The sequence below is a fragment of the Pempheris klunzingeri genome, chromosome 8 (genome assembly GCF_042242105.1).
Source record: "Pempheris klunzingeri isolate RE-2024b chromosome 8, fPemKlu1.hap1, whole genome shotgun sequence".
Lineage (NCBI taxonomy): Eukaryota > Metazoa > Chordata > Actinopteri > Acropomatiformes > Pempheridae > Pempheris > Pempheris klunzingeri.
The window spans coordinates 13,563,353-13,807,145 of NC_092019.1; the positions used below are offsets into that span (position 1 = coordinate 13,563,353).

General features: G+C 41.1%; 19 protein-coding genes and 1 long non-coding RNA gene across 31 annotated transcripts; 11 read left to right on the forward strand and 9 right to left on the reverse strand.

The window, feature by feature from the left end:
- The first annotated feature begins 13,067 nt into the window (after positions 1-13,067).
- nphs1 (NPHS1 adhesion molecule, nephrin) lies at positions 13,068-49,981 on the forward strand. The gene is made up of 29 exons (XM_070835858.1): positions 13,068-13,131; positions 20,980-21,174; positions 24,257-24,379; positions 29,767-29,889; positions 30,624-30,705; positions 31,863-31,966; positions 33,748-33,869; positions 34,050-34,221; positions 35,462-35,619; positions 36,594-36,735; positions 37,237-37,361; positions 37,459-37,627; positions 38,045-38,174; positions 38,385-38,557; positions 39,396-39,536; positions 40,136-40,276; positions 41,856-41,977; positions 42,578-42,737; positions 42,899-43,055; positions 43,430-43,581; positions 46,061-46,172; positions 46,247-46,428; positions 46,572-46,622; positions 46,932-47,054; positions 47,624-47,672; positions 47,992-48,124; positions 49,045-49,123; positions 49,372-49,538; positions 49,707-49,981. Exons 1-29 carry the CDS (start codon positions 13,068-13,070, stop codon positions 49,797-49,799), a joined length of 3,744 nt encoding a protein of 1,247 aa, XP_070691959.1. The 3' UTR covers positions 49,800-49,981.
- Positions 49,982-54,459: 4,478 nt separating this feature from the next.
- fxyd5 (FXYD domain containing ion transport regulator 5) lies at positions 54,460-60,572 on the forward strand. The gene is made up of 9 exons (XM_070835740.1): positions 54,460-54,627; positions 56,066-56,111; positions 57,572-57,670; positions 58,014-58,061; positions 58,681-58,737; positions 59,147-59,176; positions 59,263-59,337; positions 59,423-59,468; positions 59,960-60,572. Exons 1-9 carry the CDS (start codon positions 54,616-54,618, stop codon positions 59,982-59,984), a joined length of 438 nt encoding a protein of 145 aa, XP_070691841.1. The 5' UTR covers positions 54,460-54,615; the 3' UTR covers positions 59,985-60,572.
- Positions 60,573-62,245: 1,673 nt separating this feature from the next.
- On the reverse strand, positions 62,246-74,802 carry LOC139204991 (uncharacterized). 2 transcript variants are annotated; one of them, XM_070835046.1, is made up of 8 exons: positions 74,664-74,802; positions 69,364-69,421; positions 68,877-68,912; positions 68,062-68,094; positions 66,793-66,867; positions 66,570-66,638; positions 66,319-66,361; positions 62,246-65,112 (listed from the first exon to the last, which is right to left on the reverse strand). In XM_070835046.1, the coding sequence occupies exons 2-8, from the start codon at positions 69,410-69,412 to the stop codon at positions 65,067-65,069; spliced, it is 351 nt and encodes a 116-aa protein (XP_070691147.1). In that variant the 5' UTR covers positions 69,413-69,421; positions 74,664-74,802; the 3' UTR covers positions 62,246-65,066. The 2 variants fall into 2 exon arrangements, with proteins under 2 accessions (XP_070691147.1, XP_070691146.1); XM_070835045.1 differs by lacking the exon at positions 74,664-74,802 and adding an exon at positions 72,099-72,204.
- LOC139204830 (IgGFc-binding protein) lies at positions 74,743-107,083 on the forward strand. The gene is made up of 50 exons (XM_070834843.1): positions 74,743-74,755; positions 75,099-75,169; positions 75,275-75,490; positions 76,136-76,253; positions 76,344-76,672; positions 76,766-76,970; positions 77,091-77,354; positions 77,455-78,047; positions 78,128-78,398; positions 79,196-79,308; positions 80,713-80,851; positions 81,402-81,463; positions 81,930-82,149; positions 82,769-83,352; positions 83,552-84,119; positions 84,549-84,628; positions 84,836-85,069; positions 85,246-85,807; positions 85,894-86,093; positions 86,248-86,383; positions 86,482-86,813; positions 87,299-87,473; positions 87,578-88,170; positions 88,260-88,827; positions 89,286-89,836; positions 89,945-90,497; positions 90,573-90,772; positions 90,887-91,264; positions 91,357-91,628; positions 94,636-94,666; positions 94,725-95,825; positions 96,109-96,372; positions 96,601-97,180; positions 97,290-97,888; positions 97,997-98,564; positions 98,895-99,160; positions 99,294-99,635; positions 99,820-100,393; positions 100,523-100,722; positions 100,915-101,056; positions 101,173-101,501; positions 101,592-102,171; positions 102,273-102,871; positions 103,252-103,819; positions 103,918-104,513; positions 104,627-105,194; positions 105,302-105,501; positions 105,621-106,001; positions 106,129-106,415; positions 107,065-107,083. The coding sequence occupies exons 1-50, from the start codon at positions 74,743-74,745 to the stop codon at positions 107,081-107,083; spliced, it is 17,394 nt and encodes a 5,797-aa protein (XP_070690944.1).
- Positions 107,084-109,870: 2,787 nt separating this feature from the next.
- On the forward strand, positions 109,871-119,052 carry LOC139205286 (FXYD domain-containing ion transport regulator 6-like). 4 transcript variants are annotated; one of them, XM_070835452.1, is made up of 10 exons: positions 109,873-110,116; positions 112,430-112,489; positions 112,635-112,661; positions 115,548-115,571; positions 115,785-115,808; positions 116,697-116,771; positions 118,358-118,394; positions 118,583-118,620; positions 118,711-118,747; positions 118,837-119,052. In XM_070835452.1, exons 2-9 carry the CDS (start codon positions 112,438-112,440, stop codon positions 118,713-118,715), a joined length of 282 nt encoding a protein of 93 aa, XP_070691553.1. In that variant the 5' UTR covers positions 109,873-110,116; positions 112,430-112,437; the 3' UTR covers positions 118,716-118,747; positions 118,837-119,052. The 4 variants fall into 4 exon arrangements, with proteins under 4 accessions (XP_070691555.1, XP_070691553.1, XP_070691554.1 ...); XM_070835453.1 differs by having other exon boundaries at positions 112,433-112,489; XM_070835451.1 differs by lacking the exon at positions 109,873-110,116 and adding an exon at positions 112,292-112,320.
- Positions 119,053-122,981: 3,929 nt separating this feature from the next.
- LOC139205557 (NF-kappa-B inhibitor delta) lies at positions 122,982-130,531 on the reverse strand. The gene is made up of 12 exons (XM_070835813.1): positions 130,445-130,531; positions 127,639-127,772; positions 127,522-127,552; positions 126,668-126,858; positions 126,400-126,581; positions 125,794-125,899; positions 125,534-125,680; positions 125,389-125,440; positions 125,093-125,250; positions 124,641-124,757; positions 124,332-124,496; positions 122,982-124,219 (listed from the first exon to the last, which is right to left on the reverse strand). The coding sequence occupies exons 1-12, from the start codon at positions 130,458-130,460 to the stop codon at positions 124,148-124,150; spliced, it is 1,371 nt and encodes a 456-aa protein (XP_070691914.1). The 5' UTR covers positions 130,461-130,531; the 3' UTR covers positions 122,982-124,147.
- A 5,048-nt stretch (positions 130,532-135,579) lies between these two features.
- hcst (hematopoietic cell signal transducer) lies at positions 135,580-137,553 on the forward strand. The gene is made up of 5 exons (XM_070835931.1): positions 135,580-135,696; positions 136,109-136,185; positions 136,386-136,406; positions 136,609-136,743; positions 137,370-137,553. The coding sequence occupies exons 2-5, from the start codon at positions 136,137-136,139 to the stop codon at positions 137,411-137,413; spliced, it is 249 nt and encodes an 82-aa protein (XP_070692032.1). The 5' UTR covers positions 135,580-135,696; positions 136,109-136,136; the 3' UTR covers positions 137,414-137,553.
- A 2,919-nt stretch (positions 137,554-140,472) lies between these two features.
- On the forward strand, positions 140,473-141,487 carry tyrobp (transmembrane immune signaling adaptor TYROBP). Of its 2 annotated transcripts, none has more exons than XM_070835967.1 (5): positions 140,473-140,599; positions 140,695-140,715; positions 140,818-140,961; positions 141,059-141,129; positions 141,258-141,487. In XM_070835967.1, exons 1-5 carry the CDS (start codon positions 140,563-140,565, stop codon positions 141,312-141,314), a joined length of 330 nt encoding a protein of 109 aa, XP_070692068.1. In that variant the 5' UTR covers positions 140,473-140,562; the 3' UTR covers positions 141,315-141,487. The 2 variants fall into 2 exon arrangements, with proteins under 2 accessions (XP_070692068.1, XP_070692069.1); XM_070835968.1 differs by having other exon boundaries at positions 141,062-141,129.
- Positions 141,488-145,317: 3,830 nt separating this feature from the next.
- Positions 145,318-151,080, forward strand: LOC139205375 (casein kinase II subunit alpha-like). Its single transcript, XM_070835569.1, has 15 exons — positions 145,318-145,447; positions 146,185-146,276; positions 146,578-146,654; positions 146,822-146,950; positions 147,040-147,151; positions 147,265-147,366; positions 147,448-147,498; positions 147,618-147,677; positions 147,822-147,905; positions 148,004-148,114; positions 148,273-148,374; positions 149,387-149,487; positions 149,574-149,722; positions 149,876-149,965; positions 150,229-151,080. The coding sequence occupies exons 4-15, from the start codon at positions 146,850-146,852 to the stop codon at positions 150,342-150,344; spliced, it is 1,179 nt and encodes a 392-aa protein (XP_070691670.1). The 5' UTR covers positions 145,318-145,447; positions 146,185-146,276; positions 146,578-146,654; positions 146,822-146,849; the 3' UTR covers positions 150,345-151,080.
- A 1,188-nt stretch (positions 151,081-152,268) lies between these two features.
- On the forward strand, positions 152,269-157,540 carry LOC139205041 (serum paraoxonase/arylesterase 2-like). Its single transcript, XM_070835117.1, has 9 exons — positions 152,269-152,401; positions 152,528-152,598; positions 152,679-152,734; positions 153,505-153,667; positions 154,315-154,441; positions 154,618-154,821; positions 155,927-156,008; positions 156,700-156,828; positions 157,007-157,540. Exons 1-9 carry the CDS (start codon positions 152,325-152,327, stop codon positions 157,166-157,168), a joined length of 1,071 nt encoding a protein of 356 aa, XP_070691218.1. The 5' UTR covers positions 152,269-152,324; the 3' UTR covers positions 157,169-157,540.
- A 592-nt stretch (positions 157,541-158,132) lies between these two features.
- LOC139205321 (serum paraoxonase/arylesterase 2-like) lies at positions 158,133-161,615 on the forward strand. Its single transcript, XM_070835494.1, has 9 exons — positions 158,133-158,215; positions 158,453-158,520; positions 158,740-158,795; positions 159,002-159,167; positions 159,989-160,112; positions 160,205-160,405; positions 160,535-160,616; positions 161,222-161,350; positions 161,454-161,615. The coding sequence occupies exons 1-9, from the start codon at positions 158,133-158,135 to the stop codon at positions 161,613-161,615; spliced, it is 1,071 nt and encodes a 356-aa protein (XP_070691595.1).
- A 14-nt stretch (positions 161,616-161,629) lies between these two features.
- LOC139205320 (potassium channel subfamily K member 5-like) lies at positions 161,630-164,837 on the reverse strand. The gene is made up of 5 exons (XM_070835492.1): positions 164,612-164,837; positions 163,831-163,942; positions 163,034-163,200; positions 162,770-162,938; positions 161,630-162,668 (listed from the first exon to the last, which is right to left on the reverse strand). Exons 1-5 carry the CDS (start codon positions 164,795-164,797, stop codon positions 161,965-161,967), a joined length of 1,338 nt encoding a protein of 445 aa, XP_070691593.1. The 5' UTR covers positions 164,798-164,837; the 3' UTR covers positions 161,630-161,964.
- Positions 164,838-172,379: 7,542 nt separating this feature from the next.
- Positions 172,380-201,362, forward strand: LOC139204823 (uncharacterized). Of its 7 annotated transcripts, none has more exons than XM_070834832.1 (34): positions 172,380-172,492; positions 178,432-179,735; positions 180,615-180,899; positions 181,011-181,115; positions 181,234-181,352; positions 181,580-181,798; positions 181,989-182,076; positions 182,492-182,644; positions 183,109-183,206; positions 183,609-183,781; positions 183,891-184,007; positions 184,740-184,997; positions 185,278-185,409; positions 185,539-186,378; positions 187,063-187,293; positions 187,433-187,648; positions 187,779-187,997; positions 188,133-188,351; positions 188,445-188,666; positions 188,845-189,039; positions 189,162-189,389; positions 189,490-189,660; positions 189,836-190,024; positions 190,195-190,386; positions 191,013-191,218; positions 191,546-191,614; positions 191,745-191,789; positions 192,473-192,535; positions 193,988-194,167; positions 197,534-197,923; positions 198,482-198,604; positions 198,819-198,935; positions 199,022-199,102; positions 199,591-201,362. In XM_070834832.1, the coding sequence occupies exons 2-34, from the start codon at positions 178,440-178,442 to the stop codon at positions 199,618-199,620; spliced, it is 7,269 nt and encodes a 2,422-aa protein (XP_070690933.1). In that variant the 5' UTR covers positions 172,380-172,492; positions 178,432-178,439; the 3' UTR covers positions 199,621-201,362. The 7 variants fall into 7 exon arrangements, with proteins under 7 accessions (XP_070690933.1, XP_070690931.1, XP_070690932.1 ...); XM_070834830.1 differs by having other exon boundaries at positions 172,391-172,488; XM_070834831.1 differs by having other exon boundaries at positions 172,391-172,488; positions 191,016-191,218.
- Positions 201,363-201,419: 57 nt separating this feature from the next.
- LOC139204824 (casein kinase II subunit beta) lies at positions 201,420-204,614 on the reverse strand. The gene is made up of 7 exons (XM_070834837.1): positions 204,549-204,614; positions 204,074-204,149; positions 203,337-203,439; positions 203,131-203,246; positions 202,970-203,045; positions 202,647-202,836; positions 201,420-202,372 (listed from the first exon to the last, which is right to left on the reverse strand). Exons 2-7 carry the CDS (start codon positions 204,143-204,145, stop codon positions 202,282-202,284), a joined length of 648 nt encoding a protein of 215 aa, XP_070690938.1. The 5' UTR covers positions 204,146-204,149; positions 204,549-204,614; the 3' UTR covers positions 201,420-202,281.
- A 221-nt stretch (positions 204,615-204,835) lies between these two features.
- On the reverse strand, positions 204,836-206,497 carry LOC139205378 (allograft inflammatory factor 1-like). Its single transcript, XM_070835573.1, has 6 exons — positions 206,414-206,497; positions 206,184-206,245; positions 205,997-206,063; positions 205,863-205,904; positions 205,531-205,696; positions 204,836-205,165 (listed from the first exon to the last, which is right to left on the reverse strand). Exons 1-6 carry the CDS (start codon positions 206,430-206,432, stop codon positions 205,078-205,080), a joined length of 444 nt encoding a protein of 147 aa, XP_070691674.1. The 5' UTR covers positions 206,433-206,497; the 3' UTR covers positions 204,836-205,077.
- Positions 206,498-209,391: 2,894 nt separating this feature from the next.
- On the forward strand, positions 209,392-209,812 carry LOC139204675 (uncharacterized). The gene is made up of 3 exons (XR_011584441.1): positions 209,392-209,501; positions 209,594-209,638; positions 209,738-209,812. It is a non-coding gene; the product is annotated as an uncharacterized lncRNA (long non-coding RNA).
- A 525-nt stretch (positions 209,813-210,337) lies between these two features.
- LOC139205682 (uncharacterized) lies at positions 210,338-212,781 on the reverse strand. Its single transcript, XM_070835970.1, has 8 exons — positions 212,708-212,781; positions 212,059-212,331; positions 211,688-211,972; positions 211,323-211,601; positions 210,973-211,224; positions 210,768-210,872; positions 210,628-210,653; positions 210,338-210,503 (listed from the first exon to the last, which is right to left on the reverse strand). The coding sequence occupies exons 1-8, from the start codon at positions 212,778-212,780 to the stop codon at positions 210,381-210,383; spliced, it is 1,416 nt and encodes a 471-aa protein (XP_070692071.1). The 5' UTR covers position 212,781; the 3' UTR covers positions 210,338-210,380.
- Positions 212,782-213,695: 914 nt separating this feature from the next.
- cyp21a2 (cytochrome P450, family 21, subfamily A, polypeptide 2) lies at positions 213,696-217,290 on the reverse strand. The gene is made up of 12 exons (XM_070835901.1): positions 217,170-217,290; positions 216,755-216,946; positions 216,529-216,618; positions 216,291-216,445; positions 216,049-216,144; positions 215,715-215,825; positions 215,531-215,617; positions 215,299-215,382; positions 214,948-215,061; positions 214,692-214,858; positions 214,035-214,138; positions 213,696-213,949 (listed from the first exon to the last, which is right to left on the reverse strand). Exons 1-12 carry the CDS (start codon positions 217,288-217,290, stop codon positions 213,696-213,698), a joined length of 1,575 nt encoding a protein of 524 aa, XP_070692002.1.
- A 352-nt stretch (positions 217,291-217,642) lies between these two features.
- On the reverse strand, positions 217,643-222,333 carry LOC139205537 (tenascin-like). Its single transcript, XM_070835786.1, has 15 exons — positions 222,182-222,333; positions 221,898-222,087; positions 221,752-221,812; positions 220,557-220,593; positions 220,337-220,459; positions 220,080-220,223; positions 219,860-219,979; positions 219,619-219,774; positions 219,419-219,531; positions 219,200-219,332; positions 218,960-219,111; positions 218,769-218,865; positions 218,502-218,663; positions 218,229-218,392; positions 217,643-218,130 (listed from the first exon to the last, which is right to left on the reverse strand). The coding sequence occupies exons 1-15, from the start codon at positions 222,300-222,302 to the stop codon at positions 218,032-218,034; spliced, it is 1,872 nt and encodes a 623-aa protein (XP_070691887.1). The 5' UTR covers positions 222,303-222,333; the 3' UTR covers positions 217,643-218,031.
- A 6,468-nt stretch (positions 222,334-228,801) lies between these two features.
- c4b (complement C4B (Chido/Rodgers blood group)) lies at positions 228,802-243,358 on the reverse strand. The gene is made up of 41 exons (XM_070834996.1): positions 243,256-243,358; positions 242,789-242,978; positions 242,506-242,680; positions 242,316-242,386; positions 242,142-242,230; positions 241,967-242,052; positions 241,785-241,872; positions 241,084-241,207; positions 240,834-240,975; positions 240,273-240,385; positions 240,027-240,185; positions 239,766-239,933; positions 239,490-239,681; positions 238,938-239,081; positions 238,701-238,824; positions 238,020-238,091; positions 237,696-237,908; positions 237,474-237,588; positions 237,162-237,232; positions 236,932-237,071; positions 236,600-236,815; positions 235,720-235,775; positions 235,519-235,601; positions 235,228-235,434; positions 234,582-234,657; positions 234,250-234,442; positions 233,547-233,642; positions 232,645-232,807; positions 232,169-232,362; positions 231,859-232,017; positions 231,701-231,760; positions 231,537-231,627; positions 231,282-231,453; positions 231,106-231,196; positions 230,419-230,493; positions 230,243-230,345; positions 230,050-230,139; positions 229,819-229,923; positions 229,585-229,668; positions 229,328-229,460; positions 228,802-229,243 (listed from the first exon to the last, which is right to left on the reverse strand). Exons 1-41 carry the CDS (start codon positions 243,324-243,326, stop codon positions 229,102-229,104), a joined length of 5,136 nt encoding a protein of 1,711 aa, XP_070691097.1. The 5' UTR covers positions 243,327-243,358; the 3' UTR covers positions 228,802-229,101.
- Positions 243,359-243,793: the final 435 nt, after the last annotated feature.

The window sequence follows — 243,793 nt, forward strand, 5'->3', positions numbered from 1 at the left end:
AACTGTTTTGTCAGGTTGGTGGTCACGATACGCATTTACATTTGATAAGCATTTCAAGGAACTTTGACATTTTGGGAAATATGCTTATTTTTTGTCAGCGACACAGCTGTCACTGTGACAGCAAGACTTTCTTTTTTCTTTTTTTTACATTAAGCAACAGATAAATCAAACAAGGTGTATCATGTTAATTAGTGAGTTTTAGAGGCGCTGAACAGAGCCATGTCAGCTGTTTTGCCTTGCTTCCTCTCTTTATGCTAAGCTAAGATAACCATCTCCTGGCTATAGCTTCATATATGAACAACAGATATGAGATTGAGAGAGTCTTTTCATCAACTCTCAACATAAAAAAACTATGATCATATTTATAAAATGTCAATCTACCCTCTTTAGTATCTATCTGCATATCTACCTCTGATTAACAACATACCTATGCTGCTAATAAGAGAAAAGAGTAGTCTAAATGCCTGGCTTGCTCCATTTTACATTGTGAAATGTTTTTATATGTTTTATATAACATGGGACGCTACTATACTTTGTAGCGTTGTAGGATTACTACATTTGCTACATAAATACATCTCCGTTATTATGTATGTTGAAATGTTTGGCACGTCGGTTTGGGAGTCCACAACATCCGAAGCCTGACTGTGAAGATTTAAGCATATAGCATGTGAGCCAAAGAGGCAGCGCTGATCCAGAGCACACTTACCCTATTCACAGTAATTGAGGTGCAATCCCTCCTCCATGCGACATATACTGTGTTTACCATGCAGACATACACACTCAATACCATCTCCATACACACATGCTCAAACCCCTTTAATCAATTAGTGTTTGGATCACACGCGAATATCAGCTGGTAGCACTCAGGAACCCCTTCAGTCCCTCACACACAGGCAGATCACACTAAATCTCCAACCCTGCCCCCACCATCCCCCGTTTTCTGTTTTATGTCTGTGAGCAGTATTTGCATCGGCCCTAAATCTGGAGACAGAAAAACAGAAAGATACGGAGTAAGCCATATGCATGTAAGGCATGATGTCGATATTGTTTAGAACTCACATTGTACGTAGAAAGTGCAACATTTCTTGCCATTTGCCGTCTCTCAACATGCATAGACCTCCACTTGAGGTTAGAACGGTCTGTAAATGAGCCCTAACCACCCACCCAGCACATCCCTTCTCACCACCTTGTGAGATCAGGAATGCATAGCCTGTAATGTTCTTTACAGTTCGCACTGTTTATGCAGCCTGCACTCATTTAAATAACCTTGATTACTTTACTTCAATGTGTGTGTGCATGTGCGTGTGTGTGTGTGTATGCACGCATGTGTTTGTGTGTGGGAGAGAAGAGAGAGAAGGAGACAGGTTAGTGGTAATATAGTGTTCCTTGGCACTTTTAATTTCTGTCTATGACAACAGTATGTGCAGTCTGGCTTATTTGGTATTATATCATAAAATCTGTGTTTATTTTTATAAGGCTTATAATGAATGGCACTATTAGAGTAGTGGATTCAGGTATGTGCACAGGCGGAACAGCACTGATTGCCCATTCAGGGTTTCCACCCTGTTTTCTTAAAGGGGGTGTGTGCTGCGGAAGGGTGAAGGGGTCTCGGGACTGATTCACGTTATAATTAAAAATGTCCAACCATCCATGTGCAGTTTGTTTCTTTATCTGTTAGGCGCTGGAAGGGAACCATTGCTTGTCCGTGCTTGTTATTCTAACTTCATAGTGCTGTGCTTCAACAGTTCACAGCAGCAAAACCAAAAACAAAAACATTAATCAAAAGTTATTCAGTCTAGAAACTGTTTATCTTTGGTCCATTTTCAGCCTCGACAGACTTCACGCTCCCCATTTAGGACCTGTCAAGATGCAATCACAAATGTGAAATGAAGACGTTTAATCAAATTATATGATTTCTATCACGCTCACACGCTCGCCCTGAGGATATGCAACATACCTTTAAAATTCGATCAGATTTAAATGTTCTTCAGGGCTGCATGAACTGTTCGCTGCAACTTTAATCAGCTCATTCTCCTTTGTCTTTGCTAGTTTTCTCACACTTTTGCAATTAAGCAAGAATTTCTTTTGAAGTTGATTGCCCCCTTCTCTCTCATTGCTTTTGTCTGTAGTTATTCAAATGAGAGCATAGCGACCTGGCATACCACCCCGTATTGTGCCTGCTGAGTTTATACCACTGCTATAGAGCATAAACAAAGACTGTTTAATTAGGTGCCTTGCACTTTATTAGTCCTTAACTCATACTTAACACACATCCATACACACATACACGCACACCAGCATGTCTTTTGAATACACACAACACTGCTTGGGTTATAGTCTTAACTTATTGAATAATGAGGCGCTTGCTTGGCTTGAACAAAGAATAGTTAAACTCCAATGAGGGCCAGCTTGTGTGTGTGTATGCACTTGTGTTTATTTGTGTATCTTTTGGATGCTGACATGGGGGAAGAGCTTGTTAAGAAAAATGTTTTCTTGGCCAGAGAGCTGCAGCTTTTTGCTAACTGGCCTTTTTTTTGTCAGGATAACAAAGAGAAGCAGAAATATTGTATGCAACATTTAAAATCTTAAACTGGCAAAACTACCTCCATTTTTAAACATATGCAGGCACATGCGCTGGTGTTCTTTGTCTTAACTGCTTGTTTTTCTCTAACTTAGCTCCCTCCTTTGTCCCTTTGACAACTTTGGCCCGGTAGACGCCTTAGACCGGTCACCATGGAGACCCACCCTCAAGTGGCGTGGGAGTGGTGCGGGTCAGGGGAGGTCAAGCCGAGGGACTGTTTTGGCAAACGGAGCACGCTTCATTAGGCCTTTTGGCTTGTGGTTCATTAAAACTGCAGGAGAGGACATTCCAGGAGACTCTATTAACCAAGCAGTCTGGTGACACACTGTCAGGCCAACAGATTTCAAACATCTTGTGTTAAACCGCCATGCTCCCCCCACTCCTCCCCCGAGACCCTCCCCCAACACACACACACTAACACAAAGGGACAAAAGCACACATACACAAAACATACTTGCACACGTGCAAAAACAAGTGCAGACTTCATAAACACATGCACAATCACACTGAGATCCACACGCACACACACGCACACTCTCACGACTCCCTACTTTTTCTGCGGCACTCCTGCCACACTCTACCCCACACCCCCTCTCGCACAATACACTCCATCTGTTGGCCCGTTCAACTTTCCCTGGCGATCCTCTGGGGGTTGTGAGTCTGCAGGTGGAGGGAGCCACAGTCACCCTGCCATTGCTCCTGTGACACCTTCAGATCAAAATAGATACTCAAAAGGAGGGCAGAAGAGGGAGGAAGTGGTAGAATGTTTTGGGAGTAAGCTTGAAAGACAGAAAATAAATATATTTTATGAAGGATGAAGTGTTATAGAGAGGTGGTTAAGGGTAAGATGATTAGGACAGAGTGACACGGTGGGAGGAAGTTGTATGGGTGAGAAAAAAGCGATAGAGGACACAGGGGAAGACTAAAAGAAAGGCATATGCTTTGCAAACCACCAGCAGTCCATATACTTAATCTTATTGTTCAAGCGGAGCACATGCCACATAATGTGGCCAAAATGACTCAGAGACTCCTATCGGATTGAGTCACACGATAATCAAAACACTTTGGTCAGATAAAAATGCAAGCTACGGCACTTCAGAGAGAGCCTGTCAGATCAGTGCTTTTTGCTGTCTGCGGTATAAGCAGGTATAACTGGATTATCCTTGTGTTTCGGTTGGCAAGCCTTATCATGTAGGCTCTATGGTTGGTCAGTTCAAACTGGGCAGATTACAGTTTGCAGAGAAGAGGTTTAGCCTCGTTTGGAGCTCTGATATGTTAATTAAAGTGGATTTTCTGAAAATGGGACGGGCAGGATGGCAAACTCCACCTCAACAAAGCCATAAGCCCATCTGTTGGCAGAGGTGTATGTGGGCCTGATTGTGTGTGTTTTTAATGCCTGTGTGCTCTTGTACCTCTATCTCTGTGAGAACCAGTTAGACCCGTCAGAATGAGGACATATTTGTGAAGTGAGGTCATTTTGCCATGGGATCAGTTCTGCAAGGGACTAGTTCAAAAACGTAAAAGGATCCACAAATTTACTTGCTCTGTTCAAAATAGTATGAATGTGTCACGATTTAAAACATTTGCTGTACAACAAGAATAAGGACGGGACAAAATGTGTTTCAAAAAATGTTGGAGACTTTGGAGTGAATCAATGCAATTTAGACTGACATTAGCATATCATGTAACATAACATGAGCATAATTCCTTAATTGTTGACACACAACTGATTGTGTGCTCTGTATTGTGCTTTTGGTCATCTTACATTATGAAATGGCTTAGTCTGCAGCAGGTAATGTGTATAGGTCAATCTGCAGTGGCCTATTGACTTTTTTTTGCCTTGTAGCTTTAAGCCAGCACAGCTAAAAAAAAAGTTAGTCAGTTTTGTGTGACGGTCAAAGTCAATAAAGTCAATAAAATATGAGGCGCACTAGCAGGTGGCCAGCTGTTCCCTCTTGTAGCTACAGGAATATAGATGGACCATTTCATAACTATTTTGCAGTGCATGGTTCACTGAGTTTTTTAAAGGCTGTATTAAATCTTGTCTAAATCTAATGTGAATTTAAAGTAAAAATCCATGTAGGAGTTAGAGGCAGAACACCATGTACATGTAGGCTAACTGATGCTGGGGCTGACTAAAACACTGTCTGCCACTTATGCTGACTTATTAGTAAGTTAGTCAGTAAGTATAGTCAGTTGTTCTTCCTTTTCTTCTGCAGTCCACTCACCAAGCATCACATTGCACAAAGCGCAAGGATTACTTTACAATAACAGGCAAGGCCACACTTTGTGATAAAAACAGCAAATTTCATCTCACTTCAACAACCACAGCACTGCATTTTGAAGAAAAATGCTAGACTACAATGACTAACCCTTAGACAACAATGCTGAATTGTGGCTCTCATTTCAAGACATATTGCCTATTCAATACGTAATGCGTACTGAAGTGAGAACCCGTCTTAACAGCAGCTTTGCCTTGGGTGTCAGGTTGAGGTGACAAAACTCCTCCAGCAGGTATCCTCATTCTGTAATAGTCACAAATAATGCAAACTGAATTTGAACCATTGAATCACTCCTTTGAAAACCGCATTACCTGACCTCCTTCAGGAATAAAAAAAAAAGGCCTATTCTCTTGAGGGAAAAAACTGCAAAATCCTCACCTCTCTGGTAATACTAATACTGTGAGGTAGAGGTGAGGAGGAACATTACTGCTGACCCGTAGTTAAAGCTATAGTGGTGCTATGGTTAATGGCTGGTAGAAGAATGAATCCAAGGCAGTTCTTTCATAGAAGATATAGAAGTACAAAGATGTGTGTAGGGGGCATTCACGTGTGTGTGTGTGTGTGTGTGTGCGCGTGTGTGTGTGTGTGCGTGTGCAGTGTATTTGTGGACAGCAGAACATAAATAATAGAACACAAGGGTTTTGTTATTAAACTGGCCTTTTATTGCTTAATAGCTTTTGTTAAAGGCTTGCTTTGGATCCGTTCAATATTGTTTCGTTCCATGCCTTGTTTTTGCCCCCGTTTTTAGCTCACCCAGATTTAGCTCAGTTTCATCCTCTAATCCTTCTGTTTTGTTAGTGACACTGGGAGAACAGCCTGGGCTGTGTGGCTCAGCCCGCCTGTCAAAGCCTATAACATCTCTCACCAGGATCAGGTTATTGCCTGAGCTCTGTGTATCTTTATATTGAATTGCTTGTGATAGGAGGCTCTGGTGGTGTGTGTGTGTAAAGGGGGGGGGGGGTTGTGTGTGTATGTCTGCACACCTCCATGCACATATGTTTGTGTGTGTGTGTACATGAATGAGGTGGCTGTGAATAAGTGAATGGGACACACAAGAGTGGATACAACAATTGTCTTTTCTGACCTCGAATTTCAATATTGTCCCCACATGTCTCTTCCACCCTCTCATCGCACCCTCCCACCACCGTGTTCTCTGATGTGCTCTCCATTCGTCCATCACCACAGTGGGGTGATAGATGGGGCCGTGGAGACGGCGAACGTTAAAGTTTGTGGGCCGTGGACGGACAGCTCGGCATGAATATCAGTGGAACGGACTAAGCGCTGGGAATTGGATGAGCAAGAGCGAGGGAGGCGTCAGCACTTTCCCTCCCATGCATTTTCACTCAGCTGGATTGAGTCTTATTATATGACCCCGCTCCTCTTTCCCTTAGTGACCTAATAATATTGTTTGAGCGATTCTGTCCAGCCTCTGACCTCATGACTTCACGCAGGAATTTGTTAGATGAAGAGTTCCACTTTCCCAAAGAAGCCTTGTACTTCTTAGCTTTTGCCTCTTCCTTGGCCCTGGTGTGATCATGTGCACTAGAAACAACTTGATATCTATTTTTACTGTCTATCTAAATGCTACTGCAATTGAATTAGCATCATACAGTCATCAGTTAGATCCCTGTATCTAATGCTGTTTATTACTCTGATGAAGATTTTATCTAATATCTCTGGCACAAGCTCAGTAAGCCTCCACATGTTGTGCTTTACCTAGACAAAGATCTGTATAAAACCTCATCAACAAGATCTCATTTGATTGGTCTACAGTGTTTGTTTGTTATTAACAGCAGAATCAAAGTCGCAATATCAGTGAATTAACATGGTTATGTAGGAGCTTGTTAGGCAGCTGAGGTAAATGGGGGAGATTTGGGAAATAATCCTTCCCCAATCTGGACACCACAGCTGGTTGTCTCAAGCCTCTCCATCCTGACACACACACACACACACACACACACACACACACACACACACACAAACACACACATACACACATACACACACGGGAGACACTGGAATGGGGATTGAAGAGTATGTCGGTGTGTTTAATTGGGTTTTTCCAAATCCGCCTAAACCCCGATACATGTCCTTCCACATGCTCCAGCATCACTTGGTCTACAGGTCACCCACAGCATAGCAACTCGAGAGTTTCTTCTCGCAACTTGCCTGCATTGGGACAAGGTTCGTGTCCCTATTCAGACTTCAGCACTATGACAGACTTTTAAAGAAAGAGCTGCTGAGGGGGATTAAGTAACTATCTATGCTGTCAGACTTTTGAAAGTCCTCTTATCTCTGTTTGCTACTGTTATTTTAGTGATGCCTGTAATTGTCATTTCTGGATTCTGGTGATGCATGCTCCCGGTCTGCGGCTGCCTGTTAAATCTCCTTCTCCTGTGGATGACTGGGAGCCAGATTGGCCAGGGGAAAAAAAAAAAAAACATGTTGACCTTGTCCACAGATTTAGAACACAGAAGCATCACTGATATGGCAGCTGTACTGTGGCAGGCAACAGAAGCCGTGGCTCCAATCAGATCATCAGGTCAGATGGCTGTAGTTAATGCCGGAGCTCAGAGAGAGGATATAATACTCTGCAGCTCAATGCACAAAGACAATTTTGCAGGCCATTGTTGAAGCCTCCAGAAGTCTTGAAAGGTTACTAAGGCCTTTTTTCATTAAATTAACCACTTCCTAAGAACTTCGGGTGCTTAAACTGGTTAAGTTATCTTCTTGATGTGGATCTCATATTGGACATTGAATGCCTGTCTACAGTATTAGCTACTGACTCCAAGCTGAATTATTCATACTAAAATTAAGCATTTTTTCTTTACTTTGACACGTAACAGAATCTGAGCTGCCACGTTGCTAACTGCGATCCAAATGATTTAAGCATGCCTCCTACCCCATGTACCTTCCACACAAATACTGTACACACCCATAAGCATGAACTCAAACACACAAAAAATATTGCATGCAGTCTCACTCCTACTCCACTTTTCTGAATCAATCTCCTGGACATCTTTCCCTCTTCCACATATTGTGTTGCTTTCCTCCGTAGTGCTTATTGCTTTCTTTGATTAATCTTCCTCCCTGCTCTCTCTGCCGCACTGGTCTGAGCCAGTAGACTTCCTGTTGGTTTTCAAAACAACTCTTCATGTCAGCCTTCCTTCCTCCCATCTCCCCCCTTCCCCTGATCCTCCCTCGTCTTCTATTCATCACTCCACAGCCCATTTTACAGTATCTTTCTGTCTCCTTCCTCCATCCGTTTCTCTCGCTCCATTACCTTACTCGTTCGTGTCCCCTTCATCTCACCCTCTGCTTGTCCAACCTCCTGACGTGAATTCTTTTTACCCTCTCACTGTATTTCCCTTCTCTTCCCTGCATTTCTCCTCTCGCCATTCATCTTCAGGTCCTCTGTCCATCTCCCTCTCTCCCTCCCTCCCTCCCTCCCTCCCTCCCTCACCACCTCTCTGTCAAGCCCCAGCTCTCTCCCTCCTCTTCCTTCGTCTGGCGGTGGAGCGGCTCCACTCTTGCTGACAGTGCTGTTTGTGTGAACTGAGTGCTGAGCTTCACAGCCCCCTCGCCTCCCATTGCCCCCCCCCCCCAACCACACCCCCCACTGCCTCTCCTCCTCCTCCTCATCCTCCACTTCCCTCCCTCCTTTCCTCCTGCCTCCCACCTACATACCCCTCCAGGCAGGGGAATTAACCTTCCAGCCCTGGGCTGCTGAGCTTAATGACTGTCTGTGGGGCCAGCTCCAAATACACAACCCAGCTGCTAACATCTGGGCCACACACACCCACTCATGCCACCTATATACATGCACAAAGACATCCACACACTGCACAAAGAACTATAGTGGACACTAGCACTGTGCAGCATGCACAACATAAGGTTACACCTCTCTGAATGTGTGCCATAATAAGGGTTTGTGTCATTGTCATTCTTTCTGTGGGAGTTTCTTAGCGCAATTTTCAGAGACATTGGTTGGTCTATCATTGCTGCATGGCTGACCCATAGTGGAGCAAAAGATGCAGCAGTATAACAGCTTGTGTTTATACTGAGCAAATAGCTTGTACGTAGAGTCAATGCAGAGCCACAGCACAAGTGTGGACTATCAGCAGATCAAATGAAAAATACATGCACGTGGAAAATAAACATGACCTTTAAGATGTCTTGCTAGGGGAGCTTTCAGTATGTTCCACTGAGCAAATGGTGGTATTCTCCAGCCACCATTCAGTTGGAAGTATATAATTGACAAAAAGGGAGGGGGGTGAGATGGGCAATATTCAGAAAAAAAAATAAAAATCAAATATTCCACTGTTGAAAGTGAATTCTTTGGCCTGTCTCTGGCTCCATCCCTGCAATAGAGCAGATCAGCCCAGGAGAATTCAGTATAGGAAATACAGTTATGTGGATACTCTCTATTCCATTCATTATGTATGAGCGTAAATGTTACAAACTAGCAGCTGTGAAGACGTCCATGTTGCATCTGTATCTTTGAGGCTGCACTGCCAACCCAGCACAGTGAAATGCTAAATAATTGGATCCATGAATACTCCCCAGAAAGGCAGAGTAGAAAGAAACTACAGGCATGTTCCATCGCTGTTATTATTGGCTCACTGCAACTTTACTGGCTCACTGCAACTTTATTAAGCTTTTATAGTTAATTCATTCAATTCTACGGAAACAAGAGGTCCAGCAACTTTTTTTAATGGTCACTTTGTTACTGTGTGGTCTTAAAAGTACAAAAACATCTTTGAATCCTTGGAGCAGCCATGATATTGTTATTTATTTATTTATTTTTTTCACATTTATTTTCCTGTTCAGGTGACCCCCTCCCTTGTAACCACAGCCACCAACACATTTCACATACATGCCTTCCTTCATTCTTCAGTCTGCGCTACTGCTTCTCTCCCTCTCTTTATCTGTTTTCCTCTGTCTTAGACTAAGGAGTGAGAGAAGGGGGAGTCCCATTGGCATTCTTTAACATCTCCGTTCCTCACTTGTGTTCAGAGACCCATCTGTAGATCAGGAAGACAAAAAGACGCTCCTGAGCCTCAGCGTCACTCAACAGGTAAGCACAGCTCTCTTTCTCTCATGCAAATCCACACACCTATTCAAAGATTCTTGGCTTTTTTTCTTCTTCTTTCTTTTTTTAAAGAAGGAGGTACCCCCTCTCTGTGTTTCTGTCTGCCTCACTCACTCTTTCTCTCTGTGCACCCAAGGCAGGCAGATGTGCTTGAGTTGGTGGAGGTTGAAAGAAGGTTTTGCCTCTCTGTCTCTCAACTTTTTCCTGAGGAGAGCAGGTGTGAATGTGTGTGTAGCGAACTCAGAGTAATCCAGTAAACTTGAGCACTTTGAGCTGATGGGAGTGGAGACAAAGCACCCAAACACCTAACTTGAGTTTCTTTGCCTTGCTGAACTACCGGTCCAGGCTGATACTGTATGATTTAGCCTGTCTATCCTCGAAGCTCTGAGATCTGTTCTGTCAGTGTTTAGCACATCCAGCCCGGTCTTGCTTGAAGAGTGCCATGTTTTAATGCACAATCAATGATTTGGATATGATTAGATTCTGTTGATAATCTAATCTGCATCTTTTCGACACGCTCTTTGTCAGCAGTTCTGTGGTAAAGCAGTAATGGCTCACAATGTAGCTCCTATAAGCTACAGTAATTGGACCCACAGGCATCTTGTGAGATTGGTAAGAAGTTAGTTTGGTATTAAGATGTAGGACCACATCTGAATTGGATGGCTGCACGGAGGTTGAAACTTCATTTTCTGCACATTGACTGATTTCATGGGGTTTCACGTTAAATTGGTCTAGGATTGAGTGTATTGAGTCGTTTGATAATGTTATGAAAGACGCCATTAAAAATCTACCTGTCGGGGTCACGCTGAATGGTTCAGCTACCTCTAATGCCCTTGCAGGGAGAGTGGCAGCCTTGTCTATGAAAGCGAATCAAATTTCAAATCAAAATTTCTAATTTGCATTAGTAAGAGGCTGGGGAAGAACAAGGTCAAAAAAACCTGTGCTGCTATAGTAAAATATGGGTCTTTCTTATAGGCCTATTTGAAGACAAATTAAATTGCCATTCAGTCTGGTATTTATCTAATGTTACATTTTAAGCTTCTGATAAAAGACATAACAGTTGTTCCCCAAATGCTTCACCATTACAGATTTGTCATACACATAAAAATATCTATCAACAAATCAATATTCTTCTGACTGACTGTATTTCTAAAGTAATTATGCCTGTTGTTTGACTAGTGGGAATGTGGGGAGGTCAGACAGGCTGTGTCTGTTTTCAGTAAAGAGTCCCAATGAAAATGGTGACTCATGGGGCCAGCAGCAACCTTTTGGTGGTGGCCAAACACTTCTCTTCTTCATTTCTGATGCGTGTTTTTTTAGCTCTAAATTCCAAGGGCAGGGACCTAATTCCGCCCTTTCTTCATTGTACTGTGCAAATAAAAGAAATCGAGTACTTCTAATTAAAAGATGGGTAACTGTGCTCATGGTTATGAGACAAAGTGTCAAATTAGGCAGGATATAATGAGTTGTGTTTGTGTTTATCTACATGAGGCTTTAAGAGACAGAGATAGCAATGGGCACTTTTAACCTCAGAAAATAATTTCAATTCATTGAAGAGGGGAAATAATTGCCCTTGTGTGTTCAAAGAGTATACTGGGGGCTCTGAAATACACAAATGTTTTGAGAGCAAAAAAATAATTGAGTGTGAGTTAATTCTTATCAAAGCCTGTTGGAGTGCAACTAATCGACTGAGGGGAGATGCGTCAAAGAGCTGTTGCCTTCAATTCATTTTGTCTATTCAGATGAGAAAATATTTAGTTTTCAATTAAGTAAATCACTATTATTTGTTCCACTCTTGCAGCTGATAAATTGAAGTGATTACAAACTGACTTAAAATCCACAGAGGGCTTTTCCAGGTCAAATAAAGAAGAGTATTGGATGCCATGGGCACAGACCCACAGCGCGGCCTCGAGACTTCCTTCCAAATTAGTTCCAGGGATCCATTCACACCGAACACACATTTATAACTCGCATACATTTGGACATGACTTTCCTATGGGACCATGCCAATAATACCTCATGCTTGGACCTATTTACTGAACAAGTCAACATGCTTAAACAACAAAATATGAGCATTTTCTGATCAACAATCCACAAAGTTACAGTATGGTTTACATTAACCAACTAACATTATCATCACTGAAAATTAAAATATGCTATTGCTGTGGTATTTTAAGGTCAGGCAACTAAAACACCTGGCAACTGCTAGGGAAGTGATCATCAGACCCCAACATCCCAGTTAAAACTGTAACTGGGCTGGAGCCAATCTCAGCTGACACTGAATGACAGACGGGCCCTCCCTGGACTGGTCGACAGTCAATCACATTCATTACATACCGTTTAAAAATCAACTTACAGACTTTAAACTTTTTAGTTAAGGAAGGTGTTTATTTGTGCTTTATAGGATCTTACAAGAGATCATAATCTACTGCGTTGTTGATCCTGAAGTAATGTGATAAAAGAGGAAATGCAGAAAGAGGCCATAGAGATCTTCACAACACAAATTGGAATGTAAAGTTCAAAGGGAGTTGTGCATTTGCACTGACACGTAGGGAGACTAAAACCAGCTTAACTACTTAAACTACTCAGACACATAGAGCACCTCTGCATTTGCTGCCCATCTAAAACACAAATTACCAAACGTGCTTGTGAAACTGATTCTGTAAGTACCATTAAAATTGCGATTAAACTGTTATAAAGACCTTTTAACATGCTTTGTGGCTTTCTAAAGTTATGCTTTCATTTCATGCTAAAGGAGGATTTACGGACTGACTGGTTGATTAATTGATCTGAAGAGCCTGCTATGGCAGTGCTGTAGTCGGGTGCACGTCAGAAGCTTGTGAGATTTGGGAGTCGGATGATAAAGTAAATAGAAATTAGCATGACAAATGCAAGTTACGGTACGTTGTCAGAGAGTCCAACCTTAAAAACCCAGCTCACATGAATGGACTAATTCTAATCTAATAGCTTCCAATACAAATGCCTCTTAAAAGTATATGCCTACACTATATCCATCTTGTAGGCAGCCTGGAGTCAACAATTGTATATATTTCATGTTGGTTTTTTTTCATGGTCGTTCCAGGACTGTGGAAGGTCAGGTGTCAGTGGAGAAATGGACTTCTTGTCAGCATGGATTGTGTCTCCTTCAGCTCTACCCTTTCTGTGTCTCATCTGGGGTAAGAGAATCAAATGTCACCATGGACCTATCATTACAGTAACTATGGCCTTTTCAAGTCCCATCCGTGTTGAGGCCACCCAGCCAAGCAGTGGGAGCCTTTACTTAATTGAATTTTCTCTATAATATAATAGCTACTAAATCACTGTAACAAATTTCTCTGTTAAATTTACAGTCAACTACTGGCAGCTTTAGACACCAGCATCCTACCATTATTTCACGATGTCACTGCCGCAATTTACTTCAGCAGTATATGACGTCACAATTTTTACAGTGTTCTACAGCATAATGTGAGATTTACAGTGTAAATTTTACAGTGTAATCCTGCAGGTAGACCTGCATGTAATAATAAAGTATCTCTAATGTTGCTATAGTAATCTACATTATGGGTTTCTAACTACATGCATTACAGTGCACTACTTATTTTCTTTCGTATTAATATTTGTAAAAACTATTCTAAATTGCGGACACATGATGTAAATATCATATTTCTTAATATCTGTGGTCCACTACCAAGATCTAAACTAACTGCTTTATGTGAACATTTATTAAAAGTCATCATTGTATCACAAATTGTCACTTAACTTGTTAAAAGTATGTATCAAACAATGTGCATGTCAATGTAAACGTGTTAATGACAGCAGCTGGGTATAGGAAGTACATATAGTAAGAGCTTTGCAAGACTCTACTATTTTCTCATTTGACGAAAATAAAACACTATTAAACAGAGAGCTGAATAACATGGCTCATAAAGCCTTCACATTTCCTCTATTCTAATGGACAGAATTGGTATCCAGGTGTCCAGGCTCACAGCTCACTGAGAGAAAAAAGAGAAATGTGAAAGGAAGATAAAGAAATATCTGAAACAATAAGGGACGCCTAACTAACCTCAAGTTGTGCAAAACATTCTCTTCTTTAGGATCAGTTTGCCTGTCTTCTTAGACACTTCATTTCACTGGCTGACCTTCATTCTCCTCTCGACGATTTATCAAAATAAAACGCCTAAAAACAAGCCCAAGATCAAGAAAGGCGATGAGAAATACTTGGCATCTGAGTGATATGTAACATGACTTAACTAGTTGTGAGAGGAGTCGTATTTGCATGAAATTTCAGTTCTAAGCATACCTCCTTGGAATCCAAATTATATTTTAGTGCAATATACCTTTTTAAAGTGAAACATAACTGTCATTTGGAACGGCACATTTACTTGTCACAATGTGAATGGCTGCCAGTGAATTTAGAAAAAAGTAGAAGACAGTCCCCTATGGGTAGATTACAGAAAAACAGTGATAAGCAAAGCTGTATCGAGATAAACGTCCTTTAATCAACCATTGTTCGAAAGATCCCCCATTTTATCAGTTTAAATACAGTTCAGCATTGGCTCCCACTGTTGTTGCAGTTTAAGCTTACAGCAAATCACAGTGAAATGTGACTGACTACCTATGTTTTAGATACTAGTATCAAGTATTGTAAACTTTAGCTTTCAGTAGGTCCACAGTCACTGACTGAAAAGGCTCCTGCCGAGCAGTGGGAGCCTTTACTTAACTGAATTTTCTCTATAATATAATAGCTACTAAATCACTGTAACAAATTTCTCTGTTAAATTTACAGTCAACTACTGGCAGCTTTAGACACCAGCATCCTACCATTATTTCACGATGTCACTGCCGCAATTTACTTCAGCAGTATATGACGTCACAATTTTTACAGTGTTCTACAGCATAATGTGAGATTTACAGTGTAAATTTTACAGTGTAATCCTGCAGGTAGACCTGCATGTAATAATAAAGTATCTCTAATGTTGCTATAGTAATCTACATTATGGGTTTCTAACTACATGCATTACAGTGCACTACTTATTTTCTTTCGTATTAATATTTGTAAAAACTATTCTTAATTGCAGACACATGATGTAAATATCGTATTTCTTAATATCTGTGGTCCACTACCAAGATCTAAACTAACTGCTTTATGTGAACATTTATTAAAAGTCATCATTGTATCACAAATTGTCACTTAACTTGTTAAAAGTATGTGTAGAAGTACGTATCAAACAATGTGCATGTCAATGTAAACGTGTTAATGACAGCAGCTGGGTATAGGAAGTACATAAAGTAAGAGCTTTGCAAGACTCTATTATTTTTTCATTTGACGAAAATAAAACACTATTAAACAGAGAGCTGAATAACATGGCTCATAAAGCCTTCACATTTCCTCTATTCTAATGGACAGAATTGGTATCCAGGTGTCCAGGCTCACAGCTCACTGAGAGAAAAAAGAGAAATGTGAAAGGAAGATAAAGAAATATCTGAAACAATAAGGGACGCCTAACTAACCTCAAGTTGTGCAAAACATTCTCTTCTTTAGGATCAGTTTGCCTGTCTTCTTAGACACTTCATTTCACTGGCTGACCTTCGTTCTCCTCTCGACAATTTATCAAAATAAAGCACCTAAAAACAAGCCCAAGATCAAGAAAGGCGATGAGAAATACTTGGCATCTGAGTGATATGTAACATGACTTAACTAGTTGTGAGAGGAGTCGTATTTGCATGAAATTTCAGTTCTAAGCATACCTCCTTGGAATCCAAATTATATTTTAGTGCAATATACCTTTTTAAAGTGAAACATAACTGTCATTTGGAACGGCACATTTACTTGTCACAATGTGAATGGCTGCCAGTGAATTTAGAAAAAAGTAGAAGACAGTCCCCTATGGGTAGATTACAGAAAAACAGTGATAAGCAAAGCTGTATCTAGATAAACGTCCTTTAATCAACCATTGTTCGAAAGATCCCCCATTTTATCAGTTTAAATACAGTTCAGCATTGGCTCCCACTGTTGTTGCAGTTTAAGCTTACAGCGAATCACAGTGAAATGTGACTGACTACCTATGTTTTAGATACTAGTATCAAGTATTGTAAACTTTAGCTTTCAGTAGGTCCACAGTCACTGACTGAAAAGGCTCCTTACTCACATGCAAAGGTGAAAAAAGATACAACACAAGAGGTGACTTTAATTCTTCTAACAACTACCAAAGAAGAGAAAAAATGCCATCAACTAATGTAGCAAAACATTTAATGTTTACTATTAGTAGGCAGTTATAACATTAGCTTTAGCATACTAAATTTAAGCAACAGAAAGCAGACGTAGAAAAGGGTTTAAAATATTTCATCTTCTCAGGTCTTTTGTGTGTGCCAGATGCTTGAGGATTAAACCAATTTACTGTAAGCAAAATTCATTTTCTCACCATGATATTACTGACCTTTTTGTTTGCCTCCAGAGAGCATGAACAATGACAATATGATGGTTGAATGTGGCTTCTGTCCCTCCATTACTTCTTGGCAAATGAAAATACTGCATAATGCCATCAAATCTTAGCAATGTTGTTTTTCTGGTGCCAAAGAGCATAAAAATGTTTAGTATTTGACTGTAGTTTTGAAGAACAGTACATTACTGTTGAATTTGCCGTATTTCAATGTAAATCCGTTAAACTAACCTGGTAAATCACATTCTTTGCTCTAAATCCTATACTATGAACATCTTGTTTAAGATACCAGGTTTACTGCTCTATAACTTGGCTTATTGTGGCATTTATACTTTTCTTGTGTTACATTTGTTTTTTTCAGCATTTAGGTAAATCACACATCAGCTAGCAAGTCAAGGACTGAACAGGACGAACTATGCACATCATCATTGTTACTTTCCTTTATTGTTATTGCGTAGTCAAATAGGAAACCAGCAGCTGCATCTTTTTCTCTCTTTTTCCCCCTTTTTCTCTCCCAATGAACAGGACCGCAGGTAGAAAAGAACATTTTGTTAACCGATTTATTCATGGTAACAGGGAAACTCAGTCTTAGGGTATTAGTGCTTTATGCAAATAGCTTAATCCGAATACTGCCTAAACTGTATAGCCAATAGGGTTAGCCCAAAGTGACTTTTCAACCAGGGTTGTTGTTTGGCATGATTTACCCCAAGGTTAAATTGTCCAATGTGAGTGGTATGGTGTTGTGCATGTTATCCTTGGCAGTTTTTATACACTCCTGTTTTCACCTCTGGCACTGAGTAATTTATACAGAGTTTATACAGAGCGCCAACGTATTTTCACTTCTTATGTGCATAGTATATGTCTCATCGGTTTCCATGGTGATTACCACAATGACTTCCAGTTCATTGATCTCACTAAACCTAACCTTAAGTCCTGGCAGCATGATCTTAATCAAATATACTGCCACCCTTTGACAGGAGAGGAAGATTTAGCTATAAACAAACATTTGCATCAGCAGACACCTGTAGAAAATACTGGTATGTGACGTGCATGCTGTACCTAAAAAGTTAAAAATTGATAAAGAAGTAAGTTTTGAAAAGCAAATTGCATACATATATAATTGTAGACATCCAGTCTTGAACGAGGAATGGAAATCAATACCTCACAGCAAAGATTTTGACAGGTCATAGCAGGGAAGCACAGGTGTAATTAATAACATTAATTAATGATGGCTGTGTTCCTATTAGGCGTTGCTGTTCCAGCATCTTGGTGTTGTGCTTGTAGACAAATACTGTATACGCTGCCTCCAAATGGAGCTTGTGAGCTCGTGGTTAGGACATTAGGAAGCCACGTATATGATGTGCTTGCCGTTCAAGTGGTTACATCTTGAGAACACCGTTGCTAGGCAATGCTGATGTGGAAGATGAACCAAGGATGGCCAAGGATAAACCAATGGTTATATGTATAATTATAACAATATAAGTGTTGTAACGCACGGCTTTTCCAGTTTGCCGCCATTACTTATAGTTGAAAGCCTTTACTGTCGCTGTCTAGAGGACACAGAGGCTAACAAGCGCGTAACATAACGCTCATGCTGGAAATGTGAGGCCGTTGGTGATATCAATGTTCTCCTCAGACAAATAATTACTGAGAAAAACTACTATAACTAAAATTATAATATATAAACTAAGGCTGTAACGACATCAGATTTTCATCACATGATTATCATCGCCAAACAAATGTGATATTATTGCAATATCAATGCAAAATTTGAAATAATATCGCAGCTATAAGTCAAAATCAACTTAGCTTTCTTTAATGTGCAATTTGTCTGTTTTTTGGCAAATAAAATGCACTCAAAATACAAATGTAGGAAGGGAAAGAGAGTCTGTCATCATAACTGTACAAAAATGTAAAAAAAGAGCAGTGGATAGTGAAAAGGCAGCGAGATGAACTGATCCTCAAGGCCAAACATCTGCCATCAATACAATATCAACTGAAGCAAAATCAACTGTGGGGAGCAAAGGGACAGAGAGGTTGTGTGTGAGACCACGGGCTTGCAACTCACCACTCTGATACTCTGTGATTTATACCCTGGTCTGGGTGAATACTTGATTCTGATTGGCTGATGGGTGTCCATTACCATGTTTCCAACAGTGTGGGTGTCCACCTTCGGGTCATTATTCTCTGAACAACACAGGCTGGAGACTGTAGCACACAAGCTGCAGGAAACTCACTGAGACTTTGTACCACATCATCACTTACTGATTGCCAATAGTTCACACATTGTGACTGTGAGCTCCTAATGGCTGTCTTAAAAAACTGTCCAGTGGAAAATCAACTTGGCATTTAAGCATCATCCCACATTCAACTGGCTGTGTTCAGGAAAATCTTGATTTAATTTGGGGACAGGGGCATGGCTGGTTAGCTAGCTAGTTTTGTCGTAAACACTGTCAAATTATATTTACTATATTTACTAGTTATCATTCTTGAGCAGTGTTATTGGCTTTGACTCTTGCTAGCATAACATTAGCTCCCAGCAAAAGGGATGAGCTGAAGTATCTCCCGTTTCCAAGAACTAAGATTCCTCATATTTACTGTTAATAAATAACAACGTTTTCATTGACCATGATAAAACCTTACAGTCACGCACAACGCTATAAAAAGTTACCTGTATCAGCGCAATCTTCACGTAGCTTCACCGTGTTGAGGTCTTCAGGACGATGGAGGCGTCCACCGGTTGGTGATATCTGTCGGTGTTTCCAGCAAACTGGGGTGTCGACAAACGAACACGGTATTTTTACGGAGTCCAAAAACTTCCAAACTGGCATGCTAACTTTTTTTTTAGCTTAAGGTAGAGTGTCTCGCTGTCGTCCATCATTTCTTTTGCAGGGCAGTAAAGTTAATGGTCACACACAGGTGGTGGTAGCTAGCTAGCTAAGTAGCTTTTTAAGGCTAACTAGCTAGCTAACAATTTACTGTGTCACTATGTCAAGTGTGTGTGTGCGTGTGTGTGTGTGTGTGTGTGTGTGTGGCTTTAGGGGAGGGAGAAAAAACGAAATGAAATGATAAGGATTTGATATGCACTAGATTATTTGCACAAAATTATCACATATGTGTTGTTAACATGACATCAATATTTGTTTGTTTTTTCTTAAAATCATGGTTATCTTCAACACTGGCACTTCCTGACACCCCTAGGTGGTGACCACAGCAAGCATGACCCCATTTAAAGGCACCAAAAGAAGCTGCATTGGCCTCTGGATTGGAGCTTATGTAGCTCAATTCACTGCCATATTAAACTGGGCAAGACTGGTCTGTAAACACATACCAGTAGATAGGGGAGTTTTCTAGATAAGAGGCGCTATAATGGCAAAGCTTCTCTATTCTGTAGAGTAAAAAGGAGTTTATCATATCTAAAGCTTGCTAACATCATCATAAGTTGGCTAAAACTTGAGTGGCAAAACTCCTGAATGCATCATGCAATGAGAAGATTGTGTTATTTATACATTAAAAACTTACATACTTAGTGTTATCACTACATTTTGATGTGGTATTTAGTATTTCTATATCTTACAATAATACAGTTTAGACTAGTTATTTCAGCAGCCACTCAGTTGAGTATTCATTTATGTAAACTGTATGCAAATGTACTACTGTGTTTGGTTGTTTGTATGCATCCTCTGTAATGGCCAATCTTGCCCTTCATATTTGACGTGAGGTGACTGGTTCAGCCTTGATCTGAGAGCTCTGCCTCTCACTCATGTTGTCAGACGCAACAGAGCATGCACTTCACAAACAACTTGGTCATTGCTTCAATGAAGGTCAAGATTCAAACAGCCTAGCGGAATCAGGCTGGCTTCTCTGTGGGGCATTGTTTAAACAAGATTCACGCTTAGATATTAGGCATTAATTGGAGTATGCAGTTAGGCTTGGCTCCTTGAACTGAATTTATTCATAAACCCCTATGTATAATAATGATATAATCCTAGCCCCAGCGTTACTGGCTCACGGGTGGTCTGCTTTAAGGTTACCTTCCTGACTCAAGTGCACTGCACCACAGAATGTCACCTAAGAGCCTGGTTGAAGGATGGCCAACCCCACCTATGACAAACAAGGGGGATTAAAGTGATAATCATTACTCTTCCCAGGAGGAATTAGCTGGTGGGACATCGACATTGAAGAAAAACCGCAGGTGAACGAGGTCTCTGATACCCCGTGCTTTTTTTTCCTCCCAGTACCCTATCTGCATGGCCGAGGGGGATTTAATTCGCAGTAATTACTTTATTGACTCATTTTCAGGGCCGTACCACTGCAGTTTCCCATCAATAAAACATATGCTAGAATGAATAATGTGGCCAGACACAATGGGGTGCCTTCTCAGACAAAAGACCACAACACTGCATCCCTGCGGTGTATGTTTATGTCATGGTCCCTCTACTCCTTTTATTTCCTCCATAACACTCTTTGCACATGCTCACCCGTTGTTCTTCTTCACCTCTTTAGATTAAATCCCATCACATCCCTTTCCTGCTCTACCATTCCACCCCAACTTCTTTCCTCCCTCTCTTTTTATGTCTCCAGGCACGCAGGCGCAGCAGGCCTTCAGGTCTGAGCCCAGGAACCTCACTGTGCGGATGGGAGCCGCAGCTGTGCTGAGGTGTGAGGTGCTGCGGGCCTCAGGGACTGTGCAGTGGGTGAAAGATGGCCTCCTCCTGGGACCTCAGAGAAGCCTGCCAGGCTTTCCACGCTACAGCATGATTGGAAACCCCAAGAGAGGTAAACAGGGATACTCACAGAATAAGGTCTGTGGCCCATTGGGCTTTGATGGACCTATCCAACTTAAATGAATTAACTTGTTTGACAAAAGCATTACTAAAAAGACACCAGAATTTGTCAGCATACATTTCCTCGAATGACGCCTGCAGTTGTGTTGGTTTGGCAAAGAATGAAAAATCTCATAGAAATGATCAACTCATAACATGCACTTGAGCGGAATAAGATAAAATAATAATGGTCAAGGTAAAGATAAGCTACAGCGTGGGCTACAACATGATGTCAGGTGTGGAAAGGGTTAATGAAAGTATTATGTACCAGAGAAAGTAACACAAAAACATTCTATATGTGTTAGATTGATCCTTTCTATTTATTTATCGTCTTGTGACATATAGGTCACATGGTTTTAATTATGGAGTACTCCTGTCAGCTCAGGAGGCATCCAACAGTACAGCTTGATGTTGGCGATTCTAAAAGTAAATGAGATGATGTTGTTGCTATGGTTTCAAAGTGTTGTAATAAAGCAACACAGTCATTAGGAGAACCTTATGGCACACACGCTCTCTATACAGGGAGCATCTGGGACAGAGGAGGTGATGTGATTGTCAACAGCCTCTCACATATCCCACTCACTGTCATTCACATGTAAAGACAACAAAAAAAAATTACGCTAACAGAGTGTCAGCAAATCAGTGAAATGTGGCAGGGAATAAAGTGTGTTGCAGAATCTGCACCACAGTCTATAAAAAGTAATAGCCAATTAGAAGGCAATCCCTAGTAAGAGAAGAGCATCTGTTCCTGATCAGCCCGCAACCAGGCAAGCCGAACTTCACTGTTGTATGGTGTGGGAGACCGCCAGCGACACAAAACACAGAGAGATGCATAGATGTCTATACACACAGTGTCCTTGCTGCTAAATGCTTAGAGATTACATGGAAACAAATGTACAAAATATAAAATATTTTTTGTCAGCTGATTGGCCTATCACAGCAGGTACAGGGTCAGAAGAAGACTACAACAACAACAAAATATGAATACATACAAATGAACATAAGGAAAACAAACACACACAATTTGTCAAACATTCAAACGTACTCTTATGAATAAAAAACCCATCAGTGCAGGTACACTTTATCAGGAAAAGAAACTGCAGACCGATGTATGCAATCACTTTACACTGCACAGAGAGAGCAAAATCATTTATGATGACACTTGACTGCACTTGATACACCACCAGTTTTCACTGATTGACACCATCAGTGATGTTTATTGATGCTTAAAAAAGCCTGAAATCACACATTCGCACACACAGGAGAGGCCAGTGTTGATTTCAACATATACTTACAGTAAACATAGCAGCCTTAGTTTCCCTAAGCTGAAGCAATAATGTAAATGTGCATGGATGTGGGCCTACATTTAGGATTTCATGCATTTGTGCGCAACAATATGCATTGTAAAGACAAACACACAAAAGTACAGATGAAATAGCTTGTTCAAGGCACTAAAGAATGAGGTAAGTTTTTCTTAATTCATTTTCAATGAATGATGCAAAAGGTATAATTCAATTGTAGTACAGGGCATGCAGCCAATCAATCAGGAAAAATCTGATTATGAATGAACACTCATGTCCACATGCAAGTTCACAAGTGTTGCAAAAAGAGGTTGTTGTCGAGTTTAATGAATCTTGGAGGTCTGGACTATGTAACACTGAACAGAGCCAGAAAAGGATTTGATAAAGACCTGGTTCACACCTGTCACATTGTGTGAGTACTTTTACTCCTACTCCAGAAATAATTAGGTTTGTTTGTAGTCCATATTTTGCACTGGATTATTTAGCCTGATTTTCAAATTACAAAAAAGAAATGCAAACGTGAAGAACTATATTGCTTGTGCTCGGCTGACTGAATGATTCAAAAAGTTTGTCTGGACACCAACAACAGTTAGTTTTCTCCTTCCCTTTCCCTTTCTCTTGGGACTGACCCTTCCCAGTTATGTAACAATATGTGTTTCCAACTTTAGGACCAACACACAAATGCAGATTAGGAGAGGGGAAAACATACTCTGCTGCAGATACAATAGATATAGTGCATCCCAAACTTTTGACAGCTCATGCTGAAATAAATACAGAGTAATGGACAAATAAAAAAATCAGGTTGTAGCCATCTGCCATAAATACACTCTCTCTGCAACTTGATTGCACTATTTGTGAGTAACTTCAGGAAAGAGGAATATGATTAATAACTTCAATGTCTCTCTCTCTCTCTCTCTGCACTCAATGATAACTTAGATGTGAAAATTGCTTGTGGTTGGAGTTAATTATCTTGCCAGCTTACTTGACACATGCATTTTTAGGCCTCGGTGGTTGTCAGACCAAAATACTATTTTGCACATGTTAGTAGGCTGTGAGCCAGAGAATCAGGAGCTGGAAAACCAACACTGAACATCATCTAATCCCCACAGGTTATGGCAATGCATCAAACAAATCAAGCCCTGTTGGCATGCCAGACTATCAGAAGAGAGACGCAGAGAGAAGGACTCTGCCTGGCATCAATTAATAGACAGTTTATTCAGTCTGCGTTGTGAATCTGGGATTGGATTTCATTTACCATACTGAAAATTCATTCTGAAACAAAATGTCTCTGCTATGAGTATAGACAACTACTTGCATGTCAGCAGGAGGTTCTCAGCAAGTGAGATGTTTTCATTTTACAGAAATACAAAATAGTCTATTTATAATCTAATCAAACACCCAAATGTCAGCGGTAGAGTATATTACCGTATTATTGAAAATGCCAGACTGTCATTGTACAAATTGCTTTTATTGTTAATTTTCACTTTTCCCAAGTTGAAAATTGCATATAATTCAGAAACTCTGATATCAACACGGAACAAATAAGGCCTGCTGGAGGTACTTATTGATATACATGCAACAACTCTGAACAGAGAGTGTTATATTCAGTGGAATGGAATGGAAAACTAAATGAAACCTCCTCTCTTTGTAATTATTGACATGTTTTTACTGAACACATCCCTATCACAATGTAATGCGTCACAAATGTAATTAATCTCTCACTCTCAATTCCAGGACAGTATCATCTTCAGATTGAAAAGGCCCAACTGGAAGACGAAGCCTCCTATGAATGTCAAGTGGGCCGGTCTGAGAGCAGTCAAGCAATCATTTCCAGGATAGCCTGGGTCAACATGCTAAGTGAGTAAAACCACAGAGTGTGTGAGAGAGGTTGTAGGGGTCAGAGTAATAAAATGATGTATGTGATAAGGTGCCGTGCGCATCCTCAGTACAAAAACTCTTGATCAGTTTTCACCATGTAGAGAGATGTTAAATGTTAAGTTCTATTGATAAAAAGCTTCAATTTGTTTAAAATAAGGCAGTTGCATTTGAAGCATTGCACACTTGAATTTAGCAACTAAATTTAAAATGTCCTTGGTACAGTAGAACCCAGCGGTTTCCTTCAAGCCCAAATCATATTTGAAGCTTGTATGAACCATGAAGAAAGTCACAACTTTTCTAAAGCACTATGCCGTCCTTACATGTTCCAGTAGGTCTATGGCTTTAACCAGCAGCTGCACAATATAAAGTATTAGTAGAGCCTGGATTCCCTGGCAGCCTCAGGGAGATCTGTGTCTCTCCCTTGCACAGGAATAAATTATAACACAAGTGATTGAAAAGTTCCTTCTCAGACATGGGCTGGAATAGATGTAATTGTGCGACTACATTAGACCACCTGTTGTCAGTCTATAACAACCGGTATCTCTCTCTCCCTTTCCCTCTTGCTTGTGGGAGCAAGGCCATATGTGGCAAGGAAAGGACTCTAAAAGAACCTTTCTTCTCCAGGCACAGTTCATTTACTTACATCCCCCTCCCCATTCTCTCCGTTGCACAATTTCTCCCTCTCTCCCTCGCTTTCAGGCTTTCTCTTTGGTGACCATGGAGAGGGGGGTTGCTGTGGCGATTCTAGCAGCCTCACTCTCCTCTGGGAAGAAAGCAGGTTTTTCTGACATCAATGGGTTGGTGGGAGGGATGGCGGGTGGTGTGGGGTAGGAAGAGACATAGACCGCAGACGTCTCTCCTTTGAATGGCTATGTTCTCTTCTACACTGCAGCAGTCTCATGTCCCATAGCAAGCCTACACCTGCAGCCACAGCAGGCTTAACTCCCACATTTATTACCTCTGACATGCCTATTGCATGTGAGCCCACATTCACAAAGTCAACACAATTGCTTTCAGTTTTGTAGAAAAGGTCAAAATGTGTGGGAATTATGTCCATGTTGCATCAGGGATTGCTGGTAGTCGTATTTACCATGACTGAAACCTATTGCTGCCCTGTGTTGCTGACATTGCTCTGATCTGAGTCCTCTCCACAGATCTCAGCTGGTGTTTTTGTTCAGTGTCTCGGGAACACTTTCCAGCTGTTGACTGTTTAAGATGGACAGTTGCAGCTGTACTGTTGCAAAGAGTGAAGCGACACACACTTAAAAAGCACTCTGCAGCCTTGGTCCTAAAGGGTCATTTGTTCCACGCCACCAACTCAACTGATTCAAAATACGTGACTAATCTGGGGCTTTATAATGAGCTGATGAATTCAATCTCCTGTTAGTGCTGGACTGGGACTGGAAACTGTGCATCCTTTTGAAGAGCACTGTCTCTGATGAGTCCCCCACGGACTTCTCCATCACTGAACTACAGCTCCCAAGGCCCCACACCCCTGGCCAGTCAACCATGGCCATATCCCATCAAGCCCTGCATCAAATCAAAACACTATAAACTCTTTATGAGGAGATACAGTGGGGGAGATGGGAGGAATGTGAAAACAAAACAGAGATTGCTGGTCAAATAATTGGATTCTCTGGTCAACGAGAGTGCTATCATTACTGGCTAATTCAAGATGGATCACCAGAGGCAGTGAATGGCGTGGATGGAGGCAAAAATGTCAATAAATCCCATCCATGGGCTTACAAAGAGATGTTTTCAAGACATTTCCATTGGTGCAACATAACTCCTGTGTGTTTTTACCTTCCTGTGGAGCTTAGATAGGGGATTACTGCAATAGGCAGATCAAGTGGCAGTGAGTAATCCACGACAATAACAACCTCTACCCCCTCCGCTGAAACCCCCTCCTCTGCTAAAACTTACCCCGCACTGTGCCCGTCACATACCTGACACATCCTGTGTCTCGGTTTATACCATTAGCCTTAGCATTTAATCCTATTAATGAACAACTCTCTCCCTCACCGCATTGCATGCCTGTACAGATGCCTCCTGCAAATGTTCAAAACAGTTATTTGATGTGTTCTGGTTTTAGACTGTGTTACTCATTCAGTTGCCATAGTTGGGTCTTACAGAGATATATGTGTGTCTTTATGTGTGTATGAGTGTGCCCATGTGTGTAAGCTTATTATCAGTGTTGGTTGGAGGTTAGAGGACATTTTAGGAACCAAGGCTATGGTGAGGTTTTGCAGTAGCTAATGAGTTTAGCACTTGAAGAGTATATAATGAGCCTTCATTTTATGATTCCCTGTTATGAATAATGGAACAACTTATAAATGGGGGCACAAGCAACGTAGAGCATGGTGACTTTATTCATCTTCGTTCACGAAAAGTTCTGACAGTTGCCCAAGATATAACCCCATCAGAGGACGATGTGTTACACACTGGTGTGACGGTGTGCATATTACAGTGCCAGAATGATGTTACAGTGTCAGGATCTTTACAACTAGCAAAGGAGACTCTGCTAAATTGTAAAATGAGACATTATAGGGAAAACTGAAATATTCTGTGCTTTGTCTTTTCTTTGCTTAACCTTTTTATTCATCCTACCTATAAAGAAGATTTAGCACTGAGTTTGTTCAGGCCTTGCATAGTTGTGAAATATTTAGTGGTAATGGTCATGGATGCAGACAAATAGGAATTTCATTTTTATGTAATGGACAAAAACAAAACTGAGACAGACAGTAGCAGTGGGTCAGGAAGGACTGGAGCGGCGGTGGGTGGGGGGCGATGGGGGTGCTGCTCCATTTCCCCACTAGAACAGAGGAGACACAGACGTGAAGGGGGAGATGGAGAGGAAGGAAAAGCTGAAAAAAGAGTACTATTTCAGAGGCTTTTATTGCCAGAGATCACACACCTGAGACCAACAATGTGTGTGTGAATAAGTGAATGTGTGTGTTTTTATGCACATTTGAGTAAAAAAAAAAAATATCCTTGTGCATGTACACGTGCATAGGTGTGTGGTTTTAGCCAAGTTTTGTCTTCCACAGATAAAACCAATGAGTTGAGTCTGATCCTCTGCTCTCCATTATTTTCTTAATTTAGCATAATATACTTTTTAGAGACTGTTTTATCCTCTGGGCCCTCTCCAATATGTGCCGTAGAATCAGCCCGGTATCACATGTTAGACTGTGCACACACTGGCGCCTGTTTTTAGAGCAAAGGGAGATGAATGTAGCTTGTCTACACATTCACTCACACACTTAGTGTGTTTGCGCGTGCAAATCTGCATGCACCGTAGACTTGAGTTTATCTTTGGGTGTTTGTGTGCAAAGGAGAAAAGAGAGGGTGTGCGTCTGTATGTGAATGAGAGAGAAAGATAGGTGGAAAGAGCTGCTTATGCATATTGATGTGTGTCTGCTAATCTGCTTCTTATCTGCCTTATCCATCCATCCGTCTGTATTTGTCTAATGAATCGAATTTTGCGGCTCACTGTTTCTCGTCTGAACGGCAGGAGCAAGTCTTTGCATGTCTGTCTATATTTGTGTTCATATATGTACCTTAATAAGAGAGATAGGGATAGAAAGCAGAGAGAAACACAGAGAGATAGGGAGACAAAAAGGAAAAAGCCAACAGGCAAGTAGACAAAGAAGGGGCAGAAAGAGTTAATTAAGAGAACATCTTGTTTGCTGTCTGTTCTTTGCTCTGAGTGCATGTCTAGTAAATTGAATAGAATGTGTGTTTTGTTGTTGTCCACATGCGCTATCCCATTTGTACAAATGTGTGCGCGTCTAAGTTCATCCTGACTGGGCTGATTGTGTCACATGGTTTGCAGATGTGATGGATGGTGGGCTGTAATTCCTAGTCCAAGCTGGAACACACCTTCCCCCACACTTCTGCAGTTTAACTGCAGTGGTCAAGAGGATAGTGTGGGGAGAAGGGGGGTGGGCTCGTGCTGCTAGAGAGGGATGATGGAGTGAATGAGAGATAAGAGGAATGAGCCAGGATGAGCGAGCGAGGAAAAAATTAGATACCTGCCTGCCTCATTTTCGAACATATCATTATTCTTATTTTAAGATTTGTTAGGCTGCCAGGCGCTCCTTGAGCACAACAAGTGGTGCGCCTATGTGAATCATGCGGGCCTGAGTAGATTGAGAGTGCAGGAGCTGTCAATAGATGCATGGCCCAGTCATCTTCTCAGGGAAGAGGGGGGGAAAAACAAACAAATGCATCTCATTATTGCAGCACGCGCCTCTGCAGTGCTCTGGGTAACCCATCACAGTCCACACAGATTCAATTGCTTCTTTTAAATCAGTTTGAGGCTGCAGCCACATCTCATCTGTCTCAATAGCAGACTAGAGCCAATGGGTGACTCTGCACACAGCAACAGCTCCTCCTAGTGGCCAGGGATTGATTGTATGTGCCAAAAAGATGGAGAGGAGCTGAATGGCTGGCTGGTTTGGTTGCTTGTGGTCCAGCTGTTTACCCACACATTAGCAGCAGATTTATCTCAGAATTCAGCAGCAGCCATCTTCCTGCTCCTGCTCTCCACTGCAGCCAGACTTACTCTCACTTCTCATTCGTGCCATATCTTTTTTCTTCTCTGCCAGAGTCTTTCATGTCTCTCACACGCACATGTATCCACCCTGTATTTTCCAACTCCCCATTCTGTCTCTGAACTCAAGCAGCCTTTTGCACTTGATCTTTGATGAAAGAAAAACAACCTTAACAGTAGCCATAGTTTCTAATTTTACAGACTCACTAAAGCTGACACAATAAACTATCAGGTTTCTGCTGTGCGTGCATGATTGAGCCGATAGTCTTGGTAAAGAGTGGCTCATAGATCAGCAGAAATCTCTTTGATGATTAGTTGGTGACAGATTTCTCAATTTACTGCCAAACAATTTTCGGTCCCTTGTGTTAAAAGCTGTGTTTTTTTCAGGAATTCCTATTTATGGTCAGATAAAGGGATTGTAGAGTAGAACAGTGGAGAAAAGAAGACTGCTTTGATCAGCCCAGAAAGCACATATTTAGCTTGGGGGTGATCTGAGAAGAGAAGTGTTTGGTGTTTGCTATGATAGATTAGCAGTGGATCAGTTTCATCACTATTTCATCTCTATATTCTCTTCTTGTCCACAATTTGTATTCTAACTCAAGAGAGCATCAAATCTTGCTGTTGTAAATCACTCAAAAAGCTGACAGCATGACACTTCGGTCAGTCCCAAATGTAACAAGTACCTATTATCATATCATTTCATAAGCGAATATCCATCTGTGACGGCACCTGCTTCCACTAACCCAAAATTAGTGTGATAAATATTTACTGACGTGATGGGTATGACACTTGAGCTGTTGTTAATCTCATTCAGTTCCTCCTTCCAAGCCTTACTTTGAGATGGACATGGCAACACCTTGGGTGGCAGGGAAGAAGTACACCGTCACCTGTATTGCCCCTGACGCAAAGCCTGTGGCTGAAATCACACTTTATAAAGGTGAGTCACCCTTTCGGCAGCACTAAATGCGACAGGGATGGTCAGGCTGACAGGTTAGAACAAAGGGCAACACCCTTTCCCATATTGTACATTCTGGGATCTCCATAGGTCTTAACCCGAATATTCAAAAATAAAAACAAATTGAGAAAAAAGTTCTTATTTCAGACAGTCTTTGACAGAGATGAAAAGAACAAACTCTTTGTGTGAAAATAGCCTGAACATTAGAATTTCCATCACTAATTCCTGGTTGTTTACAAAAAGAACTGCAATTTTTTTTCATTGTTTGTTTTTTGCTTTTGCTCCCCCGTCACAGGTATTATAGTGTATATTGCAGAAATAGAGAGGAGAGAGTTGTGCTATTGTTTTCTCATGGTATGAATTTGTCTACAGGGTTGTGCTGTAGGCCAAAGATGCACTGTGTATTTTCTCCTTTTTTCTTGTCAAAATGTTCAAATGTTCTTCATCACCTTCAATAAAATGAAAATTTGTTTTGTTGATATTGTTATTTTTAACACTAAATTGATTTTATTTTAGGTTGACAGGTTGAGACAGTGGTATATAATGTGGCTATACCACACACAGACACAGTGCATACACAGAGATACACATATTTATTGTTTTCCAGTATTTACTGTTCCATACCAGAATAACACTGATGTTTCTTTTGCTCATGAACAAATTTACACAGAGTATTCTCCCTTTTTTGTGTGCCTTCCCCCCATTGTGTCTTTTAGATGGAGTCGAGCTGACAGGTGCAGAGTCTTTCACCATGTCTGGCTCAAAGGATAAGCTCCTGAACATGCATGCTGAAGTAACGTATGTGTTCGCCCGCCTGCCAGACTCATTTCCCTCACCAACCTGCTCAATCTCTCCAAGTCTGTCTTTGTTTCTTGTTTCCCTTGTTTTTACCCGGTTCTTATTTTCTCCTTCTGTCTTAGTGAGTACAATGAATTTCTGCACACAGCGAACTGTTACTTGGCACTGTGCGATTGAATTAGCCTCTGTCAAATGCACAAAATTACATTCCGGCAGCGAGACACATCCGATCCTCGCTGGTTCGCCAGGTGCCTATACATTAAACAGGGCCATAGATTACTTTAATCCTGCTTGTCTCCTCTGTGTCAAAGATAATAACCTCTTGTCATATCCTGAGATAACATTGGTGCTGAGGAGCTGCAACGTTGTTCAGCTCTATTGCAGAACAGCCAAGGTCTTAAGCAATATTGATGCTTCTTCCACATACTCACACTGAGCGTACGCAGCACTGGGCCATGTGCGATTGTTACGCTTGACATTGTACTGTAATTTGATATACAAGACATAAACTGAAAGAGTAAACTAGGATCACAATGAATCCACTGTATTGCAGAGACGAGCAGATCTTTCAATGTACATCACAAAGCGTATTTTTGAATGTATTGACACACGACTCTTACAAGTGGTGAGACACAGGTGGAAAGTAACCACTGTAAGTACATTTACTCAAGTACTGTGCTTAAGTACCAATTTGAGGCACTTGTACATCACATGAGAATTTCCTTTTTTTGCCAAACACTTATACTCCACTGTATTTCAGAGGCAAATATTGGACTTTTTACTTCACCAGATTTATCTGACAGCTATAGTTACTGAGTTTTAACAGTTCCACCAAAGAGACCTTTTCCGCCTAAACTCCCATGGTTTGATTTAAATAACTGTTCAAATTACAAAAAGCAGAAAAAGTGAGAAAAAAGTCAAGAAAATAATAATAATGACAACAGTGGACATTTTAAGTACATTTCACTGATAATACTTCTGGACTTTAATTTAAATACGATTTTGACTGTAGGACTTTTACCACTACTGATGTCCTAACATATTGGTACTTTTAGTCAAGTAAAGGATCTGACAACGATGTAATGTTTTGAGCTTTAGTACATTGTATGGCTCTTTCATTCTTCTCATTTCTTCTGTCTTTCTGTTCCCTCTCAAAGGGTCACTGCACTGAGCTCTGACAACGGGAGGCAGCTGACATGTCATGCCAAGAACCCCGCCCTTTTCCGGCCTGTGGAGACCACAATGACCATGAGCGTGTACTGTGAGTCTCTCAACTTGTCTATAAACTGACAGTCAACACCCCCTCTGTTTAAAAAAAAAAAAAAAAAGCACACTCACGTACAAACACACTCAACCACACAAGAACCCAACCTTGGAGAGGCCCAAGGGTATCCGGCCTTGTGCACTCAGTCTGTGTTAGTGGTCCAAGGAGAAACATTCAACCTGAAGGCAAACTCACACCTACTTCAAGACAACATGACTGTGACTGCCTCCAGGTCTGGAAGCCGACTGAGACTGATACGACCAAAGCAGGAGGTCTATGCTGTTTTCTTACTGTAAAACCATGTAATACTGTCCGCAGTGGCGACTAGCAGCGTTAAACCATACACCAACACTGCAATTAAACTCGAATTAGTTTAGTTTAGATTTACTGTTTTATTCATCGTTCTTAAAATGATGTGCACCCATAGTCTTATTTCCCCAATGTTAACCAAAACACACAAACCAATTATTAGACAAACCGAGATGGATTATATCAGCAAAGCTTCAAGTGCTGAATTTTTTAACAGTATTATAATAACTAATATGGGAGGCTAAGGCCACCATATTTAATAATGATGAATCCCAGAAAACTAACCCAACAACTTTTGTGCTCATCAGCTCAAATTAAATTTAGAATCCACTGAGGCAGGAAGGGAGGCATCTTCTGTTACTTTTTCTTTCATGTTATTATCACAAACCGCGTGACATTATATAATAAAATTGTTACTGCGGCACACAAAGGTGAGTTGACACACTTGCTGTCTTTGGTTGCATTGCATGTTTCTTTTTCCTCTTATGTGGCAAGGCAACAAAGAAAGCCATTGTTGTTTAATACACAAACAGTGTGACACCACAGCTACTGTTTACTACAGTAGGTTTAGTATTTTCTACTCTGTTGATCAGGTGAAGTAATTGATTGTTTAGGCCTGAGAGTCTACCCACCTGCTTCTCCCAGGCCTAAATCATGTTGTTGATTAAAGTGGAGCAGGGCTACTGACACCTTAAGCAGCAAGCTATCTACAGGCTGACTAGACACCTTAATGTTGTCTCTACCTATCCTCTTCCACATTAGAAGCCGCTGCTGTTGGTTTAACAATCACCAATAACTGTGAGCACTCCCCCCTTCCTCTCTATCCCTCTGCTCTGTATTAAACAACATGGGCTCTCTGCTAAGTGCTAATGTTGCAGAACTTGGGACCACCGCTGCAGTCTTACTCAGCACGCCAGCCCATCAAAGCCAGCACGGTGGCCATTTTCAGCCAGCCAGATTGTTAGCAAGGTGGCAATTTGTCACACTGGGTCCAGGGTCTGCAGCCTGCTCTCTGAAACTGATTGCAGCAATAACAAAGGCCCGTCCTCCTCTATTTACTGCATGTATTTTATTCAAGGAGGCTGTAATTTATTCATATTTCATGTTCCCTTATTACTGTTTGAACATCTGTTATTTTGCTTTATGGACTGGATCCAGCTCACTGCTCCCTTAATACTTAATGCTTTCATCAGATCTGGACCTCTTATCCCACAGTCATGTTGAATGTGTCCAATTTATTGTCCCTGTCTCAACAAATAGGAATGCTCCCTGCTCAATTGCAAAGAGTGTTCTCATCGCAGTGCAGTTTCTTTTTTATGTTATCCTCTTGATGGTCACTCCATCCCCGTTTCCCTGAGTTACTATATCCCATTTCTTTCTTCAGCTTTTTCTCTTCAGTTTTCTATCACCCTGTATGCCATTCCCCTTTATCAAGTCAATTTTTATTTTTGTCTTTCGATTCTGGGCAGTCCCACCTCAGCCTCCAGTTATTGTTGGTCTGGAGAGAGAGGAAGTGAAAGCAGGGACAATGCTCGTGTTGGAGTGTGTGTCTCGTGGTGGAAACCCCCTAGCCAATCTCCACTGGACAAAGGTAAATCTTCTGCACCATCTCTTAAGGAGGCTTTGTAACATACTGTCACAGAGGCAAAATTAGTTATTTTAGTTTAAGAGCTTGGAGGGTAAGTATCCCACTGTAAGTATCTTCAGTACTTAACTGACTGATATTTAAACATATTCTTGATTTAATTTCCCATGCTCATCTGTGAGTCAGAATGGAGAAGTTGTGTCCACGATTTGGGAAGATGACATTGTGGTGCAGAAGTCCAGCAGTATCCTCAACCTGAAGATCACCCCTGTGGACAACCAGGCAGTGCTGTGCTGTGAGAGCGTTAATCTGGTGTCACTATCACCTCTGTCTGTCTGCTGCAAAATCACTGTGCTCTGTGAGTGAAAATAATGCTTAATATAGTGCACAGCACTGGAACACACACACACACTTACCCACACAAAGCCCTGGCAGGAATCGTAGCAATGGATTATTAAGGATATGGACATGAGGCAGAGGAATATAATAAGAGTCTTACCTCCAAAACCAATTCTTTTGCTGTCCCAGCATAAATTCGAATGCTAATATCATTAATGAAACTAATGGTTATTATGGCTGGAGCCCATATTTCCAACTGCCTCCAGATTAGTATCACTGCATGCTCTTTCATAGCTGTTACACTAATTCAGCTGAATTGCTTCAATGCACAATCCTGAGGCAGTAAAGCCTACACTTTGTGCGGCAGTAACGCCCATGGTTAATAGATTATACTTTTCTCTCTGAATATAAAATGTTTGTTTCAGCAACAATAAAACAAATACAGAATTAATATTCAGCAGCCTTGGTGCATTGATTCTAACAATAGCCTGATTTCCACTACAGAGCCAGACAATGTAAGTCAGAGCTTTAAATGCCACGTGATTGATGCATCTATTTTATGTAAATATGCTTTAAATTAGAATCGGTCTTATGCTTGTGCTATGTAAAGGTGGCTGGCACCGTAGTGCCCCTCCTTTTCTCACCAAGCCCCCAACAGGCCCTGGTGTCATGCCTCCAGTCATCCATTTGGGGATGTTGAAAATGAGCTGCTGACTACCTGACTGCGCTCCAGGCACTGGCAGAAGCTGGAGGGCACAGAATATGTCTCACTGGTATAATATGAAAATGGCTCTTTTACCTTACGGCACCAGTGTAATTTCAACAGTCTTTTTATGTGGCATGCACAAATGCATTCCATCCTGTGTCTCATGTGGGACAGACACAAATACGTATAAGATTTACATACATGACCCCTCCTTTCTCATGTCTGCCAACTCAGTCCCCAGCCTTTGCATTCCCCCAAAGGCTTTATGCAGCAGCATCACTTAGCCTGCAGCTATTGTATCCTGTTTCCCCCTGTGGTTAAAACGAAGCAGACTTTAGAAACCACATTGAAAACCTCCTGAGAAAACAAGTTGCCACTCAAAGTGATTTTCCTTTTCGCCCTTGATACAGCTCTATGTTTCACATCCAAAAATAGTTGCGCTGCAACTGTGATCAGAATAGGGAGCTGTTGAATGTACTGTTCAGATGGTGATATTTTTACTGACTTGCCTTTGTGCTGTATGTCTGCCTATGTATGTGTGCATGTACATCAGTTGAGCCTTCAGAGGTGACCCTTTTGGGTTCTAACACGGTCATTGAGGGACAGGACTTGAATCTGATCTGCTCCACCACCTCCAGTAATCCCCCTGTCCAGATTCGCTGGTGGCTGGGCTACAAGGAGCTCAACGCCACCGCTGTCACTATGGAAGAGGTGAGACTGCACACCACATAATTAGCAGAAATCTGAAATCTATCTTTCTAAGCAGGTAGACAAGAACAGTGTTGGTAAGAGATAGTAAACACAATGAGTTACAACTGGTGATCATGCTGGTCAGTCAAGAGAATACTGAAAAAGGCTTCTTTTTTGTGAACACAAGGCAAAAGGCATTAAAGATAAAGTGCCTTGCCCTTCAGTCAAGCTTGCCTTTAGGGTACCAACAAAATACTTTTAAAATGCCTCTCATTGAATTAAAAGAATCCTCAAAATGAAATGTGACCTCATGTGAACCTTTATAGATAAAAGAAAATGGTGTGACCATGAGCAGCTTCTGAGTAGGTCTGCCGGGTCTGCTTTACAAATGAATCAGCAGCCGATTCCAAAAAGAGTATTCTGCTGCTCCTCTCCTCTTTTGTGTATGTTAATAAGATCAAAGTGAATAAAAGTTGACACAGAAGATGAGCATTATTAAACAAGCTCTTTATTCATCTGGCAGCAGCATTTTCATTTGATCTTACACAAGGCACTCAGTGTGCTGTGCGTGAGCTTTAATGCATCTGAAACAGTGTGAGGTTAATGACTGACGCTCTCGTCCAGTGTCTTTGTTAGTCTTTCTGACTGTGGCTTTTACAGTAATCACCACAATAATAGCTTTAATAGCCAAATGTACTGCATAGGCATGACCACTATCAGGCAGGTGCAGAATGACGCTCTGCTCAATTTATAACAGTGTGCAAAGCAGGAGACTCAGATGAATATGCTTATTTATCACAGACCATGCACAACATTAGTTATTACAGCAGCTAATTTGCCATCTGTATTCACCAAGACAACCCAGTGTGGGTTATTTTTCTCTGATTCTTTTCTCTCTCTCTCTCTCTCTCTCTCTCTCTCCTACGACTGAGAATGTCAGAGACCAGGGCTGTCTGTCCCCTGACTGAACTGTCATGTGTGCTTTCTGTCTATAGGGAGACAATGGTGGGATGACAACCATGTCCAACATGACCCACCGGGTCTCCCAAGAGGAGAATGGGCTGCAACTCACCTGTGAGGCTTTCAACAAGGGCACACGCTTCTCCAAGACCAAGATCACCAAACTCAGTGTCTATTGTGAGTCAAAGTCAGGTTTCTTGAAACTGTTGCATTTTCAGTAGATACGACATCTGCATTAAAAAATCACCAAGGAGAATGAAAATGGGATTTGGTACCATTTCTACATCTTATCAAAAACACATCCATCATGGTTTGTGTGTGTGTGTGTGTGTGTGTGTGTGTGTGTGTGTGTGTGTGGTAATTGTAATTTCTCTGAACGTCAAGAAACGCAAAAAGGCAAACATAGCTCTTAATAAATATAATTACTGACACAGAATGAGCAACTATTTTTAGGGCCTGCTTTGTCATATTTGTGACAGAAGAAATGTATATTCTGAAAATATTCTGAATCACTTGTATTGACTTGACTCTTATCAGAGGCAAGTGATGGTCTCTAAATGCAGCATTGACAACTGGTCTGCTAAACATTTATGGTTACCAAAATTATTTAAAACAATAACAACTAAATTTAAAATATTGTACAAATTTTCCAAACTCTTCTTTTTCCTTTTACAACAGACCCACCTCAAAAGGTTTGGCTCGATACTCCTCCTCAAGATGCCCCCCTTCATTCGGGGACTAAAGTCAGTCTCGTCTGCTTCTCCACTGGAGGGAATCCCACTGGGACTCTGACCTGGTTCAAGGTGAGTGTGTACTATATGTCTGTCTTTATTTGTGTGTCATACTGTATATCTAGAATACATTCACTTTTCTGTGTATTATCCTACCTTCCTGCTTTAGAATGGAAAGACTGTGACCAATGCACTGAAGCAGACGTCCTTTGATCAGGGTGTTGCTCGGGAACTGGTCCTGGTCCTGACAGCAAGTGACAACATGGCTACCTACAGCTGTGATGCCACAAATGAGGCAAAGAAGACAATCTCTGCGCACACAAAGCTCATGGTTCACTGTGAGTTAGCGTGGAGCTGTAACACATAAGCACCGCCTGAACTTCAGTCTGTCTCAGCTGACAGAAAAGCTCAACATCAGATTTGTAGTTTATAGTTTATAGTAAATATAATCAGAATCAGAATCAGCTTTATTTGCCAAGTATGTGAACACATACAAGGAATCTGACTATGTTTTTTCAGTTTCTCTTGTATACGTACACATACGTAGACAAAAAGTCTGATTATGATTATGACAATGTAAATTTGTGAGTATGAATATATATATGGGGGGAAATAGGTGGAAAAAACTATGACAAAGAGTGTGAAAAGACAATGAAACCCAATCACATGAATTTTCAGCTCCATCTTTTATACTATTCATCTTGATTTTGTTGGTAGGTTAAAATTGTGTTCTTGTTTATTCAATGGTCCTCCAGTTCCAGCAGTAAGTGTCAAGATCACAACTACACAGGAGGAATTACGTCGGGGCCAGATGCTGACTCTGGAGTGCCAGGCTGGAAGCAGTAACCCCAAGGCCAACATCTCCTGGAGCTTGGGCGCACTTAGGTTTGGCAAGGCAGTGGGTGGAAAGACCTATAGCAGATAGTAACACAAGTTGATAGGGGCATTTTCTTGCAAGATTATATTGCTAATTCAGTGTCAGAATGAGTCTGAATGACCGATGTTTATCCCGTTAAATGTGGCAATATGCATGATTGTTGTGTGAGGTTGAATTCTCCTGTTGATTGGATTTGCTGGATGGGATTTGTGTCCTAGGTTCCAGGGAGTGGAGCAGCCACCTAGGAAGGCTCAGTTTGGTGGTATGTCAGTGTGCAGTTTTCTGTCCCTGAATCTGAGTTCACAGCATCACAAGCAGAGGGTCATTTGCCAGGCCTACAGTCCTGAGCTCGCTGAGGGTGCCAACACATTCTTCAAACTCAATGTGCTTTGTAAGTAAATTGTAAATTGTAAATGTCTTTCTTCCTTGGTTTGTTGGTTTTTACCTTCTTTTGTCTTGGCCAGTGACCAAATTTTGGTTTGCATAAATTGTAAATGATGCATAATGATGATCTATGATGCGGATGTAAGCTTCTTTAGTGCTGTACTTTTGCACAGAGAATATCAGCATATAGTATGTGTGTGTTTGTGTGTGTTTATGTGTGTGCGTGCGGGTGAGTGTGTGTGTGTGTGTGTGTGTGTGTGTGTGCGCGCGCGTGCGTGCATGTGTTTGTGTGTGTGCGTACTTGCGTGTGTGTGCGTGTTTTTTTTGTTAACTGGAAACCTTTGTTGTGATTTGTGGGTCTGTTGAGCTCTGCGGCAGTGTGTCCTAATTGTGCATTTGCTTTGCAGCATGGCCATGTTTGTCTTTGATGCCATTTCACAGGCAGCAGCCAGCCACTGCTTCAAAGCTTGGTACTGTGTATGAGCATGAAGGAATGTCACTGTCTGTTTGTGCAGAGCTGCAGTTGGACAACAGTACTGTCACTCGTCGTTTTAATGCCTGTCCCTCTCCCTCCTCCTCCCGCTTTGCCTTTCTCCCCCATCGTCTAAGTATGTGAAGGTGGTTAGATCTGGAATTATTGGTGGGATGTTGACTTTTTACTGGTTTGACTCTCATTAGTGTCTCTTACAGCTTTCATGCACAACACGTTTTGTGTGTCTTTGTGTTCTCTCTCACTGGTTCTTGTCAGTTTTGTGGGCCTGAGTTTGTATTTGTGCCACTGCTCATGTATTTTTGGTTTAAATCCAACTTACTGTATCTGTATTTGAGTGCCGTTTCTCTGCTAGACCCACCAGAGTTCAGCTCAGAACAGCCAACGCACATCCAGGTGGTGGAAGATGACATGGCAACCATCCCACTGCTGGTCTCAGCTAACCCAGAGGAGGTCTCCTGCATTTGGCTGCACCGCAGGGAGAAGCTGGTCAAAGGTGATCCAGGGCTGTGTGATGGCTCTATAAACCAGGTCCTAGTTGAGCTGAGCCAGCAAGTAAGCACTCAGCTCTGCCATTCAGGGTCTGAATAAAACATGGCAGGTTAGCCAGCATGGGACACTGCCAAATGTGATTCTCATTATGGCTCTAATGTATGCAGTCTAAATGAGGATTGCTGTCTCCCTGAATACAACACAACGGTTCTAAACCTGGCTTCTCCTCCAGGCCGGTGTCATCAGGGCCCTGCTGCACCCACTCTCTTTCTCTGTTAACTCTGTTAGCTCTATCATACACAGCCCCCTCTCCATAAAACGACTGTATCCTGACTGTGGAAACCAAACTATTACATTTTGAGTGCTGTGGTACAGGTGGTGTCTCTCACGCAGCCCATTGTTGGCTTGATGTGGGAATCCAGCCAGGCCAATCAATAATGCAGGATTAGATGTCACTTAGAGACCGCTGGCCAGAGGACATGCGGTTGATGAGCGTGTAATGAATACTTAATTTACCATTGGTTTGCATGTGTATGTATGTGTGTGTGTGTGTGTGTATGTATGTGTGTGTGCGCATGTGCGTGTTTCCATGTTTTTGTAAAGAGGGGGATCTGCACTACCACTGGTCAGACGAGAATTCACTGGAGATCAAGAATGTGACGAGGAAAGATGCCGGAGTTTACATTGTCAAGTGTACAAATGAGGAGGGTGCCAACCAAATCTCCATCGTGCTAGACGTTCAGTGTAAGAACCTGCACACAGAGAGCGGATGAGAAGACACACACGCGTCCGTTCAGATTTTGTTGCCAGTGTTTTCAAGAGTACACTGGCAACCGTGCTAAAGAGTTTGTGTTTTATGCTGGAGGCAGTGTTGTATGTGATCATGAGAACAAAATAAATTTAAGGTAAAGTAAAAATTAGAAGACCCATACCTGTAGATTACTTTGCACACATTAAAGGTGACATAGGTGGCAGCCTTGTGTTTTGATGATGTGTTCAAGAGGTATGTTTCGAAGCAAATTTAATAGTCTCTAGGGATTAATTTAAGTACGCCAGAACACCCACCAGAGGAAAAATACAAAACTGAATAAAATGAAAATTATAGAAATATTTGGGAGGGAAAATATAGAGATGGTACTTTGTCATATTCATTATTTTTCAGCTTCCAATCCAAGCAGGCCATTTATAATTAATCACTAATGATTCATGAATCAATTAATCATTTTTTCAGGTTCTAACATGCCAGATTTGCAGGTATACCTGTGGGTCACAAGTCAACTACATCTTTTATCTCTGCTAAATAGCCTTCTTCTTTTAAATACAGAGAATGAGCAGAATTTTTTTCTTGCATATTGCCTATTTTGTACATTGGATTTGAATCTGTAGGCTGCTAACAGTATGTTTTTGAACTTGTCTAAACCATCAGTGAATCCACACACACTGACACACCCAAAAAAACAACATTGACTTTCAGCTCCCGCTCAGCAAACATGCCTCATTCATTAGTCCTCCATGCAAGGCCGTGCACCACCACTGCTGCCACAGGCCCAGCCTCGAGCACCAGCCCTCTGCCCCGATACTGATGATTTAGTAATGGAAGTGTTGAAAATGTAGGTCTGCCTGTTTCAACAAAAGCCCATGGTACATGCCTAATGGATTCTGTCGTCCTGATCTGACTGGGCTTGACAGTTGTAGATATTCATTATGTATGTAGGATTGTAGTAGCTTTTATGGGTGGCGGTGTAGCCCACTTAACAATGTCGGTCTTGGTTAGCAGGCCAACATGGGTGGATCCCACAAACCCAGAGGTCTGTGTCTCTCTTGTGTTTCCCACCAATGTTCTTCAAGTGTGAACATAGGTTTAGACAAGGAGGCACTAATGGCCTTATTGTTGCTAGAACATGGCACCCATGGGAACTATAAAAAGCTTGTGAGGTACAGGAGAGTAAAGACATGAAGAGGAGCGATGCAGCCAAGAAGGAGAGATAATTTGATGAAGAGAGGAATCAAGGGAGGGGGAATTGGTCAGTCTGTCATAGTCCATATTGCTGTCAGTGGAGGGCCTTGTGGATCACATGACCAAAACTCAGTTTGGTTGCAGAAGCATCTGTAGTCCTCCAATATATAGAACCGTTAAAAGCATTGTAGCTGAAACACAGAGGCCAATTAAGACACGGTTATGAACAAGTTCATAGGCAAACAAGTGTAAGAGTAATTAAAGCAATGCAGCATGCCTGTTTAATGGGTTGGCAAATGATTTGTCCCAGGTTGGCATGTTAACCTTTGGTCCTGCCCTAGCCCTGTCCCATTTTCTTACTCTCAGATGCTCCCGGTGTCAAGGCAGAGAAAGATCCTGTGTTTGTGAACCTGGGGGAAACAGCAGACCTGATATGTGTGGCAGATGCCAACCCCATTATATCTGACATGTTCTCTTGGAAATTGCTGGTGAGAGCTTGGATACACACACGCACACACGTACACAGAAACAGAGTCATCCCCTGAATTATGTTTCCTTTATCTGGCTTCCTTTGTATTATTTTATCCATCCTTACTGTTTATCACTGGCCTCTCTAAATGCACAGATGCACCATATTTCACTGGCTCTAACTATCCTTCCACCCCACCTCCTCATTCCTGCTCCACACTCAGCCCAAATCCAGAAAAATAGCTTTCATTACTGCTGCGTGACTAAAGGGCACATTCGTCAATGTGGCGTGGTCTCTGTATCTAGTGATGCTTTCTCCGGTCTAACCCACCCCCTGGCAGTACTGCGTGTCCCGCTTTCAACCTGCACGGCCCCTCCTTTTCTCTTTCCCTGTGGCTCTCCAACCCTCAGCATTATCTTTCTCTGTCTTTAGAGCTCTTTCCCCCAACACCCTTCACATCCCCACCTGAAGCCCTGATGGTTTCCTGCACAACTCTCCCTCACTGTCTACCTGCCTTGCACAGCCCCCCAGCTCCAGCCCTCAACCCAGGAGGAGGGGAGTGTGTATTGAGGGATAGCTGCTGTCTGCTGCTTACTCCTCCTCACTCTGTCTTCCGCAGGGAGAAAGGGAGGTGGAGATGGGAGAGGAGACCCAAGAAGAAGAATCTGGCCTTCTAACAATCCATGATGTGACTCGGGCTCATGCTGGTCTCTACCAGTGCACAGCCAATAATGGCATAGCACCCCCTGCCACTGCAGATGTCCAGCTGGTTGTGCATTGTGAGATTGTAGGATATATTCTCAGAGTCAGGAAACAAAACGCACAAGAATTATTTGCAGAAACATGCACGTGTACCCGTCAATGAATATACATGTGCATTTACTCCTGTATTGTGCCTGGTTTCTGCATAAACAACCTCTGTCCATCTTGTCTTGTGTAGTCAAACCAGAACTTCAAAAAGGAGCCCAATGGAAGAAGGTAGCAAGTCGAGGGGATGGCACCACTACAGCTGACGTAGTGTGTCAGGCAGAGGGTATTCCTCGTGTCGACTTCTCTTGGGAAAAAAATGGTGTACGCATGGACTTTGCAAATCCCAGGTCAGGGTGTAGGCATTATTCTGATTCTAATTCTTTTCTCGCCATTCTTTTCACTATTAACTTTGGTGCTACTGTCAGCATTTGGTTACATATTGATGAATCCTCACAATTAGATTATGTTTAACCCTAATATAATTTATTCTTTTGCTATTTCTTGCTATTTCACCACTAAATCCAGATTTAGTGCATTTTATACTTTGCTTTTCACTATGCAAATACCTGTTTAATGCTTCTTTGATGTGTGAAATTGGGTGACTTAGTGCAATCTGCAGGACATCACAATCCCCGCTGTCTGCCTGCTCAGGATTTATCTCTCCCTCTCTCTCTGTGTTTGTGTGCTGGTGTGTGTATGTGTGCGTACGTGCGTGCTGCAGGTATGAGGAGCAGACCGTGAGGGAGGGCTCCCTCCACACCAGCACAGTTCGAGTTGTAAATGTGAGCGCAGCTCTGGACTACGCTGTCTTCAGCTGCACTGCTCGCAATTCACTTGGGGAGGACAAACTAGACATCCAGCTTGTCAGCACAAGTACTATACCTATGTACATTTGTGTTTTCTTTGTATATTGGTATGTGTCTCTGGGTGACGGAGGACTATTCAATACCTAAGAAAAGCAAGCCTGTTTCAAATTTGCACTAAAGTGTTTTTCAGATAATTAATGGGGTCTTTCAGTAGTTCATTGGATGTAGGAGAATTTTTTTTTCATTTCATCATTTTATTTCATCCTTCAGTTTAGTTTCAAAATGCCAAATTCAGAGATATGTAGTTTCAAGCTTTTTTTTTTTTTTCAATTCAATCTGGCCTGCATATCTCTCCAATCTGAAAACTAATAGCAGCTGTTTCTACCAAACAAGCAAAGCGTATGCTACCTGCCCAGCATGAGATGGCAGAGAGCCTAATTAGAGGAGTATATTGTGAAGAAAGCTAAGCATCTAGTGATGAAAATGAAAATATTACACATACAGAAGTTACAAGACAAGTGTATATGGGATATTCACTCACCATGGTGTCTGTTTCTGCTTAATGTACAAGTAAATGTTTGCTAAAGCAACATGATAAATATATAGAAGGCCCATTGTACATCAGGCCTGTGTTGCTGTAAGTTTGTTTTCTGCCCCCTAGTGTTCAAAGATCACCTAATACAGCTTTAAATGGATGGCAAACGATCCAAGTCAGTGGTTAGGGCACACAACATGTAGGGATTATGCATATCACGTACTTGGCACTGGAGTGCACATTTTTCCTTTGGTTCTAATTTGGCAGCATCTCAAAATAATTGTGTCTGTGCTGCTTTGTCCAAGGTTTATCAGGCTTTTCCAGCAACATTACAATAGTGTGGGAGTGCCATTGAACATGCAGAATTCTGTAAACTGGAGAGAGTTGTTGCTCCTGAGTGTCAGCCCTTTAAGGAACTTATTCCATTGCTCTATCTCTACCTTATCATTTAGCCCATAGCACTACTTCACTTCTCCCTCAGATAATGCTCCAGTGATATGCCTTGCTCTCATGGCGTGCTTAGACTTTTCAGCCTTCGAGCTACCGGTGTATCTTTGCACCACCGCCATTATCAACACAGTCCTTCTCTCAGCAAAAGCCCACAGCCATCATTGGACACATTTAATGTTTACTATAAAAACCATAAAATACAATCCAATATTTGCCCTGTTTTTTGTCTATTTTTTTAAGTGCTGTGAATATTCATAATTAATCTGACGCAGTGATAATACATTTTATATGCTTCCTTATCATTTTAGAACCCGAGAGGGAGAGAGTTTTTTTTTTTTTTTCTTAGCATGGTGCTTTTTGGATTTGAAGGAGACGAGATCCAAATAAGGCTGACCTCTTTGCCCCGAAATCTTATGAGTGGAGCTGAGAGTGGGAATTATTTACCCTGCAAACTGGGCTGTAGCCTGGAGCTAGAGACGAGTAGAGCACCCCCTTCTTATGTTGCTGCTCAGCTATCTCTCCTCCTTTTCTCCTTGACTATCTCTCCCCCTGCCCCCAGAACTACCCTTCTTTTTTTTCCATGCTCCAAATGCAAAATAATCCACTTTCCCTTCACTACCCTGACTGAAGAAGTGCCTCATGTCAGACCGAAGGCCTAGTTAGCCTCCTTTGATCTTTGTCCACAATATTGATAATAATCAAGAGGCTTCATCCTTCATTGCATGACTTTGGTTGGATAAATTGGACAAATCAACCACTTTGTTCTGAAAGGGATCAGCCTTAGCTCTTCCCATATTTCCTGATCATTCATACAACAAAGCTCAACCTTAAGAAAAAGCAGATAAGGAGTGATGCACTGTTAAAAAATGCAAAGCTCTTGCTGTCAAAACGATGTTCCTTGGAAGCCTGTGGAATAAACTGCGATTAAGAGAGATCGCAGATATAAATTGTGAAAAAAACAGAGACTCACTGATAAGTTTTGACTATGGTGATCATTCCTCCTTCCTGATTTAATTTTATTCACTCTTTCATTATTCATCGTCAGCGGTTATCATGAATTTTCTTCATTAAATCTTCGAAATTTAAAATACCATAGTACGTAAATACATATGATTTAACAGCCTTAAACAGTATAACAGTTACTCAACGTCCGCCCACAAAGCGCTGAGATAAACAGTTATTACTGGTCCCTGTGATACACATATCTTGTGAGAATAATTTGTGTTTTGGGAAAAGTCAGAATATCTGAAATTACCTTCCTCTTTAATGTCTATCAAGAAGATTATCACCATCATTGTTTTTTCTATTTATAACCTCTCCAGCAGATAATAGGGAGCCACGGGGGAGGCACAGTCATATGAGGCCAGTAGGGCCTCATATGAGAAGAGCCTGCAGATATAATCACTCAACTATCTCATGGCATACATCTCCTTTTCTTAGCACCTAAATCCTTTTCAAATAGCCACCTGTCGAATGAAGGTGTTCTGCTCTCCGTCAATATTCTCACAAAATCAAGAGCATATTTACCTTTTCCACATGTCATCTTTTCTTTCGCCCTCAGGTCACCCAGATCCTCCTTTGTCGTTTCGCCAAGTCAGTGTAAGCCACGACTCAGTCACTCTGGAGTGGATCCCAGGCTTCAATGGTGGTTTGCGGCAAAGATTTCGTATTAGGTGAGATGTAAAGAATGGCACGCTTTCATAATCAAAGAATTGTAGGATACTTGACGGTGCCTTTTGGTTGACAGATACCGTGAGGATCGGTCAGCCAGTTTCCTGTACATAGATGTCTTTCCTCCCAGTGCAACAACCTTCACTGTCACTGGCCTGCAGCCTGTCACCGTATACAACTTCTCAGTCAATGCACTCAATGCAATGGGAGAGAGTGGCTATGCTGACAACAATGCAGTACTGACCATCACCACCAAGGGTCAGTTTGGAGTAACCCCAGCTTGACACTGAGGGGACTCTACTGTACAACCATTTTATAATCTGTAATATATTGAACATAAGACGATCATGTTTACAAGTGTGACATGTACGTTTTTTGGTATTCTCTTTCTTTATCTATAGAGAGGCTGGGACTAGAAGAAGTCCCAACAGATGATGACTCAGTCCCACCGAGTAAGTCTTTTATCACAACTTCCTGAAAAAGCTCTTAAGGGCAGTTGGAAATTGCTGTTTGCACAGCAGCTAGCTTCATTTGGCTAAATCATGTTAATGTATGCACCTCCAAGGCTGTTAATGTTTGCTCTACGAGAGTAGCGGTTGTCATGGCACCCACCCTCTGCTAGTCTTTAATCAATACAGACAATTGAGAGAGTGGTTTGGTCTGTCTCAGTCAGTTTTTATCTTTCAAAATTTCCATATTACTTCCTCTTTGAATTTCATTGGTATGCATGAAGCTAATGTTTTTAATGTTTTGTGAACTAGGTGCTCGTGGACTGCCAGCCTATTTGACAGTAGTGTTCACAGTGGTGTTTGGAGTCATGCTGGTATTAAATTCACTGGGCTGCTTCTTTGGACTGAAGTGGAAAAGGAGGCGAGGTCAGACAGGTAACCATAACGATCTTTTCATATACGGATGTGACAGTGCACCCTCCATCACTCCCTGTCACTATAATGGTCTGATTCCTCAACAAAACCCTGAAGAGATGACTCGGAACCATGATGCAATTGTCAGCTCAGCCTCTCGCTCTCTTTTCATCTCTCCATGTCCCTCTTTTTATTTGTCTATCCTGTCTCCTCTTCCTCTGCTCGTTCTTAAGCCTCGACCTCCTGCCACATTCCTCCTTCAAAGCTGCCACTTCTGTTTCATCCATATCTTTTATCTCATTTGCAAGCTTTATGTCCTTCTTCTATCTCTCCTCCTGTCTCTTTCTATTTGTTCTTCCGTCTAACTGTCAGGTTCTGTCCTCTCTGTCTTTTATTTTTCATTTCTCACCTTCCCCTGCCCTCTGGTTTTTACACAGTTTTTCACAGCTTACTTGTCTTTCATTCACTCTCACTCTCTCGCGCGTTTATTGCTCTGATCAGTTTCAGTGCTTATGAGATGATGCTTCTCTCTTCAAGTTCTAATTTCCTAACACTAAGCCTCTTTCCTGCTGTTTCTGTTGCCGCTGCAGGGGGTGGGGGAGGCAGTGTGTTGGGTGGAAAGAAGAATGAAGAAAAGGGGTAAGTTAAGGCCCTGCAGTAGAAGTAATAAAGAGACACACATCCAATCCACTCTGAGAAGTCTGAGACCTGATCCATTGGCTGACCCAGCTACTAAAACAGCCAAGCAGGCAAAAAAGCCTCTGTCACTATCCATTTATATTAGTGTCATCAACTCGCACCACAATCCTGCAATAAACGGTCACCTCAAGATACATTGTTATTAAGAATTTAATGTATGCTTCTCTATTAGTTCATACTAGTGATAAAGAGTTGTTCGGAAATGAATCACGAGAGTAAAAAGTAGATAACAGATGACAATCAGATTTTTTTCATTCAGGTCCAGCCAGTCAACTGCAAGCAACTCTAATAAGTATGAGAGCAGAGAAAAGATCAACGCCACAGCCCAGCGCACCCTACTCATCGAATCTGGATCCGAAACAGACAGCAATGTCTACGAGAGCTATGCAGCGGTAAGAACGGGGAAGAGGATGAAGAAAGGGAAGAGTGAGACAAGAGAAAAAGTAAAGAGCGCCTAAGAAAATATGCAGAAACAAAGAGATGGCTGAGTAAACAGATGAGGGGAGGAAAGAGTTTAGGCAGGGGGTGAAGGGATCTGGCAGAAGAGGAAGTAGAGAAATCAGCCATAACAAGGAAAATGGATAGATAAACTAATGAAACCTTTAGCTGTGCATAGAGATGGAACACAGATCAATACCCCACAATTAGCATTCAAAATACATATCGATCTCAAAGAAATTATCATTTTGTACTTTAAAAGGGCCAACAAGGAACCTTGAACCTTGAAAAAAGCGTTGAGTGAGGTATAAGAAAACAGATAGCACTCTGCTGTCAGGATGGGGTATAATGAAACCTCAAATCCCCACAGAGGCAGGCTTTAGCTCTCTCCTAATTTAAAACAGTACACATCTGTAAGGGTCGGTACAGCCAAATTACAAAGAGAATATATTTTCTCATTCACCTGTAGTGGTATCTAGCCTTGAGTGGAAATATTTTCAGTTTTGTTTTCCCAGATTTGAGATAGTTGTGCTTGAGTTTTATGCCTACACCCCATTACAATGAAAGTGATCCTCACAGCATTATTTTATTCTGTAATAAGATATTCTATATTATATAGAAGATATTCTATCTTTTCTGTCTTCTTTGGTTGTTCCAATTAAAACACAGCAAGGCTATTGACCTCCATTGTATTAGAGAGGAGGCACCGCAGAAGTCTTGCAGATGGATATAAAGCATGGTAAACACAACCCAATGTATCTGCGTGATCTGTATACCTGTAGAGGCTAGTGAGAAAATATTTTGCACATTGTCATTTACTATCTGATGTTATCTATCTGATCTGATGTTATCGCTTCTGTCCCATTAATTCCAGGAAAGCTCCCATTATTATTATCCCACTGGTGACTACATGCCGCCTCTCAGTCCACACCCTGAGGAAACACGTAGGTCTGGTGAGACACAAATATACCTCAGAGTAAACAAGGCAACAGTAAACACTTCCTATCCAAAGTATGATGCAGTCTGAGCCAAATCAGACCCGTGCTTATCCTTGTTTGAGTAGTTTGAGTCAACTGTAGTATTTCCTGATTTGTCTTAATGTTCACCAATAGCAATTATCTGAGTACATTCAGTCTGAAAGACTGTAAATGTATTTGTCCATATTCATGTTCTGTGTATGTATTTCCACGCACTCTTCAAGATGTCAACCACCTCCCTGTGGACTCTCACAGCCATTTGTATGAAGATGTAAGAGACTGGCGTCTGTATCAGGACATCCTGCCCTCCTCTCTTCCGTCCCCTCCATCCTCGTTTGACCACAGAGTGCTAAATCAAAGGAGGGAGTGGAGATCACCAGCCTACCCTCAGGTCTGTAAATGAATCAACAACCTATGATTAGAGCTCATATTTGATACATTTCTTACATTTTTCTGATATCACAATTGAGTAGAAAAATAAATTGTATATTAAGAATAGATGATATGCTGTTACTTTCTCTTGTATGTACTGTTAAATGAGATGCAATCTGTCTCTCAGCAGAGTGCCGACAAAGTGAGGGAGCTCGTGGATGTTCAACAACCGCAGAGAGATGCTGATCTTCCCTTTGAACTGCGAGGCGAATTAGTCTAGGATGAGAAGGTCAGAGTAAACAAATATGCTATGACAGGGGTTGTGACTCAACAGTAGTCATTGAGCGCAGCGTTGTATAGCATATATCGACGACAGTGCTTTTGTTTTTTTAAATTCTTTTTAAATTGTATCTCACAAGTGATATTGTTAACATGTATATTGTTAACATTGAACATTTTCATCAGAGGGCCGAGTTGCCCTACTGTCGAGTACTGTACGGCAAAATAAACATGCTGAAAAGAACTAAGGTAGGATGTCAGAATTATTTGAAAAAAATATTTGAAAGCCTCCATAACGTCATGCAATCAAGAATGTTCTTCATCTCACATTTTTACCACCATCAGCAACCAAGCTTATTTTCTTCTCTTTCTTCTATACCCCTCTTCCCTTGACCTGGCTCTAGCCTTTCACCTTTAACCTCTTTCTTGGAGCTAAGTCATGGTCACTACCCACAGCCCCTCCCCTCCCACTTTGGCCCGCAGGTAGATACATGAATCAGTCAGTTAGAGACAAAAATGGACTGACAACCCCGCGGTTGGCACTGAGGCAGAGGCAACACGGGCTCATGGTGCCATCCAAGCAGACATCATCCTTTTTGACCCATCCAACGTCAACATTTTCCAACATGTATCCAGATGAGAGCCTGACAACAGTGGCCTGTCCATCCCCTGCCTGAAAAAGAGATTCAGACCTCACAGTCAGTCCATGGGAACCCCTACAATGGGATAGTCTTGAGTGGTATTTAGCATGGTTATGTCTTCAGGAGGTAAAGCCGTATCGAGGGCCAAACTCTAATCCTGTTTTCTCTCGGATTGAAGTTCAGCTCACAGCATCAGTGAGAGAGAGAGAAACCATGCAGGGAATTTGTCTCACTGAGGGTGGACAGTCAGAGAGATTGAGACAGAAAGAGAGGGTTAAGCTAAGCCTCTAATGTGGCTACTGCTACAAAAAACTCTACTCTCCTCATCCTTCGGTTTCCTCTATTGTATAAATTGTAGTTCAAAGAAAAGCTGTTCACTGTATAGCTTTACCCCACAGCCAAAACAATGATTGCTAATACTTTATTTTTTCAGAGTGCTTCTCAAGACCAAAGTTGCTTCACACAAAACAGCAAATTAAAACGATACAAATAACAGCAGCTAACAGATACCAGATAACAACAGTACAGCAGTGCTTTGAGCTAAATGCTAACATGCTCACAATGACAATGTTACCATGCTGATGTTTAGCAGAATCTTTGTTTGGCCTGTTACAAAGTCAGTATTCAGGAATTGGCGCTAAACAAAAATCAATCAGTTTTGCATGTATTTTTTTACACCAATTTTAAGTATAGTATATATTAGGAAGAGATTTAAAAAAGTTGTCACTGATTCAGCCAGCATTATTTCTTCAGCATTATTCTATTGCCTCAACACCTTGACTCTGATTTATATAGCACATCTACCGACACATTTTAAGCTGCAGACTGATGCTGTCATTGACCCACCGGCCAGAGAATATACAGGACACACGCCAAAATAGATGATGTCCTTATTTCCTTCCTTCCTATTATAAGTACAGGGTTTGTGTACTGTGCGCATTTGTGTCTGGTAGCGTTTACTGTGCAGAGATCAGAAACTTCCTCAAAGTTTCCATGGTTCTCTCAGCTTCCTGCTGCCAAGTCGTTTACACAAACAGTGACTGAGCTCCTTGAGCTCCTTGAGATCCGTTACGCATGTACCCAGTTCTTGCCTCCAGCTTCTGCTTTTCCTTCAAGCACGATTCGTCACGTCAGTCTCATGCGTACTCACATGCACACTTAATACAGATAACCCAACACAGACAACACATATAGTCCAATGAGACTGATGTAAAGAAAAAAAAGGATGTAATCTTCATTCACTCTTGCTCAATATCAGTACTAACATCAACAAAATCACTCTTTGTTATGTTATTACTGTAAAATACTGCCAAATTGTACCTTTCAAAGTATTATTGCTGTGGAAATATTTACTTACAGTATGTGAGAGGTGATATTTAAATCAAGGCGAGGCTGTTATTGTTCACACATTTGTCCAACCTACAGTATTCTGTTTCCTCAATTGGGCCTGACTGCCTGAAGATAAATCTTAGTGTTTCACTGAGCTGCGTTCCCTCAATTAGGCTCGGTATTCTCCATCATGGGCTGTCAAGGTATGTTTGTCTCATTACTGAACAATTGTTTAAGTTCCTGTCAAGCTGACTGCTGTGTTCATACCAAAGCCTGTTCATGATGCATCACTTCGGCTCAGACAGGAACAGTAATCTGCTAAACTGAAGGTTTGACAGCTCAATACTGTATGTCAACCTCTATTTTTCCACACTTGCCTCATGAACATTTTGAGATGTTTTGTTCAGGGGGAATCTCATGGGAGCTCCAGCGTACAGGCTGCACGAGAGCACAATTAAGTCATAAGAGAAACAAATACGAGACATTAATTACCTCAGTTCCCTTTTACCCCTATCCTGTTTTGTTGTTGTTGTTGTTGTTGTTCTCAAAAACAAATATGAGATTGAATAATACTCCTTTATCACTTTAGCAGGTTGTGCTACCTGTGGGGTGTTAACTCAATTTTAACTCAAATTTCTGCCAACCCTGTCATTGCTCTCATTATTCAGATTTTTCAATTTGAACTAAAGAGAAATCAAATCAAAAGCAACTGCAGGTTTTACAAATTAGAGCATGATTTTAGTGGCACTTAATATGACTCACTTTGTGGCTGTGGTCTCCTGTTGTCACTAATGAGGATGTAATTTGCCCTCCAATGTGGATGAAAGAATTGAATAACTGAATAAATACAACAGCAGTCCATGAAAGATAACTAGGAAGTAGAAACACTATTAATTGATAATTCTGATGAACACATATTAAAACTAAAAGAGTCTGTGATCTTGTTTAATTGTAAATGATTTCATTCACTGGCCATAGTGAATGTACTGTACCAGACCACTTGGAAAAATCAAAGTCAAAGTCAAAATAAAATATAACTATACCACAGACAAGAAGAGGTGCTTAGGGAGCATGATGTCCCGCAGCAATTACAAGTAATACAACTATAAGTTGGGGTTTTGGATTTTTATCATTATTAAAACATTGTACACTTACAGTCCAAATTTGTCTTTATTTAGGCTTTAATAGGTGTAGGCTTTATTAAATACAATTCAAATCCAGACAACAATCACTCCCCTAATATTCTTTCCCTAAGGTATGCAGTATATTTCACAAAAGTAAAATATCTGTCTTTTTCAAATCTTATTCAAACATCATGTTTTTCATTTATAAGCACATTTAAATTGACACGTCCTTCTCTGCATCTCCCTCATTTTATCAACACACGCATACTCCCACTTGGACGCTTGGATAGAAAAGTGACCGTTGCGATAAGCTGCTATTATTAATGCAGACTCTGATATGACATTTTTTTCACTTTCATTCATCACCTCAAATACTGTGACTGCTACATACATATGCAGGTCACTGCTTTTCAGAAACCCCATTGTATGTACCTATGTCGAAGACATATTTTCAAATGTGTATCTATATATTTCTATAATATATATAAACCTACACCGACACACAAAATAAATGAAATAAAGTAAAAGGGCAAGGATGGAAACTACATTTAAAATACATTTACAAACCAACCTGTCACATTTGTGTACAAGCAGGATGTGATTGTTAACTTCTAACTTGTTAGGGTGCACCTCATAATAGCATTGCATAAGATGCTGGACAGAACTGTTTATATTCTGTGTCTGAAAACCTGAGAAAAACTGAACATTTCGCCGAGGAGAGTCACGATGCAAACTGCAATAAGGATCTTTACTATTAAGTGCGAACAATTTCTTCTGAGAAACCATAGACAGGACAAGCTGATGCAAAAGCATCCCCAGCACTCTGGACAAAGACTGTCCTCTGCTAGTGTGGATGAATTGCAGGCTTTGTCTGCTGTAACAGTCTAGGTTTGTGCTCCTCAGCTCAGAAATGCTGTTCGGTCACAATCACCCAAGGTCGTAACAGGCTGGCTATGTCAGTGTTTAACTGGAATTCAATGTGATAAACGTGGAAAGTATTATTGTCTGTGGTCATATGTGATAACGTACGCTATGTTTTCTTGGAAGAAAATGAAACAGAAAAGCCTCTCTAGCTTGCCGAAAATCCTGGTATTTATGAAGTAATGAAGCACATTTAGTACTTCACAACCACATATTTTGCAACTTCCTCGATGTCAGGCTGTTCAGCGGAGGGTATTTAATAGATTTCGTCAGCGATAAAAGGAAGTCGTGTAGTTGTAAGTTCCACCTACATAAATGGTATTTTTGAGTGACTGCAAATACATCAACATGTCATTACAACAGGGCCATTCATTTGTTGTTTGTGAGGCAGCAACATGGTCACAGATGGATGTGTGAACAGAAAATAATGTCTAAACATTTAGAAAGACAGTAAGATAGACAGGCTGACAGAAAGGCAAACGCACGATGAAGGTACAATATAGGTATATTAAAAAAAGGAAGACAGGCCACCGAGCTGAGAGACGGCTGATCTGCAGGCAGAGATCATGGCAGAGCGAGAGAGAGAGAGAGAAAACTGGAAGCCAAATAACGAGGAGGAGGCCATGTCATGAGGAAGAGTGGGTGAGCGAGAGACTGAAACAGAGTTCAGACAATTGGATAAGGAAGTAGTGATGGTGAGCACATGGGTGTGGTTGGTTAGCAGTTACCCCATCAGCCTTTCAGAAGTGACATACAGAGGAAAGCATCAAGAATTCATTTCTGGACTGGGGCACCTCACAGGATGGAAACTAAGGTAAGCATGATAGCCTGGATGCATGACTAAATATCATTGAGCTGGGGGGGTGTTTTGGTGAAGCGGACTGGAAGGAGATTGATGGAGGATGACAGACAAACGGATGAACAGACAGACGGAGAGTGAATGAGAGTGCTAGATGTGACAAACGGGCGGGCAGGTCAGGTTAGGGGAAGGGAAAGATGCCTGTACAGCCCAGGGGAAACAGGCCTCATCTTGACATATGCTCTGGAGTGAAATGAAGATTGGCACGACCTGCTAATCTGAGCTGTCACAGCTCATGATGGCCACGGAGGCTCACCTGTCACGCTGTTCCGAGCCTGGAGGACGAGCTGCCACCAGGATAGGTCAAAGATCGAGATTCATTTTCTGCTGTGGGTGGATTCAAACCAAGCCAATGTCCTAGACTTCCATCTGTCACTCTACCTTCCTCTGCTGTACCTGCACGGCAGTCGCTCGCTGTAGTGCCATAAAATCAGACAATACTGGACACTTTTTGCCTACTTTTTCTATAGTGTGCGTTTAAAGCTATATGTTGTGAGGGGGAGGCAAGAGGCATGTTTTTCCACTGATTCAGAGAATGCTGCTCACAAGTTCAGGATTTTCATTATGTTAAAAAGAGGTATTTTGACACATCCACCAATGCCATTTTTAATTGGTGACAGCAGCAAACTCAAAAACTATGATGAAGTTCTGATCAATCGTGCAACAAAGTTGAACACAGACATGTGTGGGAGGATTGCCTACACAATGTGTGGCCTCGATCACTCATTTTTGACGAATGGAAAAGAACTTGTGGTTATGATGTGTGTATCCTGTAAAGTTTGACATTCAAAGTAAGAATCTGTTTTCTGTCATGCTGCCGGAGAAGTGTGGGTGATGTTGACGGCGTGCTTTAGGAGGAAGGAGAAGTGGCCATGTGCTATTAAACCTCAATGAGTACAACTTCCTGGTACAACTGAACCGTACAAAATGTTCCAGAGTGAATCCTCTCACATTAACAATCCAAGCAGATCCTTTGATTTACCATTCAGTGTATGTTTGCCTCGTACTCATGCCCTGGTGAAATAACTGTAACATCATGATCGTGGATAAAGTGACATTGTATAAATGGATAGCGTCTGTCTGTGTGCTAATGAGCAGACATGTTGTCTAGAGGTTATGTTCTGCCCCAGTCCTCCGCAACTGATGCACCAGAGCATTTGCATCTGTCTTCATTTATGACACCCATAATATCACCCATAATATCTGAGAGGCTCTGGATTACTTTGCGGGGGTTGAGGTCATTCCAATCTTATAACCACAGGTTGTGTTAAAAATGAACAAACTGAATTACAGTTTATTAAGACACGAGTTAAGATACAACCTGATTTACATTTTCTGCACCGTCGTTTCACCCCCCGTCCTCATTATGTGTTTTGTTTTTTTTTTCTTTCAGATTAATTTGGTTTCCTTGACCTTTCTCCTGTTTGTCATATTAAAAGGTGAGTGCAAAAAAAAAAAAAATCCTGTTGGCACTGAATCAGCTCACTGAGAAATCGCATGTGAATTGAGTTTAAAGCAAGACCATGTAAATTTCGCAGCCATTTTGGTCACAAATCACATTAACGGGATAATGGTACGGCAAAATGTAAATACTAAGATGTATAGCAGTACAGCATTGTGTGCTTACAGTGGTTCAAGCAAGGTGACTCACTAATGTCAGTTACACAGCACTGTTTATCTAAAGTATGCTAACATTAGCCACCCTAAGCTATTGGTCATACCAGACCAAGTAAGATTGTTGCAGCAAAACCTGAGTGTCTTGAATTAAGCAAGGGGGTGTTTTCTTGAAGAATGTGTTATTTCTTCTTGCAACTTAAAGGGGCACACCAGTGATTTAGAGAGTCACCTCCATGAAACTCTGGCTTGTAAGAGACAGATTAGGATAAGAACAGTAAAAAATTAACTCAGCAGATATTTGACTTTCAGTCCCCAATAAAAGATGACCCTACCTGCCTGGTAAGCGCCTAAATGTACGAGATCAACAGGACAATCTTCTCAGAATTGACGAACCTCATCCAGAGCCACAGACGAATTTAGGAAGATATTACTGTACCACCAGTGTTTTCACAGGCTGTGTAGTATTATTTACTATAAGTGAACTGATCCTTATGTGTTGAATAGGTGGAGTTCCCCTTTAAATTTACATAAAGGCTTGTCATAAATATTTAAGAGTAAGATACTATAATATCCATCAGTACAATAACGTTATAGCTTCTAATAATACTGAGTATGCTTTATGATGTGGATCGCTTGGTCACCACACACAAAGGGAACGCTCCAACACATCCCACTTAGCAGTACTTTAATGAAGACTGCAGGTCCACTTTAGTCCAGATAAGTGATTACACTAAACAAAAAAAAAAAGTTTTTACTTTCACACAAATCTGACACATCAAAACGTTGTGTCACCTATACACCATTGCACTCTTACTAAAGTTCTCTCACATGGGTTCATTAAAGTAGTGGGAATCACCGCATTAGCTTGAGAAAGCAGAGGTTTTGTAGAGCTTCAGCACATATTGGAAGGTGCTGAGTGAGTAAACAGACAACGGCCTGACTGTCCTGCAGTCACACACAACAATCCAGCTCTGTTGTAGCCAGGGGTTTTATAAGAGCTGCTTCTTTGTAACTGTGCCGCACTGCCCCACTCACAGGACTATTACTGTGACAGTGTGACATACTCTCATTGCATCTGCAGGCCTCTCTCCCCTGCATGGCCAAACGCATTCTCATGTCTGGCCTCTGCCAGGAATACATCACAGCATTGTTTGAGAGAGGCACTGGGATAAACAGAACTGCTCCTTGTTCTTCCTGTAAAGTTTAATGTATCGAGGCTTCGCCGTGAGGCTTCATCTGACTTGTGGTTTTAGTGATTAAAATGTGCCTTTCTCCCACGCAGTGTCAAGGGCTCAGACACCCACAACTGCAAATCAAACGGTGTCTGTGAGCAGAACCATGGCAAACTCGACAACAATGCCCACTGCTCTGGCTCCCACTGGTACGCTACTCGTGGCTTTGCTGCCTTTTCAGTCTCCAGACTATTTCATTTTTTAGATTTATTAAATAAATGTTTGTTGATAATTCTCCTACCTACTCTATCTATCTATCTATCTATCTATCTATCTATCTATCTATCTATCTATCTATCTATCTATCTATCTATCTATCTATCTATCTATCTATCTATCTATCTATCTATCTATCTATCTATCTATCTATCTATCTATCTATCTATCTCACTCAGTTGCTTTCTTGGTGTAACAGGAAGAAGAGTCACCAGAGATGTTGACTCCTCCTTGGAAATTGAATTTAACCAGATTTTTATGTTTTTGTCCCCGTAGCTCCCGCAGAGGAAACAACAAAACTGCAAAAGTTCACATCCACTCCAGGTGACAGTCTTCACCCTCTGCCTCACATGTTTGATCACCCAGCTGGTGGTGCCATTGAGTTTGGCTGGTAGATAAACCATGACCACTCCACTAGGCTATAACACCCCCTTACACCAACAGCAAAGGCTTACATCAAACACTCTCATCAAGAATGAAGTAAGCTTTAAAACTAATTATGAGGTAATTAGAACATGTTCAGCTCACTGTCCTTCTTGAGATATACGGAGGAGTGCTGCATTTTTCAGCACTGTGGAAAGCGAGAAGACGAGTGAGAGCGACAGAGGGAGTGCTGATATGCTTTAAAAAGTGTCAGCCTAAATTTCCTCTGAGAGTCATTCCACTGAAATATTCAGAAATTCAATTAAAAATGGAGTTGAACATAGGAATGCACCTGGACTTTTTATGAGAAATTATTATGCATAGTGTGGCATGGTATGGTCTGTATTGCAAAGACAATGAGTCAGTGTATTCCAGAAAAATACACATTTATAAAATTATGCTTTTGCATTATAACACTGTGTGTCATATGTGCTATAAAATATTAAATACTGAAGAAGAAAGGATCCAGAGAATCAAAAAAAGTCGAGGAAACTAATGTTTTTACTGTCTATTTTTTCAGCATCCGCAGTGATATCCTCCCCATCCAAAAAAGGGACCTATCAAGCTGCTGCCTGGGGTAACTAAAAATTTTACTACTCCATAGTTACCTTAAATGCCACAGGCGTTGCGGTTTTATTGTTATCTCATGGCTGACTGACAGTATCACAATTCCCTGTCTTCCAAACAAAACCCATGGCGGAGTGGCAGAATAGAGCACCTCACTTCCTCTCTTGCCAACAGATTAATGGTCGATTGTACCTTATGCAAGAAGAGATAAGATATTTGTGTCCTCATGCTGTGCTGGCTTACCATAGATAGGGTTCTGATATACCATCAACAGCATGTCAGCAGGGCCAGTAGATCTGTCATACTATCTCTGACTGTTGTTCCCCAGTGATCTTCTCTCTTTTTTCCTCCTGTAGAGGCTTTGTGTTCAACAGTCATACTTAATTCAATACCTTTCTTTCTACTTCTGCTTCATATAGACGTAACGTGGGACGACAACTTCACGTACGGTAAGACGCTACATTTGGCTGTATCTTTTGTGTTATTACCTGTTGTGTTTACGCTTGAGTGGCTGATTTGTGTTTTGTACGTCCAGATTATCAGTCCCTACGCTATGTTGGACTATCCATTGCAGCGTTACTTTTCATCGTGGGCATCATGGTCATTGGATGTGAGTATGACTCTGAAATACACTTTTGTTTTGTGTAACTGTATTCAACTGCCCTTCTAACTCTTTTGCTTATCTCTAACTGTAGGTGGCAAGCTCTGTCGGCTGCCCAAGTGTCACAAGAGGTCAACTAAGTTAGTACATGCAGCTTTTTTTTTTCATTAATTCTATTAAATGTTCATTTGTATTTGTGCAGTGTTTGAAAGGTGCATGATTAGCACAACTTCTGAATAATTGAAGACAATGAAAGCTGAAAACAAAAGTGACTAAAGCGACTAAATTACAGTCCATGTGCATGAAGGACGGCCGTGCTTATATCATGCTGTTGGGACATTGCAGTTGAATGAGTTAAGTAATTCATATCACAAGCTACTGGATGATATATGGCAAACAATCAGTCATTTCAGACATGCAATAGCCCAACTGAATGCTGAATTAGTCATCTGTGATGACTAATAGATCAAAAAGATTATGATTAAGCTATTTGTTGGGCGAAACCATAACAGACCAACTGAAACAACTGCAAACCACATTATTTATTTTCCTTACTGCAATATATTTGTTTTTTGATAACTGCTTGAATAATGTTCAATTATTTTAAATGTTCTGTGTGTTTATTTTCCAGGTCGTATCACGTTGTCCACGGATAAGAGGAAAAAGCACGAAAGAAACCAGGAGTCCATCATGAGAAAAACACTTAACCAGCCCCTGGAAGCATGTGTGTGCTTGTGGATTGACCAAGTGCTGCTTAGTAACAGTATCAAAACATGAATGCTGCTGTGAAAAAAAAAAAGGGTAAAAACTGGAGCCATCACCTGTTTAATCTTTGTCAAATGTTATTTCTATACTTGGCAAAACCGCACTAAAAAAGTAAAGTGATTATTTATCCGAACAAATAATGAAGAGATGATTCATATTTTACTCACACCTTCAGCCTTGTTTCAAATGACCTTTGTATTTTATAACACAGCCAGTGTCTCAAAACCAGGATTATTATTAAAGGTTAGGAAAGATAACCCCATAACATCTCATATTTAATAATCTGGCACATTTACAGTGGGTACGGAAAGTATTCAGACCTCTTCACTTTTTCCACATTTTGTTATGTTACAGCCTTATTCCAAAATGGATTAAATTCTTTTTTTCCCCTCATCAATCTACACACAATACCCCATAATGACGAAGTGAAAAAAGTTTTGTAGAAATCTTTGCAAATGTATTAAAAATAAAACTGAAATATCACATGTACATAAGTATTCACACCCTTTGCTATGACACTCAATACTGAGCTCAGGTGCATCCTGTTTCCACTGATCGTCCTTGAGATTTTTCTACAACTTGACTGGAGTCCACCTGTGGTAAATTCAATTGATTGGACTTGATTTGGAAAGGCACACACCTGTCTATATAAGGTCCCACAGCTGACAGTGCAAAGTCAAAGTCAAAGGAATTGTCTGTAGACCTCTGAGACAGGATTGTATCGAGGCACAGATCTGGGGAAGGGTACAGAAACATTTCTGCAGCATTGAAGGTCCCGAAGAGCACAGTGGCCCCATCATTCGTAAATGGAAGAAGTTCCGAACCACCAGGACTCTTCCTAGAGCTGGCCGCCCGTCCAAACTGAGCAATCGGGGGAGAAGGGCCTTGGTCAGAGAGGTGACCAAGAACCCGATGGTCACTCTGACAGAGCTCCAGCGTTACTCTGAGGAAATGGGAGAACCTTCCAGAAGGACAACCATCTCTGCAGCACTCCACCAATCAGGCCTTTATGGTAGAGTGGCCAGACGGAAGCCTCTCCTCAGTAAAAGGCACATGACATCCCGCTTGGAGTTTGCCAAAAGGCACCTAAACGACTCTCAGACCATGAGAAACAAGATTCTCTGGTCTGATGAAACCAAGATAGAACTATTTGGCCTGAATGCCAAGCGTCACGTCTGGAGGAAACCAGGCACCGCTCATCACCTGGCAAATACCATCCCTACGGTGAAGCATGGTGGTGGCAGCGTCATGCTGTGGGGATGTTTTTCAGCAACAGGAACTGGGAGACTAGTCAGGATAGAGGGAAAGATGAATGCAGTAAAGTACAGAGACATCCTGGATGAAAACCTGCTCCAGAGCGCTCAGGATCTCAGACTGGGGCGACGGTTCACCTTCCAACAGGACAACGACCCGAAGCACACAGCCAAGATAACGAAGGAGTGGCTTCGGGACAAGTCTGTGAATGTCCTTGAGTGGCCCAGCCAGAGCCCAGACTTGAACCCCATTGAACATCTCTGGAAAGACCTGAAAATAGCTGTGCAGCGACGCTCCCCATCTAACCTGACAGAGCTTGAGAGGATCTGCAGAGAAGAATGGGAAAAACACCCCAAATGCAGGTGTGCCAAGCTTGTAGCATCATACCCAAGAAGACTTGAGGCTGTAATCGCTGCCAAAGGTGCCTCAACAAAGTACTGAATAAAGGGTGTGAATACTTATGTACATGTGATATTTCAGTTTTTTATTTTTAATACATTTGCAAAAATTTCTAAAAAACTTTTTTCACTTTGTCATTATGGGGTATTGTGTGTAGATTGATGAGGGAAAAAAAGAATTTAATCCATTTTGGAATAAGGCTGTAACATAACAAAATGTGGAAAAAGTGAAGGGCTCTGAATACTTTCTGTACCCACTGTATGTTCAGTCAGGATGTAAAAGTGGAGCTGGGTCAGTTCCTCTTCCTGACAGATACTGCATGCTTTTTACACTTTTCAATCTAAAAAAGCGTGCTGTTAAGAAAGGGGTGTCTAAGCCTCTTAGTGGCTCTATGCTTGTAAGTGAGTAAAGCCCTAGATTAAACAAGATCCACTGGCGCACTATCTTTGCATCCCTATGGCATCAAAATAATGCAGAGAACAAACTGAAAGAAACCAACCAAATTTTATAACAGATTTAATGTCAAATTCAACACGATCTGGAGTTCAGCATACCTATACAATAGTATTTACTGTTCTAATTGCTATCGGAACAAAAGCAAAGAGACAGCAGCTGTGAAGGCAGAATCATTTCATAATATACTTTCATATAATCCGAATGTTTGCTTGTAAGATACAAGGTCATGTATTATATTTTGAATATAGTAAATATGATCATGACCTCTGAGAATTTCCTTGGCACTGATAACACATACAGTATGGGTTAATCTTGATACACAAGTGTGTTTAAACGCAAGTATTCCAACATTAATCCGAATTTAAACACTTTTTATTGCAATATTACAGTAAAATACAAATATTTTATATAAAAAGAGTTTTTGGTAAATTACTGACTCCCACCTGCCGCAAATATTTTTTTTATAAACAATTCATAAATGAACAGCAGAGAGAAGATGTCATCCCTTAAACTCAACAAGTATATAAAAAGACCATTTAGCCAAATGGAATATTTTTACCATCAAGAGAAATCATGTAAATGCATAGCTCAGTAGATGTGTCAGTACATACAATATATTACATTAAAAGCAAGAATAATTGTGTAAGGTCAGACAATGCCTTTAGCATAGTGGCTCTGGAAGCTCAACACACTGTAACTTAAGAAAACATATGCAAATATACAAAAGAGAAGGAAATTAACTAAACATCCTTACCAATTTGACAGCAGCTATGTAATTTGGCTGCGATTTCTACATTGACAGTGCATTCCTGTGTTTGTTGTGAATTTCGTTGTGTTTTATATAAATGCAGCTCATTTTTGTATTTGGTGCCATTTTAGTATTTTTCAAGTATTTTTTCTCTAAATGCAACGTGTTTTGTCTTTTTGCATGTGTTATGTTGCGCTGCATAGAGCTCTCAGAGTCACATTACTGTAGCCTCGGCAGAAAAGCGATCAGCCAGTTAAAAAAAAAACAAAAAAACAAAACATAACGCTTAGAAAGACAACGCTCAACAGCTACATTCGTTACAATAGTGTCACGAAAGAAAAGCTTTACAGGGGGGAATAGTCGAGTGGAGTTTGGCCACAAGTGTGGTGCAGGCTGGACCAAATACTGCATTTCTCTTTGGATTTCCTATTCTTTGGAAGTCGGTTTTCTACATTTTGGAAAAAGCATTCAAAGAAAATACTCTGCTGCATTCATATGTTATCACATCATGGGTTGTTTGTCCAACAGAAATAGTGAATATGAGTAAATATGACAACAGAGACTACAAAGACAAAGAAAAACTGAAATGTTTTGCACTGCAATTTTTGTCAAATTGTCCTCCCTTTGAAATGCTGACACATATTGAAGGCTTATGGGCAATGCTATGCTTCTGGGAAATAACACATTCTGTACATGCAGTGCTCAAATACAAACAGTAAAACAAATGCACAATCACATCTGCCAGGTTGTTTGTGTTAAAGTAACGGGGTGCATTATTTTTAAGATGACACTTCAGCACAGACCTATAGCCACTGTAGTAGACCCTGACAAAGACGTGAATGCACAATTGTTTTTTGCTCTTAAATCTGGCTGGATTGGAGCCAAGTCTAGCCCCCAGTGGCAAGATTAGCTGCAAGATTTAGTGGACGAGCAAAGCGAGTGCCTGCTTTGATAAATCCAGCGTTTAACCCCATGTAGCCCTTTCCCAGTGTTTCCGACTCCATTAGAAGTGCTCCTCATGAAGCCACAAATGAAATACTGTCATGTCAAACAGGAACATGTTCCCCTTCCCCTTTAACCTTTGCTACATAAAGTTCCCTTTTCTGCATTGGAACAAATAAGGCAACCAGTGCCTTGCAGTTTTGGATAGTTTTCTTCCACAGGGTATGATTGATTTCCATTTAAATGAAAACAGAAAGCCATCATGCTCCGTATGAAAGAAATAAAGGCATTGTTGGTATTTTCCCCAATCATCCCAAACACTTTATTTGATTCGTGAGATTTTATCCCTCCCTCACAACCAGCTTCTCTCTACCACTGTGTGGGGCATTAATCTAACTCCCTACAGCATTCAGAGAGCTATTTACAATCTGCAAGACTAAAATGAAAGCCTTTCAAAGCGAAAAAGAGAGGGAAAAGAAAACATCATTCATGGCGGTCGATTAATTTGTTGCTGTTCACACTGGCTATTTCCACTTGTTTCTTTTTTTAGTGAGGTTGAGAAGGGGGGCAAGTTTTTATCTTCCTATTGCACTGTCTCCTGTCATTCCTAATGGGCCAGGAACAGAAGATGTCAGACAAGTGAATAGGAGAATGAAGTGAGCACTCGGCTGGCTTAGTGTGGATTAGCATGGTTTGTCTCACTCATCGACCATTTCACACAGACACGTCTGTTCCACATGCACCAAATCAAACGCAAAAACAGTTTCACTGCATAGCTGGTGGGAATAATTTCTTGTTTCAGGTAGTAAAAAAAAAAAAAAAGGGAGGGAGCTCTGGCTGTGCAAAATTATCCCTTTTAACAAAAGAAGCTTTAAGCCATATTCACTGGCTTTGATTTGGATTCCTCAAATAGAATCCAATTAGAAGGTTTGAATGTGTTCCAAATGTCCCAGGCTAAATTGCGTATATGTGGAGTAGAAACGGCTGGGACAAAGACAAAAGTATACAACAGTTAAAGAAGCGCATACTGCATATGTATTGATAGGAGTTTGAATGTTGAGAAGCCAGTTGTTGTGCAAAGAAGTCTGACTGTCCTGAGTAAAAGAGTAGGAGATGTAGCCCAGTGCATTGTCCCTCTCTCGTCTGTGTTGTAGGACGGCTACTCCACCACGAACTAGACGGCCATTTTCTGGTCCTGCTCTGTGGGCACTGAGTAGATCCTGAAGAGAGAGAGAGAGAGAGGCCAGACCACAGGAAGGGAACATAGGGAGGGGGAGGAGGGGGTGAGAGGGGGCAAAAGAAAAAGTATGTCATCTTTAAAGATATTTTTAGGCTCTTTCTCAGTTTGTTAGCAGAAAGACAGAAGAAACATCCCTGCGTGTCGGAATTCAGGAAACAGCACGTCTGCCTCATGCTGCAGGGCTCTGACAGGTGCACGGTGACTGCATCACCTCAAAACACAGCTCATCCCCAGGTGGGACTTATAAACCTGGCAAGGCACTGTTGATCCAACAAGCCAGAGGTTGCTGTGTGATTAAGCCTCTTTTCAGCAGAGCGATCAGTCAGCACCAAACACTGCCAGAGCTGACTGCAGCCCCAGGAGGCAGCCAGTAATCCTGCAGAGGAATTTAACCCTTACAGTTTGTCTTGGGTGTCTCCTCCATGATGGCAGTTCTCCTGCTGCTTGGAGGCCTAGAGATCAATTCTCTATAACCCCACTGACCCAACCTGCAGGTCAAGTATTACTGCACCCCAGAACATATAAATGATTACTCTGCAGAAAGTCCCAGAGCTAAATGCAGTTAAATAAGCAAAGTGTGGAGCGGAGGCTAAAAGCGAAGAGATTGTCTCTCTGCTTAACTGGTTTAGGCTGTTTTACTGTCTGATTGACTTTTGGCAGATTGTTGTCACGATGCCAGGGTCATGTTCGCAGAATTGTTTCATTTCTAAGCAAAGTTGTCTTCTGAGGCCTCAGTGCATGAGGTAAGCTTTGGAACAGGTTAGGTCCTGTCTCATTCGGTCATATGGACCCAATGGCATCGTCTTAAGGCTATTGTTTGATGGCTAAGATGGAAAGGGTTAGAGGTGGGGAGTGTTCAGTGGTGGTTGAAGGCCTCAGGCTGTGTTACTAATTGCTGTACAAGTCCAGACGGGCTCAGACGGGTGGATGCGGTTGCGTTTTGCCACCTGAGTGTTTTTCTCTGGTTTTGATGCTGACAAGTTGGATGAAGTAGGGCAAATTGGCAGAGCAGCAAAAAGGCTGTTACCCACCAGACTGGTTCTGTCACCTGCAGGCTGACTTAGCGTGAAGTGGAACATACATTTGTCAGTGAGACACTGATACAGTATGTACAGAGGTTGCAGGGAGAAAACAAATGTGTTTACAACCAAATATCAACTTTGAAAGTGGAGAAATTTGATCTTACCCTTGCTGCCGACTGTGCATGTGGCGTCTTACTAACATTATGGCTGCAAAGGAGAAAAAAAAAAAGGTCAAGACTGAGAAAAGTTCATATTTGCTTAGGTATTAACAGCTTTACAAGGCACACCAGGAGTACAATAATTTCGGTCAAGCACTGAAAGGCTTTATAGAAGTGTATTAGTCAACTGTGGGAATGAAACCAGCACCGTTTCACATTTCACTATACCATGTCGCAACAAAACACAGAGTACTTACTGATTACTGCTGCAACTGAAAGAGTCACCACTGTCGCAGCTACAATGATGACAACCAGGGTGAACTGATCTAAGAGAAAATATAAAAAGGTTGACTATAAGTGTATTAAACAAGCTGTGATAAGCTGATACCTGTATAAGATTATGAACCCTTCATACTTGGTGATATACATTTTGACATTTTAGTGTTTACTGTATATTGCCTATTAAAATACCTCTCTCACCTGACGATCCCTCTACACCTGTAGTTCTATCGACAGCTGAGCCAGAAGGAAGTTTGGCATTAACACCTGGATTCACTGTAAATGAGAACAAGAGAACAGTTTACATGAGGTTAGTTACAAGATATTTTCAGCTGTACCATGTATTTCAACACCCCAAATAACACTTCTTTAGGCAGTATGTCTACTGCATACAGAAGTTCTACATGGTTATTGATCTACATATATTCAGTAGAGGTCATAAAAGGAATAGTTTTACAAGTAGGAGATGTGATTATCGGTCGTCTGCTGGATTGATACCACTCACACATCTGTAGGCTTAGCTTGGTTCAACATAAAGGCTGGAAACAGAAGGTAACAGTTATCCTTGCTCTGTTAATACAAGCCACAAGCCAACACCTCAGTTAATTAATATGGTTGTTTGTTTAATGTCTACAAACTAAAACCAAAAGGTCGCCTGACCAAGGATAGTGAGCCACAAAACCACAACTCATGTTTTCTACACTGTTTTTTGTGCAGATTAAACAAACAAGATGCTAAACTAAGCACACCTGCTATTGGCAGACATATGAGTGGCATCAATCTTCTAACCAAAGTCTCTGCAAGAAAGTAAAGAAGCAGTACTGCAAGTCACACGGGTAATCGTTTTGACTTGCTTGTTGCTTGTTTGTTGAGTTATTTAAAATGCACTTAAAATGAACTCAGATTTAGGTATATGTGTGTAAGCTTGTCTCTACAGAGAGGGAGAGAGTTGAGGCTTCAGATGAATTAAAGCTCTTTGCAGAAAGGCTGCTGCTCAAACAGCCAACTGGCTGCTGCCCTGTTTTAAACAGATCTGTAATTCTATCAAATGTCCATCAAAGCAAAGATGAGGACTGACAGAGAGAGGCGTGGAGAGAGAATGAGAATGCCAATGTTGATTAGCTGACCGGCAGGCTGGTGGGGATGTCGACACGGTCATTGGCCTTTCGGCAGAATCCACAGGCCCACTCCAGGGAGCTAATTGATTCCATTCAGGACTTAATGGTTGGGAGGAGGAAAAGCCAACAGAGGCCACAGCCCTTCACACGTCTTACTGGACTAGAACATTCCATACACAATGCTGACTTACTGACAATAACAAGAGAGGCCATAATTTTCCACATAATCTGCTCTGGGTCGCTGCTATTACAGTGTTTGTGGGTGTGACGCAGAAAAAAACAAAAAAAAATAAAATTGAAAATCCTACTGCCCTCCAATCCACACCTGAGGGAGCTGAGGTAATAAACTCACCATCTTTAACAAATAAATCCTCATCATCCAGACCTGTGAAATAAGAAGAAATCAGATGCTTGTAACAGCAGTACAGAATTGCATGCTTCTCAGTGTGAGCACTTAGAAACAATAATAGTGCAACTTTCTGAGTTTTTCCACTGTACAACAGTCAGGCTATAGACAACACGTTTAATCTTTTAGCAAGACTATTGATTGGGAGTTTTATGAGGTCGGTTAAGGACCAAAAAGTCCAAGAGCAAAAAGATGAAAACTATAAACGCGAATCAATACAGTACAAAGAAAACAAAACCATCTTAATTGTAGGCAATAAAAGAACTGAAAAGAAGAAACCCCTGAACATGTGACCACAAATGTGAGTAAATAACAAAACTAAATAAGGAAGCAAAGCTATAAAGTAAGAAACATTTTAAGTGAGCCATCACACAAATGCAGCTCTGTTTTTTCTAGTCGAGTACACAACATTATGTATCCACATCATGTTTTTAACGTTATTCTATCTGACATGACGTTAAATTGTTTGTGTCAACAAACATGCTTGATGTGACCCTTGACATCTCTTAATTATGTCACACAGGGATAAAATATTGGAACTGAAAATAATACAAGAAACACAAAAAGGATCTGAGAATGAACCTAAATGTTCTTTGTTGTTGCATGTGGGTCTGTGTCTGTCCCTCTATTGACAAGCAAGAGTCAGTTACAATTCACTTGTTGATAACCTTGGCTAGCACCATGACAACTGTGCCCAGCTGACTGAGAGGTTTCATAAGTGCTCCTGTTTTTATTTTTACAGATAAAGATGTATTACGTACCTGCATCTGCTGATCCCTCTGTCTCTTCTGAAACAGCTGCAAAAGAAAGGAAGTGAGTTAGAAAGCATGCACTATACACAAAGGACAGTTTTTAAAAAGGTTAATCTTCTCCAGAGGACTGCCACATTCAGAGGATGCCTACATAGACTGTACAACACAAAAAGTATTTGGCATACTTGTATTACATATATTCAGAGGAGTCTATCTGCCGTTCATTTTAGGCACCTTCTATCCCAAGAAAGTGCAGCATTAGAAATACCGTTGCTAATTTCACTGTGCGTGTTTGCTCATAAGAATGACATCAAAGAAAACACTTTGTTTCACCTTCTTTTTTTAGGTGCCTGTATAATTCAAAGGTGAGTGCATACATTCATCTGCATAGACCGTGCACATACATAGGTAGGTGGGGAGAACATGTCGGCGCTGGGACGCATAGACCCTGATTAGATGTTTATCACCTGAAAGCGCCACAGAGATGAGAACGTACCAGTAGCAGCTGGAAGCAGCAACAGACACAGGAACAGCAATCGCATCATCTTCAAATGCTGCAGGGGGAAAAGAGAACCAAGTTAAAAATACCTTCTATTAATATTCAGCCACTGATGTGTGTGAAATCTTGGTGTTTTGGTTTAGAGATAGGGTGTGATGGAAAGCAGCACTGCTGTCTATTATTGGGGCTTGTTTAGCACTTTGAGTTTCAGGATCACATACTGCTAGTCAGTGGAAAACTACGAATTCCAAGCCAGCAAGTACTTGTACCGTTTTCACTGGTTTTAAAAGTATGCATAGATCGTAATCGGACGTGCGTGGTGCATAGGTCAGTGAAAGACTACCTTATTTCCCATAGTGGTCAGCAGAAAAACTGCTCTGAGAATTCTGTCAGTCAGCTAGTAACAAGTGTCTATTCAACATTTTCCTCTCCATAAGCCCAGGTGCTATGGCAGGTGTTAAACTACCTGCCATAGCACCATAAACTGTCCAATGGCTTTCAATGCTAAACAATATAAAAGGAATCAAATACATATATGCATTTTGTTTCTTGTATCATGCTAAGCATTATTCCATCTTGCTAATTCCATTTCATTTGAGCATATACTTAACTGTCAAATTAGTTATCACACAGGCCAAGTGATACACTTAGATCGGCTGTAATTTCTTTTGTGTATTGTCGTTCTTGAGGAGAAATCTCACGACTTCCTCATGGCACAAGGCCCAAAACGAGCTCTACCACCAAACAAAGCCCCAGCTGTATCCAACACAATATGAATGGTGGTATTTTTAAATGGGAAAACATGGGAATGACTTCTCCTTCACTCAAGGTCCCAGATGAAGCCTCATTGGTCAGATTTAGGCATTGAATTTGGCATGGGATCAGGAACCATTGGTCACTCATGCAGCATTTGATACTGTACACACACACTGACCTTTGTGCCACATGTATTACATCATTGTTTGCCTTGCCCATTGTGTCCTTGTTTCCTCCATGTTAATGACTATGTGGAAAGAACTGAGGTGACCCACATGGACATGATCATCAAATAGGGCTCTGAGGGACAGCAGCAAACCCCTGAACACCCTCACTACACCCCCGCACAGCAGTTACATACATCATTACCACAATATAAGGAAGTGGATTACGCTCACCATATGGAGAGTAGATTTCAATAAACATATTTGGTGAATTAAAATGAAATTTGACTCATGGGCATCAAGAATATAACGTGTATAAGATTTTTGACAATTTTATGAAAGACCTGGGCATCAGGAGTCACACCAAAAACTGTAATCTCATCTATAAATGCTAGAAACGTTTGTGTTGGACAAATGTCCGCCCTGTAGGGCCGCACAGGAGTATAGCCCAGCCCACAGCAAGATTAGCAAAACGCTAAATTAGCAGAACAGTATTAAGAACTATTTTGGTCGACTATATTGGAAAAAGATGTTAATCACACAACTGAGGCTAACTGGAGAGGGAGTGTAGTGTGGGCTGTTCTGGCCTCTTGAATAGCTGCAGTAAATCTCCAAATGCAAACAACCTAAGAAGCTGCAAATAAAATCCCCTTCTGTATCCAATTTGCTTTTCAGAGTCGCTTTGGGTGAAATAATAAGCTGATCCAATTTGGAAATATTTATCAACCCAGTCCGCTGCCTCTGTATCAAAACGGCTCCTGACGCCTGTATCATATTTCAAATTGGGTAATATATTCTTGTACATATGAATGCCGATTGAATTTGCTCTTTAACACCAGACCCAATTTGCAACATATAATAACCAGTGACTTGCTTATAAAGTAGATATGCCACAACCGCCTTCTGGCTAGAGATGCAATGATCATAGAAGGTAAAAGTAGACGTCTACAAATCATAAAATTGGAGTGCAGTGCTGATAGAAAGGAATACACTGTACTGTTGCTGGAGGCTGAATGTGTCTTGTTTTTGTTCCATTTTACCCCATGCACTTTCCAACTAATAGGATTAACCCTGAACCTCATACCTGTCTGGCCAGGCCAGCCCAGGGTACACCTAAATCTTGTTTGCCAGGTTTCATTTTGAATGAACACTTTCTGTACCCAGTACCACACACACACACACAGACAGACAGACACAATGTACATAAACAGGACTACATGCAGAGACACATACTATATCTCTTTCTTATCTGCTCGCACTGATAACAGCCCTCTGCTCAACCACTGTGCATCGCTTGCACAACTTTGACACCAGCGATAACAACAACTAACGTGCAAAGATATTAGAATTATTGTAGCCGAGAGAGTTCATAGGAAAACAAATACAAGAAGGAAAATGTGAGAGGAAGAAGAGAGGAGATGGCAAAGAAAAACTTTAGAATTATTGTGAAGCTGTGTCAAAGCAAAAACAGGTTCGCTCTAAAAAAGAATGAGGAACAATAAGGGACAACAACAACAAGGAAAAGGAGTGGGTGAGAAAAGGGGAAAAGCACCCTGATCATTTGTTATTCATTGCCAGTCAATTTTATAAAAGTGGTAGCTTGCTCTGGGAGATAAAATATTCGTATTGAAATGTTTACTCAACTAGGCCATCTGTACTGGAGCCGCTTATCAGAGTTTGATGCAAATTCTTTTTTCCCCCCTTTAACATAACATACAATACTATGCCACTGGACCACAAATAGTAACAAGGACACCAACGATGAAATAAAAAATAAATAAAATAAAATAAATAAAGCAAAACTCACAGTACCTCAGTTGATGCCATGCAAACCAGTGAGCTGTCTACTGAGCACTTTTTCCGCCCCAATACAAATGGTCTGTGGAAGACTTGTTTCGCATGCGGACAATAAGGCCAACAGTAACACAACAAAAAGGATATGAGAGTGTGTCTGAATACAACATCCGTCTTGCAGACACATATCCTGTATTTGCCTGCCCCCCTCTCTCTCTCTCTTTGCATGTGTCTGTGTAAAACTATAAAACCTGTGACCACACACACACACACACAGGAGTGACCAGATATGATTCCACGGTTGCACAAAAATGCTGGCCTTTTCAACCTCTGCCGTGTCCAAAACAGCAACAAACAGATTCAGGACGTACAGGACTGTGGGCACGTACACATCAGGTTTACCTTTTATCAGATGGAGACAAAGCTCTTGTCCTTTGTTTTGTTAACAGCACTATCACAAGACTCATCCCAGTCACACTGAGGGTTTGCACTGCCCAATCTATCTCAACTGCAGCCTCATCGCTCCAGGAAATAAAGAAGCAGAAAACATCTTTAGAAAAAAAAAAAACCCTGCAAAGACCAGATGTTAATTGTTCAACAAAGATTTGGTGCCACTGCTTCACCTCAGACACTCGTGTTATTTGTTCGTAGGCCAATATAAAAATATAAAACACTCATGGGCACGCTGTGAATGGCATGGCACAAAAAGGAAGTGAGATTTATATAACTATGCAACACCCTCACCTTCTGTCACCTGCTTTCCTAAGGAAGAAGTCTGCACTTTTGAATGGATGAAAATCAACTTATTGCCACACTGACTCACTGGATAACAAACAGAACCTGCCGTTGTTCAGAGCTCAAGTCTCTCTCCATCAGATACACCCTGAGAGAGAGATACAGTCACACAACTCACACCAGCTCGATGAGAAAAATCTAAGAATATAAAATGTGGAGGACAGAGCATGAGGAGGTTTGCTTTGCAAGGCTGCGTGCTGATGCTCATGAGCTGAGTGAGTGTGTTATTACATCAGCAGCCAAACACTGACAGCATTCAAAATGACCAGCAACCTACCAAACACAGGAGGACAGCTCTAGCGCAAAATGAGTACTCCGTTTGTGGAAATTAAGGTTTTAAAATCATATCCTTGTGGCTTTCTTCGTCTCTGCCTTGAAACTTCGATCAGATGAGCCTCGGAGCCGGTGTGTGAGGAGGAAAAGCTGTCTGCTGCTGCTGCTGCTGCTGCTGTTGTTGTATGGGCCAAGTTCGAGACAAGCTTATTCTCACCTATAAGGGGATTCACAGCCACCTCACTGTCATTCAGCTCTCGGTGAAGTTCTTGCTACTGCGGGAAATACCGTCGTGTGTGTGCGTTTATGTGAAACTGCTGTCAAGACAGTTTCCTGAAAACTGCCATGTTAAGACGCTGCTTAGGTAGTGTGCTCTTAGGTCATGGATGAAACTAAAGCACTTGCCACAGTTTCCGGTATCGCTGAGTAGTAACTGAACCAGAAGCTTGAGTAATAAAAAAAAAAAAAAAAGTGACTAGTAGTAGTAATACGTTTCAGAATCAGAGGGGATGCTGGGTATTTTGGAAGTTTAATGATAACACAGATCACCTGCCAGTTGCAGCCTAATTAGTCCACAGATGATGACGTCTACACGCACTGATTGACGTGTGTACGTCTTATCAAGCACAGGTGTGCTATCAGGCCATCTTCACCATCTTTGTTTGTGTCAGTGTGTTGCCAGCACTTCTATACGTTTAGATGTTTGGCGTTTTACAGGCATGCAAAGAGCCTGAGATCTATCAGCTGTAGGGAAAACCAGAATCAATACAATAGTTCCATCCATGTCAAGCCTTCTTGTTTCAGTCCAGTAATGTGGTTTGTTCTGCTGCTTCAGGCGTGCCTCCTGGGACTCGGTAAGTGGCATGGTTTACAGGTTATTGTTTATAGCTGTTGGGCTGAAGCTAAACTAGATCCAAAGGCCATGTGTGCAAACATCTCAGTATAACCCAACTAGTTTTCCAGCATTTCAGTCCCGGCTTCACTCAGCTGTGTCAATTCTAACTTCATCCCCACTCAGTGTTTGCAGCACACCTATGCAAGCATGAGGTTATTCCCCTTCACCTGCAACACTCAAGTCTCAACAGTTCTGCTGTGTACTTTAAGATCCATAGTATTTGTGTAGTTTTAAGTGGTGACTAGGGTGTGGCTATGTCTCAGCCCCTGGAATGACAGAAGATACTAATCTGTACTGCTAAAGGGAATTATGGTCAGAAATAGGTGTATTGAGAAATGTTTGCTTGTATTTTCTCTGCACTGGGATAATATTAGAAGCCGTAATTGTGTACAAAAAAATGATATAACAAAATCCTTTTTTGTTGCAATGCTTTTGCCATGAATTACAAATAGAAGCCCCCCTTCTTTTTTTGATTTCACATCAACTTTTGCAACTATTTGCAATGACAATCCATACGATATAAGCATGTGCTAAAAGACGATACATTTGTAGAAAATGGCAGTAATTTCATGCAAGAAACCTCCTTCATATTTAGAATATTGGCTGAAAGGTGAACTTACTTTTAAATGAGCTGCTGTTCAGAGTCGTCTCTAAACACTGCTGTTATGTTGTTGCTCCCACGCCAAGATCCTGGTTATCATGGAAACTGCTGGTGAGAGAGCACGTTAACACAGGTGTTCTCGGTCAGGAAATAGGACCTGTTCTTCATTGGCTGCTGTGTGTGTTGAAATCTGACACCATCTCTTATATCTGTTACACAAGAGGACTTGCTGTGCACACAGCGAAACTTGCTCAATGCTCACAGTGAATACATGTAATCACATTATTGCAAGCGCATTGTTTACTATCATAAATTAATCACCTGCTGTCAGTGCAGGCCATTGTATTTTCAATTATGTTATTGTCGACTCTATATATACATATTTTCTGATGTTGCAATGTGAGAGCATATGAAATAATGTGTGTAACTCAATTTTTTTTGTTCTCCTGTGCAGGCCTGACTGGAGGCATGCCTGTCAGGGAGTTCCTGATGATGTTTCCCCCTCATAATGACCCAACAGCAAATGTAAGCCATCAAGTAACTATCACAGCCACTGGTGTCTGGACCTCAGTCACTGTGAGGGTTCTGGAAAGCAATTTTGTGCAACGCATCTTCCTCTCTGCGAGCCAGTCGAAGACGATTCGCCTGCCATTGTCCGTGGGTATGACCAGTGACCGCTCCTCGTCCTCCCTCAGTGTGAAATCTGTTCGGCCTGTCACAGTTCTTGCCTCATTCTGCACCCTGACTGGTTGTGACCACAGCATCCTTCATGATGTGTCTGCCTGGGGAACACACTACTATCCCATTACTCCTCACTTCTCTAACCAGGTTGCTGTCAGCCAGATGGTAATCACAAGCTCATACCATGCGACATCTCTGGAAGTCTTCCTCTCAGGGGATGTGCTCTTTGAAGGCAATATGTACCCTAGGGGTAGTGTTCTTAAGTTGCACATCGGGGTGCTGCAGAATGTTTACCTCCAGAGCAACTCCAGCCTGTCTGGCTCAGAATTAAACTCCCAAGAAGCTGTAGGTGTTGTGGTTGGTTTTACCTGCTCCGAACGCACACCTGAAGATTGCCTGTATGGATTTGCTGAACTAAAACCAGTCTCTCAGTGGAGTTTTGATTATGTTATCCCTCCTTTGGCAAACACAGAAATGAGTCCCAGTTTCCTGTTGGCAATGGCTACTATCAATTCTGACATGGACATTACTACCAACACCAGCCGAGAGAATGTGTCTCTTGTTGCTGGTGTTATGAAGGTCATCCCCGTAATGACCTCAGACCAAATCCACATTTCTAGTGACAATCCTCTTCAGCTCATTTACTTCAGACATGACAGTGCACAGCATCCTTCAACTCTAACAGTGCTGCCATCTGTTTATGATATCTGCCACACTGTACCTGTGTTAAATTCTGGTGATATGACTGAGCAGCGAGAAAACAGCACTCACACAGGATATTTTAAGTCGGGTGTTAAATTCTCCCAGAAGCCCAACTTCACTCAGCTGCCCACCGATGCAGGGCCCAGTTCTCTTTACACAGACACAGATGTGGGACACTATCTGAGTACCATGAACAGACAACTACACCCAGCAGTGTGTGAGAAAAGTATGTATTCAGGCTTTTTGAATATTTTTGGTGTTAATCTGTGTACCAGTTGCATGTAGATGTGTACTTAACTTTTCTCTTTTGTTTCAGCTGCTACTTCTTGTGAAGAGTTGCGCTGTGGCCGCAAACAGAAGTGCTCTATCAAAGATGGAAAACCGCTCTGTTCTTTGAAAACTAAAATATGCTCTGCATGGGGTGACTCTTATTACCGTACCTTTGATGGAAGAGATTTTGTCCTACAGGGAAATTGTAACTACACTTTAGTTCAGACTACCTGTCCAGGCTCAAATGCTTCTGTTCCACTGCAGATTAATATAGCCAGAGCATATTTGAACAGTGTCTCCACCATCCACATGGTGCAGATAAACATCCAGGGCTTTAACATCTCCATAGTTAAAGAAGACAAAAATCATGTTAGGGTGAGTGAACTGAATTTATTCAAATTAAACATGTAATCTTTGTAGCTGTTAAGTGTTCAGCTACATTGTCTGTTCTCACATTTCATCTCTCAGATTAATGGACAGAAGAGGAACCTGCCCCTCACCCTGGGGAATGGCTCCCTGAACATTTATCCTAGTGGCACCAGTGTTGTCTTGGACACCGTTGTCGGCCTGGCTCTGCAGTACGACTGGAAGCACCATCTTCAGATTGAAGTAGGCCCAGAGCTGTATGGACTCTTGTGTGGTTTGTGTGGACATGCTAATTACAGCTCTCCAGGTAGCGCCATTGCCTCTAATCACACTGATGAAACTCAGGCTGTGGATTTGACCCTCCCATGGGTGGTAACTGACACAGCCTCCTGTATTGAGGATTGCGGCGTTGGTGTCTCATGTCCAGTGTGCAGTCAAAGCCAAACCAAATCTTTTCCTGACATTAATGGCAACTCTTTCACGATTGGGTGCACTCTACTGCGCAAGAGTGATGGACCTTTTGCCGCTTGTCACTCGTTAATTGATCCTGAGCCATTTGATCATAGTTGTGTGAACAACCTGTGTGTCAATGAAGCTGCCTCCTCTATGTGCAAGATCTTGTCAGCTTATGCCAACATCTGCCAGAGGGTCGGAGCCAGAGTTCAAAACTGGAGAACCATCGCCAACTGTCGTGAGTTTCAATTTACTTTTTTTTTTTTTTTTTTTTTTTTTTCTTCCAGGTGATGACATGTTTTGCTGAGAAAATGCTTATAAAAATGTTCCTTTTACAGCCATGGCATGTCCTTTGAATAGCCACTATGAGATCTGTGGTTCTGGCTGCCCTGCTACCTGCGGTAACCCAGAGGCCCATCGTAATTGCACCCTGCCTTGTGTGGAATCATGCCAATGCAACAGGGGGCATCTGCTGAGCGGTGGGCAATGTGTCCCACATAGCAAGTGTGGATGTCGTCACCAAAGTTCCTACTATCTCCCCAAGGAGAACTTTTGGATCAAACGGTGCCAGGAGAAATGTGTCTGCCAGCCTAACTCTAAGACTGTCATGTGTGCTCAGGCTCATTGCCAGAATGGGGAGGTGTGCAAAGTTCTGAATGGAGTCCTGGGCTGTCACATGGAAGGGCCTGGACTCTGCATAGCCAAAGGAGATCCTCATTATACCACTTTTGATGGGCGGAAGTTTGATGTCTATGGCAATTGTACTTACCTACTCACTTCTTACTGTCCTGCATGGGGAAACATCGAAGACTTTAGCGTGGAGGTCCAGAACCAGATACGGGATGCTACAAATGTTTCCTTTCGGCGAGTTAAAATGGTGGTCTCTGGTTATTCCATTGAGGTGTCGCCTGATTGGAGTAACAGGGTTAAGGTAGGTGCACTTATTTGCCGCAATACATCTAGACAGTGTTTTCTCCACTTGCAGTGTTGACATCACCCCACTTGTTTCAGGTAAACGGTCTGCTTCTGCGTCTTCCATCTGTGTTGAGTCGAGGCAAAGTGAAGCTCTACATGACTGGACCCTCAACGTGTATAGAGACTGACTTTGGCCTTGTGGTGACACACAGCTCTAATGTCCTGACTGTTCAAATGCCAAGGGTGTTCTCTGGTAATCTCTGTGGCCTCTGTGGGAATTTAAATGGTAATCCAGAAGATGACGTGATGCCCGACGACGAATCTGATATCTCCCGGGCTATTAGACACTGGCAAACTAGCAGTGACCGTGAATGTGTAGATGTGCCCATGGACACCTCACTTTGCAATTCACAAGATCTACTTCTTTATCAGGGAAAATATTTCTGTGGAAGGTTACTAGATACAGATGGAGCATTCCAGAGCTGCCACAAAACCATTGATCCACAAGATTTCTATGACAGCTGTGTTCATGACGTCTGTCATAGTGACCAGACTGCACTTTGTCAGATTCTGTCCAGCTATGTTACTGTATGTCAAGAAATGGGTGCTATAATGGATGAATGGAGAACCTCCAACTTTTGTAGTAAGTAATCATAGCATATTTTTGTTAAATGAGAACAAAAAAGGAAAATTTTGATTTTATTTGTTTTCTCTTTCTCTCAACAGATATCTCCTGCCCACCAAATAACGAATACCGCCTGTGCTCCAGTCAACAGTCTGACTGTGTAGAAAACCCAAGTTCTCTAGCAGTGAAATGCAAAGAGGGCTGTTTCTGCAAACCTGGCTTTTTCCACAGCAGTGGGCAGTGTGTACCAATCTCTGAGTGTGGCTGCATTTACAATGGTGTTTACCATGAAATTCATGAGAACTTCTACCCTGATGAGCACTGTCAGCTGCAGTGTGTCTGTGTGGGCCACAATAAAGTGCAGTGTACCAACCACACATGTCCAAATGGTACAAAATGTGTCATCCAAGATGGCCAGAGGGCATGCCATGCAGCACAACCTGTTAAATGCACAGTTATGGGTGGCAGACACCTCACGGCCTATGATGGACATAACTTTGACTTTAATATGGGCAGCTGCCGTTATGTTCTATCTCAAGCTTGTGACGAGGAGAAGTCTCAGCCCACTATTGTTATACAGCAAGGAGAGCTGCACCTCAGGGTCTATGGAGTGAACATTTTGTTGGAGGTGGCACATTTGGGAAAAGTGAAGGTAAGCAGCAGTACATTTACAAACGCACTTTAGTGTGCCTTGATTGTGACTTTAACTTTTTTTTTCCCCCCAGATTGATGGTGTTTTGTGGGGTCTTCCTGTCCAGCTGGATCACATAGCAATACTGCATTCTGGCTTGCTGACTCATGTGGTTGTAGACATGGCAGTTGTTGTCACTTACGGAGGGCCTGATCTGATACAAATAGTGATTCCTGCCTCCCAAAGAAAAATGTGTGGCTTGTGTGGAAACACCAGTGCTGTTGATACAGATGACGAACTGCACCCAAATGGCAGCCTGGCAAGTGACGTGTCCATCTTTGCAGCTTCCTGGTCCCTTTCACCACGTGAAGCGAACTGCTCTGAAAAATGTGATCTCTGTTCAGTGTGCAACTCTACTATAGCAGCTGAATTTGCATCTGATGGCTTGTGTGGCAGGCTGCTTGCTCCTGCAGGACCATTTAGTGCATGCCACTCTGCTGTGGACCCAGGGCCCTTTTTTCAGAACTGTGTGAATGACTTGTGTATGTCTAAAGGGAATGAAGAACTGCTTTGCAGTAGTTGGAGAGAATACACTTTTGCATGCCAAGAGGCAAGAGCTGTGGTTAAACCATGGAGGGGTGAGAAGTGCTGTGAGTATTATTAGTCTGGACCCTTATGTGTACATGTGACGTGGTGTTTCAGTAACCTGTTTTTTTGTAACCTTTTTTTTTTTTTTAGAACTTTGGCAAACTCTATACAGTAAAGTTGTCAGATTGTGGTAAAGACTTATATGAAACCTTTTTTTTCTTTTTCTCCTCCTCCTACAGCACTCTTGTGCCCCGAAAACTCTCACTACAGAATATGCGTCAGTGCATGCCCTCAGTCCTGTACAATCCTAACAGATACCCCCTGCCCGTGGGCCTGTCATGAGGGATGCCAATGTGATTCTGGGTTTGTGCAGAGTGGAAAAGGGTGTATCAAAGCTGAGAACTGTGGTTGCTTTTATCATGGGCACTACTATGAGGTGAATAGCTACACATTATTTCACATATAACAACTAGCATTGGCAATCTCTTTATCACAGCAGTTCATTTTTTTTTCTTAATTCGATGAAACAACATTTAGCATATACTCTGACCTTAAAATTGGAACTTCTGACAAACTTGTTGGTACACTGTGTGTTAATGTTATGTAATTTACATGTGACCAAAGGTTCTCCAGTTTCAGTTGTAAACATGTTGTCACAGTTATTCCATGCACTGTTAAGAACATGACTCAATATCTTGGCCAACATATGCCTCACCTGTACGTGTGGCATTACTAATCAGAAAATCCTAGGCCTTTTATTCCTGGGTTGTTTGTTTGCTTGGTATTTAGAGAACAGTTGGGCAATGCATACCAACAGTGATTCACTGTTCTCTGTAGATTGGGGAGATATCGTGGGCTGAGGGATGCTCTGAGCGGTGTAACTGCTCTGCCACTGCCACCATGTGCTGTGAGCCAGACTCATGCCCAGAGGGAGAGAGCTGCACCCTTAACAATACCTGGGGCTGTTCGCGAAAAGGTAGGCCCAGCTGGTTCTGCTGGATTGAGTGACATTTCCTCACAGGGTGACTGTTGTTGACTCAGCTGCACCATGCAACAGTCACGAGCCTTATCAAATTTTGTGTCACTGTCTGGTATGTACAAAACAACCCTTGCAGAAAAACAATCTTTTCCCCTTAGTGCTCTGTCATTTTACCTAAATTGAGGTTAAACCTTTGCCCTTTTGTATAGTCCATTATGTACTTAAATCTCCTGTCTGCCTGGGGCCTTGAGCATGATTGTGCTACTTGCCTATTAGAGGCAATAATGCACATATTATGTTGTCTGCCATAGGTGTATGACAAGTTTAAATGTTACGTGTAGTTACTAATTGAATGTGTATTTACATTTGATGCCAACCAAATCTTTTTTTTTTTTTTTGCGTCTGTGATTACACAATATTTGCACTTGGAACTCAACTCATCAGTTGTAGCAGTGTATTCATTAATTACATTTTTCTGTTTACAGCAGATGTGTTAGATCTTATCTAAACTGCCACTAATCTGATACTTTTCCCCTTATTTTGTCAGCTGATAATGAAAGCTGTGAGAATGGAGAGACTGAGATCCGACCTTTGCAAACTCAGTGTTGGGTACTAGGAGGCTCCCACTTCTACACTTTTGATGGAAAGGTGTTTGAATTCCAAGGAAACTGTACCTACACTCTAATCCATGTACGGGATGACACCAGTGAGAATAATACATGTTGGGTTGGGGTACAGAAAGACAGGACCCCCAACGAGGCTTCTTCTGTTAAGGCTATTCATGTCAAAGTGGCTAAAAACAATATTACCATCTACAGAGGGGAAAAGGGCTACACTTGGGTAAGTTTGAATTTGGAGATGTGAACAGTCATATCACCATCCAGGCCTTGATGTGAATTTGTGATTTAACTTTTCATTATGATGAGATGCCATAATCAACCATATTAGATTTCTTCAGTATGGCCTTTAAATATAGTTTATAATAATTATAGTTCTACATGTTGCAGTGTAGATGCACTGAAACTACAAGAGTTAAAATTTAAAATCTATCACTTTCTGTTTGTTCTGTCAACAGATAAGTGGTGAGAAAAGGCTATTGCCTGTGACTCTACAGTCTGGACTGGTGAAGATTTATCAGAGTGGGATGTTTGTTGTTGTGGATACTAGCCTGGGCATCCAAATTAAGTATGACTGCTCTCATATTGCCACTATCCTCCTCTCTAACACAACAGAGGTCAGTGGTATGTGTGGGAATAATAATGGCATTGAAGAAGATGACCTCAGGACCCCACAGGGTGAGGCTGTTGATGCAAACACCTGTGGGTGGAGCTGGCGAGTTATTGATCAGGAAACTCAGTGTACAGCAGATTGTGGAGACTCATGCCCACACTGCTCTGCCAAACAGCTACAAGAGAAAAATGTTGCCCATCGATGGATGGCTCTGCATGAATACATATGGTCGCCACAAAATCCATTCCACCAGTGCTGGGAAGTTGTGAACTACACTAAATTCTCCACAGCAGTGAGCATGTTTGACCTTTGTTTTAGTGATGACTATCAGAAGGCCCTTTGCCTGATCTTGGAGGCCTATACTGCCGCTTGCAACAATGCTCAGATCCTGATCAGAGAGTGGAGGAATAGCACCTTCTGCCGTAAGCACATTTGTCTTCCTATGAAGTGGTTTATTAACTCTTACAAATCCACACATAAGGAATTGGTTACAGGTGTCTTATTCCATTTGTATGTGCAATCCTTCATTGAAAAGTTCCTAAATGCAACTGATGAGCCAAAATCCAATTTACTTTCCAGTCCAATAGCTGATTCTATTGAAGCATAGACAGTCAGGAATGTGTGTGCTGTTTTGCCTCCATATTGGTGATCACTCATTCGCTTTTTTTTTTTTTTTTTTTTCAGCCATGTCCTGCCCACTGAATAGCCAATATAACTCCTGTGGCACCGCTTGTCCTGCCACGTGTGAGGAACCATTCAGTTCCAGACCCTGCACCCTGGCTTGCATGGAGAGCTGCCAGTGCGACACAGGGTTTGTCTTGGATGGGGACACCTGTGTGCCCTTGTCCCAGTGTGGCTGCACTCACAACGGCTACCATTACCACAGAAATCAGACCTTCTGGGCTGATGAGGGATGCACTGAAAAGTGTATTTGTGACCCCAAAACCCACAAGACGCAGTGCCAGAAGGATTCTTGTGGCCCTGATGAATACTGTGGTCTTCAAGATGGAGTCAGAAGCTGTGTGCCCCACGCTCAGCAGACATGCATGTACACTGTTTGTCACATAATCACCTTTGACCAGCATGACTATGATTTGCAGGGCACCTGTCAGTACCAGTTAGTGGGCATGTGTGGACAGAAGCAAGGCCTTGATGCCATTCAGGTTTACGTACAGACAGATGGACATCTGGAGTCAGCACTCCATGTCCTGGTCAATGTGAGTGGTGTGCTGGTGAGGCTCAACAGCAAAAACACTGAGAGCATAGAGGTGAGTGCTATTATCCTGTTGTTGCTGTGTATCTTTTAAATGTCATGTCACACTAAGCATAACTTTTTTTTTTTTTTTTTTGACACTAATGGGTGAATGAATAAATTATCTAAAAATTAAACCAGGCTTCACAAAGATGACCATTGAAAATGTGTTGCCCATTGCTGACTTTCAAATGCAATTTTGGCACCCCCTACAGGTTGCTGGTGCCAAGAGGAACATGCCCTATCGCATCAGCCCTACTGCACTGGCTTTTTCCTCGGGGTTGCACACATGGATCTACACAGACGTGGGCTTTGAATTCAGTCTCAGCATAGAGGGCATACTTAGCATTAGTCTCTCCAGTAAATATGCTAACGCTACCTGTGGCCTGTGTGGTAACTTCAACTCTGATCCCTCTGATGACCTCACAGCAAATGCCACACAGGAGCCTCTCAGTCCTGAACATTTTGGAAAAACCTGGAGAAGTGGGCAGACTCCTTGGTGTGTGGAGGGCTGTCTAGGAGGAAGTTGTCTGAAATGTTCATCTGAGCATCTCACCCGCTTCTCTGACCCGGAGGCTTGCGGGAAGATTCTGGAAGTTAATGGACCGTTCAGACACTGTCATGGCAAAGTGGACCCCTCCATCTTTTACAAGCGCTGCCTCAGTGACCTGTGTCTTCATGGAGGTCTCCAGTCTGCGCTGTGTCACTCCCTGGCAGAGTATACTGCTGTCTGCCTTTCCCACAAGGCTACAGTTTATGCCTGGAGGAGTCCTGGATTCTGCTGTGAGTGTTGATGTGCTCCCAGCTCTGTTGTGCAAGTGAATTAAATTAATATCCTCTACAATTGTAACTGTGCTGTTTGGCGTTCAGCATCATTGCACACCAAATGAAATATGGGGAGTTTGCAGATGCTGTTTCATCATGTTTAGACTGTTTATTGATCACATAACTTTAGACAAGAAGATTATTTGCATACAAATGTATGCCTATAGGTAATTGAAGAATGTAAAGTTTGTATATTTATTGCAAATTAAAACAATTTAGTATAAATTGTATACATTTGTGCTGGGACTCATTTGTATTGAGGCCACAACCTTTCAGGTGCTATTGGACCACTAGATGGTACTAATGCATCACTGGTCAACCCTAACCTTTACAACATTTTCCTGTCTTCCTGCCCTAAGTGACTGATGTCTCTCTGTATCTCTACAGACTCATCCTGTCCCCCCGGTACCAGTTACAACATGAGTTCTGGCTCTGTTCACCTCTGTCGCGGCTGGCAGAATAACACAGTAGAGATGCCTCCAAACACTGGGGAAAACTGCCTCTGTGAAGCGGGGTTAGTTCACAGTGGCAGCCTCTGTGTGTCTCCAGAAAACTGTGGCTGCTTTCACCATGGAGAATACCTCAGGGCAGGACAGGAGGCGTCTACATGCAAACAAAGCTGTTTATGCCACGCTGGGGGACACATGACGTGTCGTAATGTCTCCTGTGGAGAGGATGAGGAGTGCAAGCTTATTAAGGGTGTTCAAGGTTGCCACCCCAAGCCTAAAGTGGCACACTGCTCTGTTGATGGATCCCAATACACCACGTTTGATGGACAGGCATTTGAATTTCACGGTTCATGTAACTACACCCTGATGCAGACATGCTCTCTCAATAAGCTGTATGTGGAGCCTGTTTTGATAGCTGCACAGATCAACCACAGTTTGGGCAGGCAGATCGACCTGCAAGTCAATAAATTGTATCTTAAGACAACAGCTTTTCCTGGAAAAATTCAGGTAAATCATCTAACGATTTCACAACCTTCAACATGATTTACTGTCAATCTTAGTTTGTGTGTGTGCTGTGAAAAAATACTTTACAGTGTATGCTGTGTTATGTTTTAAAAGTGAATTATTTCACCCAGGTAAATGGAGTCTACGAAAGCCTGCCATTCTCTGGGAACAATGTCACTGCGTATCAGAAAAATGGATGGATAACCATCAGGACCAATTGGTCACTCGAACTTGTTTCAGACCTACAAAACCATATTCTGGTCAAGATCCCCAACATTTACCACCAGACAACTTGTGGCCTTTGTGGGAACTACAATGACAATCCCTCAGATGACCTGCAGCTGCCCAACGGCACCAGGACCTCTGATTCGAACATCTTTGGGGCATCATGGAAGTTGTTCGACAATGAATCATCATGCAGCGACACCTGTGACGGTACCTGTCAACTCTGCCAGGCCCCTATCCCCGAGTATACATCTGACCTGTACTGTGGCCTTCTCACCCATCCCAGGGGACCCTTCTCGTCTTGTCACCAGTTCATGTCCCCACAGAAATACTACTCACTCTGCATGAGAAGCCTCTGTGTAGCAAAGGGACAACACTGGGCTCTGTGTAAGGAGCTGTGGGCCTACGAGGCAGCATGTAAGGAGGCGGGAGGGATGGTTGACCCCTGGACAAACACCACAGGCTGTGGTAAGTCTAACTGCTCAATAAATTGTTTTCGATCATTCTATGCAGTGAAATATTATACTGATTGAGACTTTTGTTTCATTTTCCAGCCGATCACTGTCCTCAATTCAGTCACTACAGCCAGTGTGCTAATGTTTGCTCTTCACTATGTCCTGAGATTAGCCAGGCAGTTCAGTGCCCGAGAGACTGTGAGGAAGGTTGTCAGTGTAATACTGGACACCTTTACAATGGCCATGACTGTGTACCAGCAGAGCAGTGTGGCTGTGTACATGATAGGACGACATTTAAGGTCAGAATTAAATACAGTTTGGGGTCAAATCTAAGTGCTGATTATGCTAGTCTTACACATTTACTTGGATTAAGAATTTTATTAAAATATTTAACCTCTCCAGCACACGTATTTCAGTATTCATTGTTTTCTTTTATATTGTTCCTATTTTCAGGCACATGAGAGCAGACTGCTTCAAAACTGTACCGTTAACTGCACCTGTGGGCCTCCTCTTGTCTGTGAGCAACACTTGTGTCCTCCACAGCGCAGTTGTATAGTTTTAGATGGAATCATGGGTTGCCATAAGGATGGTAAGCATTTAAATTTAAGAAATGTATATTTGGATGCAGATTTAGTGCATTAATACTTTTTATGTCAAACCTAAAAATACTGTTTTGATTTTAAACAGAACAAAAACCAGATCCATGTGAGGGAAAATGCGATGAAACAGAGAAATGTTACCTGAGCAATGGCAGGCCTGTCTGCGAGAGTCATCAGGGTCTGTGCTGGGCCTGGGGTAGCCAGCACTACCACACCTTTGATGGGTTCAACTACAACTTTGAGGGTACCTGTACCTATCTGCTCGCAGCCAGCAAAGGGGCAGCATGGGGTCTGACACCCTTCAATGTGTCCAAGAAGAATGACTGCCATGGCAGTAGGGCTGCATCCTCTGCACAGGTGGTCACTGTACAAGCTTATGGGTTCATCATCAAGCTCAATAGTGAGAAGGGCAGCATACATGTAAGTAAATGTCAGCTTCCGAATGACAAAGCTGCTCAGGTTTTGCTTTCACTAATGAGTCTCTCCTTCATTTTCAGGTTAATGGTCAAGTGACTTATGTTCCTGTTAATCTGTTGCGGGGTAAGATCCAGGTCTTCTTCAAAGAGGGCAAAGCTCTATTGAAAACAGACTTTGGTATGCATGTAGTCACTGACAGGAACTCTACTGTTGTTGTTACACTGAGCCCACACTACAAGGGCCACGTCTATGGGCTGTGTGGCAATTTCAACGGTATTCCTTCAGATGAGTATCCTGTAAATACGCCTGGTTCCCTTCCCAATAAGACAAGTGTGGAGTTTGCTCAGACTTACAGGCTTTTTGATGGGGACCATAACTGTTGTACTGGCTGTGATGAGCAGGAAGTGGATGAAGAAACCTCGCCTGTAGATCACGTTTCTGAGGTGGTCTCTCATCATAGTAGACAGTGTGCTGTGCTCATGGATCAGAATAGTACCCTGGCTCATTGCCATAGTCGAGTTGATCCACATTCCTTCTATGAAAGTTGTGTAGTCGATCACAATCGGAATGGAGGGTCAAAAGCTGCTCTCGATGAGGCCATACGTTCATATTCCATGATTTGTGAAGAGTTCAGCGATGGCTACCACGATGATGTGATAGCTGGTAAGTAGGTGTGTTGAAGTGCAACATAATATAATGTAGTTAAGAATGCATGTGACTTTTTTTTTTTTTTTTTTTTTTTAAATGATGCCAATAAATCATTTCAGATGTGCACTGTCCACCAAACAGCCACTACAAGACCTGTGGTTCAGCCTGTCCTCCATCCTGTGAAGTTATTGCCCCAATCTGTCATAAGATCTGTGCTCAGGGATGCTTCTGTAACCCTGGATTCATTAAGAGTCCAACTGGCTGTGTGCGTCCACATCAGTGTGGTTGCACAGACGCCAGAGGAAAATACCACAGCCTCAACTCAACCTTCTGGACAGCGGACAACTGTGGGCAGCTCTGTAACTGCGGACCGGCTACTGGAGAGGTTCACTGTCGCCCAGACAGGTGCCCCAAAGGAATGGTCTGCATGCAGCTACATCACAAGAGAGCGTGTCAACCTGAAAAGCCCCTGAACTGTACCATTGCCACTGGCCTGCATTTTATGACCTTTGATGGACATCATTTTGACTTTAGAGACAATTGTGCATATTCATTTGTTAAAACGAAGTCGAACCTAAGTGCACTAATACCATTCAGTATCACTATATCTGATGCAAATTGCCAAAAAAGGCTTTTTCATAGCCTTAACTTAACACTCTCAATCTATGGTTTGGAGGTGGTGGTGGGAAAAGATGACCCAGGAAAAGTTTTGGTGAGTCCTCTACCAGGTCTCATTGATTACAATCTTTTTAAATGAGCTACTCTTTGCAATCCTAATGTGTCCTATTTTTTCATTCTCAGGTTGATGGACTGTTCAAGCCCTTACCATATTCTCACCAGACAGGCCATGTAAATGCCTACCGCACACCTTCATCCCTCGTCATTAACACTGATGTTGGGTTACAGCTGATTGTCTACAACACTGGCACTCTAATGGTTATCCTCCCCAACAGTTATGGCTCTGCTGTCTCTGGTCTTTGTGGGAATGCCAATGCTGACCCTAATGACGACCAAATGATGCCCAATGAAGAGCTTGCCCAGAATAGACTAGAGTTTGCCCACAGCTGGAGGACTTGGGGTGCAGAAGCCTGTAGGTTCAACTGCTCCCCCAGACTGAAGCATTGTCCTATTGAGGCCCAGAAGCTTTTTGAAGGCAGTGATTTTTGTGGGGTGTTGTTGAATGAGCTAGGGCCGTTTGCAGACTGTACTTCAGGGTTAAGTCCCAAGCGCTACTTCCACAATTGTGTAACAGATTCCTGCTCTTATGGTGGACACTACTCAGCACTTTGCAATTCCATTGCATCTTATGCAGCTGCCTGCCAAGCAGCTCAGCTGCCCATCAGGCAGTGGAGGAGTGACACTTTCTGTGGTGAGTCTGTTTTTCAGTCTGTTACTTCATAATCAGCTGTCAGGTGTTAAATGTAACTGATGGTGTCCAGTCTCACAGACTCAGACATTTAATTTGTGATACGGCTGTCCCACTGAAATAGGAAAGTGCTTGAGGGCTCACTTGTTGATTTTCAGGCTCTTATGAACATTTTATGCAAGACGGCATTCACACTTTGTGAGGAATGTACCATAAGTGTCCATATTCCATTAGACTAAAGAGTTTAAGAATCCAGGCTTCTGCCTGGAACTGCACCACACACCAAAAGTGAAATAAAGAACAAGGTTAAATGGGTATAGCTCATTTACAAGCATCATGTAGTTGTTTTACCAGAGTATTTCAATTGAAAGTTTGTATATTTATGAGCAGTAAATCATGTTACAAATGTCTTGTGGTCCAGTTAAGCTGAAGTAAGACTTATTTACCCTCTCTTCCTCTAGGTATGTCATGCCCTAAGAATAGCCACTATGAGCTCTGTGGACCTCGATGTCCTGTAGTGTGCCTTGGACTATCCTCTCCAGAAAAATGTAGTGGAGGGTGTGAGGAGGGCTGCCAGTGTGACCCTGGCTACGTCCTGAGTGATGGTCAGTGTGTACTGGTTTCTGACTGCGGCTGCATGCATGAGGGGCAGTATTACCCTACTGGCCACTTTTACACTGAGAAAAGCTGCCAAAAGTGTAACTGTGAAAGGGGAGAAGTGACCTGCACCCCCATGGAAAGCTGTTCAGTAAAGGATGGCCCTGCCTTGCAGTATGGAGTGTGCCAAGTGTTTGCTGGCTTTGGCTACATCACTTTTGATGGTGCTATTCAGCCTCACCATGGAGCTTGTACCTATTTAGTGTCAGCCCTCTCCTCTAAAGCCATTCATGGCTACACTCTGCTACTTAGTTTTAAAATGGACACTAATGGCATTTTCAAAATCGGCAGACTAGTTTTTAATTTGCTTTCAGTGAAAGTGTCAATTGACCCTGAAACTCTATGGAAAATACAAGTAAGTTTCACACACAATTTGTGTAATTTTAAGTTGTTTTTTTTTTTTATTATTTAAAGATTAGTTTCATAAGATCTTTGCAGCCTTAATTGATCTCTGTGCTTTCAGGTAAATGGAGAAGACCGCAGCGTGCCTTTTGCCAATGGAGAACTTGGGGCATACCAAGTTGGCAACAGACTGATTATCAACACACTATCCAGGGTGGAAATTGACTTGTCCTCTACCCAATATCTCCGGTTGACTGTACCACAGGTATATGACAGCACGGCCTCGGGCCTGTGTGGGAACTTCAATGGGGACAAGTATGATGACTCTGAACTGAGAAATGGTCACCTTGCCAAAAGCTTTGGAGAGCTCCTGCACAGCTGGGTAGTAGTAGCTCCTGGGCAGCACTGCACCGACACTTGTGGGAGAGAGTGTGACGAGTGCAGCCTCTCCCCACACGACCGCATGGTCTGCGATGTCCTGTTGATCGATAGTATTGAATTCAACCATTGCTGGAAAAGCGGCGTGGATCGTGATATTTACAAACGCATGTGCATCAGGGCAGCTTGTGCTGGGGCAGGACACATGGCCGTATGTCTAGCACTAGAAGCATATTCTGCAGCCTGCCAGGCTAAAGGAATAGCAGTAGGACCATGGAGAGAGAACACTCCTTGCGGTGGGTGAAAAATCTTGATCACATTCTAAACGTGTATATGTTCCTCTCTAAACAATGTGTATTTACTACCACCAGCTCTCCAGTGTCCAGACCGCAGCAGCCCAAGGGAGTGTGTCGACTCCAGCTCCAACTCATGTCCTGCTCTGCTCCAGTCTGGCTCTTCAGCCAAAAGCTGTTCAGAGGGCTGCCAGTGCCACTATGGAAATGTGTTTGATGGGAGTGAGTGTGTACCTTACAGTCAGTGTGGCTGTGTTCTTCATGGTGTATATATCAAGGTAAAAATCTCAATGCAGAAAGTTATATACAGTACATTCTCAAGGGAATATGTTATTTGTAATCAAAGATCTGAGTATTTCAAGACAATTGCATATGTTTTCTCTACTCCTTAGATGGATGAGCAACTGTACATTGAGGACTGCACCCAGAAATGCTGGTGCCACCCTTTGAGTGGGGCGATTTGTGAGGAAACAGGCTGTGGTCCGGAGCAGCAGTGTACCCTGAGGAATGGCTCCTGGGGCTGTCATGACAGCCCTGACGTTTGTGAGCTTAAGGGCAGCCTCCAAGTCTCCACACTCAGCAGGCAGCAGCTGACCTTGGAAGCTAAGTCATCTTATAATCTGATGTCCCTCTGTGACGAGGTGAGTGTGCAGTGGTTCAGCGTGATCTCCTACTATGGACCTTGTGATGGCAGCTCTTCCAGGCTTGTCACCGTGTTTCAAATCCTCCTGCATGGATCATCACTCACCATACAGGATGGCACAGTGAAGGTATAACTCCACTAAGGATTTTGATGGCCACAAACTGAAATGTAATCTGAATTTTTCCAATGTTAGTCCTAACTCACTGTTGCGCCCAACAGGTAAATGGACACTTTGTGTCCCTCCCTCACATTTTGCCATCAGGGGTGTCCCTGTCATCTGGTGTGAGCCCCGACAAGTCAGAAGTCCTAGTCATCCTGAGGAGAGACGTTGGGATGGAGTTGGAACTGGAGATGGCGATTGGTGTTACCATGGTGACAGTCAAGGTCCCACTCTGGTACTCGGGCAAATTGTGTGGTGTGTGTGGAAACCTTAATGACCTTTACACTCACAATTCAATCAGGCCGTGGGTTCTCCCCAACTTTCCTGGCTGGTGAGTGATGTTCTCCACAACAATAGTACTGTGAATATGTGTTAAAAATTAATTCAATAATGGATATTTTCTCTTTTCAGTGGCTTCACTGGATGATCACCAATTTAATGTCTTCAGTGATTTGTATTGTTAAATGTTAAAATACAAAGATATTTTAAACCACTTTTTGTATGGTCTCTTATTTAAAGCCTAGTGGATGACATGCCCTTCTCATAGATTTTACATAATACTGGTGGCGCTCTTATCAGTTATGCCTGTACACCTTTCTAAATAAGGTAGTCTCTGGTCAATGTTGATTAGATCCAACAGAAAGTAGTGGACACACCTTTTTCTAAATCCACAATGTGTACAGTAACTAAACCCAGCATACTATTGCCGTAAGGACTTCTGATCAAATGAACACCAATTAAATATTTGCTTTTTTTATCATTTAAAAAAACTCTAGTGCAAACTCTTGAAGGCCAAGTTGTATTTGCTTTCTGTCTCTCAGAAATTATTGTTGCGCTTTACACTACATGCTGTTATTCCTTGGTGACACCCAAAACCAACATAAATTGCCTGTTTACTTACTGCTGCTCTAAAAACTTTAGTTTTAAGGTTTGTCTGGCCAGTTCCATGGAATCATCCATTCATCTATCCATTGAGTAGGGCTTACATGCTAGCAATACACAATAGATGGTTTGATTACTGAGGTATTTCTCTGTGATAACACAAATTTTGTCATTTGTGTTGTTAGCAAAGTGGCAGAACATTTCTAAAGTAAACCAATATAATGTATACATTACCAAAAATGGTATGGTCATTCCTTCTCTCTAGTCTTCTATCAAATTTTTTCAAAACAGTAGTATGTACATTTAGCACTTGCCAAAATTTAATTGCATCACAGCTGATTTATTTCTACAATGGAAATCTCAGACAATGCACCTGTTCTTAGCAGGAAATGCATATATTTGGTACCTGCGATCCTTTGTGCATTCCTCTAAACCCAGCCCTATTATCAAACTCTGCTAAATGTCTGCTCAGACAGTCTTAAGTAACTTCTGATATAAATTTGTGATATGATTGTGGTCTAATCACATTCTTGCCTTGCCCAGTCTAATATAGATATTATTTGGTTACACCAGAATATACAATAAATACTGATGTGTGCACATAATCAAATTGACCTATATATAGACTTAAAAAATGAAAAATAGGTCGTGTTGAATAAACATACTATTGACAATTGCACTCAAACATTTCAACAATATATCATCCAATTGCCACTTTCAGTTTTGTACATTTTCTACTTAAGAGAAAAGGAGAAGAAAAAGTTTCTTAAGGTTGTCACAGTTGAGAATCATTTTCCCTTAAATACAGAAGTGAATATTACCGATACCTACCTACAAATGTTTATCTTCTAAACCAATACATGAGTTTCAGGTGTTCACACGGGGATTCCCATCAGACTCCTATAAATAAATGACAGGATGTGGATGTCACTGGGTGTGTTAATAAAGCAAAAGATGAATGATTGATCACAAACATGCAATGGTGCTGGACCTCACACCTATGTCAACATACAGCAGGATCTGTGAGCCATTGCCAAGTTCTGCCTTAATTTGCTTTAGAGGAAGGGTATTGTTATCAAAGTTATACCTGTTGAGCTTTAAGGTTTTTGATTGGCTGTGTTTTTGTTTGTCAGAATATATAAAAGATGAAACTGTAAAAAAAAAAATGAATACTTATGTCTCTTAGCAGGTAAGCGCTGTTCATTCTGAGATCATTTGTTGGCTTTTTGGTCATTAATGTATTTAACTTATCGAAATAACGTCAATTTCAAATACTTTTGTAACTAAAATACAGATGTCTGTTTTTCAGGCATGAGGACCCTGTTGCTGCTTTGTGCTTTGGGGGCTTTATTCAGCCGTAAGCATATTTTTTTTCTTATTCTAATTTCTCTTTTTTTTTTTTTTTTTTTTTTTTACTGGCAGAACCCACTCAAATGCTTCTCATTTTCATTTCAATGTGATAGATCTGTGCTAACCTTTTCAATTTTGAGTTGTGTTAGACTGAACACTGTAGTAGAGATGACAATTTTAAAATCTAGAGAAATCTTTCTTTTCTTTGATAGCCATTAAAAATCTTTTCCACAATTAACTATTATTACCACTATAAAATCTGACTAAACCTGGCTTAGCTCAATTAATCAATCACAGCAGCATTCCCCAAACGTTGGCTCAGAATTCCTCAGCAGGACATGCAGCCAAGTGATCGCTCAATTTGAAACAGTTTATCCAGGTTGTCAACCCCATCACTTGAGATCATTGTTGTGCGGCACATACCAGGCGCTTGTGTGAATGAAGCAGAATGTTAAACAGGTGAAGGATTTCAGAGTGCGGCACATAAAGGATAGCCATCTAAATTGAAATTTGCTTTTGTTGGGAATAGCATTTACCTTCAGCTGCTATTTAGTTGGAACTACTATACTGAATGGGTGAAACAGGAGAGTAATCTAAATCCCCCAGGCCCTGACTGAGCCCAGAAAATGTTCTTTTCACAGCAAAGGCACAGATATTGATAATATTTCCATTATGCAATTATATTGTCAGCGCAAGTGACTTATTGAGTGCTGCTGAGAAGCAGTGAAGTGACTATTCCTCAGTTTAAATCTCTCACAATGGTTATCAAGGAAAAAAGCAATCCATCCATTATAGACTAACAATCATTCCTGCTTTTTTAACTTTGAAATGAAGATATTTTTCAGTCACTTTCTCTTTGCTGTCATATTCTTCCTTTGTACTGTGCATGTGATCCGAGAAATCTCAAGCCAAGTTTTGTATTTCCTGTGAATCCTTTGATTGCCTTGACACAAATAGCCTCGTTCTTTTTTTGCCTCGTTTTCCTTATACATGAGATTTGTGAGTATCAATTTTGCACTTGATTGCTTCATTTCAGTTAACTTGAAAAGAAGCCCTCTTTTGACATGTTTTTTTGTCTGTTTTCTTACTCCTCTCTTGCCTGTCAGGTCCATCTTGCGCTGGATGGGCAGGGAGAGAGTTTGCCCTGTCATTCATGCAGAATTATGCTCCGCACTACGACACCCCTCGCTTTCAGCTATTCATCACCGCTGTTCAGCCCAATGCTAAAGTGACCGTGCAAGTGCCTCCCTTAAACTTCAAGCAAGAGAAAACTCTAAATGCAGGAGAAAGGGTCACTATCAGCCTCCCCACCAGTGTTGAGATGTATGACAGCAAGAAGTCTTCAAACACGGTGCGCATCGAAGCCTCAGCAGATGTCGTTGTAACCTCCTTCAACTCCAAGCTGTTCACGGCAGACACCTCTGTTGTGTATCCCATCACTGAATGGGGTACAGAATATTTCATCTTTACACCGTCTGGGTCCCCCTATGGCTCCTATAAAGAGTTCTCTGTGACGAATGGAAAAGAGAGCAACAAAGTGGAGATTTTCCCACGAGGGCCAATCAAGTTCCAGGATCGTGTCTATGGGAGCGGCAGCCGAATGGTAATAGATCTCCAACCACATGAGAGTGTCCAGTTCCAGAGCACGTATGAACTTTCTGGTACCAGAGTTGCCTCCCAGCACCCCGTTGCTGTTGTCACAGGTCACACTTGTACCTGGCGCTTCTCTAAATGTAACCATGTTTATGAACAGCTACTGCCAGTAAGCAGCTGGGGATCCAGCTTCATTGTGCCTCCCCTGAGCTTCCAGAAGAAATATGACAGTGTCTACCTCCAGGCCTCTCAGCCCACTCGAGTCACTGTCCAATATAGCAACCGTGAAGATGTTTTGAGTTTGACAAGGGGGCAGTTAATGGAGCTCCACTACCACAATCCTGAAACACTGTCCATTCATGCTGACCATGGCATCCAGGTCCTCATGCTCTTCAATGGTGTCACACGGAGTTGGCTCCAATTCTATGACCCTTTCTTGATGACCATCCTGCCAACAGACCGCTTCTGCTCCTCTTATTCACTAGAAGCTCTAGAGGGCTTTGACAATCAAGCCATGATTGTGGCACAGACCAGTGTGACGTCAGAGCTGCGTATTGATGGTACAAATCTGCCCCCTAATGTCCAGTGGAAAAAGGTCACAGGGACAGATTTTTCTTGGGCGCAGATGTCCTACAAACGAACCCCTGGAAATGGACACACTGTGTCTAGCTCTGGTTCCGGTTTTGCTCTCTACAGTGTAGGGGTAAGCCAGATGAATGGTTATGGTGCCCCAGCACAATGCTTACAGCCAGGTAAGGTAACCTACTCTTACTGTTTAAGAAATGCTGACTTCCAACTCCCCAGAAATCAGTTTTAAGCAGATATGATGATTTACTGTATCTTAAACATAATCTGTAATGATATGGGCAGTAATGAATATTCTTTATGGATTTCCAGGAAGTTGGTCTTTGTCCTGCAGCAGTATCACCTGCAGTGCCAATGAGGTGTGTGAGATAACGGGTGGGTACCCCTCCTGTGTCCCTAAGCCAAAAGAAAGCAAGCCTGGTACCTGCTGGGCCATGGGAGATCCCCACTACCGCACCTTTGACGGGCAATATTATAACTTCATGGGTACCTGCACATACGTCATTGCTAAAAACTGCGGAAAGGATAATAATCTCCCAGCCTTTGAGGTCCTCGCCCAAAATGAGAACAGAGGAAGCCTCAGGGTGTCGTACGTCGCCCTAGTCACAGTGAAGGTGTATGGCGTCACCATCACAGTAGTTCACTCTGAGACAGGTCATGTGAGGGTAAGGCCTCCTATTTCTGTTCGGTTGATATTCTTTCAAATTTTCATATTTCATATTATTAACCTGCCGTTAATTTCTTATGATTGTTGGTTTTAATTTTTTCTTGGTGTGAGTTAAAATGCATACATTCAAATCAATAAATGGTACAGTTATTAAATCAATAAGTTACATAGTTGTAACAAAATCTTATCTAGATTTTCTTATCATGTTTTATATTTTCTTTTGCAGATTGACAACAGTCTGTGGAGTTTGCCAGCAGCCTTGAACAATGACAAACTGGTTATGTTTCAGAGCGGCCGCTCTGTGGTCATTGAGACTGATTTTGGCCTGACTGTCAGTTACGATTGGGAACACTACCTTATTATCACTCTGTCTGGCAGTTACGCCGGTAAGACTTGTGGCCTCTGTGGCAACTTCAATGGCAACCCCAATGATGATTTCATCACACCCTCTGGCACCCAGGCAGGTGGGGCTGTGGCCTTTGGGAGCAGCTGGAAGGTGCCAGGGCTGGTGAAAGATGCTCTGTGCAGAGATGACTGTGTGGGTGGGTGCGAGCGCTGTGAAAACAGCCTGATGAAAATTTGGGAGGGTGACTTGTTTTGTGGGCTCATCACACGTGTGGTAAATGGGCCATTCGGCAAATGTCATGCTGTCATTGATCCACAAGCATACCTGGAAAACTGTAAATATGATGTATGTATGGGAGGCGGCCTTCGACATTTCCTCTGCAGGGCACTGGAGGCTTACACTGTAGCCTGCCAGACTGCTGGGATCCAGGTTCAAGATTGGAGAAAGATGGCACAGTGCCGTAAGTAAAGTTAATCAAACTAATAATCAAGTAAACATACTGTTTGTTTTTTTTTTGTTTGTTGTTCCTAGTATTTATAACGCTCATTTTTTCTGTCATCTCCCTAAAGCTGCTAAATGTCCAGTCAACAGCCACTATGAGTTCTGTGGTAATGCCTGTCCTGCCACTTGTTCTGACCCCAATGTCTCTTCCAAATGCAAACGCCCCTGTGTGCAGACCTGTACCTGTAATACAGGCTTTGTTTTGAGCGGAAGTCAGTGTGTGCCTGCCTCTCAGTGTGGTTGTACTCATGAGGGTCGATACATCCCTGCTGGGGAGTCATTCTGGGCTGACCAGGACTGTCAGCGAAGGTGTACATGCGTAGCTGGAAACAGACACGTGGAGTGCCAGGATAAAGGCTGTGGGGCAGGGCAGGAGTGCCAGGTGGTTGAGGGCATAAGAAAGTGCCAAGCAGTCTCCCACAGCACCTGCCAGGCCATAGGTGATCCCCATTATGTGACCTTTGACAACAGGAAGTTTAACTTCCAGGGCACGTGTGTGTACCAACTCGTTGCGCTCTGCTCCAAGGACCCAGAATTAGTGCCCTTTGAAGTGCTGGTGCAGAATGATCACCGGGGTAGCAAGGTGGTTTCCTACACCAAGTTAGTGGAGATCAAGGTTTACTCCGTCAGCATCGTCATTACAAAGACCCACAAGGGCCTGATTATGGTATGAACTACAAAATGTTATAAAAGTATATGAACAGTTTAATCTTTCCAGTGAGTCACTTCAATATTCAGTCTGTATATACAAATACAATTGTGTGCTCTTTTCCAGGTGAATAATGAATTGGTCAACCTGCCTGTCACCTTGGATGGAGGACAGATATCTGTGTTTAAGAGTGGCTGGTACGCTGTGGTCACTACAAACTTTGGCCTCAAAGTCTCCTTCAACTGGGACAGTGCTGTGTTTGTAACACTGCCAAGTAACTACATGAGAGCCGTTTGCGGCCTCTGTGGCAACTACGACGGCAACCCCCAGGACGACCTGATTCCAAAGAATGGTAGCAAACCTGTCTCAACAGCAGATTTTGGTGCCAGCTGGCGGGTGGCTGAGATCCCAGGCTGTATCGAAGGTTGTAAAGGGGCGTGTCCTGATTGTGACATTACCCAGAAGGTACAATATGAAAAAGGAGATTTCTGCAGTATGTTGACAGACCCTAAAGGGCCGTTCCATGACTGCCATGGCAAAGTGGACCCAGCTGGCTACCTTGAAGACTGTGTTTATGATGTATGCCTGTATAAGGGCAGAAAGGATGTGCTGTGTCAAGCCATCACAACATATACGTCTGCCTGTCAGGCTGTGGGGGCCAAGGTGTACAGCTGGAGGACCAGTCAGTTCTGCGGTGAGAAATGCATTCATTTTAATCAAATCATTTACACAAAGGGCAAAATGAGCATTAATTACTGTAGTAGTGTAGAAATTATAGCAATAATATTGGGAAGATGACAGGGCACAATCATCTTTAGTTAGCTTCTTTCTTTAGTTTCTTTACTGTTGTATGAGACTAGTCTGCACACTTAAATGTGCGTTTCTTCCCTTTATGGGATTTTATGTTGTGTTGTAAGCACTGGCTACATTTGCATTACATACTGAAACTCAAATTACTCACCATACTCAAATTAAAATGTCTTTTAAAAAAAAAAACATTCACATTTCTGTCCATTGTGTGCAGCGGTGAAATGTCCGGCCCACAGCCACTATGAAACCTGTGCGAATGCCTGTCCTGCCTCTTGCGAGAGTTTGGTCCCTCCTCGAGGTTGCCAAGCTCAGTGTGAGGAGGGCTGTGTCTGCGATGAGGGGTACATCATCAGTGGAGCTCTCTGTGTTCCCTTCTCACAGTGCGGCTGCGTTTACAACGAGCGCTACTACAGTATCGGCCAAGTGTTTTATCCTAATGGGCAGTGTAAGGAGCAATGCAAGTGCACACAAGATGGGGAGGTAAGGGATATTAAGTGGACAAATATATAATAATAAATAATTAGAATTATTTGATTTTTGATCAGTGTTGCAACATGGAATTATTTCTTGGATCTTTATAACATTTCTCTTGTTTCTCAACTGTTTTTGTCAGGTTGAGTGCAAGAAGTTCACATGTGGCCCAAATGAAAACTGTAAAATAGAGAATGGCATCCAAAAATGTCACCCTGTTGGTAAGGCAGTGTGCCATGCCTCTGGTGACCCCCATTATAGCTCTTTTGATGGGAGAACATTTGATTTCCAGGGTACCTGCACCTATACGCTCTCCAAGAGCTGTGGACTGGAAGGCACCCACCTGGTGGCCTTTTCTGTTCAGGTGGAGAATGTAAAGTGGAACATGGTAATGTACGACAAAATGGTGTCCGTCACCAAGCTGGTTGCTGTGGAGGTCTACGGTTTCACTCTCATAATGAGGAATGACATGTTTGGAGTCCTGGTAAGCAACAGCACTTGGTCTTCACTTGAACCAAACTTCATATATGGAATACAGTTAAATCTATTACTTGCATCATGTAGTGGTAGATGGTTGACATGTGATTTAAAACTAGCTTGACAAAATGTACTTTCAAAATTCTTATCACTAGTTTTCTTTAAAAAAAAGACCTCTGCCTATGTTTTAGGTAAATGGAGTCTTTAACTACCTTCCTCTGAATCTTAATGATGGAGCAGTGCTGGTCTATCAAGAAGGAATGCATTATGTCATTGCAACAAACTTTGGATTGCTTGTCACTTATGACCTTGTCTATCACGTGACAGTCACAGTGCCTGGTAATTACCGTGGTAAAGTCTGTGGCCTGTGTGGCAACTACAATGGCAGCCAAAAAGATGACTTCCAAATGCCCGACCGTCAGCTCACTAACAACGTGAATGTGTTTGGAAAGTCGTGGAAAGTCACCATCCCTAATGTAGTGTGTGAAAATGGCTGTGAAGGGGATTATTGCCCTAAATGTGACCCAGCTCGCAAGGCTGTATTCTCAAAGTCAACTTACTGTGGTATTGTTACATCAACCACTGGTCCTTTTGCAGTCTGCCATAGTAAACTGGATCCACAGCCATACTTTGATGACTGTGTTTTTGATGTGTGTGCTTCCAACGGCGATGGAAAGGTGCTGTGCAACAGCATAGCTGCCTATGGCTTCAACTGTCACATGGCAGGGGTGGACGTCATAAACTGGAGGACGGCTTCGTTCTGTCGTGAGTGAAGAGAAATTCACTTTTATTTTTCCTCCACATCAGCTGCATCTAAAATATTGTATTTATTAAATATAACAGCATGCTCTTTTCTGACACATGCATTCCCTCTCTTGTGGTAATGTCTTTCAGCCATGAAATGCCCAGCCAACAGCCATTATGAGGTGTGTGCAGACACCTGCTCTGCATCCTGCCCAGGTCTGACAGAGATTGTTCAGTGCTCCACTAACTGCACAGAAGGCTGTGAATGTGATGCTGGCTTCTTATTCAATGGACAGACGTGCACTAAAGAGACTGAGTGTGGCTGCTATGAGAACGGAAAAACATACAAGGTACATTTAAACACTTTTGTCTGTACAAAAAAGACATTCCAGACCAACATTCATGCTGACGTGGCAATAAAGTTGCCTTTGCTTTCTCCACAGTGGTGGACATGAGCCAGTCTGATCTTAGATATGTTTATTGAGGATTTCTCCTGAGACTTAATTAGCAAATTGATTTTTTTGTGTGTGTAATGTCCCTAGCCTGATGAGGTGGTGTATGAGGCAGACTGTAAAACAAAGTGCACCTGTAATCCAGCAACAGGCCTTGTCTGTGAAAAGCATTCCTGCCCTCAAAGCACTAAATGCACGGTGAAGAAGGGAATCATGGCATGCTACAACACAGGCAAGACAAAATACTGTATATTGGTATTGACCAATTTAAACTAATCCTACAATACATTTTAAATAGGTTTTTAGTTAAATTTCTATTAATATCCCTGCCGTGTTTATCTTGTGTAGATCCCTGCAAAGATGCTAAGTGTCGTGTCAAGGAGAAGTGCCGCATTGAGAAGGGTGAAGCTGTGTGCGTCCCAGAGTACACAGGCATCTGCTGGGCCTGGGGTGACCCACACTACCACACATTTGATGGGTACAACTATGAGTTCCAGGGTACGTGCAAGTATGTAATTTCCAAGACCTGTGGGAATCTGGATGGTCTCGTGCCGTTCTCAATCAGTGAGAAGAATGACAACCGCGGAAACACAGCAGTCTCATATGTCAGGGAGGTGGATGTGTCTGTATATGGGTACAATATCACCATCCGCAAGAACAAAGTTGGCCAAGTCGTGGTAAGATTCTTGTTTCTTGTCTGATGTGTCTGATGTGTAGTATTTCAGTCTGCACATTATACATGTTTTGGTCTGTTTCGTTCACTTCAGGTGGACGGGGAGGTGTTGAATCTTCCTGTGCGACTGGGAGACTATGAGGTTTCTGTTTTGCAGCGAGGTCACACTGCAGTGGTGGAGACAAACTTTGGCCTGGTTGTCTCCTACGACTGGAACTGGGAGCTGGTCATCACGCTGCCCAGCAGCTACTATGGCAGTGTCTGTGGCATGTGTGGCAATTTCAACAGTAACGACCGTGATGAGCTCATGAATCCAGCTGGAAAAGCTGTCCCCTCAGTAATAGAGTGGGGCAAGAACTGGCAAACGCCTGACCAGGACATGGACCATCCTTGCTGGGACACATGTGAAAAAAACTGTCCCACCTGTGATGATAACCAGCTTAAAATCTATAAGACTGAGGCTTTCTGTGGGGCCCTCACAGCCAAGACCAATAGTGTGTTCCAGAAATGTCATGGAAAATTGGCCCCCCAGGCCTTCATGAACAGCTGTGTGTATGATATGTGCTTGAATAAGGGAGACAAAAAGATGCTGTGCCAGGCGTTGGCCTTCTACAATAAGCAGTGTCGTGAGGAAGGAATTATAATCAAGGACTGGAGGAAAAAGTTTGGCTGCCGTGAGTATTTATAAGAAGCTCATTTTCTCATATTAACCAAAGATTTCAATTAAATATGAAGTAGCTATGGGTAAATGCCTTAAAATGTAATTTCTATCCAGCAATGAGCTGTCAGCGTCACAGCCACTATGAAGACTGTGCAAGCCCATGCCAGCCATCCTGCCCATTCCCTGAGCAAAAGCAGACCTGCAACGGTGCCTGTGTGGAGACCTGTGTGTGTGATAAGGGTTACGTCCTCAGTGCTGGTGCCTGTGTGCCTGCTAAAGCATGTGGATGCTCCTACCAGGGCCGCTACTACAAGCCAGGCCAGCACTTTTGGGCTGATGAGGCTTGCGGGCGCCTATGTAAGTGTGATACGACCCTGGGCATGGTGACGTGCCGCGAGGCCTCATGCTCTGCCAACGAGAGGTGCACCGTGGAGGATGGAGAGCATGCCTGCAGACCCATCAGTCACGCCACATGCACAGCCTCAGGTGACCCACACTACCGCACTTTTGATGGCCGCAGGTATGATTTCCAAGGCACGTGTGTATATCAGCTGGTGGGACTGTGTTCTAAGCAGCCTGAGCTTGTGCCTTTCAAGGTGACTGTGCAGAACGACCACCAGGGAAACAAGGCCGTATCCTACACAAGGACTGTCACGTTTTCCATATACGGCATCACCCTCACCATCAGCAGAGAATACCCCTACAAGGTCTTGGTAAGTGTGGACGGATAATGTGAAGCATATGGTTTATTTGATAAAAGATGAAATACGCAATCTGAGACTTGTTTTCATGAGGATTTTGGGAGATAAAAGAAATGGGACACAGTGTATACTTAAAGTAATTAAAATAAAAACAAGACAGATACTCTGAGCATGAGTGGATGATAATGCCTTCTGTCATTGCGCTAATTCTGACATCCCTCATGCTTTTCTGCATATATATTTAATTGTATATTAAAATTTTGATCCAAGCAGACTTAATTAAACTAAGATTTAACTGCACATTAGAATGGATTAGCAAGGATGGCAGAATTATTAAATCTATAATCTCCTAAAAATATTCCTCCCTCCCTCCCGTATTTTCTGCTCTTCAGCTCAATGGGCAGCTTGCTTCGTTACCACTGGATTACAATAATGAGCTGGTCGTGTTTCTCAGCGGCAGGGCAGCTGTTGTGGAGACAGTCGCTGGTATCACCGTGACCTTTGACTGGCGTAGCACAGTGAGCGTTACTCTGCCCAGCAACTACCAGTCTGCGGTCTGCGGCCTGTGCGGCAATTACAATGGAAAAGCTCAGGACGACCTTACCATGCCAAACGGCCAGACAGCCAATAATGGAGGCAAGCTGGGGGAGAGCTGGCAGGTGGCCCTTTTACCAGGCTGTTCATCAGTCTGCCAGGGGGCATGGTGCCAGGCCTGTTCAGAATCCCAGAGGAAGGAGTACCAAGCCCAGAAGTACTGTGGCATTATCGCTGACAAGGCAGGGGCTTTCAGAGATTGTCACAAGCATGTGGACCCTGCTCCTTACCTGGAGGACTGTGTGTATGATGCCTGTCATTATCGTGGTCACCATGGAACAGTCTGTGACGCTGTAGGAGTCTACGTCTCTACCTGTCAGAGCCTAGGAATCACCATCCACTCCTGGAGAACAGATACCTTCTGTCGTGAGTTTGAGATTCTCTTTAAGTTTTTGTTTTAATACTCACTTGTTTCAAAATATCTTTTCATCTTTTCTTGTTCCTCTTCTCATTCCATCCCACAGCAATGGTGTGTCCAGCTAACAGCCACTATACCCTGTGTGCCGGGGGTTGCACGGCCACCTGTGCCAACTTAACCCCCCTCACCTGCCGCAGGTCATGTGCAGAGGCCTGTGAGTGTGACGAAGGCTACTTGCTGAGTGGGGATACCTGTGTGCCTGTGAGAGACTGTGGCTGCTCTTATGATGGTCACTATTACAGGAAAGGAGATGTCTTCTACCCCGAAACTGAGTGTGTGGAGCAATGCATCTGTGGAGAGAATGGTGCGGTGTCTTGCCAAAAGGCCAAGTGCCGTCCAGGGGAGGCATGTAAGCTTGTAAACGGAGTGAAAGGCTGCTACCCTGAGGGACATGGCAAGTGCGTGGCTTCTGGTGACCCTCATTACATTTCCTTTGATGGGCGAAGGTTTGATTTCCAGGGAACCTGTGTCTATGTATTGGCCAAGGTTTGTGATGATGACAAAAGTCAGCTGACGCCATTCACCGTAACCCAGGGGAATGAGAAGTATGGAAATGGAAAAGTGGCTGTTACAAACTCTGTTGCAGTGAACGTCTATGGCTATGTCATTTACACCCAGCAGGGAATGCCATGGAAAGTCATTGTGAGTTCAACAACTGTCTACAGAGCACTTGTATGGTTACATTTGTGCATCTTTATTTATTTCTTCACGAAAAAATCTCACAATGATCCTGTTCTCCCTCCTCCTCTGTCCAGGTGGATAATGAACTTCTCAACCTCCCTCTCTCCTTGGACAATGGGCGTCTCAAAGTCACTCAGGAAGGTCGCAACGTAATTGTCCGGACAGACTTTGGACTGACAGTCCTGTATGACACTGTTTATTACGTTGAGGTGATCGTACCCTCTACATACCAAGGAAAGATGTGTGGTCTTTGTGGCAACTACAACAACAAGGGCGGTGATGATTTCAGACTTCCCGGTGGCAGACAAACGAACAACATCGATGACTTTGGGAAGGCATGGGTGGTTGACCTGCCTGGGCATGTGTGTGGGGGCTGTGGTGGGCAGTGTCCTGTATGTGAACAAGCCAAAGCCACCTTGTATAGAAAATCCAACTCCTGTGGCATCATAAGTGCACCCGATGGGCCTTTCAAAGCCTGCCACAGTAAAATTGACCCCGCAGCGTATGTGTCTGATTGCGTGTTTGATGTTTGTGCTGTGGGAGGCAACAACGATACGCTGTGTAACAGTGTACAGGCCTACGCTTTGGCCTGCCAGAGCGCAGGAGTGCAAATCCAGCCATGGAGGAGCAGCTCTTTCTGCCGTAAGTTACACACAACAGTATTTTAGCTGAAGAACTGCTCGTGTATTGTTATGTTTTATATTTGAAGTGCACATACGAAGTCTTACAAGTGTCTTCTTCTCTTGTAGCTGCTTCCTGCCCTCCACACAGCCACTATGAGATGTGTGCAGACACATGTGGCGGAACATGTGCCAGCTTTATTTACCCATTTACTTGTTCTGAAAGCTGTTTTGAAGGATGCCAATGTGATGGTGGCTTTGTTTTTGATGGCATCCAGTGTGTCTCCTTGGACAACTGTGGGTGTGTGCATGATGGCAGATATCTGACGGTAAACATGTCCTGAGATTTTGCTTTGTTGGCATAACAAAAAGGACTTTATTGTTGTCATAGTATTTCCACATGAGTGACCTGGAAGATTTTAATGTTTTACATAATGTATGTTTCCAGGTGGGCCAAGCAGTGGTTGACAAAGACTGTAAGTCCAAGTGCGTGTGCCAAGCCTCTGGGCTGGTGAAGTGTGAAAAGCTGTCCTGTGCCAGTGGGGAGGTTTGTGGTGTAAGAGACGGGGTCAGAGGCTGCCACGTCAAACAGGGCCACTGCAGCGTCAGCCAAGGTGGCCACCTCACCTCCTTTGATGGCATGACTGGAGCGATGGGAGCTCAAGGGGCATTTGAAGTGGCTTCTCTGTGTGACGAGACCGCTAAGCTGTGGTTCCGCGTGGTTGTGGACGTCAGGGTCTGCAGTAAAGGTGCATCTCCCGCTGTGGCCACTGTATATCTGTTCTTCAAGGAAACCACCATCGCAGTGAACAGCCAACAAGTGACCTGGGTGAGAAGAGCTGGGAAGGATAAAGAAGAGTTGAATTTTTAACTATGAAAGTAATTCTTTTTGATGCACATTTTTGTCTTAACTGATTTTGTTTTTCCACTTCTTTCTCCGTCTTCATGTCATCCAGGTAAATGGCATGAAAGTGTCTCTTCCCATCAATGCGACGAGCGATCTATCTGTCCAAATCTCAGATAGGACTGTGATCATCGAGAGGACGTCTGTTGTGCGGGTCACCTACTCGGTTTCACAGGAGGTCACTGTCATTATTAACAGTACCCTGTCCGGTAAAATGTGTGGTGCCTGTGGCAACTACAATAACAACTCCAAAGACGACATGAAGACAGCAGATGGGAAAATCGCCTCTGAAGTGACTGTGGTTGTTGGCTCCTGGAGCGCAGGGGACTTTTCTAGATGGTGAGGATTTGAAATGCATACGGTAACAACTACATTTGGTGTTGTGATAATGATGGTCCTCTTCTACCACAAGCACTCATCACATTGTTCCCCAACAAAGACGTTAACTTTAATTGTTTTAATAACATAACAACTTCGTCTACGCTTTTAACCTTCACTTCTATTTAGAGCGGAAGTTTTAATCGTGAACTCTATCTTAGCCTTTATTATGCAAACTGCAAAGTTAATTTGACCACTGAAATAATCAAGTACAGATCAGCAAGAGATGGGACGGTGCTATGACCATTCAACCGCTTATTCTCTTAACAGCAAGAACTAAACAAGGACTCCGCAGAGCCCTTTTAAAGGAATGAGAGTGTGGTTTTTAATTGCATTTGGTCCAATTTAATTAAGAAATGCCAGAGAATCCCCTATGGTAATTACTGATTAAAAAGCAGGTGAGGCTGACAGGCATGGCCATCAAAAGCTACCAAGCTTGCAATCCAATCACTGCTTGTCATCCAAGGACACTTAAGACTCATCTGGGTGCAATATTAATTTGAGACCTCATCTTTAGTTCTGTGTTCTTGCCTTAAGTCAACCCCTTAGAGAATTGAGTTTTGTGTATCCCCCTTCCTCTCTTCATTCAACGTGCTTGTCTTTTTTTCAGGCGTTTTCTACATCCCTAGACCCCGAACAGCACGTGAAAATACCCCCACGAAAAGTGTTTGCATATGGCTTTAAAAATACAATTTTCAGAGGTGTTGCTTGTAATCTCAGTTGTGCCCGAGTGAACATGACTTTACTTTGCTCCAGTGCCCTTTGACTGCAATTTTCCTTTCTCATTTCAGTGGCCTGTAGAGATGCTGCTTCTGCGGCGGATAGAAAGCATCTGGTACACAGGTAAAAAAAACTGAAGTCGTTTCCTCTCAAAGCTCCTCACTGATGTTTCCTCATGAATGAAACAGCTGTACAATATCATCTCTGCTTCTTACCCCCGTTAAACAGGATGAAGAAGACTGTGAAGTTGTTTGGCTAAAGTTTCTTGTTTACAGCCTTTCGTGCTCATCATACTACAACTCTTCCTCTTAATTCATGACGTGCTTTTGGTTGTGTGCAGGCGGTCTGGTCCTACTACTGTTTACCTTGAAAATTTTAGCCCATTCTTGACCAACATCTCCATCTAGTGGGGGAGATTATTACAGCATCTTTTCTCCACAAAATAACCACAACTTACCTGCCTTATTATTCTTGCCTAGTTTTAAAAATGTGTGTGTTCTATGTGCTCTGTTAAAACTGTGTTTTCCTCACTGTTCTGGACAATAAACACTTTTTCATTACACTTGGTGATGGTTATTTATTTTATTTTTTCTATAAAACTTGTAGAGCACCCTGTATATCAGTCTAAATCAAAAAATATACACTACTCACAAAAAGTTAGGGATATTCGGCTTTCGGGTGAAATTTCAGGATGAACCTAAAATGCATTCTAACCTTTCCAGGTGAACTTAATGTGACCTTCTCTAAACCTTTGAATGCACATGTCCAACTGTTCAGTGTTTCAGTGCTTTTTGCACAAGTTGCTGTTCTCTAACAAGGTGATTAACAGCAAAATTCACAACAGGTTTGATCCATGAATCAACCAATACATTTCCTGGTTCATTCTGACATCATGAGACCAAGACGACACCTGACAATTGATCAGCAGCACCTCAACACTGGAGGCTTCAAACAGGTAGTCCTCAGATGGAAGTTTTCACTGAGTTTAGAGGGTCACAGAGTGTCATCAGGAGGTTGTAACAGTGATACAGAGACTGGAAGAGTCACAGAAAGGAGAGGAGTGGACGTCCTTTGGCCACATCCCAATTTATTGAGACACTGAAATTTTTTTGTTGTGGTATACCTACCACTGTTGTTAGCTTTTCTTTCAATAAATTGTTTAAAATTAAGAAATTACCATTGCATGCTACTACTTAAATGCCCTACTCTCATGATATAATATCACTGTAGCATTAACTTTTTCCATTTTCCATAAATTTCACCTGAAAGTCGAATATCCCTAACTTTTTGTGAGTAGTGTATACAGTGCTGCTCAAAAGCTTGTGAACCCTACAGCGATGGTCAGATTTTTTGTAAAAAATACCAAAATAACCTCATTAAATGTTAAATTATACCCCAATCTACAATACTGACATTCCAAATCATGGACTCAAACAAAAGAAATGGTTACATTGTCCTTTATTTAACAAAAGTGGTTGATTTAAGAACAACTCAGATTTCATGGGTGCAAAAGTATCTGAACCCCTTCAGTTAATAGGATATTGCACCTCCTTTCACAGTAATAATCTCAACCAAACAGTTTCTGTAGTTACTTATCAGTCTATCACATCTACTTTGTCACTTCCTCTCTGCATGATTGACCTGTATGGGTTCACCTGGGTAAGACTGAAGTGACCTGGTTTTATCTCTGTTTCAATCAGTGACGCGCAATTTCTTCCCTAAACATCTCTCATTTCATTGGTCCATTTCAGTGGTTAATTTAGCACCAATTTGTGCCACCTGATTCTACTTAACTGCTTGTTTTAAGCAATGCAGCCCAGTGTTCACTAACTTTTGCACCTACATAAGTTGACCAAAAACTATTTTTAATTCAGTCTTGACTCTGCAATTGATTTTAAAAAAAGCATATTGAATTGATAAACCTACACTTGTTATTTCATAGAAAAAATAATGGTTCTGATTAAATAAGGAAATCAGGTTGAAACGATAGAAAACTCCAAAATGCTCAAGAGGTTCACAAACTTTTGAGCAGCACTGTATATATCTTAAGGGGGTAATGTGTGTGTATCTTCTGCATCTAGCACAGCTGGTGACAGAAGAAATCATGTGTAAACTTGATGCATTAATAAGAAAGCTGTCTGCCCTGAAGCTCCTCGGTGTAGGAGGGGCGAACGAAAGTAGTACAGTAACAAAATTCCACAAACATCTACAGCTGACATCAACACCCTAGATAGCACAGCTTTCTTGAGACAGGACCTGCTGCCATCACAGCTCAGTCCACCCAGCTCTGTGTTTGTCCCCAGTGGAGAGGGAAATCTGGCAGTTTGGTGTGGGAGAGACCTTGGGAAGAGTTCTCACTTTGCTGAGAGAAAACTACTGCACTGCTTCACTGCCATGAGCTGCTCTGAAGTCCCTAAATTACACCACAGCACAAGCAAAGCTCACTGTTTGCTGCTTGTGTCTCTCATATATTTTGGCTCTTATTGGGATGGGAAATGAGCATGATGTACAGTTAACACAGCTCATTATGAAACCATGTTTTGTAAGTGCTGGCACTAAACCACATGGGAATAACCTCCCAGCCCACTTGTCCCAGTGCTTGTGCTGTTTACCTCTGAGCAGGGCAGCAGGGTAATTTTTAGGACTAACATCAGAGGACTGATCGCTCTCACTACCACCCCGCCCACTCTCTCCCTCTCTCATTCCTGAGGAAAGGACCAAGGAAGAGCAGACCTCTCACTTGGTACACCCGAGAACTGAGAAACCTTCACAGATTAATCTTTTTTTTTTTAAATTTCTTTTTTGCTGGCTAAGAGCTTTTTGCATTTCACATGTTCTCCATTGGCCGCTGTAACAAGTAGAAAAGTTTTTTAAGCAAAGTTCGGCTCACTGGGCGGAGAGAATCTAGCTCATATTAGACTTTTGTAGCAGGCTGATACACGGTAAGTTCATTTAAATGTCCAGATGCATGCTCCTCTGAAGAAACGCGCTTCATCATATACATCTGCACCATCGCTTAGGCGACATGTTGAAGCTTAAACACCTAAAATCTGCAGGGTAAAATCTTCCAAAGCACATTTGTGTGTGCACACGTTTTTGTCCTGCAGAAGTTTTTCCTTTTCTTCTTGTTAGCCGGGTATCCTGAGCACGAGCCCCAACCCCCAGCTTCCAAATTAAAAGTATGAGCGGCCACGTGACCCATTTTATCATAATTAATTGCAGGAGGCTGCCGCTTATTTCGCTCTGGGAAATTTCAATTCACAAGCAACGTGTTATTTTACCCACTTTTGGACCCCGTGTTTTTCTTTCTCATGTCGGTGGTGTCCTGCCTGGGAATGCCGCGCCATCTGAGAAGTTTATTGGAGTCTAGAAACACTGACTGATGCAGAAGTTGCCAAAATCACTTCTACGATGTTCTCAGATCTTTATCGCGTTAATTGGCGAGAAAAATAACGGGAAGTCGAGCAGGAGCCACTATTTAAACAAAGTGGCCCTGTTGTCTGCTGCATTTATCCTTTATTTATTTAATCAACCTCATGTAATTAATTAACCCCATAATATGTGTTGGGAAAACAAAAAGTAAGATGTGAAGATGCTATTGGCAATATAGTGTGGATGCACTCCCATATGGGCTTCCCTATAAGGGGGGTTAATGTGAGCAGGCCATCTTGTTTTAATTACAAACTGTCCGTGCTAATCCCACTTTATTATAATCCATGGTAATTAATTGTTTCAAGTGTTGCTCTATGGGTGTCTTTCCTGTCTTCCTATTATATTCCTCTGCACCACTCAGAAGGCTAACAAACAAGATTATTGGATTGCTTCTTGTTAGAATAACTCACCCTGTATTTGTTTGATTAAACCTGATTGGCAGGTCTTTGTTGTTAATCCTGCTCCCAGGGTTGAAATGTTCATTTCTCTCCACTCCAGCTCCGTGCTCACACCCCCACTTAAGTCATGCATGAATCCCCAGCAGTGCTCTGGGCCAGGGAGGGGAGCCGAGCCTCCGCTAATGTCGGCTTTGATCTTTGCAATGCAAAACATTTTATTCCATGGCTTAGGTTTTCTGCAAGCATACAGCTAATGCTGTGTGTACCTGTGTTGCATTTTTGTCACCATGTCTTTGATTGGTTTAATGTGGCTGTGAAGCTAACAATGCAACCACCATGCACCCTGGCCATGCAGTGACCTCAATTTGTGGACATTCTGCAAACCTTAAGTCCACTCACGAGACGAGCGACCTGTATGTGAAACTTTAGCCTGTAAACGTATGGGTGTAACAGAATCTCAAAGAATGTTCTAGATAATATATAGACCAAAAGACAGCCCGAGAAGGCTCATGCTCCATGTGTAAAGTAGATGACCCAGCAAACCCACTGACCAAATATTACGTGCAACTCAACACCGGCCTTGCCTTGTACCCCTCCAGTGCCAAGCCCCAAATACTGGGGTACAGAGCCTGAAATAGACCCTCTTCTCTTTCTCAGAGTCAGGAGGCCATGTCAGTAAGACGCATATCCTTGTGATCCTGTTGTGTAGCGTCTAGCCAAGATGAAGGTTTGTGTGTCTGCCAGGCATAGTGTCCTTAAAGGGCCACTGCACAGATTTTTCACCCATGAAAATTAGTTTACTCGTCACGCGGCATACTACCAAGCCTGTGAAAACAGTATGTTGTCCTCTGAGGGGGCTTTATAAGGTTTAGAAAAGATAGCCCATGATATCAGGGTTTAATGACACACGTAATTCAGTTGCGTTATGGGAAATGTTGGATCCAGTGTTTTTGGAGCTTGACCTCTCCAAGGACCTGAAAGTCAGGATGTCTCAGACTCTGCTGCTTCGATTTTGACCAGTATTTTTGCTTGAATACTCTTTCAACAATGTTTTTAAAAATGCAGTTTAATTCATATAAATAGATAGACAAATGCAGCACATTCTCCCATTTATAATCCCTTACTTTTCTAAAAAAACTATCTTTAGCTAACCTTAACTGGCCATTTGGTAGTTACTGAAAAACAGGCGAGAGTTTCAGTTCCCAAGTTATTTTTCTCTGGAGGAAGTCAGACAAAGTTAATCTGTAAATCTCATTAAAAAGCGTCAACTTCCTGTCACCCTCAAACTTTTCAATGACTGCAAATGACTCCAAAATGTGAGCACAATGCCTCCGCATGATCAGATTAAAACTTTTTTTCTTTTTATGCCTCTCTTTACTGTTGTGTATTTTTCAACAAGGTTCATGACTGATTGTTTCTTATCAGCAGATATAATGGATCTTGTGGTGCTGGTGGCGTTCAGCTCCTGGCTGGCTCCTGCACTCGGTAAGAATCCTTTCAGCGACACTATCGTGTTCCCTCTTTGACCCGTGTGAGCGGGGTGTTCTTCAGTTGCTTTATTTTTCTGCAGCCTCTTTAGTTCTCTCTTAAGTCCCTCCATGCTAAAAACACTGATGTGTCTGTACAACAGGATCAGCGTTTGGCAGGGAAGTGTTTGGTAAGTTTCCTGCATTAGAGTGCTCACTGGCAATGCATGGCCATTTGAGTTCTTTATTTTTTTGGTTTCCGCTGCTCACTTATTTGGTACGGCTGCCTGCCATGCGCTCTTTTATGGTCAAATGTGTCTTGTATTGTTAACATTACAATGATTCTGCTTTAAGTATAATTTACAAGTAATATTTTCCGTTTTAAATCATTTTGTGTTTGTGTTCTGCTGTAAGAAAAGAGCATGTCAGAATAGTATAAATGTTTTCCAATTCCGCAGTTTGAATAATCATCTATTCAGACTGCTGCCAAGTTTTCTATTATTAATGCAGGTCCTGGGCTTTGGTTCGTTCCTCAGTGCACAGTTCCTCAGTTGATGTTAAGCAGATTTGCCTATACTGAGGATTTTTTCATCGTCTCTGACACTTGGGTCTGTTAGAGTCAGACCTTATTTTCAAAGGCTTGTCAGCACCAATATGGTAAAATGTGTTTTTGCTTCATAGGGGAAGAGACTAACATTAGTATTTACTGCCTGATAATGAGGTCAAAGTTAACTCCAGCACTCTGCTCGTACTCTGCAGTAAATGGAATGTGGAGTGATAAACTATTATTCAGTTCAGGGTTTCTACTGTGTGGTATGTCAGTCTTTACTGAATCACATCAAGGACTTTTACTGGGTGTCAGAAAAATCCATCAACTTTTAGCATTTAAACGTATGCTGATGAGCTGTTGGAATAAATTGGAATTGGCAAACTTACACTTTAGTTTTTACATGGTTGACAGATTATCATTTAAATGTATTCATCAGTTGTCAGAGTTTAAACATAAGTGCAGTCAGAACTGACATCTCTGACATCTAAAATACTGTTCACAATTTGTTGAATATTTCAATGAGAACGGTAAGAAGGTAACGCATTAATGATGTGAAATGCTGCCTAGCACAAGTACAAAGTATCTATTTAACCCCCAATGTGGCACTCCAAGGTTCCATTGATCTCCCTCCTAACATTTGTGCTCATAACAACAATGTCTGCGTTGTGTCTTTATTAATGCATTACACCAAGGGAAGTCGCCTCTGTAATTATTCTGCACATAGTGCTTTCTTGATGTCACTCAACATAAGGCAGACATTGTTATTTAGCTCATTGCCATGAACGGCATGCTTTCTAGCAAGATTTAAAAGACTGGAGTATAACATGAAGGCAGCCAACATGTTTTTCCACGTGAGGGAAGAGATGTGACAGAGCAGAGGGGACTGTACTTTCCCACGCCCCCGACAGACTGCACACAGATGCAGGCAATAAAATAAATGTACCGTTGGTAAACAAAGGTATAGAGAGTAGAATTATATAGGGGGTCATTTTGAGTTTGGTTGCACTTTTCTATATCAACATAGAGTATGTGACTCCTCAGCTCATCAATGGCAAATGGCATATTCAAGGTACTCTTTATCAGACACACTGAAAGAGATGTTTATTTCTGTGGAATATCAGTCATAAATGATTATTTCCTACACGATTAATGTAACACGGTTTTTAACACAAATTCCAGTTTTAATTTAAGGAGATTGACAGCAATATTGGATGAATCATGCAGGAATTACAACAATTTTTACACATAGACCGCACATTTCAGGGTATGAAGGTGTGAAGTAGTCATATTTGATACTTGTTTGCAAATCTTTTTCCAGTCAATGACTGTCTGAAGTCTTGAACACATAGACACAACCTGGGTTTCATTCCAGGTAATGGTCTGTGAGGCACCTACTGCAGCAGCCTTCAGTTCCTGCTTGTCTCTGGGACTTTTTGCCTCCAATTTAGCCTATAGAAGGTGAAATCTGTGCTCTATTGGATTCAGGTCAGGAGATTGACTTGGCCTTTCAAGAATATTCCACCTTTTTGGTCTTGGAAAAAGTCTTGGATATCTTATATATAGCAGTATGTTTTTGGTCATTGTCCTACTACAGCATGAAACGCCACCTTTGCACTCTTCAGAAATCGTCCTGCTGTCTCTGTCTTATGTCACATCATCAATGAACACAGGTGTTGTCCAAGTCTCTTTTTCTTCCCATCATTCTGCTACAGGTTTATCTAGTTTCGTTTGGCCAAAGATTGCTCTTCCAGCACTGGGCTTTTTTTAGATGTGTAGATGTTTTTTATTCTTGGGTTTTATTAATGGTTTGCACATGATGGTAAATCCTCTGTATTTGCTCTTGCGAAGTCTTCTCTATGTAGTGGATTTGAATAACAGCAATGCCTCTACACCTGCCTCCTGGAGAGTCTTCTTCACTTAGCTGGAGTGAGGGTGAAGGGTTTTTTCTTTAAATAGGAAAAAAGATCCTGCAATCATCCACCACTGTTGTCTTCCATGGATGCTCAAGCCTTTTCGTGTTGGCAAGCTCATTGGGACGCTCCTTTTCTCTCAGAATGTGTCAAACTGCTGATTCAGCCTCCCCTGATCTTCCCACTGTCTCTGCACTGAGAGCCCCTTTGACTGAGAGATGTGGGTTCATATCAACACCAGACCTCTTACCTGCTTAACTGATAAAGAAATAACAAAGGAACAGCCCGCAAAACAGCTTTGAGTCAATTGTCCAATTTCTTTAGGTCCAATTTGGATGTCAATACCCTTAAATGAATGGCAGGAGGCTATAGTCATAATCATTACATCACTGTAACTTCAATATGTTTTAGTAAACAGCTAAAATACCACAAATTGTGTGTCTGCCCCAGACATTATGGAGAGCACTATAAATACAAGTTGGAGTTTGATACTCACTTTTTGGCCTCTCTGGAGAGTGAATTTGCCACACTACAATCAATTTTACCATTTGCTGACATGCACTTACCACCATGTGAATGTCTTATGAAGACTAATGATTTTGCTTCTTTTTTCACAGCCTCAGCAGCAGACGAGGACAAAGGTGGGTATTATTTGAACAGAAGCTTAGAAAAGTCAAATTAAGATAAGCTGCATACTCATTTTAGCTGGCATATAAATTGGCACTGGCACCAAACTGGCTAATGAGTGGAGCCTTAAACTGCTGAATAGCTGTCATATCGTGAGTACTCTCTGAAGTGTGTCAGTGGGTAAATCTGCCTCTCATTTATTTCCTCTCTCTGCTCTCTCCTACCAGACTATGACAGTGCTTTTCACTATGGTGAGTGTCGATGAACGCAGTCTTTTAATGGCCGACCCGCTCCACAGGAAACATCTGGGAGGCTGAAGTCAGTTTGCATTTTCCACTTGTTTATCCAGAGGTGATGGGAAAAATTTCACCCCAAGGCCAAGCTTCTGGAGCAGTCCCACTGCAAATACTTCTAATCCTGTCCACTGTGTTGCAGGCCTGATTTTCAGTCCACCCAAGGCACTGAAGTGCACAAAATGACTCTAAAAACCCTTCGAATTAAACAACTTGAGGAGGAAAAATGTTTAAAATGCTCTTTAGCTGCAAAACCTTGAGACAACATGCAAGTTTAAGCACCTTGTTCATATTAAAATACATATTTAGTTTTTGTTATTGTCATGATTATGTGCTATAATCATACTAATGCCTGCAGTTAGCTGCTATCTTGCTAGTGAACTAACTAGACAGTTAATGCTTGATGCATGTGACCAAAGTCATTATCCGATTTACATTGGATGATGTTAGCATTACAATCGGAAGGCTGTAGGTTACAGGATATAGGTTAGATTTTGTTTTTTAAAACTGATGGAAGCGCAGACATTTTCTACCTCCTTTTTAAGTCCTATCTCTTCTGAACCATTTTATCCAGCCTTACTAGGATGGCCAAACAAGAGAGTTAAAAGTTCACCACAGTGTTTACAGTTTTGGTGACTGCAGCTCACAGGAATTTGTGGTATCCCAACATGGCCATTAGGGGGCTGCATAATATTTCTGCAATGCTGCTCTTGAATCAAAATGTGGTCAAAAGTCTCACAAAGCGCCTCAAAGGACTTGTGAATTCATGCTGTTTTGTATCTCAAAACGTTTGTGTTACCATTCACTTCGGCAAGCACTACAAAGCATTTCTCTTTTCCATTTCAGATTATGAATCTCTGAGAATCGGTGGCCTGGTTTTTGCGGTGGCGCTGTTCCTCATGGGTATTGCCCTCATCGTTAGTAAGTTTGACCGCCTTAAGTACACAGCAGATGTGTAATGCCGAGGCCCCTGTATGTGCGAGTTGACCCCCAATTCATACGGGGCTGCAAAACAAGCAGGCTTCTGTCTCTCTCAGGCGTCTGGGAGGGAGGCGCTCTAATGCTTCTTGCACAATCTCAGCACTCAACGCTCTCATGATCTATGTATCACAGCAATTTGCCCTTTATACCTTATCCATTTCCTCACTCACTGTGTCCTTCTAAGGTTCCTCCTCCTACCTGCCAGTACATGCTGCTACTGCCAGTGGTAGCCCTGGAACCAAAACCAACCAATAAATAATTCATTGGAACCCACACACTCTGTCACACTTTCTCTCTGCTCCTGTTGGTCATGATCACTGTGGGTTCCCAACTGCACGCAATGAAGCAATATGTGTACGACTTTCTTTTAGAAGAAAACAGATTACGTAAACCAGCAGACGAAAGTATATTTGACTCAATGAATTGGCTTTGAAAGGCACAATCTGTCAGTCAAATGTAAAAAGGCTGCCATCTCCACTGAAGTAATTGACAGGTCATGAAACACAGATTTACAGTAGACAGCAGTTTAGTTGAAATTATTCATGTGTTCATGCTGTTACATGTTTGCTTGAAACTTTAATGTTTTCAAGCAATGAACTAAATCTATTCTCTTTCAGCTGTCACTTGCTCAAGAAAAACATCATGCATATGTTCAGTTTTGCAAAGTTGCATTTGTGAACAAACCAGATGCTACACATTAAGAGACTGAAAGTGTTTTATTTGCCATTTAAAATATCGCATTTGGAATAAAAAAAAACAAAAAAACATCAATGGTGGCAACAGGCACTACTTAGCACCCCCCAGTGTCAAAGTGGGTGAACGAGGATGAGTGTTATCTTTCAAGATGCTCACAACTTTATTCTTAGTCCTGAGAGTATGTAGGTCACAAGCCTGGTCTGTGATGTCCCAACTCTTTTGCTGGCTGCACCAACAATTTCAGCCAGTGCACTTTTAACAACATTAACCTGTATTACACTGCTCTGGCTTCACATGTACAGATCCTGATAGGCTGCTTTAGAGGATGTTTTATGAGTGTTTTAAGCTGTGTAAACACTGCATCATCTGTGCCTCTACTGTAAGCAAACTAAAGTGGGTCTAAATGACACAATAAAAGAGGTTAAATGTCAGAACCTTGTCATAGACTTGCTCATAATGTTAATGGCACTAGTTGGAAGTTATTCAGACATAATGGCTCCTGTATTTTTGGCAAAGCTAAGCAACAGAACAGTGCTTTGTTTTAGGTACATGAATAAAGTCTCGAGCACGGAAAAATAAACCACAAGCTTAGAAGGTCTCCCAAGGCTTGCAGCCCAGATGGGCTTACTGGCACGAGCTCAAGACTCCATTCATGTATTGAAAGCTTGGAACAACCTCTTTCTCTTTTCGTAGTGTCGGAGGCAAGACCACTGCTGACTGTTATAATTCATTCAGTCCTTTTGACGATTTCACATGCCCCTTTTGTACAACAACAAAGATGCAGTTTTAAACACGTGTAATTATTTTCCTTGTGTTTTCCCCCAAAACAGGCCGAAAATGTACCTGTTCGAACAGTGATAAGTCGAGGTAAGTTCAGCGTGTATCAGATTAAACAAACCAGACCCTTGTCAAAAGTGTTTTAAGAATTTGTTTTCTGTAAGATAAATAAACTAACCCTCCAGCTTTACAAGCATGTGTTGCTCAGGCCCTTTTGAATTTATGTGCTATTGAAATTGCAGTGTTTCATTACTGTTGGAACTGTTCATTTTCCTCAGGTCCAGGGGTCCTGATGTTGAATCAGGTGTTCCAAGAGGTAAATGTTTTTCTGTCTTCAATGATAATAACTGTGAATGTAAAATGTTTTTTTTTTTTACAAAACAGTAATTTAAAACTCTTTCTACAGCTTAGTAGAGACACAGGCAAAGAGCAGTGGGGATCTGGTAAGTGTCACACGAACATCTGTGAATCTATTTTCTGCAAAAGGAAGCTGAAAGACAAATCAAATTTAGCTTCTTCCTCTTTTCCACAGTGTTGCTGCCTGCTGCCTTTAGGTGGCAGCAAATACCTTGATCACAGCCGAAGACAATCTTTCCATGAAGCTTCCTTCAATTTCATTGTGTTATCATGCCCCTTTTCTTTTTTTATGTTTTTATCTAACTGTTACTAGATAATGTGCCTACTGTATGCGGTAGCAATAGGATGGTTATCATTTGTATTTTTGTCATTTTAAGTGATGCAAACAATAAAACTGATGTTTGAAAATGTTTCTCTCTTGTCTGTGATGCATCATGATTTTATTTGCTCTGCCATTAGAAGCAGACCAGCGAACAGCCCTCAGTTATGCTGCACCCCTGCTTCTGCTGACGCTGCAGACAGTTCAGTTGCACATGCAGTAGTAACTACCAGCAGTGAGAGTGTGAATGATTTATGTGCTGCATTGTGCAGCTGTTGGAGAAGGCTGTCTTCAAAGAAATACACTAAATTTTACTTATCCTTGTGTTCACTGCCCGTTATTGGCAGATTTTCCACCGTAGTGAGTCCGGTGGCCTCTGCAAATGTAAAAGCTGCATATGTAGGCTATATTTTCTCCCTGGTGTAGCAGGGATGGGCTGACTGCACTGCACAAAAGGCAACACATGAGACAGAAACTGGTGCCTTTTGAGGACGCAAGCTCACGTTTCTATAGTAAAATAAGTAGTAAATGTTCAGCATGATGAGTAAAAATGGGGAATCTTGGAGCAAAGCTACAAAGCACTGACAGATGATACCAACAATCCATAAGTATCTATTATCTTCATTCATCCCCCTCAGTCACTCACTAAGGCTGTATGGCACTCAGTGGATTGTTGGATATAGCTGAAATGTCTTGTCCACTTTGCAGTATGATTACATGAGCTTAACTGCTAGTATTCATTGTAACCTCGGGCTACTGTGGCGACCCACTCCCCTCTTTAGCCCACATCCTGGCAGATTTGTCATCCTATTGGGAGTACCCCACCACTGTGAGTGCAATGCTTTGTTGTGGCCACCAGAGGGGCCCTGCTGAGTTTACAGTGAGGCTTCTGAAGCAGTTCTGCCTGCTCAACTGTCCAACTACATCCCACCTTAAACTGCCATTACCTGCTTACATCCCTGCAACACGGAGCTCTTCTACATCTCTGCAGTGCTGCCATGGCCACCACAGGTTTGACTGGTTCTTTCTTCTATTAAAGTTTTTCTAAGAGTGCAACATAGATTGAACAGTTGCTGCACAGATTGTCTGAGTTGAGAAAAAAAAATAGTGGACAAATAGTATGATTTTTTTCATGAAGTTATTCAGTCTGCTGCATTGTTGCTACAGTGCCGAGAGGCAATTTACTGCTGATGCATGGATCAATGTTACAACAAAGGGAGTTCTTTAGTGAGCTCACTCACTGAGATGAACAAATAAACAATGGTAAAGATGTTTAGCACTTGTTTCTCTCAAACTGAGCTATCTTCGTAGCAGAGAGGAAACAGTGGGAAGAAATGTGAACTGCCAGCTCAGCCACTTGGGAATGAGGGTTCAGCAACATGCAAGCCGCATTATTGGGTCTGGCAATCTGGCACAGGCTGCATGCTGAAACACACTTATGTTTGCAAAATAAATCACTGCACCAGTCAAGAGCAGATCTTCATTAACAGTGCTGCATTTAAAATGACTAACTCAACAATTACTAACACAGCTGTCTTTTCAAGTGGCCCCTTAAACCCCAAATCACCTTTTTACTACACAAGATCAGTTTTTGTCTTTGTTGCCGTGATGATACCCTTGTGCCCTGCTGCTGGCTTCTAACCCACTTTTTCATGCTGCATCTTTTTCTGCTGAGCAAAGATGCTGCATTGAGCTCCTCTTAGTAGAAAAAAAAAAAAATACTCCTGAGGAGTTGTGGAGCCAAGCCTGCAGATCTGGAGAGCTGCCTTGCTATACTGAGCACACACTGGTGTGTGCCAGACTGTCCTGCTGCACTCAGCTTAACACCTATATTTCTTTCTTTTACAGAAACTATGTTTCCAGACCGAAGTGACTTTGATTATGGTAAGATTTGCACTACTTTTTTTTTTTTTTTTAAATCAAAAGCATCATGTATAACATTCCACTACAGTGTATTTGAAGATCATCATAAACTCCAATGGGTTTGTTCTGTTAAGTTCCGAACGGTTTTCTCCTCCATAGATTATGAGACACTGCGGACCACAGGGGTTATCCTCGCTGTTATTATGTTTGTCTCTGGCATTTTAATAGCCCTGAGTAAGTTTAGACTTTCTCTTGCATATCACATAAGTACAGAGGCTATATCACATTTACATAAACATCTTTACCTTTGTAACTAATCTATCATTCCCCAAACAGGTAAAAAATTCACAAAATGTGTAAAATCCTCATCCAAGTAAGAGCTGTGCAAGGTTTAGTGGATGATGCGCCTGTGCATGTTGTATGACTTTGACTTGAAGGGGATACCCAACCAGTGTGGAGACATATCTTCTCTAATATTGTTCTTTGATTAAAACTGAGTTTCCCACAGCTCCTCCTATCCCTGCCCCGGATGCCTCTTCCCTAAACCCCCCTTCCCTGTTCTGAATACACAACCCAAAGCACACTCCCAACACAGAGTTTACACACAACCTTGTTTGACAAATCACATGTGGGTAGTGCTGTCATGTTCTCCTTGTGTCAATGCTTGCTCTTGAAAAGCATTTATGTGTGCATCACACTCCTCATGTGTTGGTAGTGAGTGGGCAGTGTTTATTCTCTGCTGATCGCATGTCGCTTGTATGGCAACACAAGAAGAAAGACGAGAGCTGCTGTTTGAACAGAACAAAAAGCTGCATTTTGGTCAACAGCTATACCTCAAGTACCCCAGAATCCTGTGGCTTCAACTGTTTTTGATCCTGTTACCCTGATAATGGATACACTTGATCAAATCCAACCCAAAGTTAAAGTTGGGGCCACAGTTTTCAAATCATATTTCGTAATCAGCAATTGTCATGAATAAAAAATATATATATATTTACTAATTTCTTCCCTTGTTTCTGTTTGCAGTTCCAACTCATCTGGTTCCCAAATTCCAAAGACAGAGGGTTAGTTCACCTTACTTAGGGGAATGTCACATTACATTACGTGCTTAAATCCATTAATGTTTATTATGTGTCTGCACTTCTTTCTGATTAGTTTCCTCTTCTTTTGCAGTACCTCCTCAAACTGTATAGAAAATATTGTATATACTTGAAAGAGAGGATGTTTTCGCAGGAGCCACGCCAGCGAATGTACACCATGGCCATTCCTATTATGGCTGATATACCTCTACCAGCTGGATGATCAAGAAACAGGGCTTTCCAACACATCCTAACCTGGTTTCATTTACTCTCCCACTGAAGTGTATAAAAAAAAATCTTAAGGGAGCAACATATCGATGTGTAGATTGTTCAGTTTTATGCGAGTGTTGGGACTTAAAGCTTGCCTAAGAGAGAAAAAAAAAAGAGAAAAAAGAAAAAATACTCCCAACCATGAGACTTGATATGGTAGTTTTAATCAATCAACTGTTACATTTCACTCCTGTGATACAATACAATCAAGAGCATGATTAAATATTTATACATTTCAAGGTTGAAACAAAGAACTGCATGCACTGATTGATTATGATAATTATATTATGTGTTTTCTTTAATTCTTTAATCTACTTTTTTGGGGCCTTTTAAAAAATGTTAAAGAAATACCATGACTAAAAAATAATAAAGAGACTAATAAATAGAATAAACCTCATGTAACTTGTTAAAAGGAAATAGTATAGTGCCGTATAGTATAAATAATATCTTGATGAATATGTAAAGACAAGTTCACTAATATTTAGTTGGGGTTTTTTTTTTGCAAATGCTTTGAAAATCTAATAATGAATGACATGTATTAAAGTGTTGATTTGGATTTTTATCATTCACTTCTTCTGTTGTAGGCTAAAGGCAAAGGTATTAAAAATGGAGTTATCATCTGTAAAAGCTAAACAATGAGGCCACCATTTCAAATAAAGGTGTTGTCTACTCAACATGATTTTATCAATGTCTTTAATAATCTGAAATAAGAATGATATTGTTTGAAATGATCCAAAGTGAAGTAAATGGAGTGTAGAAATTAGACCATTATGTTGTTTAGTCATGACATTGATCATTCTTTTGTGCTTTACAGGAACAATTTCTAATAACAGAGATGACACACAAGTGAGACAGCTCACATCTTATTTATCACTCAAATTATAGTCAGAAGCAAACCTCATTTCACCTGTGACTAAGGGTCATTGTTGTGGCACTAAATGTCAGTGGAAATTGGTGATTGAAAAATAAATACTCCTTAAGTGTGACTGTTGTAGACACAACTTTCTAGTGGGATGATGTATTTTCCATCCTGCTAATTTCTGTAGCCAAATGTGGGGACTGTTCAAAGGGTACCCTGAACATCAAAACAAGTAGATATAAATCCATTGTACTTTTATTCATGACTCATGACTAAAATGTACAGTTAGTCAGACAATTTGTCCCCACACTTACTCATGTAATGTCTCTGTGATAAGAACATTCTTTGTCGCAATCAGTTTCAAATACTTAATAGTTTTACACAGTAAAGTTTCTTTTTCCACAAAGAAAATTAACCTGATGTTACACACATGGATTATTCTCATTCGAACATTATTCTTCTTCATTCTGAACACACGCATTCTTAACATAAGCACACATGCTGACTGAAATCAAAACCATCACTCAGTGTATCAATATGATAACTTATCATGATGGGGGGTTTTGACAAGAGAGTCAGGGGGGTTTCAGGGACATTGTCCTGGAGGTCAGACAAATGATTTCATAGAAATCAACATTAAACTAGGAGTGTGGCCTATTAGGAAGATGATTAGCATTCCACCCTCCACAATCTCATATACCTTCTACTATATGAAGGTCATAGCAAATGTGGTTAATTTCTGTTAATTTAAAAGCTTTCATTCATTTTGACAAAAATAAATACATAAATTAAAATTCCTCTGATAGTCGGAATTTTAAAAAATGTTCACCCTGTGCGGAGAATGAATAAATAAAACACTACATTTTTACAGATACTAAACCACAGGTAATTCAAGCTTTATGCATTAAAGCATGACTTGTCTAATCCAGTGTGAATGTGAATTGTACCTAGAGATTAATATGCCAAACTGGTTTGCTAACATAAATAGGCTAGAGACTCCCGAAACTACACAACAATAAACTGTTATTCCCCTTCTCAACAGAGGCAACATCTTAAAGACTCATTCCCTCCAAATGGGGATTACGAGTGATTCAAATCATTCCTGGTCCTGCAAGGACACGTTACGTCGACGAGAGGAAGCACTTCGTTTCTTCAGCATGAGCTTCAGCTGGAAATTAAAAGAGAGACCGAGATGATATTGAGGAGCCCTTGTTAGAAGCTGAAAGCACAGGGTTAAACAGTGCAGATATGGCTGGCTGTTAAAGTGACGGGCAGCTCACCTGCTCTCCCTGGACTCCACTCTGCAGCAGGTGAGCCGGCTGGTCATTCTCGAGGTTGCGGATGCTGGGATCAGCTCCTCTCCTCAGCAGCAGCTGCAGGATCTCCTCCTGGTGGAGGTTACCATGGAGACCAGCTGCCATGTGTAAAGCTGTGTGACCATGGGCCTATGGCGAAAGGGAAAATGCAGCATGACTCAGACTGTTTACAGTCAGGTATGTATACAGTCTATATTTACATATTCGCATAAACACACATGCACATGCACATTTGAAATTGTGTTTTGAGTTTCATGTCAGTGTGGGACTCACTTTCAAGTTGACAAAGTCTTTCATGTTCGGCAGGGGAATCCTCAGCAGATATTGCACCAGATCAATGTTCCCCTCCTTTACAGCCAAGTGCAGCACAGTCTTGTTACTTTTGATTTCCTGGAATTGGACAATTGGAAGTGATGGGAAAAACACAATGAAACCACACGACAGATTGAGACGTTTAAGTGTCAAACAAGAAAAAGAAAAGGAAAAAGAGAGTACAGAGGGGGGAAATGACTCATACTATGACATCACCGTGGTTAGGTAAAACCTGGGCACTTCCCCAATGAACTGTATATTCTGATTGAAAGGTCAGAGAGGGTTTAGCATATTGGTCTTTGATGGCTCTTTACGTAACTATTGACCTGTCACTGTGATACATCTATAGATGTAGGCCTATGTCTAGGCAAAGCTCATGTGACATTCAGGGAGGGGAGAGAGCTGTGCTGTACCTGACTCAGCAGGGATGCCCCTGCATTCAGAAGCATCTGCACACAGGAGCGCTTCTCTGCAGCCTTCGTTTGAAGACTAACATCTGGCAGCACACTGCTTGACAACGCCTTCATGGTAGCACTGTGAGAAATGGCTGCACAGTGCAGAGGAGTCATACCTGAGGCAAAGAAAAGGACACATCTAACAGAATTAAGACTCTAATGATGTCAATTTTTTTGGAATTATAATGTATGGCTAGGTTCACATGATTTACCTGTTGGTTAGTCATTTGCACAGTAAAATGCTAATATATTACCTTCAAAATTGCGGGCCTCTAGGTTGACAGCTGGGCTGCTGGACAGAATTGCCTACAAAAAAAAAAAGAATCACTATTAAGGTTTGCTCTGTATAGCAAGATTTTCTGATCTGTTGTGATAGTCAACATAATTTTTTTACTTTACCTGCAGGACCCGAGGTAAGCCATAGTGGGCAGCCAGATGAAGGGCAGTTTGTCCATTGACATCACAGGCATTGATTTCCGATCCTAATGACAGCAGATCATGCACAATCTCTGGCTGGTTTGCCGTCACCGCCACAAGTAAAGCAGTCTGCACAAGCACATTTATTACATTACTTAATTTTGATATTCTAATCCTGTGCTAATGTTTTAAGAAGAGTAATTTTCACACTTAGGAAAATATGTAATTTTTTTTGTTCGTACCTTTCCCTTGTGCTCTCTGGCATCGAGCCTGCCTACCTCCCTCAGCCTCTCTGCAGCAGCATAGGCACACTCCCTGAGCCCCTTTGCAGTGTAGATGTGCAGGATGCTGACAGGACAAGAGCACATGATAAACCAGTTTTAAATGAGGCTGGAAAATCGTGGTAATCCCCACAACCAATTTCACACCGTTCCCTTTCACTGTTGAGTTTGTCTTTCCATTTTATCTGAGTTTCTAATCATTGAGCTTGTGACTCACTGACATCTTTTGGTTTTGTCAATTTTTCAAGGATTACCCAACAACATACGTGGATTTCACTTTAGCTTACAACTAAAAACGAAACTCGTACGAAAGTAAATAAATTGTGTATTCATATATGCACATACATACAACAATAATATCAGCACTTTAATTCAGAATGAAAATGTGTATTGTTTTGAATCTTTTTTTCACAAAATGTACTGAATAACTTACAGCTCAGAGTAGTTCGTGGTGTGTGTGTGTGTAAGCGTGTGTGCAGTCTCAGTGTAGCCTTGCAATGTATGAAGAAAAATTAAAGGTCCCCATAGTTTAAGTTTAGCTGTGCAAACCACACACCACATACTCACTTGTCTCCATCTTCATCCTGTCTGGTGGCCCTGCTGTAGTCCATCCCGCTGAGCAGCAACCTGGCCTCTTCCAGTTTGGTGGCATCCATCGACGAACCAAAACTTAGCTGTGGGCTCTGACTGGGACCTAGGAGGGACCATGACGTAGCCATACTGGGATCTGCGACTGTCATCGGGCACTCCTGCTCAAAAGATGCAAGATATGACTTCATCCAACAACATAAAGGTGTGATCGTGGACAACAAACACAACATTGGGTTTCTCTTACATATGTCTGGGACATTGTATCCACGAATCCCAGCCCCTGCTGCTGGGTGCCATATTCAGATGCCATTGGAAGGCTGTAGGCTGCACCATAGCTGGATCCTGGATGACTCAGGTAGTAACTCAGTGTAGACTCTGGCGCTGGAGTCCACTGCTCATAGCTTACTGCCATGTCTGAGTAGCTGCTTGATGCACCTAGAATGGAGAGGGCACACTGTTATTCATTGCTAATGAGTAATATGTATGCATGTGGCATTATGCTCAGGATAAAATAATCATAAGGACAAAGTTGGTGATATTCTACATTTTTGTTATCATGAACAAATTCCATGAAAAGACCGAAATCAACAATGTGTTGTCTGTCTCTCAGTACTCTCTGACTTCCCTACACGAACAGCTCCAAGCACAGTCAGTGTAAGTGAGGACATACATCTTAAAATTAAAAGTAACAAATACACACTTTCATTTTCTTCAAAAAGGCTAAACAATTTCTTAAATCACTTGCGCAATGCAGCTTTTAGCACACATTTCTCCAACAGAAATAGTAATGTACAGCGGCAGGACAGTGTATGTGGGACTGACTCAAAATAAAACACATAATGAAGGAACAGGTCACCCAGAGTAACAGTGGGGGTAATCAGTGCATTTTTTCAACAGTTTTTGAACAACAATGGAGCTCTGCAGCATAGAGGAATAAGCTATATCAGGCTTTAGATGCATACACAATACTCATTAGGATCAAGTCATTGTTAGTTTTGGTCTTTTCGTGGTATTTGTTTACAATAAGAAAAATACTGAATATTACCAGACTTATCGTCACTTAACTTAAGTGATGTGTAGAAGTTGTTCTACTCTTACCTGTACAAGTAAATGGTTCTGATGAAGACAACTGCGGGGCAAAAGAAAATGAGAGAAATGATTACTTTATGGCATAATACTAAGTGAGATGCTGACCCATTATGTGTGCTGCCTTACTGTAGCAGCAGCTGGAGGGACAGGACTTGTGTTGGCTGTAGAGGTAGTTGGTACAGAGGACGTCTCACGTCGTCTCTTCTGCTCCAAGAGTTTTTTCACTGTGGGCAGACTGCAGCACGGCTTCTCTTTAGTCGCTGAGAAAGGAAAGAATGCAAAAGGAATTACTATTAGGCTATATATATATAAATACACACATACATAATGGATAGTAGATCAATAAAGTTTGGAAATGAAGCAGTTTTTTTCATTATCCATTTTCAATTATTGGTTAAGTTTTTAGTGTATATAATGTCAAAATAAATGAGTGAGGTCCTCAGATTGTTTTGTATGACCAACAGTCATACAAACAAAACAGCATAAAGCTGCAAATCACAAATCTATTCTGCAAATAGTTGCAGAATATTTTTCTGTTGAAAAAGTAATCGGTGCATATATCATTTGTGTCTATATTCCTCATCAAAAACTAAACACTTTCGGGAAATGGATGATAATTTAATTACGAGACAAAAACATTTAATTATATTTAATTACAGACTATGAGTTTTTACCATTGAATGAGCTTTCTCTTTATGTAATTCTGAATCACAGACTCTGTTGAATGAGTACAGTTAGCCTCTCTGGTCTGCAAGTATTATTTACTCTCACTGGAGAATATCCACAGTTTTACTTTGCATCCCATTAATATGGACTTGGCTGTACTATGTACTATTACTGATATGAGTCATATTGCAATCTTAGATTAGCATAATTGAAGTAACACAGATCAGAACTGATTCATAGAGTGAGATAACAACATTAAAATGTTATCACTGGGATGATACTTCCCACTCAGTAACTCCATGGTGGCATTTTCTGCTCACCTTTAGATAAAGTACATGAATATCCATTATACTGTGAGTGTGTTTTCCCCCTACTGACACAAAATTGTAATTTCCATTAAACAGGTAAAGGCAATGAGAAAAATAGGAAAAACTATTACAAAACAGAATTTTGATGTTTCCAGCTGACATTATGTGACCACACAGGTTGTTTGCTCAAAAACTTCTCCCCACACTTGAAAGATAAAGTGATATTTCCATCAGGTCGGTGGAACCGGAGTACATAGATAAAGCTCTGAGAAACCTCCTCCATTAGGAACGCAGATTATGTGGCCATGCAAACCAGACAGATTCATCAGAAAATCTTCAGCATGGGATTGCCACTTCTTATTTTCTATGACATCTTCCTGTCTCGCTCCATTACGCTGAGTGCAAAACCACATCTTCCTGTCTTTGGTGTGTCACAGGCACGTCACCTCAACACGTGTTGCTGCCTTGTGCTCTCTATTGCACCACCACGTCTGGGAGGCAGAGCAGAAGCAAAGTGACATGTTCCTCTGTCATTTCTCTTTTTCATTTAAGCCTGTAAATGTTGACTGCTGCTGTAAACCACATGGCGACAAGACAGCTCGATTCACCAGAGCGAACACAAAGAGGCGGTACATCCAAAACAAAGATTTTTTGAGTTTATGGGTTTGCCTGTTTAGACTTCTGTCTGTCAATTCTCGCTCTCAACAACAACGATCTCACTTCCAGCTGAAAACCTGTCCTAAACAATAAGCCCTTGTGCTGCCGCTGTGCGTGACATGCCCTCACCACATCATAAAGGTCACTTTATAAGAATAAATGATATCAGACATCAAATTTCAGTGACACCAAGTTTCATTTTCAAGTTCAGAAGGTGTTACTATATGTTACTCAATCCTGACTCATTTGATCTTTGAACAGGTGATGTAATGTTGTATTTAACTACACAATCTATATCAAACAGTAGCAGAGTAAATCACCAGATGTTGGTAGTTTCTCAACAACCATCTGAGAGAAACTAGAATTGAGGCTTTAAATGGCTTATCATAGAGTGAGACATCTTGGCCAAGACATATAAATCTGGGGTTTACAGTGACTGCCCCCACACTGCTTTGAGCTACTCTGTTCTACATTCAAATAGGAGTTGTGGAAACCCCTGGACATTGAGTCATGTGCGTAGGAGGTTGGGGATTCCGACGACCTTTCTCTTTTGGCTCTCTTCGTAGAGAAAGAAAGAAGCAGTGCATAGCCAGTTTCCTCATTTTGTGGTCTAACAACAAGGCACGACAAAACATGTAATCATTCAGGCCTGTGTAAAAGCAAGCATGAACAAAGAGAGTTAAGTCGTCACGTCACACGGTTTGCTTGTCTGGCATTAATCAAAAGGGGAAATGAAAATAAGCAAGCAGGGGTGGAGATGTATCAGGGTTTCCCCAAATAATGTCCTTACTCTTGGATTCACTTCAAATGTATGCTTTCATTCAACAAAACTGAAAGAGAGGTTAGAACATAGAGGTCTCGCTCCACTGTACACATCAGTAGAGAGTTATTAAATATAAAAGAAAGAAAAGAAAAGAAAAAACTGTTTAATTCTACAGAGGTTTTGTCAGGCAGACTCAGCATTCAAAGTCCCAAATAAAGTGAAAACAAAATCCATCAGATAGGTTTAAGATAAAGAGATGGGTCTGTTATGTCGTAGGCCTATGAATAAAATCAAAAACTGAATGATGCTGCCACTACAACACAATTAACCATTAATGAAAGTTGTAAACAGCATTGTACAGTGTGTTTTCCAGAAATGCAGTAACTTTAAAAAAGAATAGTTCAAGTTATCATAGTTACTGCCAAAACATTCAGCGTTGAGCTATAGGGCCACTTTTAATGACGATATACAGTATGTCACCTGTAATAACACACATATTCCTCCACAAAATAGACAAACTAAAAGCACATATACTCACATGTATCAAAGTGCATGTCAGAAACGGTTTTGCTTTGAAACCTCCAACAGGTCGTCCTCTTGGTCAGTCAGCAGGAATAAAGTGGATTGGGATCTGTGATGTTCTAGTTGCCTCACGTCTTCACTGGCTTGTTGTCTTATCGCTGCTGCTTGTACACACAGAGCACGCTGTTCCCCATCACCGCCCCCAGCTGTGTCCACGCCCTCTGCAGAGGGGAAGCCACACGTTCACCGTTATGTCAAACCACGGGAGGTTACAAGGTTTATTAAAACTGAATAGTGTGAGGAAGGAGAGAAGAAGTGATAAACAGTTATTAGCTATGTGGGCAAAATCTGCATTCAATCCTGCATTCAAAATGTTATTTATGTGAAAGCACAAGTATTATCAGCAAAACATATTTAGATATTAAATGTAAAAGCACATATGCAAAATGGTTCCTATGTGAACATTATTCTATAATATTTGATATACTGGACGTAATATTGTATCATTATATATTTTAATTTCTGGTAGTATTTGTAACTACAATGGACTTAATCTAACATATAATTTAACATGTTTTATAAACTGATTTCATTCTTATGTGTTAAATATTAGTTTTTAATTAATCTCTTGGTTGAAATAAAAGGGGGAAAAAAGGAACTCTTAACCGTAGCTGTCAAGTAAATGTACTTACATCTAAAGAGACATAACAGAAGTGATTAAGCAGAGTACTTAATCCCTTTAATCAATAAATCAGTCAAATATGTGTATCTGTACTAAATCTTTATCTTGAATCTATAATTTCAATCTCAATAAAAGAGGCAGAGGCACACAATAAAACAACATAATACTAAACACAATACTAAGGTGAAGTAATATGGATAACTAGTCAGATTCTTTTTTCTTTTTTTGTTTTTTTAACGCAAAGGAATATTTACATAAATATATTGCACAAAAATATTTTCAGATTGTGAAAACATACTCTACTTGTTATGCCATGTAACATTCTGTAATAGAAATCAAGACCAAGTTCCACTCATGTGTTAGTTGGACCATTGTTTTGTTTATTTGGCTTGCAGATTGTGTGTTAAATGTATTTTAGTTCAGGCACCTGGTACAGACACAACTTCAGAGGAACCTCTGTGTCACACAAGACATCATCAAGTCATCATACTGGAACATGGTGATGAATCTATTTTTACCAAATTAGTGACAATTTGCTCCACAAACCAATTCCAAACAACATAAAAAATATAGAGTGGAGAAATGCATCACCATAAAACATAGTAGTAAAGGACTAAATCAATCAATCAATCAATCAATCTTTATATATGTAGCGCCAATTCATAACAGCGTTATCTCAAGACGCTTTACATAAAGAGCAGGTCTAGACCAAACTCTTTAATTAGAGAGAGACCCAACGATTCAGGATTTCAAAATTAAGGATTCAAGAATCCCCACACGAGCAGCATCAGATATTATATTGAGCAACAGTGGCAGGAAAAACTCCCCTTTAACGGGAAGAAACCTCAAACAGACCCAGGCTCAATGTGGGCGGCTTCTGTAGGGGTCCGTGTTGGGTGGAGGTTGGACAGAGAGAGAGAGAGAGGGAGAGAGACAACACAAACAGCATAATAATGGAGAGGAAGAGGAGGATAGAGAATAGAGGAGCTCAGTGCATCATAGGAGTCCCCCGGCAGTCTGAGCCTATAGCAGCATAACTACGGGCTGGTCTAAGGCCTGAGCCAGCCCTAAACTATATGCCTTGTCAAAAAGGAAGGTTTTTAGTCTACTCTTAAATGTAGAGAGGGTGTCTGCCCCCTGAACCCAAACTGGAAGGAGGTTCCACAGGAGAGGAGCCTGATAGCTGAAGGCTCTGCCTCCTGCACTACTTTTAGAGACTTTGGGAACCACCAGTAGACCTGCATTCTGGGAGCGCAGTGCTCTAGTGGGGTAGTACGGTACTATGAGCTCTTTAAGATATGATGGAGCCTGACCCTTAAGAGCCTTGTAGGTGAGGAGAAGGATTTTAAACTCTATTCTAGATTTTACTGGAAGCCAATGAAGAGAAGCCAGTACAGGAGAAATGTGGTCTCTTCTTTTAGTTCTCGTCAGAACACGAGCAGCAGCGTTCTGGACCAGCTGGAGAGTCTTTAACGACTTATTGGGGCAGCTTGATAATAATGAGTTACAATAGTCCAACCTAGAAGTGACAAATGCGTGTACTAATTTTTCTGCATCATCTATAGACAAGATGGGCCTGATTTTAGCAATATTACGTAGATGGATATATAGTTGGCTAATACACCTGAATCAAGAGTGGGCTTTTTCAGGAGAGGTTTAATTACTTTGAAGGACTGTGGTACGTAGCCTGTTATTAAAGACTGGTTGATCATATCCAGTAAGGACGTGCTGATTAGGGGCAGGACTTCCTCTAGGAGACATGTCTAGGAGACATGTTGACGGTTTGGATGAGGAGATTATTGAAGTCAATTCAGGAAGATCAAATGGAGAAAAACAGTCCAAATGCACATCAGGTCTAACAGCTGTTTCCATGATTCCTAAGTTTAAGTAAAGAGGCTCATGAAGTCGTTGCTACTGAGCTCTAAAGGAACACAAGGATCAACTGAGTTCTGGCTCTTTTTCAGCCTGGCTAACGTGCTGAACAGAAATCTAGGGTTGTTTTTATTTTCTCCTATCAGTGAGGAGTATCAGAATCAGAATCAGAATTACTTTAATAATCCCCAGGGGAAATTGCTTTTTGTTACACACAGCTCCAAAAGAATAAGAATAAGAATACACTTCAAACACAAAGTAAAATATAAATATATAAAAGTATGAATAAAAAAAAAAGATTAAAAATTATTATTACAAATTATTACACAGAGGTAAATTACTGCACCAGGTGAGTCCAGAGTCTTATAATAATAATATATAATAATATATAGTAATAGGCGGCTCTGGCATTACAGAGCGTCTTTCTATAGGTTTTAAGACTGTCTTGCCAGATTAAGCGGGAGTCTTCCAGTTTGGTCTTTCCAATATTGCTTAAGCTCACGAGTCTGGGAATTATACCAGGGAGCTTGTCTCTTTTCTTTAAACTAAAGTGGGATAACAAGCGAGTTACGGGTTAAATAAAAGTGAATTAAATGGATAAATGGAGGAAAGTTGGATAACCAAATAATAAATGAGATAAAGCACTGTGTGTATACCTAACTACAATTAAAGAATAGATGAATGAGAGGTCTTCTGATTTGCGATTCATATTCTCTTTTAATACAGAGAGGGAAAGAAATGAGGAGAAACAAAAAAAAAGAAGAAGTAACAAAGTAAAGCCACAGTATGGAGGTTAGTCTATGTCTATGCTATATTTAGGACAAAATTTTTGAACTGTAGGTTACTTCCTCAGAAGGGTATAGTTTAAGGCTAGTATGGCTGCTTTTTAAAAGATTGTTAAAGTTTTACCCCGACTTTCAGCACAATATCCCGCTGGATGAATGAACATGTTTATTAACTATATACGTACAGTGTGTACTGTGGATGTTTGTGTCCCTGTGTGGATGTGCTGTAGACATATTTTTGTCCCAAAGCCATGGGCAATGCATAAAGAATCTTTAATTATTACACTGAGAATTGTTGCCACAATTTAGTCTGTGTTATTGTAGATGAGAGTGGACCTCGATGCCTGTCAATAATGCCCCGTTGGAAGGCGCTTGCAATACAAAGAAAGAAGAAAAAAACAATTCCTTAGAAAAGTGCGTGAAATTTCTACTATGGCATGAGGTTTTCATTTTCTAAGTCTATAGCGACTCCTGCTGTCCACAGAGGACTCACAGCTCCATCTGCTGTTGCTGAGAGAAAGAATCAATCGAATTCGACTTGAGTTAAAATGAAACTGATGACTAATAACACAGATAAAGTCACTTGTAATGTCTCAAAGTTGAGGAGCTGGCAAGTTGGCAGGCTGACTGACAGACTGGCTGAGTGAGGGAAAGGAGCCAAAGTGGTTGTTTGAGTGTGAACGCATTGGTGGCATCTACCCACACACCTTTTTGTCAAGATGATGTCTCTCTGGATTGTTTGAGCACTTTTAGTAAAAAGGCCCGCAGGATGATCCAGGTCGTGTTCTCCACAGTGAGAACGACTAACTAGGCAACAATTTTTGTGCCCAGATTTGTTTGTAAAGTAAAGGGGGGGGCGGGGGGGGGAGGCCCGCTGATCTGGGGCCTGTGTAATAGTGTGGATGTGGGTAGTATCGAATGTACTTGACACGACTCGAACAGACACGACTAAGGAACCCACACGCTCGACTCAGTAAAGTAACAAAGAAACTTTATTCAAAGGCAGGAAAAAACAGGAACAAAGACAAAACCCTAAGGCTAAACTAACAAAAGGTGAAAAGAAAAAACAGGAGTGATCAAACAAAACAAAATCAAAATGTAACAACAGAAATACTCAGGCCAAAAAGGGCAATCAAAACTCAAAACAAGATACAAAGTAGCAACTAAAAGTAACTAGGCTGGACTAATAACAAAGTGAACAACAAAAGGAGCAAGACAGGGCTTGAAACAAAGTACACAACTGAAAAAACCAAACCTCCAGAACGTAACTCCAATGATCAAATACAAGAAGCAGATAGCACAGGAAGGCACGACAATGGACATGATGAACTGGCACAGGACAGAGGGAGACGCAGTCAATAAATACACAGGGTGATGGGCAACAGGTGGAAACAATCACAGGCGACAGGAAGTAAATTAACTGAAAGAGGGAAAACAAGGATACTACAAAATAAAACCGTAAATGACAAGACAACATGAGACAAGACAAAAACAGAACTTAACAAAATACAGGATCATGACAGTACTTGTGTAACAATTTCTTTAAATTGTCTATTGTCTTGTACTGTTTTTTGTCTGTGAATTCTGTTTTGATTTACTTATTTTAGAATTGGAGAGCAAAATCCAAGACAATCTTCTCAGGGACATTTAAGTGTATTCTACTCAGTTGTGTCATATGTTGTGTTGATCTCGTATGTTGTAGCTAGTCTGTCACAGTTTCAACCATCAATCATCTGGTAGATGATGGAATCTGCAGTTTCCAGTTTGCCATGTAGCACTAAGTTTACACAAAGACAAACAGGCAGTGTTTCGGCGCAGCAGAGGAAGGGAAAAAACTTGACGTCAGCCCTCAAAAGTGAAAACTAATGGGGAACCAGAGTCACATCCTCTTTTGGATTCCAGACAGCAGGTCAGCCACGGGGAGTTCAGGTATGAGGATCTTAACTTACACTGACTTTCTCCTCCTTTACTACTTTAATACTTAATAATTAATACGTTTAACCATTTAATGTCTGTCAAGTTGCTTTAAACTACCTTTAAATGTAGTGTAATACTGAAAGTATACAACCAGGATATCTGGTTTGCTTTATACAACTGTGAATGCATAATCTATCACATAAAACGCAGTTGACAGAGCCAAACCTCAAACTCGTTTTCTTTTTGTCCAATGCCTGTGCAGCCACCAGTGACTTTTTGTGATACAGGAATTGTTTATTTAGAAAAAAAAAATCTGAAATCAAATACTAAGGAATTTCTAGGTTATGAATGACGCATGAATGATGCACCTTCATATCTTTGAAGGCTATAACAGAATGGGATTTTGCCTCTTTTTGTCTTTCAGGAGGCAAATAACTGACCTGTCAAACTTGATGATGGTGTATGACAAATTTATTATTGTTGTCCTATTTTTTCTCACTGGTAAGTGAGTTTAAGTAGTGTTCTTCTTCTTCTTCTTCTTCTTCACACATGCACATAAAGGTGGTCTTAAACAGGAAAACCACAAACACTTTGCATGATGGAAACTTAACTGACAGAGGTGTTGCTGCACAACATTAACAGCAAAAGCAAAAGTTTTGAATCTGAATGTTTTTCTGTTTGTTTCTTTTTCTTTCTCTAAGATCTGGCTGCAGTGCTCTCAGGTATGTAGCCTACAACAAAAAGATGATACAAACAATTTCAAAATTCAGCTATTATGAATGTAAAAACAACGAGCAGCACAAATACAGAGGTGGGCAGCGACAGTTGATGAATCATCCTTTCTAGTCTGTCTTGGTTCACATCTTCCAGCCCACTCTTTTCATCTGTCTAGCTCTTCATTCGCCATCTGTCTGTGTTTCCCAGAGAGCACTGTGTCTTGCTACAGGATTGAGCCGGGGACAATAGCAGGCATCATCTGTGCAGATGTGTTGCTGACCCTTATCATTGTCATTGTCACCTACCGCTGTGCCAGCTTTCGGCGTCAGAAGATAAAAAATGGTGAGGCAACAGAGCTGAAATGAGAATGTTTTTGCAGTGTTGTGTGTTATAGTAAATGCTTTGTGGATGAGAGGGTTTATCAGGGCTCAGTAATTGTTCCAAAGGCCTTTCAGAGCGGCTCGTGCCTTTTCATAGTCCTGCTATATTATTATATTGAAAGGATTTTTTTCTTTTAGCCTTTTTGTTTATGTATACATGTAAATCCAAGATTTCTTTATTTGTCATCTTTATGCTCCAGCTAAAAATGAAATAGTGTGTCACACATGCCATCAGTCGATAAATATGTTTCAGTGCAATAAGTATAAGGTTATATAATGTATATTGAATTAGTCCTTTATCCCTGTCTGTGCTGTGATATCAACATATTCTCACTCCCTTATGATGCTTTTTTATGCAATTGATATCGTTTTATTTTCAAATAGCTATTGCTATTTTTTCTTCTACTATTGCTTCTGCTATTGCTATTTTTTCTTCTTCTATTGCTTCTTTTCACTCTCCCTGTTCAATTGTTGCTGCTGTAACATGAAAATTTTCCCCCTATGGGGGATCAAATAAAGAAAAGTCTAAAGTCTAAAGTCTAATAAATTCTCTCTCCTTTTCTGTCTCTGTTCTCTGTCTCTTCACAGCTAACGAAGTGTACATGAATGTGCGGGCCAACTGCAAAAGCTAATCTACAGATGCTGTGACACACTGAGAAATGATGTTACAAAGTTCTATATCCTTTGTGACAAAAAAAATACATTATATTATGGAATATCATTACAATTGTGTTAATGTGTAACTCTTTTGCAATAAAAAAAAAAAACACAAGTAGAGTGTCTTGTACATTGTATGTTAAATTCCTGCTCAATTCATTACACATACACATACAGTTATATCTCTTTATTCACACAAACTTTATGACATAAAACTCTATTAGACACAAACCATTGGATCTACCATTTTAGTGTCTTATACAAACACTTAAGAAACACTTTATAAAGAACTTTTTACATTTAGTCACAATGTGTGGCTTGTGCTCTTCAGCCACCTTCTTGATGCTATTTTGTGAAACCTAAAAAAATGAAAAGCGTGTTTCGAACATCTCTGAATGCAATCCAGTTTGTGTTGCCACTGTGATGACACCATACAGCACCCTCTGCAGGTGGCTTTTGGCAGCAAAATGTGCGACTTCAGGCAAGCAGTAATGATATGAGTGATTTCAATAAATAAATGATTGACACACCGAGTGACTTTACGTACATGTTTTACATGAGTATGTCTGACAAACCACTGAGCTGATCATGCGCAAAGATAAATGTTCATAAAATACAATTTCCATAAAATACAAATGGACTCACTGATGGAGGCAGAATTTTTTCAGTGTATGAAACATGCTATTTTCATGCATTTCTGTGTGGCTGGATTGTTCACATGCTCGTTTTTCACACGTTATTCAGCTTTGAAAGTTGTTCATGCAGTACTTCCTGTTATCTATTTTATCAAAATGACATTTGAGAAATGTGACTGACACCGGAGACCTGATTAGATTCAGGTGGATGATGTTAAGTCTTGTGTGTTATGATGGGGTTGAGGTTAAACTGCTGTCTAACATATCAGTCAAACACACAGAACATGATGACCAAGCTAATTCAGGATCTCTGTTATGTCTGTCTGATGTACCTCCTCTATACTGTGTATACACTGTGTTGTTTTATCACTAACTGGAGGTAGTCTGTGTCTGCAGTGGAAAAACTCCTCAGTTAAAAAAAAATGAACAGTTTCTTTTTTGTTGTTGTTGTTTTTGAGAGGCCGGCCATGTGGTTGGACTGGAAGGTTTATAACTGAACTGTGGCTTCTCATCTTCACAAATTTTGGGAAGTTGTTGCGGTGATGATGCACAAGAGGAGTTCCCCCTGAGCTTGTGACTGATCTATTCTTTACTATTAGTCTTAAAGCCACCATTTGACACACTTTACCAATGAATTGTGAGAAGATACCAACAGTTGTTTGATACAGTTTGATGTCCCATTTGAAAAAAACAAAATCCAAGCATATCTTGTCATCAGCCAGTATAATCTTTCAAGTGTCTCATGTTTCAACTCTGGGTTCAATCATGCGTTCATTGTTCAAAACTTAATTTGATGAAATCCAGCAATTTCACCTCTCCTTTTTGGTTGTCTCACTGGTACGTAAACAATTTCTTCAACTCTCCCCCAAGGGGCATCCAGGTAGTCTATGGCTTTCAGTTCCTGATTCAGGTCCAGCCAATTCTTTATAGATCATTAATAAGATATAAGAACAATGTTTGCAATGTCAGATTATGAGAAATCTGGGTGGTGAGTTGTTAATTGTCAAGGCATCAATAAAAAGGCCTTAAGTGTCTCCCTTGTCATTAATGAATCCATCATGTTTTTAACTATAAATGTTAATATGTTGTTGATAAGTGGATTTTTTTCCTGCAGTACAGCAGGGGTCAGAGGTCAAACGTCCTATCAGAGGAAAATTCTGGTGAACTAACAAGCTGAAAAGAAGCTGAAAAGTGTCCTGCTAGAGAAAGATAAATGGCAGCTAAAGGGATTTTTCACAGCCTGGCAAACCAAAAGTTGGTCTTATTCATGGTTTATTAATAATCTATAAAGTATTATCAGTCAGTTAGTCATTAATAAAGCCAAAAATCACAACGTTTTACTTCTATGAATTTTTATAAAAAATATAAATCTATTTTTAATGCATGACATTTATAACTTAAAAGATAAACCACAATAGTAGTCCTATTTTAACATTCATACAGTCATTCATTCTAAAAATCTAACAGATCATTTTCACGAGTCTTCTGGCTGTCCTCATGGAGTCTGATAACTAGAGGGGATGATGTTTTTATCCGTTGAGGCACCATTGCTGCTAGAGCAGCTTCTTTGAGAAATTCAGGCTTGCCACATAGCCGTCTTCCTTTAAATCATTTTAACCTTATCTTTATTAAAAGGCTTCTAATCCTGATTTTGTGTTCCTGAAGTGTTTCTGATTAAAACGTTTTACATATGGTTCTGTTTGATTATCATACTATTAATTTAGGCTATTTTGCATTTTATATTTTCTTAGTTTCATACTTCAATATGCTGCACTTTGGCATATTAATAAACATTTAACAATTGTTGCTGCAGTTTTGGGGTCTGTGTATGTGCGTGCTCAGTAGAGTTTTGGTTATTTTGAACATTGTGAAACTTAAAGGTGTCCTTGACAAAAACATTGAAGATGTGCTTTCATTTCGCTGACAGTACACCATCATTAAAGATAAACCTGTGGTCTAACAGAGGGTCACAGACTAGGTACCACTGACTGTGGCAGCCGCCTACACAAAACCACAGGTCATAAGGAAATGCTCTACTTAGAGAACTGATCGTACGTATTTCAGCAGAAACTGCTAGTGTAGTGAAACTGACCTTACACAGCTTCTTATCTTGGCATCACTTGGGCAAGTCAATTTGAATAATCAACATACTGTTAAAAAGTCAAAAATTAGGCCCAAATCCTGATGATCGAATGTGACAGAATCTCTGTTTATATGAAACCAGTGACCATCACATGTATGTGAATGTGTGAAGAAACAAAACCACCAGCTTCCTGTTCACTCAGTGGACTCGTGCCTCCTCCTAACACAGTCACACGCTGACAACCTGAATGCTGCTGCCTGTGGACATTTCTGTATCTGTAATACCTCCCACCTCTGGCATCCAGCGTCTCGTTCATGGGTGAGACAACACAGCCATTTGAAAGAGAACTGGACTAGTGGCCTTCAGCCTCACACTTCCTCCTTTACCAGAAACCAAAATCAAGAAGATGTCTGACACTCTTTGTATTGTGGGTTCGTTGTTCGGTGAGTGGTGTGCTATATGTGTTTTGATAGTGAACGATGATATTGCTGACGCTGTTGTTTTTTCTCTGAGGTTTTATAAACTCTTTGTCTTTCAGGATCTACAGAAGGACAGCAAGGTAAAGCTTTAGGTTCCTAAACCTTTTGCTCCTGCGGAATGCTGGAATATGTTGTTGTGTATTTTGTGTCACAACCCCATGTCTCGTCTGTCTCTTTCACAGAATGTGGTTCCTGTTATGTAATAGATATGGGGTCTGTAATGGGCATCATTGCCTCTGATATTATCTTGACCATCTTCATCACTATTTCTGTGTTCTGCATTGCAACTCAACACAAGAGGAGGAAGGAGTGGGACTCTCACGATAGTGAGTGCTAACTTTGTGTGTATCATCGCTAAGTTCTGAGTATGCTGGGTGGTAATATGGAAGCTGGGCAGTAACTTGACTCTTTTAAAACTTTAAGCAGGTAAAAGAAACCTACCGTCATCAATATCAAAGAAAATGGCAACAGAGGTCACAGAATCTCCCTACCAGGTAAAAAAAACTATGTAAAGAGCTATGTGGTTATTTACACCTCAAATACACTAAATATGAAAACTGTTTGAGGTCACATTCATATATTTTTCGTGTTTCCATGATGAATTGCTTTGACTTTTTTTTAGGAGTTACATGGAGTCCAAACAGACGTGTACAGTGAGCTTCAGCACTTTAGGAAATGAAATAACAGAACTATAAAATGCCAGCAATGTCTGTAATTATTTTCAAAAGCTATAACTGGATAGTAGCACACACTCGCACCTCTTGTTTTGCCACATATACTCCAGTAGTGTTATAGGTAATAACATAGTCAGTATATATATGTGTGTATGCATTTTGCATGTTATTGATACATTTTTTTCATTAAGTACGTTACTGTGTTGAATGTGATGTTTGCTGTGTCACATTCTTGTTTTTTGAAAATCTTAAATGTAAATTATGTATTTGTATTTAACTAATTATACATTAAATGACAACCAAGGAAATTAACAAAAGATGCATTCCTTACATTTTCTTTCTTTTTTTATTCATATTTCCAGAGATTACATTTTCACATTACAATGAACATACTGACGTACAGGACTATCTCTTGATATTGAGGTAAAAGCGACATACTTCAAACTCTGTTCTAAGTCATCAAAAATAGCTGTTACTGATATAATTTTCTGACATTTTGGACGCAATATTCTTCATGCTAAATATCGCACTGTAGCAGCTTACTGCGCAACCAGTTTGCATCACTAAGCCTTACACAAAATTGTCAAACCCTCTTTATTTCTTACATTTGTTCACATGATCACATGGCAAAAAAATACAACTAAATTTGGATGAAAAAGTCCCAACTGTAGCTGTATTTGGAAGCAGCCCGTCCGCATGCTATGATTCAACAGATGGCTGCCCCTGACTCACTGTGAGGAAGAAGTAGAATCTGGAAAAAGAGAGGAAAAAACAATTAAATTACATTCATACCAGACAAATTACAAAGCAAGATCTTGGAGACGGTCTCATCTTCTAATTAGATGATGATGAAATGTAACTAATTTAAATGTGCATTATGGTGTAAACATAACAACATGTCATGGAGTGGCTTCCTTAGCCAATCTGGGTGGATAGAGGCATAAGCAGAAAACATTTGTCTGATTCTAAAGTACATGAAACAGACCTCGGTATGATAATCAGGAAGTTTGGCTCTTGGCTGGAACAGACAACCTACTGGGCATGTGCTCCGGGCGTGCTAAAGCACATATGAGAAATAGGATTAGAAGAAATGAGAGATCTTTCACGGAATCAGGCACTGCATGCTCTGGCAACCAAACACTGTTGTTACGATATTCGCTGAAAAAAAAAAACAGTTCTTACCCACTGGATACGTTTCAGAGCTGATAAATTCTCTGGTTTCTGTGGGAATGTTAAAATCAACCGTTTGGCCTTTTATTGCTCAAAGCATAATTATTTTGTTTTATATAGTTGTTCAATGTAGAGACTCTAGTCTTACCATCATAGTCTGTATCCCCTCTGTTGCCTCCTGGAGCAGGTCTACCATTGTTTTCCTCCAGACTGTCCCAATCCAACGGTTCTCTTTGTCTGCCTGTGGCCAACATATCATTTAACCCTGTAACTCTTTCTAGAGTTGCCCTTCTCTGATGATCGTTGCTGTCAGAATTGAAAATGTGTTTTCCTGACAAATTTTCGGCCTCCTGAGCATCAACCATCATTCCCTCCTCACTGTTAAAATCAGTGCGTTCTCTGCTTGTCTGGTGTACTCCCCCTGGCACGCCGATCTCTCTGCTCCCCTGGTCCCAAACCAGTCTGCTGCTCACGTCCTTGGGCCCCATGCTGTCTTTATCCACTCCTGTTTTCCTACTTGATGGTACCTTATCTTTAGGAATCCTGATCTCATGGCTGTCCAGGTCTTTGAATGCATCTGGGAAAAGTAAGTTATTATGTTATTAAGTTATTATGTTAAGTTATTGTGATGTTATTTGGGATGTTAGTTTGACTTTGAATTAAAGGTGCTGCATTCATTATTCATCAGATACTTCAGATTTTGAAATATTGGAAAAGTGTTACTCAAAGGAAATGAAATTTTTTTTCTACATTTTATGTGAAATAAAGTCCACATACCTGTAAATCCATTGGTGTCAAAACTCTCTGTCGATTTTTCCTCGGACATGTCTGTGAATGAGTTTGCTGCTATTTAAAATTGAAATCCTACTGTTCACTCTATACTTGTGTGATGTGAAGTCTATTTCTTATGTTAATGATTGATAAGTAGTCCACTTCATGGACATTGTACATTGTGTTGTCCAGAATCTTGTTGTGTGTTTGTTTCCTTTTAATAAGGGAAAGGAAGCATGTGTATCTCTACGCCATGTGTGAGAATGACATGACTCTTTGAAACAAAAATTAAAATCTTGCCGACTCAAAATTAAACTGGAAATTAAAATGATGCTTTAGTTACTAGTATATATCCCCTGTACTACTGTGTTACTCTTTCAACAGGAAAAAACTAAAAAATGTACCTTCAGAATCCTCCTCTCTGGGGTTTCTAAATGCTGCAGATGTGAGAAAATATATGATTATCATCACTGGGGTGGTTGTACGTCCTAACAATCAGATAAGTGCTTGCTACATTACACCCTGAAGTTTCAGCTAAACGACAAAGAACCACAATGTATGTTTCTGTTCTTTTTATCTCTTTTGTGACCAGGTCTTCATTTGTGTTCTCAGGGAACAAAAAACACTTTGATGATCAGGTGAGATTAGCTGTCAACTTAATTTGACTTTCCTGTTTAAAAAGTGCTACACAGTTACATTTTGAATCACAAACCTGTTACAGGTGCAGGTATGGTCTTTTCAGTAGTTGAACCAATAGCATCTATAACAACGGTAATGAACAGGTGATGTGTTAAAAGGTCACAGGTTTGATTTAAACAGATTAAGAAATTTCTATGCATTATGCATGAAGAAAAAACATAAAATGACCTAAAAATTACAAAAATAATCTCACCATTTAGGAAGCTTAACACGTTTTCTCTTCGGGCTTGGAAAGAAAGAAAGAAAGAAAGAGTGTTATCTCTACTGACCTATTCAGTCAGTTAAGACTGAAACATGCATTACAAAAGTTGAGTAAGCTCAAAACACTACCTCTGATTGTGGTTGTAACCACCATGGTTGCAAATGGAAGAAGTAGACAATACATGAAGCTGAAAAAATATATATATACAATGGTTGGAGATGCATGTTTGTATCAAACTTTGTGGCGTTTTGTGTCATCTGCAGCTGCCAAATAAAACATGTTTAAAAAGACAAATATCCATGAAACAAAATATGAACACTTACATCATCATTGTTAACTTTGGTCCCCCACTGTGTCCACAGTTTGTCAGCTTGTGCTCTGTAGCTTTTATCCTGATTTCTCACCTTTAATAGTCCTTCCTTTAGTTAATTATAGATCCTGACCAGATGTATCAGATTGAGCTGCAGTCAAAGACCACTTCTGTTTGTTTAACAGTGTGCGACTTGCTGGCAGAGGAGCAGCAATTAGGCCTAAGGTTGAGTTTACAAAGACCTATTCATTATATCAAGTCAAGATGAAAAAATAGTTTCTAACATTCCAACTCACAAAAAAGGATTTGTCTTTCTCCCTATTGTGTATTGATTACAGGTGGTTGGTTACTCCTGGCTTTTTCTACCCTTTTAAATGATGCCACAGAACATGTTTTGTTTTCTGCCACTATTTCACCATTGTCCATTTACCCAGTGAGGCCTATATTTTCCCTAAACAAAGACCTTTTTTAAAACCAGGCCCTACTGATCACAGGTCTACAGAAATGCCTCTTGGTAGAAACATCCTGAAATGGAAAAGCATGGAGTAATCAGGTGATGAAATGCAGTGAGTTATGAAACTATTTGAACTGTAATCTGTTTTGTGTGCCTGCTGCACTTCTACTAGTAGGCCTATATGCAAATTAAATTATGTAAGTTCACTGAATAAAAACTGCCCCCAGCAATCCTTTATCAGAGCCTGTAGAGGTCAACTGTGGATGTTGCTTGTAGGAACGAACAGGGTTTGGGGTAGGATTATGTCTGCTAATACTAATAAATCTTTATTTTAGAATGACAAAACATCGCAGTTGTGACCGAAAACACACACAGATAAAAGTTTCTGCCTCTATGAGACCTGTTGGTGGCAGAGGGACTATTATCTCCCCCATGAAACAGAGAAAGGAGAGCGCCCTCTGCAGGAAAGGCTATTCGCACTAAGCTCTTGATCCCAAGCATCGCCATATTGACGTCCCAACAACGCTGAGAGGTAATCGTGTTATTTAACCACAAATCGTCGTAGGTTCGGAACTACTGTTGGGTGTTTTACATGTGGGGGAAAGCTGGGAACAAGTAACACAACCGCGGTGCCAATATACAGCTCGATCACAGTGTTTGTAGGATGTTTTTTCAAGGCGTTGTCAGTCACTTGCCTCGCCAGTCAGCAGGCTATTCACTCCCCTAGCCTGCTAGCTTAGCACTTTATAGCTTTAGAAAATGTGTTTTTTCGAAGCTTCTCGCTCGGCTCTACGTTAACAATGACCACAGTGCTGCCTTTTTGACTATCTGACGCGGACTGCTTGCCTCTTGAGGTTACAGTCTCATAATGTGGTCGAGAGATAGTTGTGAGTTTCCAGCCGGCTTTTCCCTCTGCTGCCGACGAGCTAATGCTAACTAGCTAGCAGCCCGACCAGCTGCCCTGTTTGCCTGATAGCTAGCTAGTGGAGCTAACAGCTAGCTAGCTAGCCTGCACTTGTGCAGGCCTTGGGCCACAGAGGGTTTGTGCGTACACTCACCTTTTCACTAAAGTAGTAAGCGGGCAAACGAATGAACGAGTATTTTGTACCAGAGAGACCATTATCGTTTGGATGCTTCTTGTAAAGCCATTCATCTAATGTAGCCTTACTAGCTGTGTTGGTTAGCAGTCGTTAGCTCTCAGTTTGCTCATGTTTGCTTAATTGACAGCATTGATTTTAATCAACCTACTTTCTTTCCTTTTTTCAACAGGAGATACTGCCTTGGTGTAGCCCCCAGTGATGACTGTATTGAACCCTGTACCTCCTGATTAGACTGGTTGGATGCCCCCATTTAACATTCAGGTTTCTATATCTCACACGCCACCATATTCAGACACGCTAGACTCGACACCATTAATTTAGTCTGACTTTTATTTCCTTTAATCGCATCTGTGTTATTTAAATCACGTGCTGTTACTTAAGTTTGCAAGTTAGGAGGTTGCTGCCCGAATTTAGCACGTGATAAACATTTGTATTTTCACTGAAACTCTCTGATTCAGATCAACATCCTGTGGGGGAAACTTTAAGTTAAAATGTCTCATCAGCTTTCATTAATGTTTCAAAATCTACATGTGGTCATTTTTATATCTGTATGCCCTTATAGCTTTCTTACCATAAAGGCATCGCAACTGCTCCTGATCCAATTCATCTATCACCACCATCCTGGAGGGAACCTTCCAGGTATTGTGTTGTCCTATGAGAAATTTACCTTATATCGCCTATTTTTAGCTCCATCATGTCCTCTCGTGCAGAATTGTACATTAGAACACAAAATGTGTTATTTTGCTTCTGTTTATTTTTGCTGTGACTCCAAGTAACACATTCTTATATTGTTTGTATTATTGTAGGAGATTTAGAGAAGATCCTGTGTAGAATATGTCTGGCCCTGTTCCAAGCCGCTCTCGAGTTTACCCTGATGTAAACACACAGAGACCTCGGGAATATTGGGACTATGAGTCCCATGTTGTTGAATGGGGGTAAGGTGGTTCATTAATTGTATTTGTCTTGTTTTGCTTTGTTGGTTCAGCAAACTCAGCGTCATTCATTGTGGCTTTTTGTTTTGTAGGAACCAAGACGACTATCAGCTAGTCAGAAAACTAGGGAGAGGCAAATATAGTGAAGTGTTTGAAGCCATAAACATCACAAACAATGAAAAAGTGGTCGTCAAAATACTGAAGGTATGGAGATAACCAGTTAATTATCCTGATAATTTCTAAATTTTGCAAGTGTTTTTCAGTAAAACATAGTGAGAATTTTTGTGTGTAACTCACAAGACTATTTCTGTTCACAGCCGGTTAAGAAAAAGAAAATCAAGAGAGAAATAAAGATCCTGGAAAATCTGAGGGGTGGCCCAAATATCATCTCACTGTTAGATATCGTCAAGGATCCTGTGGTAATTTTGCTCTCCCTTTTACATTGCAACAATTTAGGACTATGTACAAACTTACACATTTTTTTCTCTCTTTCTCATTAGTCCCGAACCCCTGCTCTGGTCTTTGAACATGTGAACAACACAGATTTCAAGGTAAAGATCTTTTGTGTTTTTTGACTTGCAGTTGAGGATGTGTTAATACAAAAAATATACCAAATTGTATTTTTTTTCCAAGTGGCTCATACATGTATTTTATTGTTTGATTTTTACAGCAATTGTATCAAACCCTATCTGACTTTGACATACGGTTCTACATGTACGAAATCTTAAAGGTACGGCTTTTGGCACACTGGACTTGTTACTCTGTTTTATTGGCTGCGTTGGTTGATACTTGCCAGGAATATTAAATCAACCTCTAGTTACACAAGTTCTACATTCAGTATATATATGTAACTTTTTTCCATTTTACCCGATAGGCTCTGGATTACTGCCACAGTATGGGGATCATGCACCGAGATGTCAAGCCACACAATGTAATGATCGATCATGAACACAGAAAGGTACTGTTTCACATTCGTCAACCAATTTCCTCACACCGTCTCTTTCCTAATATGACAACAGCTTATCACAATTCAACTTTTTTTTTTTAAACCTCCAGCTGCGCCTAATCGATTGGGGATTGGCAGAGTTCTACCACCCAAACCAGGAATACAACGTGAGAGTGGCATCCAGGTACTTCAAAGGACCTGAACTGCTGGTAGACTACCAGGTGAGGCTCCTTTATATTCTTCCTCGACATGACAGTTTTAGTTGTGTCAAAATGGCGCCTAGTATTTATATTATTAAAGAAGACAGAATAGATTTTCAGTTCTCAAATGCTGTCATGAAGCCAGTACATGTGTTTTCACCTCTCTGTGTTATTTCTAGATGTATGACTACAGCTTGGACATGTGGAGTTTGGGTTGCATGCTCGCCAGCATGATCTTCAGAAAGGAGCCTTTCTTTCACGGTCATGACAACTACGATCAGGTACGGATCTCTTTAACTATTTTTAATCAAATCTTTTGTACATATCGTCACAAACCCGTGGCTCAACTATAGCGATGTCTGGGGCTTTATTTATTTATTATTTTTCAGCATTGCCCAATACATTGTATTGTTAGTTTTACACAGTCGACACACATTCTTCTTACACTGAATAGGTGGCCTCACAGCAGCTCTACTAGAGCACATGGGGTTTTACGCCTTTTCTCAAATATATTTCAGCAATCATTGAGTAAGGGTGGACATTAATTATGAATTTTCTTGGAGTGTGGAGTACTGAATGTAAAACAAAGGGTTTTAAGACAAGTATAGGATTGTAGTGATGGACACAGGTCATAACACATTTGTGTTGTGGGCTTTCACTACCAACACTGTAACACTTAACACAGAATTTCCAGTTCATTCCATTGCTCATTTGTGTTTCTTTGAGCCTGTGTGACACTACAGTCGAAATGGTGTTTCAGTTCTATTGGTACATGAATGCAAGCGTTGATTTAACATTTAATTTTTCAAGTAATAATCTCGCACAACTTCAGCACTGTGCCTGAGAGATGGAACTTGGGTAAACAGTGTATAATTTTTTGAAATGAATAACTTTGTCACACTCAACATAAAACAGACTTTTGCTTGTTAAAAGAAGAAAATGTTGCTGTCGTCACTCATCTAGCAGAGTTTAATAATATTAATGCTGTAGATAAGTGTAATGAAATCAAGGAATTACATCCTGGTTCAGTTAAGTTTGATAATAAAAAAAACTTCTCAAACCATACAGGTATTAAACATAATGTGGACATTGCTAATTTAACAACATGTTTATTTCTATATCTTTTGTCTCCCACAATTACCTTTTTATTGACATAACGTGTACACTCCATATAAACACCCATAGACCATAACTCTATAAATGGAATAATACCCCCTCAATACAGTTCACATGATTTAAATGTCTTGACTGTACTCTTTTAATTGTGAACTTCTGTTCCTTTTTATCTTGCAGCTTGTGCGAATCGCAAAAGTACTCGGCACCGAGGACCTGTACGACTACATTGACAAGTACAACATTGAGTTGGATCCACGGTTCAATGACATCCTCGGAAGGTAAAACATTGCAGCTGAATGTTTTGACCAGGATTTTGTTAAGTGAACACCCCACATGAACTCTTGTTCCCCGGTTTGTTCTCCAGACACTCCCGCAAAAGGTGGGAGAGGTTTGTGCACAGTGAGAACCAGCACCTGGTCAGTACAGAGGCTCTAGACTTCCTGGACAAACTGCTGCGCTATGACCATCAAGCCCGCCTCACGGCCAGAGAGGCCATGGATCATCCCTACTTCTGTAAGTTTCTTTTCCTCTTTTTTTTATAAAGAAACTTGTCTGCAACTCTTTATTTCTTGAGTAAACAAAAATTTGAGCATGCTGCCTAAAGTAGCTCAATTCTGTTAACGTGTATTTCATTCATGAGGTGCTTAAATCCACTTTTATTCTCAGATCCCATCGTTAAAGATCAGGGAAGAGGGGCAACTCCTGGAGGAATGGCTGCCAGCTCCACACCAGTCAGCTCCTCAAGTATGATGGCCGGTAAGTAATCGTGCCCAGAAAGAACGCTCATGATTAAAGCTGTAGATGTTGCTCTAAATAATCTGTTTAAGGAAAAGTTTTTTTAATGCTTCAAATCAGAGATGAAACTGTTATTTGCGGCCAAAGAAACGGTCAGATTGTAAGAGGGCCGTCTGAAAACGGCCGCAAATAAAGTTGCATCACGAATTGAGTGGTTTGATATTGTGAAGACGTGCAAATACAACCCATTACCAAATGATTAAAGAGCGTCCTGTCTCTCCTAGGCATCACCTCGATGTCGTCCTCGCAGCCACTGGCTAACATTGCTGGATCACCTGTCATCTCTGCTCCCAACACTCTGGCCACACAAGTCCCTGCAGCCACCGGGGCTCAACCCTGAAGCCACTTCCTCACCTGTGTTTATGTGTGCTCATGGCCATGTCCTGCCTAGCTCTCACTGCGGCCCAGGGCCATGGCTCCCCTTTTTATGTTGAAAATAACAAAGACGAAGATTTAAAAATTGCTTTTCACATTCAGTTATATTTTGACACCTGGACTTGACAGACATGTATTGTTGCACCTGTCAGGATTATTAGAATTAATTTGGGTGTGTTATTTGACAATGCCATTGTCTAGAAATTCTAATAAGATGTAGACATGAAGAGAATGGATAATAAAATTTATTTTGTATGTTCCAAATATACAGTCTTGCTTGAAACTGTTTGATGGGGATCCTGCTGTATTACACTGTGAACCTTTACACGACTTCACAAATCAGAGTCAGGAATCTGGTGTGCCCCACCTAACAGTGACCGCTGGTTGCACACGATGTAATGTGCAGGAGTTGTTGGTGTTTTGAAGTTGTTAGATGCTATAATTCTTTAATTGGACTTTTGTAGATATTCTACAGTTACTGTCAGGTTGCATGCACCCAATGCTGAGTATCACAGGGTCAATAGTTTGCCAATTTTATGTTACTTTCACTTCAATATGTGTATGTATGTGTTCATGTTTGTTTTTTATGAAGTCTCTTACACATGATTTTGATTACATAGACAATTTTGTAACTTTTTGTTTTATGTTGGGAGGAGTCTTCATCTACAAAAACAACTTCAAAAATAAACAATTTAAACAGGGTTTTGCAGGCGCTACCTGTCATTGAGTATACCGTCTGTTGACTGGTTGCACTGACAATAATATGAGTGGATTTAAAGCAGAGCAGTAGAGGCGGCGAAGCCCACAAGATAATTTTCCTTCAATCAAGAATTAACTTTGATGCCAAATGGTTTTCTGTGTGCTCATAAGTTGTATTTCCTATTTTCTTAGCTTTGTATCCATATGTTCTCAGAACAAAGTGAGAGCACAACGTAATGCCCTTAATCATTTCCTACATAGTGTGATGGCATTGAGTGTGAATGTGTGCACGTTTCCAGAGAGCTTGAACAGAATAAAAGCTGAATGTGTGAATAAGAGCAGTGAACCACATTCAAAGGACACCTGTCACCGCCGGCCATCTACATGCACACCTCAGAATATATTAGACTCGATTACAATAAAGAGCAGGACGAGTGTGCATGAGATGAATGCATGTTCTCTGTTGAAGCTTCTATGAACACACAGTGCCAAGACCTTGTTGTTCCCAGAGGTTTAACTAAGAGCAGAATTGCACACATAGCTGACTCCTGCCTTACTTGTGCAAATGGGCCTAAGGTCAAAAGTCAGTCATGGCCAAACTCTGCAGTTCAAATCCATTTACACTGACTGCAGCCACCTCCCTCCCTGTGTGCTGGACACAGCAATCAGCTAAAGGCTCACCTACATGTTAATCTCACTATATAGTGAGATTAAGCTTGTATACAGACAATTATAACTGCAGCCTTAGACCTGTTTTTAGATCTGATGTGTTTCCAACCATACGGAATTATGCTGCATTCACGCGCTCTTCATATAGTGGAAATTATAGACACACCTACAAACTGGTCCTACAAACATATATGTCCTGTATTTTATCTTATGAATCAAGAGATGCAGATCTAGGGCTTCTTTGTCCAGCAGCTGCAAGATAAAGAGAGCAACAATCATGTCCAATGCTAATGTATAATAATATAATATAAATTATACGTCCAATGTATAAATTGCATGGGGTAATTGTAAGAAATTGACGTATTTGTATATTTAAGATGGAAAAAATGTGCAATGCATGCAATGCAAAATGGAAACGCTGACCAGTGACATCAAAAAAAGAAAACAAAAATGCGAAGTGCGTATATTTCCGATAACCCTGAAGGCAGCATTAGTCACGTCTGGCTCTCCTCTGGCTGCAGCAGGCGGGTCGGACTGCTTCAAGTTGTTGGTAAACTTCAGCTACTGCGGTTCCAACATGGGAAAGGTCGCCTTCATCTCGATTGCAATAGCCGCCTTATCGGCGCTGTTTGGAGAGAGGATTGTCAACCTCAGGTAGAACACAAAACCAGTTCATTACTGTTGAAACGACACGGCTGCTCTGCCGTTTCTTCTCGTGTTTTTCCTTTGGACAACAAAGTTGCGTTGTTTCCACCTGCTTTCATGTAACTTCTCTTGCAGGAAAGTGAGCCTCGCCACAAGGGAGGTGGTCCAGAATCACCTCCCCAACTGTGTCCTGCTCAAAAATCTGGGTACGTCAGGTCAGAAGAAAATGTAGAGAAACTACTGGACATGAACATGAGAGTGAACTGTGCAACTTTCGTACCTGCAGATCACGGCTCAGAGGATATAACGATCCTTGCAGACGGGCGTGCCTTCATCAGTGCTGTAAGTATTTGAGGTGCAGAGCAGCAAAAGTTGGTATAAATGAAACACTTAAAATGCAAAGCAGCCCAGTAAACTATGCTTTTTCCTGTCAATAAAATCAACCCTATGGCCAGACTTTGCTCCATCTGTCAGGGCCTGTAATCTATGTGACTTAACATTGGTGTAGTTTAAAACTTTCAAGTATTAATGTTTACCCATTTATCACGAGGGCTCCAACCAATAATTATTTTTCATCATCCATATGAATGCATTTTATTTGATGATTCATCTTTTAGACTAAAAAAATGTAAGAATTTGTGTGTGTGTGTGTGGGGGGGGGGGGGGGGGGGGGGAGTTTCTCAGAGTCTGTGGTCACATGATCAAATGTCCTGTTTTATCTGACCAGCAAACTCAAAGATAATCTATTTTCAGTGACATAAAACAGAGAAAAGCGAAACTTTCACACTTGAGAGGCTGAAAAGAGCTATTTTGAGCCATTAGTCCCTGAAAAATAACTCCAAAGGTAAAAATAAATCCTTGCTGCTCCCAGTTAAAACAGCATGAACTGGTTTTTCTGCTTTTCCCTTAATGTACACTTGGCTTGGCATCTAGAGAACAAAAACCTCTCATAACCTTTGCCACCAAATATGGGCCAATGCCTGATTTCTTCTTGTCCACTGTCCCTGATCAAAGATGACATTTTTTTTTTAACTTAAAGTATGCTGTCATAATGAATTGTGCAATGGTGCTTTTATAATATTTGTAATTTAATATATTTTGACTCTCCCAAGGGCCTGAAATATCCTGGAATGCCAGTCTCGGATGCGACAGGAAAGATCTTGTCCCTCGATATGAATGATCCTCGTATGAAACCAGTGGAGCTGCGCATGCCAAGAAACTTTGATCTCGAATCATTCAACCCTCATGGCATCAGCGTATACACCGATCCAAGTGGTAAAAGCACCCGTGTGGTTGCACACACGTTACACACAAGTCAAGATACAAGTATAAGATGGAACCTAAAGCACATAAACTCCTTTAAGAACATTTTGCTATAAAGAAATCATTTTCAGTGTATAACTACTGAGGACTGTGATATTATCTGATATTTGGCTCTTTGTGTGTATTGGAGAATGTGGACAAACCTGTTGTGATCGCATGCTGTGATAATCACAGAGGGGTAACCCATTGGAGTAGCTAGGATTGTTACACTACCTTGGGTGTTCCACTGATTGTGTATATTATTCTTATAAAGGCATCTTAAAATAAAATGGGTGCATGTATAATCTACACAATCAGTACATTTCTTTCTTTAAAGGTAGGTGGTGTTTATTTGTATGAAAAAGGAAAATTTCCAACTACAGCTTTTGATGCTTTCTCAACCATTTTTGAAGGAAAGCCTGAAACGTGTGTGACTCCTGCAGAATATAGCATTTTACACCTCCAACAAGTATGGAGCTGTGTATGCTCATTGGAGCATGCATTGTAGCCATGCATGTTCCTCTACCACCACTCTACACACACACACACACACACACACACACACTTTTCATTTTTGATGACAGTGTTTGTGTTTGCTTTCCTTGTTTTTTCTTTATCAGATGGCACAATATACCTGTTTGTTGTCAATCACCCTCAACACAAAAGCCAAGTAGAGATATTTAAATATGAGGATGACGACCTCTCACTGGTGCATCTGAAAACCATCAAACATGAACTCCTCCACAGGTACAGTATGGTACAAATTCAACATGTACCAACCATGAAATGCACTTGAGATTTATTTAAGAGGGAGCTGTAGTTTGTCTGCAACAATGTGATATAAAAACATATGCATATTTTGATTAACAATGTAATTTTTGTATATAGAAAAGCACATTTTCAATTCTGATTTGTCTCTCCAGTGTGAACGATATTGTTGCAGTGGGAGTGGACACCTTCTATGCAACCAATGATCACTACTTTACCCATGCAATCTTTAAAAGTTTCGTCGAGCTTCTTCTGGCTCAGCCTTGGACTAATGTTGTGTACTACAGTCCTGAGGAAGTGAAAGTGGTCTCTGAGGGATATTATTTTGCAAACGGCATCAATATCTCACCAGATGAAAGGTAAGACTGATGTGCAGGACTGTGCCTACGGCCAATCAGAATCAGCTTTGTTGGCCGTACACGTACTGTACACGGAGTTTGCCTCTGGTTATATACAGCGTGCAGGATTTATATTCGACGATGATGATTATACAGGCTGAAACACAGTGTGTTCATGTTGAACTGTAAATGTATGATTTATAATTTGAAGTTAAGTGGACGTTTTAGTGTTGCAGCATCTGTTCCTATTCTGTTTGGTGGCTGATCCAAAGCAGGCAGTGTAGAACTGGATCAGCAGCTCCTGAGGCAGGTTGAACTTCCTGAGCTGGTTACAGCATGTTCATCCTCTTTCTGATAGAGGAGTCAATGTCGGACGCCCACCTCAGGTTCCCAGGAGATTGTGGATCCCAGAAACCTGAAGGTGTTCAACCTCCAGACTCATCAACATCGCGGATGAGGCTGATGACTGCCATCTGTAAACATTAGCAGTTTAACAGACGGGCCTCCTGATGTGCAGTCGCTGTAAAGAGCGAAGAGCAGTGAGGAGAGCCAGTGGTGATTGTTTGGGTGCTTTTCCAAGCCTCGCCTGCTGCCTCCTGTCAGTCAGGCAGTGTTTGATTCACTGACAGCTGGGGGCTTGTACAGTGAGCTGGGTGAGTTTAGAGCGGAGGACTTCTCTAATGCAGGCGTTGAATACTGACAAACAGGATCCTTGGATATGTCCCTGGGGAGTTGAGGTGTTGCTGGATGTCGTGCAGTCCCATGTTGACTGCATCATCTACTGACATGTTTGCCAGGTTGGCAAACGGCAGCCTGTCCAGCGGGGGCCCTGTGATGTCCTTCAGGCCTCTCAAAGGATTTCATGATCACAGACATCACAGCGACAAGCCTGTAGTCTTTTAGTCCTGTGGTAGAGGGTTTCTTCGGGGCCGAGATGGTTGGAGGGGACTTCACACAGCTCCAGTGATCTGTTGAAAATCTGTGTGAAGATGCGAGGCAGCTGGTCAGCGGAGGATTTCAGAGAGAAGGGTGGCGCGCTGTCTGGGCCTGGTGCCTTTCTGATCTCCAGTCTTATACTTCACGTGTCTGAATTTCTTCATTTTGATATTCTTGTTCTCATTTGTAGGCATATATATGTGGCAGATATATTTGACCACAAAGTACATGTGCTGGAGCGGAAAGAAGACAATGCATTGGTTCCTGTGAAGGTAAATAATTCAAAGTTTCAACAATATGAATGTGCTCTGATTTCTTACAGCACATTTCAGAGTCAGTATTTAAAAAGTAAAAATAAAGTAACAGTAAAGTAAATTTAGAAATGACTGAATTTGATGACATTAGGGCTTGGGAGAATGAGTGACTTCGATATCCTGATATTAATCATCATGAATAATTCATATTTTTCCATTATTGATATGGGAGTAAGGCCAGTGTATGCAAAATTAAATATAAATGAATTAATCAATCAAACTGATGCTCATTTTAGTTTGTAAATTTCCTCGTTGTAGGACTAATAAAGGAATATCTTAGGAATATCTTATCTTAGTTAACTTTGTTCCACTATACTGGACCAAATTCCTCAGTTTAAAGAACTTTATTAACTCATGTTTTTGTTTTTGTTACAAACGTATCGGGATAATTTATTTATATCATAATTTCGTTGAACAATTAATAAAATCTGATCATGTCATCCTGCTACATGTCCACTAAAAGTCACATCATGTTTAGAATAAAAGCAGAATTTTAAGTGAGAAGTGTCATTTAAAGGAAACCACCAGCATTATTTTAGTATTTCTAATTTTCACATTTTCCATACTTTTAACCTTAACGATGACATTAGAACTGTCAGGACACAATGATGAATGTATAATTACAACCCTGTCTGTGACACCTCACCAGTCCGTGGCTGTGGGTTCGCTCTGTGACAACATTGAGGTCGACCCTGAAACTGGTGACCTGTGGTTAGGATGTCACCCTAATGGATGGAAACTTTTCATGTTCGACCCCAAGGACCCACCTGGATCGGAGGTTTGTCCGTCCACTTTTTACAGATAGTAAATATTCTGGCTAAAACGGGCAAAATACAACGTCTGTTTTTGCTGTATCTGCTGCATTCTGCATATGTAAACAGCTGATTGGTCTACTGACACCTTTTCTAATTGTAATCATTCATTCTTTCTCATGATTATGTTTTTTATTTTTTTAGGTCATCCAGATCCAGAACATCCATTCAGATCAGCCAGAGGTGACTCAGGTGTACACTGACAACGGCGATGTGATCATGGGCTCCTCTGTGGCAGCCACCTATGGGGGAAAGTTGCTCATTGGCACAGTGTTCCATAAAGCCATGTGCTGTGATTTGAAGTAGGCAGTAAAAATTGATGAAAAAGAAATCAAGATTCTTCTTTGCAAGGCTCTCAGTCAGACAAGCTTTACTCTGTTATACAAGATGGGTTCTGATAATAGTATCCAATCTAATCTTCCATTAGCTCCTCCCCAAGAGAAAACTTTTTTTTTTAAATTTAAAGCAATGAGCCCTTGGGAACAACAGCATATTTGAAAATAGTGTCTGACACCGTTGACACTGAACTGCCCAGTGAACTACCACTGTGAAATAAGTATTTGTAAAACTATGCAATCCATGTAAGTGAATCTCATCACGTTTCAGTTGCAGTTGTTGGTAATAAAAATGGCCAATTTGTTTCAGGAATGTAAATAAATCAACAGATTTATGCTTCAACTTGAGTTTGTCTTGTGGTTTATAAATGTGTACTAAAAAAGTTGCAATCACAGAGTAAAACGATGCTTGAAAAGCAGAGCAAAACATTTTAGTACATGTTAATGTAACTTGCATAACTCAAGTCAAACATGTTGAATCTTGTTTTCCACCCACAAGAAATCAGTTTGAAAGCTTGAAATCTGTCAAAGTCTGTCCAACTTCCTCCCCCGTATATTTTTACCCCCTCCAGTCTACAACGCATAGACAGTACAGTACTCATAATTCACATGTTTGAGTTGTTGTTGTTCTTATGTTATTTACTTTTTATGTTTGTGTTCTTTTCCTCTTTTGGCCCAAGTCATTTTTCCAAGGTGTGCTGACATGAATTGAGTCATTAAGATTTCTACATAAAAGAAAGATGGTCCATAGCTGTTGCTGTGAGAAGTTTTCATTATAATGCGATGCAATTTGGAGTACCCCATCCAGTTTTTTTTTTTTGGAGTACATAATGGTGTTAGTTGTATACGCAGTGATATGCACTTTGGCTCCATCTTTGGTGGAGTTTTGTAAATGCACTGGGAAAGTTTTCCTGTGTAACCTTTGACTCCTAAACATGGCTGCCATGAAGAAAGCACTGGTTGCTACTGTTGTTGCTGCCTTTGCAGCCTTCATTGGAATCAGGTTTCTTAAATTAAAGTGAGTATTTGTTCTTTTCAGGGGTGACTTAGAGACCATGTAGAGGCTTAGTTGTACCACTTCTGAACGTACAGCTGTTGCTTACTACAGTAAATAAAAGATCAAGTGTTAGTGTGCAGGAAGGAAAGTTCTTTACCCAAGCTCTGTTAATGACACATTTATCAAATATGGTACAGCAGACTGGTACAGGTTTTGTTTTCTTAGGAAAAGCTCTGTAACATTTAATTTTCTCTGCAGGGAACTAAGCCTTGCCTCCAGAGAAGTGCCTGTGAAACACCTGAACTGTCATTATTTAAAGAATATTGGTAGGCATTCTTGGCTTTATGTTCATGTCAGTTTGGGATTAACATGATCAAAAATGCTCTGTAATTTAAACGTGTCTGATGATTTGGGCGATTGATGTGTAAAATGTGATCATACATGAAGATGTTTAGTGACAATTTGTTCAGTGTCTACAGTGAGGAAATGTAAAGGTGGTGAGATTAAAGTGAAAAGTGTAACAAATTTGACTTTGTTCTGTACAGAATATGGGGCAGAAGATGTCACTATACTCAGAGATGGTCTGGCCTTTCTAAGCACAGTATGTTATTAAAATATTACCATTGTAGCAGGAATCTTAATCTACTGGGTCAGTTTCCTCTATTTGATGTTAAATTGTGGATTAAAAGTTTTACATTAGTTGTGATTACCTCTTATTTGATCTATTTTTAGGACAAAGTGTTTGTGTTTTGACCTAAAGCAGCACAGATCTGCACCAACATCTTACCTGCAGTGTTTTTTACCCAGGGGTTGAATTATCCTGGAGTGCCCTCATTCTCTGATGAACCAGGGAAAATCTACATTGTGGATCTGCTGCACCCAAAGCCAATTCCAGTGGGGCTGCAAATCAAAGGAAATCTGGACCTCAGCTCCTTCAACCCTCATGGCATTAGTGTTTACATTGATGAAACAGGTAAAGTGCAAATCAGGTGCCAATATAGAACAAAGAAAAGTTCTGTGCATGGAATAATCTCATTGAATTTGATGAAGATCGATCAGTGTGTGTGTGTAATGTGCTTATTAGTTTCTAATTTACTAGTGAACATGCTCCCATAAAATAGAGACCTGCATTAGTAAATGCACTTCCGTTTTATTTATATTACTTACCAGACTTTGGACCCTTGTATTTATTTTGTGCAACTTTTTTGCCCAGAAAAAGTTGTTTTTTGTCAGTAGTTTTAATCAGGGGTGGCGGAGTCCGCCATTCCCTTTATTGCGTTCACACATTCAGGGGGTTCAGATGAGTACAGTATGTACTGCATACTGTTGAAATTGGATTTCATTGACATCAGACTCAGTGTTCACTGTTCACACTCATGCAGCCTTATCAGAACTATCTGATTTTACTGCTAATGCTTACCCAACATTTCCTACTGCTGTTGCTTCACATTAAAGAATGCAGTGAACTTGTCAGATTATACGTTGACCATGATTGTTCATCAAAAGTGTGTCCTCAAAACAAGTCAGTGGTCATTTTCTGGGACTTGTAGTATCAAACCACACTTGATGTTACTCCAGTAACCACATGTCACCACATCAACCAGGAGTGAAATCTTAAGGTTTGCAACTTTAAGTCATAAAACACAAAACACAAAACACAGGTCAGACTTTGAAACTATTTTATTTTAAGTTCAACCATGTAATGAGGTCCAGAGAAAAATGTGAGATGATTTGTATATCCAAAAGGTAAAAGACGAGAATGACACCACACAACACACTGCTGTTTGTTTGCAGATGACTCTGTGTACCTTTTTGTCGTCAATCACCCTCAGCACAAAAGCCAAGTAGAGATCTTTCGTTTTGTTCATGAGGACACACTTGTGCACCTAAAAACCGTAACCCACCCCCTACTCCACAGGTATGTACTATAAACTAAACCCTTCACAGTATGAGGCGTTTTAAACCGGACAAACTATACATGCTTTTTATCTTATTCATCATGTCTTTCAGTGTAAATGACATTGTTGCAGTCGGAGTAGAGAGCTTCTATGCCACAAATGATCATTCCTTTCCCAATGATGCACTTAACTTTATAACAATCATCCTGGGTCTCCACTGGTGTGATGTGGTGTACTACAGTCCAAAGGAAGTGAGGGTTGCAGCCGGTGGCTTTATGTCCTCAAATGGCATCAACATATCGCCTGACAAACGGTTATTCCCAACTCATTTCAGCACTGCACTGCACTTCTGCATGCATGGTTTTAAACTGAATGTGTTTCCACAGCAATATGATTTGTATGTAATGCTAAAATACTAAAATAGAAATTCTCTTTTTTACAGGTATATTTATGTTTCAGATATCCTTGACCATGAGATAGATGTTTTTGAGAGACAAGAGGGGGAACAATTAGTGTATCTTAAGGTAGTGCAATTTTTTTTTTCATTTTCTACCATCAGCCAAATAATAAATAAATAAGTAAAGGAACTGTTCAACAATTTTAGAAATACGCCTATGCACTTTCTTGCCAAAAGTTAGAGAAGAAGATTGATATCACTATCATATCTGTATGTTAAATATGAGGCTATAGCCAGCAGCCAGTTTTCTTAGTTTAGTATAAAGACTGGAAACCCCCTGTAAATCCTAAAAATGTTGTTTTTACATGTTTTTGTAAGAATTCACAACAAATATCACTTGTTAATCAGTGAGCTTGTAGATGTGTTGGTAAGTTGATTTTGTTAAATCTTGCCTAAGCCAGGCTTTTTGTTTCCCCCAGTTTCCAGGTTTTATGGTGAGCAAAGCTAAGGTAACTGGCTGTTAGCTGTAACTTCATATTTAACCATTAATGCACAGGTATGAGTGTGGTATCAATCTAACTCCTGACAAGAAAGCAAATCAGCATATTTCCCAATATGTCAAACTTAATTTTACAAATTAGTTACTGTGCTTTTTCATAACTTAATCCTTAAAAAACAACAATATTTATACATGCTTTATTCACATTTACCCTGTTTAATGTTTCCAACCAGTCTGTAGCTGTTGGGTCGCTCTGTGATAACATCGAAGTCGACCACAAGACAGGTGACATATGGCTGGGCTGTCATCCAAATGGCATGAAGTTGTCAAAGTATGACCCTAAAGATCCACCTGGCTCTGAGGTTAGTGGGCTGTTTTTTTTTTTGTGTGTGTTCTTTTTAGCAAAGTGATATATCAACATTGTTATTTGAACTTGCCTGCTACTTTTATTCGTGTTCCCTCCAGGTCGTCCGGATCAAGAACATTCACTCAGAGCAGCCAGTGGTGAGCCAGGAGTACGTTGATAACGGCCATGTGCTCATGGCCTCCAGTGTAGCAGCTCCCTATGAGGGAAAGTTGCTAATTGGCACTGTTTTCCACAAAGCCCTGTACTGTAATTTGAAATAACCTGCGTGTTCTGTATGTATGATCAGCACTGTTCTTCAAACAATAGTGAAATTTGGAAATATTGTAACAAAAAAATTTGGATGGATTTTGAATGAAGAAAAATAAAATCTTAATTCACTATTTGCAAGAGAAAACTGATATTTTACCTGACACACTTTACACTGGCTTTTTGTGTAGCTAATAATTGAAAAGTTTAATAAAATCATGTTATTGCACCGCAGGAAACCATCTAACAGTGCACCCATAGTTTGTATCATTAAATATCATTTTCAAAAAGTTCTGTTTGTTGTCTGGACACACAACAGTATTTGTGATGCCTTCAATTTTCGGGATGGCTTTAGAAAATCTTTTACCCTTTTTCATCTTTAACCAGAGACAATTTTTCCTCTACTACCTTGGATATTGTAAACCTAGTCCCCCCACCGTCAGGATGTGGTACACTTTCCTTTTCTGTAGCATCGTTACGAGGCACAGTGAAGATTATACCATTAGTTTCAGAGTCAAAGGCACTACTGTCCTCGTTCTCTTCATTGTCTGTCCCCACACATTCTGCAGATTCAGGGTCTCCTTTGCTTTCTGGTAATAGAGAACACCCCTCTTGTTCATGTTTTTCCACGACAACCTTTGCATTCATGAACACTTCGCTGACGCTGATCATGCGTCTGTGCCGAGGCGAGTGATCCAGGGTCTGGATGTGGGTGCCCAAGATGTCACTGCAGCTCTTTGAGCGATTTATGTTGTCTGCAGGCTGTCTTTGATTTGCTGTTGTGCCAATCGCTTTAATGACAGTGCTGTAGTCTTCATCCTTCGGGAAGTCGAAGATGTCGATAACTGTTGGCTTTTCGTCTGGGTGCTGCCTGTCCTCCTCAGGTTGGGGTTCCTCATCATAGAAGTGTCTGTGCCTGTGTCTTCTTTTCTTTAGCACCTTGTGAGCTTCCACTACCATGTTGACGTTCCAGCTGAAGAACAGAGACAGCCAGGCCAGACCCATGTAGATCCATAACTCTGCAAACACTCTGTACAGTCTGGGGTATTCTATGTTTGGATTTACACCTGAAACGCAGAGTGGACGCACCAGCGTGACAAAACACAAAGTTCAGACTCAGGAATGACCTCACGGAAATGAGTAGCATTGTGCCATGAATCAAACCTACCTGCCACATAATCTCCAAAACCAACTGTTGTGAGTGTGATGAAAGAGAAGTAGAGGCCTTCCAGGTAGCTCCATCCTTCCAGAGACATGAAAACAAAGGGGGGGATCACCAGGTGCACCAACAGCCCCCATAACAGGAATATGGCTGTGCAGGTTAACTGGACATTTTTCTGACAGAAGGGAGAAAAATATGACATATTTATGTTGTATCAAAATACTTTGACTACAGCATTCAGACAAAGACTAACTCCAGTCAGATTCTCACCACAGAAACGCCTTTACGGATGAGAACCTGGGACAGACGTTTGGCCCGGTCTCCAAAGAATGAACCCAGCTCGCTTATCCATACCAGACACAGGGGGATCCCACACAGACCGTACAGGATGCAGAACACACGGCCACCTATAGTCTTTGGAGCAACATTACCAAAACCTGTAGATCACAAGAGGAAATACTATCAAGGCGCAACACAGAGATATAAGAGACACTTTATAAAGGTTTAGACACTGGCTTTATTAATGGTAATAAGTCATTATGGATAAAGTTCAGCTTCAAAAAAACATGGCTGCTATCGTGTTTTTTTTAAAATCTTTTTATCTTCCTTAGTTCTTCTTGCAGGAAGAATGTGCAGTTCGATCACTTGCAACGAACTCAGTTACATTTCATTGGTTACAAATTAACCATCACAACTATATTTTACCATCGTAAGCCAGCATGTGTGCAGTTATTGATGCTGTGAAGTCATTACTCAGGATTGATTTCAAGAACTGACAAAAGATGTTTTTTGAATTTTATGACTTTATGGCTTTTTGTGTCTCTATATGTCAGAAAGCATTCAAGAACTGACAACTATACAGTACTCTCTCAGATTCAAACAGAAGTGTATCAAATAAATACTGTGATACTTCACATGAATGCAAGACAGTTGTTGGAGTTTCAGCATGGATTAAATTAGTGCCAAACACTGTAGATCCCATACATACGTTTTCCTTTTTTACATTTTTTTTATTGGCAGATTTTCTCCTCCAAGCTGCCATCAGTCAATTAGTCAGTCAGTCATACCTATAGTGGTGACAATGGTGGAGGCGAAGATGACAGAGTTTCCCCAGTCCCACGTGTTGCGATAGGTGTCCCCAGTGATGGTCACACCTTGGCCCGCAGCCTCAGACACAATCTGCGCGTAAAAACTGTAAATCAGACTCTCACAAACTACTGGAACCTCTGCTTCCACCTGTCCGTGCCACACTGATACCAAACGCACTGAAAAAAAAAACTTTATTAGGGCTCGTTGAACATGCTATCACAGCCACAACTCAGGTGGCGATTAAAACGAGACACACCTTTGGCAAACATGCAAATATTTGTGGCTGCAGGAGACAGGCACCTTCACGCCCGTGTGCTGTTTCAGTTGTGAACGTTTACAACGTCCCCTGTGCTGCAGAGACAATCTGAACTTTATTGCAAAATATGTTTTTAGTCGTTTTATTGTGACCTGATCCGCGTCAGCCACACTGGTGCGTGTCTGCTGTCCCTCAGCAGCAGGAAAAACAGGTTCCGGGGTGTCCTGACATGTAAATGCAACGAACTTCACGTTTACTCTTTCGTTTATAAGCTCACATTTGCTACGGTTATAGACATAAACTCTAATACAGGGCGACATCTACTACCAGAGTGATTTAGTTGCTTTTATTTAATGACTTAATGGGAGTTGATGGAGGCGCTTTAGTTGGTCAATCACCACAAAGTTACAGTCTCTAATCCAAATGATCCCCACATTTAACTGTAGTTTTCACTGTCAAACTATTAAAAACTGGACTTGATGGATACAAAAATGGATTCATACCTCCAGAATTTTATCCAGACCTTCTTTAGTTAGGCAGGCATGGCTCTTCAAAATGTTTTCCTTCTGTAGGATATACTTGTCTCTGGCTGTTTTCCAGTTTGGCTCTTCAAGAATCTGAAATATTGCGGCCCCGATCGAAAGGAAGAAAATAATACATGAAGTTAAAAGCGGACCCGTATCAGCCATATTACTGTCATAACTTTAAGGCTGCGAGGAGCTCCTGTTCCCTCTGTCGTTATCCCACCCGCTCTGCCTGTCTTCCTGCTAAAACATAATGGGTTGTATCACAGTGCTCTCAGTGGGGACTGGTTCATTGTTCACTTAGGCAAGGCGAGGCGAGGCAAATGTATTTATATTGCACCTCTCGGACGCAAGGAAATCCAAAGTGCTTCACAGGGACGTAAAACACAATACAATAAAAAACACAATGAAATCAAGACATAGAAACATTAAATTCCATGTCAGCACAAGAAAATAAATAGTTAAAGCTTAAGAGAAGATGCGTTAAAAGACAATAAAAGCATAAATAGTTCATACACATTCATCAGGGGCCTTACTTTAACCATAACACACACACACACACACACACACACACACACACATATATATATACAGTACAGGCCAAAAGTTTGGACACACCTTCTCATTCAATGCGTTTTCTTTATTTTCACGACTATTTACATTGTAGATTCTCACTGAAGGCATCAAAACTATGAATGAACACATGTGGAATTATGTACTTAACAAAAAAGTGTGAAATAACTGAAAACATGTCTTATATTCTAGTTTCTTCAAAGTAGCCACCCTTTGCTCTGATTACTGGTTCACACACTCTTGGCATTCTCTTGATGAGCTTCAAGAGGTAGTCACCTGAAATGGTTTTCCAACAGTCTTGAAGGAGTTCCCAGAGATGCTTAGCACTTGTTGGCCCTTTTGCCTTCACTCTGCGGTCCAGCTCACCCCAAACCATCTCGATTGGGTTCAGGTCCGGTGACTGTGGAGGCCAGGTCATCTGGCGCAGCACTCCATCACTCTCCTTCTTGATCAAATAGTCCTTACAAAGGGTGGCTACTTTGAAGAAACTAGAATATAAGACATGTTTTCAGTTATTTCACACTTTTTTGTTAAGTACATAATTCCACATGTGTTCATTCATAGTTTTGATGCCTTCAGTGAGAATCTACAATGTAAATAGTCATGAAAATAAAGAAAACGCATTGAATGAGAAGGTGTGTCCAAACTTTTGGCCTGTACTGTATATATATATACATATATATATATATATATATATATATATATATATATATATATGAATGATCCAATTATTACTCTATTGATATTAACCAGGGGAGAAATATACTATCACTTATATGGTCTCATGTAAAATCAATCAATCCATCTATCTATCCATCTATCTATCTATCTATCTATCTATTTATCTATCCATCCATCTATGATTGCACAATAGCAGCATGAAGTAACATTCAACAGGGGGCAACACGTCCTTTGAAGGCCGAAGGGTTTCACAGACATGTGTGTACAGTACGTGTGCAGGCATGTGCGGGAGCTGCAGTGTCTTTGTGGTGACGGTTGCTCTTATCTTCATGTGCGAGCATCCAGAAGGCTGCAGCTAAGTGTGTAAAGTTGATCACACTGGGTGGATGCTGGCTGCTCAGCATGATAATGAATGAGAGGTGTTGTCCTCGGTTTGAGAATATACTGCATGCGGAAGTGTGGAAGGTATTATATTGGTACTGCAGTATGTGTATCTATCTGTCTTTGAAAACAGAAGAGAAATAAACAAATGAGCAAATACATAACCACTGTCAGACGTCTTCTGTGGCTCTGGAGGCAGCTTTCCAAATTTTGAAAAATTAAATGTCCTAATGATAAATGTACTGCATTTATATCACATTTATCAGAAATGTTAATGACTTAATAGAGGTTAATTATCTTGGCTTGGGACTTGAGACTGAAATTCTCTAACAGAAAGCCTTTGAAAGTAAGTGGAGGTGAGTGCAGTGTAGAATCCAGTGTTTTTTGGAGCTGTGTTGAAGGTCTCTCGGCCTCTACTGCTGCAAGTTTGACTGCTTCTTAAACTCCGTCTCTTGTGAGTCCCCCAACTTTCTGGAAGTGCAGTACTAAATTGCAGGAGTAGACCGTTAAGGCCAGATATATTTGGCTAACCTACTGGGACAGTGTCGGCACTGGCCGCTGGGTTTTAGGTAACGCTGAGACAGATGTTCCAGCTGTAGCAGCTGCTAGACTGAGGTGTGCTACACCATCAGGGAATCCACACTGTTTTTTTAAGGTGTTAACTGGGGGTCATCAAATGGAGCCATGGCTAGGATCTGTGTGTGGGCCATAAACACCCGATGCTGTGCTTTAGCTGACGGGACACACAAGGGGAAAGTTGTGATAAAGCCACCATAAATATGTAATGGATTCTTAAAGATCCCCTCCACTTACATGTATAAATACCCTTCTTGGAATAATAATGTGTGTTTTATGTGTGTTTTCCCACAAAAAAAGGCTTTAAAAACGAGTTTATTTGAGGGGGGGGGCACAACAATGGTGACTAATGCATTTGATAGGGATGCAATGATTATTTACCTACTCCTTATTTACACAACTATTCCACTATTTCTGGTAATTAGTTCCTGTTTTGCACCTTCGTGTCTGTATAAATACGCGTTCTTAGCTTCACGGTGAGTAGCACGTAAAACAGCGCCCCCGTGCGGAGCCACCGGGAACGTTTGCATGCATATTTACACACACACACACACACACACACACACACACACACACACGCAGAGTGACTTTGCTGCTATCAGCCTGACCGGTCAGTGAGTGTGAGACTGGCACAAAGTTGGCAGCAGCTGAACAAAAGCTTAATCTTTGAGCACACATTCCTGTGATACCCAGCTCCTGATGCTGAAACTGCTAAAGTAAACCCATAAGCACACAGCAGGGGTGTTGCATGATGGGGGATCTGTGGTGAACGCTACTGCATTAACGCTATGACATTATCATTAACATTAACATGCACACCTTCCTATGTGATGCGGTTCGCATTGCTTCACCCGCTCACGGGCTCTTTGCTGCAGGAGCTGAGCTGCACCGCACTCACCTGTAAAGGTAAACAGACACACCTCGGCATGTTAAATCTTGCCTCTTTAGAGACTACCAGCACGTCCTCACTTTCAAAACTAAGAAGTAACCGGTAATCCGTGAGGTTTTGGAGTAACGCTCCCACCTCTGATCTCCACCCATCACTTACTTAGTGCTTCGTCATTGCTGCGACACCGCCTCTCTGTGGAAACTTGATCGAAAGTGTCCAACTTGCTCTGAGGGGGGAAACACCGGAATAATGGCACCAAAATAAAGGTGGAGAAAACGCGCAGGGGACACATCTGTCTGCTCAGGTACGTGTCGCCCAGTCAGATGCCGTGAATGTGTTTACATCGCGCATCTCTTTTCCCTTCATTTCCTCGTTTGCTCCGGTTCGCTCAGAGTTCACTGCGCCGTATTTAGAGGGATTATGCCAAATGCAACGAGGTCAGGGATGTTTGTGCTGTTAGCCTACATAGAAGATAAGAAATAGGGCTCCTCGTTTAGCCCACTGTTATGCTAAAAAAAAATGACAAGAAGCGTGTGTTAAAGCTTTATTGTCATGTTTCCTTCACCAGACCACAAAGTCTGGGCCCCCAAATTACTTGGTAAACCACAGATACCCAGAGCCTAATTATCAGGAGGACACAGACAGAGCTACACAGTAATCCCTTATACAGACACTGTTTATTGTGCTGGTGACAGAGGGAGAGATCCAGAGGAAAATCTGTTCTAACTTCACTAGTTTTGATTGGATCTAATTAAGCTCATCCACAACCAGGTTATATTGTTTTTCCCTCTGTTTTTCTGTTCTCAGATGATGATGATGATGATGATGATGATGCATGTCCCGATTAAGGCCCAGCAAATATGTGATGAATTAGTAGTTGTTTAAGTCCTAGAGCTACTTTTTTTTAAAGTATTGTTTTCACTGCTTGAATAGAGGTTCACCTGAGTACTGTGCATCTCCTTGACTACGTGTGCTATCGCCTTTTTGATTCAACTCTAAATTTTATTATGTGTGCTCTCAAATAGATGAAATAAGTATATTCGCTAAACTGTTTTTCCCTCTGTCCTTCTCCCTGACCTGCTCACACTGCCTGCGACCGACCATTCATTCTCCAATGTCATTCTACATGGATCTGATGTGAGTATCAATCACCACTTAAGCTGTATAAAAGAATGCATTTGAGCTGCCTTTGAAGTAATAATCCTGATCCAGCCATTGAATGTTAGGGTTATTTTTAGGGTATTGCACTGATGTTTTGAATACAGTGAATACAGAGTGATGATTATTTTCCCCTATCAAATACATACGTACAATTGAGTCCCCCTTAATGTACAACTATATGATTCAAAGGTAATGCAGAGTAATTGTAATCAAACAATCCTGCTCTCAGCTGCAGAGAAGCATTTCATTTATATTAATGCAGTGAGTCATAGCTCATCAGTCTTTATAGAGACCATTAAATATTAATTCTTGATGACTTCTATTTGACGTGCCATCCCCTGGGATCTTTTTGCAGAGTTTGCAGACTCCGTATCTTCGGCATGCATTTATTGGCTGTATGTGTGCCTGGTTCGAATGCTTTTCTGCCACAATTCTTTCTTTATTTGTGGGGGGAAATAATGGACTGCTATATCTGCTATATCTCAACCGTGGCTATTATTGTTTCCTGTCCCAGAAAAAAGACTTGTTTGGCATCCTTTTTAAAGTTATGAACAAGAGGTTGTGAAGGAATCCCAGTGAGAGCTGCGGTAGCTGAAATTATGGCACACTGCTGTTTTTGACCTGCTGCCGTCCACGTCAGACTAGTTTTGGGAGGGTGTGATCGTGTAACCCGAGGGATCTGGACGCAAACACATCTTTATCTCTCATGAACACATGCTCCCTGCAGATATAACAGCTCTACGTCAAGGTAGATTAGTGATGATGGGGATTCCCTGTCTCTCTCACAGCAAATAATCAATATTGAATTGGTGATTTGAAATTTCACCGTGGAGTTGTTTTTATAACAAGACTCAAAGTGCGTGTGTGCATGTTTATCCCCAGGTTGCATTATGTTTTGGGAAAACGTCAGTATAGAGGAGATATTAGAATAACAGCACAATGTTTAATATGTGTAGAGATTTTTAGGGAAATAAACATTTGGACAGTTTTACTGCAGACCTGTCACACTGACTGTTCAATCAGCAACTAATGTAAAAAAAAAAAAAAAAAAATGTATTTACCACCATTTCTCCACCAGGTGGCAGTGTAAAATAAAAAAACATGGCCACTCACAGTAGCATTAGGTGATCTAACACAATGTAGCATGTACTCTGGCGTCCCAGGATGTCCACCAGGAGCTGTTCAACCAACTGTGAGCTCCAGGGTGCAGTGTCTTTTTAAGAGATCCCAGATGACATCCAAGTGCATGCATGTTAATAGAAGCAGTTGTGACTCACTGCTTTGCATTGTCTCTGGATGCAAATGTTTCATTAGCTGCACAAAACCCATGAGAAATGTTGTTGGAAAGTTGTCCTGTCCTATTCTCTGTATTAGGTTATATGACAGGATGCTACAACGTAACATCCTGTCTCCTCCTGACTCCTTCTTTTTAAGACACATCGTACTGTGTAGCTTCAATCCACTAAGGTGCGTGCAGATTCAACGCTGGCCTAAAACTAGAATGATTGGCAACATGTCGGCTGGCAGAAAGGCCCAGAAACATGGAACATTCCCGCTTCATGAATTCTTCATAACATAATGGTGCACCATGAATATTGATGTGCTGTTACCATCCATCCCGTTAGTGCTCTTGAGAGCCCAGATCCGGAGCACAAATAAAATCCCTGCAACCATGCCTCCATCACATGCACTCAAAATTCATATTTAAAGCATTTTCAAAGCTGCACAAGTTGTTTTACATAAAATACGGGAGGCAAAGCGGCGGTGTTTGTGTGTGTGTGTGTGTGTGTGTGTGATGCATACCCAGATGCAGCATTGAGAGTCAAAGAGAGATGAACTGGGTGGAAGTGGTATGGGACATTATGTAATCACTGAGTGATGGAGCCAGATAGGGATAAAGATGTTCCAAATAAACATAACCCTCATGCCCTCAGCTGGAGCAGTGCTCTGCACCATTGTATGTGCGTGCGTGCTTGTGCTTTTGAGCAAATGAAGGAGAGCGACAGGGGAAACAGAAAGTGTGCGTCAGTGTTTTGGGTGTGTCTACTGTGCGAGTGGCTCGTCTCAGAGTCTGTGGCTCCAGTCTGTCACTGTCTCAGGGGACGGTGTGTCTGTGAGTGCCGCTCCTCTTCTCCTCCCCTCTCCGTTCTGTCTCTCCTCCCTCTCCTGGGTCCAGCTCAACACCTGCTCCTTGCAGTAGGCACAGGGCAGGGCAGGGGTTCCTAAGCAACTGAAGGCGACGCGAGCCTTACATATAGTCTTTGTTTCTCGCCCTCGCTCCTCTTCTATTATCCCTCTGACTTGCTCATTCCATCCCAAACTAAAGCAGAGGAATTAGAGATGAACTAAATGCCAAAGTACCCTCTGCTCGTACCCAGCTGGGATTTGTCGGATTCTTCCTGTTAATATGTTAAAGTAAATGTTTAACGGCGGTTTGTTTGCTGTAGTGTTACTGATATGCCATCGCTGTGTTCAGTGATCAAAGTCTAAAAAAAAAGAGATGATTGACTGTCACTGTACTGGAGAGAAATTTTCTGTTTCTGTTTGATGTCTCTGTTGCTCCTCCTTACCTCCTTTTGCACTCCATGACAAGATTTACAGACTCGGCATTGCAAATAAATTGACTAGAAACTCATGTGGCTGTGCATGAACCTGCCTCTGTGAGGCAAACGTGATGGTTCCTATACCCCGCATGGCTGTGAGAATAATGAACCCCTTTACATCCCCCCTTCTGCCTATGAGCCGTATGGCCCTAATGGGGTCAGGCAGATGGGTGGGGACCATGCAGGGGTCCATGAAGACAGCTTGTGTGTATGTGTGTGTGTGTGTGTACATCATCAGAAGCACATGTGGATGCTGGTTTATTGAAGATAAGATGGTAGCGGGTGGGCCATTACATTCCAAGTTGGTACTTTTTTTTTTTTTTTTTTTTTGAAACTGTGCCTCCTTTAGTGTCTCGCCAATTGGCTCAAGGTTGCAGTCCTGACACCCACATACTGTGCGGATGAATGCACCACGTTGGTGCCTGAACAGACAGGGCAAGCCCCTCTGCCACCTCCTGTTTCTGGACATTGTACTGTGTTAATGATTGCTCTCTTTGGCCTTACTCCATGCCTTTTGGGGATTGCTGCAAGGAGGCTTTGTAGAGGAGTTGAATTAAAACGTGACAGTGTAAATACCCTCTTTTAGAAGCATAAATCTGGACTAATACTAGTATAAATCTGTTGGTCACCAGCAGATTTTAACACCCATTTAGATTAGTGTTTTTTTTTTTTTTTTTTTACACTGCTGCAGTATTTTCACATTTTCATTCTTACATTTTAATGTAGCTTTGTAATAATCTAATCCACATTGTATGAAAGTTATGTGCATCTCCACCTCGGCATGCGGTGTTGGAGGCGTGCTGATCGGAGCTCAGTTGGTCAACTCCAGTCCAAGCCTCAGAGTGAGACTCCTCCCCTTTACGAGCATCGGACACCTTTCAGCACAACAAAGCATGTGTCGCTCCGCAACATTGTTTCTCCTGTGAACGTGCCGAATATAGGATTTTGTCGGATTTTGTGCCGTTTGCGTCCCCATTGATGCTGATCCTAGAGTAGGTAAGCCACATTTGAGATGTATGCTCCTCGGGCGGTGGGGATGAGTTAGTGTTTATTTGTTTTGTTGTACATTGGGCGCCATTTTCATACACAGATTGTTTAAATACCCTGGCACGCCGGCCCGATGCAGCCTATAGTCTAATGATGAGGGTTTTTTTTTTTGCGGTTTGATCGAGGGGAAGAAAAAAAAAAAAGTTGGAAATGAAAGTCGTGTGTGGGGACATTACCATGCGACATTTAAAGGATCATTTGTTAAGGCAAATTAAAATTCTCCTGCCTGATTAAAATAGCCTCCCAACATCCCTATTTAAACGGTCCGTGTTAACGGAGGCGGCGGTGTGTTTTCTACATGTGTGAGTTGTTCGTGTAAAATGAATGGGCTGAAAGAGAGCGCACAGTTTGTGCTTATTAGGGAAACTTACACTTAAGTGTCAGCTTGTTTTTGTATGAAGACTAATACGCAATAGGCTATATTTTGAAGTAACGTGATGGTTAATTAAATCTAGTAATTGATGACCATATGGGGAAAATTGAATGAATTTCCTGTTAAAGCTTAATGCTTTCTGCTTTACATGAAGTACAGCATAGAGGTCTGATAATATTCACTGTGAAGGCGACATGATTGCCATATTTTGTCCCTTAAATCACTCATATGTTGAAAGGCTCCTTACTGATTGTACAGATTGTGCCTCTTTATGTCTCAGATGCTTCTCTGTTGAGTGTGTTCAAGCCGTTTCCAACATTGTGTCTGCTCAGATCTTCTGGTGTTGTTTTTTTTTTTTTAATGCCGTTTCAGAGATGGCATTGCTTTTGGATTTCATTTTCTGCATGACATGACTTGTTTTTGTGCGGGTTAAAAATATCCATCCTCACTGGAGGGTGGCGTACATGAATGTGAGTGTGTTCCCTGAGTGCGCACACCTCTGTACTACCCATAACACCTTTAAAAGAAACTCATCCAATAAGCCTCATCTCCATTGATGATACCATAGGATATATATAGTCTGGTAATCTTTTATGAAGCGCTGCAGATATGGCGCTGGGTGGATGAGGGAGAGACGGAGGCGGTGGTAATGCAAGGAGGACTGGCGAGTGCTGGCCTGAGCGACAGAAGTAAACGCAGAGGTTAAAAAATGACAGAGATAAGACCAGGGTGCTGGGGGTCCCCTGTACTGCTGAATCAGCAGGGTTGTGAACACAGAGCTGCTGAAGTGATGCTGAAGGATGTTTCTGGCTCTGCTGTGTGAGAGTGAGGTCACCCAGGTCCCAGAAGAGCTTGCTGGTGTTAATCCTCTTTTGGGAGTTATGATGCATTCGTGCAGTTAGACTACTACTCTGTTGTGTGAGCATTACTAACCAGCGAACAGACGCCACTTACGGAGTCTTTGCACTTTTCTCCATGTCTGTGGATGTGGCTGGTCTCAAGAGAGAGAAAATGGGCAGAACCTTTTACACAAATAATGACGCAAAGCATCTAATAGTAAATCGAGTTCACAACGCAGAACTGCTTTTAAATCATTGAACTCATGACTCCTTCTGTGGAAACACAGGTCTGGTTTGTGTGTGTCCAACATTAAAAAAAGAACACTTCTCATAATGTGCGCTAATGTATAGATCTACTGTTCTTTCAATGGGCTTTGGCTGAGGTGATGTTGGAAATGGATTCTGAATTGCTTTCAGGGCAACCACAGTAAATCAATCAGACTACTTCATTCTTTTCCCATGTCGGTTCATGTTACAGCATCAGACTCGCAGACCATCTGTGTGTATTGATTAGTTCAGACCTGAGTTCGGGATATGGTTACACAGAGGATTAAGCTAAAATAAACCTTTGTAGTCCAATATCTTTGCGTTGAGCACACACAAAAGAGAGATGTTGTCACAGAATCCATTATTATGTGCTTGATTCAAACTTTGATCACATCTTTAATTACTTGCAAGAGTGCATAAGTGGCTCCATGATCTTGAAAGCATGCAGTATTCATTTACAGTTTAGGAACGTACTTGTGTGCGCTACAATGACTCTAGATTTTACAGATTATAGATATTGAACATATGAACAGTTTAGCCAGGCACATGTTGGCGTGTATGTTGGCATGTGTGTCTGTGTTTACTCAGAGAGGTTAATATGAGCCACCATGCGGCCACAGGACTGATATCTTGGCCTTCCTTTAATTTCTGTTGATTTTCAGCCAGGTAGGCGGGGCTACACATAAAACCATGAATCAGCACAGCAGATCGCCACTGTGCTTCTGGCAGCTTTTCTCTCTCTCTCCCACACACACATTGACACATGGAGATGCACGCCGACCGAGAGACAGGCGGGGGGAGAGAGAGAGAGAGAGAGAGAGAGAGAAAGACAGAGAATCAGAGTGGGGTGAGACAGTGAGATAGATGCTGTAGGCAGGTAGATAGATGGAGATAATCTCACTTGGTCACTTGGGGGCTGATTAACTCTAAACTCCTTCTAATTCCTTAAGCCTACTCTCAGCACCCAGGAAACATGCTTTCTTTTTGTCCTAGTGTTCCTACAGGGTAACACTGTGGTGGAACTTGCGGTGTTGTTAAGGGAAGAGCGGTGAACTCTTTCAAAACAAATGAAATCTCTCTCTGTCGTCTTAAAAACTGTGCTATGTATGTAGTACCGACTTGAGCGCATTCGTGGCTGTACACTCATGTATGCACATGTGCAAATGCGTGTTGTGTGCAGTGTGCTGAGAACAGAAATAGATGTGAGCCTGTTTGTAAAGGCTAACTAATGAGTCTCTGCATCCTGAGCGCATGCAGCTATTTATATACTATACCTCCTCCTCCTTCTCTGCAGGCTCTTCCCCATTCAGCCCTCTCATCTCATTTCATCACACATATACACACACACACACAATAACACGCTCAGCAGCAGCACTGCAGCATCACTGGCAAATCCAATGATGGCTTTGGTATCTAGACACATTCTTGAAAATATGTTTTTCAAACTGGAGAATTAATGGGGAATTAGAGTGAGTTTTGGCGTCAGTAGTAGTTAAGTCATCTGTTTAGAATCAATTCAAATTTTTTTGCATAAAAAAAAGATCTCACAATGTTAGTATTGCTTAAATCTAAGTGTAAAAAATAATGATCTTCTACAAAAATGCAAGTCTTTCGAACTACTAAAGCCAAGTAAAATGAGACCTGTTCTTTATGTGAAATCCACTGAGTCAGCTCAAATTTCAAATTATCTTCCTGTGGGGACATTAAATTCAATTTAAAGTCACAAAAACCCTAAATCACACCCTGTTTCAACCCCAGCCCTGACATTTGCACCTGATCCAGCATCTCTTTACTAGCTCAGTGTAGCTAGAGGGTGGCCTACTTCATCTATAATTTAGCTCATTAAAGACACTAATTATGTAGGATTGAGGGCAGTTTTTCTTTTTACAGTACAGCAATATTTCATCTAATTATCCCCACACCAAAAAGAAATCTGCCTCCTATTATGAGAGCTTGATGCTCTATTGAAGGATCCTGTGATGTGGCTGCCACTGTCTCAATCAGTCATGATGCATGTTAGTCCTGCTCAGCTGGCTGATAGCAGAGATGTCAGATAGGCAACACAAAATGGAGGAGGCAGCAGACACAAGCTCAGCTGGTCCATTAGGAGCATGTCTGTTTCCTGACAATCACAATTGAGATGACAGAGCATTAAAAGACCCAGAGGAGCCCATGAGCATTGATGCATACCAGTGTGTGTGTGTGTGCGTGCATGCGCGTGTGTGTGTGGTGACCTAGGGAATAGGCCCATGGGGGGTCTTGTGGGGGGAAGGGTAGGCAGGATTAGTTATAGTGTGCAGCACAGTTATTGGTCACTGGACACAAACAATGGGAGGGCTAAAGAGGATTTGGTTTGTGTGCGTACCCCCTCCTCCTCTCCTGCTGTCCTGTAGTGCCAGTAGGAAGTATATGGTATAGAGGGCTGGCTGCACCCTTTGGGGCGGCCCTGTACATCTGGAAGATTGGCCTGCCTGTCTGTCTGCCTGCCTGCCTGTCTAGCATTTCCCCTCCCCCACTCCATACGAGACTTGAACTACATATGGAAGAGACAAACGCAGCCATATTAGTCACCAATTAGACGAGGCTTACCCTAGACAGGATGCAAATCAGTCTCATCACAGACAAAAATTGATTGTGATGCAAGCGTCTGTAACTGATAGATCTCGCTTAGGAGAGGTGGAGCGTGATTGCATAATACCTGTGGTGTATTTTAGTCAGTTGTGTGACTTAATCAGCTGGTTAGAAGTTTCTAAATATACCAGATCTGTTCTCTCGCTGCCCTGCCAGTGCATCAAAGTCGTGTTCATGAATCTCCAAGACTCTTGTACAGTTTCTGTTGTACTGCTGTCATAATTGTGAATCACATCATTGTAGGATAAGCAGTTGAAGCAAGCATACTTGCAATGTTACATATTGACAACAGTCTGGGTATCTTCCATAATCTCTGAACAGTCAGGTTCAAAAGGACAGACTGTTGCATATTTGGAAAGTTTAAAAAATGCATTAACCATAAATTGGCTGACATACATTTTTCCAATTATGACCCCTTAAACATGTTTATTAAATCATTGTGACCAGCATGTAAATAAAAATCAGTATTTCTGCTCTGCAAACTCTTGTTACTTATTATCTATTATATATCGGCCTGTTCAAATTAACCTTTTAGGCTCTAATGCATATAAGTTCAGATATTGTAAATTGTTTGTGAAATCAGTTTAGAAACTGCAGTAAAATAGCCAGACAGAAATGTCTGTTTTTGGCTAATCCAGCAATTTAAATACAGACAAATTACAATTCTTCATCATACCTATGTAAAAAGCAAAAAAAAAAATATCGCCTTAAAGCAGTCCTGCTCATTGGTTTCCATCATTGGTGATTGATTGCTTCATATCATCTCATGATATATCTCGTCATATGGCCTGGTCACAGTGCCTTAGATGACCTGTGCAGGATGGGCTTGTGTGAGATGAAGAGCCAGGCGTGCTTGGCGAGGATGATGCAGGCCGTGCTAATATGAAGCTCCAGAGCAGAATGCCTCCTTTGTGTCAGTGAGATTTAATGAGTCTGTGATAGGCAGTGTTGTGAGTTCACCCTCAAAAATCCATGTAGACGCAGACACACTTTTAAACAAGGAGGGCTATTGTGTGATGGAGTTATGTTTGTGTATGTGTGTGCATGTGTTTGTGTGTATGTGTACATGAGTAAGGAAATAATCTGGGTGGCAGTTGACTTAAAGTTTATTGAAATAAGTCTCATTTGCCTTTTGGAGTAGGCAACAAACAATAGCTTAAAACAGCATTGTAAATTACTTATTGTAAAAATTGCTAGTGGTAAATTGCTCTTGATTAGAACATCAGATAAATGATAAAATGTTAAGTGAGAATAATTAAGCATGCTTCAATATTATTTGCATGATAAAATATAATATTTTCTGTTATATCATCACTATTTATTGAGAAATATATTTTTTTAAAGTAGATTTTGCATATTTTGTTCATATTGTTTGGTTGTTTTGTCCCACCAGCAGTAACACAGTCATATAAAACAGAAAAAACAGCAATTTTAAGAATCTAGAACCATTTTCTCTTGAAAATTAGTCAAATAAAAGTAAACCACTATAATATGTAGTTGTTTATCATACATGAAACACGTGAAAATACACATGAAAATAAGTGATTTAAACAACACCACACATTACTTACTTTATCAGTGTAGTACAGTCCATGTACTAAATTGGCTTGCCATTCATAGCAAAGCGTAAGTGTAATGTTTCCCACAGACAGGCTAATAGTCCACTGCTCCTAATCTTGTTTGTTGTGTTCCAAGTATAGCCGTGCTGTGCACTGTCACACTCTGTACAGCACCGTGACCTTTCTCCATCTCTGACTCCCTTCTGTTCTCCTTCCCAGTGGCTACCATGACAACAGAGGCAAGTGCAGTGAGCGAGGCGGACACTGAGGGCAAGCAGAAGGCCAGTGGCGCCGAGCCCGAACCAGAACCGGAGAACAAGAAGAAACCACAGGCGGCAGCGTCCGAGCCGGAGGGGGAGAAGTCGAGCAAGAAGGCCCAGGAGCAGGCGTCTGAGCCTGGGCCGGCTGATGTAGCCACCTCCCCTGAGGAGGAGCAGCTCAAGCCTCGTACCCGGACCTCTGCTGGCAAAGGCCTCTCTCGCCTCTTCTCCTCTTTCCTCAAACGCCGTTCACAGTGCTCTGAGGGAGAGGGGTTTGAGGTAGAGAAGGCCAGAGAGGAAAAAGCAGACAAAGCCAGAGAGGAAAAGGCAGATAAAGCCAAAGAGGAAAAAGCTGGCAAGGCAGAAGAGGAGCAGGAGGAAGAGGTGAAAAGTGAAGAGAAGGAGGCTAAAGCAGAGGAGGAAAAATCAGAGGTAAAAGAGGTGAAAAAGACAGAAGACAAAGTAGAACAAAAAGAGGAGAAAAAGAAAGAGGAGGAAAAGGTGGAGAAGAAGGGTAGTAAAAAGAAAAAGAAAGAAGCCAAGAAGAAAGCTGAGAAAAAGGATGAGGAGAAAGTAAAAAACGACGAGGAGAATAAAGAAGAGGAAAAGGTGAAAAAGAAAGAGGAGCAACAGGAGGAGGAGAAAGCACAGGAGAGTGTAGAAAAGGAGGAGGAAAAACTAGAGAAAAAAGAAGAAAAGAAGGAGACTGCTGAGGTTAAAGACAAGGGGGCAGAAGCTACAAAGAAGGAGAGCAAAGAGGAGGAGAACATCGACAAAAAGGTAGCAAAGAAAAAAGAGAAGGAGGAAAAGATAAAGAAGAAGGAAGAGGAAAAAGCAAAGAGGAAAGCAGAGGAAGACGAAAGGGTAAAGAAGAGAGAAGAAGAGAAGGCAAAGAAGAAAGAGGAGGAAAAGGCACGAGAGGCAGAAAAAGCAAAGAAGAAAGAAGAGGAAAAGGCGAAAAAGAAAGAGGAGGAGAAACCAAAGGAGGAATCAAAAAAGAAAGAAGAGGAAAAGGAGAAAGTTGAGGTAAAGAAGAAAGAGAAGGAGGAGGATAAGACAGAAGAAAAGCAAAAGAAGGAAGAGGAAAAAGGGAAGAAAAAAGAGAAGGGAAAGAATAAAGGAAAGAAGGAGGAGAAAGAAGTGAAAGGGCCGAGTGAGGAGCAGGTGAAAGCACCAATCGCTGCTCCAGAGCCTGAGCTTAAAACTGAGCCAGACACCGAACAGGCTCCTGATCAGCACTCCATAAGCAGCGCAGAGACGCAGGTGAGTGTCACACTGATAAGTAAATACTAAAAACTCTAGATGTAGAATAAGATTAACAGTAACACATCTACATTTTTGGAAATTCTACTCATTTGCTTTCTTGATGAGAAGATCGATGCCGCTCTCATATCTGTCTGTTCATAGAAGACAGCAGTCAGGAGCCAATTAGCTTAGCTTAGCACAAAGACTGGAAGCAAGGAGAAATGGGTAGCCGGAGTTTGTCCAAAGTTGAGAAAAACAATCGTTAATTGTACGGATTATACAAGGGAGGCATGGCATGTTAATTAGTGCTGGCAGACAGATTGTGTTATCTGTTTATGCCTTCATCCAGTTTTTTTTTTTTTTATTTAAAGTTTCATTTAACCAGCTGCTGGTTGTAGCATTATATTTAACACACAGATATGAGAGTGCTATCAGTATATGATAGTGCTAAGAAAGTAAATATGCACGTTTCCTAAAACATCAAACTTTTTCCTTTTTAATGAAGGTTAAAAGATAAAGGTTCAAGAAACAGAAATCTCAAACCTTACTGCAGATAAAGGTCAAAAAAGGAGCTCTCCTGTATACAAATTCTTGCTGCAGATTGGACTTGAGTAGAGGAACACATGTTCTTTTTCCTCCTAATGAATTTTTTATGATGTGGACAGCTTGGTCAGCGAAAGTAACTGTTCTGGTTTAAGCTGAAAGCTTGGTCTAAAGCAAAAACTACCCCTGCTGGTCTGAACCACAGATAGCATGTGAAAATATTTGCTGTTTACAAAAATCTGTAGTTCTAATAATTATAGAGCTGTCATAATTAGTAATATAAAGTACATTGTGTCCTCCCGCATTCTTTTCATCTGTATTTGACACACAAATGTCTTGTGTTGACTCTACCAGCCAGCTCAAGAGGAACACAAGGAGGAAGCTGAGATAAAGAAGGAGCCTGAAGTAGTGGAAGAAGCGAAGAAGGAGGGCAAAGAGAAAAAAGAGGAAGAGCCAGCAGAAAAGAAGAAAGAAGCCAAAGGAGGGGTGAAGGCAAAGGAGGAGGCGAAGAAGGAGAAGCCTGTAAAAGAAAAGAAGACTGAGAAGACGGCAGAAGAAGCTAAAGGCTCCAAACGGCAGAAAACCATGCAGTGCAAAGTCACCTTACTGGATGACACTCAGTTTGAGTGTGAGCTTGATGTAAGAGACCTCTCAAATGACAGCGTCAGAGTGGCTTCACTCCTGCTGAATATCAACATGATTTAACACCCCTCTTCCTCTGTATGTCGTGTGTCTCTCTTTCTCATGTAGAAACACGCTAAAGGCCAAGAACTTTTAATGAAGGTGTGTGACCATGTCAACCTGCTGGAGAAAGATTACTTTGGCCTCGCTAACTGGGAAACACCAACCAACAAGGTAGACTGTTTTTTCTACTCCTGCATTGTCAGTTTCCCTGCAAAGTATAACCAGATATCTACGGGAAATCGGCTGTGAGCAGTTGGTTATTTTTTTTTTTCCCTCTTTTTTTCCGCAGACATGGTTGGAAACCACCAAAGAGATCCGGAAACAGGTTTCAGGTGCCGTATATGAGTTTACATTCAACGTGAAGTTCTACCCTCCTGATCCAGCACAGCTCACTGAAGACCTCACCAGGTAAAGGCCTCCGGTGTTAAAGGAATAGTTCAACATTTTGGAAAAGAAGGAGGATTTGTTGAACATGTATATTAGCTTTTTTCAACTGTAGAGCCAGGATAACTCTGAGGCATGTAATTCGAAAATGCCGTCACTACAGTAAAATCTAGAATAATCTCTCAGGAAAAACCCAGTGAAGTTTTTGTCTTCCCAAGTGAGCTCATTTTTTCCTTTCACAACTTCTTCAGGTACTTTCTGTGTCTCCAGCTGAGGAAGGACATTATGCGTGGTGTTCTTCCCTGTTCCTTTGTCACGCTGTCCCTGCTGGGCTCCTACACGGCTCAGTCAGAGCTTGGGGAGTATGACCCAGAGCTCCACGGAACAGACTATGTGAAGGATCTGAGCCTGGCGCCTGGACAGAGCAAAGAGCTGGAGGACAAGGTGATGGAGCTGCACCGCACATACAGGTAATCAAAGGGGATGGAGAAACATAGTGATGGCAGTCTGCAGCACTTACAAGCACAGTTCAGCTGAGACAAACTGGGAAAGACCCCTCGTCTGTAACTGTTTTTAAATAGATGATTTAACAACGTCTTCAAATAATCATGACGATAAAGCATATCTTGGAAAAGACCCTTCTTATCTGTGTTTTTTCAGGTCCATGAGTCCAGCCCAAGCAGACATGCTGTTTCTGGAAAATGCCAAGAAACTCGCCATGTATGGAGTTGACCTGCACCAAGCCAAGGTGAGGTTTTGTTTAAATGATGTTACCTGTTACCTGATTAATGTTGTGTGGATTAACTGATGGTGCAGGTTTTTCGTGGAAATTGTAAAAGGCCAAATTCTATAGTTCAAGTATGTGCTGACTTTCTCTCATTTATTTCTTTCATTAAAATGCATGCTTCATTGTTTTTGCAGCGGCATGCTTATATTACATCAGTGGCATCCAGATTTTAATTACAAAATTGATGTCAGGCACCCTTTCAGAGAAAAAGGGAGAGATTAATAACATTTCAAACTCCATGACCTCAAAATCCGTGTCCTTGTAGTGTGAGAAAGTCTGCCTCCCAGTGACTGTTTATTGTAAGTGCAGGCGTAGGGTGATGGTGTGCGCTGGGATTCAATATCATAATGCTTTCGTTCTGTTTTTGTGCATGCAGGATCTTGATGGTGTCGACATTACGCTGGGGGTTTGCTCTAGCGGCCTGATGGTCTACAAGGACAAGCTGAGGATCAATCGTTTCCCTTGGCCCAAAGTTCTTAAGATCTCTTACAAACGCAGCAGCTTCTTCATCAAAATCAGGCCATCAGAGGTAAATCTGAAATTTCTTTCTTTCTTTTACTTTTTTTTTTTTTTTTTTTAGCATATTTGAATTGGATTCTTTTTTATTATTTTTCTCATCCCAACCCCATATCCCTTCCACCAACATTTTCTCCTACATCCTACTCCCCCTATCTGGTACTTTGGCCTTTAAATTATGTGAAGAACAATTAAATACTTCTATCAAATAGATCAACTATTAAGGGTTAACTCATGGACTTGAGGAATTGTGTGCTATTATTTTGAATTTGCTACATTAGTAATTAATGTTTTTGTACATGACAAATATGTAAGCATTCAAATTTGTAGGTGCCATTTTTAAATCATTTCATAAAAAAAGGTTTTGACTTATAATCTGTTCATTGATTTGCTCTGAGATGTTTTATGCAGCACAGCGTGGTGTTGCCGTCAACGTTGTCATTAGGTTTGACTTTTTATTTGTTTCCTCACCTACAGCAAGAGCAATATGAAAGCACAATTGGCTTCAAACTGCCAAACTACAAAGCCTCGAAGAAGCTGTGGAAAGTTTGTGTTGAAAACCATACCTTCTTCAGGTAAGAGCAGGTCATTCTCGTCTTATTCTGAATGGCACTTCCCTGCCCGATGACCGAGGTCAGGTTCCACCTATCCCTTAGATAATAGGCTAACTGGTCTCTGCAGCTTAAGCCCTAAATTGGCTCCCTGGCAGTTAAACTACAGAGGAAAAGCTGCATACCCATGGTTTTGACCTCAGAATTAAACCGGAGAAGTCTTGTCTACTTAACAAGATAAAAGTCAAAGTTGTTGCTAATGTTGTTGCATAACAATGTTACTTTTTAGGAATTGTGAAATCATTTGGTGTGATATATTTAATTTGAACTCCTGGTATGTGGGTGTGTCACTTTGATAAAACTGATAAATGTGTAATAAATTGTGAGTGGATGAAAGCTAAATTAATGTTTTTTTTTTGCCCTCAGGGTTCCAACAGTAGAGCCCCCTGCATCACGTCGCTTCCTCGTCTTGGGCTCTAAATTCCGGTACAGTGGGCGTACTCAGGCCCAGACCCGCCAGGCAAGTTCTATGATCGACCGCCCAGCTCCTCTCTTCACACGCTCTGCGAGCAAGAGGCTGTCCCGTAATCTAGATGGAGGTATGTGCACGTGTGTGAATCTGTGTTGGAATCACTGCATCACGTTTGTGTCTTGTAACAAAAGCGCAGGTTGGATAAGCTACTCTCTGACGTTTTTTCACTCTTGCAGCTGGAGATGAAACTCTCCAGTTCCTGCAGCGACTCTCAGCATCAACCAGATCTGAGGTTGATGATTGGTCGCTGATGCTAACATCCGACAAACCCCCGCCTTCTCCTGAATTCCCAGGTACCAGGACGTGTGTGGAGCTGCACCAGTGCTTTTTGGCAATCTTTGCAGCATTTATTTTATAGTCTCTCACAAACAGCCTTATTCCTTCATTTAACATACTTATCCGTTCTGGCTCATTTGCTTTCATGCCGATAACCGTTTGAAAAGATTGTCAGCCAGCTGCACCACAGATAGTTAACTTGTCAGAGCACTGATCTACTCTGACATGTGGGTAATGTCACCCACCTTTTCCTTTCCCTGGCATGATCCCAGGCCATATTTAGTCTCTACGAACTAAGAAAAAGACTGTCCTCACACTCTTAACTACGCACTGGCATTTCCAGTCTTGAGACTGCTGTTCCTTGTGTTTTGGCATTTTCAGAAGTTGCTGCTTGATGTGTGATGCACAACGCTTTGCTTGTAGCTTGCACCTTTATACTCAGCATCTTAACTCATCACTCATCATTGCTTCAGTGTTTCACTAAGACAGGATGAAGCTGAAACTTTAAACTCTGAAAAGTAATTGCCCTTTTCACTGTATTAATTCTCGCTTCTTTTAAAGAATAGGGGGCATCTTTCATTCAGCTTTGTACTAACTCCGCTTACTGGACTCACCATTGTCTGGTACAAATGCTTGGCATCTGGCTTTGTTCAAAAACACGCTTGAAGCACTGTGAAGCATTCACAGTGGCCGTCATCTCGCCAGCAGAACCATTACATAACTGCCATCCCCGCGTCATCTCTTCACAGTCAGAGGAGAGTCTGAGCAGACTTTCATTCAGTCCTGGGAGGAGGGGCAGTCTGTTCACACAGTCACAGTGACTTGGCAGGACACTAGGACTGGGCAGACTGGCTCTCAAACCATTACCCAGACAGGCAGTCAGCCGTGGCAGGATCTGGCATCTGATGAGCAACAGCAGAGGAGAAAGGAAGACAAGTGGTCGGCTCTGTTCCATCGATTTCCTCCTTTTCCCTTTGTGCCACCTTTCGATTTTGTGAAACAGTCAGGTACTTGCACTTTTAAAGCCTGCCAGTAGTTATTCAGCAGTTTGCCACAAAGAAATCTGAATCCATCATAGCTTAATCTTTCACTTTGGCTTGGATTTTAAAGAACATGCATCTAAATTGTGTTTTCTTGCCACCAACATGCACTTTTATGAATTGCACTGCATTAACAAAAATCGCACCTTTATTCCGCCCCCTTGTTTTCAGCTATTTGCACTTTGAGATTTTGTGTGTTTTTGCTCATGTGGTATGAAATTCAATATTATCCCTCTGATGTTGTCAGCTGAGCTCAGCTTGGCAAAAAGAAGTTCTTTGGACAGGCTATTGCAACCAGCACTGACACAGCAAGATGATTGGTTCCTTTACTTCGACCGAATGTTGAGCCTTTCCTCAGTTGAGCGTGCTGATACACCACGTGAGTTTCTTTGTGTGGCTTTATGTGGAAATATGACCTGTATTTTCAGAATTTGAACAAAAATACAAAAGCCCCTTAACCTCTTTATTTATTTTCATGCTTCACTGTTTTCTCCTTTACTCCTCTCAGTCTCTCCCCGAGCTCAGTTCCAGCTCCAGGAGAAGGATGAGCAGGGCATGTATGTGGCAGAGCAGGAACTGACCAGTGAGGAGGTCATAGAGAGGCTACAGGAAACTGTGATCCTGGTAGACAAGCTGAGAGAGGGGGATGTTTTAGAAAAGAGGCTGAGGGAAGTGAGGGATTTAGAGGAGAGGCTCCAAGAAGTGGATGAGATGGCAGCGAGACTTCAGGTGGTAATAGAAGAGGAATTGGGCAAGGAAGAGGTAGATAAGTTGAAAGAGGAAGAGGTGGATTTAGAGGAGGGGGAACGAATAAAAGCTGAAGGTATAATAGACACGGTGTTGAAGAAATCAGTAAGGATAATGGAGGCAAAAGAGGATGAAGTGGATGAACTGGAAGAAGAGATAAAGCGGGTGTTTTTAAAAGGCTTGTTGCCTGAAGAGGAAGAGGCCGAGGGGACAGACGCGAGTCCATTAGATGATAGCTTGAGAGGGAAGCTACACCAGATAGAAAGGGAATGGCAAGACATGGTGGAGGAGAGGATGTCAGATGTGACCAGCACCACTTCCGTTGTAGCATACCAGAAGGTGGAGCGTAGGACTAAGAAGAAAGTGACTATTGTTGAAGAGAGAGGGCAGCAGCAGGAAGAAATGGAAGATGTGCAGGTACGGGTTGGTGTAATGTCAGAGGAGAGGCTAGAAAAAGCAGGGACGTGGCGTAAGACAGAAATACTGGAGAGAAAAGTCACAGAGAGGCTTCAGGCTGAGGATCCAGCTCAGGTGGCAGATAAGGACGTCTGGTTCATACTTTTTGACCGCCCTCCATACAAAGCTGTTTTCAAACCACCAGGTATAGTATATCATTGTGCAAACAGCTTTAGAACTCCACAAATCTCTCTAATATTATAACATATTATAAAGTTCCTTCTCGAATACTTTTTTGTGTACTATTTCCATTAACAATTGTCACAACAGCACATGTGTCAAAGTGTCAGCTGAGTCCTCAAAGCCCCATTTAGATTCAATAGAAAGCTGAAGGTAATGGAACAATTAACAGGCTTGGTTCTAGATCATTGGCTGTCCTTCTCTTCCTCTTATGAATATAATTTGATATTTATGAAAGGTCTGTCTATGTATAGTTCTGGGTTATCTTCAGGTGGATGCAGTGTGGTGAAAGAAATGGCAGCATAGTAGACAGAAACGATGTGGTAGATTGTAGATGGTGCGAAAAGGGGTCAAAAATATGAATAAGAAGGGCTCAGAAACAACCAGAGCCTACGTTTTCTGGTGTATCCAGGAATATTTTGAAAGTCTTGATTTTCAGTCATCAGAGTAGAGTTAAAACAGACTGACCTACATAGAACATTCCTCTTAAACACAGCCAATGACTTCATGTGTCTGTGAACACCGATATTAACATATTAACCAACTATTTTCTTTTTTGTTCTTTTCCTGAAATTGTACTTGTCAGCTGTTACAATGAGGTTTTGGAGCTGCTTGCTCAAAGATACTGTGTCTTGACTGTCATCATTAGTTACTCCTGTGGAACGTGCTCAAGTGGATGAAGGCGGGTATGCCACCTCAAAGACTGAGATTACAACAGTTGAGGAGAAAACAGAGATTATAGTAGAAGAGAGAAAAATAAGAGAAGAGGAAGTGTGGAGTTTACCAGAGATCCCACCACCGCAGACGACCACAGAACGAGGTGATGACTGGTATTTGTTGCTGGATGTCATTCCCAGAGAAACATCATATGTACCACCAGGTATTGCTGAAATCCCTGAGTGTTGCTTTTCAAAACAATCTTGGCTCTCTTGTGCTTTATTTTGTGCTTGCTATTATAAAGGAAGTGTGTGTTACTGCCTGTGTGCTAAAAGACTTTCCCCTGACTTTACTTTTATCAGTTACCTTGAAGGAAAGAGACCCGGTGGATGCAGAAAGTTTTGTCTCTGTGGTTGGAACTGCAGTCGATGAGATTAGAGAAGTGGTAGCTGAAGAGAGAAAGATAATAGAAGAGGCACCGAGACTTCTTCAAGAAATCCCTCAAGTGACAGACAGAGATGATGACTGGTTTGTGCTGCTGGAAGTTGCCCCCAGAGAAACGATATATGTACCACCAGGTACTGCTAAAGCCCCCTGTGCCAAAACAATTGTGGCTCTCTCATGCTTTATTTCGTCCTCACTAATATACATTGAAGCCTTTATCACTGCCTTTGCTAAAAGACTCTCTCCTGACTTTACTCATATCAGTTACCGTGAAAGGAAGAGACCCGATGGACGCAGAAAGTTTTGTCTCTGTGGTTGGAACTGCAGTCGATGAGGAGATTAGAGAAGTGGTAGCTGAAGAGAGAAAGATAATAGAAGAGGCGCCGAGACTTCTTCAAGAAATCCCTCAAGTGACAGACAGAGATGATGACTGGCTTGTGTTGCTGGATGTTGCTCCCAGAGAAACATCATATGTGCCGCCAGGTATTGCCAAAATTCCCCGTACTGTCTCACAGCTTTATCAGAGCATTCAATTATCCTGAGTTTTGCAGACGTTCTTATCCTTAAATCCCACATACCGTCCATAGTGTCTGAGGATTTTTATCTCTCTTGTCTTAGTTGCTGTTGCACGACGTGTTGAAGTGTCTCCAGAAGAACACGTCTCTCAGGTTGAAATAGCAGCAGTTGAGCGAAAAAGAGCGGAAGTCGTGGTAGAAGATGCAGAAGTACTGAGTGTAAAGCCGGTAGTAGCTCTGCCACAGGCTGTGAGAGAGATAGAAGATGACTGGTTTGTGCTGCTTGATGTTCCCTCTAGAGAACCATCATTTGTGCCACCAGGTATTATCGACTCGCCCTCCAGTGGTTACAAGATTATTTTGTCCTACCTGGTTTAAGTGTCTTACAATACTTGTTCGTTCTGTTTGTCATTAGTCACCATGGCAGACTACGTTCAGGTTTATCCTGAAGAAAGAGTTTCTACTGTGGCTGAAACAATAACAGTAGAGTCCAGGAAGGAGGTTGTAATTCAAGAGACTGTGGCGGACAAGATGCTTCCCAAGCAAATTATTCCAGAGCAGCCAGTCAGAGAAAGAGATGATGACTGGTTTGTTCTACTGGATGTCGTTCCCAGAGAAACTGCCTATGTGCCTCCAGGTACCCACAGCCTTCAGATGTCTTTCTTCACTCATATTATCACACCAAAGAAGAACTTACACGTAAACTGGGTGTCAACTAAATTATGCAAAGATGATTTCCTAAATAAGATATAAGGTCTCTGTTAGATTCTTCACTTTTGGCTGAAGCTTAAGTACAAATTCTTTTTTGTTTTCAGTTTCTGTGGCAGCAATGAGCCAAATTTATCCAAGTGTTCGACCTCAAATTGAAGTGATGAGCATAGAGCGGGCATTGCAGGAGGTTGATCTTGACCAGATTAGACTGCGGCCTTCCCAGCCACTGCAGGAAAGAGATGATGACTGGTTTGTGCTGTTTGATGCTATGCGTGAAGAAGCAGCCGTACTGCCATCAGGTATTGAGTTAATATGCAGCCACTGAATTCACTCTGGAACATTAATTTTCAGACATTTGTTTGGTGGATATACCAATGTTGCTCAGCTTCTTTAACTCTAAAACTGTCTGTATGTGCCTCAGTTACTCCTGTTGAGATTATTCCGGATATGAGGAGGACGCTTGAGGTTGAGGCGAAAATGACAGAGACTACAACATGGAAGAAGGAGATAATTGGTGTGGACAGCAGGCAAGATGAAACACATCTGTCTAAAATTAGTCAAATTGCACCACCATCAGAGAGGGAAGGAGGAGATGATTGGTTTGTCCTTTTCGACATCATCCACGAAAAGCCTGCTGTCATACCACCAGGTACCTTCTATTGCCAAAGGGTCTGCATACAAGTGGTGGCCAGTAAGTAATATTAGATATACTTGCTGTAGATTTATTTACCCTTATTTTTCTGTGTTAGTTGCCGTGGTTGGGCGTATTGTGGATGTGGTGGCAGCCATTGAACCAAAACCACAATTTATCATGGAAGATGTGAAGCCATCTGTGAAGCTGGTGGAGATCAAACCACCACATCCAAGACAGGTGGATGATGACTGGTTTGGGCTGTTTGATGTTGCAGCAAAAGCACCAGGTATTCAGCTGTTTTTACGTGTGGCTGTTACTGTGAGATGGAATAAGACAGAACAGCATGGTGTCTGTGTGTGCCCTACAGTTTGAAATGTCTATTTCATATTTCACCTTGTTCGCAATGTGTTTAAGTGGAATCGTGATCTGACTGAGAAGGCTTTGTGTGTATCCTACATTAGTGGCTGTGGACGAACGCATCCGTATGCATCCAGCTAAAGAGTTTGCAGCTATAGAGCAAAGAGCACAGCAGAGAATTACTATAGTGGAGGAGATGTGGCAGCGAGAGAAGGTGGTGCAGCAGAAGCCAGCAGTGAGAGAGGTGGAAGATGATTGGTTTATTCTTCTGGATGTGGCCACTAAGAAATCAGGTATAATCAAAATGATTTATTCCTGCTATATACACAGACATTTCTATTTGAGTTTGTTTTATACAATTAGCACAATTGTTTTTTTGATGTTTGATCTACCCTCCTAATGTGCACCTACTGTGTCTCAAGGCCGTCATTTGATTTACCTGGTTGTATTTTATTTGTATTAGCCACTGTCCCTGAGCACGTCCAGTTCCCACGAGAGGTGAGAGCTCCAACTGCTGTGGCCAAAACAAGGATTGCTATTTCTGAGATGAGACCACGTTTTGAGGAACGGATCCTGGAGGAAAGACGTCCTCTCACACACACGCATGTCAATGATGATTGGTTTGTTCTACTAGATGTTGGCCTCAAAGAGTCAGGTATCTTTTATCCATTTGGGTGTGATGTTTTGCAGGTGAAGAGCTCACACCTGGCCACGCTTTCTTTGCTCCATGAAACGCTTTTTAACACTTGCAGCCTTTTTAAAGATACAGTTACTCCATCATTCACGGACCTCTGACTGTGCTATGTTTCGCAGATTGAAGAAATGACGCTTTCCTAATCTCAGCATTTCACCGGTTCATCCACATTGAGCTTTGTGGCTCCTTTCAGGCTAACATCATCTGCCTTTGCATCCATTATCGGATCGTAACAAGAACTAATCCATGCTTCTGCTCTCATTCCACTTTGTGGACATTCGCTTCTGGCCCACCTCAGTTTCCGACGAGTGCTTGTCCATTTTAAAGAGACTGAACAAAGCGTACTAGGTACAGTATACCCCTGCAGTGTGTGCACTGATGACATAGAGGCTTTAGACTGTAAGTACGACGTGGCTGTTTTGCGTAGATGGACTATTGTTTCTTGCTGCATTTATATGTGTATATCTGTTTCAGTTGATTGATTTTTATCATGCTAAATGTGCATACGATCTTATCCCTCTATAAACCATCGTGCTAATACACATTTCCTTTAATTCACGTTTCCATTTTGTCTGTATTTTGTTTAGCAGTGAGCACACAGAAGGGCGCTCGTCCTGTCAGTGCTCCGGTCTTCTCCCAGGCTGCGCTGGCAGAGGCAGGGATCCCCATGGCTCTTTTCGATCAGCCCCAGACCTCCACTCCAATCAAGGCCGGTCGCCTGGAGGAAAGAAAGCTGGAGGTCACCGTAGAAGCTGTGGAGCCCTCAAAACTTGAGGCTGAGGCTGGGGCCAAGGTATTCAATTTCTCAGACTACTGTTTTTACATGTTTGTGATGCATTTTTAGCAAATCTCTAAAAGTTACTCTGTAGGAAAATTGTAGCATCTTGTATGTGTTTAAGCCATATGTGCCTTACCGAACAGCTGGTGCCAGTGAAAGATCAACAGATTATTTATGCTGCGTCCTCGTACTGATTGCCTGGGTGTTTTCATTGTAGATAACGATGACTATGAAATATTAAGAACTCTTTTAATTCAGTTGCTTCATAGTCTTATGCTAAAGTAGTGAGCAGAGCTTGCTCTCTGTGTCTGAGTGTGAACTGTGTCTCTCTTGCTGCTGTAGCCAGCAGTGTGGAGGGACCAGAGAGAAGTAGACTCTTCACTGATATCCACCATCAATGGGGACATCCAGGTTAGTGTCAGACACTGGCCTCTTGCATGATGCCCCTCAGAAGACTTGTTTCAGCTGTGGCTGAGATCTGAGTGTTAAAGCCAACAAGCAGAGGATGCTAACATGTGTCCCTCTCTCCTCCCTGGGGTAGCGCGAGTCTGAGGCGGTGAGCACGGAGGTGGTGCGAATGCGAAAGGTCAGATTCCTAGCCTTGTGTGCGTCTCTGTAGCCATTTCTCCACCTCCATTCTGATGATTTCGAGCTTCTCATCCTAAAGACTAATTTCACCCTCTTCTCATGTTGTGCTTCCATACGGCTAGGTCTTAAATGAAATCCACACCAGGTTCGATGCACATACAGTATATTTTACGAGGTAGAAATGTGAGAATAGATGGACTATGTAAACAGTAACTGCTGTTAATAGATTAATATAACTTCAATATGAAGAGACTTTGCTTGCCTCTGAATATTTTTTACACAACTATTTAAAAGTTTAAAGGCATTCATTTCTTCTCATTGCTTGCTGTTGTAAATCCTGGAATGCACACATGCATGATTGTACTTTAAATGCGCACTAAAAAGTGGCATGACAACTGGTGTTTTATCACATTTCTGACACTCTACCATTTATTTTATTTCCTCATTATCAAAATAGAAATCTTCAGTGTGTCTTTTCTTTGTCAGTATGTTGCAGTTTGGCCCCTGTGGTCACTTAGCCACAAACTATTTTGCATGAAGACTTCTCACACCACTCTTCATCTGTTGTGCTATAAATGTAGTGAATATTGTAGCATGCATGTCCAATGTGTGGCAGTATAGTGCCAGCACACAGGGAAACTGAAACAAACCCACACTCTTTTGTTCTTGTCATTTTCACAGAAAAGAGCTAAGAAAATTGAGCGTGACTCAATTTATATCAGACATAGCCTTTTAATGTTGGAGGTTTGTATCCCTTCTGGAGATGTTGATCTCTATCTGTATTTTCTTGCTCTATGGCACAACTTCTGCTGTGTATAATATCACGCTTGCATGTGGCATGATTCACACTTTTTGCATCAGCATAAGTGATTGGCTGTAGATTACATTATAAGTGTGTGTGTGTGTGGCAATGTAACTCTAATCCAGTTGTTTCAGGAGATTGCTGTTGAGCTCACAACAAATAAGAAGTGGGTTATGGTCAGGGTGCTTACATTTGCATTGGTATTCGCAAACTTGTTAAAGATGCTGCACTAGCATAGTTAAACTGTCCCTAGTGATCAGCCCTGTGATGTGGTTGATAAGGTTTAACATAATCAGGGAACTTTTCTACTCCTTCATTACTACTACTACTACTTCATTCTTCAAGTCAGGATTCACAAGCAGCTCCATTTTAATGTTTTTTCCAGATCATCAGTATTCTCCTGTTCCTGCTTTTTGCTCTTTCTACCGCCATCTCATTTTCTAACTTGCCAGTAATCCGTTGCACTTTCTCAGCAGCTATGCAAATGAAGTCCTTTGACCATGGAAATGAAAATCAAGATAATTATACGTCTTTGCTGAAAGGAATGGCGTTTGGAGAAACACTTATCATTAAGTTGCTCTTTAGCACCACAATAAGTCATGATTAGATTAAAAACTTCATTGACTGTCTGCAATATGTTTAATTGAATGGGTGTCAATATCTTGAAGTTCTGAATAAAGATCAACTTGGTGCTAAATGTTGCCAAATGCTGCTGCTGCTGCTGCTTTTGTTGGTTCGTGTTAGAAGAACAGGTTTCCATTTGCAATGAGGCTTCATCTTTGACAAGGTGTACCACATCTGCCATCATCACCTCTTCTGCTCTTTTATTTGCAGCCTGTGTTCACAACGTGTTTCACTGCAAGCCTAATGCTATGAAATAAATCCTTAATGCTGGGCTCTATAGTTCATAGCTCTTACCCATCTAAACTCCAATTAACAATCAACTTTGATGAATCACGGCACAGAGTCCTCTCACTTAACCTTTCCTTTAGAAACCAAAGTCTGGTCTGATGAATCAACTGCTAGACTTGATTATAATTTTGAAAAGAAAAATCTGTCATAGTATGATCATTTAGATCAACAGCCCCCTCTAATCTATATTCCTTTAGGAATACCAATTAACTCAGCTTCTGCTTGTTTATTTAATCTGCAACAAGTCAATAAAAACTGTACAGAAATGGCAGAAAGCAATATAATCTGACTTTTCTTCTTTCCCTCTGTCCCTACTATGAACATATCCTTCATCTTCCCTTTCCCTCTCCATCCCATTTCCACTATCTGTCTTCACTTCTTGCATGATCCTCTTGCTTCTGACAAATTTCCTGGCGCCTTCTTCCCTGCGCCCTTCAACCTCCTCCACACCGTCGCCCCCCTCTCTTCTTTTCTCCGTATAGGAGTTCGATAAGCCTCAGGAGGACTTGCTCAGGCATCATGCCAGCATCAGCGAGCTGAAGAGGAACTTCATGGAATCCGTCCCGGATCCCAGGCCCAGTGAGTGGGACAAGCGCCTGTCCACACACTCCCCGTTCCGCACCCTGGGTATCAATGGCCAGCCTCTACCCAGTGCAGATGGGGTAAGTCTCCAACAGAAACAACTCTCCACCAAAGCCTTTTTTTTGTTGATTTAACCCAAGTCTGTCAATTCAGGAATTGGTGCAAATTTAAATTGAATTAGAAAATTACTCATGAAGGCCAACAATTCCTGAATGGACTTTATTAAAGCTGTTTTTATACATAAATCATCACATTTGTTTTCATGTATCTGCGTTTTTAGATGAAATTTGATGTACTTAAAAACAGCATACTAGTGTGGCACACTAATGCAAGCAGTGTGCATGGATTTGTAATGGAACAGAAGAACCTGAAATTCTTCCTAATGACTTGTGTTTGAGCAATTTTGAACATTTAATTGCTGCATTCGATGGGATTACGAATATATTCAAATGAAAGAAACCGATAGAAGAGGGATCAGGCTCTTCCAGTTGTCATTCCTGGTTCTCTTTCAGTGTAATGGATTGTTTGTGCATGTGCAGACCCATTCAAAGCCATGGCATGTGGTATGCAGCACATGCATGTGTATGAAGAATGCAGTTGGACTTGTTGAATAGGGTCTGTACTTCTGTCACTTAAGGCTGATGTGGCCGAGGCATCTTTGGGACATGTTGTCGGCTCTCTGAGAAGTCACTTTGGTTCACCTTAGCCGCTTTGGATGCCTCTGAACTCTGACATGTCCGTATTGCATGACTGACAGACCTGCTGCTGAAAGTTTACCGCATGACTCAGAGTTGACCCTTGCGTGAAATTTTGCACGTTCTGACACCGAGCAGAATTGACCTTTCCCCTTTCCTCTGTCCCTCCTTCATTGATTTCTTTCTCCTTTTTTTTTGTAATACTTTTTACTTTGCACACTTTCTTTTCACACTGCTTTTACCTTTTTTTAGCTGCTGCTTTCTGAAAGCCATAGTTGTTTTTCCATGAAGAGAGAAGGCCTCATTCACACTAAACTAATGTAATTACTGGTAACTAATGCCATTACTCTTATTGATAGTTACGTTGCAGTTTAAAAGATTACTCGAAAGCTATTCTGTGAAGTAGAAAAACAACCCTAATCTAGTTGAGCTGCTGTCACGTGGATTAACAAGTGTAATCTACTGAGGTTCATTTTGCATGCCTTTTGGGTGAGAAATTTACTCAACTGCAGTATAAGTGTTTAGACACAAAGCATTCCTACAGTTGAAGATAAATGCCTCCAAGTACATCATATTGTCAGGATGCATTAGAGCTGCACTGAAATCAACGCAAAGCCACACTGACAGCAGAGAGTCTGTGGTGATGAGATGAATCAGGACAAATGTACAAAATGTTTAACGTGAGCAGAGCAATCTGACACCGGTGAGATGTACTCTGCCTAGAGGAGTGGACACAAACGGTCTGTGCCCAATTTGACAAGCCATTAACCTCCAGTTTTGTACAGACTAAAGACCAAGGCCCTTAACTGTGAGAAGAGAAAACATTGATATTAACTGCACAAAATGTTGGTTTGCAAGTAGAAGCAGCAGAATTGGTCCTGCCGGTGCTAATGGACTGAAATGACATGGCTAATTAACAATAAGCTGCTTTTGGGTGTCCATATACCAGCTATAGGCTCTAAGCTACTGATATAATATGAACCGCTACTTGGTCCATATCAGAGGTGTATAAAACGCATCTCTTTTCAAAGAAGTGTGAATGACTTTCTGTCTTGTCTAAAAAAAAAGTAAATTGTTGGACATGGAAAAAATGCATGTTTAGATAAAGTGCGAGTTATATTTCCATGCTCCTGGACGACAGAAATTACTATCAAAATCACTGATCTGTGTTCACCTGAAGGCTTTTGCTATGCTATTACACCTGAATTTAATATTTTCAGTTATCAGTTATTGTGCAACTCTGGCTTTTACAAGTTCAGTTCATTGTCGGTCATTGCAAACATTTCAAAATTCCTCCCTCTCATCTCTCCTCCCTCCTCCTCCTCCTCCTCCTATTCCTCCTCCTCCTCCCCCCACCCTCAGTTTGTCATCCGCCTCCCACGCGGCCCCCTGCTAGACTTCTACTCCAAACGCAGCTGAGGGGCCGTCTCGACCCTGCGGAAATCCCACACAGGTGTGAGTGTGACCCGTGGAGACCGCACCTAGTCCCATCTACCCATCAACCTCTTGCTTTCTCCTCTTCTTCTCCTCCTCCTCCTTCCTTCGCCTCCTCTTCAGCGTCACTATAGCATTCTTCATCTCTCATCCTCTGCTCCACTTGAGAAGCTGCCCTTTTTTTCTGGCGTCTGTGGAACAAGACTTTCGTTCCTTCTGTTTCCCACTGCGGCACAGTTGACCTGGTTTCTCCAGCCAGAAACAGACCTGTTCTCTAAAGACTGATTAGGACTGGAAATGACAATCAACCCACTACTCCTTTGCATTTTCTGTGATGTCTTTTGGACTTTAAATCAATTACCTAACTGACTTTTTTCTGGAGGTTTTTAATGCCAGACCATGTCACTTTGAATCTGCTTTTATACACATTTTGAGGTACATTTATATTGGTGGTTGTTGATGGATGTTGCTGATCACTGTGATGTGATTTTAGGATATAGAAACTCTTTTCCTGAACCCACGTGAAGTAAGCACTAGAAAACGACAGTCTTGTTCCTTTCGAAATTTATCAGTATCCTTTGTCACAGTATAGTATTTCCTTTGATGAGAGACCTTGAGGCAGCTTTGTTGTAATACATATTAATCTCTTTGTCCTTCACCAGTATTTGGCAAGGCGGTATGTAGCAACTGCAAGAGATTTCCTCGTTGCATGACTTTTTGACAATCAACTTTGACCAAAGAATAAAAGGCATTCCATATACAGTTCATATGATTGTTTGGTCCTTTCAAAAGCCCTGGTTTTTGTTTTAATATTTCAGATTATTCATTATTCACTTGTTTTTAGTTGATGACAACAGTAGTGTGTCATGTCATTTTGCTATCCCTCCATATTGAAAAAAGCAGAATATTCAAGCAAAAAGTTCATTGTAATGCATACTAAATTATAGATTAAAATAAAATATAGAGCAGCTTGTTTACAGTATCCATCTTATTTGGTCGCCTACTGTAGCATGTGTCATGTGGAAATCAGTAAGGAAAGGGGTACATTGTGACCATGACGGGATATACATGGTCTGCATTGATGTTTTGTTAAGCTGTGTTGTCATGTAAAGTCTAATATAAATCAAATGAAATCCATCATCTTTCTACAGAGCTGTAGTACCTCATAAAATGGATACTGTACTGTACATGCCATACATGTAGTTGCATATTGTTTTAACATGCATGCATTATAATCTATGTAAATATGAATTAGTATACAGAACATGTCAGTAGGAAACCCATGATCACATAGTGACTGTGTTGTGTCTCTTTTAGAGTGTGTGCATTAGTCTCCTTTGCAATGGTTCAGAGACAAAGACTGCACACGAGGAAACCAGCAGCAATTTGGGCTTTTCAGGCATACCAAGTCCCACTGTGAGCCACAAGAGTGAGCCTGATATTGTCGAAGCCCACGCTGCCCCAGTTGAGGAAGAGTCATGTGATCAGGAAGAGGTTGTAGTTTTTGAGACCTCCTTGGTGCCCATCGTAGAGGTGGAGATGGCGCAGCTGCCTCCCTCCCTCGACCTCTGCTGTAGAGCTTTAGAGGAGATCCTGGAGGAAGACGTTTCTTATCCTGATGTGTCGGAGAGCTCTGGGAGGATAGTTGGATCTTCCCCAGCTTCCTATTTCAGGAGCGATGGTCCACAGGTCATACGCTGCTTCCAGGTAGCCTCCTGAGCCCTTCAGGGTGATGCTGATTCTGTCTCTGCTTGGCCTCTGTATGATTTCAGGGTTGCCACGCTTGCTCACTCCTTTGCAGCACTATTGCAAATTCAATTCTTGTGAGTCCGTAAAGGAAGTATGTAAGTGTTGTGTGAATTCTGCTCATCATAGTCAAATTAAGCTCTGGTTGCTGCAGAGGTGTTACACAGTGGTGCGCAAAGCTCTCAACTATGGTGATGGGTCATTGTAACACTAGCACATTCTTCTCTGCTACAAGACGCACTGACTTTACTTTCATCATCTTTCCAACCCACTTATGGCTTGATATTTTCTGTTTCTTTTTTAGTAGTTGGTGGTGGAAGTAACAAGGTGATTCTGTTTTATTTCTTCAAACTTTATAATCGAAACAATTTTGGTGAGAAGAAAGGGCTGTTGGGGTGAAAATCAATCAACACAGGCAATGGCTTTGGACGAAATGCATGTTGTGAAACACATTGGTTGCTGTGAGGTGCAAAGTGTCTGGATGAACAGCCACCCACGGGGCTATGCTCCCATCCACAGCCCCCTCTGGTGCAGACTCAGACAGTCACCATCACAGCTGTCTCCAACTCCTTACCCAGTGGCATCTCCACCACAGAGGTCCCTGTCGTCCCGACCAAGACCTTCATCTATGAGTCTTCAAAGGTAGGGGCCCCAGCACCTGCTCAGCCCAGATCTGTCTCGGCTTTAGCCAAACACTTTGCATGGAGGAGATGTCAGCACTGTAGAGCAAGCAGGTCTGGGAAGACCAGGCCTGGGGCTCCAGAATGAGCATGAGGCAGCACTGCTCCCTCCCTGGCTGAGGATCAGGGTCACATTATCAAAAAATGATTATTCACTTTTTGGTCTTTTTTCTCAGGTGACCGATGACGGGACAGACGACAAAGACAGCACAACTGTGTCTAGCTCCAAGACCGTTTCTGCAGAGACCACCAGTGGCACCACAGTTACCACCACTACCACTCACATCTCAAAGGTCAGCAGTACAATCTTGCTCTTTGTTTATTTCATCTTGTTTAATTTTATTTACCTCTCACATATATCTTTTCTTCCCTCTAACAGGTAGTGAAAGGTGGATCTTCTGAGACACGCGTGGAGAAGAGAATCGTCATAACTGCAGACTCTGACATTGACCAAGATAAGGTACAAACTACTAGTACTACGTGCACATGACACGAAACAGGAGAATGGGCAGAATATTAAAGGAATAGCTTGGCATTTTGGGAAATACCCTTATTGTATTCTTGTTGAGAAGATGGATACAACTCAGGAAATATGAAGCTACAGCCAGTAAATGGCTTAGCTTAGCTTAGCATCACGACTGGAAGCGTTCAGTCCAGTAGCATCTCTAATGTCACTAATTAACAAGTTACCTTATATGTTATTTGATTAATTAGTTGTAGTTTGACAGGAGGTTTTGTGCCAGACTATGGCAGTGGCTTCCTGGAGCGAGGTTAATGGTTTCTTTATGCCAGACATGAGAGCGGTATCGATCTTCTCATCTTACTTTCAGCAAAGAAAGCCAAAATGTCAGACTATTTCATGAGGTACCATTTAATGAATGGGAATAATTGTGACTTTACTACTTCATATAAAAACTAATACACGGGCACATAATGTTTGCCTTGCAGGAGAAAGCTGGCGGAGCATCATCATTGTAACTTGACCCACCACCTGCATTTAAATCTTTGACTCTCCAACATCCGACATCCCTTTGTCGGACTGCCGCACTCAACACACAGTGACCGGCTCTATCTGCGTGCACACATATCCAAGAAGAAATATCCCATAAATCCGCACCTAACATAATGGAAAACTGAATAGATGAATCATTGTAGATCCTCCTTTAGTTTTTGTTTTAATTTTTCAGCCGAGCTGTTCATCGTAGGTAGAGGAGGGCTGCACAGTGCTCCAGTTTGATCAAATGCTTGCAGTATCTCACCCGGGTGTTACAAAAGCTTAGTGAATACTTTCTATTGGTTACAACCCAATTTTCAGTTGAGTGATCTCAGTTATGTTTGCTTTTAAATGCTTTTATTTTCCTAGTGGTTTTTACATTGTTGATTTTATACAAATGCACTGTTTCCATCCTAGCTTAGACACCATTATCAGCATTTATTCCCTTGGTGCTGCTAGGGGAACGTTAAGACTACATTCAAGGGAACTCTTTTTGTTGTTGTTTACTTGTCTATTTAATTCAGGAGGGACTTTTTTTTTTTTTAAATGAAATGACATACCTCTCATCCATATGTGAACAAAGATATTCTGTGCTCAAATTTGGACAGTTGTTGGGCTTTGTTCACTGCTCAGGTACACAAACAAAAACATGAAAATCTTTTCTTCCCTAACCAGCCAATAACCAGTAGCCTACACATTATTGTAAAGTTTGAATTAAAAATTGATCTATTTTGAAATATTTCTCTATTTTATAGAATTAATGCTTTTATAGTATTTGTACAAATTTGAGGTTTTTAAGTTATTCATATCCATCTGCTCATTAAATTGTAGGTTACCATGGTGCTGTTTACTGAATTTTCAGGTCTCTGTGTAAGACCTGCTTACCCATCTTGCCTGACACCCTGAATAATTCTTATTCGTTTCTTCTTGTAGTCCACCAAGTTTATCAAACCTTTCACAATTTACACAACAATGGAGTGCTTCCCTCAGCCCTATGTCTTGTTAAGTAGCATAGAAGTCATAATTGCTTTGAATATATTTGGTTGATAAGAAAAGTTTTACAAGCTTTGGTCTGTTTTATCTCAGGTTTTGATATTCTTTGTAAGACTACAGACCTCCATATGATTGTATGAGGAATGTCCATATATGTATATCCAGCCCTACTTTAAATGTACATTTATGTTCAGCCAAGTGTGGTCAACAAACGCGAAGCTTGTCTGTCACAGTAACCACACGTGTAAGAGGTGAAGGCAGCTGTCCCAGTATATGTGGCTTTTCTCTCATAGGAGCACAAGTTGTCTTTTTTACACGTTCTACTATACAGTAATTTATTTGTAAAGTAGGAACTGTTTCATGTGATTTGATGTACTGTGATGTTTTAACACAAGCTGGTTTCCACTAGAGATGTCACACTGTTAAATATTGCATTCATTATCAACCAAGTTTGTAAAGCCTTTATACCACATAGTCTAACTAGATTGCTTTCTGTACTTTTCCATAGAAGAGAAAATGCTTAAAATATACAAAACCCTCTTAGATAGCATGTTTGTTAGCAAAGTTTTTAACGCCAAAATGAGCTATTGGTATTGTAGCTACAGACACTCATTTCCTGGAAAAAAATGTAGAATTTCATGACTAAAATAGTTTTTAGACAATGGAAAAATGTTGCTTTGTGACTTATCCCTGTCTTTTTATGAAAAAAAAAAATAAAATATGCATTATTTTGCATTGTTTTGGTCTGTATGTGAGACAAATACAGCTTAAAGGATGAATGAGATCTTAGTAAGAAATAAATATTTAATGCCATTCACTTGTTCCACAGTAGATGTTGCTGCTGTACATTCAATCAACACCGAAGTCTTCAGAGGGAAAAAATGTCAGATCTGTCTGAATTGTAATACTATATTGTAAACATGATGAAACTACAAATACAGGATTATCAGGAAAATATTGTTACAGTTGTCTTAACAATCAAGAACATACAAAGTTACTGAATTTTTAGGAAACTGAACATTGTAAATAAAATCAAGCATAGGTCCATTTTTAACACAGGCTCTTACTTTCTACTTCTAATTTGGTATTCACTGTTTTTTTGGAAATAGCACCTGATCACATTTACACATATTGCTGTGTTCAAATAAAATCCATCTTAACAGAATAAAATGCACATTCTATAACCTGCTCTACAGCACAGGTTAATGTAATTTGATGCAATTTTATTTGAACTTTTAAAAAGTATTGACTGACTTCACTGATAAGGCAAACCTGTCAGGGGCTGGTAGCAAGACTTCCTGGTACATTCAGTCACCTGTAGCCTTAATTATCACCGACTTAAAGCCACTTTTCTGTTTTAAAGAAACAACCCTAAAATGTGAAAAGCTGGATTGACATCAATTAAAGTTACACTGTACACTGTTCAGGAGATTGGCCCTTTGGGGATAATTACATGTTTAATGCAGAAAAACTAACCTTCTTAACCGACAACAGTGTTTCATTAAATGAGCGGAAACGTCTTCATCTGATGGTGTCTATCAACACAAAAGGTGAGTTTGGGGAACAGTACAGCTAATCACTGAGAATATATAATCCGTTGCTTCAAACAAGTAGTAAACAACAAAGTCTATTAAGTGGAGTGGAGTGGAGTTCTAGCGAATTGTCTTCACTGGGCTCTTGAAACTTGATGCAGCCTGAAGTTGGAGTTGATAAGCCATTGGGTGAATTTTGAAACCATATAGCCTAAAAAAAGAAAAGAAAACACAATCACTTCCTGGATGGAAAGAACTTCCTTTTCTTTTACAGATACCAAAACAATAGTGTAAAATGACTGATTTCAGTTTAAGTTATGATGGCACTCGACGCAAACTTTTGCTTCTTGATGGACTTTAAAACTGTGCTACAGACAAATTTTGGTTGGTATCGAAGAAGTATTAAGGTTGTTTTGACATCAGGTCACTTGAAACATACTAATAAAGACATGTTAACGCTAACAATAATGTCAAATCAAACATACCTTGGCACAAACTGATTGGCTGGTCGCTTTGGACGATACTCTGGATGCACCATGAACAGCATGTGGGGGAACCCTGTCCCAAAATAGGCTCCATCTGTGTGGTGGTGTCTGGAGGATTTGGGGGTGTACACATCCATGCACTTTGGGCAATATAGCTTCACCATTGCTTCTCCAGGGATGTCTGACAAACCTACACCAGACAAGAAATAGTCGAGTTTCGCTGAGTATGCCATTCTTGCCACTGACAAAGTTAAAAATATACAGCATGGGTATTGTGTAAGAGTGAATTTTCTGATGTGAAGGCAAAGAAAAGTCAGACTTACCAATAGGAAGCATTGGCTGATTTTCACAATAGACTCTGGGGCAATAGCCAAAATCTCCTTGTTGATACTTTTCCAACTATGGAGAACAACAGCTTGAGAAATCACTCTTGATTCGTGCCACAGAGCATGTAAGAATTTGAAGTTATTAATAAATAGCCTACCATCTGTGCAATGCCTCTGTTTGTGAGGATGTAACGTGCATGTATGAGCCCGTAGAGCATCTCTGCCGCCTGCTCTATCAAGTCACTCTGATTGGGGTTATCTTCAAGCTCCTCATCTGTCAAATTAAAATGAAGTAGGCAGTCAAAGCATTGACACTTCTTTATTTCATTTCATAGAGGAACTGCCACTTCCTCGATATTCTCACCTGGTTCCAGGTCAAGAATCATGTCCAAAGCCTGGCGATAGTGAGGCACCTGCTCATTTAAACCTGTCAGGTTAAACTTGTCCTGTATGTAGTCTTCATCAACCTGTAACACACAATTGAAGAGGATGAATAGCCAGTAATGGCATTACTTACTGTTGCAACAGTGCACTGATGTGGAAGCATTACGTAAGGGCCTAACAGGATTACTTAGATGCTGTCAATAAAGAACGCAAGGAGTTAAAATTAGACCTGGATAGAGTGAGCGCTAACCCATCAGACCAGCCAGTGTTTCAACCTGATGCCTACATTTACCACACAGTTACCTGTCATTTTTTTTTAGAGTGAGAAGGCTCCATGTTCTTTACTTGAACAGATTAGCAGCAAACAGCAGTAGGAACATTTTTATTACAGGAAACTATTATATATAATGTACTAGATGTACCTGAGCAAATAATGTGCACACTATCTATTAGCAAAAGTACTCATTATGTTAAACTTGTTGGCCATTTCCAGGTATGTGTTCAGAGCAGTAAAATGTGAGATGTGCTCACACATAGACTGTGCAAGCCAGGGCAAAAAAGGAATATATAAAATATCTGGTTCAAGATAAAGACGATTGAAAGTTAGTGGATGCTTTAAAAAAAAAAAAAAGATTTGTGTGAGATGCAATTTAGTTGAAAATTTAGCTCGAGGGCCCAATCTGAAATCCCAGTTTTATGAATAATCCGTGGACTAACCTCACAGAAGAACTCATTCCCTCTCAGTCCACAAAACCAGGATATCCAGGACACCTCCTCTGAGCTGCTCATCCTCCTGACAAGCCAAAACAGAGTTGTGGTGAGTTAATTTAATACCCTTGTCTGATAGCGAACAGCTAAATACCAGCAGCTCAAATTGTAGACATACACTTTACAAACACGGATTCAACATTTTATTACACTAAATGTGCAACGATCCGAAGAAGCTTCCTTAGAACTCTGATCAAAAATGAGATTTTATAGTATAAAAACTCTTTTAAGTGTGTCTGTAGCCTGCTAGCGATACCTACGTGAGCTCTTCGTTACAAGCTAGCTTGCTTGCTAGCCTTCGTTAGCGTTGACACGTACAGCATAACAGCTGAAATTAATTGTAACTGTAGCCACAATGTGTATTTAGAGGTACTGTCTCCTGTATGCATATAACTTTTGACATAAAGGCACTTTTATTACTCACCTTCTCTATATTAGCTAACACATCTACTTGTAAGCTTAGCTTGTTTATTTTCGCTTCCTGGATGTCTAATACGTCTTCCGGTTTATCCAGAGTTTTCAAAATAAAGTTCCTCATGACACACGTTGTCATGGGCAACCGCAGTGAAAAATATTATGTATAAATGTGTAAAATAAATGAATACAGTTACTTCGTGTAACACCAACATTATGATATTTATCTGACATAAAAGGGCCACTAACATGTAGATTCCATATCTGCATTTTTATTGACTCAGCAGCAAAAGCAACATCATATAGAGTTAATAGGCACATTTACTAAGTATTTGGTTACCTATTTTGCGGGAAATCTGTACTGCACACAAAATAGAATACACAAAAAGTTTATATAGATCACATTATTTAATAAAACATTGCATATTTTACAATATATTTGAGTTTTTTCCCCCATTGACATACATTTTTAAGCATTTAGTTTAAATGTGGAAAAAAGTCACAAGGATAGTCGCTCAATGCTGGAAGGGAGGGCTCCTTCAGGGCAGGTCTGAAAAAGTTTTGCGAGGAGGTGGTGCTGAATCTTTGTCCTCCTGGTCCTTTCCCATGCCTTCAAACATCAAGATCCTTTAATGAAGAAAATATCAGGTCAGCTACTATACAGGACATTGCTGTTATAAACTTTAGACAGTAGCCTAAAAAGAGCATTTTTTCTTCTTTCTCTTTTTTGCATTAAACAATCATCAGATATTATAAGCACTTCTTTCATGTATTCAAAATATGTTTTCACATTGAGCCCATATTTGCATTTCTCAGGTTATTATCAATGGATTGAGACTGACACAGAACTGATCTCTCACCAGATGAGTAGATCAGTTAGATGTATGGGCTTATAAGGGCATCAACATCACCAGTAGATTAATACAAATGTATGAGTCCAGCACCAACCTCTGGACTCCCCCTATTCTCTGAAATACCCAGTGTTTACTCACAGTTTCAAAATTGCATTTCTTTTTCCCAGCATCATTTGCAGGAAGTCATTGTAGCTGATAGTCTCTTTTGATGTCCCTCCAACCACCTCTGACATCATCTTTTTCAGCTCTAAGTGAGTCTTGGCCAATCCAAGTTTTTCCAGCATCCGTTTTAACCCCATCATATCTATAAAATGATAGTTCAAAGAGAGGAAATAGGTCAAAAGTGGTCATATCAGTAATCTGTGAAGATAACTTTGTTGTGAGTCACTAATGAAAGCAGCAGGTACTGTACTGGACTGTACAAATGTAGCTAAAACTATTTGAAGGCTTTAAGATCAGTGTAGTTTTACCTATTTCTCCTTTGTCGTTAAGATCAAAATCCACGTATTTCTCTGTAATACAAGCATATATAATTACTAAATTTCTGTGCACTAAATGATAAAACACTTCACTGAGGAGTGATTGATTGCCCTTCAATACTCACTTTTAAACATTTCAAGCTTTGAGCCAAGGTCTTCCTCGTCTGCATACTGGGGATCTGAGAGAAAAGCCTAGGGGAGTGGTAATTCAATTATATAATAAATCAGACATATCATTGTATCCAGAAATCCTCCTGAAAAATAATTCCAAAAGTCACTCATCTCTATCGTAAGCTGAAGGTATGAACCCACCTCATTGACAGAGTTCAGTTTCTCTTCCTGTTGAGACTTGAGGAGACCATATGCTTTACCTCCTGTGAGAAACAAATGTACAGGAATACAAACCATCCATTAAAATAATAATAATAAATAAATACAATAAGTAATAAATACATAAGACTGTATTTATTACCTCACAAGTGAAATAATTTACAGGACAACATTAAGATGGTCAAAACATAAAAGAATAAAGTTAAACTAACCTTGAGCACTGTTGTCCATTTCAGTATATAGTGCTGAGAACCTGTGAAACCCACTCTGGGTGTGAAAAGCTATGGTATGTTTCTGTAAATGGGACCAGAAGAGGAAGTGGAGTTACAAAGTTTCAGTTAGCATCAGTGAGGTTCCTCTGTAGTATTTAAGGCTGCAGAGCAGAGGTCAATTTAAGGATGTAAATTACAACATTTTCTTTGAATTTAACCAAACTTACCAAACTTGTTTTGCTCAATAAGTGAAGTCTGCATACAGGATACCTGCTGTGAATGACCAGGATTGGCTCATTCATACTTAAAGACTCTGCTGCAATCCATGCAAAGAAAGTGATGCATCTCCACCAGTTTAAAAATAGGATGACATTTTAATTAAGGAAGGAAGCGTGATGCCGCAGCAAGAACTGTGTCTTTGGAAACAGAAAGCAATTCACATTATACTGCAGAAATAATTTGCTTACATGGCAAGTTTAAAATGAAAAAATTTAACACAGAACACACATTTTAGCTGGGAACAACGTTATCTTTTTCAGAAATGCCACATTCACACTCACACAGTGTAGCTGCCCAGCACAGCCACAGTCAGGTTCATTTAACCCCCCAGTTGGTGGTTAAATGCCTGGCTCAAGGGTACCTCAGTGGTGATAATGAGGGAGGAGCAAGTTCCTTCACTTTCCCCACTTTCTGAATAACTTCACAACAACATGGACTCTTGTGGCCATTTGTCAATTTGATGTAATGTTTTGTTCTTGCCACATGGTGGCTCTGTTGGCAACTTAATCATGTAAATGGGTAAAAAGTTGCAGGTAGTTTCATGTTGAGATGCCAGGGTCACTTAGAGAACTGAGAATAGGTGGATACACAATAAGTCTAGAGGAGACAAATCTTTCGTCTGCACACTTAGCGACATTACACGGAAAATGGCACATTTTTATCCACAGGCTCTCATTTTATTTGTTCTGTTAATAGTCATATCAGAGTGCACAGGTGAGTAGGTCACTTAATAATTTCTTCAATCCATAGGTATTATAAATGTATTTTCTTTTTTACTGTCAATAGACAAAATAAGTGTTCGGTATATACAAACTGTTACTGTGATTTAACTTGGAGTGAACGTGGTAGACATACCAACCTAACTGATATTTTTCTGCCATTTATTCTCAGATCTTGAATTAATTGCCTTACAGTTCTGACACTGAAGACCTTAGTGAGCGCTATTTAAAACCTTATGTGCAAATGTGCCTAGATGTGATAGATATGTGAAAGAAGCGAGGGCTAATCTCACAAGATGTGATAAACACTATCGCACACCATTGAGACACAGCATGACATTACATTATATATGAGAAGTCGGTTTGATCAGAGTATTTTGTATCCAGGTATTTTAAAAAGAATTTAAGACGGTTTGGTTCAGAAACCCCTTCTAGAAAGTTCACATTTTGTTTTCTGGCAGACTGGTTACAAATACCAAACATATCCAAGTGTGCATTTTCTGTTATTATGGTGGGTATAATAACAATCTGTGGAGTTAATTTTAGCCACTGGTTAAAAAGACAAAGGCTCCAGAGCTAAAAGAATAGAGTAGTGCAATATGAATGTGTGCTTAGTAAAATAAGAGGTGATCAGGAGGAAGGGGAAGTCTAAACTGGTACAGTATCAGACTCCTCTGTGACTATGTGCTATGTGATTCTGTAGTATGACTCAAGATGTATGTGTGACATGGTTTCCCTCTTGTTTGCTTTGCTTTTGTTTTTTCTTTCCTTTTGGATCATTATTCATTTGTTTGTTGTAAAAACATTTACTTACTGGAGTCTTCCATAAAATAAAAACTGTGACATGTGTTCCTGTAACAATAATATATGTATGGCGGCCTTTTCAAATGCTAATAAGAATCAAAATCCAAAGAAGAAAAACCCTGTATACAACATGTATGTTGAGTCTTAAAATGATGTTAATCTTTATTTCTCATCATCTTAAAGGTGGCTCTCCAGTGAATGAGATTGTGTTTGCCTCTCAAGACGACGATGTAGTTCTCCCTTGTTTTAACACTAACATAATGGATCCAAAGAGCTGCTACAGAGTCAAATGGAGAAAGCATGCCACCAATTCCAGTCAGACGAGTGATGTCCTTTCCTGGCCTAAAGCACCCAAGAGCCACGATGATAAACGTGTTAAATGGGAAACTGCTGAAAATGGACAAATGTCTCTTTTTCTGACAAAATTCCAAAAAGCTGATGAGGGACTGTACAGCTGTGAAATCTGGCAAGGCTGGGACAGTATTCTCATCAAAAAAATACATTTAAAGTTCAAAGGTAAGATTACGCATTGTATTCACCTCATAGTCACTCTTTTACAAATAAACCATGCATCACATTACTCTCCCCTCTTTCAGAATGCAAATTCTGTCAAGTGGTGAAGGCAGCGCCCTGCACACCTGTTAATCTGACCTGCCCAGTGGACATAACATCAGGACAACAAGGACCCCAAAATATATCCTGGGCAACAGTGAAGGGAGGCTACCTTGAATCTGTCAACTCTGAGTGGGTTCAAATGAATGGGATGTTATTAGCTATCCAGTCTGTGAAGTACAGTGACAGTGGTTGGTACAGGTGCACATACATGCTTGGACAAAAGCAGCACTGCTTTGAAATTAATCTGCTGGTCCGAGGTAAGATTTTAAACTATCTGGTATTATCGCTCACAACGAATGACAGTATTCATGACTCTAATGTAATTTTTCTATTCTCTTCAAGAGGAGGAAAATGCTGTCGTTACCACAACAGTTTCAGGTATTGCAACTTCAGTTTTTAGTATTTTTCATCTCAATTCAGTTTGCATCAGTAATCTCCTGCTAAAAGTGGTGTTGTAATTGCTTCAACGGGATCCTTGTCTTCTTCAGCACTGACAACCAGTAAGATTAGTTCGGAAACCAACAAGGAGGAGGCGGGCAGCAGAGCATTTACTGGAGTTATGTTGTCAGTCGCCGTTGGGATTGTCATCATAGCTGTATTGATAGGATTATTCATTTACCGCAGGCTTCACACCCAGAGAGTAACACAGCAGTCCCAGAGGCTCCCAGCAGGTTTGATCTATCTGGAAGCTATTTTTAATGTTGATAGCAATGCAATGTGGTGATGAGTTATCAAAGCTCTATGTTCTCTTGTTGCTAATCAGGTTCTGTTGCTGGTTATGAGGTTGTGAATCTCACGTCTTCAGATGGTGAGTACCATGCTATTCTCTCACTACCTTCTTTAGTCCAGCCGCTGTGAACTCTTGTGCACCACTTACCACTGATAATTGTTTAACATTATCTCACAGATCCAACAAGACAGATCCAAGACAATAACAGTCTATACCAAGAACTCCCTGATGAAGGATTTTGTACTTGTAAGTACTCCTACTATTATAAAACCACAGTTATTATTGTAAAATCATACTTTAATTGTCATTATATTCAAAATTTTAAAAATCATACTTTAATTCTCATCATATTCTCTCCTTCATTGCAGTTCAGTGTGAGTAATTCACAGTCAGCTCATGAAGGAGATGAGGATTTTCCTTACTGCCAAATCTAGTTTGTCTGCATACGTTTACGCATTATGCATGAACATGTAACATTTTCTACCCTGTGACGTGTTTGCAAAGAAGAGTTACTGTGACCTACTGTGAGCAACATGGAAATGCTGCCCCCTGACGCTAGATAGATGCTTTCTCATTTTATTAATATGTATAATCATCTGTGATTATAAATGAAATGTAGGTATGTTTACAATGTAATATTTCAACACAAATGTATCCAGTTTGAATAAGTATATCTAGGACAATGAATGATTCACAGATCTGCTTTTCTGTCTGCTTCAAGGAAATACTCTCTTTTAAAAACATGTTTTCAAAAACATATTTTTAGTGTATTGATGGTTGAAATTGCTTTTCAAGGTTAATAAAACAATTTTAATTCGCTCTAGTTTACAGCCTGTAACAAATCATAGAAACTGTCAGTAGTCGTGGCAGCTTCTCTTTTGGATTGTCTTTGCTGGCATGGTTCCTCATTATTTGCATCCTGAATGGCCTCATAAACGTGAGTCTGTGAAGAGGAGTTCTCACATTAGGATACATCCGCAAGCAAAAAAATAAATCAATAAACATGCAAATGCAAAAGTTTTAATAGATATTTTTAGCACAATTGTCTCATAAGTGTTTCCCCTTACCATTCCAATATCTGGCTGTTCATTTCCTGCAAACAGAAAGGAGCACTCATTCAGGTACTATTTCATTTTCATCAAGGCCCTCAAAATGTTATATATCACTCAAACTGTAACATGTATGGTTCCTTAACCAGATTCATCACCTGTGACCTGATTGTGCTTCCTCCTCACATGCATGTAGAGTCCGCTAGCAGCGACACATATCAGGAGGCCTAGAGGAAGAGCCACCCACACAGCTGTTTGCAGAGCTGTGGACATGTTTTTGTCTGTTTATTCATAGGCAAGGGTGCATATTGATTTTGCATGTGTGTATTCTATTTAGGCAACAATAGCATAAAGCATACTTACGGTTAACAGTGTGCCATTTCTTTGATGCCATCACCGCACCCTCTCTTTGCACAAAGCAGGTTAATTCATCTGATGCGACTGTCAGAAACAGCCTGTTTATTAGAGTGTTATTGCCAATGATTAAACCGCTCTGCCAGCTATTTTGACTGCTTCCAGACCAAGTTAGATTGAAGTCTTTTTCACATTCTTTAGTGCAGGTGAGCACACAGGTCACGGTGAGATTACCTCCTCCTGGCCCAAACTCTGAAGTAACTGTAACAACAAACATGAGAGGAAATATAATGTGACATTAATGTGACGCAGGAGCGCAAAGTAAATGGAGGATAGTTCATGCTTTGTTGAACACTCACCATCGAGTGTGTGCAGCCTGATATTGTTAAACACCTTTTGCTGACCAGTGGACTCTGAACACTGGTAGTCCCCAGCATGCAGAGCACTCACTTTGCTAATGACCAGTGATGAGTCTTTATTCACATGCATCGTCTCTGTTTGGCCTTTATAAGGTGATGTAGCATCTGCCAGTGTCCTTCCGTCCACGGTCCACTCCACGCTGTCATCAACACCGAGAGAGAACCCACAAGAGAGTGACACTGACTCACCCGCTGCAGCAAACACTTCCTCTATACCATCTGGGGCAAAGGGAACACTGGTTACACATTGTATCTTAAACCACATTAAACTGTCATGTGGAGCATGAAACAGTGGAGTTTTGTACCTTTTACTGTTGTTCTGTAACTGACGGCAGCTTTAACCGTTTCATTCTGGGTTATCTGACATTTCCATTTTCGGTGATGGTCTGTCAGTTTTTTAGTGATGATCAGTTTAGAGAAGCATTCGGATGGATTTTCAAAGCCAAATCTTTTTCCATGTAAAGGTGTATTATCTTCAGTCGTCCATTTGATGCGTATCCCTCTGTTTATACACCGGACATTTCCTTTATATGTATTGAGGAAACACTGAAGCTCTATTGTGCCGTCCGCAGGAGCTGAGTGCTCAGTAACTGGTAAATGAAGAAAGAAAACAATGTGACTACTGTGAAACTAAGTTATTTGACAATGGCTTGAGGCACCAGAACAACTCACTTACGTCCAAGAATCTGAAGCGAGACATTTGAATTATGTGCTCCACTGTGACAAGAGTAAAGTCGAGCATCATTGACTACTGGGTGATTAATCTGCAGAGAGCAGTCCTTTAGAAGGCCAAGCCCGTTTGGAGCTGTCACTCTCCCAGCCTTCACCACCTCAGTAACTGATCCAAACACTCCAGCCATATTCCAGTTAACAGAGGAGCAGGATTTGATAGAGGCTATGCCACATGGCAGAGTAACTCTGTCTCCTAAGGCAAACACCACCAAAAGATCTGTTAGAGAAGACAAAGAAACGTTTAATTCTCCATGTCGACATTGGGCAATTCGGTCAAAAATCAAATTTAGACTAAAGATAAGGGAAGTCGGTGACCCTCCATCATGAACTGAATTGTAGTTAATATTCATGCATCATTTTCATCTTTTCGTTCACATTTATCTTGTATTTGGTTTTTGAAACTATTGACTGCACTATAAATTCAGTTTGATTCATTTTAGTGGTGAAACATAACAACTTTTACAATAACTCACACAGCACTTTAAGATTTTGTGAATACGGTCAAAGAGCTTAGAGTTAATAAGTCATACCCCCAAATAAATGTACGACTGATTAATCAACAAGAAAACATTTTCTATTTTTTGCATAATTACCAGATGACTGAAGTCCAGCTGCTGCATGTATAAGAGAAAGAAGACAGAGTCCTAACAACGAAAAGGAAGCCATCCTTCTCCCGGAGGATGTCTTCTCAGCAGATTTTCTTACTTATTGCTAAATCCTCTGATTGCAGCAGTTTTCTAAAACATATTTTCAGGAAATGACATGGAGGCAACTCATTTTTAGTTTAGGAACAGCCCAAGTAACATTTTTCATGTAACATTTTTCCTGTCTGTCACATATAGTGATGATATCTATCATCAGATAGCTTTTAATGACATAAATGCAAACACTTTCACAAGATGTGCCTCCAACCCCGTGATTAGGAGTGACAACCTGAGGGTGTGATTGGCTTCCACAGTAGTTCAGCATTTGTCCACTAGGTGGCGTTGTCAGACTCTGTGTCATATATTCTTCTTGTGAAATCACTAGTACCTGACCAGTGTCAGTTTACAGTTAACTGAACAAGCCCCAGGTTTTGATTCAGGCTTTGATTTGCATGCAACTCCACCTGAACACTGTTCATTTGTTCAAGCTTTCTGTCTGATGGCTCCTCTGTTTCTGTTTCCATTCTGGAGAAATCTGATCACCTACATGTTCATTCTTGTACTTTCCACTCTGCATTGGTAATGCCAAGGCTCATTACTTTCATGCATACAGCTTTGAAATCAACACTGCACTAACAATGCAGTTTGCTTTACCTTTATACAACAGATCAAACAAATCACTCACTGGCTTGAGTTTAGACATGCTATTTAGTGGTAATCCAATAAATAATTTAAATAAACCCATTAACAGACATACATTGTAATCAGGTTATCCAATATAGAATTGATAAAGAAAAAAGTATAGAAGTATAGATGAGAAACATATATGTGAAGGTTTTTTTTTTTTGGTTTTTTTACATGTAAATGTTTTTTAAAAAGCATTCATTTGCACACAAACGCAGGCTTAAGCAACAAGTACACAGCACACTCCTAAAGTTCAGGAATTAGTCATAGGTCTTGGACGTGCTATAACTGCGTAAGACTTGATCTTGAGTACAACACTTGCAACTCCTCTCAGGTCGGGCAGAGAGGCCTCGCCCTCAGGAAGGATGAATTGGAAATCTCTCAGCAAGTAGGCAGTGAACAGAAAGAGCTCCATTTTAGCAACAGACTCCCCCAGGCAGAGCCTAGCCCCCCCTCCGAAAGGGAGCAGGGCACGGGTAGAGCCTCCTCCTCCTTGCAGAAAGCGCTCTGAAAGAGAGAGAGGAGCTACTTTATTTGAGATCTGCTGAGCCAAGTGAAAGGAATGAACTTCTCCTCCCAGTTAGAGCAGTACCTGGTTTGAAGCTGTACGGGTCAGTCCATACTGCAGGATCATGGTGAGCTCCAAAAAGATTAGGAATGATGACTGTGTTCCTAGGGATGAAGTAACCTGCAATGCTAAACACGCATAGATTATACATTTGCCATAATGCTAAATAAAAACAGTGTTAGCGGGTAATTCATTGTCAAAATGTCCAAAGCAGAACAATGCACAACATACATCAATACAGCATGCATTTTTTTTCTTTTTATGAACATTTGTGAATCATTAAGGGGAGCAACATCTCAGCTTGGGTCCCACGCTAGCAGTTTACTTGGGTTTTTTTTTTTTCCAGTGTTGGCATAGTTGCTTTTTGTTAATCATTTTTTCAAAGCAGATCAATTTACCTCTAGCAATTCTTGCTTTATAACCTTTTTCAAAATAGTTGTTTGCATCAAAGCAGAGCCAAAAGTATTATGTAATATTTCATAACTTGGTATTGGACCAAGAACTAACATTACTGCTGAGTGAAATATTGGAGAAACCTGTGCCAGATAGATAGATATTAGTCTCCATCCTGCCAACCTTTACAAGTTCCAACTTCCAACTTTGTAAACAAATTCTCTCAATGGAAAAACATCCCCTTCTCTGCAGTTTGTCATGATCACTGCATATTGCTGTTTAGCTGACCTGCTGTCTCTGATGGCTCTGTGTGGCACTGCCAGCGGGGCGACTGGCCTGAGTCTGAGCACCTCATGGATCAGAGCGCACAGGACAGGAAGTCTGTGTCTGTCACTGTACTTGGGGTATCGCCCTTCTAGTACTGTGCACAACTCCTCATACACCTTGGTTTGCACCTGAAGTTGAGGGCAAGAGAGGAGAGAGACTCTGAGATAAACTTCATGGTGTGTAAATGTGGTGTTTTATGGAAAATGGCATGCCCTGCCTCTGGTCTGTGTAAGAGGAAGGCAACAGTCCAGTTCAGCCACGCTGCAGTCGTCTCTGTTCCTCCGATGAGAAGGTCCACAGTGGCCATGTGAACATGAATGTCTGTCAGCAGCTGGAGACATGTAGACATGAAATTTCAAACACTAGCACTATTTACAGTATGCTTGATTTCCAATTCAAATTCTAGTTTTGAATGAAATTCTAATTCTCAATATATTTATCCACATTTCAGGGAGTTCGTAACATTCATTAAAGGAAAACATTGTTATCATCTGTTGAAATAAATAGTTACAAATACCTCCAAACCCAATTCATACTTTCCTCCCAATACAATTCAAATTGTATTTACCACTCCGTGTTCTGTGTTGTGATGCTTTTCGAGGCCCTGGTAGAGGGATCCTGTGATGATGTCATCATTTTCTTTGTCTTGTGACTGCAGGAAAAACAAAGCAACAGCTGATGAAAATGAGCACAGGCTTTGATGTGTCTCATGCTATGTTGATTTGACTCGTGGAATTTTGACATTTGCGCAATTAGATGGACAGAATTTGTTGCACTTTTATTTACTGGTTTTTACTAACCTTGTAATTGTTGAGATGCTCTTTTATAATTTCATCTCTCCTGGCCACCTCTTTCAGTAAACGGGAGAACACGGGATTGGGTAATTTCTTTGAGGAAACAAATGACATAACGTGTAACATCCCGTTCAAAAGTTGTTTGTTTGTCTTTCTTGTAATCAGTCCAAGATGGTGAATATTTACTCACTCTGAGCAGTGGGAAGGAGTCCAGAGCAGAAATCCAAGAGGAGCCCCATAGAGCCACAATCTCATTTAGACAGCTGTGCAGCTGCTGCAACTCCAAAGAGCTCTTATCATACTGGAGAACACAGATTTATATTTTATACATCCTACCAGTGAAATGTGCTGTACACTATGAATGGACATATGTTATGTAACATAAACTGTGACCTTGCCCAGTTCCCAACATAACCAGGCAACCAAGCACTGGTCTGCCACAACCACAACTGGAAAGCAGATTTTGGAGTTCATCTCTGATTACCAGTGGAACAAACCAAAGCTGTGGGAGGAAAGATACTCACTTCCTTTCCAAAAGCCAAAGTGGTGATGACATTGCTGGCTGCCACTGTGAAATCCTCAGAGAGATCAACAGCACTGCCTTCATAGTCCATCAAAACCTAAAACAGTGAACAAACAACGTTTTATCGTTTTATGTGACCACTTGAATACCCCAACATTTGGTTTGCTGGATTTCTGCTATCACATTACAGGTTAATTTGTTTTTTAGCCACTATGCTGCCCACTGATGTCTTGTGTTCTGTACCTTTTTCAGATGCAGCGCTTGTCTCTCGATCACATCATGCAATGATTGCTGGCAGCAATGCTGAAGAGCACTGTGGACGAGGCGCCGATGCGCCCTCCACTTCTCATTGTAGTCCCCCAGAGAGATGGTGTGCCCTCCACCAGACACAATATCACCTGACACAAGTAAGCAGAGGATATGTAATTATACAATAACTATGTATACTGTCAAAACTGCAAAACTGGTTTGGGTTGTTTACCTGTGTATGACACTGGTCTCCCTGCAAAGTCTGACCATTTTTTCACCAGTGCTTCTCTTATGACTTCACTACTATTAAGTACCACCATGGCTGAAAAAACATAACAGAGTTGTGTTGTTGTGGTCATCTGAATTACAATCACTAAAGAAATTCTTTCAAAAGTTGATTTGCTTGTGTTCAGAATGTGACGTAAGGAAAATCAATGAATCTTAAACTGGATCATTACTTGTGTTTCCACATTTAAGGCGGTAGATCTTTCCATACCGCTGTGCCAGATTGGTCAGATGAATTGGCAGGTGTTCATGTGTGAGCTCCCTCATATTGCCTATGAGAAAAAGACTGGGAGGACCTGGGAGGGAAGGAGACGAGGAGCAGGGAAGGAACTGATAGAGATACTGCACCAGTCTAGATTCACCCTCTGGATGAAGGAGTTAAGAAAGACAAAGAAGCACAGGATGAATACAACTCATAAAAATCCATTAGATTTTCAGCAAGTTCAGCAGTGTACTAATTGTCTATGTGTTGGAGAAAATGTCCTATTTATCAATTATTATATTTTCACGAGATAAAAACAACCTGACTAAACAACCAGCATGGCCAAATATAAAATCATCAAATATATTAATTACATGTAGACTCACTTCCCCGCTGGTCCTCCTGTACAAAACTGTCGCTCTGACCAGATGTGTAAATCAGCGCCATCAACAGCAGCACAACTAGGAATACAGCTCCCACGCTGATCATTGATATTTCTATTGCCATTATGTCTTCCTGTTGGTGTCCCTCTTCAGAAAGCTGATCAGCACCCTGCTTGCCACATTTATAGTCTTCTCATCAGCGTCTACGCCCATCAGTATGAGACAATGTTAGTGCTTTCATTGAAACCAAGGACATCAAAATATTTTTTAGGTCAACATATCTGTTAATGAGATGAATGCAAAAAATGCAACATGGCTGATAAACATGGCTGAAGGGCATGATAACACATCACAGTTGACATTACAGTCAGTCACACTGATATCTGTTTATCTTGTAGTGTAGGGAATGAAGAAACTAAAGAAACAAACTGAGGAAACAAACAAAAAAAAGACTCTTCAGACCCTTATTAGCCACATTTATTCCAATGGAGTGAGACAGTGCATATTTAATTACAGTAGTAGTGGGGTGGCATACCATGGTGTTGCACAAGTTGTTAAACAAAATGGTGTTGAAATGGATGGGTCATACAGAACAGTAGAACAGTATACAAAAGGTCTCAATAAAACATTTCTCCACTCCTTTGGTATATTTCCAGAGAAAAACAGATTTAAAAAAATCTTGCACATTGAATCAAATGTACTGATAGCTGTCATTACTGCTATCGAAACCCCTGTACATGGGACATCAGTTGGTAAGTGACATGCAGCAACTGTGAGATCCACGGTTTTCTGCATTTCTGGAGCTGTGATTCTATGTCAGGTGTAAGGTTTTCAGGTCAGAGAACCCATGAAGACTGGTGTATCCTTAGCCATGAGTTGCAGGAGAGAACCTGGACGGCCTGAACTTCATCTCAGTGAAGGGAATGGAGGAGTCTTTACCTTTCCAGTCTATCCAGACTATTCCCTGTATGAGAACACGAAGGGAATGAGGAGGATATTTGGTTAGTGTACTGTATCATAAATGATGATTTCTCTGTGTCCAGGTAGAGAGGTGGATTGTACCTGATTATTGCTGTTGATGCCATAGAGACCATTGAGGTTGGTCTTGTAGCAGTTCTTATACCACCAGCCTCCCATGTAGGCCCTGGCACAGTGGATCCCCAGAGGATCAGGGTCCTTGTCCCGGGCTGAGAATGGACGCCCATTATGGTACCTCATAGAGTCACCTGACAGAGAAATGCAGTGACATTCAGGTATGAGCTGTCAGGCGTTAGCTGTATGAGATAGCAAATACTGCACATGTTCAGGAAAATTCAACTTTTATTCAGTTTTCACCTGAAGTTCCAGTGTAGCCGGACACTGTAAGAGTATAGTGCCTTTCCGCTGAATCAATAGAGAAGTTGACGTAGTGAGCGTAAGCGGTGTCATTTCCGGAACGCATATCCACTCTCAGACTCACAGGGCCAACACTGGTCAGGTTATGAAGAAGCTCATTTCCTAAAAGTGGCAGAAATGAGAAGTGAACAGGTTAGGCTCATTTATATATACAAAAAAAAAGTATGCAGATGCAGACGTGATGATAGTAAGAACTTTCAACTGTACCAAGCCAGAACTCTTCGCTGAGGTTTCCAAATCCAGCACTGTAGTCACTCCAAGTTCTGTAGAAGTCTGTCTTTCCATTCATCCTCCTCTGGAACACCTAAAAACACACATCAGATTTTATTCATTGCGTAAATCCATTCTGCCATGTCTTCAGTGCAAAGTTTGGTTCAAATAATGATAATGTGTCTCACCGTCCAGCCACCTCCGTCAGTCTCCATGTCACAGTAGACTCTGACTGCTCGACCCTCTTTTCCTTGTGGGTAAATATCCACCTCTCCTGACTGCAGGGCTCCATTCAGAAGCTCCTGAGAGCACTCAGTAGGGAAAGGGAATCGCAGCTTGCCTAAGGGATGAAAAAAAGAATATTTTTTATGATAAACAATTAAGGGGCAGATAAATTAGAAGGGACTGCGTTACATTAAATTCAATACCTGTGATGAATTCTGTGGTGACAATGGATGTGTAGTGTCCATCTTTTTCGCCTTGCACCACAACAATATAGCGTGACATTGGCAACAGCCCTGACAGCTTATACTCTGTGATGGATGAGTCCAGGATGATCTCCTACACACAGAAACACACACAGCTCTGTAAATACCAGGGCAGTCTTTGTACTGCGTGTGCTAGTGAGGAGGAACTATTATTGTTACCTTTGTCTCCTCTCCTGCCACCTGGTAGATCAGTCGGTAGCTGTGATAAACAACAGTGGAAGATCTCCATGCTATCACTGCAGAGCGAGCACCCACCTCGCTGGCTTTAACCACTGAGGGACACAAAAATGCAGAGTATTTAGTTCACACGCTTTACACACAAACATAAACAAGCCTGATTTATTCCCCTCTCTACTCACCATTAGCGGTGGTAAAAGTAGTTGAGATGGCCATACTCTGGAGACTGTCCTTCTGGCTCAGGACTTTGACCATGTACAGGGTGCCTCTCTGCAGGCCTCTCAGCTGGTGCTCCACTGAGTTTCCTGACAGCATCACTGTCACTGTCACATTAGGAGCTGTGACAAGATGGACAATTGATATCACTTGGCTTAGTCATTAGCGCTTTGTCATTAGTCATTAGGGTATGGTTGTCTCACTCACTCTTAGACGACTCATAGCTGATGATGAAGCGGTCTACTTTTCCCAGACTGGGTGTCCATTGCAGCACAGCTCTGGTATCTGTCACATTGACAACTTGCAGATGTGTTGGAGGGGCGGGCACTGTAGCCAAGACACAGTCAGGAGTTTGTTTAGTGCCATTTTCACATGCTAAGACAAATAAACCAGTTGCACATCGCAGCAAGCTTCACTAACTTGGTACCTGTGGTGATCATGGATGTGAGGGTATCACTCTGGGTTCTGGCATGTGTAGTAGTTACAGTGATAATGTAGGAGGTCCCAGCAGACAACTTGGACAGAACCACGTAAGACAGCTGAGAGTCCACGGTCACAAAGCGGCTCTCTCCTACCAGGTTGATAGATCACACATATTACTCATTGACACCTCCCAAAAAAAGATCCATACTGACTGATATTAAGCTGAGCTCTTTTGATACATACAGAGAATCCTTGACAGACCTGTGACAATGTTGATGTATGTGACCCTGAAGCCTGAAAACGCGGTCTTTGGTTTGGTCCAGGAAACACTGAAAGAGGACTCTGTTACATTACTGAAAACCATCTCTGTGGCTGGCTCAGGACCTGGTGAGAGAAAAACAAATACACACTCTATTCATTAGTCCCATATTCATAGTTGTACTGGAGGGATTATGCATAAATGACAAGTGTCTTTATTTACCTGTAATTGCAGTTACTCTGTGAATCTTTGATCGTCTCTCAGCTGCAGTGCCATATATGTGAAGGACATAGCCTGTGTTTGCCCGAAGGTTACTGAACTCCACAGAGCGTACGCTGCCAGGTACCACCATGGAGATCCTCTTGGTTTCAGCTTTAGTTTTAGGTCCAACAGCTTTACCAGAGATGGCAGTTGTGTTGGTGCTCTCACTCTGTACGTGGCCTTCGGTTGTGTTCTTAGCTGTGGAGGCCTTGTCTCCTTCGAGAGCGTCGTCCTCAAAGTCCTCGTGGTCGTCCTCGTCACCCTCTGCCCGCGGCTCCCTTCTGATCACGGTGAAGTTCTTGAACATCCCTTGCGGTGCTGACCATGTGACGGTGAAGCTGTAGGATGAGATGTTTGCAACCTTTACAGAACCCAGTCCAGATCCTCCCATCCTCCTTGCACTCCCAGAGCCATGGGTAGTTGTCTTGTTCTGCAGACCTCGAGTCTCGCCTGACGTTGCTGCTATGGTTGCATTCACTACATACTGACTCTTCTGAGTAACTTTCTCTTTTCCAGCTATGCCAGCTTCAGTGTTTTTGCTGTCCACAGATTGCACAGTTGTGGTGTCTACTTTGGCCTTCTTGGTGTGTTTATGTCCAGATGATTGAGTGATGTTCTTCTCAGCCAGAGTGGACTGCTCAAAGGTCTCCTTCCCTGCTCTGGTTTTGTTTGTTCCTACGACCTTGGACAGAATGGTCACAATTTTCGCTGTGCCGTTAGATTTCTTCACATTACTCTGGGTTACATTGGATTGAGGTTCGTCTTTCAGTTGGTCAGATTTAGGATATGCTTTACTTGCAGTTCCTTGCTTAACAAGCTTGAGTTCAGTTTTTTGGACGACCTTTTTAGAGGCCAAGACTGTTGTTTTGCCTTTGCGGGCCTCTTCTTGCTTTCTTCCCTCATGTTTCAACAGAACTTGACCAACAGTTGGACGACTGGTCTTTGTAGCACTTGAAGAGTCTTTAATAGTTATTTTCTTAACTGAAGCTTCCTGTTTTACTTGTGTTTTCACAAGACCTGCTTTAGTCGTAGTAGCTACTTTAGGTTTATTATCAGTCTCCTTGGCTTCAGACCCTTTCTTCTGCTCTTTCTTCTGGAAGAGTGTGTGTTCTGCTTTGGTGATTTTCTCCTGTGTGTTTTCCTTGTCTTTGTTCACCTGCAGGGTCACAGTTTCCACTGTTACTTTGACCTTTCCTTTGGCAGCCTCTGGAATTGCAGAGTAGAGGTTACAGTTAATCAAAGTATGAATGAGACATTAGTCGAAGTAAGTAAAAAGTTAGTAAAGAATACGTTTCTTTCACTTTAAAATATGTGTCTCCAATGCTACCACATCCAAATAACAGTGCAGTCTCCAACTTACTTTTATTACACTCAGCTCCTTGTGCACACTTACTGCAGTCTGGACCTGTGAATCCCTGTTGGCAGACACATTTCCCCTTCTCACATTCCCCATTGCCATTACAGTCATTTGGACAATTTGCAGAGCATGGACCTGGGCAGCAACAAGATTAACCAACATTATTAGATCCACATGTCTAATGAGCTGTGTCAAATATAATAATTTGGCAAATATGACAGAATCATACATTTTTCTTTTAGGGAGGACATCTCTCTTTCCAGTCGGGCCAAACGTCCTTTCAGCGCAGCTATCTCAGACTCACATCCCCCACTGCAGCTACCAGGCAACAAACTGATCTTATGCGTCATCACCAGAGGAGCGCCAGGTTTCAGCTTCAGTTCCTGATCCTTGGTGCTGCTTGAGTCACAGCCATCACTGATGACCACCTTGATTGGTTGTGCAGGGGCAGGCTTTTCTTTAGTGGTGGTGGGAGTTTTGATTACAGTGGCCTGATCGGCAGAGGATGTGACCTTATCTTTGTTGGTTGCAGGGCCGCCTGCTGTAGCTGTAGTCTTTGCTGGTGTTGACAGAGCAGTTTGAACTACTGCTGGGGCAGGCTTGTCTTTGGAGTTCTTCACATCACTGGTTGAGGGAGATTTAGCTGCAACAGTCTGATTGACGGAGGCTGCAGGCTTGTTTTTGGTGGTTTTAACGTCACTGGCAGGAACAGACTTTGGAGATTTTGACTGAACATTTTGAACTACAGTTGGGGCAGGCTTGTCTTTGGCAGTCTTCCCGTCAGTCGATGAAGGAGATTTCACTGAAACAGTCTGATTGACTGAAGGTTGGAGTTTGTCTTTGGTGGTTTTAGCACCGCTGGCTGAAGCAGACTTTGTAGGTGTTGACTGAACATTTGGAGCTCCTGTGGGGGCAGGTTTGTCTTTGGTAGCCTTCACTTCACTGACTGAGGGAGATTTAGCTGACACAGTCTGATTGCCTGAGACTGTGTGCTTGTCTTTGTTGGTGACGGTGCCACTGACTGTAGTAGCCTTTACCACTGCTGACAGAGCAGTTTGAATTACTGCAGGGCTGGACTTACTTTTGGTGGTTGCTGGAGTTGGTAAAATTGTCTGATTGACTGTGTTTGGCTTTAGGGTTGGGCGAATGGTCTGTTTGGCGTGAGCAGCTGTGGTTTTTGGTTTTGACAGGGTGAAAACAGCACTGGGTTTGGTCGCGTCGCTTCCTGTTGAGTTTCTCCTCTCATTGGTTGTCGATTGAAAGGAGGGAAATGGGGTGAGAAGGAGGAGAAGTCCTAGAGTAAACAGCATTTTGAGCCAGCAGCAGTGGCCAGAGATGGTGGTGCCTTTTGGGGATCTGTATGTATGTTACTGTAGAATTATGAACTCCTTCCTCTATATTTCTGTGACCGCTTGTGAAGTGGAATATGCCAGGTCTCTCCTAGAAAATGAAAAAAATGAAAGAGCTGAGTATGACTCAGTTTAATGCATGACATTATATGCCAAATAATTTTACAGGTTTTTTTTAATCCAAAGAAGGACTTTGCTGAGCATACATCCTCTTTTTCAGCCAGTTTCACATTCACAGAGTGCCCATTCACACTTTGATGTTCCGTCATACAACCTTCTACTGGCTATTAAGAAGCAACATTTGGAGCAATTTCAGGTTACGTGCCTTGCTCAAAACTGACAATGGATGTAGCAAGGGACTGCATTGATTATTTTTTTCCATTCGGTTTAAATACTACTTTCATTGAACAAAATCATGAACTAGCTTCATTGAACAAAATCATTCACAGAAAACAAAAGCATAAGAGCATATCAAAATATTTTTGTTTTTCAGCCTGTTACACATACATGTTTCTTTTATAAACTGTTGCCCATAAAGTTGGAATAATTGTTCAATACCCCCAATTTTGTTAAAGCCTGAATGCACAGTTTGCAAAGGTTAATTGTGGTTTAAGTTTCACTGTGATATGTTTGGAAGAGTTTGATCAATAAAGTTGAGAAGAAATACACTTTATTTATCAAGAATAAATCACATTGTCACAATTATTTCATGAGAAGAGGTAAAATACATTTTATTCCAACTTTATGGGCAACAGTGTATTAAACTTTCTTAATCCAACTTTCCCTGAGCATCAGTGTAAGACAAAAGTGCAAACAAATGGAATTAGTATTATCAACAAAAAGATTACTCTGCTGATATATCCTCAAATTCCACAAACTTAACAAAATGCTAATGAAAATTATTTTATAAGCTTTTTTTAAAGTGTGCATACTGGCAAACTTTTAAAAGTGAAGAAAAACCAAATATAAATTGAAGAACTGCAGCCACGTTCCAATCAGCCACAACAGTCAATTCAATGTGTTGCCAAACCAAGTTAAATCTAAATTAGTTGATTTTGAACAGGAAGGAAGAAGGTTGCTTGAGCGGGAAGTCTAGAGAGTCTGCTGGAGAGACCATGCAGAGAGGTAACAGAGCGTCACTGTATAGAACTGTGGGACACTGTACGTCTTTCACTATACAGAAGGTTACATAATCCGCTGCACTCACAACTCATAAAACCGCTAAAAGAAATATGGCCAACCTTGGCTTCAAATCTTTAGAAAATCAAATAAGTCATGCTGTATGTAAACACGGAGACGCTTTGCTACACAGTAAGCCAACTTTTAAATGTTTCCTTGGAATTAATTGACTAATTGGCTGCAGTATTAACTGAATTAATGTAATGGCCTTTACTTAAAAAACATGAATCGTTACACTACCACTAATTTTGATAGGATGGAAAATAATTCAAGCTAAGACAAAATGAGATATATTGTAGCAGGTATAACTATGCTGCATTTTGTGTAAGCACCAAAAATCACATATTATCCATTGCTCACTGCAACTTATGCAGTGTAGCTGTTTAAAGTCATTTTAGCAATTAGAATTAGATTTAGCAATTAGAACAACATAATATACAACAACCCTAACCCTAACCCCACAAATGTACTCACTCAGACCCCAGAAAATGCACAAGTGAAGGAAAATCAGCATACACCAAAGTGGAGTACATGAGTCCATTCATTCAAATTACTGAAGATACAGCTCTGCTACCATAGTTACATGGAGGGGAAATTAACTTACCAGAATAATGATTTAGGTTCTAGCTTTATCTCTTTCTTTGTGTTGCTCCCTCCATCTGAAAAGCTCACACAGACTTGTTGGATGTGATCTGGGAGGAAAGAGGTGAGAGAAAGGACCACCACTAGAAAGGAGGAGAGTGATAAAGTCTGCTCCTACTTAAGGACCCCCCCTCCGTCTCCACGCCTAGTGGTCCCACTCTCTTAACCACCATGGAAAATATTTGTATTGGACTTACAAAAAGAGTAGCATTTTTACACAGATGTGTGTATCAGATATGATCAACTGCTCTCTTGTATTCTGTTTAATTCATTTTCTTTACTTTTGGATGTTTTGTAATGTTAATAAATTGCTATAAATGCAATATATTTGTCAGGTCAATTTAATGATTCAACTGATCCAAGGTGAATTCATATATATATATATATATGTACATGTATATATATACATATATATGGATATATGGATGAAATATATATAAATCCATGTAGCGCATTTTAGTGTTTTTTCAAGCAGACACAAAAATAGTTTGCATATTTCGGCGTTTCATGTCAGATGACAGTTATTTCAGTTAAGTTTGCTGTATGTAGCTTGACTTATACCAGACACTGCTAACACGCAGACACAGCTTTGATTGAATAAAGCCATGGTCTGAGAATCATGATTCAGCTGGAATACATAGCATAACACTGCAGGTATTCACTGCTGACTCTGGGGGACAAGAACCTCTCGCTATATGAATCGGCTGTTTGTTGGACGTAATGAGATGTAACTACGTGGGAGTTATGTAAGTGACCAAATATCCACCATATTTAAGGAATGCTCTGTGAAGGCTCTGAATCTCTGACCAAATGGCCACCCACCATCCCACCTTTTGTAAACCACATGAAGACAAGTATATCAAGGGTCTAGAGCAAACAGGGCAGTGACATTTTCCTAATTTTACAGGACAGCAAAAGCAAAAGTGTATATCATCGGAGCTTTATAGATACGTATAAAGATAATGTAAGATATACTGGCATCAATTACGGTTCAATTATTTAGAAAAAAAAAGTTGAATACAGAACTGTGGGGGGAGGGGGGGTTCAGACTGCGAGTTCAGTGTAGTCACCCAATATAAGCCATAGTTCATCTTATTTTATTATTATATTCATCTTACATTACATTGCCTTTAGGAAGTGCTTCCTGACAGAAATGCATTGTGGATGCCACACAGTGTGTGATGGTCATTCACCCTGCACAAGTGTAATGTGTAGTTCTATTATTTTCTAAACTGTGTTGTCTATCATGTCTGTTTCACTATCTAATCTATATATGCTAAAATATATTTTTGATACCAAATGATTTAGTAACAGTGAGAATGCAAAACCAGCTATGAAACTATGGCCAATGCTGAAGAAACAGCTCTCTCATATTCTGTTACTGTTACACATCTTCAGGCTATATATGTAACAGGGTGGGTATATAAGAACCCACACAGTTAAAAATGTATTTGCCATTGGATATTTTAGCTGCAAATGTGCTGAGCTAACATGTTTTTCTTGGCAGGTACATCATGTTCTGATACTGACGGTCAACAAACCTACAGTACACTGCTGCAGCATCGCAATGTAGTAGACAACAAGCTGGTGAATACTGTAGTTATTATGGCTATTCCAGATCTTCAGAAGTGTCAGATAAACAGCCGATACTGCACAGTGAGCCAGTCAGCACCATGAAACGGTGTATGAATGTTCTCTCTCACATAATGTCTGATTTACCCCTGGATTTATTTCAAAGCTGGACCAGTGGTGGATTAACTAGTTTGTGGAGGTCATTAGAGGAGAGAGGTGACACACTAGTTAAAAAAAAGATTCATGTCTGGCAATAAGACCCATAACATGGGAAACAGACATGATCAAGATGTATATGAACAGTACTGATAAACAGTATAGGCACACACCTGCACAAAAATGTATTGTACTAAAAGACATACAGTATACAAATGTGTACTAATAAATAGTTTGTATGGAAACACATGGTAGACTTCTTTGCAAGATGATTAACCCTGCATGCATGCACATACACATTCCAGTACACACGTGTGTTGATAAAAACATTAGTAATGGTTCTGTTCTTTGTAACCCAGTAAGTCAGAGTCACAGTGAGCCAGCATGCACGATACCAGGACCCTAAAACCGAAGCAGCTAAATGGAATTGAGCCATCAGTGATTTCATTGTGTGCATCTGTGCTTTTCCTACTGTGAAAATTATGTTATCATAATAACAGAGCAAGGCACCTTGATACTGAGATGAACAAAGAGTAATTGTCAGCGTAGCGAGGCCTCCTGAGTGGGTGGTCCCACTCCATCAGTGCCTCCATCTGCTGGCATCCTCCAGGAACAGCTCCGCCTTCACTCCTTTCTGCACCATAGACCACCCTCAAACCGCTGACCCTGTGTTGGCCTTTGAAAAAATGGCTGGAGACACACCTTCAACACCCAAGGCTACTGCACACCTAAGAAAATACACCTGGTCGAACAAACACATTTCACAATTCCCCAGCCAACTTCACAGTTGATGCTAAAGCATATTTGGTGTGTAAAAGTAGGTGAGCATGCACTCATGGAATATGTGTATCTGCTCATCACTGTCAATCTGTCTTTGTTGGGAGTGTATTTGTATTTTATTGTGTTGCACAAACAGCCCAAGCAGTACCTAATCTACTACTACTTATGTGACTAGTGTTGATGGATTGTGACTGTAATCACAAACAAAAGTCTACACTGCTTAGTCATGACAAGCCATTGATTACCTTGAGAAGACTGGAGCAATAAGACCACTTTTTCAAATGTGCTGTTGCTGTTGCTGTTGGCTTCTGGCGGTGCACTAAAGTAATCCCCAGTTGAAAATCTGTGATGCTGAAGTCTGCATATTTATTTGCCCTTTATTGATTCAAATTTAATGAAATGTCTAATGGCAAAGGCTGAAACAGTGCAGGCATTGATCCGGCTGTGATTGAAGTGATGGTCAGTACTCCCATGTTGCTTACATTGGATCTGGCCTCAGAGATTAGAATAATATAAGCACATAAGCCCTTGCTTGTTCCTCATCTCCCCACCCATTCCCCCTCCTACTCCTGCTGCACTGCTCCCTCCCACTGCTCCTCATTTTCTCCTATTACCTCTCCCTGCATCACCTTGAACTCAACATGCTTATGTATTATATAATTGCAAAGCATCCTCTGCAGCATGTTTCTTAGTGGTGTACAACAGAAAATAGTTCTCTAGTGCTCACAAAAAGCTATTATCCTTATGAGGTGATGATTATTCCAAATCCTGGCACTGTGTCACTCCACTGGGGGCAAGCAAGCCTTTTGTGCAGTCTGTTATGCCACTTTATGCACTGTGCTAACTCAAAAACCACCCTCTCTCCCCTCTTCCTCACCTTGCAGATGTTAGGTAAGGAGAAGGGGGGGTACTTTGATGGGGGTTGAGTTGAGTACAGAGAACCCTCTCAGATCCTTTACTGCCAGTTAAAGAAGAAAAAAAACATGAAAAATAAATAGATTCAGCAGGAAAGCTAAATCAAACCAGTGCACCACACTGAATCACACTCTTTGGAAAGACGTGAAAGAGCAAATGCTTGTTATTTTCTATTGCTGTGTTGAGTTTGATTTCAAATAATTTTCTCAACATGTATGGACATAGTCAGTGCTCGAGCCAATTATACACAAAACCATTTGCTAGACAACATTATGAGATGTTTTATTCAGATACTGGTATTTGACATAAAGAAGGTTACAGTCCGAGCAGTAACATTTGAAATGACACTCTGGTGGAGTCACTCATCCACCTACTGTCTGGCAAACAATAATGTTTCAGTATGTATGGATATTCACATACTATGCTTACATGACTCTGAATATAAACAGTAAGCTCTTAACGCAAGTGCTGACTGTGCATCTCACGGGAAACTACTATAACTGAGCTACACTGAACTTAAAATGAAAATTAAATGAAACTTGTCTGGCAGTCTGTTTCACTGTCTGCAGCCATTTATCCTGTACTCGGCTATAAATGCATTAAACCCAGCACAGGCAGTTCTGTCTGTAGATTTTCTACATTCCACTTTCGAAGGCCTTTTTTCGACCCAGGTGTTTGATTCCAACAGATACATCATCCTACAAATAGGAGGAGAGAGTGATCAGAGCGAGATTCCATGGCCGTGAAATTATACTTCCATCGATATTACTGACTGTACTTACATCCCATTTGAGTCGACTGTGGAGCCATCTTTGCCCATGATGAGGTACCGTTTTCCAGACTCTAATTGTCCTTTACACATTCTCCTCTTGGCAAACACTCGAACAGAATTCTCACCCACAAGAATATCTCCATCTGGTTGACAGACGATTGTCATTGTATTTATGACAGGTGTTCAGAGCATAAAGGTAATAGCACGCAACCATTTAAAGGCCAGTGTCACAGCATGTGCTAAGGCTTGTGTTTACAGTTTACTTACGTGATCTGAGTACCTCGGTTACATTCGTTTCGTACAGCTCAAAGTTACTCTTCATAGAAACATTGATGACTTCAACAATGTATGCTGAAATAAAACAAAAAAATGTTTAAACAACTAGTTATCTGAACCATTCTCCTGCATTTTGGTATTGTATTACTATATGACAGGATGAATTTGAGATCTTTGTAGTCAAGACAATTCTAGACACCATCATATCTTCAGTGCAGCACTGACCATAATCTACAATAGGGTAGAAGCACGCATGTTGTAAACGGTGACTCTTTGTGATCTTTTGACTTCCTCCTGACTGGACTGTACTTTGGACTTTGTGACAGGGTCCTAGAGAAAAGATGAACATGATGTAATTGTAATGTTAATGTAATGTACTTATTTACACAAATCTGAAGGGTACAGCTACATTTATTCTCGATGTTTGTAAGTATGGGTCTTAGAGTGATGGCATACTTTCTGCACATTGGCACACATCCTCTGAACACAGTCGGGAGACCATCTTACTTCTTTGGGGGGCGGAGTAGAACACAGTGCACTTTATGTCTGCAAGGAAAGCACAAACAGTTCATAAATTCCTGGTATAATGAACAAAGATGTCCCCTCTATCCTGACAAGAAATGCAGAGAATGTCAAATAAAAAGCTTACTTGGTTCATAATAATCATAGAACACAGCTGTAGCCGGTTGTAGAAGGCCAATTGGTACTCTCTGTACAGCACTGAAACTAATACATTCCTCTCTTTCAAAGAGCTAAAGTGAGAGAAGAAAACTTTTAGTACCGAACACATACATTTTTGTGTCTGTAAATAGATTTCAGCCTTACCTCATTGAAGTAGATCAGCACTCTTCCATAGGAGACCTCATAATGGGAAATGTACTGTTCAGGTGGCAGTTTTAGCTATGGAGGGACAAGAATACATTTTTCTGATACCATAACAGAAGAAAAGGCAGTTGTTAAGATCATTACTCTCATTTATTGTTTTGTCAATGAATTTGTGGTGTAATGGAATGAAGTTGCAGATTGGGAGGGGTCACCGGTGGTTGAATTATTTTGTTGTATTTCCTTTTCTCATTTTTCCATTTCCATGATTTGCTCAATGTAGCTTAACACAGGAACATGTGATGAATGTTATGATCCTATAGGTTTATATCACAGTTTACCACTATTGTAATTATTCTAACTATTTTTCAGAGAAATCATGTCGGCCTGTCAGAGGCCAAATGAGACGTTAGTGAATTAAAAATACTTTGTTGTTGCAGTTGAGTGCAAAAGGTGGAGCCATTTTTGTTGAAAACTTCATGGTTTTGTGGTGCTTATTCACTCAAGAGTTGGATGAGAAGATTGATACCACTCTCACGTCTGTAGGCTAAATATGAAGAATAAAAAGAGGAGCACCACCCCGCCCTTGAATTGTCAATTGAGAAAATGAATAGGACGTGACCTGAGGTGCCTGAAATTACTCCTCCCACTTTGCACTGAAGACGACAGTGATGAGGAGGAGCTACTAACCATGTCCAGGTCCTCAGTTACAGCTTCAAATCCACTCAGTAGTGTGATGTCAGCAATAGCCATTCCTGTGAGATTCCTGTTCAAGCTATGACTGAACACAGGAATAGATTGTAAAATCTCATTGTCTCACAAATGCTTAAAAAGAGCCAACGTGATGTGGATGTCATTCAACTAACCTGACACAGATTCTGTAGGTGACAGTCTCGTCTGAATTTAAGTCGCTATCAAGATCCCCCTGGTTCAAGGTGTGAGTATCCAACCACTCAGTCGCTGATCGTGCTACTCTTGTCTCCTTCTCCTCGATGTTACCATAGTCGTCATAGTAGTCATAACTTTCTATGACCTTAGCTAGGGACACAAAGACATGTAACTGTGTAGCTTTTATCTGTGGTATACGTGGTTGCGATTTGTTATCAGTGACAAAATCTCACCAGTGTACTTCACTTTCCCCTCCACTGTGACGCTGATAGACACTTGGTCACAAGCATCCTTGGGGTCCATTAGATGGTAAGCCTTTACAACCTGCCAAACAGAGTGGTAATTTACTGTACGTTATGGATCTCTTTTGCATTATACAGACATTAATCAAACGTACCTTTAGCTTGGCTTCACCGTTTCCTGTCACTGTTGCAATAATGTTGTTCCCTGCTAATTTCTGGGACAAAAGACACAAGAAAAACATGAGCAACCGAAGAATGAGATTTGATATTCATGTGTGTGTTTGTGTCTAATGCTGACATTGCTCTATGATACCTTAAGTTGTGCTTCCACCTTCTGCTTCTTATTTTCCAGTGCAATCTTAACAATGTTTTTCTTTCCTGGGGATGTAAACTCTGCTATTAGATTTGTTTCAGGACTGATGGACTTTTTTAGCTCATACTCTGCAAGGGCTTCCAATGCCATGATGGTATCCTGCGCAATGAAATAAAACATTAATAACATGTTTAACATCTGATGGTTATGTTGCACTATACTGTATGATATGGGACCACACAGGGGAAACAAGGTCTATGTCTAAAGACAGGAATTCTTTGGGTTCAAAGAAATCTAGCATCGCAATCACCTGTGATGATTTGAAGCCTCCAAAATAGTTTTCTTGGGTGGTTAACCAGCAGGCTGCTTTGTCTGCCCACGTGCTACGCTCAAGCTCCACTGTAGCTAAGAGGGCATAGGCTGTAGTCTCTACTGTGATGGCATCTGCCTGCTCCTGATACTGTTGGCTGGCATCAGCTGTCCACAGAAGACAGCCATTCTTCCCTAATAATTAAGAAATAGATTTCATTTCAATAGATTTCATAGAATTTCAATTCAATTCAACAATTCCAGACAACAGTATATTGTGATACGCGGTCTTGTTGGTCATGTCAAGTGAAAACTGCAACATACTGTTTACACCATGACAGCTTTAAAATATTACTGGGTGTATTATGCATTTCTGTTTCATCCACATTCAGTTTCTCAGTTGATTAAAGTTAGATGACAGCATAGACAATATGAATCTATGCATTATATCCATATCACCATCACGAGCTGACATGCCTTCAGTAGCCATTGCTTCGAGTTTGGCCCATACAGATGAAAGATCTGTTCCCTTTGGCAGACACACTGCCATGCAGTACGCTGTAATGGAAACAGCATAGGGATGCTGAAGCTCCTCCAGGTGTGACATGAGATATGCTGTTGATCTTGAAATGCTTGCTTCCTGGTAGACAGTGGAATAGAGGCAGTCATTTAGTGTTTGCACACACTTTCCCTTATTCATTGATTATGGTGTAGACTACAGGCTGTGGTCTACTGCTACTATCAGCATACTAACATTAAGCTCACAATGCTAACATGCAATTGTTTCACAGGAAGACCAATAGTGTTAACTATCTTTATCATCGTATTTTAGCTTGTTAGCATCCACGTAACATTTGCAAGTGGGCTCAAAACAAAATACTGCTGAGGCTGATGGGAACGATGGGAAGTTTTGCAGATATTTGCTCATAAACCAAAGTACTGAGTAGAATAAAATTTTGACCTGATGATGGTGCTAGGCAGAAGGTCAGGAGCTCATTAATGTATATACCAATTTTATGGCAATCAAGACATTTCACTTCACAGTGTCAGTCAGGTCAGATATTCAAAACTATTAGGACAGATAGCCTAGGACCCATTAATATCTGTACAAAATTTTGTGCCAATCCCTTTAGTAGATTTTGACATTTTCCACTGGATAACTGAAAACTTTGACCTGCTGATGATGCAAGACAACAAGTCAGGGGATCACCAAAATCTTGAATGCTTGTACAACATTGCGTGAGTATCCATTCAATAGTTGTCTGGACCAAGGCATTGGCCTGACCAACATCCCAAAAACAACAATTCAACAACATCAACAGCATCATTAGTGTGGTTAAAAACAGTCAACAGAATAGTAAGTCTTTCTATTATCTCACCGCGTTACTTCTCCCCTCAGTGTCCAGGAATTCAAGGGACCGTTGTAATGCAAGAGTTATGAAAGCCGTCATGGATGCTTTTTGGTCTGTGCCTCTCTAAATTAAACATATAGATACAATATTGCATTCAAATCACTGCTAATGAGTTTGTTGCCACATCCTAACAGTACTAACAATGTACTAACAGTGTACTAACACATTACATATACCGATAAATAGATTTAGGTTAAGGGGAATGAGATGTGACATTTGGGATGAGGGTAACAATGTGGGACATTAAAAATAATTTCTATGGACTGCCCTTCAGTGTAGGCCAGAAGTATAATTATATGTTAATTCTGAAATACATAAAAAGCAGATTTCTAAAATGTTACCTAGAGCCTGTCATCTCATCTTCCCTCAAACTTATAGCTTTTTTGCTCAGTAGGCCTAAGTGATGCTGTATCCTGTAATAACAGAAAAGTTACCCGTATTAAAATATACCTGCAATACTATAAATTCTCTAAGTTCCCACATTGTTAACCACGTATTTCCTAACTTCACATCTCTTTCCCTTGTACCTGTATGTGTGTATTGTCATGGTACATGATAAAATACATGGTAAAGTTACACTGTAAACTGGAAAGAATTACGTTATGTACGTAGTAAATAAGTATGCTGTGGTCTATTTGAAGTGTCATTGCATGTATGTAGTAGAGTTTACCAGAACTCCTCTATGTAGCACCGGCTGTGGGTCACTGAATGACCCATCGGCCTTCTGCACTGAGAGCAAGTGACTGACTGGGCGCCTGATTTCTTCCATTGGTACAACCCTGACCCTCCTGCCTTGTTGTCCAAAAGTCACTATCTGACGCTGCGCCACCAACGATAGCACTTTCACAACAAGGGCAGTCACCCTGAGGACAAGAGAAAGAAAAACAAAGGAGATTAGTGGATGGAAAAAATAGATTTACAATTTACAATTAGAGATATCAGAAATGAGATATTAGATATTGGAAGCCAAAATAAATAAGGCAGCATAAAACAAATACTCACCAATTACTAGACGGCACTGAACTCCATGATCCATAAAATCCATCGGCATTCTTGTGTTCTAAAATCCTCATATAACCTGAGAAATTTCAAAACAAAAATGGCCACAGCCTTGTTAGTGACCTGTAGAGAGTGCAACATTCATAACATCCCACAACACTAACGCGAAACAATATTATTAGCTGTCTGGAGCATTATTAGAAACTGTTGAATAACTTGAGAAAACTGTTCATTTTGCTCTTTAATTTTACTCACATGGACTTAACTTGATATTGGTCCTTTACTGATCTGCTTTACCTCATCACTACTACTGGCATGAAGTACCGTGTATTTAATTTGACCACTAGTTTATACATCTGTGTTTCCTTGTTACTGCACTGGCCTACCATTGAGCTAACTGTTGCTTGTGGAATTAGATTAGTTTCTTTTGATGAATAGTGTTTGGCTTTTACTTGAGGTGTCTTTAACTTTAGCATAAACTTTAGTGAGGTCCTATTATATCAGAATTCAGATTTGGCTCAAACTTTTGCCTCTTCACTCTAAACTTGTGTGTTTAGTCCATAAACTCTATGGCTTATTCATGGAAAAAAAAAAAAGAATACAGAAATGATAATGACATCATGCAATTAATTGCTTCATGTGTTCATACCCATCTCAATTTTATCAAGAGCAACATCTCTGGCACCAGCAGGCAGGTCAAACCATTGCTCACTCAGGTCAAGGTAGCGGACAGCTGAAGCTGTAGGTGCCAGGCGTACCATTGTCTGTTCTAAACATCCCTGAGGCAATACGATTAACCTGGCAACATTTTCAGGAGAAAGAAGGTTCTTTGCATGTGAACTGCCAAATCCATTCCCTGTCAGATGAGAACAATGAACATTTAAGACACCGTCACTGACAAAGGTCTGTGAGTTATATGTCTGTGTCTGACAGTACATACCCTCCACTGACACAAAGATATTGGAGCTGGACTCTGGGATTATGTCAGAAGGTAAAAATCCATCTATAGCGATAGTCTTAGTGCTCTTCCCTATCAAGATAGACAGAAGTAAATTCATTAAAGAGAATGTAATGTACAATATAATGAGGAATAAAAAAACAATGGCAATTGTCAAGTATGATCAAGAAAATCTGAAACAACTCACCGTCTAATTTAAGCACTTTGGTGGCCTCTACTCTATGTTCAACTCCTTCTGTCTACAACATGAGAAAACAGAGAGCCAGATAACTATGTGGCTGTGCCTTACAGATGAAAATATGCAAGTGGAAGCTTGTTGATTTAAGTTAACATTACTAGTACACAAATACAGTATGCTCATGAGTTAATGTTTATTTATGATTACTTATAATTAATCCTTCGCTTTCCAGCCTCTTGTATCTGTAACTATATTTGTAGCTTTAAACCTGTACCTGCCTCCGCTGCACCCTTTACCCTGAAATGTTCTCAATAAATCACTTCACTCTAAAGATCACTCTTCGGCTGCTTCCGTCAAGTCCCAAAGTTATGGCAATCCACCTGAGGTCTCCTGCTCTGCTGCTCTCCATCATCCAGGCCAACCATCTCTTTGGTTCCCGCTCAGACCCGGAAACCTGTACCCTGCAACCCAAACCCTTTCCCTGGCTGCCTGCCTGTACGCTTGTAAGTATGTTCCTTTTATTTTAAATCACTCTTCATGTCTCCCTAGACTGTCTGCATTTGTGTCCTTACGCTGCTGCTTCTCACCCACCCTTCTGACACAGAAATTACAACTAATAACTATTGCTAACACTTTTATCATTATATTGCTAATATATTTCTAAAAGCTGACTGCCCCTTTGTATAAGCTTAAATAACTGTCATTATGTACTGATTAAAAACAAGTGTTCAAAAGTTAAGAGGAAATACTGGAAAGGCAAGTGATTTTTATTGAGGTTTCGATTCAATATGGCTTCCAATGTCATATGTGTTGCCATATTCATTTTGTCAGGTAGGTCTCTATTATACAATCATTTTGTATTTTGTATGTATACTTGTCACTCACCCACACATTCAAATTCTTCTCGAGTGCATCTATTCCCATCTCATTCTCTATATCATAGAGGCGTATTTTGATGGGTATTAAGCCGGTCACCATGGGAACAGCAGAGAAGGAGACAAACTGAGAAGACTCCGGCTCCACAGTAATGTTAACAAAAGATGAAGCGGTGACTGAGCCGGGAGAGCAAAGTCCTTCAATTTGTTCCATATGAACTGCCACCTGTAAAAATGCAAAAATGTATGTACAGAGAAAAACTGAGAAAGACTGATTTGTTTTGCATAGGAGGTGGTTGCTGCTTTTAGTTCCACTTAATGCCAACATTTGGATATACGCACGTGTAGTCTGTCAGAGCCATAGTTGTAGATAACAGGCGAAATGGATAGCTGCTCATATTTCTTCACTGAGTAAGGCAGTCTCAGAGACACAAACACCCCCTTAAATACTTTGACATCAAATGGCTTAACTACACAGAAACCTGAATAAAACAAGTGAATTACAGTTATTAAAGAGACTTTTGTTAGTTCAGTATCCAAAATGCATTTGTGAAGTGGGAAGCTGTTATTACCAGTGGCTGCAGATAAAGTCATGACCTGAATCTCCCATGTGGTGATGGAATCAGGCAGAGCCAGATTGTAGCTAAGGGTTTTCAATTAAGATCAAATTAATAAACCTGACAAAAGCTTTGTCTACTTATAATTCATAATGTGGACTTAAGGTAATGGAAAAGGCAGACATTGTCACATTAATAATATTAGAAGTAACAAACAATAACAAACGCAAAGGAGATAGACACATTTATGGGGTGGCAAAGTTTTTAAGGGCTGTAAGTAGGCACTATATTTCACTGGAAAAAACATATTCACTGTCCACCTCTTACCTTCGTTTGTCATTTACTTCAAACTCTGTGAATGCAAAGCTTGGAGGGAAAAATCGTCGTATGTACTGAGCAGCAATGGTCATGAGGAATTCTTCAATGTCAGCTGTACTTGCAGCTAAAAACAAGAAAACAAAAGGTTTGCAATGAAATGCTGATAATTATGAAATGCTATGTTAGTCAGTGTGTAAAGTATTTAATGTCCACATAACAGTTTTATCTCACTCCTGCCAAATCCTTTCTGAGCGTCCTCTTGTATCTTTTTCTGTCTCAGACGCTCTCCCTCTAGGCAGCATTTTAAAAAGGCCTCTGAACAAGCAGGATTTGCTTCCACCCGAGAGACTCTCTCTGCTCTTTGCTGACATGTTCTTCTCATAGGGATGAGAGAAAATCCGTGAACACAACATTCTTGCAACTTTTCATCTGAAAAGTTGGATTCTGAAAGTTACAATAAAAGAGAAAGAAAATGTACATGTTTATAGCGTACACTTAACAGATGAATCTTACATTAACTCAGACCGGAGCTGTAATGTCACTGTGTTGTCTTACTTAAAGTCATCATTTCCTGTTGAAGGTCCACTGAGCGTCTCTGTCGTGCAGATTGTGAATTACAGCCGAAATCTGGAAAAGCAGTATAACAGCTTTAAACTTCTGCATGGGATAGTTAAGAGGACAGCTGCCTGAGTTTGCATGGTTGTTGGTATTATGAAAACAATCATCTGTTAAAAAGGTCGTTTCTGCATTAATGGTTACAGCCACATTGTAATCTCTGCCTTTTTCTCCTAGTCATACATGTAGAGCCAACAAACAGCAACAATGAGTATATTTTCTCTCCAGTACTAGTGGTACTATCTAGCTTTGCTTTTATTTAGTTTTGAATAAACCTTTGGTGAACTTTCTGCATGGCAAGATACAGTACCACTAGAGGCAAGGACGAAAATATTTTTGGGGTGAACTAACCCTTTATAAAACATGTCTTGCCAATACTTTACAATAGCCATTGTCTTGTTATCTGAAATGTGGATGCATTAAAGTATATCGGTGTTAATTTAATCTTCTGTAAACTTCATCCCTGTCATACTCATAATGCATAACTACCTGCAAGTCATAATCAAACCATTACATCTAGACAGGTAAAAATACCATATAACACAATCAAAACTGGATTAATCTATTTTCATTTAACATTTCAAAGAACTTAAATAAAGAAAAATTTTGCTTTTGTCCTACCTTTTCTCCACTTTGACTGGGACTGAGTTACAAAGGACAGGCCAGCTTCACTAAGTACATTTTCGGAGTCGGATCCTCCACTGTATGAGCAGCCGAGGTCATATGACTGCATAGAGGAAAACACCTGAAAAGTAGGAAGAAGAGCTTGGATTTACTGTAGTCTGACATATGAGTTGATAAAATAATTTAGCGCATTGTAACAGTTTAAGTGTGAAAGGAGAATGTCGAAAATGTTACCTGTTTGGCTGTGAGTTTATTATCGGCATGGAGACCGTAGAAGGCCTTATCCACAGCCAGCAAAGCCACGGTGGCTCTCTGACCATGCAAATCAAATTCTAACACAGCCTGACTTTTATGTCGAAACTGCCCTTTTGGGTGTACCTAAATGAAAGTTAAAGCATTTCAGATATTTTTAAATGTTATTGTCCGAGGTCAAGATTAATTCAATCAATACAACAAAGCAAAAAATACAAGTAAACACATAGACTCTCTTCAGTAGTTGAAACTAACCAAAACTAACGGAGTTCTATAATTTGTGTTGACAGAGAATGATAATCAGCATGCAGAGTAACACACACTACAACAGTGTTTGTGACTGTGACTTAGTTCATTGCTAAAGTTGATTTTATTAAGTCTTTACATTGTTTTGTTTGCCCTCTCTACTCGTCTCATTTATCGGAAATGCAAAACAAGTGTCCTACTTTAACAGTATTTATATTCAAACACACAGAGTTAACAGAGGCAAAAATCTGTTTGCGGTCTGCACTCTTATCTGGTCTGTTTACTCACCTTGACCTTTATCTCACATTCATCCCTGACATCTACCCACACCGAGTCAGCAATGATGTCACCACGCTGGTTGTAGAAGTAGCCAATCAGACGGAAGTATGGCACCATATCAGGCGTTATCTGCAGGCTGCCTCTAACTGAAGTACCAAATCTAAGCGAACCCTTGTTTATTAGGATCCCACGGCTTAAGACCTATAACGCAGTCAATTTAAAAATGTTAGATATGAAATAACAGTTGATTCTCCTTGTTAAAAAAAACATGCTACTTTCACTCACCATGTAGTATATAAACCCATCTGCTGGGCCATTGATGGTGTTGTAAGTCATGGTTAGAAAGTCGCCCACAGAGTAGATCTTGTTGGTAATACTCAGGTAGAGGTAGCTGCCACTCGGAGATTTGGCACGGTGAATTACTTTGCTGTGTTCCAGACCCTCTGCCAACACCTGATGAAGTCAGTGTGTAAACAGTTGCACTGCACTAAAGGAAAATTTCAATTTTCAATTTCCCTAACTTGTTATTTTTTTAAGTATACTAACTTTGACAGTAATCTGAGCTCCAGTGGGAATATTAAACACGGGAAACACTGCCCCCTCCTGGTCAGTGGTGCCTTGCCACAAGCCCTCTGACGATGGTGACACATCAATCTTTACTGGCACACCAGCTGCCGGGGAGCCATCTGGTAGACTCATGACCATCTATAATAACAACAAACAAAAGCTTTTGCACACGAAATAATTACAGTCAGGTACAAACATTAAACCTTTTGTCAGTTTCATGCATACCACGACATCTAGAGGATATCCAGGAAGGAAATATGAGCGAGTTCGAGAGAGATCCAAGGTGTATTTGTGGGTGATGATCGGAAGGTAAACTTCTGCCTCTTGCATTTCACCACCTGAACCAAAAAATGCACATGTCAGATGCAATAGTATACTAAAATAATTTCATAGTGGTACATTTTATAGTTTTACTATAAATTCTATAAAATATAGGATTTTGATCATTTATTTTAACTTGAGAATTCTGTTTAATTGCTCTTAAATCCAAGTGAGTCAAACTGTATTTTAACATGTTTTATCAAACATCATTTTGCAGCATCCAAAGTCATCGCAGTGCCCTAAAGGTGCACAACAAGAGATAGAAAGTAGCTGTCCGGCCAAATATGAGTAAACAGTTAGAGAACTTATTTACCCACAAGTGGATATGCTGATTTAAACAAAACACCAAATCTGTGACACATAAAGCATATTCTATCTTTACACCATAATATATATATATATTTACATTTTTTTGGAGGTTGCTGACTTAAACATTAGTATTTAGTGTGACACAGTGTCATTTACTTCGTATGTTGGTGACAAATACTCCCAAGTAGAGCTGTGCTCCACTTTGCTGTAATTCAGACAGGGTTCGGTTGTACTGTTTTTGGAGATTCACTTTTACATCTTCTATCTGGATGGAAGTTTCTTCAGTTCCACTCTGGACCTGCAAGTAATGACATAACATGTTGACTTTCAAGTACTTTACGTGGCCAGGTTTCACATCTCAACAAGCCAAATGATACATTTTGAATAGATATATCTGATTTCTCACAGAACCAGTCAACTCCAGACCCCTGATGAACACAGGCTCCATTTTTTTACCATGGGTTGAACCTTTTTGAACAATTCCAAACCTGCAGTGATAGGCCCCTTTAACCATCTCACCATGCGAATACCTAGAGAGAAAATCATTGTAAAACTGTGACTGTTGAAGTTTAAATAAAAAGAGTCTTATAACATTGACATTAGCCTGTATTGTGAAATATATGGATTAGAATAAAGTTTTCCTTCTCATTGATCAATATCTTTTATAAATAACTAGGGATAACTTGAAAGCTTAATGATATGTAATGACCCAAATCTGCAGCTCTGCAGTGCCTCTTAGCCACTTTTAGCTTATTTTTTTGATTTCATGACAAGCTCATGTTATTTGTTGAGCATCAAGCATTAGCATAAGTTAGAGAGGCATATTTTTTTTTAAAGTTGGTGGACTAACTGCTACACCAGTGCATAAAGACCACTGAACAATGGGCCGAAAATGCAATGCAGATGTGAAAGTAGCCAAAGGTCAGTGCTAAAAAGAAAACAGCATAATGTTGGTGGCAAGGTTAGCGATTTCAGATGGCAATGACTCGTCTGTGCGTTTGCCAACTTGTGTTTTGAGTCCTCATGGCACATTGTGGCCAAAATTGATAAATGCAGCTTTAAAAGGAAAACTTGACAGTGAAGGGAGTAGGCTGAATCAACACTTACATGGCTGAGATGGTGAAGTGAAAGCTTTCATCACTCAACAAAATATATCTCTGGTCCATTTTGATGTTCACCTCAAAACTTGGCAAAACTAAGGTATGTAACAATAAAAATGATTTTTAGAGGGAAGAAATAATGTCTGTTACTTAAAAGAAAAAGAAAATATTGAAAATAAATTAGCTTACCAAATTTCTGGACTTTGAACTCTCTGGAGGCAGCATTTGCTTCATCATCATCTTCATAGTGTGCTGTAATCTTCCATGTGCCCATTCTTTGCAAACAAAACATTGATGTGTTATTACATCTAAGTTTTTTGCTGTTATGTCACACGCAGTTTACTATAAATCTGTTTGAACATACTTAGAGACGTCAGGTATGTGAAATGAGCCTTGAAGTATTCCTTCCTTTGCAGCCACGAGGGTCTTCATTATTCTGTTTCCAGCAGCGTTCTGTCAGAAAATTATAAATGCATTTATCATTTGCCTACATCTTTAAAAGTTATTTTTATTCCCAAAAGAAAATGCATCTACTCACAAATACTGATATCTGGAACACTTCCACATGAGGCCTGAATGTGTGGTCGAGAGTGAATATTCTGTACCTCACTAGAAGAGAGATAATCAGCATAAAATTGCTTCAAAAACAATCACTGTTAGTCTTTATAGAATGGGAAAATATTTCATATTGTTTTACATTTCTTCACATTTGTTGACTTTCCTTTTACCTGTCTGTGTTGGGTTATAGATTGGCTGATCAGTCTGAATGAAGATATAGCCCCTGTGTTTCGATATCAGGACCTTTGTTATCTTCCTGCCACCGAAGGAGGGGCTCTCTGCCACCAGGTTAAAGTAGGGGCGGCGATAATGTTGAGGCAATCTTGACATCATATCCCTGTCTATCTGTAATGATGCAAATTAGAACTTTTGGTCCATGACACCTCAGCCCTATCCTCAGTACTGCCTCTAAATAGTTTGCTTTTTGTTTTTGAGTGGGGAAGCTTCACATACCATTAGCTTGACTGTTTTGATCTCGTTTTCCACAGCAGACACAACAGTTTTCTTCTCAGACATAAGAGCAAAGCTACTCTCATGCTCCAGGTGGAGAGTCACAACAGTATTAAGGTGAGACTTTCCCATCTGGACAAACACGTTTTCATTAACTCCCACATGAAACACTGCAGGGGCTGTGATGAAGAATCTGCACACAAAGGTGAAAAATAACACTGTATACTCCATTGCTATGTTTTGCATCCATGCACATACTGTATATACCTTTAGGTAAACATCTGCAAACGCTGCATACTTTGTCTTATCTTTTATGTTATAACAAAATGGCATGCCAACAACAACAATTTGACTTAATGATGTCATATCTTAGAAGGCAAACAGCAGATTTCGACCTCACGCAGAAAGAAGGTTGGCATTATATTGCATTATCAAATAATGCAGAGTCATGCAGCTGTTTCTACAGTTACCCGTCGTCCACTGAGCTCGCTGAGTCCACAGTCAGGATCAGGGCCACTATCGAAAAGATGCAGAACTTCATTCTGCAGCTCGTGTTTCTTTGCCTGCACTGACACAGGCTTTTGGTTAACTGGGGGTTTTGCAAGTAATCCACCCTTATATTTCTCAGTCTCTCAGAGCCCTCCCTCTGTTTTTTTCTTCTCACATAACTTAGGGGAAAGTATCATTTCCCAGAGTCATGGCTCGTGTGGAACGTACTAAATGGCAATACATTAACTGAGAAAATCATCATAGTGTCAGATATAACATGTATACTGATGTGTACAGACATGTGATATACTTGTTGGTTAGATATTGTGTAAATTTCTACATAGAACAAAGTATAAGATTTGAGCAGATTTAGCTAAAACATGAGATTATAACAATTCAGATCAGATCATAGTAGACAGAAAGATGCATTTCAGACTACAACATGTCTGAGTCCTTTTTATATTACTGCTTGGCTTGGTGCATACAGAGTGTTCCTTTTTGTTTCACAATGTGTACCCA

Bases quoted from the DNA above. Each gene is read 5' to 3' on its own strand.
- tyrobp (XM_070835967.1), top strand. From the start codon at position 140,563: ATGTCTGACACTCTTTGTATTGTGGGTTCGTTGTTCG. The intron at 140,716-140,817 runs GTAAAGCTTTAG...TCTCTTTCACAG, and splicing joins ATCTACAGAAGGACAGCAAG to AATGTGGTTCCTGTTATGTA. The intron at 140,962-141,058 runs GTGAGTGCTAAC...TAAAACTTTAAG, and splicing joins GGAGTGGGACTCTCACGATA to CAGGTAAAAGAAACCTACCG.
- LOC139205375 (XM_070835569.1), top strand. From the start codon at position 146,850: ATGTCTGGCCCTGTTCCAAGCCGCTCTCGAGTTTACCCTGATGTAAAC. The intron at 146,951-147,039 runs GTAAGGTGGTTC...TTTGTTTTGTAG, and splicing joins TCCCATGTTGTTGAATGGGG to GAACCAAGACGACTATCAGC. The intron at 148,375-149,386 runs GTACGGATCTCT...TTTATCTTGCAG, and splicing joins GTCATGACAACTACGATCAG to CTTGTGCGAATCGCAAAAGT.
- LOC139204830 (XM_070834843.1), top strand. The intron at 84,120-84,548 runs GTGAGTGTTGAT...GTATCTCTACAG, and splicing joins GAGGAGTCCTGGATTCTGCT to ACTCATCCTGTCCCCCCGGT. The intron at 98,565-98,894 runs GTGAGAAATGCA...CATTGTGTGCAG, and splicing joins GAGGACCAGTCAGTTCTGCG to CGGTGAAATGTCCGGCCCAC.
- hcst (XM_070835931.1), top strand. From the start codon at position 136,137: ATGATGGTGTATGACAAATTTATTATTGTTGTCCTATTTTTTCTCACT. The intron at 136,186-136,385 runs GTAAGTGAGTTT...TCTTTCTCTAAG, and splicing joins TGTCCTATTTTTTCTCACTG to ATCTGGCTGCAGTGCTCTCA. The intron at 136,407-136,608 runs GTATGTAGCCTA...TGTGTTTCCCAG, and splicing joins TCTGGCTGCAGTGCTCTCAG to AGAGCACTGTGTCTTGCTAC.
- LOC139205682 (XM_070835970.1), bottom strand. From the start codon at position 212,780: ATGGCTTCCTTTTCGTTGTTAGGACTCTGTCTTCTTTCTCTTATACAT. The intron at 212,332-212,707 runs GTAATTATGCAA...CTTCTCTAACAG, and splicing joins AGCTGGACTTCAGTCATCTG to ATCTTTTGGTGGTGTTTGCC. The intron at 211,973-212,058 runs GTAAGTGAGTTG...TTCATTTACCAG, and splicing joins CTCGCTTCAGATTCTTGGAC to TTACTGAGCACTCAGCTCCT.
- LOC139205557 (XM_070835813.1), bottom strand. The intron at 127,553-127,638 runs GTAAGGCAGCAC...TTTGCCCCGCAG, and splicing joins TCCCTCCAGCTGCTGCTACA to TTGTCTTCATCAGAACCATT. The intron at 124,497-124,640 runs GTGAGTCCCACA...CTTTCGCCATAG, and splicing joins AAGACTTTGTCAACTTGAAA to GCCCATGGTCACACAGCTTT.
- LOC139205537 (XM_070835786.1), bottom strand. From the start codon at position 222,302: ATGACGCATAAGATCAGTTTGTTGCCTGGTAGCTGCAGTGGGGGATGT. The intron at 219,775-219,859 runs GTGAGTGAGACA...ATCTTGTCACAG, and splicing joins CAGCTATGAGTCGTCTAAGA to CTCCTAATGTGACAGTGACA. The intron at 219,112-219,199 runs GTATTGAATTTA...TTCATCCCTTAG, and splicing joins CACCACAGAATTCATCACAG to GCAAGCTGCGATTCCCTTTC.
- LOC139205041 (XM_070835117.1), top strand. From the start codon at position 152,325: ATGGGAAAGGTCGCCTTCATCTCGATTGCAATAGCCGCCTTATCGGCG. The intron at 152,735-153,504 runs GTAAGTATTTGA...GACTCTCCCAAG, and splicing joins GGCGTGCCTTCATCAGTGCT to GGCCTGAAATATCCTGGAAT. The intron at 156,009-156,699 runs GTAAATAATTCA...ACACCTCACCAG, and splicing joins ATGCATTGGTTCCTGTGAAG to TCCGTGGCTGTGGGTTCGCT.
- cyp21a2 (XM_070835901.1), bottom strand. From the start codon at position 217,290: ATGGCAATAGAAATATCAATGATCAGCGTGGGAGCTGTATTCCTAGTT. The intron at 216,446-216,528 runs GTAAACAACCCA...TACTTGTGTCAG, and splicing joins GAGACCAGTGTCATACACAG to GTGATATTGTGTCTGGTGGA. The intron at 215,826-216,048 runs GTGAGTATCTTT...TGTGTTCTCCAG, and splicing joins CTTTGGCTTTTGGAAAGGAA to TATGATAAGAGCTCTTTGGA.
- LOC139204824 (XM_070834837.1), bottom strand. From the start codon at position 204,145: ATGAGCAGCTCAGAGGAGGTGTCCTGGATATCCTGGTTTTGTGGACTG. The intron at 203,247-203,336 runs GTGAGAATATCG...TTAATTTGACAG, and splicing joins GATTCTTGACCTGGAACCAG to ATGAGGAGCTTGAAGATAAC. The intron at 202,837-202,969 runs GTAAGTCTGACT...TGTCTGGTGTAG, and splicing joins TCAGCCAATGCTTCCTATTG to GTTTGTCAGACATCCCTGGA.
- LOC139204823 (XM_070834830.1), top strand. The intron at 187,294-187,432 runs GTATTGCTGAAA...TACTTTTATCAG, and splicing joins AACATCATATGTACCACCAG to TTACCTTGAAGGAAAGAGAC. The intron at 191,615-191,744 runs GTTAGTGTCAGA...TCCCTGGGGTAG, and splicing joins CCATCAATGGGGACATCCAG to CGCGAGTCTGAGGCGGTGAG.
- LOC139205286 (XM_070835451.1), top strand. The intron at 112,490-112,634 runs GTAAGAATCCTT...TCTGTACAACAG, and splicing joins CTGGCTGGCTCCTGCACTCG to GATCAGCGTTTGGCAGGGAA. The intron at 116,772-118,357 runs GTAAGTTTGACC...CCCCCAAAACAG, and splicing joins GGGTATTGCCCTCATCGTTA to GCCGAAAATGTACCTGTTCG.
- nphs1 (XM_070835858.1), top strand. From the start codon at position 13,068: ATGGACTTCTTGTCAGCATGGATTGTGTCTCCTTCAGCTCTACCCTTT. The intron at 35,620-36,593 runs GTGAGACTGCAC...TTCTGTCTATAG, and splicing joins CCGCTGTCACTATGGAAGAG to GGAGACAATGGTGGGATGAC. The intron at 41,978-42,577 runs GTGAGAGCTTGG...TGTCTTCCGCAG, and splicing joins TGTTCTCTTGGAAATTGCTG to GGAGAAAGGGAGGTGGAGAT.
- LOC139205378 (XM_070835573.1), bottom strand. The intron at 205,905-205,996 runs GTGAGTATTGAA...CTTGTATTACAG, and splicing joins AAAGCTTGAAATGTTTAAAA to AGAAATACGTGGATTTTGAT. The intron at 205,166-205,530 runs GTGAGTAAACAC...TCTTCATTAAAG, and splicing joins AGAAATGCAATTTTGAAACT to GATCTTGATGTTTGAAGGCA.
- LOC139205320 (XM_070835492.1), bottom strand. From the start codon at position 164,797: ATGGCTGATACGGGTCCGCTTTTAACTTCATGTATTATTTTCTTCCTT. The intron at 162,939-163,033 runs GTGAGAATCTGA...CCCTTCTGTCAG, and splicing joins TCCGTAAAGGCGTTTCTGTG to AAAAATGTCCAGTTAACCTG. The intron at 162,669-162,769 runs GTAGGTTTGATT...TCTGCGTTTCAG, and splicing joins TTTTGGAGATTATGTGGCAG to GTGTAAATCCAAACATAGAA.
- c4b (XM_070834996.1), bottom strand. From the start codon at position 243,326: ATGAAGTTCTGCATCTTTTCGATAGTGGCCCTGATCCTGACTGTGGAC. The intron at 242,979-243,255 runs GTAACTGTAGAA...CTTTGTGTGCAG, and splicing joins GCGAGCTCAGTGGACGACGG to ATTCTTCATCACAGCCCCTG. The intron at 232,808-233,546 runs GTGAGATAATAG...ACTGTCTACCAG, and splicing joins CTGAGGGGAGAAGTAACGCG to GAAGCAAGCATTTCAAGATC.
- fxyd5 (XM_070835740.1), top strand. The intron at 57,671-58,013 runs GTACGCTACTCG...TTGTCCCCGTAG, and splicing joins CACTGCTCTGGCTCCCACTG to CTCCCGCAGAGGAAACAACA. The intron at 58,738-59,146 runs GTAACTAAAAAT...TGCTTCATATAG, and splicing joins CTATCAAGCTGCTGCCTGGG to ACGTAACGTGGGACGACAAC.
- LOC139204991 (XM_070835045.1), bottom strand. The intron at 68,095-68,876 runs GTACGTAATACA...CTTATTTCACAG, and splicing joins AGAGGGATCAGCAGATGCAG to GTCTGGATGATGAGGATTTA. The intron at 66,362-66,569 runs GTAAGTACTCTG...TCTCCTTTGCAG, and splicing joins TTCAGTTGCAGCAGTAATCA to CCATAATGTTAGTAAGACGC.
- LOC139205321 (XM_070835494.1), top strand. From the start codon at position 158,133: ATGGCTGCCATGAAGAAAGCACTGGTTGCTACTGTTGTTGCTGCCTTT. The intron at 159,168-159,988 runs GTAAAGTGCAAA...GTTTGTTTGCAG, and splicing joins TGTTTACATTGATGAAACAG to ATGACTCTGTGTACCTTTTT. The intron at 160,113-160,204 runs GTATGTACTATA...CATGTCTTTCAG, and splicing joins ACCCACCCCCTACTCCACAG to TGTAAATGACATTGTTGCAG.